Source organism: Barbus barbus (genome assembly GCF_936440315.1).
Source record: "Barbus barbus genome assembly, chromosome: 50".
In the NCBI taxonomy this organism is placed as follows: Eukaryota; Metazoa; Chordata; class Actinopteri; order Cypriniformes; family Cyprinidae; genus Barbus; species Barbus barbus.
In genome coordinates, this window is record NC_136728.1 from 9,154,462 (window position 1) to 9,432,931 (window position 278,470).

The 278,470-nt window shown below is 36.3% G+C and overlaps 8 protein-coding genes across 14 annotated transcripts; 5 read left to right on the forward strand and 3 right to left on the reverse strand.

The window, feature by feature from the left end:
- Positions 1-1,055: 1,055 nt before the first annotated feature.
- man2c1 (mannosidase, alpha, class 2C, member 1) lies at positions 1,056-14,521 on the forward strand. The gene is made up of 26 exons (XM_079414701.1): positions 1,056-1,401; positions 1,639-1,764; positions 1,836-1,959; positions 2,044-2,114; positions 2,187-2,364; positions 2,459-2,648; positions 2,962-3,068; positions 3,279-3,389; positions 3,475-3,567; positions 4,521-4,637; positions 4,730-4,825; positions 4,912-5,057; positions 5,257-5,380; positions 5,870-5,991; positions 6,070-6,155; positions 9,032-9,193; positions 9,356-9,438; positions 9,530-9,624; positions 9,716-9,820; positions 11,520-11,676; positions 11,765-11,908; positions 13,425-13,534; positions 13,647-13,726; positions 13,807-13,946; positions 14,040-14,143; positions 14,216-14,521. Exons 1-26 carry the CDS (start codon positions 1,301-1,303, stop codon positions 14,319-14,321), a joined length of 3,078 nt encoding a protein of 1,025 aa, XP_079270827.1. The 5' UTR covers positions 1,056-1,300; the 3' UTR covers positions 14,322-14,521.
- A 987-nt stretch (positions 14,522-15,508) lies between these two features.
- On the reverse strand, positions 15,509-18,727 carry neil1 (nei-like DNA glycosylase 1; the record flags this gene model as incomplete). The annotated part of the gene is given in 8 exon segments (XM_079414441.1): positions 15,509-15,577; positions 15,685-15,806; positions 15,979-16,072; positions 16,161-16,263; positions 17,596-17,639; positions 17,643-17,715; positions 18,269-18,618; positions 18,620-18,727. Coding segments are annotated over 8 exon segments (963 nt in total).
- Positions 18,728-20,084: 1,357 nt separating this feature from the next.
- Positions 20,085-22,819, reverse strand: LOC306868433 (COMM domain-containing protein 4-like). The gene is made up of 8 exons (XM_079414593.1): positions 22,772-22,819; positions 22,486-22,557; positions 22,347-22,412; positions 22,221-22,260; positions 21,347-21,466; positions 21,193-21,273; positions 20,937-21,113; positions 20,085-20,435 (listed from the first exon to the last, which is right to left on the reverse strand). Exons 1-8 carry the CDS (start codon positions 22,772-22,774, stop codon positions 20,395-20,397), a joined length of 600 nt encoding a protein of 199 aa, XP_079270719.1. The 5' UTR covers positions 22,775-22,819; the 3' UTR covers positions 20,085-20,394.
- A 1,518-nt stretch (positions 22,820-24,337) lies between these two features.
- On the forward strand, positions 24,338-35,601 carry sema7a (semaphorin 7A (JohnMiltonHagen blood group)). 2 transcript variants are annotated; one of them, XM_079414594.1, is made up of 14 exons: positions 24,338-24,532; positions 24,693-24,826; positions 25,479-25,508; positions 25,603-25,698; positions 26,381-26,474; positions 26,590-26,700; positions 27,594-27,736; positions 28,241-28,419; positions 30,275-30,380; positions 31,297-31,492; positions 32,599-32,714; positions 32,813-32,958; positions 33,089-33,144; positions 33,244-35,601. In XM_079414594.1, the coding sequence occupies exons 1-14, from the start codon at positions 24,406-24,408 to the stop codon at positions 33,609-33,611; spliced, it is 1,902 nt and encodes a 633-aa protein (XP_079270720.1). In that variant the 5' UTR covers positions 24,338-24,405; the 3' UTR covers positions 33,612-35,601. The 2 variants fall into 2 exon arrangements, with proteins under 2 accessions (XP_079270720.1, XP_079270721.1); XM_079414595.1 differs by having other exon boundaries at positions 24,344-24,532; positions 31,297-31,408.
- An 8,734-nt stretch (positions 35,602-44,335) lies between these two features.
- Positions 44,336-52,860, reverse strand: LOC306868286 (dihydrolipoyl dehydrogenase, mitochondrial-like). The gene is made up of 14 exons (XM_079414399.1): positions 52,738-52,860; positions 51,589-51,664; positions 51,371-51,450; positions 51,223-51,291; positions 51,074-51,143; positions 50,816-50,916; positions 50,562-50,702; positions 46,439-46,540; positions 46,094-46,284; positions 45,851-46,021; positions 45,583-45,772; positions 45,348-45,485; positions 45,179-45,268; positions 44,336-44,593 (listed from the first exon to the last, which is right to left on the reverse strand). Exons 1-14 carry the CDS (start codon positions 52,774-52,776, stop codon positions 44,528-44,530), a joined length of 1,524 nt encoding a protein of 507 aa, XP_079270525.1. The 5' UTR covers positions 52,777-52,860; the 3' UTR covers positions 44,336-44,527.
- Positions 52,861-56,514: 3,654 nt separating this feature from the next.
- On the forward strand, positions 56,515-59,309 carry efcab10 (EF-hand calcium binding domain 10). 2 transcript variants are annotated; one of them, XR_013784076.1, is made up of 5 exons: positions 56,526-56,655; positions 56,796-56,960; positions 58,197-58,287; positions 58,488-58,737; positions 58,939-59,308. XR_013784076.1 is itself a non-coding variant. In XM_079413903.1 (4 exons), exons 1-4 carry the CDS (start codon positions 56,553-56,555, stop codon positions 58,528-58,530), a joined length of 402 nt encoding a protein of 133 aa, XP_079270029.1. In that variant the 5' UTR covers positions 56,515-56,552; the 3' UTR covers positions 58,531-59,309. The 2 variants fall into 2 exon arrangements, 1 of the variants encoding a protein (XP_079270029.1); XM_079413903.1 differs by having other exon boundaries at positions 56,515-56,655; positions 58,488-59,309.
- Positions 59,310-66,133: 6,824 nt separating this feature from the next.
- Positions 66,134-78,988, forward strand: znf800a (zinc finger protein 800a). 5 transcript variants are annotated; one of them, XM_079413934.1, is made up of 6 exons: positions 66,134-66,368; positions 69,557-69,704; positions 72,236-72,331; positions 72,555-72,698; positions 73,687-75,436; positions 77,951-78,988. In XM_079413934.1, coding segments are annotated over exons 2-6 (2,118 nt in total). In that variant the 5' UTR covers positions 66,134-66,368; positions 69,557-69,577; the 3' UTR covers positions 77,952-78,988. The 5 variants fall into 5 exon arrangements, 4 of the variants coding, with proteins under 4 accessions (XP_079270060.1, XP_079270059.1, XP_079270061.1 ...); XR_013784077.1 differs by having other exon boundaries at positions 66,241-66,368; positions 73,687-75,490; positions 77,951-78,978; XM_079413935.1 differs by lacking the exon at positions 66,134-66,368 and adding an exon at positions 66,397-66,927.
- A 1,429-nt stretch (positions 78,989-80,417) lies between these two features.
- Positions 80,418-231,805, forward strand: grm8b (glutamate receptor, metabotropic 8b). The gene is made up of 11 exons (XM_079414706.1): positions 80,418-80,497; positions 81,566-82,351; positions 127,016-127,232; positions 179,123-179,258; positions 180,699-180,853; positions 180,941-181,078; positions 204,723-204,923; positions 213,363-213,499; positions 214,818-215,753; positions 227,852-228,098; positions 231,242-231,805. Exons 2-11 carry the CDS (start codon positions 81,845-81,847, stop codon positions 231,289-231,291), a joined length of 2,724 nt encoding a protein of 907 aa, XP_079270832.1. The 5' UTR covers positions 80,418-80,497; positions 81,566-81,844; the 3' UTR covers positions 231,292-231,805.
- The last annotated feature ends 46,665 nt before the right edge of the window (positions 231,806-278,470 follow it).

Consider the following 278,470-nt stretch of genomic DNA (forward strand, 5'->3'; position numbering starts at 1 on the left):
ATATATAATAAATTAGACTATAAATATAATTTCATAGCATTCACGTGTCAAAAATAACAATAATTAATATTTTCAAACTTTTTGTATACCACGAAAACCAAGACACAATTTAAAAAAACAAAAACAAAAAAAAAAAACAGGACAACAAAGAAAAGTTAGGAGTTAATCTCCAAAGCATCTGATGATCAGATCATGATTATGTCAGAAATTAATTGATTACATCACAAAAACTCAACTAATTTCATAATCCAAGTCTAAAATAATCAGCAAGTCTCCACAAGCCACTTCTTTTCAAATCTAGGTAGTTTATTGTGATGTAAACAGTCCTAGTAGCAGAAGACAAAAAGACAAATAAAATCACAAATTAACAATACATATAGGTATATAGCAATAAATATAAATGTATTATGTGAGGAAATTAGTGCAAAATTGGTAAGGGTTGGATGATTAACAAAAGGAAGGCAGGGGTATTTGTAATCAAATGTGCTTTATTGGTTTATATGGGTGTCGTTACACCTGCTATACACCTCAATCATAAATATTAACTATAATATTATTATAGGCCTATATGTTTACTAAATAGTCATTTTAAACAAGTTTCCTAATTATATAAGTTAATATAATTTAATATACTATATTTGTTTAGTTTAAATATTAATCTTAAATTTACAAAGTATATGAGATTATATCTAATGATAAATAGTAAATTAAATACAATATAAATTTAATTTCATATGACCCATACTTACAATTAAATAACATTTTAACAATGTTTGTGGTAATTTACCTGTTTGATTATCATAGATCATCACAATTTTAATAAACATAGTTTTGTGATCATGCATTTTAAAATCTGGATTGGGTAAAAGCATAAAACAATATAATTATATAGCCTAAATAAAATACATTTAAAAAGTAGTAAAAACAAACCATAAAGGCATGAATTGTTTCCAGGATATATAATGAGATTAATAAAATGATATTATAAAGAGATCTTCATCTAGCTAACAAAAAGAGAGAGAGAGAGAAACTACTACCGGAAGCTGAAAGTAAATACACACTGTGCATTATATTTTTGACAATAAAACTGAATAAGAGCATGAAACAGAAGTGACTGAATATCATGGTGCTGTAGTTTTTGATGGTGCAACACTTGATGCAATGGCGTCCTCTAGTGTTCATTGACCGAGGCTCTCGGATTTACAGCTGATTGTTATTATTGTCAATGTACTTCCGGGTACAAGTGCAGAGACGTGTCTGCAGCTGATCTCATCATTAATAACCTCTTTAGTTTTTAATCATGTACCACCAACCCGTGCTGAAAAACAGACGGACTCTACTGGAGCGAGCGGAGAAGTTCATCTCCGATATATATTTCACAGACTGCAATCTTCGAGGAAGGTAAGCAAGTGCACTTTTATGCACACTGTTTCTTTCTATGCATACTATTGTTTGGTTATTTCATTATTCATGTTTATGCAAATTCAGGTTAAACTTATACATTTTACTCTATATATCGTTAAATAATTATTATTTAGTAGTTCTTTCTATTCCTTTGAAGGTTAATAAAGGACCTTTGACCTTGTTTACTGTGGTTGATGGTTTATGAGCTGTGATTTAAACACTCATTCCCTGCAGACTGTTTGGAGACACTCATCCGCTTCAATCCATCTCTGTGTTCCTGTCAGAGAAGCGTATTCCTTATTCAGAAGCCGTCCAGCAAAACTTCCAGCCTTGTAAAGTTGGTGACGCATTCGGGCCCACGTAAGTTGCATAAAACATTTACAGTCTAACATACTGTGTATAGTAGTATATTGCCTGTATATGTTTCACAGATGGTGGACGTGCTGGTTCAAAGTGGTCTTGAAGATCCCAGAGACCTGGAGAGGGAAGGAGGTGCACCTGAGATGGGAGAGCGATGGAGAAGGAATGGTTTGGCGGGATCAACAACCAATCCAGGTCTGGAGACCTAGGCCCACATCAGGATCTCATGAATGCCATGCAGAATGTTTACGAGTGCATTCAATGTGAATTATTTTTTAGGGTTTGACCAAAGAAGGTGAGAAGACCAGTTATGTTCTGACCGAGTGCCTGAAGGACAGTGAACCTCATGGGTAAGTGGAAATCTAATAGAATAGTCTGAATTGCATTTGGTTCAATCTTCATGTGTTAATCTCAATTTTCAGCATTACCCTATACGTGGAACTTGCATGTAATGGACTTTTTGGAGCCGGACAAGGTTCCATGATCGCCGCCCCCGACCCAAACCGGAAGTTCACTCTCCAGAAGGCCGAGCTTGTTGTTTTCAATCAAGACGTCAGAGAGCTTCTCACTGACTTTGAGATGCTTGTGGATATTGCCAAGGTATTGTGACACTGTGATGGTTAAGTTGGCAGAGAATCAAAATATTATGCACTAAATACATGTTTCTGGTCTGTTTTACACTGTGTTTGGACAGATACTAGGAGAAGGAGAGCAGCGTGGATTCCAGGCCTTGTTTACAGCCAATGAGATGGTGAATCTATGTGATCCAGCCAATCCTAGTTCATTTCCTGCTGCTCGGAGTCTAGCCCAGAAGTTTTTTGCCCAGAAAAATGGGGAGAGTCAACATGTGGTGCATGCTATGGGTCACTGCCATATTGACTCGGGTAATATTTAATAAATGTTAGATCACTTCACTATTTATGACACAAATAGTTTTATGTTTCATTTATACAGCTGTTGATATGTTAAAATGTACACTAGCCTTCAATTTTTTTTTTTTTTTTTTATGGAAATTATTACTTTTTTCCAGCAAGGATGCATTAACTTTTTATTCATCAAAGAATTAATATATATATTTATATTATTATTATTTTTTGGTAAAATATGTGCAAGAGTCTTACTAACTCCAAAATTTTCAATGTTAGGGAAACATTACAAATATTAGGTCATGTCGAATGTTTTCAATCCCCTCCTCAGCTTGGTTGTGGCCATATGAAGAGACCATCAGGAAGTGTGCTCGCAGCTGGGTCACTGTGATCAGACTGATGGAGAAGAACCCAGAGTTAGTCTTTGCATGCTCACAAGTACGTTTCTGACCATGCCTACAGATTTTATTTCTTTTTAGGCACAGTGAGAAAGAACCCCCTTCACCAAGGGCGTAAGGCAATGGAAAATGCTTAATAAACTTACTAAATATTGTGTTAATTCACATGTAAAAAGGTTTTTTAAGGTTAGGGTACAATACAATAGACATCAATGAAATGCTCTCATCAAAAACAAACGTGTATGTTCAGGCACAGCAGTTCCAGTGGGTGAAGAGCTGGTACCCGAGCCTGTTCTCAGAGATGAAGCAATTTGTGCAGAAAGGCCAGTTTATTCCGGTCGGAGGCACGTGGGTGGAAATGGTAGGATGAAAATATTTGTGTACGTTTCTTCACCTCATTCTGTTCAGAACTAGTTAAAATTATCTTTAAAATTTCTTTGTATCAGGATGGCAACTTGCCGTCTGGGGAATCTATGGTCAGACAGTTTCTACACGGACAGAACTTCTTCAAGGATGAGTTTGGACATTATTGTAAAGAGGTACTTCTATTTGTCTAAAAAAAAATGATAAATGACATTCACTTCTTATGACTCAATACAGTTCATATATCTTCTCTACTTCGTTATCAGTGTTGCTGCAGGTGCATGCAGTAACTCATGGGCACAGTTGACCAGGTCTTAATATCTTTTTAAAATAAATCTGCAGTTTACTAGGAAAGAACAGATTATGAAAGAAAAACAGTGCACATCTTTTCTCTGCCAAGGCTGAGGAGGTCTTGAGAACCTGAAAGGAGGGCACATGAGGCTGTATATCTGTCAGACACAACCCACACACGGGCCTTGAGAAGAGATAATGAAAAAAAAAAATTTTTGATTACTTCTGTCTCATTTATTACATTGATTTAAATAGGATCATCTTAAACTGTGTCGATGTAAAAATTGAAAGAGAAAGAAAATATATTCCATTCTTTCTTACCAACAACATGAAGTGCATTAAACATTACGCTGTCAGGATTTTACCTGCATGTCAAGTGAGAATTAACTGACATAAGAGAGCCCCGACCATGCAAATGTGTTGTTAATTTATTGTTAAAATATTAACTTAAAATCTCAGGAGGTATTTCTTGTAAATTTATTAGATTAACCATTTGTGTATTTTAACCAAAAAACAAAGACAAAGCAATACATCTATAAGTAGGATGTATGAATGTAATTATAACCACCTGACTAGTGGCCGGCGTGGGCAATTCCAAAAAAAAACTGAAAGATTTTCCAAATGTATAAAAAGATTAATTCTAATTCTAATTAAATCTAATTACAATGATTTAATTTTAATTACACGCATAATCTGATTGCATTTCATGTTAAATTGCATAATTTAAGTAATGCATACACAGATTCTACAGATTCATGTATTATGCTAGTCACTGTTCTAAAACACACACACACACACGCTTCCTGTACTAAATCACTGTCTACTGTATCTCACACAGTTCTGGCTGCCAGACACGTTTGGTTACTCCGCACAGCTGCCTCAAATCATGAAAGGATGTGGGATTTCTCGTTTTCTTACTCAAAAGCTAAGTTGGAACCTTGTTAACACATTCCCGGTATGTACCTACCACATCTGTGCATGTGAAAACCTCCTTATTATGGTTGTTTTGATGTTTAAAAGCACATAAATCTTTCCTCTTTCCACCAGCATAACACATTCTTTTGGGAAGGTATTGATGGGTCACAGGTTCTCACTCATTTTCCTCCTGGTAACTCCTATGAGATGAAGGGAAAAGTGGAAGATGTAAGTCTGTCATCATGTGATGTATTATTTGAGAGCTTCCTTTAACGAGCGCCCATCTCATTTCTCCTTACTTTGGCTCAACACAGCTAATTAATACAGTGAAGAACAATAAAGACAAGGGACGAGCCAATCACAGCGCGGTATTGTTTGGTTTCGGAGATGGGGGCGGTGGCCCAACACAGCTAATGCTGGACCGTCTACAACGTGTTCGTGACACTGATTACCTGCCAAAGTCAGTTTCCTTTTCATCTGTCTGAGGGTGTAACACAAAACATTCATTTCCTGCTGTTTAGACCAGATAATATAATAAAATTAACATTAAAACGCATTTAGCCTGTGAGACAAATGCATGACGTCAGTGATGAATGATTACAAGAATCAGTGGTCTATATTTAGTAATGATTTGAGATGATCGTGATTGTGTCATCAAGGGTCCAGATGTCAAGTCCTGATGTCCTGTTCTCTCAGCTGGAAGCAGACTCATTCCTCCTGTGTACGTGGGTTGGCGAGCTCTTCCTTGAGCTGCATAATGGCACTTACACCACGCAAGCAAAGGTGTGTTTCCATCTCTCAAAACCCAATGGTGCTCTTTCAAATTGATCAAATTAGTGAAATTGCACCTGCATTCATTTTCATTGTTCAGTGCATGATTTGATAAAGGGGCATATAATACACTTTTTAAAATAAATAGTCAAGATTTTGCATTTAAAACATTTACTTTTGTTTCACATGACAAATTAATTTTTTGTTGTTGTTTACTGTATCTTTAAGAGTGTTTAGATTACCTCAGTGATGATTGACTAAGCTCCTCTTGAAAGTGTAGTTCACAACATTATTCATCTAGGTTGGGTTTCCCAAAAGCATTGTGAACCTAATTTCATCGTAACAACCATTTTCTCTACAATCAACTTGAGTCATGATGGTTTTGAGAAACCCAGCCCAGATATTAAAAGGGAGTGATTATTTATTAATATGCCTAGTGTTCCAATATGAACACTGTCAATGTCTGAACGCTCATGCCTCGATTTAATATTTTTTCTGTAGATAAAATTGGGAAACCGCCAATGTGAAGCTTTGCTTCATAACATTGAAGTGGCTAGCTGTCTGGCCTTGTGTAAAAAAGAGAGCTTCAAATACCCAGCATGCAAACTTCAAGAGCTGTGGAGGCAAGTGCTAATGCATCAAAGATCCTAGTGATAATCGCATAGCTGAGATCTCAAGTGACTCTCTGGTGTTTTTTTTAGATTGCTTCTACTCAATCAGTTCCATGACGTGATTCCTGGCAGCTGTATTGAGATGGTTGTTGAGGATGCTCTACAGTACTATGACGGTAAGTCATCTGCCCGTACTACTGTCTGTATATTTTCTTCTAACCATTGATTTTAGAAGAATAAGTAGTAGTATAAAATGAATAGTTTAAAATCCAGTTATTTTATTGCTTGCCTTTTATGTTGTTCCAACTCTTGGTTATTTTCATTTTCATAGTGGAAAATAGAAGATGTTCTTTTCCATACAAATCAAAGTGAATGGGGACTGTCCATGTCTAGCTTGAAATATGGGGTAGGGGGATCAATATCATAAAATACCAAAAAGTAGTCCACACAATTCATGCATTGTATTCCAGGGGCCCTTTCTTCGTACGTCGCTTATTAAATCTGAGATCAAATGACACAGTTCGGTTCTTCGAACGCACCTGTTGTTGATGATTAGTATGACCGGATTGAGTTATCTGAGATAATTGCGTGTTCATGGGTTAGTTTAACAGGGGCTATGTATCAATACTTGAAACCACGATCAGCAATGCAGCGATTGGCTGGTGGCAAGACAGCAACATAATGACATCATATAATTAAAAAAAGACACCTGACAAAAAACTTGACAAATTCCTGGACTTTTATAAGGAAACAGACAAGCGAACAAAACTACATACATTTTATAACAGATAAATGAAATGTGCAGTTTTTAATTTATTTGTTTTTTTGTTTTTTTTACATTTTTCCCCAATTAGTTATATTCACGTTTTCTAGTTCGTACAGGCTTTACATTTTTACTTCAATTTTGTAATTAGCAATTCATTTAATTTTATCTTTTGAAACAGATTTGGGTAACACTTTAGAATAAGGTTCCATTTATTAACATTAGTTAATGTATTAACTAACATGAACAAACAATGCATTACACTATTTATTAAACTTTGTTAATGTTAATGAAAATACAGTTGTTCATTGTTTATTCATGTTAGTTCACACTACATTAACTAATGTTAACAAACACAACTTGTGATTTTAATAATGCATCAGTAAATGCTGAAATTAACATTAACTAAGATATAAATGCTGTAGAAGTATTGTTCATTCTTAGTTCATGTTAACTAATGTTAATAAATGGAACCTTATTGTAAAGTGTTACCCAGATTTGTTATGACGGCATTAATTAAAGTTTCTTAAGGGTCAAGATCATGTTATCTGTATTTCCTGTGCTCCATCAAGCCACTCCCATAATATGTCACCACTCAAATGAACTGTATAGCATGTGTGTAAGACTCTAATACAATTATGAAGTAATTATTTTATGACAAAAAAATCTTTCAATTAGTAAAACTGGCTGTGTCTATAGTATTATAGACTACACGACTTTATTATATTATTTTCAAATTAGTATTATTTACATTTAAAATTATTGTCCCTGGACCAGTAGGGTACTATTGTAATAAAGTAGTGGTGGCTGGGGCAGATATTAAGTCAATTCAATAAATCAAATCAATTCTGCTTAAAAAGATAATCCTGTTTACATGAAATAAGACTGCTCCCGAGCAGGTTTAAGCTTACAGACCTGTTGCTATGACAGCAAGTCCAGGATGAGCTTCAAAGAAGCAAATGATCCAAGATCAAGTGAAATCAGCAACAATCAAATCCAGCTAACTGAGTTAGCGACGTAGGAAGAACAGGCCCCTGGTCTTCTGATGTAATTTGATGGCTTTGTGTGGGCAGTATATTGAAATTTAAGCCATTAAAAGAGTTGCCCTTCAGCAATCTCAAACACACTTCTGCAAACTCAAATTTGAGACTCATGAGAAGCAGTGGAACTCAGTGTTGCTGACAGCGAAACGAGTGTAATGCATCCTCATATGGCATATTTGAGAACTACGGTGGAGGAATAAGAACTTAAATTATGAAATGTTCATCTCACAATACTAGAAGATTTTTCTATGTGCGTACAGTTTTAAAATGCACATTAATACAAAAAAAAACATGCCCTCAAATGAGGCAGATGTTTGTTTTTTGTTTTTTTATCCAATAAGAAGACATGCACATAAACTTCAATGGAAACACATTTACTGAATAAATTCCTTGATGTGCAAAAAAAAAAAAAACTTGTACTAAAGGGATATTTCACCCAAAAAATAAAATGTTGTCATTAATTACTCACCCTCATGTCGTTCCAAACCTGTGAAACCTTTGTTCATCTTCGGAACACAAAATAAGATATTTTTGATGAAATCCGAGAGCTGTCTGACCCTGCATAGACAGCAACGCAACTACGATGTTCAAGGCCCAGAAAGGTGGTAAGGACATTGCTAAAATAGTCCATGTGACATCAGTGGTTCACCTGTAATGTTATGAAGCTACGAGAATACTTTTGTATGCAAAGAAAACAAAAATGACTTCATTCAACAATTTCTTCTCTCCCGCATTAGTTTTTGACACACGTTCACAACAGTACCACGACGCATATGTGTGCATTCCTCTGCTTGTAAACAAGCCACAGCGCATCTGGGTTCTACATCAGAACTGAAGACTGACACGGAAGAGAAGAAATTGTTGAATAAAGTCATTATTTTTGTTTTCGTTGCACACGCATAGTATTCTCGTAGCTTTATCAAATTATGGTTGAACCTCTGAAGTCACATGGACTATTTTTAATGATGTTCTTGACACTTTTCTGGGCTTTGAATGTGTCCATTGCATTGCTCTCTATGCAGGGTCAGAAAACTTTCAGATTTCACTAAAAATATCTTATTTGTGAATGAAGATGAACTAAGGGCTTACAAATTTGGAACAACGTGAGAGTAATTAATGACAGGATTTTCATTTTTGGGTGAACTATCCCTTTAATTTGCCTCAACAAATCACTCAACTAACCAGCGGACCTATAATGCCCCATGGACTGCATCATCAGATGATCTAATGAACTTCATATTTTCAGAGATACGCACCACAGGGTCAAGACTTCTTCTTGCTGCTTGTGAATCATTGGGATCCTCTACTGGGAAGGGTGCAGGATCAAGCATAGCTGTTTTGAATACTTTACCTTGGGAAAGGACTGAAGTCATATCACTGCCAACGGAGGACACTCAAACAAGATTAGGTACTTCCCACAGACAAAACATTACATTGTTCAAATGACCTTATTTTGGGTCAACCTCAAAGACATCTCCTAATCATATAATAATAGGGTAAGATTTCATTAAAGTAGAGAAAGGCTCTTTGAACTACATCCCCAATTATGGTCCCTACCTGTTTCCTGCAGCCTTGGTGAAAGTACCTAGCGTGGGTGTAGCTCAAGTCACAGAGACAGCAGAACCTAAGGACTCTGTTTCTGTCACAAAGATGGTACTTGATTCCCTTGGAAATATTCCATCATTCAATGTTTTACTTTAACCCACACACTTTCGTCATTCTGTGGGTTCTCTGTGTGATACAGGTCAATGGGACTATTATTATGGAGAATGGTATTTTGAAGGCCACAATAGACCAAACGGGTCGTTTGATGTCTCTGCTTTTGCTTCAAGCAAACAGGTGAGTCATAATGTAGGGCCTTCAAGAAAAGTGCAAAATCTTATAAGGTTGTTTACAGTACTTACTGCAAGAAACTATTTTATGACTCCAGGGAAACCATTTCTGATGGTTGCTTTGGGAACCAGTTTGCATTGTTTGATGATGTGCCTCTGTATTGGGATGCCTGGGATGTGATGGACTACCACCTTCAGACAAGGTGAGCCTGTTTCTTGTCACTGCAGTGGGTGGGATCAGATCCAGTATGAAACCAGCTACGCACGTGGTCAGAATTGTTGGTACCCTTGGTAAATATGATCAAAGAAGGCTGTGAAAATAAATGTGTTAATCCTTTTGATCTTTTATTTAAAAAAATCTAAGCTTTCATTGGAGAACAAGAATTAAAATGGGGGAAATATCATTATGAAATGTTTTTTTCTCAAATACATGTTGGATACAATTATTGACACCCCTAGAAATTCTTATGAGTAAAATATCTCTGAAGTATATTCCCATTCATATTCACAATTTTGAGCACTCCAGTGTGATTATGAACATGAAATTATCCAGCCATGGCTTCCTGTTTCACAGAAATATAAATAGGAGGGAAAACAAAGGCCAAATTCCAAATTAATCACCCATCACAATAAGAAAAACCAAAGAATAAGATAATTGAGCTTCACAAATTAGAAAGTGGATTTAAGAAAAGAGCTTTTTTAAATAATCTTGTCAGGTGTTCTGTAACCTTGCAGTGAAAATTCCCATTTCCACCATCAGAGCAATAATTAAGAAGTTCCAATCAATATAAAATGTTATGAAACTGCCAGGAAGAGGACGTGTACCTATATCGTCTTAATGCACGGTGAGAAGGAGAGTTTGAGTGGCTAAAGACTCTCCAAGGATCACAGCTGGAGAATTGCAGAAAAAGGTTGAGTTTCGGGGTCAGAAAACCTTTAAAAAAATGATCAAACAGCACCTACATCACCACGCTGTTTCGGAGGGCTTCAAGAAAAAAAACAAGAAAAGAAAATGCTTTCACCTAAAAGCAATCTCCAGCATATTCAGTTGTCAGACACGACTGGAACTTTAAATGGGACTGGCTTCTATGGGCCGATGTAACAAAAAAAATAGCTTTTTAGCAGCAAACACTCAAGATGGGTTTGGTGGATCCAGGGATAAAGAGTACACCTTGTGCACAATGAAATATACTGCTGTATTTTTAATGTTGTGGGCCTGTATTTCTGCTGGAGGTCCTGGACATCTTGTTTAGACACATGGGATCACTGATTCTATCAAATACCAACAGATAAAAAATCAAAAAGTGACTGACTCTGTTAGAAATCTTATAATGGGCCATGTTTGGATCTTCCAACTGGACAATAATCCAAACACAAACCTCAAAAACAACACAAAAATGGGTCACTGGGCACAAAACAAAGCTTCTGCTATGGCCATTTCAGTGAACTGAAGAGAAGAAGCACCAACATGGAGCTGGGAATCTAAAGGGTCTGGAGTGATTCTGGATGAAGGAATGGTCTCTGATCTCTTGTCAGGTGTTCTGTAACCTCATCAGGCATTATAGGAGAAAACTCCTATACTATTTTGGCAAATGGAGTTTTCAAAAAGTATTGAATAAAAGGGTACCGTTAATTGTGTCCAATGTGTATTAGATTAAAAACATTTTTCATAATGATATTTCCCCCAATTCAAATTCTTATTCTCCAATGAAAGGTTAGATTTTTTTTTTTTTTTTTTTTTTTTTTAATAATAGATCAAAAGGATTATCAATGCAGATTTATTTCCACAGTCTTCTTTGATCATATTTACCAAGGGTACCAACAATTCTGACCGTGTGTATGAACTCCGAATGAACCCAAATTAATGTAATAATCTTGATGGCAATAATACTACTGTCATAGGAAGCCTGCAGTTGAGGTCATTGAGCCTGCCAAAGTGGTGAGATCAGGAGGACTTCAGGGCTGCGTCACTTTCTCGCTAAGAATTAGTGGAAAAAGCACTATTAGACAGGAAATTCTTCTGGATGCTTGCTGCCCCTGTATCAAATTCAACACGCAGGTAGCAAAGATTGTCATCTTATGCTTGATATTTAATCAATCGTTTGCTCAAGAAACTTGGTGAAGAATAACAGCTGTCTTGTTTCCAGGTGGACTGGGAAGAGTCCCATAAGTTTCTGAAGGTGGAGTTCCCTGTGCAGGTGCGCAGCCCAAATGCTACTTATGAGATTCAGTTTGGACACTTGCAGAGGCCCACTCATAGAAACACATCCTGGGACTGGGCTCGCTTTGAGGTAGTGTGTGCTTGGTTTAATCCTTTTTTTATACAAATATCACTCTCAGTCCTTGCAGTTCTTGTCAAGAGTCCACTTCGTAGTAGTTGAGTTATAGTCTACTGTGTCCTCACCATTGTGGGTGTAGCAAAGGGCACTACAACCCAGCAAACATGCCCCTTTGGGGCCCATGTGGGCCCACTGCGTGCAGAGAATTGAGCCACATGCAGGCAGCCCGCTTTGGGCCCTGATACCGGCATGAAATAGAGGGCATGTATGGCCCCCACACTGTGGGGCCTGAGTGGGACAGCCCAAAGTGGGGGCTAAGTGTGGGCTGGCCCACACAAACCAGAGTTTGAGCCCACAATTCTCTCCATTGGGGGCCCATAACATGTCCACAGTAGGGGCTTTCACACCAGAAAAAGAGTCCTGTAGAACTACCGGTGACGTAAGTGTAATTGAAAGTGTAATTGGCCAAACACAAACCACCAGCTACCTGGCAGTTTTAAAAAGCCATGTAAAAATATTTACTCCACGAACAATGAAAACAGCAATAACGGTATTTGGCTACCTGTTGTCTGCAGCGTTGTGTTCTTTTCTCAGACTCGATAATGTGTAACACTGCAATTTGTCACAGGAGATTTAGTCAGATTTTGATGCTTTCAGTCACGTAAATTGTGCGTTTACATTCCATCTCCGTTATCATGAGACCCACAACACAACAGAAACAGCTCTGATAATGGCGTCTTCCATTCACTGGTTGTTGATGTTTGTAAATGGCGTGAATTAAGACATAGCTGTCAGCCGCTTCAGAGTTCCTGCTGCCGCTGTGAATGCAACCAGGAAAACGGCCTGAGAAGGAAAATGGTTCTTTAGGAACCACCATGCTGGCTAGTTCCTAGAACTATGCATTGCAAAAGCCCTAGTATCTCTACACAATAGACTAGGTGTGGGCACAGTGGGGCAAGTGTTGGCATACTGTGGGCTGGGAATGGAACATTGTGGCCACAAAGATTCATTTATAAATGGGAAAAACATTCATTTATAAACTGCCCTGCAGAGTTTAGTTCTAACCCTAATGGAGTCTGCTGTACAGTGGACAGTGGCCAGAGTTTCTCAACCTTGCTTTATGGTCTGTAAACATGATGGACTTAGTGTAGCTAAAGCTACGAGTCACCAAAATCCACAAGTACTCTGTTTGGGACACTTTTTGCCAAGTGTACTGTACATTTCATAACTTGTCCACTGATAAAAATGCATGATAAACCTTGATTCTTTAGTTCAAATCAGGCAACATTTCTTTTAGTTGGTCCAATGAATGCCCATGCACGTTCTAGGCCAAAAATACCAGACAGTGTCCTCGCCAATAGGACAATTGTCTCTCTTAATTCAATAGACTGTGCTTCTCAACACCACCGTGTGGTGAACACTGCAGTTTCTCCCATGTGTTTCTCAGCCATGTCTCCTCCTTATAACATCTGTGGTTTTATGTTCTTTTGAAAAACTTTACATAATGAACTTATGTTTTAATGTATAGGTGTGGGGACACAAATGGGCTGATCTGTCTGAGCATGGCTTTGGCGTGGCTCTTCTTAATGACTCCAAATATGGATACTCGATCCATGAAAACATCATGACCTTGTCCTTGTAAGCTACCCGCACAGAATGAACAAACACAGCAGTATCTTTCAAACACAAGTACAGACAGGTCATTAAAATGTTATGTTTTGACTAATATCACCATTTTTTTTTTCCACAGATTGCGTGCTCCAAAAGCACCAGATGCCAATGCAGATATGGGTAGTCATGATTTTACCTACGCCTTGATGCCACACACAGGTTGGTTAATCTTCTTGAATCTAAAAACCATTATAAATCAATTTCAGACAACCATTAATAACACCAGTCCATGTGAAAAGGCCTCTTTCAGGATGCTTCAGTTATCCAGTACGCCTACAACCTGAACTTCCCTCTCCACACCTTTCATGGCGTCATTGCTGAACCCTGGAGTGCATTTTCTGTAAACTCTGCTGCTGTCATCCTGGAGACTGTAAAACAGGTACCCATTCATGAAATGTCCTGTCAGTGACCTCTCCTAACAGATTTTGTCCACTGTGTTCAGTACAAACAGTTTCCTTTTTGTCACATGCAGGCGGAAAGCAGAGAGAATGCCCTACTTATTCGCCTCTATGAGTCTCACGGAAGCAGCGTGACTACGACTTTGTCAACTTCCCTTCCAATCCAAGAAGCATGGCAGTGAGTAAACAATTAATACTAACATTGCTGTATTGTTAAGAACACTATTCTCATAGGTTATTGTCTTTACAGTTGTGATCTCCTGGAGCGTCCTGATTCCAGTATTCCTATGTCCTCTGGAATATCCTTAACATTCAAACCGTTTCAGATCAGATCTCTCCTCTTAATTATACAGTGATCCATTTAATTGCATATCGATTATGATGGTACTTGAATCACTTGTTTTCCCCAAGTAGCTGATATCACTTTGGAAAATTGTGGTTCATGATATTCATACACATTTTGACTTTTTAAAACCGTTTCAATTTAGTTTTTTCACACAATCTTTATTTTTTTGTTAAAAAAAATAAATCAATTTCAGTGTAAGATTTCAAATGGATTACTTGGTTCTTTTTTCCCCGTCAACTCTTTGTTTGTGAAATCTTAAGAAAAAGGTAGTCAATATGGTTGATTAAACACTAGAAGTAAAAGATAAGACCCCAAGCAGGCATTTTACACAACAAAAATATATATATTTAATTACATATATTTCTTGTTTACTTTAAAAAAGGATTATGAAATCATTACTGAATATAAAAAGTCTGGGTGGTCCATTACAGTAGCTTGTTGACTTCACCTCTTGCTCAAAAGCATTCTGATGATTTAGTCTGAGTGATATCATTTGGAACGGCCTCCTCGTGTGCCACTTCTTTTCCGCTGTGGCTAAAATAAAATCCAGAGAACGATTAACATCACAAGACACAACAACTTTCAGAGCAGTCGGCCTCAGTATTAAAAGACTGAAGTCATACCTTTTGTTGTGCTTTTCCTGCAGGTTACAGAATTCCTTTTAGTTTTAATCACTTCCTCCACACATTGGCTTTTGATTGTATTCGTTCCGGTCTTTGGAGGAACTTAAGAAAGGACAACATTGCAGTATAATCAGGATCTGAATACTAATACTGAAAGTAGCCAAATTAATAGTGAATGTGAGATTCTGACCTTTTGAGCTTCTCTTTCCTTTTGTTTTTGGCTTCTTGTTCTCACCTGCAGGTGCTGCGTTGACCTTTTTCATGTTTTTTTTTCGTCTTTTTGAAGCATTTTGTGTTTTGGAGGTTGCATTTTCTTTCTTTACCTTTTATGTTGTCCTTTTTCTTAGCAGGTTTTGCTTTCGCTGTGCTGTTAGTGCGTGTCTTTTTGGCTTTCTAGAGTGAAGCAGATGTTGTTTAAAGTTCTTGCATCTGTTCGTGAACTCAAGTGTCAGAAATACAAAGTAGTGACATCTCACTTTTGAATCAGTGTAATCGTGATCATCTGTCTTACTTTTCCATATACTTTTGCGAGATTTGGCACCTAATGGAGGAATATTTTTAGTTACATGTGACTTTAACATTCAATCATCTGTTTATATTGTAGAGGGATTTTACCTTTGGGCACCATAGGACCAGGATCCCCCTAAAAGCAAAGCAAGCACTGAATCAAAATCAGATTGAACTCTAAATGTGTTTCAGAATGGTCTCCAGGATTAGAATTAAGATTTGCAGAGAATTACACGTGCATACTTTGAACCAAATTGTCCGTCCATTGTGGTCACCTAATGAGTTCATTCCATCCACACAGTAACACTGCATCCAGGCTTGAAGCACAGAATACTTCCCCTTTGCTGGAGAATAACTATTTTCACCTTAAGGTATAAAAAATGAAGTAAAAAAGCAGATGCATGGATCCTGATCTAAAACTAAAAAGTCACACTGGGATTTTGTAAAACGTATGCAAGTATCATGATGATACACAAAGCTTTGCATGAAACTGCAAAATCAGTTAATGAATCACAATTGGTTGCACTGTAAGCCCACCCAATTGCACCACTTCCAAGGGAACAGTGTGACACAAAGAAAGAAGGTCTGGGTTCTCAGCCTTCACCCCTTTCTTCCCGGTTTTATCTGTTGACTGAATGAAACGGAACAAGGCGATGATTTATGCCAAACAAAGTGCCAATTAATACACTGACACAGACAAGAAGGTCAAATTCCTTCACCTCTACAACTGTAATCTCATTTTTGACCTCCTTTTTATCCTCGTCTTTTAGCACAAGTCCCTCTAGAACTGTCCGTGCCTTCACAAATGGAGGGATTTGTAATCTGAAAAGAATGGAGAAGGGAAATCAGTTACTTTTCCTCATAATTAGATTTAGATTGACATGATTGTAGGCCATCAAAGAGAGGAAAAGTTCAAAGGTTTCATGTACAATTAAGTAAAACAATGGTGGATTGTTCAACTAAGCAATGTGTTTTATTCTTAAAGTTGAGATTTAGAAATGCACTTTTCATGATTTTTACATGGTAGATTCTGATGGCAAAACTGGGCAAACTGGGCTGATTGCGATAGCGACTGCACTTTTTTTTCAAGCAACAGACAAGAAAGAATGAAAGCGTATATGAACAAGAAATGTAATATAGAATCAAAAGTTGTTTTAAAATTGAGCTAAAACAATTGTTTTACTTCAGCTTTGTAATATTACATCAAATCTAGATATATAAAATCCTTTAAAATATCTTATGCAATCAATTTATGTAATGAGTAAAACATAAAGGTGTTATAGTATGAAGGACCATAGCAGCAGGAACTAAAAATAAATCTATAAATAAAAGTTTTTGTTTATATTATATATGTAAGTGTATTGTGTATATTTATTGTGTGTGTATATATGTGTGTGTGTATATATATATATATATATATATATATATATATATATATATATATATATATATATATATATATATATATATATATATATATACGCACACAGTATATATTTTGAAAATATTTACGTTTAATTTTTATATTTTTCTTAAATATATACATGCATGTGTGTGTATTTACATAATAAATATACACCGTATACACACACACATTATCTAAACAAAAACTTTTATTTTGGATGCAATTAATTGCAATTATTTGATAGCACTAAAACAAATAAAATATAAAAATATATGAAAGAATAAGTAAATGAAATTTAAAATGAATAAAAATAAATGTAAAAATTCTGAAAATTATACATAAAGGGAAAAAGTATTAAGAAATAAATTCAAATTTTTGTTTCTATTAAGTCATTTATTTACTTATTTTTCTGTCATTACATACATTTATTTATTTCTGCAGGTTTGGTCCTCCATTCTATTACAGCGGTTTTATTTTAAATCAAATTATGTCAGTGTAATTTTAAGATCAAATTAAATGACAATCCTAAACAAAATTAAATTTGTTGTGCTGAATGTATTCACTCTTCCTTCGCAATTAACTTTCGCTTTTCAGACATGACAGCTTGCAATTTTGGGAAATGACATAGATTGGCCAAAAAAAAAAAAGACAGTTGTCGAATGCAATGTTAGGAGCAATAAATGGTCGGTTCCAACTGATGGCCAGCTGACAAGTGCATCAAATCTGGGAAACATTAGAAAGTGTGTTACCTGAACAAAATCTCTGCTCGAAGATAGTTCCCAATCCCGTTGAACTACTTCTGATTTAAGAGCACCTCGCAGATGGGTTTGTCAAATGTGTTGTCAGACAGATTTGAAAGAACATTCTCCCTGAAATATTTAAATACACAGTTTAAGCTGACAACACTGTAAACCGACCTTTTAATATGAATTGCAACTCTGCCGTTAACAGGATAAAAATATGAAACCAATGCCGCATTTTGCCCAATATCAGCATTGACCTTAATTTCCATGATGTAACATTGTACGAGCTGTGTTGGTCAAACCAGAACAGGAGACTAATCAAATTGTACGGCACAAAGTCAAAACATGTAACTTTGTATTTTTTTTTACTAATTTCTATAATGTATACAATGTGACTATTAAGTGCGATCACATAAGCAATATTTAAGCATAATTTTGCTTGCAAAAAAAGGTCCATTGTCTCGGCAGTGTAGCGATGTAAATAGCACAGCACATGATGAATTCACTTTCGAACAAAGTAGCGTTTTGTTGGTCAGGAGATCTTAAAGGAGGAGAGTCTTTTTGCACTGACGGGAAACTCCCAATCCCTATTGGATTGACCTAACAATGGTAAATATGGCCGCGTCTTTACAGTTTAATGCATTGTGAAATGCTGTCACAAATAACTTTTCTCTCTCACCTAAAGCTCTCGTATTCAAACATGACACAAGGCCCTCTGTCTTTTTGCCAGGTCCTATTTGGTTGCCAGCTGCCAAATCTGCGGGTGTCCTCAAAACTCAACACCCTGCGTGGGTTTTCATTCGTGTAGAACCGCAGGTGGGCATGTTTTGGAAGATCGTCGACTGAGGTGAAGCGGAAAAACCCTGACATCCCAAATCGGAAAACCACATCCATCGGCTGCTGGGGAAAAAGCTTGGCGACCTTGCGTTTACTGTCGTCATCAATTTTAATGGGCGTGAGGGTGAGTATGACCTCTTTTCCTCTGGACTGGGCTTTGATGCAGTAGGCATCGCAGCAGAATGGGACCTCCAGCATTTTTATTCACTTCAGATTTCTCTACGGCTCCACTAAACACAAGCCCTTCATACTTCCTGTTGACATATAGGCTGGCCAAATGGAGTTCAGGGCCTTCCGGCATTCTTGAGCAGGAAATGAAGATGGGGTGTCAGAAACCTAAACGTGAGACGGCAAGGGTTCAGATGTTGTTACAGAGAACAAGGAACAAAATAAGGCCTAAAGACTCTAAAAAGAAAAACTGTGATGGGTGATAAATAAGAGGTGCTTAACCTTCAGATTTTAAACCTCAGGAAGTCAAACTAAATTGTTTTCAATCTAAGTTTGAACTAAATATCTTGTGATTTTTGCAACTCTGTAACTACAATTTGTAAAAAAAAATCTGTTTTGCAGTTTTCTTGGATCTTTACATGAACATCCAAAATGAATAGACATACATTTTAAAAAAGACACAAGTGAATACTTTTATGACCAAGGTAACAGAGTTGAACATGTAGCCTAACTTAAACTGTCAATCGTTAAGAGTCTGGCAGGAAAGGGTCATTCTTAGTATGTAATAATTTTATATTTCACATAATTAATGGGAGATTTTTTTTTTTCTTAGAACTTGAGTAACAGGACTGAAAGTTGCTCGCCAAATTCAGTCACCTCTACAACCTGTGTACATATTTAGAAAAATGTTATTCTGTATTTCCCGCCATTTGTCACAATTTTATTTTTTTTCCAAATAAGTGTAAATACTTTAGCAACCATATTTGAGCCTCTAAGCTTTAAAATATAAAGACACACCAAAGTAACAGCACATAATATGTTGACAATAATAGCATTCATACTCCTATATGAATAAGTGTACACTAATGACAAAAAAAATGCATCTGACCAGCATGCTAGTTTTGAGGAAATCTTTCCTTCATGCTGAACGATGCTCAAGATTATGAAAGTGTGCTATTAGTGTTAAGCAACTTACATGCAAAGTTTGAATTGTCGCATATCTACGTGAAAAACAAAGTCGGATCATGTTCAGCAAATCGATGATTAAATTAATTGAAGCGAATCGTGCACCAACCCACCTTTGCTCCTCAAGCTTGTTATATAATCAGGGAAACTCGCGCTGTATGCTACTGTTTATGAACTTTTTTTTTTGTGGGTAGTCTAAATATATACTTTAAATCCAAACAGTTAAATGAGTTTATCTACAATTTCCCCCTGAGGAATCCTCAGAACTAAAGATTTCCAACTGGTCTGAATAGATAGTCTCAAGGCCAAGAGATTAAAAAAAGAAGAAACCCACAACATATCCGTAACAATGAATATTTAAGAATTAAACTGGAATAAACTCTAAATGCCATGCATTCACATTTTAAAATTCACACCGTTCCCATAATATGCCCATTTATTCATAAAACAAATAAAATCTACCAAAATAAATTGGCTTATTGGCTATTTTTAAGGGTTGTGAATACGCCACAGTGAGACTGAACGGTTGGTGTTATCTTATTTATTCTCTGCTTTTTTAATGAAAAAGAAACAATACATTAACAAAATACACATGACATTAACATAGACAAATACATGATTCTCTGGATAACAAGTGACTAATTAAGTTTCCAAGTGACATTTGGTCCAAAAACAATGAATAAAAGTTGGTGCTCAATTTGAGCCACATTTGACTAATCAGGACATGAAACGCTATACAAAATACATTGTTAGAAAAACCATTTTCTTTTCTTTCTCAGAAGCACAGATTTCTGTGCACATTTCAGCAATATTATTCAACAAACGCTGATTGCTTCACTGTAGTGCATTCATCATAGTCTGAGCTTGTTTCAGTTCTGGAAAAGAAAAACATGGAAATTTACAATAATTGCATAATACAATATACACTTAAAAAAAAGGTGTATTTGTATTTCATAAAATTTCCATCCAAACAAGCAGCTTTTCACATCACAAGATGTTGGACTGGAGTCGTGTTGATTAATTATAGATTACTGTGATGTTTTTATCAGCTGTTTGGACTCTCATTCTGACGGCACCCATTCACTGCAGAGGATCCATTGGGGAACAAGTGATGTAATGCTAAATTTCTCCAAATTTGATCTGATAAACAAACTCACCTACATCTTGGACGGCCTGAGAGTGAGTACATTTTCTCATTTTTTAGTGAACTAATGCTTTACAACACATTCAGTTTATTAGTACTATTAACAGAACTGTTATCAGTTTAATGTGAGTATGACTGATAAAATATGCATCACATTGCGTTTATTACTTTAAACCGAAAGGATGGAAATATTATATGCAATTCAAATACATAAATGGTACTGATCAGTCACCTGTTAGCAGTACTCTGAACTTGTCCGCAGTGATGGAGACAGTGGTGGTCTGTGTGGACTCTGTCTCGGGGTCCTGAGCCTGAAGTCTGAGCTGGACTGTGGGTTCATTCACTTGCTTCAGTTCACTGGAGCTCAGGGTGTAATCGACCCGCCAGTTCACCGCTTCCAGGCGACCCACTGACACATGACAAGCATCAGGATATTACACGATCTGGACTGTATTTCTATTTTTCTTCTATTTTTTGGTAATACTCACAGCGCAGGCTGCTCTCCCTTAGCTTTTCCTGTAGAGCGACGTGTTTATCCTCATATGATTTACACAAGCCGGTGGTGTGCTCTATAAATGGACATGTAAATGAGTTGAGTTTTAAGTATAACTTCAAAAAAGTTGATAAAGCAGATATCCTTACCTTTAGGCAGGCCAAGCTGCTGTAGTTCACTGGAGAGAGATTCACTGTCCACGTCATGCTTGGCAGCACTGGACAGAATAAAACTCAGCACTGCTATACTGGCTTTAATGTCTCCACTTTCTGGGAAATAAATAAAAATAGACTGACAAATTAGCAAGAGATATGGCATAAAATATAAACAGACAATGCATTTATGCAGGTTGCATAATATTGAATACAATTTACAATAAATATCAATTATATGCCTTTTTAAAAAATTTACTGATATTGCATTGTCCTGCTCATTTCTTCAGTTTTTACATTACCTTTGACATTATCTAGTGTTTATTTACAATTAATTTTTAAAAACACTAATAATTGACATTGTTAAATGTATCTATATCAAATCTCAAATATTAATTGTCAACTGATTACAGATGTATTATAATGTTGTGAAGCCTAAATTCACTCGTAGGCTATAATTTAATATTATTTATGTATTTATTTGCCATATCAGCATCAAATCATTCATGGCAAACTCATTTTATAATAGTCTTAATAACAATACTTAAATTAATTGTATAAAATAAATTGAACTATCATTTCTTTACAAATTAAAAATAAATAAAAATCATATACAATCTTTCTAAATTATATTTGATAAATTCCAATATTTTTTTCTAATATTTTAAAGCATTTAAATGACTCGTTTTAGTTTTTTATACTTAATATTACATTATTTAATATTTAATACACATTATAAAATGTCAATATCAGCCATAACGTGGGGAAAAAAATATAAGCAATCAGTACTGGTCAGAATTATATCAAGTACACTATCTTATTTCTCTTTACTATTGCTGAGTTCACATGACAGAAACCAGGTTTTACTCACCAAACTTTGCATCTGAGGTTAGTTTAGAAACTTTGTCATACTGAAAACATATAATCATTCAGTAGTTAGAGGAATATGTATTTAGTAGACATTCTAACATGACTGCTGTGTCCAGTGCTGTCTTACATCGATGGCTTCATCAAGCAGGTCTTTAATGACTTGCACGCACAGAAGCTTCATCTTGACGCTCGACTGTGAACAACAACAATGTTTTGTGCAGAAATAGTCAAGACGGAAACATAACATTTATTAAGGTTACACTTACTATTCTTGCTAAGGTGCTGATTTCTGCAAGGACCCAGTCTGGACAGTCCAGATCGCCACAAAATCGGAACCTCTGAAATAAAAGAAATCATCAAAATGAGTTTATTAAGAATGTTTACGTCTTGGCCTTTAAGACGTGCTCTAAACGATTAGTGTTCGCTACCCATAAATAAATAACTATCCCCTAAACACAGCGGGCACATAATATAACTGTAACGTTACTGGTTTCAATCATGAAAAAAGAATAAATCGAGCTATCGTTCAATAAGAAATCAAATCAATAATACCATTCTGATATTAAGGCAGTCAGCTGATGTTCTTCTTCTTCTGGAAGGCTAAGTAACGGCGGCAAATCAGCATTTCCGCCACCTACCGGTGGGAGTGTGTAAATGCTCATTTTAGACCTTTCGGGTGTATTTAATTATAAAAACCCTTTACAATCTATAATAACATTCAACTTATTTCATACTTTCTCTAAGTCTTCTTGGGTGTTAAGACCGACACCTGCAGTTATGGCCAGATTAAAGATATGTGCACGTTATAATGTAAGCATCATTAATGACACTTTGTTTAATTAAAAAAAAAAAAAAAAAAAGATTGATTAGTGAAATGAGAGAATGATCTAATACAAAAAATGAGAGTGATTAGTAATTATCTGTCATTGGCCTGATTAGCTAAGCCCTCAAAACACACTGTTTAGTATTGCATGATTTGTATATTATTTAATGTAGTCAAGTCAAATGGAGCTTTATTGTCATTCTGCTGCATGTGTGGACATATGTCGTGTCTCGCAGGACTACGGTGCTACATACTAGTTAAACAAATATAAACATACAGCAAAAGAAATATAAGAAAAACAATTATAGACCCACACAACAGTTAACCCTCTGACTAGGCTGTACATATAGGCTACTATAAATATTGACTATACATACAAAAACTTTAAATAAATACTGTAGGCTACATTAAATTGTACAGAAGAGTGATTTCGGGGGAAGCAGCACATATAGTGCAAAATGATTTGTAGTGCAAGTAAACATTATATTATCCTATTGGGTGTTTGTAGCAGGGAGTGTTTATAGAAAGTGTTTAGTGGACATATAGAGAGTGTGTCAGGTGGTTTGTATAGCCCACCTGTAGTAATTTACACTTTGCATAAACGTTTGCAGTCGGTTTTTAAAAAGTAACATTACATTCTTAAGGACTCTAATTCTTTTCAGGAGCACTTGTGCTCTTAATAAGAAAAAAAAAATAGGAACTTCTGATCAATGACAGAAATTAAACTTCCCATTATAAGGATATTTGACTCCTTGCGCACGGAGAGCTGCAGGTATTATAGCGAATCACAAAAACACGGCATTGCGCGGCTAACCATAGACACAAATGCCGCTACGAGTCTATATTGCGCTACCTTTGTAGTCTTTTGAATGGATACAATTAGAAATCACTTTAATTTCCAAATAAACCTAAGCAGTTGTGAAAGTGTGTGTGGGAAGTATGGTGCCTGCCTGTGAATGTTTCAGTTCGGTTACAGGAAAGAAAAGAAAGAACAATGCATTTGGTTTGAAATAGCCTCCTGGAGGATTCAGATGCTTTTATGCATTTCATCGATTTTAGTTCAGCTTTTAATGCTATTTAACCATATGCTTTCATTAAAAAAATGAAATCCTACATTGATATCCTAATAATAATAAAGCCTAAATGTCGCTGTATCACAAGCAGAGCAGTGACTGACGAGGCTACGTACCATGGGACGCGGATATTATTGTGCAAAGCTATTATATTATATTTAAATTATTTGTTGACCACGCCCATAGCTCCTGGTAGGAGGTGGATAGCCACATTATACAGTCACTGGCGCATTCAGAGAGTTTCGGCGATGAGATGTGGTCGATTCTGAGCGGAAAGACTGTGTAGGACCATGATCCTAAAACGACAATATTCCTCTGTCACCATTAAGGGGAATCTGGCGTATCCTTGGTTTATTTACGGAGCATGCCTTCATTGCGTGTTTTGCTCTTATAATCCCAGATTAACTCTAAAACAAGGTAAGATAACTTTCCTCTTTAATCAGACTATTTACACTAGTCATGCACTTATTGACTACAGTAGACTTTAATAGTTTTATATAATCAAATGAGACAATATCTAAACATTATATCTTACTAGACAACATAACTTTACCCAGATTTGTTTATTTTTTTCCAGATGATGCTCCTCTTTTATACAACAGAAATTATAGTCATACAGTCTTGTTTCATCAGGAAGGAACAAAGAGTCTGATCGTCGCAGGAATAAATCGTGTATTATATTTTGATGTAGACTGTTGTCAGATTCTGGAGGTAATTGCTAAACTGGAGCTGGTCATTAATATGTCAATGATTTGTTACATTTTACAATGTATTTATAATTACTGTAGAGTAATTGTAGAGTTTATTCAAATAATTGTACATTTTATAAAAAAAAAAAAAAAAAAAAAATATATATATATTTTTTATATAAAATTTTATTTAAAAAATAAAGTTGGAATATAAAGCACGGTTGAATATCATAAATTGGAGAAGTAACTCAAAACTAACTTTAAGATTAAATTTAGAGTTCTGCCTTTTGGCTGTGGTTGTAATTAGTAAGCCTACGTTAAGTTATATATTGTGGATAGATTTCAGCAGCAATGACACGCACACAGACAGCTGTGTCAGCGAATGAAAAGGCCTGTTTCAGGTGTTCATGAAAGATTTATTTCCACAAACAACAAGTCCAGTCTGTTGCTATGGTTGCAATAAATAATTTAAATGTTAATTGTGTGATTGATTAGTGAAAAAAATAATCCCAGTGGTTTCTTTATACACATTTAGGTACATAATTGTGTACGCATAGTCTCATCTCTTGAATTTAAAATACTTTTACATCAATTTTTTTCAGTAGATTTTGTGACCAAGATCATCATAAAATATTTAAATTTTTATAAAATGTTGTTGTTGGTTTTTTTTTTAGAACTTTACTCTGAATCCAAAATGTGGTGAGGTGAGTTTTATAATTATGTTGAAAAAAAAAAAAAGAGAGAACAAATTGAGTTGTGTAGTTTTTAAGTATTACTGATATTGCTCCATCTATACAGGGCTCCTGTGAAAATGTAGTGACGGTAATTGAAAGATTTGAAGACCACACATTTGTATGTGGGACGAATGGAGAACAGCCAAAGTGTTGGAAACTGGTAAGATATAAATATACAGAGCAACATTTTTGGCATAATCTCTGCTACAAACACACAGCTTCTGCTAAATGATGCCTTGTGGTTTACTTTTTTTAGTAACAGAATACTGAGGGAAAAAAAGTTTAGTGCTCTATTTGAGTTTTAACTTGCTAGTATAATTTTGAATGACACAACTTCATGCAGTTTTGTTATTGCTCACAACATGCCTCATTTTCTATTAAATTTCATACAATTTATGAATTTATGTGCACATGCAAAATCACCACTAGATTGACAACAGAAGCATATGCTCATATGAAACTCGCACTGTAGAAAAAAATGCAAAATTCAAAATATGGGAAAAACATCTGAGAAAATTCAATACAGAAAATTCTCAAAACAAATTAAAACCCAGCAAACCGTTTTTATACATTTTATACACCCTTTTTGATATCAGCAATTACATTTACAATAGTAAAACGGGAATTCTTGATATAAACAATTGCACAATTACTCACAGATATACACATTTTTGACAGCAAAAAATCAGTTTCTGCTCGTCAAAAAATATAATTCTTGATGTCTGTAAATGCATTTCATAGTCTAGAATAATCTACATAATCTAGAATTCATATCCTGCAATTGAATAAATGTCATATTCATTGCCATATTTCTGATCTCTAATAATGTCTCTTTCCTGAAGTTTCCCAGAGACAGCAATCATTCTACCGAGGTTGTAGATGGCACGGGAATCTCCCCTCATACAAGTTCACAAAACTCCTTGTCGCTGGTGGCAGGTATGTGGGAGCACAAACAGCTTAATGTTTTGATCTGCTTAGGCTTTGCGAATCAGCTGGAGGATTGTAGTTGCTTATTTAGCGTAACACCAAGGCTTTCTTTGGTTATATAAAGATGGAGATCTCTATGCGGCAGCTCCTCTATACAGTGATGGAACCCTGCTGCAGTTTCGCAGAAAAGCTGGAAAACGACCCAGCGTATGGATGTATGATCAATGGGTCTCAGGTTGGTTGAATCTCACACAATTTTCACTAAAATTACAAGAAAACATTTAATTTTTATATATATATATATATATATATATATATATATATATATATATGAATACTTATTTTATGTATAAATAGTTTTTTTTTTTTTTTCTAATTGAGAACATCTCCAAATATTCCCAAAGATCAGATTTAAAGGGATAGTTTACCCTCAAGCCATCCTAGGTGTATATGACGTTCTTCTTTCAGACGAATACAATCAGAATTATATTATATAATGTCCTGTCTCTTCCTAATGCTTCCTAATGGCAGTGAATGGCTGTTGAGATTTTGAAGTTCAATAAAGTGCATCCATCCATCATAAATATTTGGCCATCATTAAGTTATTCCAAACCTGTATGAGTTTCTTTCTTCTGCAGAATAGAAGAATAAATATTTTGGTAACTTAAACAAATGCAAGGTCCCCATTGACTTCCATAGTATGGAAAAAAATACTATGAATGTCAGAAATTGTTTAGATACCAACATTCTTCAAGATAACTTATTTTGTGTTCAATGGAAGAAAGAAACCCATACAGGTTTGGAACAAATTGAAAGCAAGTCAACCATGACCAGTTTTTCCATTTTGGGTGAATTATCACCCAGATCTTGCTCTGCTTAATTGAAATCTTACCTCTAATGCTGTAATTAGTAAACTCGCCTCAGTAAGCACTTTAGTGACTGTAAAGTATGTTTGTGGACAGTGTGGAATGAGCAAGCAAGTTGCTCAGTTGCTTAGCATTTTGCCTCTCTCAAGCTGCAGCTATCAAAATAGCCTAGTCCTTGTTTCTTTCGTAAATCAGGCTTCTCGTTTGAAAATAAAGTTGAGGTTCAGTGATATGATCATGACTCATTCATTTTCCCCCACAGAACCCACTTTTATTTCCAGTTTTCTGGCCCAGCGCAAGAATGACCCCATGAATGAGAAGATATATGTCTTATTCCGTGAGAAAAACTCGAACACGAGTCCAGAGGCTGATCCTTGGATATCTAGAGTGGCCAGAGTGTGTAAGGTATGCTCCTCACTTGCGTATGAAATATGTGATGGTTCTTTGTGAGGCTTCCTACATGAACCCACCGAGTCTGAGAGAACCATTGTTGTGGAAAAGTGACCTTCAACATGATTTAAGGCTTCAAGGACGATGAATGGATCTATCTTATAAAGTCATGGGATTGTCATGCATTGGTTTCCATGTATTAATTATTCAGGAGGTTTAAATGTGAGGACTCATGTAGTGGTTCATATTTAGCTCTTTTGAGCCTTCCTGGCATCCAAGTCGATAAGAAGTTATCACAGTTCTGTCAGCACATCTGTTATCAGCAAATTTAGATATACAGCAGAAAACATGACTGCAGGAAAGAGATCAGATTCTAGAAACAATGCTTGAGTCACAGAAGTTGTGCTCTTGGTATGAAGTGCCATGAAATAAAGACACCTTCCAGGGCTTGTGGATGAACATTTACCTGCTTTCAATGGCAGAACACTGTCCACCTGTAAAAACATCAGTCTGTTGTAGGTCGACGAGGGTGGTCCCAAGCTGTTGCTCCAGAACATCTGGACCTCCTTTCTGAAGGCAAGACTTGTGTGCGGGATTCCTAGAGAGTCGCTGTACTTCAACCGCCTACAGGACGTTTTCATCCAGCATGCTGATGACTGGAGGGATTCACGAGTGTATGCGCTTTTCTACAGCAGCTGGTAAACAATGCATTATCTTCTGACATTTAAAAAGGAAATAATTAGGTTGGCTTGAGAAATCTGCTACTTATTATAATTATTATAATAGTATACTAATAATATTATTAATCATGTTAACAATGTGCTAAAATGTTATTGATAAACATGCTAAATTACACTAACAACTGACATACTATACACTATGCACTTATACACTATGAACTCAACCATGTAGTGTATGAATTATATAAGGTTATTTTGTCATTCATAATTGGAGCCTGAGAGCCCCTTTCACTATGTAGTTAAAGCTGCGACAGTTGAGTGCATGAAGTGTTCAACATTCCACACTTTTTGTTTTTTCGGTTATTTAAGCGCATCAACCTGGTATTTAAAGTGCACTTGTTCTTTTTGGAATTTTCAGTGTGAACACACTACTCGCACTATTTATTTTACCAAACGTCATAGAATAGTGCATAAGTACGCAATTTGGGATGCGCCTGACATGTTAAATAATGTTAAAACATGCTGACAATATGTTGGATCATGTTAAAACAACATGCTAAATCATGTTAGCAATGTTCTATCAACAATGTAATCATGCTAACACATGCTAATTCATTTTAACAACATGCTAAAACATGGTAACCATGTTAGAAACATGCTAACAACATGTTAATCATGTTAACACATGCTAAATCATCTTAGCAACATCTTAAAACATGGTAATTATGCTAGCAACATGCTAGTCATGTTAACAACATGCTAATCATGCTAGCAACATGCTAAAACATGTTAGCAATGTGCTAACTACATGCTTATCAGGCTAAAAACATGTGAACAACATGTTAATAATGTTAAAACATGCTAACAACATGTTACATCATGGCAGCAATGTGTTAATCATGTTAACCATAGATAATATATGTATAGATGCCTCATTCGACTGCTCCAGATACGTTGATGCATCCGCCGTTTTGGAAAGGCCAGCTTGACGTCATTCACCGCAATATTCAAAGATATACATACGTATAACTTGCTGTTGTAGACACATACAGTCAACTTGCGCTCGAGGGTTCGCAAACAATTTTATTTAATTAGCACTATTAAACACAACCATGGGTTGCGCAATGTGCTGCACAATAAAAACATTTCAATAAGACAGTACAAAATAATTACTAAAAGAAACAGTACAGTAGAAAGTTTGCATAATGGCGGATTGCTTATGTACCGTGACCCATAGAAACAGTTGCTAATGAGGCATCTATGTCTATGATGTTAAAATTGTGTGCTAAAACATGCTATCAATGTGTCAAATTATGCTGAAACATGCAGTGTGATAAATCATGCTAACAACGTCTTAATGTTAGCAATGTGTTAAATATGATAACAGCATGTTAAAACACACTGACATGTTAAATAATGCTAAAACATGCTGACAATATGCTAGATCATGTTAGCAACATGCTAATTGTTCTAATCATGTTAGCAACATGCTAATCAATGCTAGCAACATTAATAACGATATTAACAGCATACTATTCGTGCTTGTAATATTTAATCATGGTAGCAACATGCAAAAACATGTTAGCAATGTGCTAGCAACAATGTAATCATGCTAAGACATGCTAAATCATGTTTTAGCAAAGTTAAAAAACGATAACTATGTGCTTTAATCATGTTAAAACATGTTAGCGACATGTTAAATCATGATAGCAACATGCTATATCAACATCTATGTAATCTATCTATCTAAACTTTCGAACTTTAAGCTTTGTTGAAGTTTGTTCACAAACTTTACTCATCTAGTTACTTCACATTGTTTTTGCTCAGAAATGAAATACATTCTCACCGTAATTTTTTTTTAATGTTGTTATAGGAACTCTACTGCTGTCTGCATTTACTCGTTGGCAGAGCTTGATGATGTTTTTGAGCATTCCTCCTTCAAAGGTTCTGACGCCGTTCCCACACCGAGACCAGGAACTGTGAGCAAAAACACACTGAATAATCCAAATAAACATCTTGTCTTATCAAATATTCATTTTTTTTGGGTAAAAAAAAATAAAAATATCACTGTTCTCTTTTTTTGGCATCTTTTTGTTTTATACTATGCTCCATTGACCATTGTGCTTACTGGTTGACCAATGTGTACGGTATGTGTTTAGGGGTTTCCTAGTATTCACAAACACAACAAAAAGACTTTGATTCTATTTCTATGAGCATGACTGTAATATACCATGCATTGTTTCCAGATTTGTCAGAATTTGACCGAGTTGAGTAGCTCCACTGGTGCTCTGGTACCATATGTTCTGTGTCAAACAGGGGTCTGTTGTGAAGTTCAGAGAGAAACTTGATTCTAAAAATGATTTTTAAAATTCTTAATTACAATAAATAATAACAATAACTGTTAAAATAATTATTTATTTAATATAAACAAAACTTAAATAAAAATGATAATGACTAAATAATTAAATAATAATTAGAATTACTCAAATTTGATATTGACGCATTGGAATAGTCATATTTTTGCATTAAAATGTAAAAAAACAAAAAACCTGCGGAACATCTGATTCAGCTGAAGCCTTTTCAATTCAAAATTACATTCAGTGCATATTTTTTCCGAGCTTGATTTTTGTATTGTTTTTGTCCAACAACTTCCTCAATCATTTTACTCTTGACCCAAAGGTGAATTGCTCAGGCCTATTAATATAGCCATTGTTGGTAAACCAAGGCTATTGTTTCCTCACAATAGAGGTTTAAAATCTCTGCCTACAGTTGAGGAAATGAGCAGTTATTTCTGCCATGGCATTGATAACTATGTTGTAACCTCTTTTGTTTTGTTGTAACTTGTGTCCTCAAAAATACTGACTGAAATAATATATATATCTCCCTCTTTTCCAGTGTGTCAAACAAAGCAATTCCATTCCAATTTCTACCCTTCAATTCATTAAAGACCATCCAGAGATGAAGAACTGGATTCATCCCATTGAAAAAGAAACACCTTTCTTTACAAGTAATAAGAACTTCACCAAGATAGCCGTTGACCGAGTCCAAGCTTCAGATGACAGCATGTACAATGTGTTTCTACTTGCAACAGGTATATTTGCATTAGTGCTGTCAGATGATTAATCGCATCCGAAATAAAAGTTTTAGTTTACATAATATATGTGTGTGTACGGTGTATATTTATTATGTGTGTATATAAAGACACACACATACAGCATATAGTTTGAAAATATTTACATGTATATATTTATATTCATATAAATGATATCATGTATAAATATATTTAATATAAACGTAACATTTTTCTTAAATATATACATGCATGTGTGTTTATTTATATATGCATAATAAATTTACAAACCACACACACATATTATGTAAACTAAAACGTTTACTTTGGATGCGATTAATCGCAATTAATCCTCTGACAGCACTAATTTGCATGCGATGCATTGATTGTCTACTATTGATGTTTGCTTTGTGACTTCCTTCATACCAGAGACAGTAACAATACACCTGATAAAAGAAAACCTTCCCTTATTACCGGCTTTTGTTCTGTTTTGTTTCCTCACTGAAGTCTGCTTATAACAATAGTAAAGGTTTTTTTCCATTAAAAAAAAGGAAAAAACACAGTTATTTTTTAACCATTTCCCTAATTTTTCTGACCCTTAAAATTCAACTACAAGCTACTGAATTGCTGCTGTTTCAGCAACCTATGCTGAAATGTTTATAAATTTTATAACAACGTGATCCTTCAGAATGCAGAGCAGTAGGTGCTACACACAACCAGAAACCCACAGTCTTTTTGGCCTCCGGAGGAGGTTTTAAATTCTGAAACGAACTGAAACATCATACTTTCAGAGAGTAATTAATCATTTTATTTCAAAAGATCGAGATAAATTTGTTTTCTAATGATATGATCACTTTAGAGTGAGATATACTATAGGCTTTATATAACTATAGGCTGGAATACATTACATGACTTGACAGATTTCTAAACGCTAGGCATCATACACTTGCTGATTGGCACAAAATATCAAACATGTTTGATGTAAACAGGCTAAAGTGCCTATCATACACCATGTGAGTTAAAATTTTCCATTACTGGCACCTAGTATATTATACTGCAAATGCTCCCATCAGCTCTTTCAGAGACCTTTGTCTTACTTAGCCATTTGATGCCTTGGTTCTTCTTAGACGCTGGAGTGATCCTTAAGATACTGGAGGATGGCTCCAAAGCATTCATCATCTCTGAAACGCATCTGTGCAATGGTTCAGCACCCGTACATTCGATGAAACTCGACTCCGAGAAGGTAATCAAGCAGCCTTGTGCATCATTGATCACTTTGAGATTTCAGAAAGTGTCTGCAGTTTGCGTTGCACGTACAAATACTGTTGATTTTGTCTGCAGAGGAAGCTGTTTGTAGGATATCCTGGTCAGATTTCCGTGTTAGACCTGCAGAGATGTCAAGACTACAATGCTTCTTGTGAGGAATGTGTCCTTTCCCGTGATCCATACTGCGCTTGGACTGAACAAGGCTGCACATCACAAACTAGGTAAGGTTTTACGTGTTTTAGTTCAGGAATATTATTTTTTACATATTGTGGCTTTGAAATGCTGTCTTTTTTGAGTATTGTATACCCTAGCATTTTTTTTATTGATTTTTCTGTTTGGACTGTGTTTCAGAGGAGGAATACAAAACATTGCTGATGGACTCACTAAAGTATGTCACCAAAAATCAGGTATAAGATCAATCCAATTGTTTAGCGTATAATTTTTTGCTTGATTTTTAAGACAAACAACAAAACTGTCTCATATATATTTAACGAATGTCTTTTAAGGGGGAAGATTCACAAGAGAAGTGAAACAATCATTGGCAGCTCCATTAAGGATTCAACACTCTGTGCACACTGGCGTTCCCTTCTACCTCTCTTGTCCTGTCCTTTCCAATCATGCCACTTACAAATGGGAACATAATCAAACGAGCTTCCCATGCCAGCAGACCCAATCAGAATGTCTCCTCCTCATTCCAGCCATGACGAATGACAAGTATGGCAATTACAAATGTACATCCCACGAACTCGATTACACCAAAACTGTAAGAGAATACAATCTCTCCAAGCCTTCTAATGGTGCTTTCAAGCTGAGAGCCCAGGACTGGTTAATGGCCGCATTTGTCACTAGTGCCTTCTATCTGCGCTCACTTTAAGGTCAAGGTAGTTATATAAAAGTCAGTGCTTCCGTCTTCAAGCTTTTCTGATGACCTGTAAGCTGATTAAAACCATCAGTCACACGTTGCCAGGCGCCAGTGGTTGGTCTTATCAAGTGAAGTTTATAGGCAAGATAACACTGAAGTAAAAGAAAGCATCAGTCCTAGAAGACAACTCGCAATTATATGCTTGCCATCTGTTGAGTGGCTGTTGAAAGTATACAGTGCGGTGCAAAGTCTGAGACCACAATGAAAATTTGGACTTTCATCTTTAGAAACTGGAAATACTCTGATAGTTTTAGGATTTAGAATTGTAATAAACAAAAGCTTGTGAAGTACAATAAAGACGAAATATGTCATATGTTGCACTATTTCTAGGTCACAAGATGCTTTTTAAAACATTCACCAATATTGTTACATAATATAATAAGGCAGTAGATGGCAACAAGTGACTGTTTTCATGAGTGAGCCATTGAATCAATCATTCAACCAATTTGTTAAAAAATGCAAATTCTTTCAGAAACTGAACAATGACTGTTTTTGTGAGTCATTGAATTATTCACTCAACTGGTTCATTCAAAAATGCTGATTCAAAATATTCAAAAATGTTCTTTATTGATGAATGAAACACCAGTGTACTCTGTAACAATTTCATATTCAGAACTTTGTTTTTCGACCTTTGTTTTCATTTGTGGAGAAAAATACTTGTTTATCGGATTGTTGTATAAAATTAGTTACACACTCGCAGACATGCACTTTACAGTGCTAACACTCGCACCTTAAGTTGCTCCGATTTGTACACTAACTGGATCAGCACTGCGTTCAAGGACTGTAGTCTGCACAGTCCCATACAGTATGTGTTGCAATTAGGGGCACACTAAACATACTATTCTAGATCTTTGAATGGGCACAGTGGTCATGTTTTTACAGTAATTGATGCAGTGTTTGTTTACTGGAAAACTGCGACTTCCTCGCATTACTGTAGCGATAGTGTCTGTTTATTAATGATTATATCTGGCACTCATGTTTGCACTTGGTTACTTTCGTAATTCTTTTCTGCTATTTTTATTGTTTTAAGCACTTTTCCCCCAAACTGCATAGTGCTAGTTGTCCAAGAATTAGCTTTTGTAATGAGAAACATTTGAGTGTTGAGGGAAAAGATTTGGGTGTTGTCATGTCAATACAGTGGTTCAGGAAGTCTGAGAAATTGAGGATAGTAATAAAGCTTGAGGAATTCTGGGTGTGGTGGTTAAACACAAGGTCACTGTTGGACTTCAGGGATTTTGGCTGCTGCATATTATTTAAAGAAAATAGGCTCCGTGTTAGAAGTTGAAGCATTTTTCTGTTATCTGTGTGACTCTCTTACAGTCAAAATATGTAGCAAAAACATCTCCTGGAGGAATTCTCTTAATGTTCCACCTTATTTTTAACTCATTATTTTACAACTATAAATTGAGTAAGTTTGGAAGCTGTTGTGTTTGTAGGGAATGAAAGTGAAAGAGGAGCGCATTAGGCTATATATATATATATATATATATACTTGACATGTTCACTCAAATGTGTTTCTGCAGCTATGTCGTTTAATGCAAAACCATATATTTGTCTTTTAGACATTTAATATTGCCATGGATATCATGAAATTATTGCTTGTAATACAGTGGTCTCTTTATTTTTTTTATTTAATGTTATAACACATTAATTATTGAGAGGGAGAGGGCCATGACAAAAGAGTCGCAGATGTGAGCCGGCTGTAGTCTGGTTCATGTCAATGTAAAATTTAATTCTTTATCTCATTATACAAGGGACACTTTGTTGCTTTAAGTAATATTTCATGTGCACTCTCTGAATCATGTTCACCTACAGCTATATACTTCCCAGTATGTGACTTCTAAGCCTTTAGATATGAAATTCTCTGTTATGTTGTACTTTATTTTTGTGCACATGTATTTCCTTTAAATGAACAAAACTAATACAATTATATTTTTATATCACTTGAAATCTCTGTTATGTTTATGCACAAACACAGCTAAGCACACTTGGAAGACACCTAAATTTAATGGTTCACTGGTAACACAGGTAACAATACAAACAGTGAAAGATTTGCAAAAAAACAAAAAAAAAAACTTCATTTATGGACTTTACCAATAATTGCATTAATGAATGATCTGAAAAGGGTTTTAGGAACAGAAAGACTGGGAGACAGGAATCCAGAAAGGGGAATATTTTCAGCCAATCACAATGCTCCAGGTTTGGTCTCGCTGCTTTTGGAGCACCTTTGACATCTGGAGCAAGACTGAGCCAGTCTTTTAACTCCTGCAGACCACCTGTTGTCCATTAGCTGAAAATATGAATCAGTAAACAAATATTTTGTAAAAGAAAAACTTCCACAATGTTATAATAATTAATATATATATATATATATATATATATATATATATATATATATATATATATATATATATATATATATATATATTAATTAATTAATAATAATTATAATAATAATAAACATTAATACTACTTACTAAATGACAAGCATCTACATAAAACTGTCTGATTAGACCAATGGTGTGCATTGTGGGCACATTCGTGAAGGTGTTTTGGGGGGAAAAAAGTTTATGATTGCACCAAGTTACTGTTTAAGACACTTCTCTTAAAATATTATTCATTAGTGATATTTGTATTGTTTAAGTTTAGACAAGTTCTTGAAAAGACGACCCTCCCAAATCTTGGCATTTGCATGACTCATTGTGCCTTGTTTACATTTCCACAGAAAACACAAAATACTCTTGTGGTTGTTTATAAACCACAAAAATGTCCTTAAACGTCACATATAGTCACTTGTTGTCAAGACTCTAACCTGAACGCATGAAAACTGTAAAAAAAAAAAACATGTAAAGTTTTTCCACAGACAATAGAGGCACTCTGGAAAATATATATTACCATTGTTTGTGGCCATGACTCATTTCATGACTCATTTCAAAGGGGGGTTTCATATGACATTTTTATTTATGTCTAGACAGTGGTGTACTATTAGTTTTTGGTGTCCGCTCTATTGTGTACTTAAGTTTAAGCATTTTTTTCCAGATGTTATTCATTACCACAGTGTTTTGGTATTTTATACCTCTTTAGTATTTAACTTATGTACATTTAGCAGCTATGTTCAAAACACGAACGTTTTAGTTTTTACATAGTTACAAATGGTCATAGTAGCAGAGCCAGAGGGGGTGTCCTGGGCGGCACTTGATATCCCTGACATCTAATTGGCCACCCCAGGTATCACCCCAAATTTTCATTCGCTGCTGGCAGTTTGATGATTGACATTTCATTTCAGCTCTTAAGAAAGAAGTATTTGTTTTGACATGCTCTCCATTTTATAAATATTACCAAGATACAGAAGAATAAGTCACACATCGCATGAGAAGTGTATTTGTTTCACATCATTGTTAAACCACGTAATGATTTCACCCTAGAGTGCTCATCAGCACCCTTATTTTCATCCTGAAAGCAAACTTTTTGCCTTGAAATTATTAGATGTTGGACTCTTGCCTTGAACGTGAGACCATGATGACGTGGAGCTTTTAATCGGTTATGCATCATATTTTAAGTAAGTGGTTTACCCTCTAGATAAGGTTTCCTGAACAACAACTACGAAAGCTGAGTCACTGTATTTGCTTCATTTCAGTTAATCAGATTAGAGAGACAAGATCGTTCCAAATTTAGCCAAACACACGTCTGTGCTAGTACTACACGCAGTATACTCACAGTATGCCACATTTGCCACATTAAACTAGTGGTTACATGAATTATCATTTCTATCCCTTTATGAAAACGTTTATTCAAGTGTGCTATTACACTGTAAAAAGTGATAAGTTGACTTAACTTAAAAAATTGAGGAAACTCCTTAAAAATTAAGTTAAGTGAATTGTCAGGTTCACTATAAAAGCATAACTATGCTGTATAGCTGTGTTTGGTCATGTTATAACATGTCCCTCACATGTTACAACCCGTTACAGCGTGTTCATATGCGCCGCGTTGTTGCATTTCCATTCTTTCAGGGTGAAAAAAGTAGACACTTAATGAACCAATATTTGTACTAGACATGTGAAATTAATGTGGAAAAAAAATAATATTCTGAAACCCCAAGTGAATGTACGCACACAAAAATGAGAGAAAGCTAAAAAGTGTTAGGTTGTGTCCCACGCCTTTGCCATGAATAAAACTCTAATTCTGCAACCGAATGGTCATGTATGTGGAAAACATTAAGATTAGCCTGTTTTGTGTGACTGGAAAATCATCAAAAGCTGCTCTGGTCTGATGTTCAACATAATTTAGGAAACTGAAACTGGTGTAAAATAAGCCAACATGCAAAATAGGGTAGCTAAAAACAGCTGAATTAAATTGAACCTTAACAGGAGGTAACACATTTCTCTCACTCTAAGTTTACTGTAAGTCCATCTGCAATTAGCTTATTGACTTGAGCTTCTTTAGAGTTTAATACCGTCCCATCATCTGAAGTAGTGTGTGAGCTTTACAGCTCTCAGATACTATCATGTTGCTATAGTGTAGGCTACTATAGCACAAGTGTACTTCACTTTACATTGATGGTTTGCTCATGAATATTTTCAGAAATGAAATCATACCACAGAGCATTATATAGGCTACATGAAGACCACTAAGTAGATCACTTCCTGAAAGCCTTTTATAGCTTAGTGTGGACACTTGATATGGAATAGCAGCATCATGTAGCATCAGTGAGATGGAACAACTTAAATTTCATTTTCCAATCGTTTGTGCATTTCAGTGTCTGAAGTTACACTTCCCAGCAATCATTTATATTCACAGAAGCATGTATTTTCCAAAGCAAATACAAAAAGATGCATATTTAGAAGACTAAATTAATAAAAGTTGTTTTTTTCTGGTGTTTTATGCATTTTCTGAATTATATTAAATTTAACGTTATATTAAAATGAACGTTTAAATGTTCAAACCCTCAACCTTTCAACAATTTTAATGATCAAGCTTTTATTTTGACAGAATCCTGACGAAATGCTGTAAAGTTCTGTCGAAAAATGTAGGAAATTATGCAAGTGTGTAAAGTAAAAACAGCACAAGCTGGGTCCACCGATACACATTACATGATGAATCTGAGATTAATTGAACTGCATTTACTGAGAACCGAGACGCTCTGAGATGCTGAAAACACCGGAACATCGGCTGCGCATGTATGTGTTAAACACAGTGCCACGCTTCACTCTGAAACACACAGTGCAACAAAATGAGCATTTAATTAAATTGCAGTGTTTGATTGGATAATTGTGCTAAGCTTTATAGTGATTTTTATGCAACCCTGTTTATTTTTTTTATTTTATATTCAGTATAATTATGCTCTTTTTACCAGCTTATGAGCCTCTGCAGAAAACTACACTGTAAAAAATTTCTATAAATTTACAAGGAAATTTAACAGTAAAATGCTGTTTTCATACAATAACCGTACGTTACTGTTTTTTGCAATGCATTGTGGGACAAGATGACCAGCAACAGTAAGACACTGTTATTTTAACAGCATAATACCATATTTTCCCTTGTACGTGCGCATAGGACGACATCTTAGTTTATCTGCATGAGGTAATTTTGCAGCTCTGCCTTTTATTGTTTAATTTTTAAAGTACTTATTACTTTTAAATATTAAAGTTTAAACATCCAATTAAGCTTTTGGGATCTAAATTGGATTCGTGATCATGTGTTTTTATCAGCAAGTTACCACAGGAGCGTGAACCTTTTGAACGAACTGTCGTCGTATCACACACAAACTGGTAAGAAACTCTCTTTTTTTTTTCTAACCTGCACATCCTAAACTTTATCTGAGTAAAAAATACTGTATAATGATGTTGTTTATCTTGTGTGCATGGTTACAATTTTAGCGTGAGGTTCACACCGTCCATTATCTGCTGCTGTTAGTTGCAACTACGCTTTTGGTTTTATCTGTAAGTTACCAAGAACAATTCTGAATATTAACATACATTATAAAGAGCCAGCAAAGCGTAATTTGATGACAAGATAGTGTGTTTTAATCACTGAACAGTAACAGAGCAAGATATGATAGCATTGTTAGCTCGTTAGCATACTGTATAAGTTTACTCAAACTGCATTTGATTTGCTATTTACTACCATCACAATTTATGCAATGGACACATGTCCCAATCTTTATGTAAGCAAAAGATATGCGTGTATGAACAAAATTCATAATTCTTGCATGATTACTGTGAATGTGCAAACCACAGCTAGGGATTGCAAAAATAGCGGAATGACAGTCGACAGACGGTTTTATTTTATTTTTAAACTTTGTTTAAATTTTTTTTTGTGGGGGATGTCTGTAATTGGTTAACTAGAGAAGCTATCTGTTCTTTACGTTATGTTATTCTTGTCCTTGTAGTTCAACTACTGAAGGCTGACTTTGCAGAGAAGCAAAGGACTCATTCTTTTAAAAATAAATGTAAGTTTGCCTATTGTTTGTTGAAGTAATCATTCACCTAAAAATGGTTCTCTCATAATTACTGAACCTTATGCTGTCTCAAACTCTTAGGACTTTTTCTTGGAGGACAGGTGAAGATATTGTCATGGAGAAATGATGTCTGTTCTGACCATACAGTGGAAGACCAGTGGGAACCAAACTGTCGAGCTCCAAAAGGAACATAAAGGTATGATTAATCACCAGTCATTTTGTCTGATATCAAAATATCAGACCTAAGGACCACAAATTAGAGAATGGAATTGCAAATACAGTGAAAATAGTTTTCACCCAATTGAATCACTTCAGAAAACTGGCTAAACCATGTGAGTAATAATCTTTATCCTCCATTTACTGTTTGTCTGTTGCTACTTGAAAGTTTGATCCCCATTTTCTTTTGCATCGTAGGGACAAACAGGCATATCATCTTCATTCAAAATCATCTATTGCATCATCAGAGTTTAAATCAGCATACAGGTGAGTAAATTATCAGAAAATTATCATTTTGATTTCCTACTCTGAATCTAAGAGGCTGTAGAATATTGCAACAAGTAGCACATTGTTTTTTGTTTGTTTGTTTTGTTTAGTTTTTTAATTTGTCATTTGCAGATACTGTGAGCCATCTTAAATTGTTTTCTTTACTAATAGATGTCTGCCACTCCTTCTGACCTTGAGAATATGGGTAACCTGCCTTTGATTCCCTGCTTGATCCTTCTTGGTAAGTATATCATATTAGATATGTCTGCATTTTGTTTCACTAAAACAAAGCTCACGCTCCAGACTGACACTAGTTTCTATTGTCAGCAAAAGATCTACCTTAAAGGGTTACTCCACCTCAAAATTGAAAAATAAATCGGTAAAATAGTTCATGTGACATCATAGCTATGAGAATACTTTTTTGTACGCAAATAAATAAATAAATAAAATAACGACGTTATTCAACAATTTGTCTCCTCCACATCACTGAAGCACTATTTTGGAGAGTATCTATTGAACGCAAACAGTATATGCTGTCCTGTGTCAGCTGCACCACGTGGATACGTTTTCTACATTTATTTACGCTTTCATTTGAATGAAAACAACGTATCCGTAACTTCGCACACTTACGGTTGAACCCCTGATGTCACAAGGATAATTTTACTGATGTCCTTGCAACTTTTCTGGACGTTGATTGTGTTAATTACATTGCTTTCAATGGGAGGGTTAGAGAGCTGTCAGAACGCATCAAAAACATCTTAATTTATGTTCCGAAGACAAACAAAGCTTTTACAGGTTTAGAACAACATGGGGGTAAGTGATGATTTTCGTTTTGGGGTGGAGTAACCCTTTAATGTGCCTCATATTAGAAACCACTTATTATAAATGCAGTATGTATGACTTATCAAAATCATACACTGGAAAACGTTTAGAATTTAAACTTGTCTACTCTTATTCTTTAGATACTTTGCTGGAATAAATCCAGAAAAGAGGATCAAAGCTGCATGGAGAAAAGAGGTGTCTTAAATAACTGGAAAAACTGCAGAAGAAGACCCAAGATGACGAAGACGACCATCAGTCCAGAAGTATCTCATCCTTAACTCAAACTTATGCTGTCTCAAATCTGTAGTTCTTTCTCTTGAAGGACAAATTAAGATATTGTCATTAAGAAATATTTGCCCATACAATGGAAGACAAATGGGAGCCAAACCTGTCAGCTCCAAAAGGAACATAAAGTTATGATTAATCAAAGACACCAAAATATCAGATCAAAGGACCACAAATGAGAGATTGCAATTGCAAGATGTACAGTGAAAAGTGTTTTCACCCAAACAAATTGAATCACTTCAGAAAACTGCCTAAGTATTTGAAAGTTTGATCCCCATTTTATTTTGCATTGTATGGACAAACAGACATTTCACCTCCATTAAATTATCATCATCTATATCAGAGTTTAAATTGGCTAATGCTGAAAAAACATTAGCTGGTGTTCACTGAAGCTTGATTTGAGAGTATATTTGCATTTTATGAACAAAGACTTTATGTACAGTATGTTTGTATGTTTGGATGCATGCCTGTTTTAGGGCATATTGTAAAAGTTTATCTAGTGTTGTATCAAAATAAAAAACAAAACATAACTTGACTTTGTTCTCTTTTGTAATACACGGTCAAATAGAAAATGCAGGGTATAATCTGCATTTAAAATTGAGATCATGGAATTATGAGTAGTATGTAATTTAACAGATATATGCTGCTAAATTACAGTAGTATACTGTAGATGACAAAACAGCATTTTACTGTTAATTTAAAAAACAGTAGCACACTGTATTTTTACAGTATGATGCTGGCAACCACAGCTGCCAGTAGATTACCGTTTTTTTTACAGGGAAATTTTTTACAGTGTAAAATAAGTTATGAACTCAGTATATAGTGAATAAAATGAAACCGGAAGGATGGGCACTGAAATGTGTCAAATGAAGTGTTAACAGGTTATATTGCCATCTATTAAACAGTGTCTGGCAGCAGTAACACCAGCAATAACAACCATCTCCCTGCTGACGACTACATTTAGAAGACAGGCTCGTGAGTATCTGTCAGCTATGAATGTGAGAAGAGTGAAATGTCAAATACTTGCAAATCTAAATATCTGTGTCGTGAGCTATTCAGTTGGTATTTTTCAACTCCTGCACTAGTATTAATGAAATGGTTCAATTAAAAATGAATATTTGCTGAAAATGTTCTCACTCTCCTCAGACCATCCAAGATGTAGATGAGTTTGTTTCTTCATCAGAACAGATTTGGAGAAATGTAGCATTGCATCACTTATTCACCAATGGATCCTCTTGCAGTGAATGGGTGCCGTCAGAACGAGAGTCCAAACTGTTGATAAAAACATCACAGCAAGTGACGTAATGATGAATTTCCCCAAATCTGTTCTGATGAAGAAATAAACTCATCTGCATTTTGAAAGGCCTGTGGGTGAGTAAACTGTGTCAGCAGATTTTTGTTTTCAGGTGAACTATTCCTTTGAGGATAACTTCAGTTTCTAACCTAATCTGTTTATTTTTTAGATCACAAAAGGAACAAGAGACCAGTTTTCAGGAATAACAGGTACAGCAGGCTATACAGCCGAAAGCCTCCCATCCTTTCTGCTTTCAGTCACAACAGCTTCCACTTTGTGACACGCAAAAGTCTCAGCAGGTGCATTCATTTATTATGACATATCTGAAGCAGACACATACTCATTGTCCCCAAAATGTATTTAGAAATTTAAAACAAATTTGAAATTAGGTAGGGAAAATGACAAACCCATTAGCATTTATTTTTAGGAAATATTGCACAAACACAATTCATGTAAAACATTTTAACAAGTTTGTTAGGTTTAAAATTATACAAGAATTAACTGTTGAAAAAGAAGACAAATGTTTTGGCCACTATCTGGTTTTCACACTCAAAGATTGTGTTCAAGGTGTTAGACCTTTTTGGTTCCTCTAATAATGGAAATGAGGGAGTGAATAAGTGTGTGCAGGAGACATTGTCCTCTGGTGGCTTCAAGGAGGAACCGCAGTTGAGCTTATGAATTTATACTAGGCTAAATGATTATCACAAAAAGTAAACTATATGCAATTATTTGCTGACACTGTATGATGCAAATGTTAAAATGTAAAAAAAAAAAAAGTACTTTTTTATGGGAACTGAAAAATCAAATGCAGGACTACTGTAAACCCAAAGAAAACACTAAGATATTTACTTCCCTATAAAAAATTACTTTGCATTTAATGATCTTAAAAGTTCAGTTCTTCACACATTCTGGAAGTGTAAATTCTATTTCTGAATTCTATGTACTTGCAGTCACTGTAAGGGAATTTTGTTTTGGCTTTATAAAACTGATGGATGAGTCAAATTTATTTTCTGTGGTAAACCGACAACATGCCACAAATTTAGATATTTTGAACATAGAGCTTTCAACATCCCACCACAAACTGCATTAAATTATCTTTTCAAATCCTCATACATCTCTAATGAAAGCAAGAATTAACACTGCATAAAGATGTTCCTCTTTATTCATCTCCTGTGTGTTTCAGCACAGCCAAAGTCAAATTTTCCAACCGTCAAAATGATTGCTTTGGTGTTCAGGAGACTATTTATGACCACCAGTGTGAAATGTGTTACATATAACCCAACAGTGAACAACACTGATTTATAAAATCCAAATCATGTTCTTAGTCAGGCGAAGTTCAACATAAGACCCAAACTCCTTTATTAGGACATTAAAATAACAGACTAAGTGATTTACAGAGTTATTGTGGATGTATGCATGAAGGGTACATCTGAAACCCCAGAGACTGAAGAACTCTAGATTGTGCGTACTGTTTGGAAAAAAATGCAGAAGATACTTTATTTATATACAAGTGTATATGAAGAAAATCTAGAAGTTGATAGCTTTTCCAAACGAAGCAGCAAGGTTAGCTTCTCTGAAGGCCTCTGATACAGTCTGGGAAAAGAGGAAAAGCTTGATTAATATTAATGTAAAAAGAAACAAAAAAAGAACAATAATAAATAAATATATATATATATATATATATATATATATACTGAAATTATTATAATAAATACAAATTAATAATTATATAATTAACAATACTTACATTTTATTTTAAAATGTAAGTTTAAAAAAATGGGTTAGTAAAGTAAAAATAGATTAGTGAGCTCATTCAGAATGATGTCTATTAGTAATAGGAACTTAATTGAGAAAAAAAGTAGGAAAATCATTTTTATAATAATTTTTGTGCATTGCTTTAGCATGCGTCTATAAATGTATAATAATAAAAATAAATATTTGTATAAACATTATTATTCAAAAAATATTGTTTCTATATAAACAATGTTGTAATTATTTAATTATTATTAATGTTGATATTTTATTTTTAATATTTTAAATTTTACAATTAAAAAAAAAAAAGGGTCAAGTTTAATGTGCTCATTCCTCAGTATGTCTATTAATTACAGGAATCTATGAGAAAAGAAAGAAAGAAAATGAAGTAGAATTAAATCAGTAGACTATATTCAGGACACTTACGGGATGGGCGTGACACACTCTTGCAATATCCTCACATGATGCTCCATATTCCATAGCTAATGCAGCCTCATTAATCATCTCTCCTGCCCCCTGTAAAATGAAAACATGAATTATGTACTTGAAAATATGAACATGACCTCCTACAGAGGAAAAGCAAAAGCATCATTACCGTTCCCAGAATGTGTGCTCCCAGCATCCTGTCTGTGTCCTTGTGGCCGAGGATCTTTACTAGTCCATCTGTATCAGCATTCGTCTTGGCTCTGCTGTTGGCTGCGAAGGGAAATTTGCCCACCTTATACGGCACGCCCTGGAAAATAGGCAATTATTTGATGTATATTAGAATACAATTTTTGATATGCAATTTAAATAGAAAGGTGTGCTAACACAAAAAGGAGTCTACTCACTTCATCTTTGAGCTGTTCCTCGGTCTTGCCGATCCAGGCGACCTCAGGGTGTGTGTATATAACGGAGGGCACACAGTTGTAGTCGATATGGACGGCTGCTCCTGACATTCCCTCGACACAAATGATACCTTCATCTTCTGCTTTATGGGCCAACATGGGTCCAGCTACAACATCTCCAATGGCATAGATACTAGAAGAGATTTGCAAAGCATATTAGGACTTGTCGGTTGCAACGCATACAAGAAAACTAATTTTCAAATCTCCATACCTGGGCACTTTGGTCTGAAAACGACCATTGACAGGGATTCTCCCACGGTTATCAAGTTCAATACCGACAGCGTCAAGGCCGAGGTTACTGGTGAAGGGACGGCGGCCAATGCACACCAGCAGAACGTCACAGGTGAGCGTCTCGCTCTTGCCACCAGCTGCAGCTTCCACACTAACCAACGGAAACATCAAAATGGGCAAAAGCACTGGATGAACACAGCAGATGAATAAACGCTGCACTCACGCCACATCGATCTTGCCGTCAGGTCTCTTGGTGGCGCCCATGACCTTGGTGCCCAGTTTGAACTTCAACCCCTGCTTCTGGAGAATTCGCTGGAAGTTCTTGGAGATCTCCATGTCGATGCCCATTCCGCCGACGTGGCTGAGGAACTCCACCGCTGTGACTTTGGCACCAAGCCTCTGCCATACGGACCCCTGGAAATAACAGAATGGATCTCCATTATCAAACCCAATTCAGAAGCATCATCAGACTGCAAATGTTACAAACAAGCAGTTTCACTGCCAAAATTAACAATTTAGATTAGTGTTATGATGATTATGGAATGAAACACCTCAATCATTGACTCACCAACTCTACGCCAATGACTCCAGCTCCAATCACAATGAGCTCCTCTGGAACCTTCTTAAGGGACAAAGCACCAGTGGACGAGACAATGGTGTCTTCATCAATCTATCAAAAGAGGATCATAATTATACAAGACAGCAGACCAAGCAAGAAAACTGTTGGTTACAAATAATCTTTTGCATGGTAAAAAACCTGAAATCGCCATGGCTTATTGCAATTATCAAGACTCAAATTTATTTAATGAGAAAAGGCATTTATAAACCGACTGTTGTCAACAAAATAGAAGCTTTAAATGGAACTGCAATGTTCCCAGGGGCCTGCTCCATAAAAGACGCTAAGAAAAGCGGGGATTAAAGTCCAAAACCTGACTTGAAATAACCTAACAAATCAATCGGGACTAAAGCGGTTCCATAAACGACAATTCAAGTTCACGCAATCGGACTAATGCTATCCAGGTTCAGTGAGTCAGGATAATGTGACGTACACGCTTATTCTGAAGCAGCCCTTAATGTCGATCATGGATCAAATCGATCCACCATAGCAAACAGCGAATATTTGTGCTGTTTACCGCATTTGAAACATTGTATTTTCCTCAGTGCATAACTGATACGTCACAGGTATATTTTTTTACATCTGTAAATGTCAGAAAGCCATGCAAATATATCCATTTAGCTGTCAGGAGTGGGCGAGGCTTACGCGAGTGAACGAGCGCTGCGGCGCGCATGCGCGCTACACAGACAGAGCAGAATAGAATACTAGCGCAAGAATTCTGAATAAAATATACATTCTGCTAAAATATTTGTTGTTGGACATTAAATGTGAAACATAGAATTTTACTACATATAAGTGTATTTTTATGATAGCAGCAACTGTTAATCACTAGCTCAAATGAGTTAAATGTGTGTTCCTCTTATCAGTTCAAATGTACTCTGATTTCTATTATAAATTTACATTTTTAATTCAGTGATTTTAACTTTTGATTGTGTTTTTATGCTTTAATGCTTTAAAGAGCCATTTTAGATTGTAATGTTTTAATGTTCTAATAACCATAAAAGGTACAGCTGTCATAAATTCAGAGAGAAAGGCTGCATGGCTAGAAACTGCTGATCAACTGAATGCACAAGTAGCCACAATGTTAAAATGTCATTCGCCTACATTTTGGGCACAATACATTAAATACAGTTGGTTGTAGCCTATTTCTTATTTATTTGATTATTTAAGGTGTATTTTCTGTATACTTTTATTTTTGGACCGATAATAAATTAAACTGACTGTATGTGAGAGAGTCAGTGGTAATATCGATGCGTTCCTATTGGTCAGTGTTAGAGGAGCTCAGCTTAGCCTGACAGTTAGCCTGCTCCGGACCAGGTTAGTTTGCCAGCATAAGTTGCCACAGTGACTGAGCTTGAGCTATGGTAATTTTGCTTTCAGAAACCAAATCAAGTGAAAATAAGTCAGAATTACTGAAATAAGCCTGGCTTATTTGGTAAACTTGTTTTATGGAACAGGCCCCAGGTCCAGAAATGTACCAAGGACATTGTTAAAATAGTCCATGTGACATCAGTGGTTCAACCGTAATTTTACGAAGCTACGAGAATACTTTGTGCGCAAAGAAAAACAATAATAATTTATTCAACAATTCTTCTCCCCGAGTTACCGTCTTCTGCCATTTTTGAGAGTACCTCAGAACATAATCGACATAATCAGCATGCGCATGCTGTCGTGGCGGAAGACGGTGTCTCGGGAAAAGAATTGTTTAATAAATTGATATTATTGTTTTCTGAACGCCTGATGTCACATGAGCCCCTTTCGCATCGCTTTAGTTCCAGAACTAAAAGTACAGTACTAAAGTACTGGGATGATTGTGTGCGAACTATTTCCCAGTCCCATTTAAAGGGTTGCATTCGCACTGACAGTGGGTACTAAGAGGTGATGTAAGCCGGTCGACAGCGACGTCATTTGTGTGTGGCGTTCAACAACGAAAACAAAGAATAACGACGTTAACTACAGGAGGACGGAGGACGCTGTGATCGAAGCGGTGTTTTTGTTGTGCCTCGCGGGTTTCACAATAATGGACATGGAATGCTTACACAGTATGTGTTTACACGGCATTTTAAATCATGGCGGGTGCCATGCGTTTAGCCAATCAGCGTACACTTACGCCACGATAGTTCCTATGGAACTATTTTAGACCCTACTCTGAAGTAGGAGCTAATTTAGTTCCTCCAAACGGAGTTCTGGGAACTAAAACCATTCCTAGTTCCCGCGGTGCGAACACGCCAAAAAGTGGGTAGTTCCACAATTAGTTTGGGTACTATGAAAAGGTTCCTGCAGTGCGATAGGGCCTATGGACTATTTTACCGAAGTCCTTGCTACATTTTTGGACCTGGGAACATTACAGTTGCATTGCTGTCTACGGAGGGTCAGAGAGCTCTCAGATTTTATTAAATGTGTTTAATGTGTTTTGTAATTGTGTATATGTGTCTTGGATGTGGTTTTGTTTGCTTTCTTTCGATCTCTTTTTCTCTTTCTCTCGTCACGAGATAGGAAATCCAATCAGCTGTGTTCAATCGGTGATGCCTGCGGTGATTGGATGATGAGGGCCACTCTTCCTCCTGGTTGCCCAGACTCATTTGTTGTTTGATTTTGGTTGATTTAATTCGGAGTAAGTGAACTCAGGACTTTGTTGTGTTCTTAAGCAGAAAGAGAACTGAAGTTGTTTGAAACCATTTTATTATTGTTGTTTAATGTTAACTGTGTTTAATAGTTTCGTTTTATGTTTTTTTCTTTATTTTAGGGATGTACTTCACTTTTCTCCTGGTCATGGGTAGATAGGAAGAGAGGGAAGTTGTGTGTATTTTATTTTTGGGTTATTTCTTTAAAATTTATAAATATCTTTGGGTTAGATAGTTTGGTTTTGTTTGTTATTTTGGCCTAGCTCTCCCCTGAAGTCTTTGTTCCCTATATGTTTGATGATAATTTTTGTGAGAGTGAAATATATTAATTTGGTGTTTGTGTTGATTCTGGGACAGGAAGTTGGATGCCCTGGTTCTCTCTCCAAGGTTTTTTTTTTTTTTTCTTTAGATATTTTTTCTTTATTTTTTTTGTTACTGGCTTCCCAGCCCTAGATGGGAAGTATGTAACAATGTCGGAATTTAAAACTGTCCGAGAAAGACGCAAAAATCATTACAAGCACCGAGAGCGAGAGACTGTTTAGTGCTGCATCGCATGTCTTCAATGAGAAGAGGAAGGGGTGGTTATTGCTGCTTACTGTATGATGATTGAAATCGCGAAATGGCCTTAAACAATTAAATAAACTGCAAAACATTGTTTTCACATACACACATGAATTGCATGTATTCAAACAGCGTCAGCTGCGCCAGGACTCAAAGTCCAGAGCGTGAGGAAAATCTGCACTGAAGCAGTGTTACTCATCTTCAACATTCATAAGTGATAGTATTGTAATTTTACTGTTGTTCTGTAAAAAAAAAAGTCAGTCAATAATCACGATAATAATAATAATGACAGCTCTATTAATTCAATAATTCATTTATTATAACATTTAGGCTACAGTGTTCAAATTGGGTTCTGTAATATTTTCTAATGTTTTAAAATAAGTCTCTTCTGCTCAGTAAGGCTGCATTTATTTGTACACTAAAAATTACATGCCTGATTCAAGAAGAGGGTCTCAAAAATGGCCCAAAAAATATTTAGCTAACTTTTAAATTTTAAGTGAAATTGTGCTTTTTTGGTGTAATGTCTGCTAGCATGTTAAAAATAGTGTTAAGTAAATATTTTTTAAATTGTTGTTTTGTAATTGATATTTTCTTTGAAAAGCGCGACAAAATACATGGGGGGAATAAAATGCGAAAAAAAAGTTTTCCAGTGTTTCATTTTGTTTGGTTTGAGCCAAGAATTTTCATTTTGGTGCATCCCTAGAAATCACATGTGATTTAAGGTTTCTGTGGATGGCTCATGTAGAGCAGGGGTCCTCAACTCTAGCTCCAACCCTAATCAAACACACCTAACTAACTTTTTTTTTTTTTTAAAGTCGCCTGGCAAAATTGCTCAAAAAGTTGCCCTGTGAATAATCAGCAGTTTATGTTTTTGTTAATCGCTGATGTACCTCAATGCCTGGGAAGGGGGTGACCTCTGATCCAGTAGCGATGAGGATATTCTTGGTGTTTATGACCTGTTCTCCATCAGCAGTCTTTGCCGTCACTTGATTCTTGCCAGTTACCATTCCAAAACCGTTGACGTGAGTTACCTAGAGATTGCAAAAACTAATTTAGTCTGGCTCTAAAAAGTGTATTGATCTACAACCATGTTACCATTGGATAAACAGCTAAAACAAATAGAAAACGAAATACTGAATCTCACCTTGTTCTGTTTGAATAAGTGTGCGATTCCTCCGGTCAGAGCTTTGACAGCCCCACTCTTCTGTGCCATCATCTTCTCCAGGTTCAACGAGATCCCCTGAACTAATGTAGAAGAAATCATGATGAAACAGATTTAGTAACAGACTCAAAATCTATAATTTATTAAATGGCCTCATTCAAATCTGTTGGCTTCTGCATATCCTTGACACAATAACATGTGATATGTGGACCCATATCACATGTTTACACTTGAACTTACTTTCAATGCCTCTGCTTTCGAAATCGTTCCCGTGTGCCAAGTGATACAGGTACGAGTTGTTTAGCAGAGCCTTAAATAAGCAAAAAAATAAAAATCAAGTTAAGCAAAAGTTAAAAGCATTTTGGAAAAGCTTTTTTAAATTCACAAACCTTTGACGGGATGCAGCCCACGTTCAAGCATGTTCCTCCGAGGGTCACGTTCTTTTCCACGCATACTGTCTGTGAAAGAAGTTTGCATGTTACCAACACAGTCCAAAAAAAGCTGATGGTATCTGTGATCCGGGTGTCAAAACAATACCTTAAACCCAAGCTGAGCTGCTTTGATGGCGGCGACGTATCCTCCAGGCCCAGAGCCCACAACTGTGACATCAGCATCAACTTTGAAAGAACAAATGATTGTTTCAACACGGATTTACATATTAGTGCATTTCATATCATTTAGCTTGTCTATTTTTAAAGATCATCACTGAATTTTAATAAATATAACAGTACAGATATGATTATAAGTCGTCTTACTTGGTGCTTTATCAGCATACGTTCTCAACGACAAGACTGTGGCTCCATGCAGTTTGGTGGGGAGATGCTGACCTCGCTGTATTGTACAACAGAAATAGAAACAACTAAATTGTATATTTACCATACAGATATTGCTCCTTCATACTCTATTTAATGCTTACAAATGACAAACTAAATATTTGAATACACTTTAAAATAAAAATAAATAATCCAAGGTGAGAAAGAGACAAAATTAGAAAAATGTCAGCATTTACAAGGATAAAGGTCAAAAGAAAGTTAATGACAGGTATTAAACAGTTGCATAATTATGTTGCAATAAAGGCAGGCCTTAAATGTCTCCATATAAATATTAGATAAAAAAAGAAACATTTTAAAATTAGACATGTTTTTGGCCAATAAAGTAAGTTTAAATTGAAGTACTATAATAACTAAAACTGAAATAAAAATAAAACTCAATATACAAAAAAAAATTACATGACTAACAAAAATTAGATTATTAGACTAAGAATCATTAACAGTGAGAATTCAATGACAAAAGGCACAAGGAATATTTATTTGATGTAATTTGCTGTTTATTTTTGCACAGTCTAGTACTGATAATTGCAAACAGACATATAATAATAAACAGAAACATGCCCACATTTTTGTACAGTGAGACAGCAAATGCATAACCAAGAATGTTATTTTAAAATATGTTTTCACTTCTTTTTGCAAACTAAATGTTCCCTAAATGTGCCTTTGTCTTAAAAACTAATATTCTGTCTACCCAGCACTATTGAAAGTATTGTATTTGAACAGGCTTATGAATCTTGGTCTGTAAATTATCTGGATCAGAATGAAGTGACCTATATGGCAAGTTATCAAAAAGCTCCAGATTTAGTAAACTATACGCCCCTGCAAGTTCAACCAGTGATCACAGATCAAATTCGTAGTTGTGTAAATATGCATTTCGACAGATTAAATATAAATACAAGTGCATTCATGAAGCTAAATACATAAACTCAGTCCGCTTCGTTTGTGTTTATGGACTGCCAACTGTGTCATGCGAGTATGTTGGGCCTACGCAGTAATAACATTGCATTTCTGTCTAGTGTTTTCTTTTCATTCTAATGTAGTATGGATGTCCTGAGTCAAATCATCAGTCCTTACCGTGGCGAGTGTGCGGTATAGATGGTTCCAGGTCTGCATTTTGACTGTACGTCCCTCCCGAGACCGCTTCACCTACAGCACTCGCTATGTCCAAGGACTCGTCGCTTTACGCATGCGCAGTACGGAGTCGCTGCCTGATGATGTCACTCATCCAGCTTCTTACTCAACCTGGAGAAACTTCAAATCATCCGTTAACAGAAGTCAGAGACAGTTTTACGCTTGTTTTTTTCGGTTTAATGTATACTAAATTATTTTGGTCTCAAATTTCATTAATTGTTTTCGAGGTTTTTCCACAAAATATTCAAATATCTGATACAATGGTTTGTGATACCAGGTGGATTGACCCGTTCATAAACTAAAATATATCAGTTGTGCCAATAATTAGACTATTTAAGAGCATGTTTCACTTCTATAAAGAACAACAGTAACGCCATCTCTGTTATTGAAAAAGATAATTGATGTTGACTACTAATTATTTGACCTATTTTTGTTGTAAGATGTAGTATATATTTTGTATGCATACTATTTCCACTGTTAAAAAGTGTTATTAGCTGTTAACTGTATATTAACTGTTTCCCCCTGTTAAGAAATCATTAACAAATATAGCTGCAATTATTGGGGTTCAAGAGAACCTTTGAGCATAATATAGATATTTTGAGATGATTTTTCCCAAAAAGGCTAAATAAATAAATAAAATTACTAGAAATATTATTTAATGATTTATTACTTTTGACCATTAAGTGGTGCTGCTCCCAAATTAATGTGGTGTGGTTAACTAGGGGTGACAATGGCTAGAAGGGATACTGCAAAAACCGGAAGCTAACAATACACTGAATTTTATACCTAGTAGATTGTGTTTTTTGTTAATGTCTACACCTACCCCAACCCTAAACCTACTCCTTACAATAATGCAAAAATAGTCATTATTGTTGTACAGTGTGAGAACAATTACGCTATATTGCTGTGCGGATGCCCAGTAGTTTTAGTTGTATGCCTTCTAGCCTTAACCCCAATACGTGCAAGATTTTTCATATCTCCTGACCACTGGGTGGCATTGTGCCAAAACTGTTAGATAACCTCAGGTCATGGTTGTCATAAACTTGTTTGGTTTGAACATGATAAAGCGCTGAGAAGATAAAGCCTAATGTCCACTTTTGCGAGCTCTTTGTCAAATTCATTTTTGCGTTATTTGAGAACGGCTCTATCAGACAGCTTTTGACAACTTTGAGTTTGTATCAATTTTGGTGAAAACTGGACAAACCGTCTTGGACGAGTTTAAAAAAGTAGCTTGTTTTTTTACGAAATGTCAAATGTTTAACGAATGGTTTGATTGACAGCAGTGGTTCTAGAGGCAAAGTTATTCAGAATGAAGAGATCTGACATATGATATTAAAGGGTTAGTTCACCCAAAAATGCTAATTCTGTAATTAATTACTCACCCTCATGTCTTTTCAAACCTGTAAGACCTCTGTTCATCTTCGGAACACAAATTAAGATACGTTTGATGAAATCCGAGAGCTCTCTGACCCTCCATAAACAGCAAGGGTCCTTACACGATCAAGGTCCAGAAACATAGCAAGGAGATCGGTAAAATAATCCATGTGACATCAGGGGTTCAACCGTAATTTTATGAAGCTACGAGAATACGTTTTGTATGCAAAGAAAACAAAAATAACTTTATTCAACAGTTTGTCTCCTCTATGTCAGCGAAGTGCAATTTTGGAGAATATCCGCTGGACGGAAACTGTGTACGCTCTTCTGTGTCAGCCACACCGTGCGTATACGTCTTTTACATATATTTACGCTTTGATTTGAACGAAAACAGCGCATCCGGTGTGCGGCTAACACAGAAGAGCGTACATAGTTTCCGTCCAGCGGATATTCTCCAAAATAGTGATAGGGTGATGCGGAGGAGACGAATTTGAATAAAGTCTTTTGCACACAAAAAGTTTTCTCGTAGCTTCGGAAAATTACAGTTGAACCCTTGATGTCACATGGATTATTTTAACAATCTCCTTGCTACGTTTCTGGACCTTGATCGTGTAAGGACCCTTGCGGTCTATGGAGGGTCAGAGAGCTCTCAGATTTCATAAAAAATATCTTAATTTGTGTTCCGAAGGGTTTTTTTCTTACGGGTTTGGAACAACATGAGGGTGAGTAATTAATGACAGACTATCCCTTTAATATTGTGTGTAAGTGTGAAACGCTAGGTGAAATACAAGGCGTAAAATGTGATAGCACCACCTAGTGGCCAATTTCTTTCTCAGCTCAAGATTCTATGGAAGCGCTTAGGCTCGGTATGGCGTGAACGCACCTATAGATGTTGGTGGCACATTGGTCAAAAAGACACTGTATGCCAAACTTCAAGTCAATCAGACTAACGTGTGCATAGCATAGCACTGGTTGTGGCTAGCAGGGATACAGCTACGGCTAGAAACCAACAATAAATGAAATTTTCTACACCTACCCGACCCTAAACCTGCCCCTTACAATAATGCAAAAACAGTAATTATTGTTGTACAGTGTGACAAAAATTATGCTATATTGATGTGCGCATGCTTAGTAGCCACAGCTGCACCCCTTCTGGCCTTAACCTGTAGTTACAGCCATTTTCAAGTGTTTTTTCCTGTTATAGCGCCACCAAGTGGTCTTCGCACTTGAACCCTAATTACGTTTATAACTGAAGCAGACCCACTTCTCAAATCTTGTTTTGTTAAACTTTTTAAAAAGTAACTTATCGAACGAAGTGTTTTAGCAATAATGTTTTTTTAAATGTACATTGATTTTATACACACAGCTGTTTATTAATATTAATTTATGTGCAGGTGAATAAAATACATTTTCTAATGATTTACTAAGGGTTTTGTTCCCCCTGCCTCAGTGCCTCTTACACCCTGAAAATGCATAATTTAAACCATGCAAAAAAATACAAAATAATACTGATATAATATGATATGATATAATATATCAATACCTTTTGAATAAAGTGAGAAAGGCACAGTTTCTGCAATGTTCACTTTTGTGTAGCCTACTTCCTCTTTACAAGCTCTACCATTAGTTCAACTCATCCCATAAGTCTCAAGAAACACTTCCCTCTGGTGGTTAAACAAGGCCAATTATACTCAGAAACTTTTTTCCACAAGCAATGCAAGCGTTTTAGACTCATTTTCATTTGCGTGGGAATTAAAATAAACATACCATGCAAAAAATAAATAATAATAATAATAAAAAGGGATCTTTTTCATATGGTTCGTTTTCCCAAATGACATCCTACAGTTGGTAAAACTCTCATATTTGAGCTGTTCATTTCTTGTTGGCTATTTAGTTTTTATTACATTTAATAATACAAATTAAACATTGCTATTACAAAAAAATGCAAAGTTATGTAAATAGAATGTAAATTACGAGGAAGCCGGTAACACAATTCACAAAACTAAAGAGACATCGTTAGATTGAAAAGAAGAGATTGCATCTTATATTGCATCTTTTCCCAAATGGTGCCTGAATTTGTTTCTGTGATCCGCAAAAGAAATAATTTCACACAGGTTTGGAAGAACATGAGGGAGAGTAGCCTACATTTTTAGTCGAACGAATTGGTATTAATCTGAGCTGAAATTTAATAATAATTTGCTTCATTCTTCTACGACTATTTCCTTTATTACAACTTCAGTTTTATTAGGATATTATTAATAATTCATGATAATGACAAAAATCCCTCTGTAACTCTTGCTACAGCAGGGCGCTGCCTTTCGCCACCTCCACTGCGCATGCGCGGTATCATAGCAACAGGGATAAACAGTGAACCGGTGGCAGAGATGTCTTCGCCGCGGGAGCTAGAGGCAGCAGAATACCTCGAGAAACACAAAATTATTGAGCTTATGGATAATTTAACTAGTATGCTCTTCTTCTACAGACCAGGTGAGACTTTTGACGCGAGTAGATATTAATTTAAATCACCGTCTACCTCTTTATCCTGTGTCGCATTTACCTTCATTAATTTAAAATTGAAGTTTGATGTCATTCATAAAGACATCTTAATGCCCAATCTCTTGTTACAGATCGTCCTAGAGAATTTCTGATCGACCAACTCGAAAAGCTGAAAGTTTCCAAAGTTCATCCAGGAAACCCTCCGTGTCTCTTTAACGAGTCCAACTTAGATGCGCTGTTCGGAATCCTGGATCCTTCCCATCAAGGCTTTATCACGTATAGTCAACACAAAGAAGGTAAAACTGCCCTAATCTTGCACAGGTTGTAAAAGACCTTATCATTTTGGGAAAAGCTGTGCTGTATCTACACCTATATAAACAATCGTGGTCAGTAAAAAACAGTAATAAAAGTGTTTGTCAAATGCATGTAAAAATCAATTTTTGAATTGAGAATTTAACTGGTTATTATATTATATTATAAATGTAAGTAGGCTTCACGGTTGCTGATTGTGCCAATTATCCATGGAAATTTAAGGATTTTTTAAAAAGACATTTTATTTTTCTTAAATTAAATGTTTACAGAGTAGCACATGCATAAATAATCTGTACATCATCACTGCAGGCAGTGAAATCATGATATTTCCATTTGATAAATAGCAATAGTTTCTACAAATAAATATCCTATTAAATGTAATGGCATCAAATAGGGACTTAAACATCGGTGGTTATCGGTGGTTACAACTATTTACAAATAAAAATAATGTTTTATTTAAATTTTTGTTCTACATAATTTACTTGTATAAAGTTAAAGAACAGTTCACCCAACAATGAAAATGTATTCCCCCTCAGCCCATCTAAGATGTAGATGAATTTGTTTCTTCAGCAGAACAGATTTGGAGAAATTTAGCATTGCACTATTTGCTCACCAATGGATCCTCTGCAGTGAATGGGTGCCGTCAGAATGAGAGCCCAAACGGCGTGTTTCTAACAAACAAATCCATCATTAAGGCATTTTAATGATAACCTGTTACGTATGGCCAAAATTCCAGTAAGTAATCCATAGTAGCATGTCCTTTAGTGAAAATCCTGTGTTGTCCTCTCACATTAATATTCACAGACATATTTGTTTAGAACTGCTTTGGCCTGTTTTCACTCATAAACAGTTCTTGATCTGTGCATATTTCTCTCCTGATTCAGACAAGACAACTTTTTCACTGGAGAAAGCATGGATAGAGAAGTCATATTTTAGCCGAAAGCAGTGGTTTGAAGCTAAAAACGTCTTAATGGATTTGTTTATGGATTGATTCACGAAATGTTAATTGATGGATAGGAGACTTGTAGATTATTTGGATGTTTTTATCAGCTGTTTGGACTTTCATTCTGATGACCCTGATAATGACCTGAATGCACTGCTACTTTTACAGTACATTTCACTTTACATACTTCCATGTAAAGCTATTTTGTTTACAATTCATGAGTATAAGAATTACTAATGGTCTGACTCTGTATACGCACAACATGGCTTCCCAACAGCACTGAAGACACTTGGCATCAAGAATTTCAATGAGTTCCCAGAAGGAGCCAGTGATGACAGAATATCACAAGAGACATTCATAAGAGAGGCGTAAGTATAACCACTGCTGGAGTGATATGGCTTCATTTGAAGATTCAAAGGATCTGAATTCAGACCTAATACCTAATGCACTACTGTTTTGTAGGCTATATATTTGATTATATCAGCAGTACGTTATGTCTTTCATGTTTTGATACCCTTAAATAGGACAGATTTGTGTCTTATCCAGACCTCTGTAATTCTCTGTTTAGGACAGAAGGGCTTGTCGGAAGTGCAGAAACATTCCAGCTATAGGAGAACTCTGTTGAGAACTCTAAGTATCTTTACAATTGCTTTTATATAGAAACAGTACATGCTGTATGTATGCATATATAAATAATTTTTTTTTATTTGACTTCCAACTGACTTCCATAGTATTTTATCCATACCACGGAAATCAATGGGATGTTAGTTTTAATTTTTGGGTCAATTATCCCCTTAAATTGCCTATAGTGAAGACCAGCCAACATGACTTAATAATCACATTTTAATGAAAGTGCAAGAATAAAATATTACTGTAAAAAGTGATGCTGACTTAACTTAAAAAAAATTAGGAAACCCGTTGCCTTAAAATTAAGTAAATAATAATTGAAAAAAAAGTTAAGTGACAATTGACAATTCACTTAACTTATACTTTTTTTATTATTAATTAATAATTTTAAGGCAACGGGTTTCAACAATTTTATTTAAGTTAAGTCAACTTATCAGTTTTTACAGTGATAAGAAGCATATTTGTGAAATATTGTGTGTCATCAAGCAGCACGCAGACTCAACCAGAGTAAAACAAGCAAAGTTTCACAAAAGTAAAATATTTAATTGTATTTGGGGCAAATATCTGCACTGCTTGAATGCTGAATTTGGGGGCTGTAGCTAACTGCTGTAATCACCAAAAAAAAAAGAAAAAAAAAGTTGTTTCCTCTTAAAATAATTTTTTTACCCCGCTGACTTAATTTTTTTTTTGTTTAGTTTACTTTTTGAAAAAAATGTTTTTTACACTGTACTACTACTAATAATAAAAAGTGTTTTTTGTTGTTATTGTTGTGGTTTTTAAATGTGATATTCCATGGAATACAGCCTTAGAAATTTATATTTATATTTATTATTATTAATAATAAATATCTTTTAATAATTGTATATGTATTTATTTGACAATTATTCAACTTATAATTTTTTTTATTTAATTGTAAGAGTAAAATTATGTCTAACAACATCAAAATACCAGAAAACAGCAGAAATGAAATTCTAATGTAAACAAATCAACACAGAGCTTAAATATATTTTATATTTTATAGTAGGTCTCCGTATTATTGCAGTGATGCTGAATAATTCATGACAGCCTCAATATTACAGTTTGAGTGAGTTGTAATCATGACCTCACTTTGAAAGTGTTCGTTTTTTAACTTAGTAGCAGCTAAAGCTCTTGATGCAAATATAAATTTTACCCCCTTATTGACCTTGTGCCTTATTTCATGCATTATGAACATAGGTTTTATTTTTACATGAGCTTTTATGCAAGTGTTTTAACCTTTACAGAACTGAATTGACATCTTTCCTTATATCAAAATTATTTTAAACATTTCTTATAGGTGATAACTATATGCAATACAAAACAAACATATGGCCCTAGGTTGTATAGGGGTATAGTGTAAAGCTATTTGGATACTGGGTGGGCAAGGGAAATCTGGTACGCAGTATATACAAGTGAAGGTGACATTTAAAGGAACCGTTCACCCCAAAATCAACATTCTGTGACCATCAACTGCTTTTGTCCATACAATGGAAGTCCTAGTTACCTGAGTCACCTATCCTTCTATCACAGGGACAGAGACACACGGAAAAAGACCATTAATGGTGTCGGAGACACCTTATTACCTGAACTGAAAAAAAAACTCCTACTTTTTGTGTCTATACAATAATAGAAAATGAATAAGCATATGTCACATGACATTCCTACCTGCCATTAAATGTGCTGGAAGTGCACTGAATGAATAATGTACAAAAATTATTTGAAAATGATTAACTTGAAATGAAGATGTCTGTTGCTTTACCTTATAGTTCAATTATAAATACCATGGCCATGATTTTTCTGCATGATATTTCCGGTATTTCCACAATATTTTCTAAGCCACAAACTTTGAAATGTTCACAGTTTCAGTGAGAAACTAGAACTTTTATTACTGCCAAAATTAGATGTGACCATTGGATAAAATATTAAAATAGATAGAATTAAAAAAAAAGAAAAAAAAAAAAGTAAATAGTTAAAATAAAAAGTCAAATTTTTTTTTTTAAATGAACTAAAAAATGTGTAGGTTTAAAAAGATAAATCAATAAATATATGGGGCAAAGTAAAGAAAAAGTGTTGTGATACTTTGTAGTTGTTGTGGACATCAGCTCACTCCTTAAAAAGGTTCTTTATTGTCATCTGGTTCTATGGAGTAAGTAAAATTTTATCTATATAGCACTTTTTTTATTATTATTATTTAATTTTTAAAAATTATTAAAAAGTTTTTATATTTTCTTACAGATATGAGGTATCCAAAAGAAACCTAGACAATATTTTAACAGCTGGATATAGCGTACAATTTATAAATTAAATAAATAAATAAAATAAAACAAAAAACACTACTACAACAGGACATATAAAAACCAATATCAGACTAGATAACAGATTACGTAATATACATGCCTATTTACGTGTTTATATTTTTACCTTCAATACAAATTATACATGTAAATTATAAAAAAAATATAAAAAAAACAACGACAGGACATATAAAAAACAATATCAGACTCAATAACAGATTGAGTATACATGCCTATTTAAGTGTTTATATTTTTACATTCACAACAAATTATACATGTAAATTATTACAAAAAAAAAAAAAAAAAATGAGTTTCCTTAACCAGAACAGCTGTATATTTCTTCCTTTAACCTTGTCCATGGTACCTAATCTGCACTCAAGCTTTACTTCTCTTAACATTATTTTTATTTTTCTCTCCCAACTATATACAAATGAGGATGAGGATCCTCATGAGGATGTTTCATTTACACTAGATTAATATTCTATTTTACAATATGGGTATTTTTATTTGTTTTACTTTCTTCAATTCCTTTGATAACCCCATTGCCTCACCTAAGATTTCTCTTTTAAAATCTATGTTAGGTCTGGCCTAATTGGAAGAATATAATCTACCCATTTACTCCATGTCTCGTTAAATTTCTCAGCTTGTAACCTAAGATTCATTGTTAATTTTTCCATATTTTAAATGTCACACTATTTCAAACCACTCATTAATTTCTGGTTTCTCAGGTTGTAACCACTTTCTAGTTATAGCTTTTTTACATGCTATCAATAGAATATTCATTAAATATTTGTCAGTTTTGTTTTTTAACTTAGAATTTGTGAGTCCAAAATATAATGATGAAAAACTAAAATCGATTGACTCGTGGAATATATTCTCTAAACACTTGTGTATTTCTAGTATGTCTGAACTTTGGGACACTCCCAGAATATATGCATATGATTAGCTCTATTAGAGCCACACAATCTCCAGCAGTCTGCATTTTTGTTGAAATATCTATTCTGTTCAGGAGTGAGAAAAAAATCTTGTTATATTTTTCCAACCAAATTCTCTCCAAACTGAAGATGATGTTGACTTCCATTGTAATTTAAAAATGTTCTTCCACTCTTCCTCCGATATTACAAAATTTCCCTCTTTCCCATTTATTTTTTATATATTGGCTGTTCTCTGATTTACTGTCTTGTAGACTTCTGTATAATTTCGTGATTATCTTGTTCTTGTTACCTGCTTTATATGCAGATATGAACAGTGTAAGAATACCATTATTTGTTTTTTCATTATATTTCCTAACAGTATTTTTAATTTTATGTTTTATTTGTAAATACCTATGGAAATCTTGATCTCCTATAAGAACTCACTTTTAAGCGTATCAAAATCCTTCACTTCTCCTTTATGTAAAAAAGTGCAGTATGAGGTGAAACCTTGTTTAATCCAAGTTTTGAAACTGTTATCTACATTATTTGGAGCAAATGTTGAGTCATAAGCAGGCCATCTTAATATTGTTACTAAATCTGTCAAGTCGTTTTTTTTTATTATATCTTGCCAAATTTTTAATGAGTTGCTTGTCCATAGGCTGAATTCCTTTCCATAGTTTTTAATCAAATTATCATCTGCCATTATAGCTTGCACTGGAGGTCTATTAGGGTTAGCATTTTCTATTTCTTTCCATCTGGCCTTATAATTTGGATTGCACAAACATATTAATGGTCGTAATTGGGCTGCATAGTAATACTCTTCTAAACATGGCAGGGCAAACCCTCCATCTTCTTTCTTGCATTGTAGTGTATTGAATTTAATTCTTGGTTTTTTCCCTTGCCATATAAAACGTGATATCAACTTGTCCCATTCTTTAAAATGTTGCTTACTTATTTCTATAGGGAGTGCTTGAAAAAGATACAGAAATTGCGGGAGTACATTCATTTTAATTGACTCTATTCTAGAATGTAGACCTAAATATGGTATGAGGTTCCATCTGGCTATATCTGATTTTATTTTAGCAGATAATGGCTTATAATTTACATCAAATAAACTTGAAGTTTCTCTGGGGATATTAACTCCTAAATATTTCAAAGAATTTTCTTCCCAATTAAAATTAAATTTTTCCCTTAAATATCTAGACGGCTGATAATTAAAAGTTAAAACTTGAGTTTTTTGCACATCTATATAGCACTTTGAAGCTACAACACACAAAATGCTTTACACGATATAAAAACACAATCATTGAAAATACATTCATGAAGAGCTATACACAATATATGAGGGAACAAAAAAGATCAAACCCAAAATACACAAAAGACATCACAAAACACTAAACGCACGTCTATACAAGTACGTTTTCAGTCAACATTTAAAAAGACACACATTCAGATGCTCTAATATCCACGGCAAACTATTCCTTAATTTTGGAAATCTCCTTTGGTTATCTAGTTCTTGGAACTGCCAGCAATTCTTTAAAAGAAGATCTAAGACATCTCCCTTTTTCATACGGTCTCAGAAGCTCAGCTAAATACATAGTTGCCAAGCCATTCAACGCTTTATATGTCAATAATAAACAGGTAACCAATGTAGAGAAGCTAAAACAGGTGTAATATGACTAAATAACTTTGTTCGTGTCAATAATCTGGCAGTAGCATTCTGCACTAATTGTAAACGTGATAAATTACGATGATTCAAAGAAGAAAACAAGGCATTACAATAGTCAAGACGGGAAGTAATAAAAGCATGAATAAGCTTCTCTGTATCCTTAAAATTCAAAAAGCGCCTCACCTTAGAAATATTTCTTAACGGATAAAAACAAGATTGAGCCAACTTCTTGACATGAAATTCAAAATTTAAATTAGCATCAAAATAAACAACCAAATTTCTTACTACCTGTTTATTATTCGGAAAAACACTATTTCGAGCAAGCTCAATCTGATTACTGGAGCACTGACCAATTATAACTTAATATCAAGGTCAATAAGGGGGTAAAATTTATATTTGCATCAAGAGCTTTAGCTGCTACTAAGTTAAAAAACGAACACTTTCAAAGTGAGGTCATGATTACAACTCACTCAAACTGTAATATTGAGGCTGTCATGAATTATTCAGCATCACTGCAATAATACGGAGACCTACTATAAAATATAAAATATATTTATGCTCTGTGTTGATTTGTTTACATTAGAATTTCATTTCTGCTGTTTTCTGGTATTTTGATGTTGTTAGACATAATTTTACTCTTACCATTAAATAAAAAAAATAATAAGTTGAACAATTGTCAAATAAGTTTAGAGCCATCCAATTTTATATAAGTTAAACATGCTTGAAGGACATCCAAACTATTCAGATCTTTAGAACTCAATGATATGTATAACTGTAAGTCATCTGCATAACAGGGGAAATTTATACTATGTTTTGGGATTACATCACCTATTGGAAGCATGTAAATTGAAAACAAAATTGGTCCTAAAAGGGATCCCTGTGGAACTCCACATACAATTTCAGAACGTTGGGATACATCTCCAACTGACACTACAAATGTTCTGTTTGACAAATAAAACCCAAACCAATCCAACGCCATCCCGAAACCCTGACCCATGTTCTCAGTGTATTAATTAAAATAGAATGGTAAACTGTATCAAAAGCTGCAATCAAATCTAGTAAAACTAACACTGAAGAACGTTTAACATCCATGAAACCTTTCCACTGGAACACTGAAGAACGTTTAACATCCATGAAACCTTTCCACTGGACAAAAGGTTCTTTAGATTATTAAAATGTTCTTCACACTAAGAAAAAACTGTTCTCTGACAGGTTCTGTGGAGAACCAGCTTTGCTGTGAAAACTCACTTTTGGAAGCTTTATTTAAAAAAAAAAATGGATAATGTTGATGGTTAATGTAATAAACTACAGCTGTGTAAACTGATTTCATAAATCCACTAAAAACCACCAGGAGTTTAAATTTAAAACTTACTATTAAAAGTGAAGAAAACTAGCAGCATTTCTTTGCAGATGTTGTCTGGTTTGTTATTTTCTATTTAATGGAAATCATGCACGAGAACAACTTACTGATATAGGAAAATATTAATTCCATGAGTAGTAAGCTACATTTATCATTGGACACCAGTTTACCTAAACAGACCTGTAAGTAATTACACTTACAAAATGCAGACACTCAGTGAAGAGAGTGACACAGAACTGTTTTCATTAACAATTCAATGGGAGGAACAATGACATGCTAATTCTGGTGGCAACAGTTGAAAGTTACGAACACATGTGGGTGTGTTTACTCCGTTACAAAGAGTTGTCCTTTCAGTGTTACTTGTTACAGTGTTACAAGGCCACTACTATGTTAAATGCTATAATCGTAAACGGTCATGGCATAAAATAAAAAATAATGATGATGATCACTACTTTACATTGAAACTATGTACTCTTTTGTGCTTTTTAAATTTTTCCTAATTTTTAAAATGAAGTGCTATGTGTTTGCCACAGTTCCTCAATTCTGGGCATGTCTCTCACCCAGACTTCCCTTCTAAATTGTTGTTGTTGTTTTTCTTAAAAACATTTTCAACTAACTTGGCATTTATATAATTATCAAATAAATTGAAAGATAAATCAAGATGTAGGTGCTAATGTAAATAAGTGAGAGTTTGAAGAAAAGAAATGTCCTTCTTTTAAAAAAAAAAAACTTTGACAAAATTATCTGAGAGATTTAGGTTTCTTTACCAGAATTTATTATTTCAGTAGGCTATTTAATTCAGAAACAATCAGTTTATTTATTTATTCAAAAATCCAAAGTTAATTAGCTGCTAACTCACTTACTGTGCTAGCAAGTCCAACTTTTATTCAATTTTTCGTCAAAAACTAAAAAAAAATGCCATTACCCTTGACGTCATTACATCACAACAATATCAAAAATCAAAAAAAGCAGGCATCAAAATCTACTCGAAGGTCTACCAAGGCCTGACTTTATTCCAGAACCTTACAATTTTTTAAACAAACACAGTTTGAAGAAGTTTTCAAGATTTCAAGTAGTAAAAAGTTTCTGCAATTAAACAAATCCCTCATAAATTAATCCAAATATAGTTAAAATTTCATTATACTATGATTTGGGAAAGATATTTGTATAAAGTCATTATATATATATATATATATATATATATATATATATATATATATATATATATATATATATATAAATTGAATCGCCGATTTGGATTAGGAATCGGTGCATTCGCAACGGGTTCATTTGGGCGTGCGAAATTAAAACGGCTAGTTAATTTCCTCACTTAGTGGCACGGGTTGCGGGGGGTCAGATGTGAAGCACCAACCCGGCGTCAACATTGGGTGCCACATTTCGGTGGTCTTGAACATCCATTGCACCTTTGCGCAACAGCCGCTTCTCCGCCGAGAGGTCCTCGCGGTGCACAAAGGCAGCTTCCGAGAGGGCAGCGTCAGCGCGAGAAACCACCTCCGGACCGCGTCCGACTGTCTCAACTCGAAAGTCAGCGTCGTTTTTCTAAAAGGTAAGAACTCCGCGAACACATCTCGGCTGATTTCGACCGCGGGAGTTGCCCACTCGGGCCCGGAATCGTGCAGCGGACCAGTGTCGTTTCCTATCCTGCGCGAGCGTGGTTGTTCTCAACAGAAAATGGCGTCACCGTTCGTTCTGGCTGTGCACCCGGGGAAAACGCACTTGTTCCGAGCGCTTTAATCGGAGCGAGAGTTGACTCGGACTCGCCACGACCGTCCGCGGATATAGAGCGAGTCCACGGGCCTACTTGGGATTGAATATGGCTCTTCATAACAAAACACCGAAGAGGAGAGAACGCGTAAAGGCGGAAGGGTCACCAGACCTGTGCGCCAAAGCGGCTTCGGGAAGATGGCACAGCGCAGCACTTTATCATTCAGACGTGCCCTATAATCGCTCAAATCCTCTCGAGCGTGCTCGGTTTGTGACTCAGTGAGGACGCGATTTCATATTTTGCTGGGTTTGGGCTCGGAAAGCACTGCAAGTTAGTGGCAACGTCGTCTTTTGTATCAGGCTCTCGCCTCAGCCCGCCTTTACGCCGCACTCGCTCCCTGGTAAGCATCAGTCCCTCTTATGCCGCTTTAAAGCTCCAATCTGCACATGGGCTCTCCTTCTCCATCAAGTTAATCTGGCCCATTGTGGTCCGCAATAGAGGAGATTTGGCCTGACAATGTAACCGTGTAAAAGAGATTTACAGAATAATGGAGCGATGCAAATTGCTTCACGAAAACGCTAAATAGCCTGAATATCCGAAAAAACCCGGCGATGTAACTTGCGCTTACATTTTAAAACAGTTTGGCTAAATGAACTGTGTATGCGCCACGACGTGTCTAAATTGCGCATAGGGGGGAACGCAAACCACTGCTTTTCCAACAGGGTTTAGAACCACAGTAATAGCCACGGATAACGCAAACACACAGTTATCGGTGTTATCCGAGGGATAGGCTAGGATAGAGTCTGTCTTTCGTGGTCAAATGCCTCTTTTTAGCAACTGTGGACTTGGTGATGCTCGTGCTGCCAGTGGGTTCGCGCGTTCCCGCACACATGCATCCACAATCTCCCATCGTAAGTCAGTCAAACGTGTGAACTGCTGTTAAAATGTCTATTCGTGTCATCCAGACGTCCCAGTCGCTTTAATTTGGAGACTGTCAGTGCTGGATTTGGGTATGAACTTTTTAGGTTGTTCTCTCACATTTGGCCCCTTGTGGTCCCAATGTGTTTTGATGGGGGCTCGCGAACGTGAGTGTGTTTTTAAACAAGTTAGGTGCGTTTTTGTACTTTAAAAGTGTGAATTTATCCTCTAACTGTATGTTAATTGGTCTATTTGTAAAAGCGTGTTATAAAAAGATGATGTTTTTGTCTGGTATATGTGCTCGCGTGAGCACGCATTTCTAAACAACCGTGAGATCTAGATTTTTAGTGTATGATTATTGAAAACATAATTTAATAAAGATTTGAATGGCTGTAACGCGTTTAATCCCAAAGCTTCAGGAGGGATTGGCACAGATCGCGTGGCTATTATTTTAAATTATTATTTTTCCGGTCACGTGGCCAAGTGTCTCTGATGCTTTTGGGTGGTGATGGTCATTTCAAGACGTGCTCGGTTGTAATGCTTGTACTCGCACACAGATATCACGCTTTTGTGTTATTGGTATTTCTTCAATTGTTATGAAGTTTGCAAAGAAAGTAAGTTACTTGTTCCACGCGGATAGTCAGATGTTCACGCGACTTATTGATTTGTCAAACACAATACGACTCGTATCGAACATATTTGCATGCCATCAGCTGAATCGCGCCATATAAAAGCATGAAGGTGGTTTTGTGAAGCATAATTAATGTTCATTCGTACGGTTGGCCACGGGCACGTGCTCTTTCTTGCACCGCTTGCGACTTCCTGCCTCGCGATTGTTTGGGCAGGACAGTCAGGTTATGTCCTTCACAATCACAACACAGCATGTTATATTTCATTTGCGCTTTTATGAGTAATCAGGTTACGTTAAAACAACGCGACACGCCGAAGCACATCAATTAACACCTTTTACCATGGTACCTACAGTTAACTACCACCCAAATACCACAGTTACGACTATAAAGAGACAAAGTCAAGCCTTAGTCACACCACAATACTATTTAAATTTATGCAAAAACTAAAAAAATGAAAAATTTAAAAGAAATGAAATGTATACATAATCTGTTGAATAATACCTATGTTGTAGCTGTTTGTTGTTGTATTTTTTATGCATTCTTACGTTTTTTGAGGCACAATTTTAGTGGCTTTTTAACCAATTTACCACAGTTTTACTGTAGTGGCATAATAACTTTAGTAAGCTATAGTGACCATTGTACTTTTGTACCATTGTACTTTTTTGTAAGTAAATGTAGATTATGTGTTTATTTCCTCTCAGATATGTGTCCAGTTGTCTGTTTTGCTTGTTGGAATCCAAAGAGTTTTGTAAAAGTGGCAGTAATCTATATTTTATAGTTAATTTATAGACTAATTTGAATAACATTAAGAGTTCATGTCAACATGATTTTGAAAAAGGTCCAATATATTAAAGGGATAGTTCACCCAAATAGGAAAATTCTGTTATTAATTCCATTATAATACCTTGATTCATCTTTGGAACACAAATTAAGATATTTTTGATGAAATCTGAGAGATTTCTGCTCAAATTATTCTTACGGTTTTGCAACGACACAAACTTTCATTTTTGGGTGAACTATCCCTTTAATATTTAAAACGTCTGATGCAGTTTCATTTCAGTTTGTCCTGTTGTCAGGCATTCTCCTTTCCATTACATCTGGGCAATTATGATGCTTGTTTGATGCATGACAGACATTTCCATAATTCATATTGTTTTGTCCTTTTTAGCACATAGCCATTATGCCTCATCTTGACATTTATTTCTTTGGTAAATGTGCAGTGAAAGGTCTTCATCATCACACAGTCATCACAGCGACAGTAATGTCTGTTTGTCTTTGTCGATACCTGCATAAACAAACATCGACGACTTGTTACAAGCAAATATTTCTAGTTCTGTGTACAATTTTTTTAATTTCTGCTTGTGCTGATGGAGAATTTGTTGCCATTTCGGGAGGCATGCGGGAATAAAAATCATTCCCCCATCAAAAGCTTTGAGAAGAAACAACTCCGCTGATTAACTTTGTGATTTTTCTTTTAAGTTCATAAAAGAGGCCTCTGAGATGGAGGCTACTAACAGCGAAGATCAGGGAAGCCGGACTAGTGACAAATGCTGCCAGACTGAGACACTTCAGGCCTGCTGTTGCCAAACAACAGAAACCCCTCAAGAGCCTTGTGGCAAAAATCCAGGTAGGAACTCAGCACCTTAAAGTCAACATGAAATCAAAACTGACCCCGTTTCCTCTTTAAATACACATTCCTAGTCTTATTGTGCATGATTTGTCAGAGCAAGTTAATTCAAAGCAGAACAAATAAAAACTGACGATATGAATTGCTCTATTTTTTGGCTGATTTTTGCTATGCAACGCCCACTTTTCAATATCCAATCAATTCTAAATGGATAAAATGAACTCCTGCCTACATATTTTCTTGTTGAGTATCCTGTTGCACTCAGAAATACATCCTATTACAGAAGTAAAACAAGTTGAGAAGGTTGGACTTTCATGCTTGTATGTATTTTATTGATAATCCGATGCTGTGTTGTGCATAATCAGAAGTAGTTGCCAACCCACATGCATTGTGAAATTAAGATTTATGTCTTCTCTACACATTTATTGCAGAGATCTATCAATGTAGTTCGATTTAAATGCATTGTCTTGTGGCGACTTGGTTGTTAATGTTGGACAATCACATTCCAATGTGTTTACCACATATTTCTAAAATTATCAATGCTGGAATAAGATTTCTAGCTCAGCGGGTTGTTATTTGTGTTCTACAGTACTGCTAATTTCAGTGACCTGGAGTTGTTTGTCCTTATAGTAATTTATGGCCATAAATAAAGACAAGCTGTACTGAAGCAGAGAGGATCACATATACTGGCTGATAGCGAGATGCAGACCAGATAAAAGTTGAATGCAAGAGAATCTTTCTTGTTGAAAAGAATCAGGATGGGATTTTAATGCAGAAAGATTTGTTTGGGCAGCATTGTATTGTTTTAGCTTGTAAAAAATGTTTAATACACAATTACCTCTATTCGTTATTCATGCTGCATAAATAGAGTTGTTGATTTGAGGTGTAATGAATGAATGATGTTTAAAAAATGTAAAATATTCTAGAAGCAAATGCTGCCTGTAAGTTTAACATTTTCTTTAATTCAAACTTGCATTTACTAACTTTTCTAGTTTCCACTTTGACAAAACTAATGTATTACATTCAAATTTCACCACTAATGTGAAAAGTAAAAATGTAAAGTTCATTCAAATTGGGGAAAAAATAGAAGTTGGAGAACTGTGGACACAGATGGTATTAAATAGCCTGTTTAATTTTAATTTACTATGTAATATTCTCATCTATTGTCATGGTTAAGGTAAAATGCTCCATATCTTTCAGACACCTGGTGTCAGATGAGAAGGTGTAACTTACACATCCTCAGAAGTCCCCTTAGATTAAAGGGTTTTACCAGGTGACTCTCAGTTGGTAGATATCCATGGAAAGAAATAACAGAAAGTTGAGATCACTACTATCATTGTACTATAGAGTTGCCTTAAGGAACAATGACAGTCTTGCAGGTGTCCAAAAGAATGATGGAGTGTTGCAAACCAAAAGATGCTTGTGTCCATGGGGAAATAGATGTACTATTTTATTTTTGCTGGCCTTGGTTCTGGCCTCACTTCCCTCCAGTCTTTGTTGGACATGTCTCTGATAACTAAACACTGAGTAGTTTCATCTAGACAAAGATGATTTTTTGAAAGATTTACATTATGCTGGTTATTTGAAAGCCTTAAGACAAGAATGCCATTCACAGATTCATTGCTGTTATGTTTTAGTGATGAATGCATTATTTACTCATTCATTCATTCATTGGAATTACAATTATTTTAGCAAAAGGTAATAAAAACTTGAGTTTAAGATTTTCGGTTTTAAGTGTTTTTTTTCTTGAAAGATTTTCTCAAGATTTTACTGCCTTTACATAATAATTCTACATTTTCTTGTACATTTGCATTCACATTCAAAATGCAATTATTCAAGCATTGAGTTTATTCCTATAGTTATTATCCAGGGTCTGTATATGTGTAATCCATCTTGCACTAAAGTTGGCATCATGTTTAGGTGAGAAAAGAGTAGAGTTACATGTGGCTTTAATTCAAATCAAAATGTAAATGAAAGGTAGAATAGCACCCCGGTTGGAATAATGAAGTTTTTGGGTGTGAAACCAAAAGGACATGTGGTGTGTCCATTGTGATGGAGGAAGTGAAGTTCAGGATGTGCAGTCACCCCCTTTTTTGTTGGCGTTACTCTCCTAACTTTTACCCCTTATCTTATCCACCTTATTCAATGGGTGTGGCCATTTGTAAATTTTATGGGTCTTGCTTCCATTCTCATCTGGTTCAGGCTGTACAAAACCGCTCATTTTGCTGCTTGATACTGCAAAGTGTTGTGTCTTACCATATTATTTTAGTGTATTATCTTAACTATGAACACAGTGGTTTGTAGTGCAAACAGTTTTACCGTTTACTGTGTTATTCCTCTCGTTATTTTATAGCGGCTAATGAACCAGAAGGTTCACCCATAGGCTTGCTTCTGCATTTAGGAATAAGGTGGAAACAACAGATTGAAACCATTTGCTGTCCTCATACCTGAATGGTGGAACTTCAACAGAAGATTGATGTGAAAACCTGTTTTACATAAAGAATAATCTAAAGTATTGTTTTCTGTTTTAGCCCATTCGATTGAGCCTGGTGATCCACCCCTGCTTCAGAAGCAGCTCCAGACCTCCAAGTCGGGAATTCATCAAATCATTGAGTGTTTTCGCTCAGGTACTTCAATCTAAGAACTTTGATCATTCAGTAGACTTCTTTTATTCACTGGGTATGGCATTTTGCCAGTGTCAAGGCATTTTCTGTTCTTACTGAAAAGTCGAAAACTATGATGAGTAAGATTTTGGACCAATGAGATTCCCCCCAGTATATTTTTCTTACGTAATATGTTTGTTGTCGCTTAATAATAACTGTTTGCTTTCAATATGTGCTGTTATTGCAGGTACAGCTCAACTGAAACACATGCTGCTGAAGGAGGTTGACACCATATTTGAGTGCAAAATCTGTCGAAGTCTGTTCCGTGGTCTACCAAATCTGGTCACTCACAAGGAGCTCTACTGCTTTTCCCGACAACCTCAGTCAGATGGTTTGTGCATCAATTTAAGAGTTCTGACTTATGAAGTTATCAGACTTATGAAGTGAGCAGACTTTTTCCCAGTGAACAACAAAACCTAGGCATATAAATAAAAATTCTGTCTTTGCTTACCTTGATGTTGTTTGAAGCTTGAAAGTGTTTCATTTTTCATGCAGAACACAAAATAAAGATATTTTGAAGAATGTATCAGTTGTTCAAAGACATTTGTGACCCTGGACCACAAAACCAGTCTTAAGTCGCCGGGGTATATTTGTAGCAGTAGCCAAAAATACATTGTATGGGTCAAAATGATTGATTTTTCTTTTATGCCAAAAATCGTTAGGACATTAAGTAAAGACCATGTTCCATGAAGATATTTTGTAAATTTACTACTGTAAATATATAACTTAATTTTTGATTAGTAATATGCATGGCTAAGAACTTCATTTGATCAACATTAAAGGCAATTTTTCTCAATATTTTTTTTTTTTTTTTTTGCACCCTCAGATTTTCAAATAGTTGTATCTCAGCCAAATATTGTCCTATATCCTAACAAACCATACATCAATTGAAAGCTTATTTATTCAGCGTATAAATCAGGATGTATGATTTATTCAGCTTACTTATTCAGGATGTATAAATCTTTCATCACCTTTGTATTAAAAAAATTCGAAAAACTGATTGAAAAACTGAAACTTATGACTGGTTTTGTGGTCCAGTGTCACATTTGTGGTCAAAAACACATTGGACCCTATTGACTTTCATTGTATTGAAAAATGAAAAATTTTTTTTACCTTTTTGTGTTCCACAGAAAAAATGTAAAAAACTCAAGCAACTACCTAGCAATACCCTTGAAACCACCCAGTACACTGTAGCTTTGCATTGGATGAGCATTCATTTTCTGTAGTGCAAATATAGTTTAAATTTGTACACAGTTGGCCCCATGAATAGTAGTGCTATTAATAAGATTATTATTTTGTGATGCTATTACTTTCTACAGAGCCTTCCCAAGGTGGGCAGAGCCAAGCTATCAAAGAACTTCTTCAAGCCATCTATCCACAGAAAGACCAAGAAAAACATGTAATTCAGCTAGAGGCCATTGAGACGAACCCTAATGCCGTGTTCCAGCAAGTGACACAAGTGGAAATTCCCGACATCCCAGAAAACCCAGCCCCTACACCCCAGACTGTGATCCTGGTACCTGAGAAGAAAAATCGCCGCAAATCTATTTTGGCACCCAAAAAGGTCCAACAGTCAGATTTTGAAGACGAGATGGAAACTGAACCTGAAGAACCTTCTGTTAAAGAAGGTCAAAGCTGCGAAGAGCAAATAAAGATTGAGCCGGTAGAAGGGGAGGAAGAAGAAGAGGAGAGTGCTGCCTCTGAGGTTAAGGAGATGAGGATCTCTTGCTGCCTCTGTGGAAAAGACTTCAGCTCCAGACGCAGCGTACGACGCCACTGCCGGAAGATGCATTGGCAGAGGATGGAGGAGTTACGCAAATTTACAGAGACGCGCATAGTGCCTACCAGCCTGCTGTCTATGGTGAAGGACAAGCATACTGTTGAACCACCATCTTCTCCTGGGAAGAGTTGCCCAGTGTGCAAAAAGTCCTTTGCCACCAAGGCCAACGTTCGTCGCCACTTTGACGAGGTCCATCGTGGTTTGAAGCGGGATTTGATCACGCCGGACATTGCCACAAGACCAGGCCAGCCTCTTTTACTTGACACTCGTCCTCCTTCTCCAGCGAAAGCTCCAAGCTCTCCTCTGAAGCAAGATAAGACACAGTACAACCTGACAAATTGTCGCTGCAAGCTGTGCAAACGCAAGTACAGCTCCCAAATAATGCTTAGGCGGCACATGCGAATCGTTCATAAGATGCCCATTCTAGAAAACAGCTCTCAGATGGCCAAATCAAAGCATGAAAGAAGAGATAAGGGTTACCCAAAGAAAGAGTCTCTCTCGAAAGCTTCAGAAGATGATGGAAACCACAGTGTGAGTTTTGACTTTAAGAGAATCTACTGCTGGTTGTGTAAACGTCAGTTCAGTACCAGTCAGAACCTGGGCAAGCACATTGCCGAGCTGCACACCGATGGAAACGACAGCATCTACATCAAGTTTTACCGATGCCCCATCTGCAGATACGAGTCACGACGAAAGCGCGATGTCATCCGCCATATCACAGTGGTGCACAAAAAGTCATCACGCTATCTGGCTAAGGTTATGCCTGCCTTGGAGAACCAGGCAGTGAAGAAACCAGCTGATGCAGTCTTGAGCACCACAACCAAGAAAACAATTTCAAAAGAAGAGGGTAGCGGGAAGTATAAAACACAAGACCCACCAGCTTCTCCTAAAAGTTGTCAACAAGATCTTCTTGTATCTTCCAAAGCGAAGAAACAAGAATCCCAAACATCTCCAAACACTCGAAAGCATTCCGCTCTAACATCACTCAACACAGGCAAACTCGAGTCTCCGCTTACACCAAATAGACAAGACAAGAACCTTCAAGTGTCCAAGAACCCACATGTCACTCGCAGTCATAATGTTATCAAGGGGTCACCCATCACCAGAAGCCAGGAGACCTGCACAGAGGTTAGGGTAACGAAAAACTTTTCCCTTCACGCCTGCGATATGTGTGGCCGGGCATTTGCCAAAAAGGTCTACCTGGAGACGCACAGGCGGAGACACAGGACTGCCATCGCAAGTGGGGACAAATTACAAGGAAGAAGCACTCGATCAAAGGCCCTCATTTGGTAGGTTGCTGCCATTCAAAAAGCATCTGAAGATAATTAGTGTGGCTTGCTAAGGTGAGTCTTAAAGCCCCTAATCCAGGGATCTCCAAACCCTGCTCCTGAAGAGCTACCGCCCTGCAGACTTTGGTTCCAGCCCTGCTCTAACACACCTGCCTGTAATTATCAAGTAACCCTGAGCACCTTGATTAGCTGGTTCAGGTGTGTTTGATTGGGGTTGGAGCAGAAATCTACAGGACGATAGCTCTCCTGGAGCAGGGTTGGAATCCCCTGCCGTAACCCTTAAGTGTTAGGGGCTGTTCTCAAATCACGTCTTTTGTGCGCTCAAGTTTGTTATTTCAAATGTAGATGAGCGGCAAGCGCGCGTAAATAGAGAGTGACGCGGCTGCGATGCAACGCAGCAAAATGAAAACATCTCAACTTTTCAGAATGCCATAAGCGCTCCATAGGTCACGTGACAAGAACTAACCAATCAACTTCACCCTTTCCGTAACAACATTGAAAGCTCAGCCAAGATGAGGGGCACAGCTGATCATAGCTGTACAGAGATACCCATTATTAAATAAATTTAGTTGCAGAGCTACTGCAAGCGATTTTCAGTGCTGGAAATCCATTTATACTTTGCCGAAACTTCAGCGTCGTCATGGAGGTCACAGGTCATGGTTGCTTAGCAACGGCAAATGCCATTAAATCTCAAGCTCTCGAGTGCTTTGGAAAGGAGGAGAAAGCGGTGCGCCTAGCGTTTTCCAGGCATTTTTAGTTGGGACATCTGAACAGCTCCTTAAACTTTTGGTTGTAACTTGTCCCGCTGTGTTTGCATTACGGACATTAATGGTACCCCACATTATGTGTCGTTTTGAGGTAAAATGTGTTATTACTTTAAGTAATTAGACTTATAGAAAAGGCGAGAAAAATTCCTTTAGACTTAAGCCCGAGACACACTGCACAATTTTCGACTAACCCAGATGAAAGACTGGCATCGTGAAACAATCGTAGTGATTTCTGTTTGTGGCTCCTAATTGGACTAATGTGTCGTACAGAGAGGTTCAAACACGGCCATTGTCACGGTCTTGCATGGCACTAAAACTTAAAACTGCTTATTCAAGCTCTTATCCCTTCCTCTTTTGCCGCATCCACTTATTTTCAGCACACATAAAAACTCCAACTGCCACAGTGTGATTCATCATGCTGTTTTTGTTTACCACTAGCGCATGCTGATGACGTTTTATTCTTCTATTGTAACATGCGTTGTAGCGTACGACTCAATAGGTGTCTTTTGACTTGGACCAGTAGGTAACCACCTAGCAAATCCTCTTACTGAGGCACCCAGATCACCCTACCAACTACAAAACAACAACCTGGTAACCACCCAGGACACCTTAGCTTAGGGGTGTCCAATCCTGCTCCTGGAGGGCCAGTGTCCTGCAGAGTTTAGTTCCAGCCTGCCCCAACACACTTGCTTAGAAGTTTTTCGTAACCCTGAAGGCCTTGATCAGCTGGTTCTGGTGAGTTTAATTAGGATTGGAGCTAAACTCTACAGGATAGTGGTCCTCCAGGAGCAGGATTGGACATCTCTGCTTTGCGGCGAGTTTTGTACTGGGAAGCACCACTCACAATATCTCCCGAAAATGTAAAAATCTCATTCAAAATGCTGTTGGTAGCAAGTTACAGAGCACCACAGCCTGTAAATAACACTGTATAATGATGTGAGCTTTCATGCCTTAAGATGCTTGCAGCATTCCTACAGACTATAATGGATGAGATGCTCTACAGAATCAAACATTCGGCCATTTCACAAGATTTTGTTTCTCTAAGTTTTTGCATGGGCAAGCAGTACTGACATTTTCTTCAGAAAATGTAGAGATTTAGTGTTTCATTTCTTAAACTTTTAAGTGGTTTCTAGGGATCCAAATTGGGCACATTTGGTTTCAGTTATTCTTTTGTTATCCAAGCTAGTGTTGCTGCAGTGCTTATTTTTCTCATTGCATGCTCAGACAAAGTCTCTAAGGTCACTGTAATAGGAATTACTCTCTAATTTAAATTCATGGGTACAGATAGTATCTGAGAGGGATTCCCCATCGTCTGCTTTCTGTAATAGATATGTAGATGCGGTGAACTTTTACACATTTTGGCCTGACCTTTTAAACTTTTGGCCACCTCCAGTGGTTTTGCCCACTGAATAATGATGATTGAGATTTTTTCTAAATGCCCATTTCCTTAAAGTGACAGTTCACCTACAAGTAAGAAATTGCTGTATTTGCTCACTCTTGTAATTCCAAACCTGTAATCTTAATAAAGGAATTTTTTTGAAGAATGCTGAAGGAAATTTAAGTCGTACAGGTTTTGAGAACATTAATTAATTTGTGAACTATCCTATTAATATCTTCAAACTTATAGAAAGTGCACCCACTTTTTCCTTTAAATCATTCCTGTTATTGACTACAGTATGTTGTTATATATTTAATGATGAATGATGTTTGATTCGCTCTCACTTTTTCTTTCTTTCTCTCCATCTAGACTGTTTTTACTCTGAATGCGTAGCACATTTGCACTGGATTGCATGGATGGGTTTATCGCCATGCGAAAGAAGAGGAAGCGATAGACTTGTGGGTAGAAAACAGAGGATAACCTTTGCATAAAGGGGTTGAATGAGTCAAAAAAACAGAAGTGCACCAAAAATGTTGTTCCAGGGTTTTACACTGGAGGGCGCTGATGTAAAAGAATTGGTATCCACCTCCAAAAGGAGCTTGATCTTCAATTGATTTTGACTGATTGACAAAGTAAAACAACTCTCAAAATGAATTTGGATTAATTTGTAAATGGATTATACCACTATTTTTTGTATTCTCTCCGAGTTTAAAAACAGACAAAGAATGTTTCATAAATGGACAGACATAGGAGGTCGCTCTGTATATGTATAGCATGTCTAACTAATGTTAAATATTCATAAGTAGATCAATTAATGTAACTCTGCTTCATATTTTCCTGCCATGTGATCACCTCTTTAATCAACTATGGATTGAAATGCTGCTAATTTGTTAGAAATGCTAGAAATGTACTTTATTCTACCCTTTAAGTCCAAGCCTATATATTAAGCTGCTCAGGATGTCTTAATTGAGAGCCCAGATTTTTTTCTTTTTTAAACGGCTTAAACTTTGCGTTTGTCTTTAACGATAGGTTGCAACTGTGACTAAAATAAAATAGAATACTACTGTATTTTAGTTTGGTAGCCTACTAATAACTAAAGCTAATGAGAAAATAATTTTCAAGTTTTAGTAGATGGCTCTTATTGTTGCTTTCAAGTATAAATAGTTATAACAAAGCTTTTGAGCAAGTGAATTGCAAGTACATTTTCTTTTAGTTGGGGTGCATGCAGAATGCCTTGATTGAACCCTTTGTTTATGTGTACAATAGGGCTTTATCTAAACGCCAAAACCTAGATCCATTCTGAAGGTGTGCACTCCATTTTATTTGCAAAATCCTGGTATATCCTTGCTTGCAGTAGGATTTTTTTTGTTCAAATAAAGATAATAAACACATCCTTTGTCAACTTGCATTCTATCTGTCTGTCCGTCCGTCCGTCCCTCTCTCAAACACATATAGAAATTCATTCACATTCCCTTAAAGTTTTATTACAAATCATTAACTAGTGAACCTGACATACAGAAATTATATTGGACTAGAAATGATATAAAACTTTAATGAGTGACTTGCAAATTTGACAGCTGGTCACCTTACCCTCAAATACTCATTAAAAGTAAGTATTACAGGAGTAATCACCTCAGCTCGTGTGAGACCCATAAAATAAGAAACTTGGATGAAAATCAAATACTCAATTGATAAGAGACGAGTAGAGCGTTCAACAGAATATTTCTACAGCTGGTATAATCGAAGCAAACTCTTTATGTAGTTTTATTGGCAAATGGGCGTGGACATCAGAATTATATTTGTTTTGAAGATGCACAATATGGCCAAGTGTAAATACACCCTGAGACTATGAAAACAAAACAAAAAATAAATGTGTCTATATATAAAATACATAAATATAGACTGAACTTTGAATAGGCCTACAAGCTATACACCACTGGAGAGGAATTATTGCCCTTTATTGCTGTCAAAACCCACTTTCTGTTTAGATGCGAGTCATTTTTACCATGCAGTGCATTTTCATGGCCGAGGTCACACTTTTAGACATGTCACTGTGAAATGTTGCCTGTAGGCTTAACCTTGCATTACCAGTCTATCGTATACAAAATAGCAAACAATTTCTTAAAGACTGAAATCATATTAAATTCCCTTTCCCCCCCACAATTAAGTGAACATAGAGTGAGTTTCAAATAATTTTCTTATTTTGTTACAAGCGGCTATTTTGGATTATATAGCTTATATTTGTATATTTATTTAATATTTGTTTAGTAATAGTGTTAGCCTATGTGTCGTTTTTATTATTTAGTTATATTTTTGTTTTGCTTGAATTAATTTTTATTTCATTTATAGTTTTAGTACTTCAATTTTAGTACGATATCAAGTTTTTCATGTAATATTAGTTGTTTTATATTTTATGTCCTATATTTTATTTGATCATTTATCCTTAGTGTCCGCACTAGATGGCGCAATGGGATAATTCCCAGCAGTGACTGTCGAACAGTTTGAGCTCTTCAAGCTGTCAAGCCACAATGAACAGATAGTTTTGCATTAATCAGTCTGAAACTTAACAAATATTTCTTCCAACGACACTGTCATATAGCTTTGCACACACCTTTTCGACTCATTATAAAGAACAAATGATCGTTACTTCAATGTCATAGTCTTTAAGGAGCTTCTAAATAATAAACTCTTTTCTTTTTCTTTTAATACTTCCCATGCGTCGTTCGCAGTTGATTGGTTCCAGTTTGTGTCGATGCGGCTCGGGGCGAAGAAAGCGTTCAAATTGTCAGACCAATCATAACAGAGTGGGAGTATTTGCGCGAGAAATGATGCGATCGCCTCGCGCGCGCTGTCCCTCCCAGCAGCATCAAAGCGGCAGCAGCGATCAGCGCACGAGCACAGATCAGGCACCTGCAGGTATGAATGCATGCAAAATGTTATCTCGTTATATTCGAAAAAGCAATAGAGTGAGTTGTGCTTGTCTATAATATGGTGTTCTCTATTTGTTTAATTGTCTATTTTGGGTGCAACTTAGGTCTGCTGAAATGTTTCGTGGTGATGCTGAATGCATTTAATCAATAACAATTATTAGACACGGGAAGATGTTTTTTTGCTAGTTAAATGTTTAAAAGTTTTGTTTTATTTTATTGTTTAGTTATTGATTTGCCAACAACAGTATGTGCAAAGCTATTTCTTCATTCCTGAACACAATTTCTGCTATGATGACATTTAATGAGTTTTTATGCAACAGTGTTATTTATTATTACAGCAATAATTAAAATGAGATTTGATGGAGTTGAATGCATTGCCCATACTTTACACTGTAAAGGTACACTACTTAAAGGGCCAGTTTGCAGAAAATGGACATTCTGTCATCATTTACTCGCCTAAATGATATTTCAAACCTGTATGACTTTTTTTTTTCTTCTGTGGAGCACAAAAAGAGACCCTTTCAATCACATTCACGGTATAGAAAAAAGATGCATTGAATGTGACATCTGAGTCTGACTGAGACTGACAGTCTCCAGCCATCTCCATTTGTGGTCTATGCAAGAAATAAATGCATTTGGAATGACATCAGGGTCAGTAAATGAACTGTGCTTTTAAAATTTTTATTCGACTTCAAGGAATCAGTGGAGAAACCATAAACTTATTCTGCATTGATTTTGACTCTTCACTTATTCACTGGGCTCGATTCCAGGCAGCATTTGCAAAGCACATTGGCTCACTTGCTGTATAAAGATATTCCAAACCAAGGTGTTAGACAGGCTAATTATGCATGCATATTTATGCATAAACACATGCATGTTTTAAAAGTCGATTGTCAGATCAGATGTGTTTAGCGAATACACAAATGCACTGATCGCTCTCCATTTTTCACACTTAGAGCCTCCCTGCTGTGCAATGCATATGTGTGTTCTGATAAATAATGTGCCCAATCTTTGCTGATGAAGGCATATTCCTCTGCTGTTCCCTTTCACACAGGGTTCTAATGGTCTGTGACCTCTGTAATTGAGGAGCTAGCAACTATGTGATTGCCTCATATTCCATCATCTCATTCTTGCGGCGTCCTTCCTCGTTTGCCACCAAAAACTTTCAAGCAAATCCAATGGTCTCCTTGTCGTTGGGTTCCGTTATCCGGTACGCTCCAGTGAGGGGCACTGATGACCCCGTTCGGTTATTGTGCTCCGTCCCTGCTGGCTTCCCACCTTTGTAATTGCATCCCCACTGCTGCTTGTGCGTCTGGATCCACCTTATGCCGCAATGGTGAGTGCCTTTGAATGGTATGGCTGTCTTCTTCTGCTGAGGGGGGTGGCCGGATCCGTCAGCCAGCGTGCAGATCCACTAACGCCCCCTGCTCCTGAATATGCCCACTCTATACGATTGGACGGTGATATTATCCTGGGAGGTCTATTCCCGGTGCATGCTAGGGGCGAACGTGGCGCCCCTTGTGGTGAACTGAAGAAGGAGAAGGGTATTCATCGGTTAGAGGCCATGCTCTTTGCCATCGACCTCATCAACAAAGACCCCGACCTGCTGCCCAATGTCACCCTGGGGGCGCGTATTTTGGACACCTGCTCGCGCGACACCTATGCCCTGGAACAGTCGCTTACTTTCGTGCAGGCGCTCATCGAGCGCGATTCTACTGATGTGCGATGTGCTAGTGGCGAGCAGCCAATCTTTGCCAAGCCGGACAAGATTATTGGTGTGATAGGCGCAGCTGCAAGCTCCGTTTCCATCATGGTGGCCAACATCCTACGCCTGTTTAAGGTAAATTCTGTCTATGTTACACTGTAGGTCATTGGCTTTGCTTCAGAACCAGAAGTAATCCATGTTTAATGTTGCCCAGGGTATATATTTTAGAACAGGGATGGGTAACTTTGGTCCTGGAGGGCCACTGTCCTGCAGAGTTTAGCTCCAACCCTAATCAAACACACTTGCCTGTAGCTTTCTAGTGATCTTGAAGACCTTGATTAGCTGGTTCAGGTGTGTTTGATTAGGGCTGGAGCTAAACTCTGCAGGACAGTGACCCTCCAGGACCGACGTTGCCCATCCCTGTTCTAGAACTTTGCATTGCTTTCATCATGGTTTTCAAGGTTGAGGGCATGTCATGCAACATGCCGTGTTGGGCTCTGCTTGATTTGGCGTTGTCTTAAAGAAGTGAAAAATGAATTTGCGCCAAAATAAGTTTGATTGGATCACAGAATTTCTGTCTGTGTTAGACTATTGGCTGTACTTCAGGACCCACAGAACCAGATGTAATCTATATTTACTGTGCTGTAGGGCAGTGGTTCCCAACCACGTTCTTGGAACCCCCACCCTCCACCAAATTTTGTATGTCTGCTTAAACCAGCTACACCTGATTCATGACATCATCAGCCCATTACTAGATACTCCAGGACCTGAAATGGGTGTCAGACAAAGGAGACATTCAGTAACATTAAGTGCTGGGGGAACATGGTCCAAGAACATGATTGGGAACCAACAATCTAACTTTGCATTGTATTAGTCATGGTTTTCAAGGTTGAGGGCATGTCGTGTAACCTGTTCAAGTTGGCCTTTCTGCTTGATTCAATATAAGGTTTGATTGGATGAACAACGCACATCTGTTTCAGGTAATTTCTGTATTTGCTCCATTATAGGTTGGTGGCATTGCTTCAGGTCTCACAGAACCAGATATAAACTGTATTTAATGTAGTTTAGGGTGTATTTTCTTTACCTTTGCATAGCTTTGGTCATGGTTTTCAAGGTTGAGGGTACAGTATGTCATACAATCTGTCCATGTTAGTCTCTGCTTAATTTGATGTAAATTTGCACCAAAATACAATTATGTTTTATTGGATGCGCAACCTTTGATGTCAACAGTAGAAGACATGTGAAACATTTAGGGATGTACAATATATAGGTGCACAGTAAATAATTATTTTTAGTAAGTAGTAAATAAACATTTCAACCTAAAAATGTTATGTTTTATTCAATTTGTCACTTGTCATTTCTGTCTTGTCCTTTCTAATGGATGACAGTTGCAGACTAAGTGGAGCTTTTTCATTTATATTATTGTTTTTATGAACTATCAGCTGGTTAATTAATTATTCACTTGTTTTCCTGATTCAGTTATTGATATTGGCCAAATACACTATTAGTTGATCTTTAGATTGTAGACAGATTTTATTTTTGGATATTGAATGTTTAATTGATATTAGATTAAAGTTAATCTTTAAAGACACTAATAATTCAATAACATCTAACCTTTAGCAAATCTCAAAATATATATTTTTATACTGTACATGTTATGATGCCTAAATTCACTTGTAGCTTTTTTAGTGTTTTATTTTTTATTTATTTAGACAAAATAGTATTGAATTTTAATATCTGCCATTTATTGGTAACTGAAAATAACAATGAACTTATTGTATTGACCAGAAGTTTAGTAGCCTATCAGTGCATCCTTACTTCTCTCATAAACTTCTCTCATTTTGTTAATGGTTCATAAGCATAATTATATTGCTCACTTTGACTATGCATGATTATATGGCTGGTTACATTTTATAATTAGCATTTATCATCGTTTATGCCGTGTTGTCCATGACCCACTGTTATAAACAAGAAATAAGGGATGGTCATTTCTATCTCTTGGCATGATTCAAATGCACTTTCAGAAGGAATTCACTTGCACACACTTTTTGGCAGCACTGTGCTGACTTTTAGTAGATATAGTAGCCTGTAATTGAATCTGTTTTGAGGGCTAATCAATAATCACTTGGGTCTCTTGAGCACTAAACAGGAACCGCTAATGATTATAAATGAATAGAAATTTGTCAGACTTTTCAGAAGCATCTTCAATAGTGTTGAATCGCTGGATGAACTATTTTTCCGGTTTGTCCTGAACTGATTAATTTGCTGCTATCTGGTGTTTATACTGTGCAAAGATTTTCTACTTTTGAGTCTTAAAAATACTGCCACTGGGATATCTTATGTTTCATGTCTCATTAATAATTGAGTGTCTGTTACAGATACTAAATATAACTGGCTTGTAATTGGATCAAATAATGGGTGTCGTGTTTATCTGTAGAAAGCATTCACCTTTTCATCTGCAGCAGAGATTATAAGCAAATGGTTGGAGAGGGAAAGATTGTGTTTAAACTTTTATCTATATTGTAGTGTAATTATCAGCGATTTCAGAAGAAGTGAGATGTCTGGCTTCAGCAGTTTATCTGTATTGAGCTTGTTGACTGGCTGCTGCATTGTTCTTCATCTTGTGCATCAGTCATTTAAATCAGATATCGATTGTGGATTTTTTTTTTTCATTTGTTTCTTTGTACAGTCAGAGGTGTCCACAGATCAATTTAAGCTGAGGCAGTAGATGCTTGATTCCTTTTGCTGTTTTTTTGAAATTTTAGAGCGTCCCAGATAACACAGAAAATATGTGATTGGATTACTTACCCCGAAATTCTGTCGTAGCGTCTATTCTCTTTCCTCTGCTCCTTCCTCTTATTGATCTGCAGAGACTGGACATTTGAAAGTGATATGTGTCTGGAAGTCTCAAAACAGGATGCGATTGGGGAAATCACTGGGTTTGTTTCTGCCCTGGATTTAATGTAGCTCAAGGCTAGCAATTAGCTTAGTAAGAGAAAGTAAAGTAGATGTATCATGTAGATTACTCTTTGACATTTTAAAGAAATTCTGTCAGGATGTAGTGAGATGAAGTTCATTTAGTGCAACCCAATTATCTTTTGCTCCTGCAAGCGTAGTTAGCATAAACAAACGCTAATGGTTTTTACTATATTTGTGAAGTGCCTCTAAATGTTTTCTAATGTCGCCTTATGTTGAAATGCTAACATCCTCTGGTAAGCGTGACTTCTGTTTGCTAGCTTCTTTCACCCCTATGAAAATTAACCATGGTTTTACTACAAATAAAACTGGAATAGGTTACTATAGTTAAACCTTGGTAACCATATGGTTTTTCTACACTAACCATAGTTTAACCATGGTATTTGTAGTAAAACTGAAGTTATACAAATGGTAGTCAGTATGGCAAAAAAACAAAAACAAACATGGATACTACACTAATTTTCAGAATGGGAATTCTGTGGTCACATTTTAATTAATTTTCACAGTCAGAATCGATTGAGTGATTTTAATAACAATCTATGCAATTTCTCTTCAGGTTTATTTCAAGTTGGTCACTTGTTGGTGTACTGAACAGAAAGTTACTTAGTTTGAAAGTGATTTATGTGTGAAACACAAAGCTCTGTCATGAAACTCTAGATGGTGCAGGCCAGTAGGTCTAACTCAATCTGATATAATGACATCATTACTTGCATGGCGCAGCTGATTGGTTCCCTTTTCCATCAGCAGCCAATGAGCTTGCAGCTCAACATTCAAATATACTTGGCTAGTGCTTGCTGTAGCAGTTGCTGCACAGTTCAGAAACTCCCCACCTCCCCCAGCTCCACCTGTATAGATCTGCTGCAGTATTTCTTGAATGCTCACAGCAGCATGTTGCGGATGTATTGGCAGTAACAAGTCTCGGAACTTGCTCTGCCACAACAGCAGCAGCAGCAGCGTAGCAGATCTATTCCGCCAAGACCAAACACATTAGCATTATCATGTATATTACCATGCTAAACTTTCCAAGAGTTGTATTGCCAGAACACTATAGAACTATACACTATACACTATAGAAAACAGACCTTCTTTGACCATAATATTGCAGACAATTTGCTAATGTGGTCGTGCATCTCTACATTGTGACTGTTTGGTGCAAGAAACTGTCTAACATTTTAAATGGACTTACAACCACAAAGTTATATATGGCCTTCTGCAGTGCTTCAGTCATCAACCGATACGTATCGATACGCGGTCATGCGCGTGCACGATGCGAGTGCATCGGTAGAGCAGCAGAGGATGAATGAAATTTTGGAAACAAATCGAGATGCATCGGTTTTTGCGAGATGCATCGGTTTTTCCAAGATGCAGCTTATCTTTTTAATATAGAATGTATTTCTTTGTTTATGAACAAGTGTTGTCAACCTGTTTTTGCAGTATAATTTAATCGACTTACATAAAGTAGGCCTTAGCAACGGACTTGCGGATGTGTACACTACAATTCAATGTATCAGGTGCGCGGATGAAGCTAGTGGTGCGCCCTAATTGTCAGGTAGCGCGATGAGCAAAGCAAAGATCTTCCACTACTATCAGCTTTAGCAAAGAGATATCTGTCCATCCCAGCAACAAGCGTACCAGCTGAAAGAGTTTTCAGCACAGCTGGAGACATAGTTACAGCTCAGCGTAGCTTGCTTCACCCTGATCATGTTGATCAGTTGATGTTTCAAAGTAAAAGCAGCATAACACTGCTAGTTCACGACGTTAAGTTTTGAATATTCAGTGGCAAAATATATCTTTGTAAAACCTATTTTCATAGTTGAAAAGTTAAATCACAATTCTTGTTGTGCAATAGTAAACCTTCTTTCTTTTGAAAGAGTGCAAATATTTTTTTTTGTATATATTGCACTTATACATTCTGTTCATCTTGAAATACTTAAACAATATGTGCCATATGTTCTAAAATGGCCCTCTACTGTAAACCGACACTCAGGCTATGAGAGAAAAACCAGTTTGTAAAAAAAAAGTCTTGGTTTTACTTGGTTAATAAATAATCAAACTCATTCAATGGCACCGCATCTTCTTTCACATCATCACATAAACTTGATCTAATTAGTTAGTGCTGAATTATCGCATATTAATCGCATCGTATCGTGATATGGGTGTGAATCGTATCGTATTGCATCGCAATATGTCACAAATGTATCGTTAATATATCGGATCGGATACTTTGTATCGAGATGCGTATCGGATCGGCATTATACCTTAGATGCCCAACCCTACCAAACAGCAATTGAGCTCATTGATGAAGCACTTTATCCTAGTCAGGTAAATGGAAAGTTAAGAACAATTCAGACAGTCACACTGACCGCATGTATATTTTAGCAGCTCATCCAGTCAGAAGTGTGAAATATATTCATGCATATTTCATGAAGGGGAAGAATAAAGGAGACATCACAGGCCGGTTCAGATAATGACTTTATTGGTCACCAGTTGCAGACTGCGTTGGGGCAGGGGTAATGCCTGCCTCATTCATCTAGCTTGTAATGCAGACATAAGACTTGAAACGCTCTGACCACTACGCACCTGAGATCAGAGTAGAACAGACAGAGGTGATGTTGGGGGCGTGTGTTTAATAGAAAAAGAACAAATTGCTTTAAGTGAAGACATTTGATGCATTTATTGGATTTTAAGATGTGGGATGCTGTTTGGATTCATTTGTTTGCTTTCTTTGTTTACCAGTTCTGTGATTTAATCACTCAGACGCTGCCCACTTTTGTAGTGTCTTGTCTTTTTTTGCAATTGCATCGATAAAATCTAATTTTGTTAGTTTTAATGTTTTATTCTTTTTCATGTTATTAGATTTTTGTTTGTTTGTTTGTGTCATTTTGATTTTGAGAATTAATGGCTTTGCTAATAAGATGCCTAAAAGCAATTTCTTCACACAAGAATGATCTGAATAAATAAATAATGCAATGAAATAATAAATAAGACTACTTTCTCACAGAATAAATTAACTGAAGTGTCTCAGGAAAAAATAAATCATGTTGTTTGAAAAACAAAGTGATCGGTTTGTAGAATGAACCATGAACGAAGTGTAAATGTGTATTTTTCAATTTAGGAAATAATGATTTTACTAATAAGGTGCTCTGAAGGAATTGCATACTTGAATGATCTGAATGAATAAGTAAATAATGCAATAAAATAATTGCTTTATCACAGAAAAAATTAGCTGAAAGTACAAGTTTAGACAGTAAATAGGCTACCTTTATGAATTGTCTCACGAAAAAATTAAAAACTTGCAAATACATCTTATTTTAAAATCAAAGTGATCGGTTTGTAGAATGAATGATGAATGAATGCAGATGTGCATGTGTGCAAATGTGTGTTTTTCAATTTAAGAAATAATGGTTTTACTAATAAAGTACCCTGAAGAATTGTTTCACACTTGAATGATCTGAATGAATAATGCAATAAAATAATTGCTTTTCACAAAATAAATTTGATGTGCCAAAAAAAATAAAAAAATAAAAATACCTTGTAAATACATGTTGCTTTAAAAGCAAAGTGATCAGTTTGTAGAATGAACCATAAGTTAACTTTGAATGTGGATGTGCATGTGAGTAAATCGACTTGATTTGTTTGGCATTCAGGGCATGATTGCCACCTCCAGGTCCCTATTATGGCATTAGATTAGGTGAAGCGTCGCATTGCAGTCTTAATCAATACACAGCCTTAGCACAGTCAGAGAAACGGAGGAGGGAAGATATTCATTCTTTCCTGTAGCCGAGGCTGTGAAAAAAACATCTGTGTTTTCATGCCAGCCTCCTACGCCAACTCTCTTTTACTTAGATGAAATGTGGTCAGTGCACTGGTGTGACTGTCACCCTGTATTGACTCAATGAAGAGATATGAGTGGGGTCAGTCCACCTGAGGGCATATGTTTTAGCACAAGACAGGAAATGAGGTCATAGAGCGTGAAGCTTAAAGAGATTGCTGCATGTTTCTTGAATGTGCAGTATTTGGATGGTGGAAATTGTAATACTGTATTCAAGCAATGGCAGCAACAGATGAGATTTATTTTATAAGATACGGTAGTAATGTTAGGGGTCAAGGTTGGTTTTCCATTGATGGCCAATTCAAACGTAGCCATGCATTAGGATTGTTTAGGAATCAACACATAAATAAGAAACATTTTATTAAATAGGCCTAGATGTTTTACCAACTATGCTGATGTTGTGAAATGTTTGGGACTGTACATGTTTTTCTGCTGCCACCAGCATGTTACATAATTGGCACATTTAGTAACCAAAAATCTTGTTTGGAAACAGGTGCAAAACCTATTGTTTTAAAATACTCAGAATTCACGCAGTAACGTCTCATCTGAATCTACAGCGCAATGCATTGAACGAAAATACTAAGAATTCATAGTAACATCACATCTGAATCTAAAGCAAAACGTACGGAAATACTCAGAATTCACTGTAACATCGCAACTGAATCTAAAGCAAAACGTACGGAAATACTCAAAATTCACTGTAACATCGCAACTGAATCTAAAGCAAAACGTACGAAAATACTCAAAATTCACTGTAACATCGCAACTGAATCTAAAGCAAAACGTACGAAAATACTCAAAATTCACTGTAACATCGCAACTGAATCTAAAGCAAAACGTACCAAAATACTCAAAATTCACTGTAACATCGCAACTGAATCTAAACCAAAGCGTACGAAAATACTCAAAATTCACTGTAACATCGCAACTGAATCTAAAGCAAAACGTACCAAAATACTCAAAATTCACTGTAACATCGCAACTGAATCTAAAGCAAAACGTACCAAAATACTCAAAATTCACTGTAACATCGCAACTGAATCTAAAGCAAAACGTACGAAAATACTCAAAATTCACTGTAACATGTAAAGCAAAACATTCTACAAGTCTACAGAGCAAAACATTGTACAAACTACTACATTCACTATAACATTTCAACTGAATCTACATAGTGTACGAAAATATGGAGAATTCACTGTTGCATTGCAACAGAATGTACAGGGCAAAACATACTTTACTAAAATGCTCAGAATTCACTGTAACGTTACAGATGAATCAGTGCAAAGTAGTCTGATTCCCAAAAGAATGATTCGTACAAGTTGGTTCTTTTTAGTGCATCAAAAACATATAGTGCTATCTGTGTAGTATGTTTTATTAACTCACAACTCATATGAGTTGGTTCTTAAAACTCAATAACTAAGATATTCTGTCACTGAAATGTATTTTTACTTCCTCTAAAAATTCGGTTTAAAGACAAGTTTTGCTTTTTTTATGTATTCATTATCATAATTATTTTATCATTTGGTAATGGAATTGCATCTCATTTTTGTAAATATTTCTTCCTAAAAAAATTCTGAAAGAATAATTAATAAAGCTGATAAGAAACTGTGTCATTAAGAACTGGAATAATTCAATTGTCTCAAAGTGCTACATAAACAGCTATGGATGATACCATCTTTTGCACCTGGAGGAGTGCAAAAAACATGTTTAGATGCATGTTTGCGTGCTATTCTTGAAACTTGCTGTTGTAGGGTCTATGCAGTTCTATCTTCAGCTTGTAGATTTTCTAAACAGCAGACTATGGGTGTTTTAGGCCTCTGCTCCAAGCACAAAACTGCACTTATGTAAGATTCTGCAGTGTACTGGAAACATCCACATCATCAAATTGCTGATTACACCACAGTAATTGGGCTAATCAACAGCAGTTATGAACCTCCACAGAGGATTAAGCTAGAAAAAAAGCCACTTTGAAAGTAATATCTTAGCAGATTTGGGGTTTGCAAACTGTTGCGAAACATCTAGGAAATTATCCCATAGAGTTTTCACACTGGTTGCATGAAGTTCCCATGAATTTAAGGGTAGCACAGGAAGAACGCTCGGGGGCGAATTCACTTAACGCTGTGATATTTCAGCCCAGCAACTTCCATCTTATTAGGCTCATAATAAATTGTGCTGTATTCAAAACTCATTGCTATTCCGTGCAATTAACGTCATAGTGATACTGTGTGCAGAGACCAGGTGGTAAGCACAATTTAATTTAGATTTAGATGATCACAGCGTCAGTTATTCATCAGATGATGGAGACAAGCATTATATACTGCCATAAATTTAGTCTTGCAAAGATTCGGCATTTATTTCGGCATTTTAAAGAACCTGGATCGCAGTGGTTATGTGATACTGTACAGTAGTAAAGTATGCCAGATTTCATAGTCTGCCGCGTCCTTCAAAACTGAGAGCTTTTCAAATGCGTATGAACAGCTAATTATGGAAGCCTGTTTCCACAACAGAAAAAAAAATGAAAAAAGGTAATTGCAACTTTCTCGCAAAATTCAGACTTTTTCACAATTCTAGAAAATCTTGCAAATTTTATCAAAAGTTTATATGTCCCAATTTATTTTACATCTCACAATTGTGAGTTTTCTCTTAATTCTGAGTTTTCATTTGGCAATTTTGTTTTTCTCCCCACCACAAAATAAAAAATGTAAAACGTAATTGTGAGTTTCTTTAGTTTTATTTCAAATTCTGATTTCACACACACACACACACAACGAAAAATAGAATTGAAAAGTCGCACGTAGCTTTTTTTAAATTAATTTATTTTTTATACTTTTTCTGTTGCAGAAACAGGCTTCCATAGTCAATACGACTCTTCTTCTAATGTATTTTTAGAGTTAGAAACAACTTCAGTGTAATTTATATACAAAAATGGATAAATTGGTACTTTCTTTAACCTGTAAATTACTTGCTTCTTTCTGCACATTAAAATAATAAACTGCATTACTTTTTCACACCTTTCAGTGAAACTGAATTTCATTTTCATTATATGTGCCTGTAGCATCATGAATGATACACGAGTAAATTAGCTGCCTGAATTAGTGCCACATAATGTAATGCTGCAAACTGAGGAGCATTAAATATTTAGGAAACAGCAATAAGAGTGTCAATAAAACAGCAAAGGCTTCTGCTAATTGGTCTTTTTTTAGATTGTTTACCTGCATATTATCAAGCATAGTATGCACTAAATATCAAGTATGAATATGCAGATTTGATCAAAGTATATCTAGCTTTTGTTGTCATATCCATACTAAACCATTCACTGAATAATTTGTGGGAAGTGACATATAAGTCTCACAGCTCAACCAAACCAATATTGTTCCTGCCGGCAGACCTTATTATTTGAGGTCAGTATTGAAAAGACTTCAACATGATGTCTAAACAGCTAAACTGTTCATTAGAGAACACATTATCTAAGAATGAATCACCCTGTGAATCATGCCTTATTGTCCGAAAGCGATCCCCAAAAGTTATTTTTGCCTCAGTGATTTTAACAAGAACCATTTCAATGTTTCATTTGTGTGTATATAGGCCCATGTGATCTAATATTCTCTATAGTTCTAAATATTATGTGAAGTACCCTGATGAATCCACTGTCTTACAGTTAAAGGTGGTTATTTTTAGATTAAAATAGCATCTTATACAATTACATATAAACATTTGTATATGTATATATTTGTATTTTTATTTAAACATGATCATATAAGCAACCAGTCAGTAAGAAGTCAAAGTCTCAAAGACTTAATACATCACCTTGATGATTGATTCAGTGATTTCTGGTTCATTTCAATCAGACATAATTCAAAAATTAGTGAGTCAATTGTTAAATCAGGACAGCAGCTTTCAACGATTTACTGACTGAGTGAATCTGATTCAAATTGCTACCTGGCGAGTTTGAGGCTGTTTTGTGACTGACTCATTAAAAAGAATCAGTTCATTTGAGTCATTTTTAATTTTTTTTTATCATGCTTGCAACCATTTTATTCACAGTCTGGAGCACTGCAGGGAAACCGGTTTTAATACAGCCATTATTTTTTTTGCAATATTGGCTATTCAGGAGGTGCTGATTCTTTATAACTGCTGTCTGTTATTTAACAAGTACACTTGTGATTTAGTACTGATTATGGGTCATTTAGTCTTTTAAGAGGAATTGGTCATTTTGATGGGACAGCAGCTTGTAGAATAGAAACCAGCAGCAGATACGAATGAAATGAAAAGCAGATCCAGCATTGGGAGTTTGTCTACTGGGACATTCTGCTCTGAAGAACTGATGGATTTTTAAATGGATCCATTCTGGCTGCATTTCAGCTGTCATTTTGGCTGTTGACAGGATAGGTATGAACTGGTATTTTTAAACAGCCTGTTTTGTCACAAATTCATCACTTATGGTTATTATGTAGTTTCTTTATATGAATGCTAGTTCACCCAAACAAATGAAAACGTGCTGAAATTATACTAACCCACAAGCCATCCAAGATGTAAATGAGTTTGTTTCTTTATGTGAACAGATTTGGAGAAATCTAGCATTTCATAATTTGCTCACCAGTGGATCCTCTGCAGTGAATGGGTGCCGTCAGAATGAGAGTCCCAACAGCTGATAAAAACATCAAAATAATCCACACCACTCCAGTCCATCAATTAACATCTTGTGATGTGAAAAAAGTGTGTTTGCAATAAAAAAAAGAGTCTTCTATCCATAATATTGCTTTCTCCAGTGAAAAGCTTGTCTCGTCTGAATCAGGAGAGAAATATGCACATATCAAGCACTGTTTATAAGCAAAAACAATTGAGTGGGTGGATTTTGATGCAAGAGGACATCAGAGGATGGAGCATTATTATGGATTATAGACTTGTTTTTGGCCAGAAGCAACAGTTTAAAGTTCAAACACCTGAATGATTTAGTTTCTTACACAAATGCAACTTTTCACTTCACAAGATGTTAAGTGATGGACTGGTGTGATGTGCATTGCCTATGGATTATTGTGATGTTTTTATTAGCGGTTTGGTCTGTTGTTCTGACTACTCCTTTAATCTCTCATTTACTATCTTAAGTAATCTTAAATGCCTTTTAAAAGCATTATGCTATCATATAAATCTGATAGTGCTGTTAAGTAGCCTGCTTTTGTAACGTGTGAAACTCCTTCAGTGTAATGTCTGGATTAGGATGCCAAATTAATTACAGTCCCACAGCGATCTCTCTTTATTTGTCCCCCGAGGCCCCATTAATGAGAGGTCTCACCTCTAATCGGTCAAGCACACCCATACATATGACAGCAGTTGAATAAAACTCACCCTTAGTGATGGGGACATGTGAATCATCACCCCTGACCCGTCCTCCACCAATACTCACACGCTCCAATCGATCACTCCACTCGCAAAAGCCTGCGGTTGAGTATCCATATGTATGCAAAGGATGCCACAAGTGGATGCAGTCGATTGAGCTTCCACATTCTTGCAAGTACTGCCGGTTTCAGATAAGCCACTGCAGCCAGGTCCAATATTCCTGCTTTTTTATGCTGATAGAGGTGCTGGTCAGTTCAGAAATACACTAAAATGTATAGTTAAGGTTATGCCTTAGGTTAGCTTCTCTGTTGAATCGTTTAGTTTTTGCGTGGACAGCAAGAATTATTCTTAAAAGTGTCCTAACTTTGCATCTGGGAAGAAATGTCAGAAACCAAAATACTTGTTGGTTAACAGAATCTTACACTCCATTAGATGTGATATTTCAGCATCAATAAAAATATATAAATATTATAATCATAAAAACGACAATACAAATTTGAATAAAAAGTTGTATGCATGCATATAAATGTATATTTAAATTACTGCTGTCAAACAATCGCATCCAAAATAAACGTTTTTGTTTACATAATATATGTGTGTGTGTGTTGTGTATGTTTATTATGTATATATAAATACACACACATACAGCATATATTTAGAAAATATTTACCTGTATTTACATATGAATATTTATATTCATATAATTTATATCATATATAAATATATTTAATATATAAACGTAGCATATTTTTCTTAAATATATACATGCATGTGTGTTTATATATATATATATATATATATGTACATAATAAATATACACAGTACACACACATATATTTTATTTTGGATGCGATTAATCACGATGAATAGTTTTACAGCACTAAAATAATTAAATTATATTTAAATAATAAATAATAATTCAAATTATTATTATGATTTATTTCTAAAATCAGGAGAAAATTGTGTGCACATATATGTGTGTGTATATAAAATTGTGTATCATGATATTATGTAAATATTATTATATTATATATATTATGTGTATCATATGATAAAGGCTATTGTAGATAAAATTACTGAACCACTTTTCAAAATCACTTCAAAATCATTTTTATCAGATTCCACCTAGACAAAAGTTTTCTGGGCTTTGCTTTCCACATTAATCTTGTTTGTGTTTATTTTTATATCTTCTAAGAAGTTTGAAAAGAAACTTATGAACCCCCCCCCCAAAAAAAAAAAAACACAAAACATTGCCTGCGAGCTCCATTAAGTCTCCTGAGATATGACAGCAACCTCTGGGTGACAGAATAGGGTGCAATATTTTTTTTCCCTATCCACTTCCATCACAGTCATAGATGACTTGATTTAAGATATACTGAAATGGAGTTAAGTTTCTCCCCAAATAATACAGCAGCACTACAGCGGATCCTCCATTCTGTAATATACAGCAAGAGTCTCTCCTCTCCTTCTGTGTCTGGTTTGATTTGGAGAGATCTTACTGCCTCTCAGTGCGTAATACATCCTGATGGGAAGTGAATTATCTGAAGTGTTTGCTTATGGAGAACAGTGTGTGAATGAGGGATTAGCCAAGCACAAATGAGGTCTGAAATTCAATTTTAAAGAACATAGTCTGTTTTATTCTTCTCATCACTCCTGATGCTTTTTGTCCTTGCAGCTGAGGGGAACAGTGATCACGACAGGCATCCTCCTTTAAGAGGAAATGAACAGTCCTGCATACTTCATATTCAAGTAATATGCACAAGGAGGAACTAATATGATACCAGTGGAGGAGATATTTGTCGCATTAAACTATGTTGTCCTGTGTGTATTTTAATAAGTATACACTGCATGTACTGTATCTTTCAGAAAAGACAACAACTTATGATTCATTTTAAAAGACTTTAAAATATTTATAGGAAAAGTGAATGGAAAAATATTTCTGGTGCCAAGTTGTTGTATTGGAATCAGTTGTGAGCATGTGGCTGACTAGGAGTTGCTGACTAGGTAGTGTTCCAAATCAGTTATTTATTAGGTTCCATTGCAGTTAGGATTCTGTCTCAGTAGTCAGTTATCTGTGTAGGCTGTAGACATCAAATCAGCTCACTAGGTTTTGGAGCGGAGCGGTTTTGTCACTCATTCTGCCATATTTTTCAAAAGTCATTAGAGATGTTTTGTCACATGCTAAGCTGAGTGTACTTAAGCACTGCAACCCCATTATCAATTGACATTTAATACTTTTAACCATTTGTCATTGTCCTTTTAAAACCGAGTGTCAGAATTGTGTCTGCTTTAGCAAAATCGTGACACTATGAGGGATAGGTCAGTTGTTGTTGTTTTTTGCGTTTATGCAAATGGAAGGTTGTCCTTGTAGTCTGCTTAGTGTCAGGTGAATAGACCTGCATAATAAGTGTAATGATGAGGTAATAGGTCAGCAGCTGTCTCAGGCCTGCAGACCAACGCATGACTACACATCTTAATTTTGTGAGGCTCATTTGTTATCCAGGCATTCCTGCAAAATTAAGAAGCATAATAATAATAATAATAATATATTAATATAATATAATATAACCACTAAAATGTATTATATGCTATTAAATTATATTATTTAATATTATATTATCCATTAATTCATCCATTCATCAAGTAATTTAATATAATACATTCACTAAAATGTAATTATATTTTTATGATATAATAGCAGCTGTTATCTATATATTATAAAATAACAAAAAATAATAAAATCTTATTTATATATCTATCCATCCGTTCTCCAAACCACTTACCCTCTGTAAGTTATATTATATTATTTTATATATTATATTACATTACATTACATTATATTATATGCACTTAATGTGATTATAAATACCAAATACCCCAAAGTATTTAGACTGAACTAATATATGCTCATGTTTACAGTATTTATATATATTATGGCATTTATTTTAAATATAGCACAATAATATAGCACTTCCACAAAAAATCAACTTGGTTAAAATGTTTTTGCATATGCCACTTGTGTTTATATTCTGTTGTCGAATTCCATTGCATACATTTCTAGGTGTGGTTTATATCTCCAAAAGGGCCCAGTTACTGTATGTATCCCTGTGTGTCTTGTTTGTACTATACAGAATTGGTATGCTTGTGGCTGCTTGAGCGTTGTGTGTATGTGTGTGGTGAGGTCTCCTTTAGTTCTCGACATTGAATTCCAAGGTGTTTGATCTCGACTTGCCCCCAAGACATATCACACTCAGCATGCAGCCTGACGTGTCCATGACTTATCAGATCTAGAGATATCAGATCTATAGCTTTAGTTTGTGTGTGTGCTTCACGCTGACCCTTTCAAAAATCCATGGGACACTATTAGAAATTCATACATGCCAGTGAATGTTACGCTTTATCTGGTTCTCTTCTCTCTCACGCCTTAATTCTTTCTCTGAAATGAGTACTGAAATGAGTAGTCTGTTACTCAGTCTCAACTTATAAGTGTAAAAATCACAGGGCACTACTAAGATGGTAGCAAGGTGTTCTGAAAGAATAGGCATATCCTGGTCTCTAAATATAGCTTTTTAATGCAACTTGTTTTTTGATCTTTTAATAGCAGAGATACAGTACAGCAAACCCAGCTTGTTTATTCAGATTGTGTGTAAAAAGCAAAATTATGTGTGAAATTAGAGCAATAGTAGCAAGGTGGCGTTTTTAAAATCATGCAGCTTAGTAGCAAAGCTAATTTATTTGGTAAATAGCTGTTTAACGACAATGTTACAATATTTAAGCCAAAAACACAATAGAAGCCCAATGGAAACCATCACAGAAATTCCAATGGTTTCCATTAAAATACCATTATAAACCATTAGCTTTTTCCAGTAAAACCATTACAAAATTCCTTTTTGTAGTGTGTTTTGGGCATTTTTCCAATAGGATTTAACATCCCACCAATAGAATCCATCACATACCAGTAGACACCATTATAGTTTCCATTAAAACCAATACAATTCCCATTATAACCATTAAATCCATTACATTTTCTATTGTGTTTTGGGCAGGGTTCTATTGTTTTTTTCAGCAGGGTTCTCTGTCAGCTGTTTAGAATCAGAACAAGTGATTCAAGTACGAATCAGGAGGGAATGATTGTGTACAGCTTTGTGTATACAGCAATACACAATAAAGCGCTATATAAATGCCTCATTCATTCATTCATTCATTCATTGTTTTGAATCAGTTCTTTGAAACGACTCACTCATGTTAATACCGTTGGATATTTTTGTTTAAAAAAAGAGACATTTGAACAAATTATATTATTTTTACATGAAAACATAAGTATGTAACTTACATATAGCAAGTTAGCTTTTTCCATGTAGCATATAGTGTAACAGCTTTCTTAGCTAACTGCTTTTTAGCAAGTAGCTTTCACAACAATTACAAAAAATAAAATTCCATCTCTTTAAAGTGTCACAGGCTTCTTACAGTAGTAAAAGAGATTTTTAAAACTGGAAGACCTCTAAATTGAAATGTTACTGAACACGACTTCAATGTAAACATAAACATATAGTAAGTATTTTACATGTAGCAAGTCAGCTTTTTTCATGTAGCCTAGCATGTAGTGTAACTAGCCGCTTTCTCTGAAGCTTAGTTTCTATAGAGCTAATTAAGGCAGCTAAGCTAAGTAGCTTGCGTAACATTTACAAAAATTCAGTCTCTTTAAAGTGTGACAGGTTTCACTTAGTAGTAAAAGCCATTTTTAAAACATGGAAGACCTCATAATTCAAATGTGACTGGACAGGACTTAAATGTAAAGGCATTTTAGTAAATTACAGCATTCTATTTTAATAAATCACAGATGAAAACATAAGTAATTTATATGTAGCAAGCTTTTTTCATGTAGCATGTAGTGTAACTACGCTTTCTTTGAAGCTTAGCTTAGCATAGCTGATTGTTCTAAAGAGTAATTTGTAGTTTAGCTAGCTGCTCTTTTAACAGGTAGCAAAAAGACACTTACAAAAATTAAAATTCAGTCTCTTTAAGTGTCACGAGCTTCTCACAGTAGTAAACCCTGACATGGGAGACATCTATATTCAAATGTGACTGAACGGGGCTTTAATGAAAAGCCTTTTATGTAACCTATATCTCAAGGCAGGCTTCTTAAGACAAGTTTTTCCACAGCTTCCTAAAACTTTAGGTTTAAGTCCATAAGTCAGCCTGAGAATTCAGACCGATCTGTCCCATTTTACAGTGTAAGGTCTGCTAAAACAGAAATGGCCTGGAAAAGCAAGGTCTCCAGCCAAGTGACTCGGGATCGCACAGGGTTCATGGTTTCTTGCCCGTCGGCAACATTACTCTGCATTAGCGTCCTAAGGTCACATGGCCAGGAATCTCTTCGGACTATCCTGGCAAACACGTTTTTAAAAAAATGTGACAGCCAGGGTGAGTTTAATTAATCAATCTCTAATACAGAGTTTTAGTCACTCCTTTACAGCTCGGATGCAGGTCACTGCTTGCAGCTCCATGAAACTGGCATATATATATATATATATATATATATATATATATATATTCGGCTTGGCTTATGAGGTGGAATTCAGGTCTTCAGGGAAAGAAAAACTCAGAGCCCCATTCCTCATCATTAAGTTTTAAGCAGTTCTGTTGAGTTCACCCAGGCTGACCGCTACAGTTAATCACTAGCTGGGGGTGTAACTAGGGACAGAGGAAAGACTTTCAGAGGAAACCAGAAGTGGTTAACAAGTGAAAGAGGCCTGTTGTGATTGAGTATCCAACCACAAAGTGTTTATGCCAATTATATTGAATTAGTTATATATAAATAGTCTTTTTAATGTTTAAATGAATATTTTCTGGGTTCAATACAAGTTGACGACATTTGTGGCATAATGTATTTGTGGCATAAAATTATTTCCACCTTTTTCTTGGATGTGTACAATGGATGTGAATGGGGTCAGTTTGTTAACATTAAAATGACATAAAATTTCAATAATATATGTAAGTAATGTATGTAAATAATGTTAACATGATTTTAATGTGACTACAGTTCATTTTTATGTGTAAAGCAAATTTCATTGCAATGACAACACAAAGCCAAAGCCTAAAAATTGGCTTGATTTATTTATTTCTGTCCAAGCTATATAGCTATGTAAAAAATTAAGAGACCATGTTTAAATGGAAAATTCTCAGTTTCTTTGGATTTTTTTTTTATCTGGATAGTGATGTAAAATGTATTAATGATGACATTTCTTAATTTGAAATAAGTCATTTAGAGATTTTTTTTTTTAAAATGACAAGTGGTCAAAATAACAAAAGAAGACAACAACTACAACAAAAAAGACGCCATGTTTCCAGGCATGATTATATTCATTTTTAGACAACACAATATCAATGTTTTAACTTCACAGGAGTTAAGAAACAAATACTTGGTGGAATAACCCTGATTTTCAGTCACAACAAATGAAAACATTTGTTATTTTGACCAACTGTCATTTTCAATCAATCAATCAATCAATCAATCAATCAATAAAAAGCTCTAAATGACAATATTTTTATTTGAAATTTGGAAGAAATGTTATCAGATCTAAATAGAATAAAACAATATTAACATTTTACTCAAACCCATACCTTGTAAATCTAGACAAACTGAGAATTTTCAAGTGGTTTTCTTTTAAATTTTGATCATTATATTCACAGCTAAAGGGTTGTTGAGAACAGTGTCCATGACCAAAACTACTATTAAAACTCATTCCATAAAGTCTAGCAGAAGAATTTGTCTGAAGAATCATATAAAAACCTAACCTTTATTTCCCTCCAGTGCTTTCCCATCTCAAATGTATCACCGTACTCTGACACCTCAGTGCAACTTTGCATTTGTGAAGACACAGTTATTAATAAGTACTTCACTAACACCATTAACAGACTTTTTGCTTTCTCATGCTGATATGTGGATGAAATGTGTTTAAAATGAACCACGGGTTTTGATTAAAGTGCAATAGCTTTCCACGGCAGAGCTTTTTGAAGTTAAAAATAACTGGTGCGATGCAGAGGTGCAATATGCTGCCGCACATTTTTTGCTGCGTGTGAAGGGGAGCTGTTATTGCAAAGTGATAATTAATTGGATCTTCAAACTGCCTGATTTAGAAAGCCTTAGGCAAGACTTCCCATAAAGCTCACACTGCCATTGATGAAACATGATTTAATGGGACACTTATTATCATGAATGCAGGGGGTATTTGTAATTCTGTGGTATAAAAATTTTATATGACCTACCTTTTTTAATTCAGTGTAATAGATTAAGAACATTCTTGCTAAATGAATAAATGCTCATACGATTCAACTCAATTTTGTAGCCTAATAAAAGCTGTTTTATTTTACATTGAAAAGGTCACATCATGGGTGCAGCCATTTTTTTTAAATTTTTTTCCCATCATAAACGTATCACTGCACTCTGACACCTCAGCGTATAATTGGATTTGTGAAAACACAGTTCGTAATTCAGTACTCATTTTATATTGAACAGGTATGATGGCGGTCATTTGGTGATTACATGACCAGATGTGTTCTCCTCGCTTTATCTTGGTAACTGCCATGTTATTGAACGCTTGACTCATGCAATAAATTATGACTGAAGATGAATATTGAATTTCTACAATGGCATCATCAGCTAAATATGTTTGTTTTTGCATGAGGCTACATCCACACCACTAGGTGTCAGTATGCGATGACTGCATATCAGTGCAAAATAAGGAAATAATTAGGGCTGTCACGATTATTTTGGTAATCGAGTAATCGGTTGAATATTCTGAAGATTAATCGAGTAATCAAATATTTGTAATTACATTTTTTATGGTAATAAAAATAGACCTAAGCGATTAATAGCCTTTAAAATGACTTAAAATGCATATATAATAGCACTGAGGTAATAATATTTAGTTCAAATAAAGTATCAAAAGCAAGTAATCATATGTTTTTTTTTAATGTATTATTAACAGTAGAGCTAATTTATATTCCACAAATGTCTGTAGAGGGCAGCAACGGCCAGACCATTATTGACTAAACAACATTTAATTCAAATGTCCACTTAATCTTTAATATGTGGCCATTTTTTTACAACAGAAATACCACAGCCACTGTGATTTCTTGAATATGTGGACATCAAAACGTGTAAACCCAGAGCGAGGGTTTAGACTTTTATTTTGAAATCGTGATGAACAGTTAGCATATTGAGAACGATATTGGTGTATTCTCCTGTGTTTGCATAGGTTTATAAATAATGTACCTTACAAATCCGATGAAATGGTGCACGTTGCGTTCCCAGATGAACATTATAATAAACCCAAATCACAACAATGTGCAGAGATGGAGTTTGAGACGCATGTAAATAATTAAAGCGCATTAAACCTGCATCGCATATATTTAATTGAATCGTAGCGTTTGTGAATTCACAATAGCATTATGCTTTATTATGATTTTTAAAAGGGACTAATATATCATGCAGCCTTGCAAAACGGTCTAATAAAGTTTTTTATGGATTCTCGTTCGTAAAATGCACCATTTCCGGTATTTTGCCAGTTACCCGGCATGGGCAAATTTCAGTTGAGCATTCTTTAAAATCGAGTACTCAAATTGAATTGAGGAATCGTGACAACCCTAAAAATGATTATATTAAACCAAATACAATGTTAAATATAGACATTTTATAAGACAGAAGTTGACATCAAATTCAATAGCAGTTAAATCATGACAGGGCAGTTGGGTAAATTCCAGCTCAGAGGCTGAATGAGGTAGAAGTGGATCTCTGGCATTTTGCCTGTACCAGGGAAACCCTGAGTGGGGCACCTTGGCAGACCAGCTGTTGGCCGACTGGGCACAGTAAGTATTTTGGCTTCCCTTTTAAAAAAAATGATGGGTGGTTTCCGAAACGGAAGAAAGTACCTGGGAATTTACCACATATAACGTCGGATTTTCTTGCCTTGCCTGCGGCCATGTGGGCAATACTCTTACATTCGCTCTAGTGCACTGTGTTGGAAACACTTATCCTTTCCCAAACCAGTGGTCACTTTTCTTCTTTATCTCATTACAGTCGCTGCCTTTTACCATGAGATAGACCTTTGTGAAAGTTTAACTGAGAACATCACTGATATTCTTGCATTTTATGGAGCAAGTACTTAATACAGCTTGTTAAATTTGACATTTTTATTGAAAGCTCAGTAAATATCAGTGATTTTTATCAGCTTGAGGAAACCACAGGTTCTTCCGTGTGCTGATGACACACTTTCCACCACCAGCTCCATTTTCAGTGCACCATAACAGCAACAACCACGTCAGTCAAAGTAATTGCAGATGCTGAGGGCCAAAAGTTTGCTGAGCAACAAATTATTTGTTTGAACGAGTGGAACAGTCACTTAGACAGAGTGGCCTACCTTACATTGAGTCATACAGCCTTCAGGTTGTCTCCTTTTCTGTTCTCTTTCAGGCAAGTGAAGTGTTACAAAGTATTTTTGATGGCTGTGCTAAATGAGCTCCCATTGCTCCTGGACGCTTTACTAGACTTTACTTTACTAGAGTGTTATTGTGAATGTCTTAAATCCATAAAAATAATGCTAATCAGTGACATTAAGTCCTACAAGCTTTGAGATGTCACTGTGTTGGTACATGCAAATGGCTTGTAAGGTTTACTTCTAGTTCAGTGGTCAGTGTATCACAGAAATTCACAATGTTGTTGTATCAATTTAGCAAAAGAGGACTGTTCTGTTTTTGTGTGTGCTAAATTTAGGACTGTGATAAACTATGCTATGTCATACTACTCTAAATTATATTTAGACATGATTGCACACACTTGCACAGTATGAACTGTATACACCACTGGATCATTGAATCGAATATCTGCGGACTGATGCTTATGTTAGCATGTATCCAAAACAATGCACAAGCATTCAGCTCTATTATATTCTGCTCAGATATATTACTATTTTGGCGTAATGCTTTTGGCATATATTTACGGTTGGAAGTTTGCATATTTGAACACAGAATGAGAGTATTGTATGTAGGCATATATATAAAAATTATATGTTAATGCTAAAGATAAACTAAAGAATTATACATAATTGGCATATGCTAATGCTAAAGCTAAACTGACGAATAAACAAAAATAATTGTACATAATTGGCATATGCTAATGCTAAAGCTAAACTGAAGAATAAACAAAAATAATTGTGTATTATGGGGGTGGGCGATATACCAGCAGACACATAGATTAATCGGTAGAAATTTGTCAACAAGTAGAGATTTTTCATTATTGTCTCTATCGCAGTTATATGCTCACGTGATTTTAAGCCGTTGAAATGCAATCAGCAGCGACTGCATTTTGCTGTATGCGTGCACGGTTTGTGAGATTGTTTGTGAGTGCCATCAGAGAGGCGCATAAACATGAAGACGGTGCTCATAGAGCATGGGAGTACTGAACGTTATTTTTGCCATTTTATAGGCCTTGAATGGTCAAAATGCGCGTCTTTGCAAGTATCCTCATAAACACAGTAATTTAGGTCTTAAGGCCGTTTCACACTGAGCGCGATGCGAAAAAGTGAGTCGAGTCGCCGGCGAATGTTGCTTTCACACCGAGCGCGAAATGATCGCCTTCTGTTAATTCACGCCTGCACACTAGATGGCGCCGACCAGCAATGCATTTTTGCTCAGATATGTATCTCGTATATGGATTTAACATCGTCCGCTGCTCAATATGCAGCATTAAATTAAGATCAATAGCCTGTTTGGTTCTTTGCCAGAAACACAAACTATCTATAATGCTTACAAGAAAACATCTTAAAATACAAACATAAGTAGCATCAAGCCACATTTGAAAATGTATATACGTTAATTATTATGAATGTTTTTGCCTAAAACCCACTTTAAACCATTATCGAATGCTTGTAATAACTTCCGATTGTGATCTATAGTTGATTTTGATTCTATAATAGGCAGACAAGCACTCTTTGTATGCTTAATAACCTCACACTGCTTATTGTCATATACATGCTTTATTGTTATAAAAATACCATGAGCTGCATACAAAATACATACAGAAAAAATATTGTCATAATCATATGTCTATTTGCTTTCATATTTCATGTGTAGAAATATATTTAATCGCGGAGCGACGGGGAAAAAATTGACACATAGGATGAAAAAAAAAATTTTTTTGCGTCGCGAATGATCGCGCCTGGTGTGAATAGCCCCATAGGGATCTATTGTTTCCATTCAAAAGCATCATCGCGCCGAATTTTCTCGTTCAGTGTGAAGAGCCCTTTAAGTGAAAGAAAACGGTTGATAAAAAAAACGTGTAACAGTATATTGGATCCGGGCAGCTCTTAAAGTGACAGCAGTCTAATATTCCTGCTGTCTGTCAATCATGTTAATCAAACAACAAAAGAGAGAAAAATATATTTAATTTGCACAGTGAATAATATGCAGTGGTTTTATACATTTGATTACTTTATACAATGTATGTGGTTCTGTCGTGTGATCATGTGTTCCTGCCTCATGTTTCCTTATTTGGTTTGTTTCCTGTCCTTGTTAAATGTAATCAGTTTAATTCTTGTCCAGCCATGTTAGTCTCATTATCTATGATTTACCTGTGTATATTAGTCCTGTCTGTTCAGTTAGATTTCGTCTGGTCTACTCGTTAACCCCGGTGTGTGATGTCCTTGTCTGCCTTGCCTTGTCCTGCCATGTCCTGATGTTAAGTAAAGTATATTGTTTGAAGTTACACCCTCGTCTGCGTGTTCCAGTTCCTCCCTCGTGTGTGCACTGTGACAGTATGTAGCATTTCTTATTTATTTGTTCTACTCTAGTTTTTTTTTGTCCTATTGCTTGTAATTAGTTTCTTATTCTTATTCGCTGACTGTTTACTTGTCTTCAGTGAGCTTGAGTTTTTAGTTTTATTTATTTTTATTTCGGGTAGTATTCGTTTTTTGTGATATTGACACTGGTGACAAGAATTATGAAAAAATTGAATATCATAAAGACCACATTTAAAGCAAAACTAACTATATTGTGATATATAAACTGTCACTATGAAATAAAAATTTTCATATCGTGATATGACATTTTGGTAATAGTGCCAACCCTTAGGCTACAATATTAGCATATATCAACTAATATGCTAATGTTAAAGCTGAACTAAACCAGGTGAATTGTACATTAGTGAACTACTCTAAGCAAGTTACCAAAGGAAGATGAACAATAACACGACTTCAAGCTGTTAGACTGTGCAGCGCCCTCTGGTGGTCAAAACCAACACCACAAAATTTGCAGTAACCTGTAGGCTTTGCTTCTCAGTCTTTCTTGCCAGATTAAGGGGTATTTTTCTTCAGGGGGCTGTTCTGAACGCACAGTGCAATCAAGGATATTTCTGAGGACCGCTCCAAAAAACTGTCCCCGGAAAACATGGACTGAATTCTGGCGTGCTGGAAAAGCACATACTGTAATAAATTGTACATTATGTATGAGAGCATATGGAAAGCAAAGCCATTGAAGTAAATAGACAACATCTCCTTTTAAGCTTTCAGCTCTTCTCTGCTGTCTGGAGGTGGGCTGAAAGCTCTGTTGTCTTAAACCACGGTTTGATAGTCTCAGCTGGACACTAGGTAGTTGTGGCAGCTGCAGCGAAGCGTGGGAGCATATGGCTTGGAAAGTTACGGCTGGAGTCCAGCAATTACCACACCAGGGGGCTCTGTTACACCAGCACCAGCTATGGCCAAAAATAATGAGGCACATCTACAACAAACAGTACTTCTGCTGTAGGACATCCAAACATTCGTGCAAGTCTCCCAGCTGGGCCCACAGGAAAGTGATTATTACGACGGAGCCAGAAAGTCTGTAAACGCTGCACGGGGAGAACTGTTAAAGCGCCAAACTTTGTTAGCTGCTTGTTGGATGAAGCAAAGCTTTATTTTTTGGAGTCGCAGCAGAGGAGATCTTTTGCGCGGTCAGGTTTTAGGTTTAGGAGGGCGCCTGCACACCATCTGGGGAGGTGAGCGAAGACGAGCCGGTCCTGAATGTTGTGGTGGTGCTTTATTTTGCAGTCAGCACTTTTGCTGAAAAGACACTCTCGCTGAGTATTTCTGAGGTGAATTCTCTGGAAATCATGTCTAGCAAATGGAATTTGCTTTTCTGAGGTACCCCAGGGTTTTGTGATTTTTATATACATTCATGTGTTGACAGCACCTTAGTGAGTTTAAGATGACTCTTTTAAATATGTGGGGATGCAAATATTTTTGTTTTTTACTTGCACTGCCTCGATTTCCTCCTAACTTCTGCTTCTTCTTACTGCTTTATGCAATGGCAGAATAAATATGCTTTTTTTTGCCTCTGTGTGTAAACGTTTAATGGTTATTATTTTAGTATTGTTTATATACTATTATAATATTTATTAATACTTCCACCTGTATAGCTATTTTTTATAGATTTTAAATTATGGATTTAATTTTTATATTTTACTTTGCAGTTTACATTTTTACTGATTTTGTAATGTGTTTTTGTCATTTTCATAGTTTTTTTTAAATATTTATATTTAGCTTAAATTTTTATTTCAGTTTTAGGTTAGGTTTAGTAATTTTAGTGCTTCATATTATTTAATAGCAATGGTAACATTTCTAACAATTTTTGTAATTAGTTAAATGTAATTTAAATCTAATTTTAAAAACACTTTATTATATGTATATATATATATTAGTACTGTCAAACTATTAATTGCGATTAATCGCATCCCAAATAAAAGTTTTTGTTTACATAATATATTTATGTGTACTGTGTTTAAAATGTGTATATATAAATACATACAGTATATATTTAGAAAATATTTACATGTATATACATTTATATGATTTTATATTATATAATAAATATATTTAATATATAAACATAACATATTTTTTCTTAAATATATGCATGCATGTGTTTGTATTTATATATACACAGTACACACTCGTATATTATGTAAACAAAAACGTTTATTTTGGATGCGATTAGTCGCAATTAATCGTTTGACAGTACTAATATATATATATATATACACACACACACGCATACAATTGTATATACACATAATAGTATATATGTAAATATAACTACTGTATGTTATATACAGACATTATAATCAACTTAACTATTTCTAAGACAATTTTACAGTAATAATGCCTTCACAAAGAACATTTTTTATTTTAGTTAAATTATATAGTGCTATAAATTTTATTATAAATTAAGATCAAATATTTGTAATGACCATACTCGCATGTGCATCATTTCCACTTTAGTTTGATTAAGCTCTAGATTGTGCTTACTGATTATATTCTTGTTTTAATTGTTTTCCTTTCATTTAAAAATTTATATTTAATAAAGTTCATACATTTTTACAGATATTTTATCACTATACTGAAGAGTAATGCTTATAAATGAATGCCTGCTTGAGAAGCATTGCTAATAAAGCAGCATTTTTAGCAGGCTACACGACAAACCGATAACTAGACTTTACGGGCCGGTTGTTGTGTGACATCTCAGCAGATCCCTCGAGGCGAGCGCATTTCACTCACACTTTGAAAACGCTGATTGGCTCTGGCAGTTTTCATCTTGTTCCTTTACTCCGTCGATTTCATTACGGCAAAGCGTTCGGAGCAACGTTCACATCCTTTGACAACTGAGCTTCTGATTGGCCCCAGATAAAATCTTAATTCCCTCCCAGGATTTTATAGCTGGAGTTTCTCTGTTTGCGAATCTGTGCGTTGCATTTGCAAGGGTGACGGATGCTCCCAAAGCCCGGAGGTGATTCATCTAAGGCCAACTGCTCATGGAGGAAGATTGACAGGCTTCCTCTTGCCCATGACAGATGGGCTGGTTTTAGCCATAGGAAATAGGGAGGCAGTGGATTCATATAGTGTTGGGAAAGCTAATATATTCTTCATTTGCCACTTTCTGTTTACAGGATACAAATTGGGTTTTCCATTCCCTTTTTTTGAAGCCTTAGAGGCATGTTGTTGTGAGAACTGTTAGATATGCGAGGTAAACCGTTATCTAACATAAGATTAAAATAGCATGTAAATTAGCTGGTTTAAATGTCTGATTTTATCTGTTTTTTGGTGAATTTAGTCTGTTTTATGGTAGAGGTCTTGACTTTTAGATTGTATACAGCAATTAAATTCACTTAATAAATGCAATATTGGTTTTGTCTTCATAAAAATGATCAGTAACTACCAAACAACATGTAGTCCCAAACTAGCAAGCCTCTAATGAATAATTTTAGCTACAATTTCAAACCTGTCTACCATTCTGGCAATTTTTCTTTTTTTTTGTAACTTAAATAATTTTTACATTTTATTAATTGTGTCCAGTTAATTTTGACACCTACCTATTTAGTGGAAATAGGTGTAATGTGTAAAGTTTATTCAGAAAATAATACTACAAAATATCCTGCTTCTGTTCACTCTAAATTAACATACAAGGTAATACAATAAAATAAATGAATAATAAATAAGAATAAATAAATACAATACAATATATTATATACATTTATAGAAAATTAAACCGCTATTCCTGAGGCGGACAATTAGCATTTTATTAAGAATTTTTCACCACTGCTGTAACTAAATTAATGAATTATAAAAAAATAATTAATAAAATAAAAATATCGACCAAACTAACCAAACACTGACCAAGAAAAAAAGAAAAGAAAAAGAAAAAAAATCACAAAATATTGACTCTTTTTAATGTACCAAATATTATTCCAAAATAATTACGGGAAATTATATAATATTTAATGGAACTATTCTCATTGTTTTTGTGGAACAACAATATATATATTTAGCTAAATAAATAAATAAAAATCAAATCTAATGCCTTGACGCCTGCTGCACACTGAAAAGCCTTCTGATTTTTGATTAAATGTACTGAGATCGTGTTTCTTTCTTCTCGTGCATTTCTCATTTCAAGCACAGTCATAAAACGTGTTGGTAATTTGCAGGTTTTTAATGGATGGGTCCATCTTACATAACCCGGCCTGTTTGGGATGGAGGCGGCTTTCTTTAATTGCCATGTATTTCCTGCTCGCATTCCCTAGCTTTTGCTTTTATTTATTTATTTTTTTACTTCAACCAGAGGCTATATTTGTAAATGCCAGCCAAATATCACAGGTAGCTGTCTGCCGGCGCTCGAGCGGCATTCTGGCACATTCTGTGCGCTTGGCTGACGGTAATGCGACCGGTTCATTTCCATCCCGGGCTTGATTCTGCATTTCACAGACTCACCATCAGCTGTTTTCTCTGCACAGCTTCCAAAGGCCCGTGATCAAAAAGAAGCAGGATGTGCAGCGACTTCTACACGGAATCGCTAATCACATCGAGCGCTTGTCTCTGTCTGAGACTGGGGGATGTGGCTTCATCCCATTTCCTCCAAGAAAGAGATTCATAGGCTTCCAGACCTGAGTCAGGGATTCGCATAATAGGGTCATTGTATTCCTTTTTTCCCCACCTCTCTCATTCCAAGTCCTCTTTCATTTATGCAGTGCTTGGCATGGCGCTGTATGTACTGTATAATCTGCAACGGTACAAATATGATAACAGTGATACTGTGGTAGATTTGTTTGCATGGCTTGTGTATGCATTTTTCTTTTACTATGGTTTCAAAAATAATGCATCTGAATTTAAACTTATTAAGTAACTATGTGTTTTATTGTTGTGTTTTTAGCTGTTTTGAGACAGGTGTTAGCATCTCGAAAACTGATTTTTAGTTGTTGTTTTTTTTAATTCACTGGCTTATCTAAAAATTGACATTACTTATTTTATTAATTTTTTTTTTAATTTAAAGGTTTTTTTGGTTTATTTGTCTTCAATATTATAATAATATAATATTTTGTACATATTTCTTTATATAATATTTAAGGTTTATAATTTTCATTTTTAAATTACGTAATTTATTTGTTTATTAATTCATATTTCATTTTATTATACATTGAATGTTAATAAATTGTTTTTCAGAACCTTTAATTCGCTGGCTTATCAAAAATAGGGATTTCTTTTTGTAGATTTTCTTTTTTTATGGATAATTTATAAATAAGTATTTTGTTATATTTTGGATTTTATTTTATTTTGCATCAAATACCAACAAATTGTGTTTTCAGGTTTTGTGATCACATAAGATAGGCAATACTATTTTAACTGTTTATTATTTTGATATTATATTACATTTTAGGATTTAAAATATATAGTATTTTATAAATAAATACATTCTATTATTTTTCCCCTTTTCTTTTTTTTACATTGAATATTAATTATTTGTGTTTTTAGGTCTTATGACATTACTTATGAAATTTTGTTTGTATTTTATATAATTTTTATTTACTAATCTTTAATTGTTATTTACATTCAAATAGAAAAGCTTTATTAAAGATTTTTGAAAGAAGTCTCTTATTCATTTATTTGATTATATAAATATATATATATATACACACAGTAAAAACAGTAATATTGTGAAATATTATTACAACTTAAAATAACTCTTTTGTATTTTGATATATTTTTAAATGTTAAATATGTAAATTATTTTATATTAAAATATATTAAGTATTCTTGTCATATATTATATGAATATATTATATTATTATTATTAGTTGTGCTGCTTAATGTTTTTGTGGGAATATTTTCCATTTTCTTTACCTTTTCTTTTCTTTTTTTACATTGAATATTCATTCAATTTTTTGTTTTTTATGATTTTATAATTCATTATTTTTTTTCATTTTTAAATGAATTTAAAAGTAATTTATTTTAATTATTTTAATATTTAATTGTATTATACATTGAATGTTAGTAAATTGTGTTTTTATGTTTTAATTCACTGCACTTAAAGTAGCTTTACTTAATACTAGTTTTTATTTATTTTTTATAACTAATTGATGTTTTCATATTTACATGTAATTTTTGTTTAATTATTGTTTAATCATAAATTTTTTTTTAAATGAAACTGCATTTCATTTTTAATATGTGAACAATATTTATAATGGGAATTTTTCCTTTTCTTCCTCAAGTCTCCAGTCTCTGTGGATCTTAACTTGTGGGTTGGTTTGCTGTGTGATGTGCAGGTAGCTTGTCTTTGGATAATTAAACAGCAAGAAAAGGCAGAAGAAGGGACATAACGTTTTTGAGAGTGTGCCATCAGATACATTTTCTGACTGAATAAGTGTGGCAGTTTAGGGCACCATTGAGTAGCATGGAAAAATATTAGCAGAGGACTAGAAGTTGACAATAAATCCTCCTCCATTAGGTTTCCGTGGCCAGCCCGGGGTATTAGATCACGTTCAATGGGCTTCTTAGGTGACGAAAAGCATTTTTTAAAGCTGAAAAAATGGTGGGCAGACCTAATCCCTCTAGCGACTGCTGGAACCACACAAGAAACTGCTGTAGACACGAGGAAGATAGTGTCTATAATCAAGTCTTCATGAATTTAAGTATGCTTTTTTTTGTGGTCTTTTGTTGTGCTTTGATTGTAGGAATTACACTGGCACCGCTGTAGGGATTAAAGCTTCTCAGCTGCACACGACGCCTCAAACGCCCGAGAGGAGAGCTAATGGAATGGAAATCTGTATGTTGGAGTCAGAATAGGTGGTCATTACTAAAGATACAATTAACACCTGAACCACGTCAGTGAGGTATACATGTGGTGGTACTACGGTAAAGTTTTATTATATGTGAAAAAATAAAACCTGATGGCTCATTTGTTGCTAGTATAGAGAGTGTGCATATTATACAATAAACATTCTGTCATGTTTTACTCACCTTCATGTCGTTCCAAACCTGTGTGAGTTTCTCTCTTCTGATGAACACAAAAGAAGATATTTTGAAGAATGTCGATGGTCCCCATTGACTTCCATATATAGAAAAAATAAATGTTTGGAACAACTCGAGGGTGAGTAAATAATGACACATTTTTCAGTTTTTGGTGAACTATCCCTTTTAATATGGTTGACTTTTTACATTTTTGGAACATTACGTATTCATTTTGAATATGCAATATATTTTTAAATATAAAATACCATTTACATTGGAAAGATTTATTAACTCACTTATGCTCACCAAGCCTGCATTTATTTGATCATAATATTGTGACATATTATTACATTTGAAAATAACTGTTTTGCACTTTAATATGTTTTAATATTAAAATATTTTTTATATTTTTTATTTATTTCACCTGGACCTTCAGAAAACATTATAATATGCTGATTTGCTGCTCAACAAACATTTATTTGATTATTTTATTATTAATGGTTGTGCTCCTTCATGTTTTTGTGGAAACAGTGATACATTTTTTTTCAGGCTATTTTGATTGAAAAAAGTTCAAAAGAATGTTTATTTGATAGAACAGAAATCTTTTGTAAAATAATAAATGTATTTACTGTCACTTTTGATCAATTTAATGAGTCCTTGGTGGATAAAAGTATTAAAAAAGTATCCTTAGTGGATAAAAGTATTACATTTCTTAAAATCAATCTTAACAACCCCAAATTTTGGAACTGTAGGATATAATAAATAAATGACTAGATTTTATCATTTATTTTTGCAATCAGAGCAGCATTTATCTGACACAAAATCAAACAGTTTGAAACAGATATGTGAACATAAGCTACTAAAAAATGTTGTTAAACTCCAGTCCCTATTCACTTTCATGAAAAAAAAAAATGTGGCTAGAATTTTCTTCAGAAATGCACTTTTTGTGGTCTGTAGAAAACAATGGGTACTACAACTGGGTTTGCAATAACATGTGAGTAATCGATGAGTAAATGGTAACTTATTAATTTTAGGTGTACTGTTCCTTTAAATGAATCCCTTTCAACACTAAAAACTAATTGTTTAGCTGTTATTTATTTTTGCTTCTAGACTTTAGATTTAAGAATCATTTATTGAACAGACCTGAACACCTCTTTCTGGAGAGTTTTTGTACTTTTCGCAGATGTTAATAAAAATCGTCAATAGTTTTCTTCCTGGCGCAGTGTCTGACTGGCATGAAAGTAATAATTCAGGCTCACTCGACTGTTTTAGGTTTCCAAACGAGATGAAAACTCTTCAAATGACTGAAATGGCAAATTATAATGCTGTTCACAGTCTGTAGCCAACCTGGCTGCAAACAATCTTGCCATCATTCCCATTAACTCTCTGCTAACCCAGACCCCTCAGGATCTTACCATCCTGTATCTGCATCCTTTACCCAACACTAATTGCAAATATCCTATTTCAGTCAACCCGAAAAATAAAGTTTGACTATTGCCGCTCCACTCCAAATTTCAGTGTGTGCCCAGGGGGTGACTTATGCTAATGCCATCGCTAAATCGACAGCATTGCCTTTGAGAGCACAAATCCTGTTTGCTTCTTCATGCTGACAGAATCTGAGTGAGATGTTCTTGTCCTCGAGGCCTTTGGCTCATTATAATCCACTTAAACAAATTCACTCATTTGGGGTATCAGAATTAGTATGAGCGTCGCTATCTTCAGTAATTAAAGCATTGTATCATCTTTTTTGGGGATGAGGTTATCTGCAGCGGTGCCGTTTGATGTTGAAATCACATTTCAGGTGAATAAACATCTCTTCCTGTGGCAGCGTGTTGATAACGGCCGTATAGATTTAATTTAACAAATAATAAAGAGAAAAAACTTCACGCAAATGCATCACAATGAATTTAACTTTCGTAATGTGAGATACAAAGCCACAAAAAGATTGCTTGATTTACTTTTGCATATTTAAAAATGTAGTCTTTACATTATATAACAAAATGACACATTTTTTAATCAAAACATTTTAGAAAAAGATGCATGTCAGGACTCATGATGAAAAACAAAAATCATTTTCTAAATTAAGTCTAAGCAATTCATTGCAGTCATGTTTAATATCTCTTGTAAAAAAGTGTGCTTTGTGCACTAATGTGCACTAAAATGATGTTTTTAAAAAACTGTACTAGCAGATAATGTAAAGAAAATAATTATATCAGAAAAAAAGGCCACTTTTACGACATACTTAAGTACACTTTTAAAACAGACACTTTTTAATAATGTCAAATTAGACGTTTTACTTTAAAGTACATTTTAATAATATTTTGTTATGGTTTAAAGTGTTTACTAACATACTAACACGCATGTAAATGATTTGATTATCGTTTTAACTGTAGCGTTATTCTTCATAACACTTAATATATTTTTACTGTGTTAAATTACAACTTCACCACAAATGTGAAATTATGAATATATTTAAAAACATAACATACAAGTTTCAGTGTAAATATTTCATTTCAACCTTAAATGCTTGTCAGTACATTCGTTAGGACTCTTTAACCATATTTCAAAGACAAAATTAGTAGAAATGACTTTTAAAGATGCATGTAAGTCCCACATAATTGGATCATAAAAGCACAGCTAATTGCATTTAATCTAAATGCAAACTAATATATTTTCATTTAGCATGCAGTTAAGTGCCTGGAAGCATTATATTTAATTCACAATTCAAGTATAGTATTTTAATAATAAGTGCTCTTTTTAAAGGTATGCTAAAGTGTACTTCTTTTTCACAAGAGACAGCTACACATGTACCAAAACGTTTAACAGTATTTATTTAAAATTAAGTAATAGAAGGTTAGAGAGATAATGTGCTTAATGCATGTAAATAGATTATAGCGTATAGTTGACTGGGGATTGTCATTAATTGCATCCAGTAAGTGAGATATAATTGATCTAATAATTTAAAACATCTTCTCTTGTTTTTAGGAATGGATGGATAAATTAAAAGAGATGTGCTTTCAAAGATGTGTGGTGGTGCTGCTGATATAGAGAAATCATATCTCACATTTAGTGGCTAAATTTAGCATTAATTCCTATTTGTAGTAGTCCAATAATGCAGGAAAAATGTTAATATGATTACAAATCATGTGGAGTGGTGTATTGGGATTATGCAAGAAAAAGAGAACATGGTCAGCATAGAGGCAGATATTGTGATTGATTTTGTGGTGGATGTTGTTGGCCGGGGTTCCTGTAATATTGTCATTTTGTCTTGCAGCAGCTCTGGGTTCAATGAAAAGTGGTCCTCATTGCTTGGCTTTTTGCTGTAATTTGAATTTCAGTGGTGTTTGTGTAATAACTAATGCCCTAGGGTGAATGTACAGTTTGTTTTATTCATTTGCTTTACTACATTGACTTCAAGTGCTTTTTCTGCATCTAGTGATGTTCTTTTTGCAGATATCTGTAATATTTAATACGCAGTGAGTGTTATTGAATGAGTGTCGTCCCTTGATAACCTGTTTGGTCTGGATCGATATGATATGAAATGGCTTATTCTAATCGTGTAGCTTGCTTTGCAGATTATTTCAGGTTTGTGTTAATAAGGGGGGGCCGGGATAAACTTGCAATTGTGAGGGGAAAAAGTCAGAACTGAAGATATAAACCTATGTTAACTATAAAGAATCTTTTTTGGAACAAAAAGTTTCCACGGAAGTTAAAGGTTGATCATGAAACCATTGATGCCACTATAGAACTTTCTTTTTCTTTTTTGAATTTGGACATAAAAAGTGTTCTTTAGTGTTTCACAGAAGAACAGCACATTTTTCTTATATCTCTTATAAAGCACTAGCAGCCACTGACTTGAAATAGCCGTAAACCTGTCCTGCAACAGAAACATAGAGCTTCAGATCAAGACATCCATCTGTGAGGAAAACAGAGTGTGAACAAATGCACCTAAAGTCTGGTGTTATAACATTATCAACAGTGGAGCCAAACACACTTCTACTCGGACTGAACATTCAGTTCTCTGCCATCTCTTTGTTTCATCTTATCCTGCCCAAAGCAGGCTTTCACTTCCATTTACTTCAGATGCGTTCTGCCTAAGCAAACAGCGTTTATCAGCTGGAAGGGCTGCGATATCTCTTCGAGCAGAACATTAGCGGATATATTTGTCCCATCTCCGTTCTGTCACTTTCGGTCTCACTGCTCTCAACGCAGATGATTTAAAGATGGCTGCAATACGTCAACGATGCCTTCAATGTTCATCCAGGCCGGAGTCCTTTGAAAGATTCAGCATGTGTACGGCAGGTACACGCTTGCTTTTATGCGCTCGGGGTGCGAGATGCAGGCACTAGCGAAAGCATGATTCCACACTTCAGCTAAGACAGCGGTCTCTGGAGAGCAGAGGTGTGAGGCTGAAAATGGCACACAAATGGCAGTTCTCACATGCTGCGTGTTTGAGCGCCGCACAAGCAGGCCGCCCGAGCCGGAGTGAGAATTGCATCGCAAACTCCTGAGAATCGGCAGAAATAGTTGGGGGTTTCTTGTGGATTCAGTCACAGTGGGAGTGTAATTTTAGAATGGAAGGCGGTGGGATTACAATGCATGCGAGAATGATCTACCTCGCCCGTGCGATATCTTGCGGCTTCGCTCGGTCGAGGCTTATCTAAATCCACTGCTTGGGCTTCTGTACAATGGCCTTTAGATAAGGTGTCATCATATCAATTTTAAACTCAGTATTAAGGAGCTAAAGGGAGTAGAATGTCATTACATTCATACACATGAAATACAGAACATCTCCTGATAGTGAAACTTTTATTGTGGTCTGTCCACCACAAAAATGTGATTTTTTTTTTTCCTTATTTTAAATGATCAAATTTTTTTTTTTGTTTGTTTGTTTTTTTTTTGTGCTGGGCAACGATTAATCGAGATTAATGGCATTCGAAATAACTTTTTTGCTTATATAATATATGTGTGTGTACTGTGTATATTTATTATGTACTGTGTATATATAAAGACACACACATACATTATATATTTAGATATATGTATTTACATGTATATATTTATATTCATATCATTTATATTATAAATAAATATATTTAATATATAAACATAACATATTTTTCTTAAATATATACATGCATGTGTGTGTATTTATATATACATAATAAATATACAAAGTACACACACATATATTATGTAAACAAAAAAGTTATTTTGGATGCAATTAATCGCGATTTAATTGTTGCCAGCACAATTTTTTTCTTTAATAGGCCTATATTTATAAAATAATAGTAAGTTTAAAGAAAATATGTTTTTAATAAAGTTATGTCAATTAATTGAAGTCAAACCTAAAATTAACTTGTTTCTAGGCCTCTCTGCACATTATGCATAGTGTGAGTGACCACTGGCTTTTGCTCATGAATATTTAATGAGTAGCCTCAGGCAAGGAATAAAGGTTTAAATTGACTCTAAATAGTTGTTGGTGGTCATTAATAAGGGTCATAATTGTGTTTAAAGATTTTAGTGGAATTCTGTTTAAAATTAAATTGACGTTCTATTTGATATCCTTCTTCATGGTGTTCTTTCTAACTCAGCTGATTCGCTACTGATTAAATGTTCAGTATTTTAAAGCACACATTCAAGCTCTACCAGCATGTCAATTAATTAAAGTCAAACAAAAACAAATTGGGTTGTTTGAAGTGTATTATCCACTATCTGTGCATTATGGGAGAGTGGGAGTGGCCACTAGCTTTTGCTCATGAATATGTAATTAGCCCCAGGCAGGGAATAAAGGCTTAAAAGGGCTATAAATAGTTGTTATTGGTAAGTAATAGTGTCATAATTGTGTTTTACACATTTTAAGTGGCATTATGCAGTTTAATATGAAATTGTTTTATTTGATATCTGTCTTCATGGTGTTCCTTCTGACTTCTGAATCTCTACTGATCAAATATAGAGTATATTAAAGCACATTTATCACACATCTAGCTCTATCAGCATCTAAAAGAGAAGGAAATTTGCAGCTAATACTGAATCTTGTCACTTTTCTTAACCATGTTGCTTTAAAATGTAAGTCAGTATAATAAAACATGAAAAATCCAACATCATTTTTGGTTGAAGAAATGTCTGTAATCTGTAGTTGGATCTGCTCACTTTACTCCATATAATCAATTTTTTATATCTAAAAACTTAGTTTGTTCAACTTGTCTAAAGCAGTTTTGTACTCGCCTTACATTCAAAATTAAAAAGCCATTAGTCAAGTGTTATGATTCCTTTCTTTTCTGAACTTTTTTTTATAGGCACAGTAGAGAGAAGACAGGAAATGCTGTCTTTCAGTCACAGCGAAGAAGAAAAAAAGTGTTGAAGTTTCAAAACTGCAATATACTTTGAGCCTCAAATTTACAACTGGGGCATGTTAATTAAAGCGCCATATAGTTTAATTGAATAATTTGTACAAAGTAGTTTGTGTGCATTTTGTGGACTGTTGACAACTGAAATGTGATCAAGCTAGCCTAAAAATACTACTAGAATGATAAAATGCATATATGAGGACACAACATAATCAGTGTTGTTATACTTTAACAGAAATTATTTTTATTTAGTTTTAGTTTATGTAATGTGTACTCCATTGTGCTGTAAGGCTGAAAGAAGTGTTTGTAAAGTTAACACAACAAAATACTGCTAATTTTCTGCCAGGACATTGTACAAATATTAGATGGTGCTTTATCAACTAACGGAAATAAGTTTAAGTTGAAGAAATAATATCACTTAAACTGAAATAAACAATCAACCAAAACTAATAAAAAAATAAAAGATAACAAAATTACTAAAACTAAAATTAAAATGAACTGAAATATAAAAATAAAAGCTACTAAATGTTAAAAAATACTAAAATAACACTGAACATAATGTGCATCCTCTTTATTTTGTTGCTAGCACTAATGCGAATAAGTGTCCTGTATTTGTTGGGAAGTGAAAAATAAGGAAAGAAATATGAAATTGTAAACGTACAATAAAATAAGAACTCGCAAGTCGCAACATTCCAGGAAGGCAGCAGTGACGCATGTGCTAACCGCTACATTGGCTGTGACCTGTTATTAATGCTTTTGAATGTCACGTTGTGATAAATTAGGTAGACCAACATACGCAGATCACACATAGGCCTATATATCAGTTCAGTCATCATGAAGTCATCATCCTCCTGACCAGACCGGAGGAAGAGGATGATAACATCGAACATATAACTCTGACATTTGCACAACTTCCTCTAGGTGCCCCAGATCAAACAGCGGTAGCCATGCATGAACCTGATCAGGTTCAACCTGAGAGACATCAGAGTTGCTAAATAAATATCACCTCAGTAGACAAAACCTTCTTGGTGGCTCCCATCGCGGCACGGCATTAAGACCATGAACCTGTGCTGTCCAGCTGGCCCCCATCTTCACACAGATCTTCAACAGATCACTGGAGCTGTGCGAAGTCCCCTCATGCTTCAAACGCTTCACTATCATCCCCGTCCCAAAGAAACCCAAAATTACTGGACTTAATGACTACAGACCTGTGGCCCTAACGTCTGTAGCCATGAAATCATTTGAAAGACTGGTTTTGGCTTATCTGAAGGACATCACTAGTGCTCCTGAAAAGAAACGTAAGTGTAGAGTCCTTAAGAATGTAATGTTACCTTTTAAAACTAATTGAAAAGGTTTTTGCAAAGTGTGAACTATTAAATATAATCTACAAATCATGCAATACTGTACCGCTAAATAAGACGTGTTTTGAGGACTTAGCTAATGAGGCCAATGAGAGACAATCATTCTAATATTTTATTAAATCATTCGTTCATTTCACTAATCAATGTTTTTTTGTTTGTTTTTTATTAAACACAAGAGGTCATTAATAATAATTATGTGAAGAGTGAAGTGACATTCAGCCAAGTATGGTGACCCATACTCGGAATTCGTGCTCTGCATTTAACCCATCCAACGTGCACACACACAGCAGTGAACACACACACACACAGCAGTGAACACACACACACACACCGTGAACACACACCCGGAGCAGTGGGCAGCCATTTTATGCTGCAGCGCCCGGGGAGCAGTTGGGGGTTCGGTGCCTTGCTCAAGGGCACCTCAGTCGTGGTATTGAGGGTGGAGAGAGCGCTGGACATTCACTCCCCCCACCTACAATCCCTGCCGGCCGGAGACTCGAACCCGCAACCTTCGGATTACAAGTCCGACTTTAACCATTAGGCCACGACTTCCACGATTTATTGGATTGGATTCAATTTATTGTCATTGCACATGTAGGTACAAGGCAACGAAATGCAACTTATATTATAAGATGCACAAATTCAAACACAACGCATCTTTAATTTGGGCAGAATTGCAGGTGCCTGTCTTAATGTACAAGAAGGTTTAGAGAAAATATGACAAGTTCTTAATAAATGTTGGGAGTACAGTGTGAGAACAGAAAAAACACCCCAGCAACAAAAGCACATAATCAATACACCATAGACCCAAGACTTGCAACAGGTGGGGGGTAATCCAGCTCCTACAAACAGCCATTGGTTAATTGTTGTTATTCTTTTATTATCTGTGTCCTGTCCTGTTGCTGTCTTTCTGTTGCACTGTGCAGCTTCTGTCACTATAACAAATTCCTTGTATGTGTAAACGTACTTGGCCAATAAAGCTCATTCTGATTCTGATTCTGAGCTTAGCAGCCAGATCTGAGGTAATTTAATTAAATCCTGTTAAAAATGAAGCAGTATACCTCCCGCAGGTCAATAGCGCTACAGGAAGTATGCTAACAAGATGCTACATGCTAACACCATTATGTTTTTGGGAGAGTTTCTACAAGTAATGTTAACCACAGACTTTATTTTTCCCTCAGGAACTTCCTGAGAGAACTCATGCTAATGCTAATGCCAATTCTCTTCTCTTTGAGCTGAGCTACTTTGTTATATGCACCGTTATATGAAACGTCCATTGGGGATGGCGAATACATAATTATGGCATGTGTGCACTTTTGTATGTGTCGAAAAAGGCCAAGGAGGGAAAGTGAGAGTGAATGATTAAGCACAAGCATCTCTCGCTCCACAGCAATTTGAGTCCACTTCTCTTTCAGCGAGGGTTTTAAATAAAGGTCTTCGGAGAGGTTAATTAGTATTGTCTGAATGTAATCTATCAGCAGTGAGGGCTTTTCTCGATTTGACAGCTCCATTATGGAGGCAAACAAAGATGACAGTGTGCTTTGTTTTTCGTAAAGATTAAAAAGATGACGACAGGTAAACAAAATGCTTTAATTTTCAGGTATGAGGCTTAAAAATTGCACATCATTAAATTTTGCAAATAATTCAAAGAGCCATGAACTTATTGGTGTGTTTTTGTAGCTTCCCACGCTGCAAGCTACTTATAACTCATAATAATGAGTAATAGTGGAGCTAGAGTTAGTAAAATATAATAAATTATAAGTATTAGATAAAAAAAACAATAAACTGAAATAAAATGTTTAAAATTTACTAAATAAATAATTAAATAATAAAGCTTAATAGAAATAAAAAATGTCTGAAATGTCTAAAATTAAACCTGAAATAAAAATTAAGCTATTAAAAAAAATTAAGCTATTAAAAAAAAAAAAAGAAATCTAAATGTCAAAAGCACACAATGAATTACTAAAACTAAAATTAGTGAAATCTGAAAATGTATAAATAAAATCTATTTCAAAATATTAATAAATAATATATAAATAATACTAAAATAACACTATAGTAGATATATATTATATTTGCAATCATATTTATTGTACAAAAACAATAAGGATCTCAAGAGGAGTGAAGTATATTTGAGTTGTGGAAATAAAGTTCTGAGATTTCTCAAGGGATGCAGCATGTGTTTTGTACTCCATGTTACCTACAAAGTGCACTGCTGCTCCAATTGAATAGACTACATACATTACTCTCAGTCTTACAGTCATGCAACAGGAAGAGTTATTAGTTGTTTTGTTCCAACAGCGATAGTCCACTTTCTCAGTGACCTTGGTTATAGTATTTTCACTATTCATTATCCACTATTCATAAGTATTTTCACTATTCATTTGAACTATCAGGATTTCAAACATTCTTCATTTTCCTTCCCTACATTGCATTGTAAAACAATGCACAGTGAATTATATATTATATAATATAGTGTATGAATATAAAATACAAAAGCGTATGTGTGTGTGTGTAAAATAAAATAAAATAATTAGCTGTTAGATTACATTAGATAAATATACACTTAGTAATACATTTATAGACCTATAATTCTATTAACATGTATTATAATTATTTTTATTTTATTAAATTATTATTTATTTCTATTTTAAAATATTGCTGTTAAATCTTGCCAAAGTTTTGAATGTATATAAATTATTGTAGAATTATTGAATGTAATCTAACAGCTAATTAGCCCCCCCCCCCTCTCTCTCTTTCTCTCTCTTTTAATCTGTAAAAAAATAGCTGTTGGATTACATTCAGTGATTTATATAATCATTTATAATAGGTGTACAAATGTACAGTTAATTAAATCAAATAATTAATCATAAGTAAACAAATTATTTGTATTTCATTTTAGGAAATTACTGTTAGATTACATTCAATGTAATATTAATTATTAATTAAATCAAATAATTTATCATAATCAATTTTATTTTAGGAAATACTAAAAAAAATTTTTTTTTCAAAACTCTTTTTAAAGGGCAGTTTTAAAGAGTCTTTTATTTTATTTCATTTTATTTTAAAGAAATTACAAATGGCAAAATTTCACAGTTCATGCATCAAACTTTTTTTGAAGCAAAAGTAATCCGAAGAGTTACAGGTCCTTAACTCCATATAATTTACAATGGAAATTGCACACTATTATGCACTTCTGGATTGCATTGTATGAGGAAATATTATTGCAGTGCTGATGAAGGTTAATTTGTTTCTCACCATCAGCGATATTATATTATTTTATGGAAAGTATCACATTTGATTTCCCTTATGGCCGCTTTCAAAAGTCTTAGGTTTTTAGTCTCCTGTGCATCGCTTTTGTGGCTCTTTAATATTTTATTAAACTGGAAACATGAGCGTGAAATTAAGTTCTACAGGCATAATTTCTGAGTCTAACCTTTGCCGTGCACCAAAATTCAAAACACTGTAGTCTGAGAGGATGCATCTGAAGAGACAGAGAGACACTGTCTTTCTTGAGCTCCTTAAAGTTTCTGTCATTCGCTTGAGCTGCTGAATGAAATGTTCCCGAGCGAACCTTCAGGGCAGAGTTTTAACAGTTTTAAAGAGTCTGCCTCGTTTTAAAAGTTACTCCATGCACCATCCATCACGCCTTTCTCCGATGAACAGAAAAAGCATTGGAATTTCATGTGCGCACTGTAATCGCTCTAGACGAAGATGGCATTTAAGCTTGAAATTGGCATGTGAAAACATGTCATTACATGTGAAATGTTGTGAAACCATACAAAAAGCACATATGAATTAATCTGACATCTTTCGACAGCATCCGTAACCGCATTCAGACCCTCAGTTTGTGAAAGTGAACAAAAGTGGGTTTACAGTCATGCACTTACAGTGGATCTATATGAAGAAAGATTTTCGAAGCAGAAATGTGAAGCTTGTGATTTGTGACTGCCTTTACATGAATTATGAAGTTAAAAATAGTAATGTTTTATCAATAAAGTCTAAACTACACTTTTTGATGTGGGACAACATTTATGATGTAAATTAAATTTTATTTTATTTTAGGAAGTACTGTTAAGGAGAGACTCATTATTCATTTATTATTAATTATACAATACTTTATAATAATATTTATTTTATTTAAATTATATTATTTTATTTTAGGAAGTACTGCTGGAGAGAGGGAGATTCATTATTCATTCATTATTAATAAAAATTATTTTATTTATATTTTATTTTATTATTTCATCTTATTTAATTATTTTTATTTTATTTTAGGAAGTACTGTTAGAGAGAGAGGGAGATTAATCTTTCATTTCTTATTAATAAGAAGTCGCAAAAGAAGATTTCTTGAAAAATTTAATTTTTCCCATATAGTAAAAGTCAATGGGGACCAATGTTTTAAACCCCATTATATGGACAAATAATTTGAAACGCTCTTTAAAATGTCATCTTTTGCATGTTGTAGAAAGAAGAAAATCATGAAAAGACATGAAGGCGAGTAAACGGTTATATTTAACATTTAACTGAAATGGTGTTTAACCTACAGTAGTAAGGAATATCACACTATATTGTCGATTAACACCTGATAATCACGAGACAAAAGGTGTATTTTTAAGGTGTGAAGTGTAGTGCTGGCATTCATGCTGCACGTTCAATATAACACTCCCCAGAAATAACACGCACACATCTGTTTCACAGACATGTTCGCTCATGTCAACACCTCAGTCACATTTGTATTTACAAGCCTGCGAACCGGGGTTGCGGGTGAAAAAGCTCCGGTACCCGATTCGCCAGCTGGTGAGTGGCATTTGTATTGCGGGCCAGTTCTCTCCAGCTCCGCTGTTGCGGTGAATGCTGATGAGCGCAGCCTCTAGAGCTCCGGCTGACAGCCTGGCCTTTTTGTTGAGGAGAAATCAATCACACCGTCAATCGCCACCAGAAGCCATTACCCAGCTTGCCTGCTGGCAGGTTTCACCTCCATTCATTCTACCATAACACGTACTTATTTATCTTTGTTACTTGGTCTTGTTTTACCTTTAGCGTCACCTCATGGGTTGGTAGTCGCTCACATCAATAGCTTTGGGCTAAAGTGTTTTTGGAGGTTGCATATGTACTGCTCCACCTTTGCTTGCTTTAATTGGCTCTGCATTTTCCACTTTGCTTCAGGCAGAATTTAATGATTAACTCTCGTGAAAGAATCAATATTTGCTTCTTTTGGGTCTGAAACTTTTTTGTTTTTTTCCCCCTGGCTTTTAAAGGAATATTTTACTCAGAAATTAACATTTGCTGAAAATGTTCTCACCATCAGGCCATCCAAGTTTGTTTGTTCATCAAAGCAGAGAAATTTAGCATTACATCACTTGTTCCCCAATGGATCCTCTGCAGTGAATGGGTGCCATCAGAATGAGAGTCCAAACAGCTGATAAAAACATCACAATAATCCACACCACTCCAGTCAGTCCATCAATGAATGTCTTGTGAAGCAAAAGCTATTTGTACGAAACAAATTCATAAGGTGTTTTAACTTCAAACCATCGCTTCTCGCCAAATAACAAGTCCATAATCCATAATAACTCTTCCTCCAGTGAAAAAATCCATCCTCTCTTGTTTTCTTGCATCAAAATCCAACAGCATATTTGTTTATAACTGTTTTGGACTGTTTCTGCTTGTAAACAGTAATTAATCGGTGCATATTTCTCTCCTGATTCAGGAGAGACACGTTTTTCACTGGTGAAAGGAATATTATGGATAGAGAACTCATATTTTAGCTCAAAGTAATGGCTTAATGTTAAAATGCTTTAATGATGTATTTGGTAATCTAAAACACACAGCTTTTCCCTTCAATACATGTTAATTGATGGATGTTTTTATCAGCTGTTTGGACTCTCATTATGACGGCACCCATTCACTGCAGAGGATCCATTGGTGAGCAAGTGATGTAATGCTAAATTTATCCAAATCTGTTTTGATGAAGAAACCAACTCATCTACATCTTATGTGGCCTGAGAGTAAATAAGTTATCAGCTAGTTTTCATTTTTGGGTGAACTAATTCCTTATATTTTTGGCTCTGGAAAATGTGATCTTTAAAATCTCTCCTGCATAACAGTTTGTTCTTTCTCTCCTTTAACAGATCCCTCAGATCAGCTATGCATCCACAGCGCCGGAGCTGAGCGATAACACCCGGTACGACTTCTTCTCCCGAGTTGTGCCGCCCGACTCCTATCAGGCCCAGGCCATGCTGGACATCGTGACCGCCATGGGCTGGAACTACGTCTCCACGCTGGCATCTGAGGGGAATTATGGGGAGAGCGGAGTGGAGGCTTTCGTTCAGATCTCACGAGAAAGCGGTAAGCTTCCAGTGAACACTGGACGAGCGCTCCAGATTATCTTCTGATTTACGTCTCGCTTCACTGATCGCAACTGATTGACTGACTGAATATAATTTCTTACCAAAAGTGCGACACAGCTTTGTGTTCAAAGGATATGTTCTACACTTTTTATTTTATTTTATTCCATTTTATTTTGTTTTTGTTTGTGGTTTTTAAGGTTTGTTTTGTTTAATGTTTCTTGTTTTGTTTTTTGTTATGTGTTTGTTGTTTTTTTTTTTTTGCTTAATGTTTTTTTAATATATTTTATTTTAGGTTTCATTTTTGTTTCTTGTTTTATTTCATATTATTTAATGGTTTTTTGTTTGTTTTGTGTTTTGTTTTATACTCTTTTCATTTTATGTAAAGTTTTGTTTTGTTTTTTATAGTTTTGTTTCATGTTATTTAATGTTTTTTGTTTAATGTTTTGTTTGTTTTGTGTTTGTTTTATTTTAGTCTTATTTTATTTTTGATTCATGTTTTGTTTATTGTTTTGTTTTTATTATTTTGTCCCATATTTTGTTTAATGTCATTTAATGTTTTTTTTGTTGTTGTTCTTGTTTTGTTTGATGTTTTGCTTTTAAGTCCTCTTATAATGTTAGATAAGTTTTCTCGTGGTGTCAATTATGAATTTATGGGTTGAAATTAGTGATGTAAAACTAAAGGAATAACACAGCCAAAAATTAAAATTCTGTCATTATTTATTCACTCTCATATTATTAATCAAAAAATGTGTTCCAGTAAAATATATTTTTTAACAAAATACAGGTCTGAACTTATATGAAGATGAATAAATAATGACACTGTTTTCATTTTGGGTGAACTACTCCTTTAAAGAGGCTGTATATGCTACTGTACCTTTTAGATTTCTATACATAAATTACCTCTGTTGCAGCATAAATCACGTTGTTATTAATCAGGGATAGCCAAGTTGCTAAACAAATCGCTATTAATAATGCCTACATAGTCCATCAAAATCTTGTTGCAAATAAGCAAGATTTGTTTCCCCCTATGATATGTCTGCTTTGATGCATAAAAAAAACTGATTTATGGTGCAAAGCTTTTTCTGAGTTTGCTGACCAGCATTGCTATACACAAAACATCAGTGAGACTGAATTACATGCTTTGACAGAGATGGAAGGGAAATCGCCGTCTCAACAGAAGAAAGGTCATGTAACATGAAAAAAACCAGGCTATATTTTAAGGACACATCTGAAAACCTCAACCCCCACGTTCCATTCTGTCAAATCTGAGCCATCGAAGTCAAGCTGAGCTTTTGTTTTGTTGTCCATTATTCAGTGATTTTACACAGAAATGAATAGTGGAACAAGGAAATAGGAAGGTCAGGTTTTAGCAGAAGATACAAAAACTGTTCAACTGTGACCTCAAAGAACTCGCCATTTCAGAACTAAAAATCTGTATTCACTCTCACACTACTTTGGATTTCTCTGCTTATTGCTGTTAACCCATAATTCACTTCATTTTACATTGCATAGGTCGCACCGTAATGGCTCACATTTCCATTTTCCCTCCCACACAAGCCTGCAATAATATAGAGCATTACTGTTAGCACACGTCCAGTGGAAACCACAATTACAAAGAAGCTTATCAATAAAGAAAGAGAGTAGAGGGAAAAGAATGGGCCTTGATATAGAGACATAATTACAGGCACAGGTCCAGTAATGGACTCGCCGCGCCGTCCCAGAAGAACATCATAACCAACCACATCATGGTCACATCGTCCTGCGTGATTGATTTATTATTGCAGTGTGTCTTGCTCATGTAGACACGGACATGCCACGTTAATTATGTTGTAATTATGGAAATACATTTAAAGGAAGAGACACATGTGAGCGATTAACATTGTTTCTCCAGGCTCATCAAGGGTGTTTATCCCCCTGTGTGTGTGTGTGTGTGTGTGTGTGTGCATGCTCAGCTGTCTGAATGTAGTCTACGTGCTTTAGTGGGATTTGAACAAGATCATGCATTTTTCTTTTATTGAATATGAGGGCTTTCGTTTATTTATTTATTTAATGAAATAAATCAATTCATTTGTTTTATGTAGAGTTTATGCTAATTTTTACGTTTTAAAATATTTTCTGCTAATGAATTTACACTAATTCAGACATGAACAAGGAGGCATTGTCATTTCAATTTTCTTATTTTATTGTATTTTTTTATATATTTTATTTACAGATTCTGCATGGGGTTTGTAAATATAGGGGCATATAAAATTATAAACACAAAACGATTACCACATTTATTGCTATAATATTTAAAGGTACTCTAAGGCACATTAAAGCAGAGGTTTTCAAACTGGGGTATAATGTGCTTTAATGTGCAGGGGTTTAAATATAAAAATGTAAGGATAATTGAATAATATCAAATAAATGCAGAATTTTATCTTATTAATGTTTCTTTCTGCTTTATAAATTCTAGTCAGTTAATTGAAAACTTAAATGTTATTTCAGTTAATTGTCAGGGAAACATTTCTAATTTTGGATACTAAAGTGAAATTAAATTAAACGTAAAAATAAATATAAAACAAATAGATAAAATAACAAAAATGAAAAATGTCAAGAGCATGCAAAAAATATTAAAACAAACCAAAATTAGGATGAAAAATGAATTTAAAATATAAAATTTAAAATATTAATAAATACTATACTAGCTTTAGTGTAAGTCCACTGTTCAACTACTGAATGTTTGTACAGCCTTTGTACTTAACAAAAAATGACGTCAAATACGGCAGTGATAAATAATGACGCAGTTTGACACTACTTTATCCTTCAAAGCAGCTAATTGCACAAAAAGAACATTTGTACTTGTGTTAAAAATGCTTGTGTGTTTTCCCCCCTCAAAGGCCAAACATAAAAGTCAGCTCAACGTTATTATGGAAAATTCATAATGTATTCTTCGCAAATCAGCCTTTGACACGATCACTTTACACTTTCTTGCATTTGAAATTTGCCCCTTATCATGAGTTAGAAACGAAACTGTCTTCAGAACAGTAATAACTGGCAGTTAATTATACTCTTGAATAAACAAGCAGTAACCAGATGCTATTAATTTTCATCTTTCTGCCTGATTGGCATGCAGTGGAGCCTTGCAGCGTGGCAAAGTGACCCTCTCCATCATTTGAAACCCCACTACATCATTACCGTAGTGTTTAGGAGGCCGTTCTCAATAGCATGGCAATACAATCTCTATGTAAATGGTGCATAAGCAACAATAATCATGAAAAATGACGGCAATATACAATTTGCTGCTCCAGATAAAATAGCAGTTTTATGGAAAGGGAAAACAAACACTCGTTTTTCCTTTGGGAACAACCACGCGCCCATTCATATTTGGTTTGCCGTTATGAGTTATTTAAAACGGTACAATCTGTCTCTCTGAGATGTCTCATCAGTCTGAGTGATCTTGTTACATGATTGGAGAAACTGAAGCTGTGTGTGTGTGACTTACTCCTGCTGTTCATATGTTGTACTGTTCTCAGACAGATTAGTTTAGTGCTTGTTTATTAGAAAATAGTAGATCAGTGTTGTGCGGGTTGATTTCCTTTTGGGAAAACCTTCAAATATTTGTAACTAGATATTTAGCAGGCATGTTTTGTCCAAAACAGCAGAGTATTAGAAGTCCTAGACATCCTTTGGATAGATTATTGTGCCTTTTTGTTCTTCCTATGCCAGAATTGAATGGAGAAGTTCCTGTTTATGAATTTGAAATGGATTTGACAGGATTCAGAATTGTAGGTCTTTAATTTGAATTGAGCTTTGATATAGAATTGGCATTTTATTTTTAATTTAATGAAATGACATTTAAAAGGAATTCAACATTTTCCTAGGACAAGTCCTATCAATCAATCATCAACCCTAAAATCTACAGTAAGTGCAGTGAATGTTTGAATGTTATAACAGGCCCTGAACTTGAAAGGTATCATTTGCACAAAAATGAAAATCTGTCATTGTCGTTCCAAACCTGTATGACTTTTTTTGTTATTTGTTTTCAACAACATTGGACCAAACAATTGCAAATAATTTCTGTGAATTGAAATATAGCTGAAAAAAAATATATAAAATATTAGATGCTATTTAATTTCAGTTGTCAGAGCAACAGTTTGTTTTTGAACTGTCATTTTTACATTTAAGTGCAAATATGATTATAATTATAAAAGTAAGCTAAAGCTAAATAGATTAAAAAACTAATAAATAAATTTAAGAACAAAATGTATTTTATATAAATGAAATAAAATGCTAAAACAACTCAAATTAAAAGGAAAACTGAAACTAAAATAAAATATACATTCATATATACATTTACATATACACAGACACTAAAATAACATCACTCTGAATCCTCATTTCATTTTTTGGGAAAACATACATTGATACGTCTTTTCCTTCAAAGTAATGTTACACCGAATAAATCAAGTAATACAGGTTTAAAATTATGAATAAGAAGGTGAGCAAATTATGTAAATCATGAGTTTTCATTTTGGCTGAACTGTCCCTTTGATGGTGGAGTTTATCATTTCTGTGGCCCTTTAATCAACATTCCTTCCACCTGCCATTGGATAGAGCAACAGATAGCTCCGCCCCAGACTCACACCATTGGTTGAACTACTGTTGCTATATGTCAGGCAGACCAGGGGGCTGCTCCATAAAAGACGCTAAGAAAAGTGGGGATTAAAGTCCAAAACCTGACTTGAAATAACCTAACAAATCAATCGGGACTAAAGCGGTTCCATAAACGACAATTCAAGTTCACGCAATCTGACTAATGCTATCCAGGTTCAGTGAGTCAGGATAATGTGACGTACACGCTTATTCTGAAGCAGCCCTTAATGTCGATCATGGATCAAATCGATCCACCATAGCAAACAGCGAATATTTGTGCTGTTTAACGCATTTGAAACATTGTGTTTTCCTCAGTGCATAACTGATACGTCACAGGTATATTTTTTACATCTGTAAATGTCAGAAAGCCATGCAAATATATCCATTTATCTGTCAGGAGTGGGCGAGGCTTATGCGAGAGAACGAGCGCTGCGGCGCGCATGCGCGCTACACAGACAGAGCAGAATAGAATACTAGCGCAAGAATTCAGAATAAAATATACATTCTGCTAAAATATTTGTTGTTGGACATTAAATGTGACACATAGAATTTTACTACATATAAGTGTATTTTTATGATAGCAGCAACTGTAAATCACTAGCTCAAATGAGTTAAATGTGTGTTCCTCTTATCTGTTAAAATGTACTCTGATTTCTATTATAAATTTACATTTTTAATTCAGTGATTTTAACTTTTGATTGTGTTTTTATGCTTTAATGCTTTAAAGAGCCATTTTAGATTGTAATGTTTTAATGTTCTAATAACCATAAAAGGCACAGCTGTCATAAATTCAGAGAGAAAGGCTGCATGGCTAGAAACTTCTGATTTAACTATGTTAAAATGTCACTCGCCTACATTTTGGGCACAATACATTAAATACAGTTGGTTGTAGCCTATTTTTTATTTATTTGATTATTTAAGGTGTATTTTCTGTATACTTTTATTTTTGGGCCGATAATAAATTAAACTGACTGTATGTGAGAGAGTCAGTGGTAATATGGATGCGTTCCTATTGGTCAGTGTTAGAGGAGCTCAGCTTAGCCTGACAGTTAGCCTGCCCCGGACCAGGTTAGTTTGCCAGCATAAGTTGCCGGGGTAACTGAGTTTGAACTTTTTTAAGTTTGATTTATGAAACCGAATCTACCAAAAATAAGCCTGACTAACCGAAATAAGCCTGTCTTATACTCTAATCTTGGTTTATGGAACAGCCCCCAGGAAGCTGAAACAAACAGAGCAATGTTTTATAAACATGACAAAGTCATTAATTTTTTCTTTTGAGGGGGACATTGAACATTTAAATAACTTTTTAGTTGTCCCAGCATATTAAGCTGGAATAGGAGAAAGTGACATAAAAACACATGACCTGTAACTCCAATTTTACTATTAAATCCAGCTCAAAGTTTGGAGCTTGCTTAGCCAACATTGCAACCAACCCAGTTGACCTCAGATGAACCGAAGAATTCAGTAAGAGACTGTCTTAACAGTAAAAAAGTAGCATTTCAAACAAAAACGCACTCCAGGTTCCGGTCTCCTTCACATCCCGTCTGTTCCACTGCGCTACTGCACCTGAAGCAATGTGCTACTGTTCCCATTATGCTCACTAGGCTGTCCAAAGATGATCAAAAGTACATAGCAGGATGTCTCTCTCCTCTTTGCTGAGCTTGCTATTGTGAAATGCCAGTCTTATAATCAGTTATCCACACCTGCCGTATCACCGCAGGTAACAGAGGCAGGAGTCTGTTATTCAAAATCCCCCCAACGGATTCAAGACGTCTTTTCCCTCGCGTTAAAGATGCTTAATGAGCCCATAACAACAGTAGGAACCTGAGATATAATGTCGATTCTCTCTGCGTGCCAGCTTTTACGGTGGAAATCTTCACACAGGATGCAGAGTCACTGACCTCATTGCCTCGGATAAGACGTCATGGATTAAGAAGGAATTTACATATAGTGAGACGAAATTCAGCCCTACCCAGCCCAGCACCACCTCAGTTGAACCTTTCATTCTCTGTGAAAATTACTAACAGCCGTTTAGGGAGGATGTCGTTGAATTAATGATTTTTGGAGTCTAGTGATCTCATTAGTTTAGATTAATCTCTTCAACTTTTCATTCTTTTTCACCTTTGAAGATTCAGAGAAGACTTATTCATTCATCTGCACCTGTTCATCCTATTGCTCTCCCATAAAACAGATTGATGTGCCAAATGGAGCCATCTGCCTAACCTAATGAACTTTTTAAAGAGACAATTCTCCCAAAAATTACAATTCTGTTATCATTTACTCACTCTCATGTTGTTCCAAGTCTCCTGAACCTTATAGCTTTTTGTGAGGAATGAACCAAATCTTTCAAAAGTTATTTTTTTTAGTCAATTGAATAACTTGATCCAGTTCACAAAATCATTTAAATGATTCATTCACTAATCTAGCTCAGTTTGACTCACTGAATCAAATTTGACTCACTGATCCAATCACAGCTCTTAACAGGATACTCAAGGGAACTTGGGTTGTATTTGACTACTTTAATGTTCCACAAAAGAAATAAAGCCATACAGGTTTGGAACGACATGAGGGTGAGTAAATGATGACAGATTTTTCATTTCTGCTTTTCATTCCATCCACAGAGGACAGCGAAGTGCCAATTGAGATCGTCCAGGAGTGCTCAGATTTCAGACAACTGGTTCATAAACCATTTTATTCGGATGTTCTTCCAAATCTGAAATCTGCTGTTTCTTCTTGACAGTTTATTCCATTACTGTGAAAATGCACTGCCAGAAAGAAGTGCCAGGGCAATGCAGGCTTCAAAAGATGAGGCAAAGCCTCAAATCTGTGTCTTCACAGGAATAACAAGTTGCCCAGCTTGAATTATGATCACAAACCTTCATCTTGTGCTGTTATTTCTTATCTAACAGTTCAGTTTTTCATTTCGAACTTACTGTTGACAGCAGAAATTATTGTGGAGAAAGGAATCAGAATACAACACAGGCCAGATTCAAACCTAGATTTCTGAAATGAACACCAGAGCACTAACTACTAAGCCACAGCTCCAACCTTGGTTTTCATTTCTAAAAGCAGAGTGCATTTGAAGGTATCCCTATAGATGAAACGGCTACGCTTTTATATTGTCACTGTCTGTAGAGCCCTAAGATTTTAAATATGAAACTAGTTGCATCAAGCTCTGGAACATTTTAACTGTCAAGCATTCTGACCTTGTCTGTTGGACTCATGTGAATCAATAGTATTGACTGACCGACAGATTGCGCACTTTAGTGTAACAAATTTAAGATCTCAAAATTGCAACCCTTATCTGGTGAGCTTAAAGTAAAAGAGTTCCATGTTATGTTCTTTTGAATGATTTATTGTTATTGATCAGTGAATTCAGGGGCCGACATAATGAGATTGTGTCAATACTGGTGTTTTTGTCATTCATCTGGTGCAGCATATAAAGCACTGTGGATCAGAGGTACAGTAGCGTGCCAAGATAATTGCATATTAACCACTTAATTAATAGTCAATGACCTCAGCACCCCGTATCATGCAATTAATTGAATCTATGTCTGTCCTGAATCCACTTAAAATTGAGTCCTAATGCCACATTCATGAAACTGCAGAGTTCTGAGCTTTGCAGATTTGAGCAATGTGCACGATGCCTTGAAATCAGATGCAAACAAAAACCTCTATTAGCATATTTCTAGGATCTTCCAGAATTCGTTGGGATCAGTGTTGGGTAAGTTAATTAAAAAAGTAATCCGCTACAAATTACCAATTACTTCTTTTTACTCTATCATTGTAGTTTGATTGCATTACATGATTATACATTGATTACTGCATTTAGAAAGTAATCAGATTACTAATTACTTTATTTTAAAGTTACTTTCAAGTTTACATTACTTTCCAAGTTATCGAACGTAAAAAATACACTACAAACTGAAACTCGTAGTTCTTTCAGTAATTTAATATTGACTGAATAATTACAATTATCAAAACAGCAACTTGAACGATCTCTTACATTTTTTTCCTGATGACAGCGAAAAGAACTTAAAATGTTTCATCATGTTTGATATTACAGATGAGTAATACATCATTTGAAACTGTAAAAGGTCTACTTTTATTTTTATACACACAATATCAACAAAACATGATTTTGAAAAATAAAGAAAACAAATAAGGTGCGCTTTCTGTAGTCTCAGTCTCCGCAAATATCTTTCTGAAATGTGTGACTAAATGAAAGAAAACTCAACGAATACTTGACACACAGACATGATAAATATATCTAAAGCTTTAAGTGTATATTTTTAAATGTAGTAAGTCATGTTGAAAACACATTCTCTGATAAATTAATCTGTATAAAACCAAAGGGAGGTACAGTCTTTCCTGTCTGAGCTCATCTATAACGTGGCCACACCCACACGCATTGCGCTCTATATGATAATCATCCACGTGCAAGACGTGCAAACATGTAAATGCCCACATCACCTCTGTAAACAAAGCATTAAGATTTATCAAGTTCAACTTTCATTTTTGGAAGAAGTTGCGCTGAAAGGAATAAGCTTTGTATTTACCTCGGAAGAAGAACGCGATGCGATTATGCGGCTTAAGCGGAGGATCTCATTCTGATGAATCATTTATTTTTATTTAGGCTATATTAGTGTTATTGTGACATAAACTTGCACATTTACTAGTTGAACTTTTCCCAAACTATAATACCAAACTAAAATATCTTAAATCGAATGCAACATTTTTAAATATAATCGGCAAACTTTCATTGTATCTAAACACTGACGTGCAAAACATGATTTTAAAATGCATTTTGTAATTTTTTTTTTCTTAACACTGCATTTTTAACTTAAGTAACATAATTTTATTGACATTAGTAACTGTAATCAAATTACATAAAGTTAAAATATAACGCATTACATTACTGCGTTATCAGGAAAAGTAATTAGAATACAGTAACATTACTGTGTAACGCATTATACCCAATTCTGGGTGGGATCCTACAACTTACATTTGGGAAATGGATGAAAACCCCTTAAACAGGCATTTGTCAGCACACACACTTAAAGCAGGTCCCTTGAGCGGCTGTTCCACTTCAGTGATATTAGTTGTGGTGTACTGTAGGGCCGAGCAGAGGTCTGAGAATGGGGTCAAAATGTCACGGCTGAGGTAAATTGCAAAAACAAATGCAGGTTTTACTGTGAGATAGCGACTGTGGTGGGTTTCACACTTCTTGACTTTACCGGTTTATAGTTGAGGGAAATCAACTATTCATTCCTAAAACTGAGACTCCATGTGTGTTTATGGACACTGTAGATTTCAAAACACATACATTTAGTGATATGTTTTCATAAAAATGGAACTGCAATCCAGTCATGAAAAGAAATAATTATAAATGTTCTCAAATGCATTCGAGACAAATTGCAGTTCTCAGGAGGGGGTTTAAGATTCATTCAAAACACAACTTGGCCAAGCACTTTAAACACCACAGGTTGTTAGTTTGTGCTAATTTTTCCCATTTATGTTAGAGAAATCTGGTTATGTTTGCATGTGGTCATTTTATGACAGAAAGAGGCTTTTTTTTCACTTATTCATGTTTTTGTGTTTTCATGTTCACATTCATGTTGATGATTGCCTGTAATGCAAAGCAAGCATGCTGTGATATGTACTAAGCGTTAGTTAATATTCAGAGTGGATATTGGTTTTGTTGAGTTTGTGTACTTACATGAGCCCCATTCACACTGCACGTTGGTCCTGGAAAATTGCCGGAGTACCTTCTGTGTGAACGCAACCACGTCCCGGGATTGATTCCGGGTTCAATCCCGGGTTGGGGACCTAGTAACATTGCCGGGTTCAGTCCCGGAACGAGCGCTGTGTGAACAATGCCGTAAAGGCTGATGACGCACGTTATCATGCGACTCTTTTACTGGGTGTTTTGAAGGCAGATCAAAGTTCACACAACGAAAAATATGTAAACTGGAATGAAGCAGCGATCGGAGCTCCTCACTATCCGCGCTGAAGCTGAAATCGTTCGCCAGTTTAGTTTTTTTTTTCGTTCGCCAGTTTAGTGAAATGGTGTGCGGCGCATTATACACGTCACATGAACTGTCACATGTCTTTACGGGATCTTTACGGGTTGTGTGTGAACACACGCACAGATTCCGGAAAATCACTGACAGTGTGAATGAACCAAAATCTAACGATCCGGGAACAATTGCCGGAACACATTACCCGTGTATTTTCCAGAATTTCTGTGTGAAAGGGGCTATGCTGTGATATAATGCAGATATGTGGGTTGACTCGGTTATTGATTTAAAACATTGGTTTATTTGAATATATGTATGTTCTGTTCAACAAAATCTTACGCCAATTTCTAAATATTTTGAACTGTGATATAGTCTAGCTGCATATACGGCTTGAGGTGACTTTGAATTCCAGAAATTGAATTCCACACTCCTACCTTTCCTCTGCCCCCTGCACTGAATCCCATTGTCTGAGTGAGATGAAGTAACCAGATTTGCAGCCCTGCAGTCTTGTGTTTTTCCCTGTAGAAGATTGCAGGCTTTGGATGAGGCTGAGTCTGTGGCGCTTGTTACTGTGGGTCTTCAGGGCATTTGTGGTTTTGCATCAGACTCTCAATGACTCTGTGATGGTCTCATGTTTGTGGTAATTAACGCCAGCTGCTCGTTGTTTTCAGTTATGGTGAACATATTTAGAGTTTTATACACAATCTGTAGTCATCTCTATTGAACACTGTGTATGCGTAATACTTGGGAAACAAGAAATTTGCAGGAAGCAACACTCACACTCACCCTCACACTCACACACACACACACACAAATGCAACGAACTCCAGAGCAAAGATGAAGGGGGTCAGTGGGAGACCAAAAATGAAGGAAAGAAATTCATTATTTATTCACATTCATTTTGTTCTATTTTGTATTGTATTGTTTTATTTAATATATAATACATAACAGTAAGTTTTTTTTGTTATGAAAGATTAAATTATTATTAGTATAATTAATATTGTTGTTGTCCTTTAATACTTTTTTTTAGGTAGTATTTGGTCAGTATTTGAGGTTTCAATAAAAAAAAGAAGTAGTTTAATTTACTGGATAAATATTTATTGTACCAAAATAATTTTAATATTTCCATACCCAATTTTAATATTGTCTAATATTGTCACGCTATATTGTAGAGCAATCACGCACGAAAAGAAGATGATAAAGGCAGATTTAATATGTCTTTAATAATCCACATAAAGGTAAATCCACAAATGGGTAAGCAGGTGACACACGTAGACAGTAGACATATACAATACCGGACAAGGGAACACAGGACATACTAGAACTTAAATAGGGAGGCACGTGAGAATAATTAATGAGACACAGGTGAGTCAAATGATGAAATCAAAGGAAACTATGTCACAATGGGAAGACCATAGGCTTGTTCGACTTCATTCTGGTTAGAACATTTGTTAGAACTTGTGAGATAAAAGTACCGCGAGAACAAAACAAGACCAGCCGCCTAGGTCAGGCACAGCAGTTGCTCAAAATCGGCTGTGAAAGCCTTGATGACGACACACTTTATTCTCATTGGTCAGATTCTGGGATGACAAGCACGATGTGTGTTGCTTCCAATAATGATCACAAATCTGTGTTTTTATAACAGTAAAAGCTTTTTAGTGTAGTTGCACTGTTATCTTGAATCATGTTTATCAAAAAACAGATAAAAGCATATATACCCCCCACTTTATTGGTATTTAGTAGCCTATATGTTTATATTGAACTGTATTCTTGAACAGTTGGCGCTGTATTAAACAGTATATAAAAAGTGTTTCTGTTGCTCATAAAAACATTTCTGTGTATTTGACAAATATTGCATTTAATTCACTTCATCTGTGATAAGAGTATGCAAACATCGTGAGCGTGTCACTACCTGGAGCAGAAAGTGTCCGACTTGATGTCTCTGCTTTTAATTCTGCCCCAACTGCAAGTGGCTACTCTCATCAGCCATGGGAGGGAGAGAGAAAGAGGGGTGGCAAGGAAGGATCAGGAAAGTTCCTCAAGCATTCTGTCCACAAGGCTATTGGTGCCAACATTGTCTTTATTTTTAATATCCATGCATCCTTATTTAAATTTCTTCGTCATTCTTTAATTCTCAGTCCCATTCCCTTCCTGTCCTGGATTTCCCCGCATTCTTTCACTTCCTTTAACAGATGAGAGTGTGTGTCCTCATTAGGCATGAACTCTGCAGCTGGAACTGTATTTCAGAAGAGGCAGCAGAGATTCTGAGCTCTGGCACTATGAAAACTGATGAAACCTTCCCTTCGCCTGCAGGAATCTATGTAGATGAGCTTTGTATAAACACAGAACAAGGCGAGGTAAATGATACACTTCTGATACCTGCAGCGTGGTAATGGCCTCAGCAGAGGTTGATTGAGCCCGCGAGGCTCTCGGTACAGTGCAGTGGCACCAAGGGATCTTTTAATAAGCCATTCATACTGTAGGTTCTGGAGCCTCACGGTGCTGCTATACAGCACTTGCCTCACAATAGGACCATTCGTCTCCCACATCAAATGAGCTGGGAGAGATCACACTTGTCCATTTGCAATATATTTGTATATTTGTAAAAGGGCCCCTTTGGGGCTGACAGTCTCACTTCGGGGCTGCAGTCATGAGGAAAACTTTTTAACCTTTTTACACAACTTGTGAGCAAAGTAGAGCAAAGGTGCAGAAATCGTGGCACTTTGATCATCTGAAACATAGGATTTTTATTTGCCTGAAATGAGCAAGAAAATGGTTACTAGGGTTTCTTTCATTCATTCATTCAGTTTAATAATTTAATTAAATTTTTATAATAAACTGGGCCATGATACTTATTTGAGAGAAATTGGTTTTATTTTTTAAATTAAATTTTATTTTATTTTAAAGACATTGGGGGATGGTGAGTTTGGCAAGCGCTCTCGCTCAGCACAGTGGAGTGCATCGTTTTGTTAACTTATTGGTTTATTATTTTGAGTCATTTGGGATGCGGTAACACACGGCCCTCTCACAATATATTGCTTTACAGATCTATCACTTTTACCGCTAAGAAATGTTTCTCGGTATTTATGTATGTATCTCGGTATTTTCCACACTTTTGTATTTGGATTAAACAAATAAAGTGAATTCAACCATACAGTATATTATGTTAAAAAGGGTTCAAATTAGATTCTAACATTGTAACATTGCAATCTAAAAACAAAAATAATGCTTTAAAGCAGTTATTTAAATTTACTAAACTAAAAATGAAAATATGTTTTGATTACCCCATTACAGACATTTTACGGTTAGTGCTATCATACAAATACACTTACTTGTAAGTTTAAAATGACACATTTATTGTCCAAATAAAAATCTTTCAGCAAAATGTATATTTTAGTTATTGCGCTCCTATTTCATTGATCTGTCTGTTTGGTACGCATGCGCGCGGCGGCACTCGTTCAATGAAGTCTGTGAAGTTTTGCGGAGAACCGCAAAGCAGAAGGCTCATGCACTTCTGATAGCAAAATGGAAATATTTCCATGGCTTTCTAACATTTTCAGATGGAGAATATACATGTGAAATGTAAGTTATGCATTTAGGAAAACAGCACATCTCAAACAGCGGCAGTCTCTGTCAGCGGCACACGCAGCCTTTCTGTCAGAACCGCTTTAAACTGAAACTAAACTATAGGCTTCTATATCTTATGGATTTTTTTTAAAGCCCTTCATATAAAGTTTGTCACGTGTTTAGAAGAAATTGTATTATGCACAGTAGCTCAGTCTGTATCCTCCACTATATTTTTAGATGCGCTCGCTTTCAAACTACTGTACGGTATATCGATATAAACGGTTAGGGCCGTCGCTAGGAATTTTGGGCCCTGTGCACTGAATTTGCTATGGGGCCTCCTTCAGTGGGGTGGGTGGGAGTAATATGAGTTGCAATTGTAAAATGTCAAATAACGTTTGGGGTGATGGGTCATATCACCTTCAATTGGAGTAAATAAATGAATAAATAACACAGGACTGAAACGATAGATATTACTGAATTCATGACAAATGCAACAAACTTAATAATGCATTTTTGTCATATAGAAAAGCCTCACCCTCACCCTCATGTTGTTCCAAATGACTTTCTTCTGTTGAACACAAAAGAACATTTTGTAGAATGTTACCAAACCATTTTGGTTACCCTTGATTTCTAATGTATGGACAAAAATTTCTTGAATTTCTCAAATTATGTTCCACAGAAGAAGGAAATTCATACAGGTTTGGAATGACATGTTGATTTTTTTAATTAACATTTTACATCAATAGATTAGAATTAGAATTCATTAGAACTAAACATCTAAAAAGAAAGAAGTATCCAGAGTTTAACTGACTAGAAGGATGGTGGTCAGAAGAAGTAAATACATGGTCCTCATTACCATGGTTATATGGATTTAAAAAACATTAAAAACATTAAAAAATGTAGCCTAATAGTTGGTTTCGCATGCTCTGTAATTTAAAAACAGTGCCTAACATCGGGGAGGTCTCCTTCGTTTTGGCGTTCGGCCCACTATTTGAATGGAATGTCCCGGTGTTCCCGATGGCCAGTAGGCGATCGCGGGGCCCCCATACCTCTGGGCCCTATGCACTCGGTCACCCTTTTCCCCACACTAGGGACGCCCCTTTAAACCCTGTTATTGCCTCATATCGTATCGCTTATAAAGAATATAATGATATATCGTACAAACTCGATATACCGCCCTACTACATGCATAAAGTGCCTGAGCCCAAGCCCAACTGATCCGTGCTCTGGCCCACCTCTTCCAACCGAGCCAGGGACGGCTAAACGAACCGCGCCCGGTTAAGATTACCTAGTGTGATACACCCTTATTCTCCCGCATCCCGCACACACTAGTCTCTACCCGCCTGCACCCTCACCCGCCCATCAAGTGTTTCCCCGCACCCCACGCTGTTGTGTTGGGTCTAGTGTTGTTTTTGGTGGTCTGTTTTAATTTTAGTTTTAGTCTAGTCTTTGTGTGAAGCTGTCATTTGAGTTTTTATTAGTTTTAGCACGTTCATACTCTTTTTAGTCTAGTCAAGTTTCAGTCAACTAAAAGTCTGAGCATTTTAGTCTTATTTTAGTCAGAATTAACCATGACTATTTTCGTCTAGTTTTAGTCGACGAAAACTGATGACATTTAGTCTAGTTTTAGTCAATGAAAATTGTATTTTAGTCTCTTTTTAGTAATGCTAGTAATTCTATTTAACCCAGTCAATATAGTATAAGTACCTAGTAAAGACGAAACCAAAATGTTCTTTTAGCCAAACCCATTTCAAACAAGGTTATCTTATTATATTATTATTGCCTTATAGACTCAAGAATACATCCATTCCAGACACGGAAGACGCTCTGATTTTAATTTACAACATTTATTTTACCAACCAAACACATTAACATGTTTGTTGTCGTCTTCTAAATAATGCCGCGAGTGGGGCTTGAGGAAGTGACGTCGCCTGCGTCTGCGCAGTGCAACCTGATGCAGCCCCTTAAGTGAGACACAGGAAACAGAAATACTGCAAAATAATAATAGGCGCGTTCGACTTGAAGCGGCGCTGCACAGAATGATCAGTGTATGACATCAAAGTACCGTGAGAGAGATGAGAGAGCAGACGGATCCTTATGCTTTCGAATCGCTCTCGCGGTACTTTGATGTCTAAACTGATCATTCTGTGCAGCGCCGCTTCAAGTCGAACGCGCCTAATAATAATGTGACTAAACGAGACGAAATAACATTTTGTTTCGTCTCGTTTTTGTCAATGAAAATGAAGAGACATTTTAGCATAATAATTTTTATTTTGTAAACCACATTTAGTCTCGTTTTTATTCGTCAACAATATTGCATTATACATTTAATTATAGTCATCGTCACATGACCAGCATTTACGCTGCATCTCATCTCGTTTTCGTCTCGTGATAAAGGTTCGCTGATGACGATATTTAGTCATAATTTTCATTGACGAAAGCAACACTAGTTGGGTCCCGCGGGTCCCCTGCAGGTCTCTACTCAGAAGGTGCCTGTTATAATGTTATGATTGAGGCTCTGGACTCTGAACATAACTTGTTTTTCTATTACAAACTATAAAATGAAGAGTTCAGTGCAAAAACCTCTAAGTTTGAAATTTTCTTATAAAATGAGCATTTTTATCAGGCTCCTATATTTATGTTCAGTTGTTTTACTTTAATTGCATAGAAAAGGACCTATACATTGCCATTAGAGTAAAATTACTGAACCTATACATAGGAACCTGATAAAAATGCTAATTTTTGATGAAAATTTCAGACAACACTTAGAGGCTTTTGCATCTGAACTCTTCAAATATTTTTTATAAATACGTTAATGCCCTGGCAGTGACAGAGCTTTGTTTTCATTTTTAATTTTGTTACGTTAATGTTTAAGTTGAGATTTACAAGAAATATTTGAACTGCAACTAGGCTATGTAAAAGGAATACTGCATTAAAAAAAACAGCTTATTTGTTTAAGGTGTTTGTAAACAAAATGTTTTTGCTTTTATTCATATTTCAATACTTTTAAATGAAAAAGTGTGCAATACACTACTTTTGAATTCATTATTGAATTTTGTGCGTAGCAATGCGATTAATAGTGATTAATCGCAGACAATCATGCAATTAATCGTGATTTTTTTTTTTTATTAATCGTTGCCCAGCACTAATTATATTATATTATATTATATTATTCATGTTCTATTACATTTATATTCTATTATATTAAATCTATTTATGTTTTAAACTTTCCACTTTTGCTATCACAAAAATGGAAACAACTAAAAAAAAAAGAAAAAAAGAGTAGATGTGACTCATCATACTGACTAATATACTGACTCCAAATCATTACTGTGTTCGAAGAGCTTCTAAACCAATTGCAGAGTCTCTGAATCTGAAAGACATTATCCTGATGGGCAAGGCCTGTGTGTTCAACACTGAAACAATTACTTTAATCTGTGCTGGTGTTTCTAAGATAAAGCTCAATATGCTTGTCAAATGAGTTGTTTGTAGCATTGACGGATCTTTCATTATTGACATCAATCTTCTGCCACAACTCTAATATACAATCTCCTGACTTTTAATTAAGACTTTAATTTCAGCAATAAACCCAATCATAAAATTCAAAATGAGTTTTATAGCCCTGGAGATGAATTGGAAAGCAGTGGAAGAATGAGCTCTTGGAGGCTTTTTATCATGGTGGGAATGCCGACAATCTGAGTTGTGATTTGACAGGATGGTTGTGATGAGCATTCAGAATACTTACGGCCGTCCTGTAATGCCATTAAAGCTGCAGTAATTAGGTACGCCATGCAGTGTTTTGAATATTTTACCATTTGGGTTGCTGCAATTTTTAGAAATATGTTAATAGGATTGGGTTTTCACTGGGGACTACAGTTTAAGCATTCCTCTCACATTTTCCATGTAAAATTACTGTGTGAATATGAGAAGTTATTGCCAACTATTCTATGAGACAATTACAAAATAAACTACTCGCTGCTCATTAATAATAATTCATTAATATTAATTGTCAATTACCATACTTATTTATTAAGTTAAATTGAGAATCTATACACTTTAAAGGGGTCATCGGATGCAAAATTCACTTTTACATGTTGTTTGAACTGAAATGTGTCTTGGCAGTGTACACATCCACCCTATAATGATAAAAATTCACCCAGTGTTTTTTTTTTTTTAAAATACCTCAAAATAATAATGCCTTTCTCAGATATCGAGCGTAGCGTTAGTTCTGGCAGGTCACGTTAGTCAAGCTCGCATCAGCTGACTCTCAGCTGATCCCCATCTACCTATAGGAATACAACACCTATCTAAGCATCCATATATAAGGTCCTCAGTATTATGAGCAGTTTTCGCATTGCTCAATAGCAAATTAAATGGTGAATTCGGCAGGCAAAACATCATCATCATCAGGAATTTAGCGAGTGGAATTCGTTTCCCCAATGGACTAACCTCCAATTCATTCAAGTTCATTAACTTGAAAACGTGAATGTTGCCCGATTTGGAAGTGACTGAGTTAGCATTACTTCATGCATCGCTACATTATTGAAATGGATGCCACGAGTTATGCGACCAAATCAAGAACAAGTTCAGATGGGAACTTCATCCCCAAGAAGGATATGAAGAAATCAAGCATTCTCGCCACAGCTGCTATGTTCACTCTCTCGAACATCTTCACAAGCTAAGTTCCTTTTAATGCTCTCAGGTTATTGGCAACATGCCTGTTGCTATGACTATCCGCATTGCTTGGGCTCATTTAGTTGGCAACTGGCAATGTGCGGTACTGTGTTACTGGCATACGCTTGTCGTTGCAATATGCTGCGCTTAAAGGGGGATACAATGCCATTTCATGCATTCTGAGTTGTTTACACTGTTAAGAGTTGGATTGTTATGCACGCGCGCGCGCACTCAGCGTCCCGAGCAAGAGCAAGAGCGCGACGCTCAATGCGTTTCGCTCAATGGTACGGAAGTCATCGGCAGCACAGCAGTACTTGCTCGAGAAGAATGTCTCTAATGATGTGTTTTGGATGTGAGGAAAGGATAACCTTTTCAGTGTTATGTGAACAGTGGATGCAATTTGTTTTTCCGGGGCAGCAACGTGTGTGTTTGTTCCCATCATTTCTGTGACAAATGTTTTATAACTAGGTACATTCTGACACTGGATTTGCACATTGTTTGATACTAAAGACGGAGCAGTCTCAGCGATAAAGATCCCCGTCATGACTAGGAGCTGCTGTAAAACTGCATCTAAGATCTGTGATTGTTGCCAATCGGCCCGTAAGTGCTCACGACTCTTCAGCTCCGCCCATGCTTTGCCAGGAGCTCGGCTGTTTTCGGAGAGAATCGTAAGCTGTATCTTTCTTTTATAAACCTAATTAAACTGAAGACTCTACGGAAGATGTGAATGATGCAATACTGCACTATAGGCTCTCAAGATTAACATAAGATTGGCCAAAACTGTGTGTTATGTCCTCTTTACCTCTTTACACTTAACCTAGCCAAGTCACCTTTATTTTTTAGTAGGCTACTTACAGCACAGATTTAAGCAGCAGAAAATAATGACCATGGTGCAAACGGAATCATTTCTGCTGCGGCACAGCTCCAAGAGAAAATAGTAAACAGTCATTGTTCAGTGAAGTCGTCTACTCCGAAACCTTGGCTGCTGACATACTGCTTTTCAGCCAGTGACTTCGCAGGCAGCGTTTGTTCATGAAGGTCATGAAACAGATATCCGACATGCTTTTGAGGCAGCTTAATGGTCAATGATATAGAACAAGCTTATTGATAACTAAGCAGTTATTTAATTTCTTAATACTGATTACTCGCTAGAAATGACTTCAGACACCATCTATATTTTGCTCAACCATACAGGATTGTGGGAATCAAGGCAGCGAAGGATACATCTATTGTGCTTTTAATTATCGACCGAATAAAGGTATCTCAGGAGGCAGGAAGTAAGGCCAACACTGTATTCGACATGTCTGATGCCTTCTTTCTTCGAAATGTGTCTTTTAAAGGCAGCATTTTCCAGTTTGGGTGCAGCCTTCATTTCAGCGTTGATCCTGCTGCGGTATCAGACACGCTTGTTCTGTCTAGTCGTTTTGGGAACATGCTTGTTCTTAAGCTCTTGGTTGTATTGGGAATAGGGCTGGGCGGTATATCGAGTTTCTACGATATATCGATATATTCTTTATAAGCGATACAATATAAGGCAATACCGTTTATATCGATATACAGTAGTTTGAAACGAGCGTATCTGAAAAAGTGCATAATACAATTTGTTCTAAACATGTGACAAACTTTATATGAAGGGCTTTTAAAAAAAAAAACTTGTAAGATATAGAAGCCTATAGTTTATAGTTTCAGTTTAAAGCGGCTCGCCGTCAGATGCTCTGACAGAAACTGCATGTGCCGCTGACAGAAACGCGTTGTTTAATGTGTTTGAGATGTGTTGTTTTCCTAAATGCATAACTTGCATTTCACAGGTATTCTCCATCTGTAAATGTTAGAAGCCATGGAAATATTTCCATTTTGCTGTCAGAAGTGCATGAGCTTTTGCTTTGCGATTCCCTGCTTCACAGACTTAATTTAGAACGAGCGCTGCCATGCACATGCGCGCCAAACAGACAGAGCGCAATGAAATGGGATAACTCTGACTAAAATATACATTTTGCTGAAATATTTGAGTGTTATTCGAGAGTATGAAATATTTTGCTGAAACAATAAATGTGATTTTATATATATATACACACATACACACACACACACACACACACACACACACCGTATACTGCAAATCAGCCAAAAAATACAGAGAGATTAATTTTTGCTCATATTGCCCAGCCCTATTCCCATTGGGAACATGCTTGTTCTTAGTTAAAGCTGTATTGTCGGGAACACACTTGTCCCAGAGCTATCTGGTTTTTATTGGAACATGCTTGTTCTTAAAGCTGCAGTTGAATTGGAAACATGTTTTTCTTAGCCTATCAGGTGTTATGGAGAACATATCGCTTGAGCTTTTAGGGTATTGGCAACATTCATTCTTGTTGCTACAGGTTATGTGGGTTTTGCTAAATATTTGTTTTGGTATTGTTAAGGGCAACATTCTTGTTGCTAAAGGCTTTGAGATTTTGCTATCAGTTTGTGTTGGGGGATATCACCATATGGTTTTGTTTTGGGGGGGTTATCGCTGCTCTCCCTGCTCTCATCCATGCTAGGCTAAATGGATGCGCAGGGAGTTCTTGCCCAGAACAGAACCATTCCGCCAAGCCAAACTATATGCTAATTGTCAATCATCTTTGACGATAGTGGTCCTTACTTTCTTTGCTAAAGTAAGGAAACTTTGCTTCCTTTGCTCCTGTAAACAAACGTTGGTTCTTGTGATACCAGCATATCTCACTGGCGTTAATGTTACATCCTATGTCATCTAATTGGAATGGCGTTGTTGTGAACGCTCAAATGAAACTTAGAAGAAGATAGAGATGACTGTTTATAAAACAGGGCCTTTATTGACCTCTCCAGAGCTGCGTGGAGCTGCTTTTGGACTATTGAACATTGTCCATTGTACACTGAGTCAGAAATTTTCGTCCGAAATTTTTGCACATTAAAAAATAAATACGACCGCACATGTCAATCATGTTTACACACTACCTCCGAAACTTTCATCCGTCACGAAAAAATTCGGATCAGGTTCTATTTTCTGCGTTTTCGCATCCGTAGCATGCATTTTGATAGGAAAGGATGAGTGTGGTGAGTGGGGCGGGGCCGAGAGCCGTGGGAACGGAGCGAGGCCGGTGGAGTTAATGATAATGAGCGACACCTCACCGGTCTCGAGTCCCACGGAGGAGCTCCGGAAGGATAAAAGGAGGAGTGACGACAGTGGAAGACGAGAGAGGACCAGGCCTGGATATTATTTTGTGTTTTGTGTGCGGCAGTCGTCCGTGAGGGGCTGCCGCTTTACTTTTGTGTTTGTTTATTTTTGGTTATTAAATATTTGAATGTTTGCCGGTTCCCGCCACCTTCTGCCCGAATATACGAACTTTGTTACAACGTTCGTAGATTCGGGAAGAAGGAGGCGGGAACCGACAAACATTTAAAGAAAAAAAAGCGAGGTCTTTCTGACAGCGTGTCCCTCCTTCCTCCCGGGTTTCGGCACCAATGTAACAACGTTCGTAGATTCGGGAAGGAGGCGGGAACCGGCAAACATTTAAAGATTTAATAACCAAAATACATGAGTGTCCGACATTCCACACTTTTTTTTTCTTTTTTTTTAGAATAGTGTATAAGTATGCAATTTGTGCCACACCTTTACTGTTTTTGATCAAATAATTGCATCCCTGGTGAGCATGAGATGCTTCTCTCAAAAATGCAAAAATCTTAATTATTCCAAACTTTTGACTGCCAATGTACTTCAAAATGTCTTGAAAACGTATCTAGGTGGTGCAGTGAGTGTAACAGCTAGTTTCCATCCATCCTGAATGTAATTCATCAGGCAGAGTGTTACAGTGAGGGAGAGAGATTCTCCAATCCAATCTGTGTGAGTCATGCAGTATATTCCTCCACATCTCGCAGACACTAATAAGCCCATATCAAGAGGTAAATGGAGCATTTAGCCAGTTGCCCTCAGTCCAAATGTGTAATTTTGCTTCAGATTACAACTCATCAGCGAGTGAGAATTACTCTCCCGACAAGTTTTACTGTGAACCCGGACCCGTAATTCCCATTTTATAGTAAGCACCTGAAGGCAGGAGATGAGAGGAGCGCTCACAAAACGCTCTGTGACATGATGCTGTATGGTCCAGGGACCGTGTTGCGTAAAACGAGTTCAAAGCAGCTGGAACGCTGTAGCCGGCAGCGTGCTTTCGTTTCCTCTCGCAGACACACGTCAGATTTCTGCCCTAACAATTTCTTGTTAACAAAAGCTTATCGTATATCCTATACATGGTGAATTTCAAAAGACCCTGAGGAGGGTGATAAGCAGCCGCTGAAATTACTCACGGACATTTTCTGTGCCAGGCAAGCAGCATCTTTTTTCCTTCCCCGAGGGGAAGCATGAATACTTGTGCAAACCCCTGAATCTAAATCATAGATGCCCAGAAAGGTATTAAATATTAATCACACAAAGGTGGTCAGAGGACAGAGTAAATGGGCTAAATATTAGATGAAGATGGATTACTTCATCTCTCTCTTAGCCAGAGGAAGGATTTATTTTTTAGAAGAAAAAAAAAATAGCAGTTTGGTCAGGTCTGTCAGTTATTTTATTTTATTTTTTATTGTTATGAATTAATTACATTTTATTTGTTTATAATCAAAGAAAACAAAACAGTATAATAAATAAAAAATATATAAATATAACATATACTTTTAAGTAAAAAAAATCACTTATGAATGATATAACAATTTCTATAACAATATAACAAGTTCCAGTACTTTGTGGACTTAATCTTGCATATGTAGCATGCTCTGGTTCCTTTCTCATTGATATTGATTTTAAATTAAAATGTGAATTTCTAAATATCGATTTTTTTTTTTTTTTTTTTAAAGGGGTCATCCGATGCCCATTTTCCACAAGTTGATATGATTCTTTAGGGTCTTAATGAAAAGTCTATAACATACTTTGGTTCAAATTTCTCAATGGTAGAGTAAAAAACACCCTTTTTACCCGGTCAAAATCAGCTCTGTTTTCAGCAAGCTTTTTTTTTAGTCCATGTCGCTTTAAATGCAAATTATCTCTGCTGACCCCGCCCCTCTCTTCCGTTGCATGGCGAGCAGACTGTAAACTTCAGCTGCGAAACTTGCTAACTAGCGCATATTAGGAAAGGTGATTTGCAAAGTTTCATAAAACCCTTATACTCACTACTTCTGTAGATGAAGTTGTGCAGAACTACGGACTCTCAGAACAGGGCTCTCAGAACAGCCTAATTTAAGAAAGGGGGTTTTAAAACAGGGATTTAAAAAAAAAAACACTGGGTGGATTTCTATCATTATAGGATGGATTTGTACACACACTTCCAACACACATTTATGTTCAAACAACTTGTAAAGGGAATTTTGCATGACCCCTTTAAATGTATTGCACTATATTATGTAATATATATTTTAATATAGAAAAGTATATTTTATGGATTTTATGTATGTGTGTGTGTGTGTGTGTGTGTGTGTGCATATATATATATATATATATATATATATATATATATATATATATATATATATATATGTATATATATATGTACATGTACATGTACATGTATGTATGTGTATGTACTTAATCTTGCCTATGTACAGATGACAGTGTATTTTGCTCATGCGTTATGCTCACTTTTTGCACTTTGATGGCAATCAGCAATTATTTAGAAAAGCACAATGTTCCTACCTGACAGATACTAAAAGGTGTCCTGAGAAAAATCACACTTGTAAGTTCTAGGCTCTTTATAAACTGCAAAAAAAGTCTGTGTTAGTCTGTTCTGATAGGGATAGGCTTAACGCAAATAATAAAATGCAACAATTGTGGTAAAAAGGGTTGGTGCTATTATGGGTCACTGCTTAGGTCCTGAGTAAAAACCAGTTGGAACCACTGTATTTAATAAGTATTTGTACAATAAGTATATATAATAAGTAATTGAATATTTTACTAAAATTTCATTTAGCATTTTCTTTTCTTTTTTTTCCTATTGGACCCTGCTCATCTTCTCAAATATTTTCATTAAAATCGTCCTGTCTCAAATTGTTCCCATACGCTTCTGATTTCCTTTCATCTTGGGTTTCCATTTGTTTAGTCAACTTCAGAGAGTGAGAGACAGATAAGGGAGAAGGCGGGAAAAAGAGAACACAGAAGAGGGGAAGAAAAATCTCCCTTTAATTTCTCAGCAGATTTACTGACAATGTGCCTGGCGTGATGAGAAAGCAAGATGTTTCTCATAGTTTGATAATGCGTGCGGAGCCAGGCTGAAATTGACTCAGCATTTGGCGTCTCCCACGCCTGCGTGACGGATTAACCAGACCTGATAAGAGCGAGCAGCGCTGGGATTCCTGCTCCGGTGTCTATCAGATGCAGAGCCGCACCGGCGCCAGCACTGAGAGGACTCACCAGCTTTTGTTTAGAATTCATCCTTTATGGGATTTTTAGCCTTTCTATTTATAGGACAGAGGGAGAAGAGGAGCAATGGGATCGGTTCATGTTGAGCCAACAGGATTTTTATTACATGATCATTTGCTCTATATGACTGTTAAACCTGTATGTGTTCTAGTTTGTAGACTTTGCTGTATTTTGTGGATTTACGAGGCCAAGGTGGATTGATCACTGCTGTTTGATTAAAAAAAAAAAAAAAAAAATCTAAAAATATTTTGGTGTGTATCAGGTATTATAACTAAAACCATTAAAAAATTGTAGGAAAAAATATTTAAATAAACAATAACTGATTATTTGTATTTATTTTAAATGGATGATTGCCATATGCATCGTTTTATCTTCTGAAGCAACAGTGAGCATTTGAACCTTCTGTAATAGTTACATATGAGTCCCTCAGTAGTCTCCAGTGTGAAAAGATGGATCTCAAAATCATACAGTCATTGTTGGAAAGGGTTCAAATACACAAAAATCATTGAAAACCAATGAATTTGTGGGACCTGAAGGATTTTTCTGAAGAACAGCAGGCAGTTTAACTGTTCAGGATAAACAAGGGACCCATGAACAATATAATAACAGAATAACATGCATTTTGTATGATCCCTCTTATTTTGGTAAAATAATCAACATTTTGCAGATTCTGCAAGGTGTATGTAAACTTTTGACTTCTATATATATACATTTAGTTATTAAAAATGAAATGTATTTGTTTCCTGCAAATTATGGAGTGAATCTTACATTATTACTATTATTTTATGAAAATATTATTTATTGATATTTTTAAATAAATCTTTTGATGTCAGTCCTTGGTTTTGTACTAGAGTTGGTGATATTTGCCCATGAAACAGTGAAATCAATTTTAATGTCAAGCTTAAAGGTTAAGTGTGTAATTGTAGCTTGAGTGACCAAAAGAAATTGTAAATAAATTATGGTTACAGGTGATATTCACAGCTATCGGAGGAACAGAGAAGGTGCTTGACATTTGTTATTTATTCATAACGTAACGATTGAAATCCCATATGGAGGCTGTTAAATGAATAACACAGATGGAGAGTCACACCTGTTAGGACCGACAACTGTATTCACTAAAAACTCACTGTGTGAGTTGCCTCTTATGTAGGTGAGGTAGAAAAAAAATTATTGTATTTCTTCAATTCATGAAAGCTTATAGTAAATGTCAAAACACTGACCTTGCTACAATAAAGTCCTTTAAAATGTTCCAGTGGTTATGAACAGCATTAAATTATCATAATACTTTGCAGAAAGACTCAGGACATTAATGTAAACAATTACAGGATTTTGCACACTCTTAAATTCTTTTGCACAGTAGATATTCTAGAGGCTTGTGAGGAATAGCCCACTATAAACGCTCGTCTCTTCTTCTATCAGAGTCAAGAGGTTTAATTGGGGACCGTTGCAATTTAATCCTCTTCTCCATGCTCTTCACTCTAAACCTGCATCCTGCTGCGCCTTCTCAGCCACACTTCAGCTTCTGTCAATGCTGTACAGTTTGATGCAGTCAGATTGATCAAAAAGAATGGGTTTATATACAGTATATATTAATTTTATAAATAAATATGTACACACTGTTTAAAAAAATTGGCGTTGGTAAGATTTTTTTTATACAAACCCGATTCCAAAAAAGTTGGGACACTGTACAAATTACGAATAAAAAAGGAATGCAATTTACAAATCTCATAAACTTATATTTTATTCACAATAGAATATAGATAACATGTTGAAAGTGAGACATTTTGAAATGTCATGCCAAATATTGGCTCATTTTGGATTTCATGAGAGCTACACATTCCAAAAATGTTGGGACAGGTAGCAATAAGAGGCCGGAAAAGTTAAATGTACATATAAGGAACAGCTGGAGGACCAATTTGCAACTTATTAGGTCAATTGGCAACATGATTGGGTATAAAAAGAGCCTCTCAGAGTGGCAGTGTCTCTCAGAAGTCAAGATGGCAAAAGGATCACCAATTCCCCCAATGCTGCGGCGAAAAATAGTGGAGCAATATCAGAAAGGAGTTTCTCAGACAAAAATTGCAAAGAGTTTGAAGTTATCATCATCTACAGTGCATAATATCATCCAAAGATTCAGATAATCTGGAACAATATCTGTGCGTAAGGGTCAAGGCCGGAAAACCATACTGGATGCCCGTGATCTTCGGGCCCTTAGACGGCACTGCATCACATACAGGAATGCTACTGTAATGGAAATCACAACATGGGCTCAGGAATACTTCCAGAAAACATTGTCGGTGAACACAATCCACCGTGCCATTCATCGTTGCCGGCTAAAACTCTATAGGTCAAAAAAGAAGCCATATCTAAACATGATCCAGAAGCGCAGGCGTTTTCTCTGGGCCAAGGCTTATTTAAAATGGACTGTGGCAAAGTGGAAAACTGTTCTGTGGTCAGACAAATCAAAATTTGAAGTTCTTTTTGGAAAACTGGGACGCCATCAATGCTGAAAGGTATATCCAAGTTCTAGAACAACATATGCTCCCATCCAGACGTTGTCTCTTTCAGGGAAGACCTTGCATTTTCCAACATGACAATGCCAGACCACATACTGCATCAATTACAACATCATGGCTGCGTAGAAGGAGGATCCGGGTACTGAAATGGCCAGCCTGCAGTCCAGATATTTCACCCATAGAAAACATTTGGCGCATCATAAAGAGGAAGATGCGACAAAGAAGACCTAAGACAGTTGAGCAACTAGAAGCCTGTATTAGACAAGAATGGGATAACATTCCTATTCCTAAACTTGAGCAACTTGTCTCCTCAGTCCCCAGACGTTTGCAGACTGTTATAAAAAGAGGGGATGCCACACAGTGGTAAACATGGCCTTGTCCCAACTTTTTTGAGATTTGTTGATGCCATGAAATTTAAAATAAACGTATTTTTCCCTTAAAATGATACATTTTCTCAGTTTAAACATTTGATATGCCATCTATGTTGTATTCTGAATAAAATATTGAAATTTGAAAGTTCCACATCATTGCATTCTGTTTTTATTCACAATTTGTACAGTGTCCCAACTTTTTTGGAATCGGGTTTGTATTTTTGAAAAAAAAAAGTCACCAAGGCTGCAAATATTTGATCAGAAATACAGTAAAAATAGTAAAATTTTGTAAAAAACGTATTCGTTTAAAATAGCGATTTTCTGATTTAATGCATTTTAAAATGTAATTGATTCCTGCTATCGTAATTGACAAAATCACACTGTACTTCTGTAAACATCTCGTGTTCTGTTTGTCATCGGAAGCAGCACTGCTGTGTTATGCTACAGCCATGACAGCTGAAGACAAATAATGGCCTGTTTGATCTCATTAAACTTGGATTGTGGATCGTCCAGAGGCACGGAGCGTGTCAGATGAATGCTACTTTCTTTCTATTGATTTTGAGAGAAAATCCAATAAAAATGAGTGTTGTTCCACTTACCAACCACACTCGTGCAGTTTACCTCAGCAGAAAGAACAGTGGTTCAATATTTTTCCTTGACGCGACACCTTTCCCTTTCCTGAACCTGTTCTTTAAAGCCTGTTAAATTTTGCATTTGTCTCTAATGAAGGTGGAAAGTGCTGATATAGCTGAAATACAGTGATGTTTCTCTGTTCCGGACTAGTTTAAGACATCCGTGCTCTGAAATGAGATCAAATATTCATTTCTATGTAATATATGCGGTAATGTCCTCTTAAGTGAGTGTGCTGAACTTGCTCCCTAATGAGGGTGAAAAGAGGACGTCAGTGTGCTGTAATAGCCTTATCTAAAGGGCTATCCTGCCTCAGGGCCTTTTATAATTAATGATCCATTTCTATAAAGAGATCAGTAGATATGTACAATGTTCTGAACAATACAATCGGTTAACAGTGTGGATACAATATGGTTATCTGCTTCATATGTGAAATGCTCATTATGGTATTCAATCAAACAGGCTGTAGCTGTTCTTCTTTTATCACATGAAGGAAATGGATAGTGCATTTCAATTGAAATATTCTACATTATGTGTATGTGTGTCTGCGTGTGTAATATATTGATATTTCAGTCCTAGGATGATATGTAATAATAGTTAAATGTAAGATTTATTGTAATGAGTTTATATTAAGATATACAGTGCCCTCCAAAAGTATTGGAACAGTAAAGACAAAATTGCTCTGTTGGCTGTGGAGTCAAGACATTTACAAATATGATTAAAACCTGAATATGAGACAAAACTACAGAATGTCACATTTTATTATTGGGTGATTCAACACATACATGTTTTACCAGCTAAGAAGTTCAGCACTTTTAGAGTTTCATCCCTCTATCTGATGTGAGCATAAGTATTGGGACAGTTGCCTCACAGGTCTTTCTAAGTGATCAGCTGTGTCCTGTTGCATTAATTCTTCAGATATTAAAAGCAGGGAATGTGTCGTATCAGTTATATCCATTACTTCTGTATTCTGAATCTTGCATTCGATGATGACACACACAAACCAGGATGAAGATGAGGGAGCTGACTTTGAGAGAAAAGCAAGCAGTTTGGATGCTAAAAGAAAAGAGGAAGTCAATTAGAGCTATAGCAAAAACAAAGGGCATGGAGAAATCAAGAGTTTGGAAACCACCAGCGACACCAGCAATCAACAATTACCTGATCAGCTGAGAAAACAACAGTAGTTGATGACAGACAAATCATAAAAGCTGTGAAAATTAACCATAAAAGACATGTCTGTAAAATCACCAACAACTTCCAGAAAGCTGGGGTGATGCTCTGACAATCTACTGTCCTCAGGAGACTTTGACACAGAATTACAGATGCTACACAGCAAGATGCAAACCTCTGACCAGCACCAAAAATAGAAAGGCAAGATTAGAGTTTGCAAAAAAGCACAAAGGTGAGCCAGAAGAGTTTTGGAATTGTGTTTGACCGATGAGACAAAGATGAACCTCTCTGGAACAGGCCCTCTCAACTTTACTGATGACTTAATATATGATGACAGTAGCAGAATGAATTTGGAAGGGTACAAAACCATCTTACCTACCAATATTCAAGAAAATGCCACCAGATTCATTGGGAAGTGCTTCATATTGCATCAGAACAATGACCCAAAACACCCTGTCAGTTCAGTCAAGGAACTTATAAGGGCAAAGAAATGGAAAGTCTTAGATTGCCCAAGTCAATCTCCAGATTTAAATCCGATTGAACATGAATTTCACCAGCTGGAGAGGAGAGTAAAGGCAGAAACTCCCCAAAACAAGCAACAATTGGGATTGGCTGCATTAAAGTATTTGAAAGGATGAGACCAAGAGTCTGGTGATGTCTATGGGTCACAGACTCACTGCTGTGATTGTGATCAAGGGATCTGCAACTAAATAATAGCTTTTAATCTTTTATATCTGCCTTATGTTCAACGGTCCCAATACTTATGCTCACATCAATGAGTGGGATGAACTCTAAACGCGCTGTTCTTTTTATTTGGTAAAACATGTATGTGTTGAATCACCCAATAATAAAATGTGACATTCTGTAGTTTTGTCTCATATTCATCTTTTAATCATATTTGCAAATGTCTTGACTCCACAGCCAACAGAGCAATTTTGTCTTTACTGTTCCAATACCTTTTGAAGGGCACTGTATATTATATGAAAAGTTGTATTGTTTATTATATTATTATATTTAGTTATATTATAAGTTAATTTAAACAGTTTAGGCCTGTTAAATGATAAACATTATGATACAACTTTTACTGTAATGTTGAATGGCTTACTGGTTTTATTCCCAGAAACTGAATAAAATAATAATATAATAAATATAATATACTAAATTCAATAATTTAATTTCTCTTAATGCACCATGCCATGTACTAAAATAAAGTAAAATAAAATAAAAAGTTAATTAAATTAAATTAAATTTAAATAAAATAAATGAGCACAGCACTCAATGCACCATGCCCAAATAAAATAAATAAAATAAAATAATAACATGAAATTAAATTAATCTATCTAGCTAAATATATATATTTATATATTTTTTTATATTAATAATACATTTTTATAATACTGTACATTAGTGAGCATCACTGCAATCTATAAATCAGAATCGGCTTAAATGAAATTTTAAGCAAACACACACACTGTAGCTAAAATTAAATTTTAACACATGCATTCTATATGTGGTAATAATGCATTAGTTAATTGCACCTGGCTGATTTTTATAAATAAAGCACAATCAGTAATGAACTAATTTACATAGAGAGGAGGTGTGGTTGCATCAAGAAGTTTAACTTTAATATGAGACAGCTTTGTTTGAGTGCATTTAGTTGTCAGTGAATAACACGAGGGTTTTTGGGCTGAAATTCCACATGCAAAAATGGCCCTGGAGTTACAAGAACTTTAAATAGACCTCTTTTTTTGTCATGACCTCTATAAATCCAGAGTCTCACATTGTGATACCCTGACGTAGGAGGAATGCTCTTCCTCTGTGAGTGTGTGTGCTGATTGTTTTGAATATTTTATAGTTGTAAGTGTTGTTTGCCAGCGAGTGGAATAAATGTGTCTATAGACACATGCTCTAAAGTATTACTCTGCCCTAATTGATCGCATTCGCATGCTTACTTGGATGCTGTTCAAAAGGAATGCGACAAGCGATGGCAAATCTGGGGCATTTTAACAGCAGGCAAATACATCTTCACCCAAGACGCCCCCTCAATATTCTCCCACTCTCTGTAACCAATCCTTTTTTTTATTCAGAAGGTTTTTGATTCACAAAGGATTTGCAATGTTACTTTTGGTTTGATGATGTCTTTAATGTTGCATCCAAGGACGTTACGATGATAAAAATAAAACGGCAACCGCGGTGAGGGGAAGCATAATAGACAATCAGGGCATTCAGTGTTCCAGTTGTTGATTTAATCTCATGTTGGTTTTACACTTAGTGCGTTTGCTGGAGTCTGAATCTGAATTTGATTGCCGTATGTCCCTCCACCCCTGCTGGTCTGCTTTCACTGTTATATTGTGTGAAGAATGCTGTGAAGACCACAGGAAGGTGTTTAGCTCTGCCGTCAGGCTACAAAGATTAACGTTGGGATCAGAAGGAACACTCTAAAAAATGCTGGGTTAAATACAACCGAACTGCTGGGAAAATATTGGACAGAACACATGCTGGGTTGTTTTCAACCAACAGTTGGGTTAAATGTTTAACCCAACCTTCTGGGCAGTAACCCAATCTCTGGGTTCGTCCATATTTTACCCAGTGCTGGGTTGTATTTAACCCAGCATTTTTTAGAGTGAAGGCAATGCAAATACTGTTTTTCCCACAACTTGTCACTGCACAGCGTCTTGTTGTGTTCAGAGCATCTTTATCCTTTGGTTTCTGCTTAGACCTGCACGTTCGTCTCTCTTAAACACTACATGCGCGAATCGGTGGGCGGGGCTAAACAGACAGTGATGTCGATCTGCTTCTGCGGAGGCGGTGCTTATCCGCACTATTACATCATAGAGTAGAACATTCCAAAAGCTGTCGTTTTGGCAGATTGGCTTCAATATAAGCTGTTTTTAGACTAATAAAATAATTTTGAGTTCTGAAACTTACAATATATGTTTTTATAGTACAATGACCTCTTATATGTCAAAAGATCAAGGGAATTTTGGTTTCTCAGTTCATGACCCCTTTAAATGTTAGAAATGCTGGATTGAATTTTGTGTGAAACTGTTGGCTATTATCAAACTTTCAATCAGTTTGTTAGCATCCTGTTTGCTCAGCCGTGTGTGTCTGCAGTTTACCTAGCTGGCTACTTACATAGAAGATGAAGGCTGTTCGTTTCTTTTTGCTTCATTGTGCAGCTTTTAAGTTTACAAGGCTTGTTTGACTGGGCTTTATTATCTCCATTACCGGAGTCATGAAAGGTTGTCAGCATTCTCTTAAGGATGAACTTGAAAATCAGCAGCTAATTTTCACAGTATGACTTGTTTGTCTTTAATAAGGGAGACTTAGAAACGCATCTGTTGTTCAATTAAAGTCAGAAAATTCAAAGGGCTTTTTGAACGCTGAGCTTTGAAGTCGAAGAATGCTTAGTAATTTAATTTATGTTCCCTGTTATTAAGTATTTACTTGTGATTTAAATTCTGTATAACAGCGTCCTTCTGATTTCTCTCAGAAATCTTTGTTCATTTTGGAGGAGCAGTAAGCGTCAAATCGTCTCTCAGACCCGTTAAGCTTCACTTAAGAACATTTGAGAGATCTCTGACACCTCTCATCCTCACGTTCAGTCGTGAATCCTTCCGGATTGGTGTCCTGCTGAACTCAGAGCGGCTCTCATGACATTTGGCAATCTGCAGTCTTTCAAGTTTAGGAGAGTAGCAGCAGGACACTTAAAATAAAATAACACCCCCCTGTGCACAGATTCCAGATCAGGGCTTACAGGCATTAACCTAATGCCAAAAGTGTCCCACTTGACACCCAATGGCCGTACAGTCCTAAATGTGTTCATGGAATCTGGCTGGATTTCCATTTTGTTTTATCCCGGTTTGTTTATTTTTAGTGAATAGACTATGCAGCTCTGCACTGTGTGTTACTTAAAGGGATAGTTCACCCAAAAATTCAAATTCTGTCAATATTTACTGATGCTCATCTTGTTCCAAACCTGTTTGACTTTATTTTTCTTTAGTACATAAAACAAGACATTTTGAGGAATGTCTTAACTCATCTCATTGTCACTTTTCAGTTTAGTTCCTGTTTGTCCTTATTTGGTCAGTTCCTGTCATTAGTTAATCATCGTTTATTCCATTCACCTGTTTTGTATTAATCATCTTGTTTGCTCCTTTGTTCCAGTCCCTCTATAAGTCCTCAGTTCTCCCTTAGTCTTTGTCTTGGTTTAATGTTAATAAATGGATTTACGTGCGTTGATGCTACTTTGTTCTCCTGATCGTTTGTTCTTTTAATCTACACCCCCCCCCCCCCCCCCCCCGCCCAATTCTTGCTCAAAAATTCTAAAAGAATCATTATCGAAACCATTAAAGACTGGAATTGTTAAGAGAAATCAGATCCGTTAAATAACTTAGAATTCCCTTCCCTGATGACCTGATATCAACATTTCAAAGAATGATTATAACTTATTAATTTCCACTGAAGGGCAGATATGTATTCTCACGCTCTCTTCCTGTCAAAAAGTTGTGGAATTTCCAAAACTTCTTTTTTGCTTCGTGCCTGATGTTAATTATTGAAAGGAAATGTTTCAATATTACTTTTAAAAGGAAATGAATGGCAATACACATCCTGCGGTGGAAATTTGACAGCCTGTCTTCCACTCTCTCTCTCCTTCTGTTGGTGGGTTTGTGTCGGTTTTAATGTGTACACAAGCATATGAGATTCTGCTGGATGTAAGCATATAATATTTAAAACTATTTCAACAATATTCCACAATAGATGCATTAACACTCAGCTCTGGAAACAAATAAGTGCCTCGGTTTATGGTTTCATCTGCCTCTGCCTTGAAATCTTGCTCTGTCCTCAGCGTGTCTCGCTGCAAAGAAAGCCTTTTCTGAGACCTTGCATGAATACTGTATTCCTGTCATCTCTCATGCATCCACAATGAGATCAATGAGTCAATGATGAGATTTATCGTTAGCATTTTCATAAGGGGTAAAAGGTTGTGTGTCCCCCTGGGCTCTTTTGCACGTGGAAAAGTACAACGCCGCCAACCTGACAGTGACAAGCAACACCTATCACGCGATCGCTCTGATGTAACATCATTGCATATGGTACAGTGTAAATATTTATAAAGAAATCTAAATATTTATTTATTTATGGTTATACCTTATTGTAAGGTGTCCTTGTTACAGTGTAACTATACATTACCTACATATATATGGATAGAGTTATTATTAGGGTTTGGTTTATGGTCACGTCCATGTAATTATGCATAATCAATTGTAATTATTATAGTACATGTAATGTGTAACAAGGACACCTTAAAATAAAACGGTACCTTATTTATGTATTTATTTACAGTGCCCTCCAAAAGTATTGGAACAGTAAATACAAAATTGCTCTATTGGCTGTGGAGTCAAGACATTTACAAATATGATTAAAAGATGAATATGAGACAAAACTACAGAATGTCACATTTTATTATTGGGTGATTCAACAGATGTTTTACCATCTAAGAAGTTCAGCACTTTTAGAGTTTCATCCCTCTATCTGATGTGAGCATAAGTATTGGGACAGTTGCCTCACAGGTCTTTCTAAGTGATCAGCTGTGTCCTGTTGCATTAATTCTTCAGATATTAAAAGCAGGGAATGTGTCGTATCAGTTATACCCATTATTTCTGCATTATGAATCTTGCATTCGATGATGAAACACACAAAACAGGATGAAGATGAGGGAGCTGACTTTGTGAGAAAAGCAAGCAATTTGGATGCTAAAAGAAAAGAGGAAATCAACTTCATCAACTTTAATGATGACTTAATGTATGATGACAGTAGCAGAATGAATTTGGAAGGGTACAAAACCATCTTGCCTACCAATATTCAAGAAAATGCCACCAGATTCATTGGGAAGTGCTTCATATTGCATCAGGACAATGACCCAAAACACCCTGCCAGTTCAGTCAAGGAATTTATAAGGGCAAAGAAATGGAAAGTCTTAGATTGCCCAAGTCAATCTCCAGATTTAAATCCGATTGAACATGAATTTCAGCAGCTGAAGAGGAGAGTAAAGGCAGAAACTCCCCAAAACAAGCAACAATTTGGATTGGCTGCATTAAAGGCTGGGAAAAGTATTTGAAAGGATGAGACCAAGAGTCTGGTGATGTCTATGGGTCACAGACTCACTGCTGTGATTGTGATCAAGGGATCTGCAACTAAATAATAGCTTTTAATCTTTTATATCTTCCTTATGTTCAACTGTCCCAATACTTATGTTCACATCAATGAGTGGGATGAACTCTAAAAGTGCTGTTCTTTTTATTTGATAAAACATGTATGAGTTGAAACGGCTAATAATAAAATGTGACATTCTGTAGTTTTGTCTCATATTCATCTTTTAATCATATTTGTAAATGCCTTGATTCCACAGCCAACAGAGCAATTTTGTCTTTACTGTTCCAATACTTATGGAGGGCACTGTATTTATTACTGTTCTTATTTTCTGTATATATTAATGTGTATTTATTTATTTGAATTATTTCATAATGTGTGTTAGTTTTTTAAATTTTATATATACTATAATTTATTTACTAGCAATGCTTCTTACCAAATGTATTTTATTTATATATATATATATATATATATATATATATATATATATATATATATATATATATAATATATTGTTTATATTAATATATTGTTTATATTAATATATTTTTATTTGATGCAAATATTAGAATACAGTAGTAGTGTATTACTAGTATATTTATATTTTATGTACTTATAAAATACATTTAATAAAGTGTATTATATAATTTCTTAATATTAATAGTTTTTTTATTTTTATTTTATTCAGTTTTTTTTTTTTTTTTTTTTTTTTTCAGCTGGGCTTATGGAAATAAATGGAGAACAATATGCAAATACCCAAACACTACGCTCCATGAGCTTGTTGAACATTTAATTTCAGAGCCATGGGAATTGCATTTATACATTTGGCAGATGCTTTTATCACATTTTATCCGTATCCAAACCCATGATTTTGCCAGTGCTATTGCCAAACTCTGATTGAGCTGCAGGAATGGGGAATTGGTCCTCTGTTTGCTGCTATAAGAGCTTACACTCTTTTGGCTCGATTTTCCACTGGATGTTAGAACATGGCTGTGAGTGTTTGCCCTCATTCAGACACGAGAATATCAGAGGTCAGGCACTGACGCCAGGTGATTTGGGTTTCTGGCTGTTCTAATTCATCCCAAAAGAAAATCATTCAAATGTGCTTTTACCAAAAATTGATGGTTGCATTTCTGCAACATTAAATAACATTTCATATATATGTGTTTTAGGATTGTTTTTTATTTTTCAGCATGTTGAAATATGATATTACAGTTGAAATACTGTGTGATTGATACATTTTTGCCCTTGAAATGCTTAGTATCATTTGTCATCAACAGTTTTCCATTCTTAATCTATGTTTGATAGCCGCTCTTTCTGTATAATATATCACTCCCTTGTGAATAATTGTAGGTATGACTGATGATCGTCTTATTAAGCTGTTTTAGCAGTCACGGTTTGTTCGCTATGATAGGTGGGAATCGTTTCCGTCTGGTAAATGGTCGCTGCCTCCAATTTTTAGTTGAACTGAAGCAGGACTGAAAAATGAGTTGCAATTAAACAAACACTGAAAACAGCACAGCATAATGACATGCTGGGTATCAGTTTAATAGCAGCGTGCTACTTAATCAATATTTGTTGTTTGTTCAATTGTGCAGCCTCAGATGTTTTCACATCTGATTGATTCTGGCAAAGGAGTTGTTGCACAATGGGCGATCTTATTTTAATCGGTATAATGTATTGCAAACCTTGAACTGTGCTAAATACAGCTACACAGTGTTATTAGTGGTGTCTGCTCTTTGTTTTCCGTCTATTTCATTTATTTAAACATTTATACATAAAATGTTATGAATGGTATGAAAATGGTATGAATACACACTGTGTATGATGAGCATGTTTTTTTTTTTTTTTTTATTCAGAATATTAATTATTGTATTTTTTGATTATTTTTAAGGAAATAAGGTTACTCCCTTAAAAAAAAGTAAAGATATTTCTGAATTAACAATTCATGATGAAAAAAGTGTAAAAAAATGTAAAAAGCATTTAAATACTTTTCTAATATTAAATATCATGTTTTTTTTATATATATTCTTATTTTGACCCAAATATTAGATTGCAATAGTAATTTTTAGATGCAAATTATAATATTATTTCTTATTTTTTTATAATATTTAGATTTGTTGTAATACTTTGTAATGTAATATAATATAAAATGCATTAAATAAATTACAAAATATTATATGTACTATTTATTTTTAGTTTTACTTGCTAAAAATTTAAAAAGTTACTTCAGGTTGTAATGTCTTTTTTTAATGCATTTATTTAATCAGGGACAATGCACATTAATAACACATACAATATGTAAAATGCACCAGATTTAGCCAACACTGGCTAATTTTCATCCGTAGTCCCTTTTGGCAGGTTGATGTTAAGGACAGGAAGAAAATATAAGCAAAATATTAATACACCAAATTAAGAACAAGAAAATTTGAGAGCAGAAAAAATAATAAACCAAGGATATTAAAACAAAATTACAGACTACCATACCATATCCGTAAATCACTGTAAATGATCACGATTTTGATGGGTCAATAGCCATATTCTCAGCTTTTTCGAGAAACCACAGTGTCCTGTTAAATTCTTTCAGCTCCACTGGGAGTCTATTCCACTCATGTGTAAAAGCAAAAGATAATTGACCAAAGGTAGGTCTTCTTAATGGCACATTACAATCATCTCTAATACCGGCATTATCTGATGTATGTAGTCCTTAAAAACAGGTGGAGCAAAACCGTTTAAGATCTAAAAAGAAGTACCAAATCAGCAAATTGAATCAAATGTTCCCAACTCAAAATAGAAAACTTAGTTAATATGCTACAATGATGAAAACTGTTTTTTTTTTTTTTTTAATCCAAGACCTTAAGAGTTTGTTTATAAATACTTTCAACTGGTTTAAGAAAAGACCTACATGTCTGAGTCCAGGTAGTCATGCAATATGGGGAATGATCTTTGAATTCATGAATAAAACTGCTGCTTCGTTAGTCTGAACGAATAAATCTGAAATTCGCTAAATTAAATTTTGCTATATTTACCACTTTCTTCACATTTTTTAAAAGAAAGTTGAGAATCCAATAATAATCCTAAATATTTAAATTCATGTACTACCTCAAGTTTTTGTTCCTGAACAAATACATCTGCTTTCACATCATAATCTGGCCTTTTAGTAAAAAACATACAAACAGTTTTTCTGACATTAAAATGTAAACGTTAATTGATAAGCCATTGTGCAACTTGATTCATAGTGTCAGTCAATATCTGTTCAGCCTGTTGTTGACTTTTTGCATGTACATACAACACAACATCATCCGCATACATTTGACAAACAACATCTGGAGGACATACATTTGGTAAATCATTTACATACATACTAAACAATTATGGGTCTAAAATAGAACCTTGCAGAACTCCAATATTATAATCCAAGTAATCTGATGTCACATTTATAACCAGTACACATTGTTTTCTATTTTCTAAATAAGATTTAAAAGATTATAAGATTTTAAAGTGGCGCGACTACCTAAAAATGTATTGAAATTTATGAATTAACAACTGATAAATATTTTTTTTTTACCTTGAAACAATTATTTAAATGCTTTTTTTGAAAATACTGATTAAAATGAAAATTTGTATTAAAATGACTCTTAGTAAAAGAAATAGTATAAAACATGAATACAAAGAGTATATTTGAGTATAACTTGATGTATGATTTAAATATATTTTTTTAATGATTTATTTATTATCACTCTTAGTTGACCCAAATGCAACAGTTATTCTAGTATTGTTTATATACTATTATAGTATTAATATTTTGAATTAGCATTTATTTGTTTCTTGTTCATGATTTTGTCAAATTTATTATTTTGTTTGTCTTTTTAAGCCTTTCATAATTTTTTATTTTATTTTATTTCAGCTTTACATCAATTCCCGAAAACTATAATAGTTTTAGCTTTAGTTAACAAGACACAAGTAAACAATCACCCGGTAAAATCTAGCAACTGCATAGCAACAAGAAAAATCGCTCTGAACCCTGTAAAATTATACATAGCAATATATAATGATTGATTGTTCAATACAGATTTGAATAGGCCTCTGAAGGAAGCATGTTTTCATGTTTATACCCATGTTAACGATCAATCCTTCATGTTTATGTATCACCTGAATGTGTAATTAGAGAACCTGAAAGACGTGCACAAATTTCATCGTCAGGTTGAGAGCCGAGAAGAGAAGCATTTCTGTCGGGCGCCACATAAAATGCAGCCTCAGGTGACTGGCATCTCGAGCTAATGTTCCTTGCCTGTATGAAATGTGCCTCAATTCAGCTCCACAAACCCCCTCCAGCAGCATATATGGCTCCAGTATGCATCATTGTTCTTAGATGACAGTTTTAATCAAGGTGACAAGTCTTTGTATGGTTTCATTAATGGCTGACAGCCGCAGTGCTGTTGCACATAAGGGAGAATGCAATGTGCTTCACGGACTATTTCCTTTGCCCCCAAAAGCAGAGCGCCATCTGAGGATTACAACCTGTCACACAAAGACAATTACACTTCAAAAACACTTTATGAGCTCAACCGATAAAGACAAACGCAGAAGCGCCACTTAAGATGTCCGAAACCCACTGATAGCGTCTGCATGCGCCACTCACCAGAGTGTTTAAGTTTTTGTGTTTGAAGCGTCTATAAGGGGTTTAAGTTTCAAAAATACTATCTTTTATGTCACAGCAGGGAGTGAAGAGACAGATCACTCAGGGACACTTTTATTGAAACGAAACCAAAAGTTGTGTGTGTTTTTTGCCAAACAAAGTAATACACAATGGAGCTTTAATGTTTAAATTAAAATATGGATGAAAAATTAATTTAAAATTAAACCTAATTTGGTCATGAAGTGACTCTCAGAGCAGCTCTGGAGATGAAGTTTGTGTGTTCATGTACTGTACTCATATAGTGAAACAGCAGAGGCTGAGAACACCACAAGCATCATGTGTCTTTGAGTACTGTACATGTAAACTCTTAATAAAAAGTTTTTTTTTTTTGGCATCTGCCATTTTTGGCAGGTTGGCATCTCGTTCCATGAAGAACCTTTAACATCCATGAAACCTTTCTATCGCACAAAAGGTTTTCTATAGTGTAAAAATGTTCTTTATATTATTAAAATGTTCTTTACACTAAGAAAAAGGTTTTCTTTTTAAGAACTGTTCACACTAAGGTTTTTGGGGAACCAAAAATGTTTCTTCAATGGCATTGCTGTGGAAACAGCCTTTTGGAACCTTTATTTTTAAAGAGTTTAATAGACGAAAATTCATTCACTCTGAGACAGAACAAGCAGACTTTATATGCACTATTTCTGTGCTTTAATATTCACGAACACTAGTACATATTGTGATTTGATTTATGACTGATGAACTGTACAGCCTTTGTATTTGTTCATCCAAAATTTGCCCAATTCTGTGACATTCTGCATTATTAAATACAATTTTTATTACCAAATTCTGTGATTCTCTCTGCATTTTCTGCATTGTAGAAATCATAGGGCCTTAATTGTGTAACAAATGTTTTGCTGAGGTAAGGGTGGGCACAGGGTCACAGATGCTCGTGGTCATCATCTGGCTGTGCTACGCCACACCACACCTGGACCTCAAGGACAAATGTTGCACAGGTTGCATTGAGATACCAGATCAGCAAATGCGCAAATGCAATGCTACATTTATGGCAGGATGGTGTCCACTTCAGCTTTTAAAGACAATCGGTTGGACAGCTTACAAAATGTATTAAATGCATCAACCTTTCTTTTCTAGTGTTGCTATCTACTAAAATTACCTGCTTAAATTTAGGAAGTTAAGATCTCTTTTAAATCTTTATAGATTGTGTGATGAAGCTAAGATATTATAGTAGACGCACAAAAATATTATAAAGTCATGTTTATTGATGATATTTTTAAAAGACAATCAAAAATTTTGGGGGATTTTCTTAGTATGTATTAACATTTAATTGTGATTGATTGATTGATTGATTAATCAGCACATCCTGTAATGTAAACTGAACTGATTGACAGCCCTCAAAACATGTTATATTTGTGTTTTCACTGATTCTTTAGTTCCTTCAAAATAAAAAAAAATGGCTTGATTACTAAGTGATGCTTCCTTGCCGTGGTTGGAATGACATTTTGATTGTGGCATAAAAGATTTGCCATCGTGTATTTTCATAGAGAACTGAAAATTTTCATTTTTAGTTCATCAATACAACGCAATTATAACACACATGCCGCTCGCAAGGCTGCTTTGGTTCGGCTTTTCAGCATATAGAGAAATATTTTCAGTTCTGCTCAAGGCAGCAGTTCCTGACCTTGTAGAAGCTGATTCTTTTTTGACATATGTTTCTTGATGTTTCTCTTTCTGTACTGTCATATAAACACTCTAGCAATAGGTTCAGCAGCAGAGCTTCTTTCAAATCACTATCTACAGCTCTTTCCCCATATTTTTCTTCAAGTTAGGTAATCTAATTTGAATGCAAATGTGCAAGCAGTAGGCGAGAGGGAACACGCCTTTAAAACATCAATATTTATTGCATCTATTTAAACCGCTGGGTTGGTATAACGTTGGATATTTAAAAATGTGTCCATGGCATGTGTTTGAATTGTCACCGTGGATTATATTAAATGCACTAGTTATGTATTCAAACTCTCAAAGCCTTCAAAAAAGACATTAACACCAGTCAAGAGCAGATCGCTGTGTATTAACCACATGAAAGCATTTTCTGTCATTCTAATGCTATGCAAACACCCCGTCCTGGGTGAAAATTGTCTCTGCACCCACTCGTGTCCTCCGGGACGTGTAATGGGAACGAATTGTCCTCTTATTTTTCCCCTAATGTAAAGAAAGCTGTGCACGGCTCTCAAAGGAGAACACCAGACGCGGTGAATGCAAAGACGAGCTGAACCTTAAGGCTTTTCTGATCCTCAATCTTAATGTTTGGCATCTGAAAGCTTACGATTCAGTTGTACTTGGATGCATGTACAGTAATAGCAGAATGACACAATCATTAATGAATTATTCTCTGTGTTGAATCTATGCGTTACTGTAATATGCTATAAATATTAAACATAATCCACATTTAAGTATGCAGGGTGAGGCAGTTATTTTACATTTTGAAGTACAGAATATTCACTTTGAATAGCAATTCAAAATGATGTGCTGTATAAATATTAATAAACTTTTTACTATTTAGTATGTTAGCAGAGACTTATTTGAAATCTCAGCTGTTGTTAAAATTACAGAAATACTACTCTTGAAGAACAATTCATCAAAAAGTGTTATGGATTTGATACTGACCAGCATTTTACTACCGCATATGTTATTGGTGATAGTTAATTTAAAATTTTAACAGTTTGAATAACAATTTTACATTATGTCCTCTGTGAATACTGATAAATCAACTTTTTACTATTAATTTATATGTAGAGACTTATTTGAAATCTCAGTCAGTTGTTGCTCAAATTACAGAAATACTATTCTTGAACAACAATTCATCATAAAGTGTTGTGAATTTAATATTGAATATTATGAATACAACATTATTGAATACAATATTTTAATATTGAACAATACTTTACTATTTACATTGTATACATAGAAGACTACTTGAAAATTTCAAGCATTTTGCCCTGAAATTAAAAGTACAAATGCAATACATTTCCTTAATAGTAACAGTGTGCTACACTGAAAAAATGGTGTAGGATTTACTTTGAAATAGTTTCACTCTGAAACAGTTTTCAGATTTCTCAAATAATTACAAAGAAACTGTAACATACTGAAATGTGAAGATTTAAAGTATAAAGACGGAAATAGTATTTCAACATTTCTTATAGTGTTTATGAAAATTGATAACCAAACGTATTACTATATAACTTTGAAGGTACATCATAAAGTTTGTTAATTGACTCTTTTCGCAAAAACCCAAACAATAAATAGCGTTTTGTGGCTCTAATGTGTCATGACAGATCTCTGTAGCGCCTCAGTTCAAGTGGCACGTGAACCGATCATTTTTTCATATTTACTAGTTATAGCATGAAATAAACATGAATGAACATCTTGTTTTAACCTGAAAAGATGTCAGGCAGATTCGGCTTTATGATTGGTCAAATCGCCTGTCAATCAAACTCCCAGCAAAGGGATTGACCCTCAACCCTTAGTTACTGTTGCTATGCCCGACAAGCCATGCTGCTCGCACTACACACCGTGTTCTCAAAGAGGAAACTGACAACGCGCCGACAGACAAGACGGTATGAAACAAGGTCTCAGTTTTCAAATTGTAATTTTTTTAAGAAATTCAAATAATAAATACTGTTTTGTGGCTCTTTAATGTCTTTTCATATTTACTTAAAGCGAGAAATATACATGAATGAACATCAGAGGAATGTATTTTATTTAAACCATGGAAAGACATTGATGCACACCATTGTTCAAGTTGAAGTTCAAAGTTTATCTAATCTCCTGTCTGATTTTTTATGTCAGACAAGATGGCAGATTCGGTGTCATGATTTGTCAGATTGCCTGTCAATCAAGCCCTTTGCGAACTGAAATGAAAATTACATGGATAAACAACATTTTACTCTTATGTAAGTAGAGAGTTCATTTACATTCTCAGTCATTTGTAGCTGAAATTAACTGCAAAATACTGTATTACTCAACAACATTTTACTAATCAATACTTAAATGACGTAAGTTCAATTAAAACCTCTGTTCTATGTTGTTGATATTAAACTTGCAGAGATCTTCGAACAGTTATTTTACATTTCTTTGAACTGATTGCCATGACATTTTCAGGCTTGTTACAAATGAATACTGTCAGCATCCTCTGCTTAATGCAGTGTGATGTGGCAGAGATTCATTTATAGCACGGAAGCCCCTCTCCTCCGGTCCAAACGTGTCTTTCTACAGCTATTAACTGTGGAAAGGTTGATCTTAGACGCGAGCGGGCAGAGATGTTTCTTTGTCTACAGTACAAACCTACCGCTGTTTCTCTTCAAAGGATGGATCCGCCTCCCCCAGGCAACACTGCAAGTTACATGGCAATAAACTTTGCAACTTCATACCTGGAAAAGTTTGAATGGAGTTTTTCTGCAATTACTGCTCCAGTGATTTTGGTAGTTAGAAATGAGCTGAGGTGTAGGCTGTTACTTCTAATAAAGAGGAATCTTTAACCTTTTACTATTCATTTCCATAATTAATATTGACCTTTTATATAACAGGTATAGGGACTCAAACCCTACATAGCCAGATGTTTTATAAATGAAATGTATAATGATTTGAGACACTTTACAACTGATTCAAAAGTATATGAGAAGAAATATGCAATACTTTAATACATAGTACAATATTCAGTACAGCGCACAAAAATTTGGGGCAAAATAGTATGTTTTTAATTTAAAATATTTATGTAACACTTTACAGTTATTCTTGATTAATGTTGAAAAATACATTGGAAGAAAAAAGAAAAGATGTGTACAGTAACGTATTTAATGAAAATGTGCTAAAACTTCAAGACATTCTTAGAGTCATTAAATTTAAAATGTAATACATTGACACATTTTTCCTTTAGTAAATACTATAAAAAATGTTTTCAGCTTCGCACTGAGTAATATTTACGAATTGCCTACCTATCGAAACAGCGTGTTTATGGTACTTACCGAGGCGACTCACCAGATAAAGGAACAGAGCACAATGACAAAGCCAAAAACCTTTTTAACTGACTTTTATACGCATTAGCACAGAACTTTTTTTCTGTGCTAATTATCTCGACTGTGACTGTAGTCATTTGGTATAACATACAGTGTTTTGTACAGATGCGAGTGTATCTCTTCCCACAGAAGCTTTTGTTCCAGTTTCAAACATTTCATCGCATGCTCAGTGTGGTATGCATTTGTGTCGGCTTAAGCATGCCGCACCACTAATGGCTGCCACGGTTTGCGTGTGAAACACAAAAGCCCTTGCTCCCACGCTCAGCGCACTTTTTGTGCGACGCTGGCTGTGCTCGTGTCTGAGGAAAAAGGTGACATTGTTCTGCCGTGTGATAGCAGAACAAGGTTGGCTTCTGCCAAAATATTGAAAGGCTGTATGAAATTAACAGTAAACAGTGGAAAAGAAAATTTGTCTGTGATATCTGAAGGCTTCAATGTGGGATTTATTTTCAAAATGCACTTGGCATTGATTGTATTAATATTTTAAAAGCTGCCTAATGTCTTTTAGCTGCGTTATTTGTGATATGAAGGGAAACTTTTCATCTTTAGCAGATTTGTCAGTCTTAAAGCAGAACTTAATGAAACTTCGTATTAAGAGGTTTTATGCAAAACAGAAAAAAATAAAGCATTTTCTGTAAATGTGATGATACATGTGGTGACTTTTTGAGCAATGTTGCCAAGCAATATTGCTTGGGCACTTTCCCATTGAGAATGGGCAACAAATTTCTGTCTGGATACTTTAGATCGGTCATGGGTCCTGTGTCTCACCCAGTTGCCTGTTGATGGCAACATTGCTCAAAAAGATGCTCTGTGTATCATCACCTTAAGGGGTGCAAAATATATAGCAACCATATTGGTTATATTGAAGATTTCTAATAACAGTAATGATAGATCAGTCGTTTGATATTGGATATTTAATTGTGCATCAAATAAATAAAATTAACTCTGAGAGAATATGAGGCTATAAAAATGCCAAAAATGAGCTGTGGACACATTAGCGAAATTTTGGCAAAATCTCACAGGCAAAAAAAAATAATAAACCAAGCCCTTAAAGCCAAGCTCAAACCCTTGAACCCATTGCAAAATCTATGTTTGGAAATCTATCACCCTCTCAATATTTGTGATTTGCCTGGATTCCTATTGAAATGACTGGATTTTGCCAGCAAACATTCACCAAACAATGGTAAATTTGACCTTGGCTATAGTGAATGATATTAATTAGAAATTTGCTTTGAATTGAATTTTAGACACATCTTTTTTTACATTTTGTGGTGTATTTTATAGTTTTAGCTTTTGTACAGTTAAATTAAAGACATTTGACATTAAACAAAACAGAACAGTTTTTTGTGTATTTTTTTTATTAATGTGTATTTTTATATGGTAGATTAAATATACTTTACATTTTTTAAATTTAGATTCAAATACTGAGATTTTAAAAAATACATTTTCAAATTTTCAGAAATCTGAACACCAAATTCAAACATTTGAATCTCAGAAATTGTTCAAAAACTTCTACAGGCCAAAGTTTAACCTGAAAACCTTTTACCTGTGCAACACAGAAACTTGACCTTAGGTCTAGTTTTTGTATGAGTTCGAGAACACAATTTTAAATCCATCTTCAGAAAGATGTGTCTGTTTGTCTTTCCATTGAACTGAAACACATTTTGTAGTATGTGCACACTGCAGCTACTGAATTCACTGTCAGCACTGAGCTCACAGCTGGCACAATCTGCTAATTTATGTTGCCTTTTAAGCTTGATGGGAAAATGATCAAAACTTTTAATATTAATCATCCAGAATGCTTCTCAGCTCCTGCCATTAAATGAAGCACTACCATTTGCCTTTTTAATTACTATGAACCATGAAACACAAAATCTGTCATTTAGTTCCTGCACAGCTCTTATTTTGAACTCAAACACAGGCTTAAAGAAACAGAGACATCTTAAACCCAATTTTATTAGATGCTCCGCTGTAGAGTGATGTGAGATATGGATCGTGTTGTTGTCTGATTATATTATCGAACAAGTGACATGCCTGCTGACAATAAACAAGATGCCACAGGCGCTGATAAATTGTTTGAGATTGCGACTGTGGTACCACTGTCGCACACAACGATGTGACTAATGCAACTACAAACTCTTAATGCCTCGGGCGGATTTGACACCGGGAGCTTTAAATGAGCTTCCTTACCAGACATCGTCGCCGACCTATTCAGAGTGCTCTGATCCTTGTGTCATGGCCTGTATTAATATTTTATAAGTGGTGGGAAGCCTGGAGTGTAGCGGATTCAGAGGTGAACGACATGGCAACGATAAAGCAGTGTTTGTTTATGAACTTCAGATGAACTATACTTAATTGACTCATCACCTGCACAAAAATGTAAGTGCTGTTACAAAACTTACTGCCAAAATAGGGAGCTGCCTTCTAAAGACCTGTTTACACCACTAAATGTGATATTGTTCCTCTGTTGTTATTTCTATAGTTGTGGTATGGACTTTGTCTCTGTGGCATTTTTAAAACTTTGTTCATTTGTTCAAATATCCTGACCAGGTCAACAGCAACATTAACTCAACCAATAAAGGGAGATGGGGGTGGAGCAAACTGTTTGCTGACCAATGACAGTTGGGGGCATGTTTTGAGAAGCCTGTTTTGATAAGTCATTATCAGTTCAATATTATAAAACCTGTAAAACCTTCAGCTTCGGAAGATAGTTTTGATGAAATCCTAAAGCTTTTCAACCTTAATTTTATGAAGCTACGCATGTCGTGACACTCTCGTGAACGTGCATCGAAGACTGACACGGAAGAGAAGAAATTGTTGAATAAAGTCATTATTTTTGTTTTCTTTGTACACAGAATTATTCTCGTAGCTTCGTAAATTTACAGTTGAATCATTGTCACATGGACTATTTTAATGATGTCTTTACTACCTTTCTGGGCCTTGAACGTTTCAGTTGTGCTGCTGTCTATGCAGGATCAGAAATATCTTGGATTTCAAGATATCTTAGTTTGTGTTCTGAAGATGACAAAGGCCTTGCGGTTTTGGAACGACATGAGGGTTTGTAATTAATGACAGAATTTTCATCTTTGGGTGAACTATCCCTTTAAGTCCAGGGTAACTCAAGGGGGTGCTATAGGGTCTATTGAAGAGTTTAAAAAAATGGTGTAAAAAATGTGAAAAAACAAAACAAAAAAACAATATTATTTAACAAGCAAGTAACCACCAAAATCAGGTAGCTAACCATAGAAATGGTTAAAATGGCTAAACCATAGTGTTTATAACTATCACCCACCTATCACCCGATATCCAAAACAAAAATTTGCATGCTTCTGTACCTAATTTCTTCTTACCTCATTTTGTATTCATCAAGTTCTGAGGTTTCATTTAGGAATTACAGGCTTTTGGGTGCTACTTTTTTTACACAGTACAGGCCTTCTATATGCCGTTGCCTTTATATGTTGGGAGGGGACCATCATATTTGGTGCCTCGTGACTTATAATGTTCTTTCAAACCCCTGTGTTTTGGGGAAATTGTCGCAAATTTGAAATACAAATGGGCTGTTTGGCAGCAGTGTGTTGCAATTTAGTTCAGTGGGTAGCATTGTCACCTCATAATCAAAAGGTCTCTGGTACAAGTCCCGGCTAAGCCAGGTGGCCTTTCTATGTGACCTTTCCATGTTCTCCCCCTGGATGCTTCAGTTTTTCCCACGGTTAAACCAGGTGGCCTTTCTATGTGGCCTTTCCATGCTCTCCATATCGTGACGTAGGTTTCCTCTGGGTGCTCCCACAATCCAAACACATGCAGCATAGGTGAATCTGGACCATCTGTCCAGGGTGTTTCCCTGCCTACACTTGGCAAAAAGAACATCCATCCGTTTTCAAAACCTTGTCCTACATAGGGTTGCAGGAATGCTGGAGCCATATGCTCTCAGAAAAAAAGGTGCAAAAGCTGTCTCTGGGGCAGTTGCCTTTAAAAAAGCATACATCTTTATACCTCATTTACTGCTAAAGGGTGCATATTAGTACCTTGAAGGGACCAAGAGTGTACATATTAGTACCTTTAAAAAAAAAAAAAAAGTACTTCCCCAGTGACAGCTTTTGTACCTTTTTTGTTGAGATGAAAGGAATAGGAAGAGATCCAGCATCCCCTCAACCCAACGTACGACAAGGTTTGAAAAGTAGATGGATGTTTCTTCCAAGGGCGGCAGCAAGATTGTGAGGTTGCATCTTGTTTCCCCTAATAAGCATCGTTCTTAAGTCAGACATGACATCTTGAAGTGTGCCCCATGAAGGCGCACTGCCAGTCGACATTATCGCCGCACAGCATCTCAATTACATGATGATGACTGAACTGATTATAAAGCAAAACAGCCACCATTAAGGAAAGCATTAATGGTGGCGCTTATCCTTGAAAGGACACCTATTCGGCATAATCACTGTCTTTGGGTGAATTGGGCTTCATGATGGCTTCCTGAGCTGCTCTCGGGATGGGGCCACCACAGCCGTTCATTAAATGGACTGTAGTGGCAAGAGCGCCTATTTGGAGGGGTACTAAAGTGTTTAACTCAACCCGTGAAGTGCTAATGCTGTAATGGAGGGCTTAGAGACAAGATGGAGGGTTATTATAGCCACACATTACGCAGTGCAGTGGCCTGATTCCATATCAATGCTCCTTGCTGCAAACGATGTTGCAGGTGAAGAAATAAATTGACCTCAAGAGCAGATAGTTTATTTTGGAGTGAGAGACAACGAGCACGAATCTTCCATTAGTGTGACTGTTAGACTGTCTGCCATATATTGAAGACCTGATCAGATCTTGATGACATGACATCTCTGAATGCAGAAACCGAATTGCTGTTGTGTACGTTTGGGTGGATATGACACTATGGCCATTGGTTTTCAAGTGCAGAGTCATGCACTTTCTGAATTGCATTAGGCCGAGTAAATAAGCCAGGACGTGTTTGACATCACCTTGTGTTCCCGCAGGCACCTTGGGCAAGGTGATGCTATCACATATCATTTGAATCTAAACATGCTTTCCTCACTCCACTGAGAAAAACACTGAATCTGTTTGTTGTTTTCTGGTCCCTCTGTATCTAATCTATGTGCATCCCTGTCCGTTTTATAATGGAATAAGTTTCCGTTGCCGCCTCTGTGTTTTCATCCTTCCTTCCGTGCTTTCTGACCTTCTCATGTCCTGTCTTTCTCTTTCTCTCTTTGTCGCTCTCTTCTGCTTTCATACTCAATTTCATTCGCAATATCCTATTATCATCTTTTCTGTCATCTTCCTTTTTTCTATTCATCTTTCTTTTGTCTCCATTGTCACCTTTTCTTTTCTTTCGTCCCACCCCTTCGTGTCATGTCTTTTCCTCTTGTCTAATTCCTCTTATCCTTTCCCTTTGCTTTCATTATCTTTTCCTTTCCTGCCTTTATTTACTTCATTTCCTCTTATACAATTTCTTTCTTTTCCTATTCCTTTTCATTTTAATTTCCTTTCCCTTTCACCCCTTCCCTCCTTCTATTTTATTTTATTTTATTTTATTTCCTCTTATCAAATGTATTTCTTCCAATTCTTATTGTTATACTTTTGCATCCTCCTTTTAACTTTACCTTTCCTTTCATCCCTTCGTTTCATTCATTTTATCCAAATAATTTCCTTTCTCTCTCATGCCTTCCTTTCAATTTCCTCTAAAAATATATTTTTTCCCAATTGTTATCCAATTTCCCTTCCCTTCCCTTCCCTTCCCTTCCCTTCCCTTCCCTTCCCTTCCCTTCCCTTCCCTTCCCTTCCCTTCCCTTCCCTTCCCTTCCCTTCCCTTTGTTCCATTTCATGTTGTCTCATCCAATTATCCTTTCCTTTTCCTTCCATTTCATCCCATCTCTTCCTTTATTTTTCTCTTATCCAATCTGTTTTCCTTTCCTCACTCTGCATCATTCATTCTTCCTCCTCTTATTCTCTATAATTTTCTCTCTCTCTCTCTCTCCTGTTCTTTCTCTCAGGCGGTGTGTGTATTGCTCAATCTCTGAAGATCCCCAGAGAGCCCAGACTGGGAGAATTCGACAAGATCATCCTGCGGCTACTGGAGACACCCAGCGCTCGAGCCATCGTCATGTTTGCGAATGAAGATGACATCAGGTGTCTTTATCAATAGATATCTTTCCTTCCTCCAATTAAGATGTATATTTAATACATAATAATGGTAATCTGTCCTGGTAATATGCTGAAAAAAGAATAGTCCTAAAAAGGGATTTATGAGCAATTTAAACATTTTGTTTGCTCCTCCTTTTGCTATCTATATGGCTATAAGAAATAAGAAGAATTTTCAGTAACTAATTGCTTATTAGCATGCATATTACTAGTGTATTGGCTATTATAGTCTACATATTTTGCATGACCATATTCTACATCCTTAATCCTACACAATACCTAAACTTAACAACTACTAACTATTAATAAGTAGTAATTATGAGTTTGAGGCAAAACGTGTTGTTATGGTGAGAACTGGACCTTAAAAGAGTGTTCACACTCAAATTTTTGAGTTGATATTTTTCCTATTTTTTCCCTTTTTTAAAATAGTCAATAGGCTTTAGTTACCTCATAACTATTAACCATGATTTGCTACTTGCCTTGCTAGTCAGTGACAGTATAATATATACAATATATACAGCAAGTGATTTCTCAAGGATCATGAGTAATGGCTGCTGAAAATTCTGCTTTGCCATCACAGGGATAAATTACATTTTAAAATACATTAAAATAAAAAAAATATTTAAATTGTAGTATTTAATAATATTACTGTTTTACTGTATCAAATGTGTTTTAATTGATCAAATAAATGCAACCTTGGTAAGCATAAGACACTTCTTATGATTTTTTTGTTTTTATTTAGATTTTTTTTAAATCTTACCAACCCCAAACTTTTGAACAGTAGTGTATTTGGTCATTTTACTTGGGAAAGAATATATAAAATATGTGGAAACTTTTAGAAGTAGACTTGCATTTAGGTGGTCTAGAAGTTAATAAATGCATTGGCAATCCACTACAACCCATAAGAAGTCCAATTTTTACTTCATAGGGTCTTTAAGTCAGATCTGCTGAAAAGCTAGAAATTGTGGACAAACCACAGATAGTATTTAACTGGGACTTTCACAGAGTTAAATTGAAGATGATGCAGTTGAGCTGTAAGTATTGCTCTTAGGAGAAAACCTCAAGAACAGGTGAAGTCAGCTATTTCATACAATGTGCAGCCTAAGGCCTGGAGAACTCATTTTAACATAATACACTTTTCAGTCATTTTTGGCATGGAATTTCTTGTACCTGTAGCACAGGATCAAATCACGTCCTCATATTCCCGAGAGCCGTTGCCCTTCTAAGCCTATTACATGATGTCCTTTGGATGCTTGCCTATTACGCTAATGACTTCAGACCAATTTCCAATTCTAAGTGTTCTAGCAGAACACTGTTGACCTCAGAAAATCAGAACAAACAGGCCTGCTTGAAGGACATTGTTAGGTTCCTGGGTTTTATCCTCACTGGCTTACATGTGGATGCCTATTTTGTTTGCTCATCTTTCAGACGTGTCTTGGATGCTGCAAATCGCAACAACCAAACAGGTCACTTCCTGTGGGTGGGATCGGACAGCTGGGGCTCTAAAATATCTCCTGTCGTCCAGCAGGAAAGCGTGGCAGAAGGTGCCATTACCATCCTTCCAAAAAGAGCATCCATAGAAGGTAAAGGTTCCTCTAGTATATAAATTCTGATTGAATGTTTCTCTTGCAATTCCAATCCAATTCCAATGCTTTCCTACTTATTTCCAGCCTTTGACAGATACTTCAAAAGCCGCTCCTTGTCCAACAATCGACGGAACGTTTGGTTTGCAGAGTTCTGGGAGGAGAACTTCGGATGCAAGTTAGGGATGCACGGCAAGCGTCCCGGCAGCCCCAAGAAATGCACTGGTATGAGAAGGTTTTGCATTACTGTTTCAACCTGGTTTAGAAATTACACTGTTACTGAAAGAGTTCTGCTCTGCCTGGGAGGCAAAGCAGTCCATCATGCTGACATCGGATTGGACCTCTTTGAGAATTCAGTGTTTATCGTGGTTGAGAAAATCAATGGGGACATCAGGCACAAGAGATTCTGTTTAGACAGTAACTGGTAAATCTTTAAATAAACAGAGACTTACTGACATCTACACATGCTAACATGTGCACACACACACATAGGAGGTCAAAATCACAATCTGACAGCCCTTCCAAACTCTGATTGATTTACTCAAAGACTACCTGGGTTGTTTAAGCAGAAGCTTAGCTTTAATTTAATCACCTCTATATTTATAGCTGCTGTGATATGTATGTTTGAAAAAAAAAAATACTTTAGTTTGGTTTCCTATCACTTGTACTCCAACATAAATCAGCATGAAGGCAACCTGTTTTGCTTCAATGTGATCAGTTTTGTATATTTAGAAGTTGTTTTGGAACTGGAACTAGATTTTTGCAAATCACCATGTTAACATGCATATAGTTAACATATTGTGGCAACACCATTGAAACACTATTTTAATGTTTTTAAAGGGACAGTTCACCCCATTCTGTCATCATTTACTCACTCTCAAGTTGTTCAAAACAGGAAACATGTGAGTTTGTTTTCTTCTAGTGAGCACAAAAGAAGATTATTTGACTGCCATTGCCATTGACTTCTATAGTATGGAAAAAATACAATGGAAGTCAATGGCTACCGACAACTGTTTGGTTATCAACATTCTTCAAAGTATCTTCTTTTGCATTCAACAGAAGAAACTCATACAGGTTTGGAACAAGTGGAAGATGAGTAAATGGTGACAGATTTTTCATTTTTTTGGGTGAACTAGCCCTGATTGGCCCCATTCGCTACTTTTGTAAGTGCCAGTAATAGTATTCAACATGTTTTCTCAAGATGAAATTGCAGAAGATAAGTGTTGCCAATAATCTGAACTATTAGGCCTGTAATGAAGGTGGTATATCATGAAAATCTGACTTTTTCCATGTTTAAGTGCTATAATCGGGTCCCCGGTGCATTTACCAACCCAGAAAACGTGAAGAACAACCCAGTAAATTTTTAGCTTCAAGCTTTTGAAAAAATGAGCGTGTCAGATTTCGCTCCCTCTGTGACGTAGAAAGGGGATCTTATTATAATATTACTGCCCCTTAATCTGCATCTTTCCACCCACGCGCCACCATTGTGTTTTCGCAAGCGACAACGGTGTACAAGTTCTAACGCTATACGAACGTTCGAGCAAAGCCTGCTAACTGTTCTGTCTTTGGCTGCACTGACAAGCACAGAACACTGTCCCAGCATCAGAGGAGACAAGAAAGCATGGATTTATTGATTTATTTACTGTATATTACGCTGCTGTCATGCAGACCTAATATAAACATGCAAACTCTTTCCCAGCTGTTTACCTTCACAGACATAACCACCTGTTTTTGTAACTCTTGTGTGTTTTAAAGGGGTCATATGATGCTTTTTTAAAGATCATTGTTTTGTGTATTTTGTGTAACAGAATATGTTGACATGTTTTGTTCAAAAAACACATTATTTTTCAAATACTGTACAATATTGTAGGTCCTCTATTTCCCGTCTCTCTCAAACGCTTCGTTTTCTACAAAGTTCCTCCTTCCGACAAATGCAGTCTGCTCTGATTGGCCAACTGGCACAGTGCATTGTGATTGGTCGAACACCACAAGCCACGTCGGAAATGTAACGCCCCTTTCCATAATTGCGAGCTTCACCTTTCAGAATTATAGTAAAGAAAGACAGTAAATAATCTCCTTAGTTTCACCATCAGTTCAAGGCCGAGAGGGGAACAGAGTCGCGTGACAGACACAGTGATGAAGCTCATATGTGTTTGCACACAAGCCACGATTGTGTGACCGCTCACACACGTGAGCACACACACACAGACACAAACGACGCCGCGCTGTGACTCTCTCTCTCTCTCTTACACACACATACACACGACGCACAAAATTCTGCATTTAAACTGTCAATAGCAAACACTTAAACTAATAACAAAACATACAGTCCTCCTGATTCAGAAGCGCCAGATTGTCATAGCAAAGTCAGAATTATATCCTCTCCTAGGTTCACGAAATGGTCGTCCATAAAATGCGTTGCTGTTCTGTTGTAAGTAATCTTAATGATCCCTAAATGCATCCACTTTCGGAAGGCCAAATAAAGTGCTTTTGCTTTCATCTAGAAACACACAGCGTCTCCCTGACATGGCTTCATCAACACTACTGTGGTTACTGAAACCACGCCTTCTTTCTTTGCGTGAACATTTGAGCTCCATTATGCAAATATTTCCACATCTTCACGTGTTTGAACGAGTCGTTTTAGGGGGGTGTGGCAGGGTCTTAACTTTGATAAAGAATATCTCTTTGGTTTTGAGACTTTAGTCTTTGCAACTTCAGGGATCTTATCTATGCACAATCAGCTTGTAACATTCCAAAGAGAAAGGAAAACTTGAAATCGCATCACATAACCCCTTTAACATAAACTTGTGTATTTGACAGTTTAAGCACAATAAAACATGAAAGAGAACTTAGTTTAGTACTCACATGCCGTGTGACACCCGCTTTCTTTGCAGGTGCTTCGGATGTGTGCACTCAGAAAACCGTATATCAGAAGTTGAAAACTAATTTGGCTTTAAAATGCATGATTTCAGCATAACAGACATGATAAGCAAAACCGTACAAATGTTTTTTTTTAGCAGAGTATCGGAGGACGGAGCTGTAAAGGCACAGTCCTATTCTGGAAAAGGGGACAGGGAGCAGCATCTCGTTTGCTTTTAAAGAGACATGCACTAAAACGGCGTGTTTCTGCTTCCACTCAAAATAGGCATTTTCAAAATGAATGATCTGTGGGGTATTTTTAGCTGAAACTTCACTGTCACATTCTGGGGACACCTGAGACATGTTACATATTGTAAAAGGGGGCATAATAGGTCTCCTTCAAAGTAGTTAAAAAATAACACACAAATTCTTCAGTTTATCTCTATTTATGCAGGTTCACCATGGTGACAGTTTTGCTCTTGTCTCCTCTTGTCACTTAATTCTGCTTCTTTCCTGTATGTACTTGTGTACACCTACATAGAGCAGATGGACATTTGGGGTCCTTTTATGAAAGCACAGTTTATTGTTCTGGCACGGTGATTTGACATAATGAGAATAATTACATAGCTATGGATGCGACACATGGTTGTCTCTCTCGCTCTCTCTTTCTTTCTGAATGATCTGTAAGGAGATGCTGAGACTACGCTTCACTGCAGATGGATGCCTCTGTCAACAGCACGTTGGCAGAAATGCTGATTACCATCATATATTCCTTAAAGAAGTACGAAGAGGGAGAGCTATTAAGCCATGACAAAAAGATGCTCTTTTTGTCACATAACAAAAACAGACGCCAAGAGATCCCAGCTGCCTAGGGCCGCACAGCGCTGGGGCCGAGGAAATGTAGATTTCAATAGAAGCAATGAAGATGCCCGAAGACACATACATAAGGACACAAATACACCATTACATCAGTTTCTAAGTATTCTAATAATGCAAAACAATGTAAAGTGGCATTAGCAGTGGATTTAACTATCAAATGTAATGTCTGCAAGAGGAACAACATATTCAGTGAGATAATATAGGAAGGAACTTTTTATCCATCAATATGTAACTCATACTGGACATGTTTTGGCATGAATAATGCTTCTTTTTTATGAATATAAAGAGGCTCAAGTGTGTGCTCTTTTGGACCAGTAAGCAACAACCCAGAACACCCTAGCAACTCCTTAGCGAACACCCTAGCAACCACATAGCAAACACCCAGAACACCCTAGTAACAACATAGCAACCATCCAGAACACCCTATCAACTGCATAGACATGTTGTTTGAGGCTCTTGACTTTGGCTAATAAGTGACAACCCAGAAGACCCTAGCAATCATCTAGCAACTCCCTAGCAACCACCCAGAACACCCTAGTAACCCCATAGAAATGTTATTTGAGACTCTTGACTTTGGCTAGTAAGCGACAACCCAGAACACCCTGGCAACCACATAGAAACTCCTTATAGACTGCCCACAACACCCTAGCAACATCATAAAAACGTTGTTTGAGACTCTTGACTTTGGCTAGTAAGTGACAACCCAGAAGACCCTAGCAACCATCTATCAACACCCTAGCAACCACATAGCAACCACACAGAACACCCTAGCAACCACATAGCAACTCCTTAGCAACCACCCAGAACACCCTAGCAACCACATAGAAATGTTGTTTGAAGCTCTTGAATTTGGCTAGCAACCACATAGCAAGCACCCATAACACCCTAGCAACCACATACTGTAGCAACTACTTAGCAACCACTCATAAAACCCTAGCAACCACACAGGAATGTTGTTTGAGGATCTTGACCTTGGCTAGTAAGCAACAACCCAGAACACCCTAGCAATCACCCAGAACACTCTAGCAACCACACAGCAATTCCTTAGCAACCACACAGAAGTGTTGTTTGAGGCTCTTTACTTTGGCTTGTAAGCAACAACCCAGAACACCAACTCCATAGAAACCACCCAGAAGACTGTGGCAACTACACAACTACTCTAGTAACCATCTAGCAAATCCATAAGAACCACATAGCAACCACTCCAACACCATAGAAACTCCTTAGTAACCACATTGAATATCTTTGCAACCACATAGCAACTAATTATCAACCACTTTGAACACCTTGGCAATTATATAGCAACCACAAGGCAACACCCTAGTAACCTCCCCAACACACACACTAAAATCTCCTTACTTAGCAACTATCTAACAACTCCCTGGCCATATGGAAAACTGTATAGAATAGTTGTTTAAGAATCAAAATAATCCTTAGAATAATGTGTTCTAATGTAGTCAACTGGGCCCATTTTATTTGCATGTTATCTTTGAGATATGCATCTGCACCTTCCAGCTGTCTTTTTTATTTTTATTTTTTTATTTTTTTAGCTGAGAGGTGGTCAAAAGGGCCAATTCAAGTCATATGATGGTGATGCACCACTGATTCTGTTTCAGCACATCTCCCAGGCAGCCTCATAGACTAGCAATTGTGAATCCGAGCACTCAACGCTATAGTGTTATGAATGAATGAATGATGCATTTATATAGCTCTTTATTGTGTATTGCTGTACACCCAAAGCGCTTTACAATCATGTGGGGGGGGGGGGGGGGGGGGGGGGGGGGGGGTTCTCCTCAACCACCTCCACTTGGATGATGCACAAGTGTATGGGGATTATTAGGAGGCCATGATAGACCAGGGCCAGTGGAGGGAATTTGGCCAGGACACCGGGGTTACACCCCTACTCTTTACAAGAAGTGCCATGGGATTTTTAATGACGACAGAGAGTCAGGACCTCGGTTTAACATCTAATCCGAAAGACGGTTCTTTTTGACTATAGTGTCCCTGTCACTATACCGGGGCGTTAGGACCCACACAGATCACAGGGTAAGCACCCCCTGCTGGCCTCACTAACACCTCTTCCAACAGCAACCTAGTTTTTCACCAGTGGTCTCCCATCCAGGTACTGACCAGGCTCAACCCTGCTTAGCTTCAGTGGGCAACCGGTCTTGGGCTGCAGGGTGATATGGCTGTGGGTTATATTTAGTAGAGCAGTGATGCTTTCCTGTCTGGGCTGTTAGCGGAGGTAGCAAGCCATGAGAATACATCAGTTCACTTTAGGGGATCTCTGTCACGACATTCACTTAAGCTAAATCCTAATTTAGACTTCATAAACTCTCCATGCAGTCAGTTCAGAAAGAAAATAGACTGTACTGGAAGAATAAATCAAAGTGGACAAACTGGCATCTCTTTGATGCTCGTTGCAAATGAAACGTCTTCAGCATAGCAGTTAAATATGATGTTTGAAGGGAAGATGGCTTTTAGATATAGTCTGATTGCATTTGTGTAGGCTGTATAAATAATTGCCTAGTGGTTAAAGCATCGAGCCAAATCTCAGGACCAGAATATCATAGAGATATGCCTAGCTACACCCTAGCAAATGCATAGCAATGTTCTAAAAACTCTAGCCTATCGTGGAAAGACCAGAAGTGCAGCGCTGTGTTGTGGCTAAGGAATAAACAATTGAAGCTCAGTGTTTGAAGAAAGGGTGATCTATACCACATCCTCATAGCAATAAACTAAGAAAACCTTAGCAACCACAAAAAACTAAAATACTAACAAAAAACTGAAAAACTAACTAACAACAAATAACTTAGCAACATGCTGAAAGAAACACCCAACACCTAAGCAACATTGCAACAAGAACACTCATAACACCCTAGTAACTGCATAGCAACCAGTGTTAATTTTGGCAGGCAATTTTGATTTAGTCTTAGTCTTTATCTTGAGACGAAAATGCTTAATAGTCTTAGTCACATTTTAGTCATTTGAGTCTATCATAGTTTTAGTCTAGTTTTAGTCATTTGAGTCTTTCATAGTTTTAGTCTAGTTTTAGTCGACGAAAAGTCATTGCATTTTTGTCAACTTTTAGTCAAACTGCAGTTACCAACATTTATTTTGGTAGCTATTTTATATGTAGTATTTAAACAAAAACAGTCATCAATTCTTCTCTCTTTAGACCAAATCAATTAAGCTTAGTTATGAGAAATTTGAATCAAGGATTGAATTTGGAAAAACTGGAATAAATTTTCATTTTCTGGTAGAAATATAAATTAAACTCATTTTTCAGATACAGTAGGTTTACTTAACAAGTATACATTTATTTAACATCTTTTGGTGGTTAACATTTATGACAGATAATTAGGAATGCTGTCCATTTAAGACGGAAGGTATGTAATAGCCTACTGACATACATTCAGTTTTCACCCACCTGTTTAAGTTTACTTAAACCATAACGGACTGTATTTCCGTGAGATACTCTACATGAGAGACATGTGTGGACTGCTGTGTGTATTTGAGCGCTGAGAACTGATCACGCGCTGTATGAGAACTGAAGAAGTGGAGCGTGCGCGAGAGAGAGCACTTCTATCAGCGCGTTTCCGCCTATCGCACCTTCACTGACTTTAAGTTAATCGACAATGAATTGTGACTCCCGGGAAAAACGGGACGTCTGGTCACCCACTCCCTAACCCTTCGGGTGCTGAGGCCATTGTTTCAGATCGCTAGTTCGCGTTTTGGTAGCCTATCCGTCCACTGCGGCTGCCATACTGAGACTAGATATGCAAACGCCCCTTATCCAATGACAGAGACGCACATTTTGAAAGACAAGTCAGTTAACTTAGCCTATAGGATGTATTTTGAATGTCCGGTAGTCCTCAAATAACATTTTAGTCCCGTCTCGTCTTGTTAACGAAGACGCGCATAAATTTCGTCATAGTTTTTATCATCAGATATTAGTTTTAGCTCGTCAACGTCTCGTCTTAGTCACAGAAAAAAGGTTCGTTGACGAATATTTTTCGTCGTCGTCTTAGTCAACGAAATTAACACTGATAGCAACAACATAAAAACATAACGTCCTAGTAGGGCCATTCCACAAAGTCGGTGCCTTTTGTGTCCCTAATCAAACATAGATTTAATATAACAATGAATAAATATGCAATTTAAAAAGATAACAATACGATGTATGCTATTCTTTCATCAATTATGCACTCTAGTAACTGCATAGCAACAACCTGAAAACACTCACAACGCCATAGTAACTGCACAGCAACAAACTAAAACACTCAGAACACCCTAGTAACTACATAGCAACAAACTAAAACACTCACAACACCCTAGTAACTGCACAGCAACAAACTAAAACACTCAAACGCCGTAGTAACTGCATGGCAACAAACTAAAACACTCAGAACACCCCTGTACTGTAACTGCATAGCAACAAACTAAAACACTCAGAATGCAATAGTAACTGCATAGCAACAAACTAAAACACTCAGAATGCCCCAGTAACTGCATAGCAACAAACTAAAACACTCAGAATACCCTAGTAACTGCACAGCAACAAACTAAAACACGCAAAACGCCGTAGTAACTGCATAGCAACAGACTAAAACACTCAGAATGCCATAGTAACTGCATAGCAACAAACTAAAACATTCAGAATGCCCCAGTAACTGCATGGCAACAAACTAAAACACTCAGAATGCCATAGTAATTCATAGCAACAAACTAAAACACTCAGAATGCCCCAGTAACTGCATAGCAACAAACTAAAACACTTAGAATGCCCCAGTAACTGCATAGCAACAAACTAAAACACTGAGAATGCCCCAGTAACTGCATAGCAACAAACTAAAACACTCAGAATGCCATAGTAATGGCATAGCAACAAACTAAAACACTCAGAATGCCCCAGTAACTGCATAGCAACAAACTAAAACACTTAGAATGCCCCAGTAACTGCATAGCAACAAACTAAAACACTGAGAATGCCCCAGTAACTGCATAGCAACAAACTAAAACACTCAGAATGCCATAGTAACTGTATAGCAACAAACTAAAACACTCAGAATGCCATAGTAACTGCATAGCAACAAACTAACACTCAGAATGCCATAGTAACTGCATAGCAACAGACTAAAACACTCAGAATGCCATAGTAACTGCATAGCAACAAACTAAAACACTCAGAATACCCCAGTAACTGCATGGCAACAAACTAAAACACTCAGAATGCCATAGTAACTGCATAGCAACAAACTAAAACACTGAGAATGCCCCAGTAACTGCATAGCAACAAACTAAAACACTCAGAATGCCATAGTAACGGCATAGCAACAAACTAAAACACTCAGAATGCCATAGTAACTGCATGGCAACAAACTAACACTCAGAATGCCATAGTAACTGCATAGCAACAGACTAAAACACTCAGAATGCCATAGTAACTGCATAGCAACAAACTAAAACACTCAGAATGCCCCAGTAACTGCATGGCAACAAACTAAAACACTCAGAATGCCATAGTAACTGCATAGCAACAAACTAAAACACTCAGAATGCCCCAGTAACTGCATAGCAACAAACTAAAACACTCAGAATGCCATAGTAACGGCATAGCAACAAACTAAAACACTCAGAATGCCATAGTAACTGCATAGCAACAAACTAACACTCAGAATGCCATAGTAACTGCATAGCAACAAACTAAAACACTCAGAATGCCCCAGTAACTGCATAGCAACAAACTAAAACCTGCAGAATGCCATAGTAACTGCATAGCAACAAACTAAAACACTCAGAATGCCCCAGTAACTGCATAGCAACAAAGTAAAAAGCACCCAAAACACCCAAGTAATTGCATCTCAGAACATCCTAGTAACTGCATGGCAACAACCCCAAAGACACTCAGAACACCCAAGTAACTGCATAGCAACAAATTAAAAACAAAACTGAGAGTGCCCTAGTAACTGCATAGCAACAACCTAAAAAACACTCAGAAAACCCTAGTAACTGCATAGCAACAAACTAAAAACAAAACTGAGAATGCCCTAATAACTTCATAGCAGCAACCTAAAAAAAAAAAACAACCTAGATGTTAGAAATAATAACAGTCTTTATAGTCACATCCGTTGACCTGGGCACAATTAGTATTATAAATCCAAAAATTTTTTTTGTCCTGAGAAATACATTTTGCTGACTACAGCATCTTCCAGACAGAACAAGTCAAGAAGAGAGTGATGTTTCATTTATTCTGACTGTTTGTAAGACAAATACTTCAGGCTAAATCCCACGGAAAGATGTCAGGCAAATGAAACTGGATTTACAAAATGTGCAGCGAAGGGTTTGCTGGAGGACAGCGAATGAGCGAAATCTCTGGACTCAGCTTGCCTGCTGAAGGCATATTTTGACTAGTAAGGAATTGAGTTTGAAAGTGGACCGTGTGTGTAAGACTTATCTGTGGGATTGAGGCAGGCAGCAGTGGTCTGAATTGATTTTATGATCAGCCAGAGATTGAAGTTTGGTGGCGCCGGTGAGGCAGCTTTTATCAGAGCTGGTCTGCGGAGTAATCAAACAGCTGACTCTGCAACATATGCGGTTAGAGTTCACCTGCATGTGTGAAGAGCAAAGAGAGCTCCGTGTATATAAGATTAACCCTGTGAAAGTGCTGATTTCACACGATTTGCTTTCACATGTTGCAGCGTGTCTGTAAGGCAGGAATGTCTCCGTGTATTGATGTCTGTGGTTGTGGGATACATCTAATATGTCCTACATGTTGCATCAGACCTGGCAGTGAAGCTAATGGAGTTTGATTTTGTATTCCATTACATTTGCTTCTTACGTGATGTGTGTGCTATAAATGTGTGTGAATGTTTCTAGCTAGAATTCCTGTGTACCGACCAGTTGTATGGGATTTGCCTTTTTAAAATAACAATCTTTTAGGTAATTTTTCAATTCAAATCAACATGGAATTCAAATTGACCCCATTCATTTTCTTAAAGGAATAGATAAACATTCTGTCATTATTTACTCATCCTCATATCATAAACACAAGAGATATTTTCAAAAATGTACATGTTGTTTTAGACACTGTTGAATATTATTATATGGTCGAAAAGTACTAAATGATTAATTAAACTTAATTGATTTAAATTACAGTAATTTAATTGAAAAAACACTACCCAGATAGCACACATGTCTGCAATATCACTTCATCTATGCATCTGCTGTGTACAAACATCTGGGCCCGTATTCATGAAAAATCTTAGTGCTGAGAGTTGCTCCTAGTAACATAATTCTAAGAAAATTCTTAGAAATGTGGGTGTTTCCTCTTAAAATTAAAGAAAATATCCTAGTAAAGAAAAAAGTAATTCAGAAAGCAAAGTAACCCTTAAAAGAGGTCTTAAGGTCCAAAATTGTTAGGAGTACAGACGAGGACTTTAAAGGGGCTTAAGAGATTCTTTAGCAGTGGAGAAAATGGACGAAACATGAAGAGGGAGAAGAAATGTGTTGCACACAAAGCATGACAGTGAGTTAATAAGACGCTACACATTAGATCATGCAGGGATCATGTTTGTGACAGATCTTATTAGAGACATGCTTACATCTCTGACACCGCGCTGAAATGCCATAGCGCCAGAAATGTATGTAATCACTACATTTAACATATTTGGCAACTGGAAAAATGCAACTATGCAGCAGTGATGATTTGGGTCTGTACCTGACAGCACTTTCAGAACCTTATTGTGTTGCTGTTCATTTCCTATAAAATACGTTAAGTATGACAGCATGGTAAATGAAAAATAATATAATATAATATACATATAATGTGTGTGTGTGTGTGTGTGTGAGAGAGAGAGTGTACGGGAAAACAGGAAAAATTACAAATGAAGGCTTATAATATACCTTACTCTTAAAAGCGCTCATTTATTTCCTTCTTGGACAACCAACCAATCACAGTGTTCAAAAGACTGTGTCATAGCTAGCAACGGGGTCAGCCCCGCCTCCTCACTAAGATAAAAGTTTTTGTCTTTTCCTCGCTCAGAGTTGCTCTCAGATTGGTCCTGAATCACTTTTAAGCTAAGACTCCTAGTTAGAAAATTTTAAGCTACATTAGGAGCTCTCTAAAAGGATTCTTAGAATCTTTAGGAATACGGGCCCTGATAAATGTCTTTAAGATTATATCGTCACACACTAAATTAACACGATATCGATAATTGTTGCTTTGAATATCACGGTTATCTTCAATACTGGTATATGGCGACACCCCTAATTCTAGGTAGCTGAAAACTTAAGTTGTATTTTCGAAAATAATTCTTTGCTGAAAGCTTACAGATTTCACCCTTAGACGATAATATTGTCTTTCATCAGACAAGATGCAAATCTGCATGACAAACTTGAACCTGTAGGTAAATTCACCTGGTGAAATCCTTTACCCTCATGCGAAATTCCCAAGTGTGGATTCATATTGAAATGACGGGATTTTGCACATGAAAATTTGCTTAAAAATAAAAATCCATCCATCTATCTATCGTCTGTCTGTCTGTCTGTCTCTCTGTCTCTCTGTCTGTCCGACCACCTGTCCATCTATAAACCTGCAAAAACAAAGCTTTTTTTCCTAAAAAAATTATATCTATGAATTATAAATTAAATATATTAAATATGAATATTAACAGAAATAATCCAATTTATTCTTTTGCGAGACATGAAATGAAAAACAGTTGATCTGGCCATGACACAGCAAGGCCATTGAGATACAGAAGGGTATTTTAACTTGGATCTCCACGTGGCTTCGTTTTCCGAAAGTCACGGCGTCCACTCACAGCGAGAGCACACAGGTAATTCAAAGTCATTATCGAAAGTGTTCTCTCCAATGAATTGTCTGACAATGATCGTGGTGTCCTCTTATCCTCGTTCGAGTGGAAGTTTGCACTAAACACTAATTATCACACAGTGGTTCTTAACTCAGCGAAGCGTTTGCAACGCACAAACACACACGCACAAAAACGCTCACGAATGAACCTAAATGACAGTGCAAGCAAATTACATGGTATTCCAAACAGGAGAACAATGTTAGTATCAAGGACACCCACCTCGTGCCCAGCTATCAGACAAGTTCAAACATCAGACGCAGTCTTTTTCGCCCGTGGAGGTCTTGCATTAGCATTCGGCCAGAAAGTTTGCGACCTCTGAATCCATTTTCAGAACTTTCCTTCGCGCAGGTTTCCCACTTCATCCGAAAAGGAACATACTGTGAATGTTTTGTTGACACTCCTGTATAATCACTCCTACCTCAGCACGTAAGTTAGTCGTAAAAAGTGGCCCGTTTCATGGCAGGGGTTTCGGTGAGGGGATGTGAGTGCTATTAACTTTGAGTTCTGGCCCAGCATATGTAAGCGTGCGCCTACTCAGGGCCCTGTGAGGGTCCGTTCAGCTTATCGCCTCGGGCTGCTTGTACCACTGCTGCGTTATTAGCATCAGAGCACCTGAAAAAGAAAGGATGTGGGTGTACCTGCTCCTGCAATACAAACTCTTTGCACCTACATGCCCTCTGGAGTCTCACCTGCCATTTACTATAAAGCAACAGCTGCACCATGTCTGCAGAGAGAGCAGCAATCTACAAAAAAGCTTTTGTGAAGTTCATAAGACTTTATTGAACTCTTGATGCAAGCGCTAACGAAATTCCAATGTGACAGGATCCATTAAAGGAAAACTTTTCAGTGTACAGGCTTTGTATTTCATGTGACATGCTGGTCCTAAAAGCATTATAGAGGTCATATTTACCATTGTTAAATCAGTTTCATTGTTTTATGCAATATAGATACAATACCGTTCAAAACGTTTGGGGTTGATAAGATTCTTAAATGTTTTTGAAAGAAGTCTATTATGCTTACCATGGCTGAAATATTATTACAAGCTACAAATTCTTTTTGAATATATATGCCGTGTATTAAAGACATAAGTGGGGACAGGAGAATGCACTGCTTAAAAGGAATGACCCATTAATATTCTCTTGTCTCACACTGAGAGAACACCGCTCTCAAGTAAATTCCCTGAAATGTTTGGGATTCACATGAGAGTGCCTGGCATAGGCAGCCTGTGTAATAGCGCATTTTTCAGCCCTCTCGTGCACCTGCATCACAGCCTTTCACTATGAAAAAGCATCTAAACGCAAAGCATCTGTGTCGGGTCTGAGCTCCACTCATGGTGCTCGGCACTTGCCTCGACTCTAATAGCTCCGAGCCCTTTATGCGCAAATAAAATGGGTGTCCGCGAGAAGAATGAAAGCAAGCCAAAGACGCCTGTTAAGTGGAGAGCACTTGAAGACATTTCATAAAGTACCCCTTTGTCCGTGTTTTCTTGGAAGTATCAAAATTGCATGCTTTTTGCCAATGTCTCCTGTGACTCACGGCAGAATTGAACCGCTAACTCCTCATTCTGTTCTTTTTTGCTCACAGTACGATGAGAGGAATGTGAACCGTATTGTTGAAGTGTGCTGTCAAATCAAGTACTTTTGATTCTGAACGATGTAACCTGTGGAAGGCATCCATATATGGAGAGAATCTTTTTGAACCGCACTTGAGAGCATGTTACCTTGACTATAGACCGTTTATGCTAATCGTTTATGCTCACATACTTCTGTAGAACATTTAGGCTTTCATTATTTTGTCAGACAAAATTCAGTATGCAAGTACAAAAAACATCCTTTACTATGTTATCAGTGTTTTTCTTTGTAGCTAGATTAAAAATAACAATTTATCATCTGTTTTACATAAGACAGCAAAGTGTGTAGATTTATGTAGACTTGTAATAAAGATTAGAATGTGTATGTCATATATGTGATAAAGCCAACGCTATCTCACGGCAATTCGTACATATTTTACGAGGTAGCTAATTCGTATTAATTCGTACGACTTCACTCGAACGATTTAGTACGATTTGTCTAAACCCCAGTGATGGGTAGGTTTAGGGGCGGGGTTAGGTGTAGGTCATTCATACAAATTCATACGAATTGGCAACTCGTAAAACATGTACAATTTAGCAAAAATCGTATGAATTTGAACTAGTGAGGTTGTACGAATTAGCCATCTCGTAAAAAATGTACGAATTGCCGTGAGGGTTTGATAAAGCCCATACTATATTGCTCAGTGGTTGCTCTTTTAAAGATCTCTCAGATTACAGGGTGTTTTTCTCAGAAGAAACATCTGAGAAGCAGAAGACTTGAGCAAAATCTCCATTTGCTCTCCATTTAATCTCATTGGTGTAACAACTGAGGCATCTTGTGTAATTTTTTTAAATTGAATTAAGATGGCATTCTCGGTTTCATTTGAGTATCACCTTTGCCTCAGATGCTTCTCATAAAATTTATTAAGAGAAATAAAATAGAGACAGTATAGTAAGAGTACAGGCTATACAATGAATTTAGAACAGATAATTTACATGAATGTAATGATGTTTGTACTCATATTGATACTGAAACATATTGAATTTTGATGTCTTGGCAAATCCAAGCTCAGTTAGAGACATTGCTGAGATTTCTTTTGAATGGGCTCTGAGAAACATCTGAGAAGAACATCTTGAGAAGAAGTTTCCACTTACACTCCATTGTTATCTAGGAGAAACAAACGAGGCATCCCATTTATGATTAGCATAACTCAGATCATTTGGCCTTGGATGAATTAGATTAGAAATGGTTGAGTTCATGTTGAGATTTCTGACTTTTAATTGCAGACTTTGATATCTTGTCAAATCCAAGCACAGTTTGAGAGGTTGAGATATAGAGGACAGAGATTATAAGGATTATAATTGTGAGAATATAAGGTTGTCATATGAGGTTACCAAGAGAAACAAGTGAGACATACGGTTTGTAATATATTTAAAAGCTGTGTAGAAGCACAATGTATAAATGGTTTATGTTTGATTGGAGTATCACCTTTGTCTCAGATGTTTCTCCTAAAAAAAAGGAGAAAGACACAAATGAGACGAGCACAGTGAATTTGATGAGAAATGCATGAGATCATATTGAGATCTATGATTTCAAACTTCTTTTTTTTCATTTTGGGATGTCTCTAGAGGTATTTTCCTCAGAAGAAACATCTGAGAAGCAGGAGACTCGATTCTCCTGAAACATGATTTATTTAAAAGTTGTGTAGTAGTAAGTTTAAGTAATTGAGTTTGGGTGGTAATACCAAAGATTTAGGTTTGAATCAAGACTTCTACATCCCATCATGCCCTTGAGCAAGGCACAAGCGAGTACAGTTAATCCAGAGGGCTGTGTCTGCAATTAAGGAACTGTGGATAAGAACTCGCAAAATGACAGGTAAATACATAGTTCCCATTATGCAGTGCAATCATTTCACAAATGGCTCTCATTGTAATGATTAATGTTTAAGATTATCACAATTTTTCTTGTGCCTGTGCAGAACCTCTGTCACTAGCTAGTTCATAAAAATTGCCAAAGGGTTTTCAGATGCAATTGAAGGCTGTATCACAGCTTCGGATGTCAGCTGCCCTCGCACTAAAACTTCAAATGAATACATGATCACTAAAATGTTGCCGCTGCAAATTATAAGTGCCATTTGTATGGAGCGAGTGCTGATGATTTAATCTAGTCAGGTAGCCATCACAGCCATCTTCAATAAATGTCTTCACGCTTACATTTCATTAAAATTCCAAGATTTAGTACACTACTTTTCCACCTCCCCTCATACCTTTTCGATCCTGTCAAAAGCAGGGCAATATTACCATCCTATGCAAATGTGTGGCCTGATTTACATTCCTTTTTAATTGGAGAAGAAAAAGGTACATATGTTGGAAAAGGAATCATGCATCGGACTCCACTGCAGTAGAAACTGCAGTTATTCTGCTGTTGAGACGACAACATAAGTAGCAGCTCATAAAACACATGCCCATTTGTTGACGTTTACTTCAAATTGTCATTTTTAATAAGGAAAACGAGAACGTAATGAATGGAAGTGCTCCAGCTATGAGAAGCTTTAGTTCCACTTCCTCATTACTGTGAAATGTTCCATAGATTGACACTGACAGGATTCCCAAAAACTCTAAAAATCAATTGGATTGTAAATTAGGTGATTTCTGTCATGCTATGGTCCCTGTGCAGTTAGGAGTTACTTCTTCATAATGTCTTTGTCAGTTGTACTCAAGCTGTGTTGTCTATAATGACATTTTTTACTCCTTCCTATCACTTCTGCGGCTGAGGATTGATAGAAATTAGCAAAAAGGACATTTTGAGAAGCTTCCTGTTCAGATTAGATTTCATATGTATTTTCAGAAGCCATTAGAGTAAATTGACGCTTCAGAAGTCATTCTAATTTGCTGCTCAAGAAACAATTCTTACTTTTTATTAATGTTGAAATGTAATATTGTTGTGGAAACTGTGATATATGTATTCAGGATTTTTTGATGAATAGGAAGTTCAACAGAACAGCATTTGATATGAGCATATATATGTATACGTATGTGTGTATACGTGTGTGTGTGTGTGTGTGTATATATATATATACATACATACATACATACATACACACACACACACACACACACACACACACACACACAACAAAATTTTAAATGCAACACTTTTGTTTTTGCCCCCATTTTTCATGAGCTGAACTCAAACTTTTTCTATGTACACAAAAGGCCTATTTCTCTCAAATATTGTTCACAAATCTGGCTAAATCGGTGTTAGAGAGCACTTCTCCTTTGCCGAGATAATCCATCCACCTCACAGGTGGCATATCAAGATGCTGATTAGACAGCATGATTATTGCACAGGTTTGCCTTAGGCTGGCCACAATAAAAGGCCACTTTAAAAGGCCACTGCACCTTTTTATCATTGGTGTTTGGTGATGAGTTTTTGGCTCAAGGTCTGCATTTAAAGTCACACCAGAGGTGTTCAGATGGAATTAGGACTTGGCTTTCTGCAGACCAGTCAAGTTCTTCCACACTGATTGAATCAATCATGTCTTTTTTTAACCGTGACTTATACACAGGTGGTGGTTGAGGAGAGACCCCCCCACATCAGAGTCCTGCACGGGTCCTGTTTGATAAACCCGCCCCGCACCCGCAGTATTTAACCCAATACCCGACCCGTTATCCGACAGCAACACTAATTTAATTCCGAACCCGACCCGACCCGTTTGACATAAAAACCGCGACCCGAACCGCATCCGCATTAAATCTACATAAGACAGACAAAACACCTTTATTTTATTTTTAATGTAACAAGCAGTTAACAAGTCATTCTGAGTTAATGCGTTAATGTGTTTAAAAATTAATAATAACATTTAACACACGCAGCCCAACAAGTTAACAGAGAGAAAGCAAACATTTAACGTGTAAACAATATAAAACTATTGCGTATATATGAACAATCTATTGTAAACAGGTCAAAGGGCTTAGATTAATAAGACAAATATTTTTCCTTCATAACCTACAAAAACAATTAACTTTATAGGCTGTATAAAAATATGTAGGAATGGCAGCAGTGTCCAGAGACTGAGAGAGAGAGCGTTCACAACATCCAACGTGTAAAAACAATATAAAACTATTGCGTACATGTGACCAATCTATTTTAAACAGGTCTAAAAGGAACTTCAGACAGAGCGCGCGAACACAAACACGGGACAATTTGAAAGGAGCTGCCTATCAGCGTGTACTGGATTAAGTCGAAATAGTCTCCGTTATAATTGTACCCGCAACCCAACCGTGCCCGTCACCAGCACCGCACCTGACACGTTAATATTATTCCACCCGTTATGTCAATTTTTGCGCGTGCAGGACTCTGCCCCACATGATTGTAAAGCGCTTTGGGTGGACAGCAATACACAAAGCGCTATATAAATGCATCATTCATTCATTCATTCACAGAGGCACTGTCATGTTAGAATGGAAAAGGGTCCTGGCCAAACTGTTGCTATAAAATTAGAAGCACACAATTCCCTAGAATATCATTATATGCTTTAACATTAAGATTTGTACTCATAGAAATTACTAAGGTAGTCAAACGTGTTCATTAGAAATTTTAGAAAAAAATATCAAAATTAGCCCAGCAGATGTCAGTCAATTTCTGACATTTTGTCTCTATCATGATGCTTTAAAAAGTGATGAACAACTGCAGATGTAATGTCACTCCATTAATGGAAATGTATTCGAAGCTGTCGGAAGCTAAAATGGCCTCTGATGTTGTTCCTGCTTTTTTTCTTCATTAATCTCTTGATGAAAGAAAATCGCAGTAATTAATTTGTCATTTATCTAATTTTCCCATCTAGCCACGGCAGAGCTGTGTTCGTCTGCCACGAAATGGCAATAAGTGTTGGTCTCGTCCGGGGCAAATTGAATTAGGCCCCGTAAATGAAGTTTAATTAAGATGCTGGTTTTAATGATTGGGCTCTGTGTCCTCTACATTGCCACTCATCACTCATTTAGACAAAATATCCTTCCCTCTCATGCCTCCAGACATTCTCAGCCTTCCGATCTGGGACTGATTATGAGAATGTGTGTTTGGACTGTGTTTTATGCACAGAATGGCTTGGCTTAACTGTATGCATCAAGATTGGCCACTCTACCTTCCAAGAGGACACTTTTAAAACTGTATGGGTTTCAAAAATGAATGTTCAACTTCAGTTTCACAGTGGATTTTTATAGTGTCACTTGCCTATGCAGAACTCACACAACTTGGATGTTGTGGGTAGTTGCAAAGGTGTTTCTAAAATGTTTCAGAATGCATTTCTGTTTTATATTACGTTATGTATATTATAATGTGTAAAACTGTGAATTTGTAAGGTGGTGAGGATTTTTCACTGACTCTATCTGTAGGTTACACTGTTACGCCAGTAGATGGCGACAAATGAGTGTTCTTACAAGTGAGTCATTAACTCATTCCTTCAACTAGTTCATTCAAAAACATTGATTCATTCTGAAAAAATCTCTCAGAGTGAATAACTGAATTATTCACTCAACCACTCATGTGGTTACTGTTACGAGGCGACAGAGACGAGAGACATGCAGATCCATATGCAAGCTTTATTCCAAGACGTGGTCACAAAAATAGCAAAGGGTCAAACAATGGCAAACAGGTATATTGTGGTCAAGACACAAGAGTAGTCCAGTGAATAGTCGGCGGCGAACTTAATCCAAGAGGGTAAAACAAAGAGATAATCCAGGTACACAGCAATAGTCCAGGCAGGGGCAAAAAGAGTCTGAACGTGTGACAAAAGGGTAATCCGAAAAACACAGGCAAGAATCTGAACACAGGAAAACAGGCAAGGCAAGACTATGACTAGACTATGAAAACTAGGACTGGCTCCGTAGAGTAGCTATCGCTAGGAGAGTGATAAACGCTATACAATACTCAGTAATCTGAAAGAGAAAGTCCATGGCTTATAAAGTCTTTGATTGGTTACAGCTGTGTGTGTAATCAGTGCAATGGATGATGGGAAATGTAGTTCAGGGTATAGTATAACAGTCTGTGCAGTGTGAGAGTCGATATGATGGAAGGTCGACCTCTGGTGGCAATCGGATGGAAAGCCACGGACCGGATTCATGACAGTTACGAGCGTGTCATTGAATTAATTAAAAAGAGATTTATTCAGGAATGAACACAAGTGAATCTTTCGCCCAAGAGATTTGTTAAAAAAACTGATCAATTCAGGAACTTCACTACTTTGTGTTTGTCAGATGCTCACAGCAGTTCTGTTGTAGCTTTGGAAATATTGTTGCTGATAGAGCAAAAAAAGACAAATTAACTGGTGATATTGTGTCTAAAATGGAAATAACAGTCATGTTTATCTGATTGTTGTATAAATGCAGTGTCACACTGTTTTGGCAGTAGCTGGCAACGTGAGTGAGTCATTAGTTCATTCTATCAGGTTCGTTCAACAACTTTGATTCTAAACAGGCCTCTATGCGTGAATCACTGAATCGTTCACTCAACAGATTTGTTCAAAAACAGATTCCTTCAGAAACAAAACATGTGACTTTTGTTATGAGTGTGTTGAGTCATTTACTCAACTGATTAGTTTAAAAACAGATTCATTCATGAACAAACACAAGTCTGTTGTTATGAGAGCATCATTGAATTATTTACTCAACTGATTAGTTCACAAAAAAAAACAGATTCATTCAGAAGTAAACACAAGCCTGTCATTACGAATAAGTCACTGGATCATTCACCCAAACAATTTGTAAAAAAAAAAAAAAAAAAAAAAGTAATTCAGGTGCATCACTACTGTGTGTTGTTCGGATACTTGAAAGAGTTCTGCTGTGGCTTTGGAAATATTTTTGTTGACAAAGCAAAAATAGACAAAGTAACCTGTGTCCAAAACGTCAGTTGCTAAATATTAATGTCTTGTTTATTTGACTGTTGTGTAAAAGCAGTGTCAATTGTGTGGTTGTCAACATGATTTGAGTAAGATGGTTTTATTTAGTTGTTTGTTTGTTATAAATGTTTAACAAAAAGCAGGATCTTTCCCCTTAAATCCCCTGGGGTCACATACCCATGTTTGGCAGCCAAAGTCGGCTTCATTTCTGCAGTCAAGAGCCTTTTTCAAGTTCATGGTCCAGTCTTTGCTTGCGATTTTAAGTGGTTTAGTTTGTGGCATTTTCCGAAGATACTGTGTCCAAGATCACTTTAATGTGGCTCAGAGCCGGCCCAAGGCATAAGCGAACTAAGCGGCTGCTTAGGGCCCCGTGGCCACCAGAGGGCCTCCAAGAGTAGTCTACATTAAAAATTACCGTTTATTTTATCTTATATTCGTGATCTATGTCAATGGACAGTGGTAATTATACAAAAGTGAAATATTAAATAATTAAATATTCTATGCATATCATTTGATTATTTCCATAGCGACGTGTCATGCAGGCACAATAATGAGCATTTGATAATATGCGCCGGACGCTGCCGTCTGGATCTGTCGGATTAACATCACGTAAATTCACCTATTTCTCCCGAAATACACGAAAGTAAGTGGTCAGTCAGCTGGGAGAAAAACAGTAAACTTTATGGTAAATGTGTAGTCCATGTAGTCCATTAATTGAAAGGATTATTATTGCCGCTTTCCAAAGAAATCATTGTGTTGCCTATAGCCTATAACAAACTAAATGTCGTTTTTTTTTTTTTTTTACTTAACTGAAGTGTATTTAAATGTCTGAAACCTAAAATAAACTGTATTTAGTTGAAAACACTGAACAGTTATGAAATATGAAAAGCACAGAGCACGTCTTTTTATTTTTTTCGGAGCTCGTCTTTCTCTGGCTCAAAGGGTTAAAATCAATGGTGTTTTGCGGGTGGAGGGGGACAAATTCAACATGGGGGTTTTGTGGCACAAATCAGAGGTGCGTTTCTCAAAACCATTGTTAGCTAACTATGGTCGTTATTTCCACTGAACTATATTTGTAACGACAGAACTTGCGACCATAGTTGCTTTTTGGAAATGCACCCCTGGTCAGATCAGTAAAAATTGCCATAACTTTCCTGGGTATTTTTGTAACAAAAATAAGCTTCTCCTCAGCCTACATTTTGCGTCTTTGCTATTATATTCCAATATCATTATGCCTCAATTAGCTAGATATAAATTAAGAGTTGTTGTTTTATATAGATGCTCACTGTTGTTTAATATTTATTATTAAAAAAAGTATGACTTGTAATAAAAGTACAACTTCGATTAATATTTATGTTGTTAAAATAACATTCTGTTCTGTAAATGCATTGTCTGCTGGTTTATTTAGCTACTTCTCAGCACATTAAGTATGCCACTTAATACTTTAACCCCCGGTTTCTTGTTTCACAGACAAGGCTTAAGCCTAGTCCTAGACTAAAATGTAAATCTGAGCTATTTCAGCTGAAAGAAACTTGCACTGACTGATCTTAAAACATGTCAGTGCTTTTGTTTTGTCTTATGATGAACACCTGTAATGCTTTTTTTCTAAGGCATGTTTATAAAAATCACTTAAATGTCCTAATTGAACTATGGCTTAATCCTGGCTTAGTCTAAGCCCTGTCTGTGAAACCGAGCCTAAGACTTTGAATGTTAAAGTGAAAATTAACACCTGACCACTGTTGTAAGTTTGCAACTGTTGTTCAAAACCACAGAAAGCTAAAAACATGCAGGCAGACAATGGTATGATGTAAGTAACACCGCTACAACAAACAAAACTGATAATGGGTGTGTTAGATTTATAGTGTGTGAATAATCAAGCTTATAAACAGTCATATTGGCAGCACCGAGGGGCCCCCAAATAAAATTCTGCTTAGGGCCCCATAAAGGCTTGGGCCGGCCCTGATATGGCTGAACCCAGGTGATTCATTAAATCAACAAGACGAGTAAGTGCTCCCTCTGGTGTGATAAAAGCTTCCCATTCAGTTGAGTTGTAGACTTCGGTCCACTACCGAGACGCATTGTATTCCATTCTCTGTAAATGAGTCCCTATAAATTCCAGCCTGACAGGTTCAATGATTGAGTGCTCCGATTGGACCTGTTAATTTGCTTTCTACTACTGACCATTTTTAAAGCTCCCCTTTGTTGCTTTACGCAGGATTTAACATAAATGGGGAAATGGAGGTATCAACACTCCACAGTTAACTCCAGATATTATAGAGGGTCACGGCAGGGTCAGCTTTCAGATTATGCATGTGGGTGATACTGATAACATTGAGTTAAAGCCAAGAAAAGATGAAAAAAGTAACCGTGTTCAAACTCAGGGTTTGGAGGAAAGTTATACAATAGTCTTTGCAGTAGATTCACACTCGTATTGTTGTTGGTGGTGTTTTTGTCATTTTCTCTAGCTAACCTCAGTGGAAAGGTCACTCCAGTCGGCGCTAATAAACTAATTATCACAGAACACGGCATGAATTCATCATTAGGTACTGAGGCATTGTGTGAATTAGTTTGGCATGCTTTGGAAAATGGAAATTGCATTGGAAATCCTTTGAAAAGCTTTGCAAATAAATTAAACTTGCATATAAATGAGTGCCTCCATCCAGAGTCAGCCAAGAACTTGCATCAAGCCTGTCACTTGGGCATTTTTAGGAAAACAAATGAAATGCAGGATCTCTCTTATGAGCCAGATTTGAGCACTTTTGCACTGGACTCATATTTGTTCTTTTTTGCAGGACTGGAGAAAGTCGGCAGGGACTCCACTTATGAGCAAGAGGGAAAGGTGCAGTTTGTGATGGACGCAGTGTACGCCATGGCCCACGCGCTGCACCGCATGCATCGGGACCTCTGCTCGGGATATCCAGGACTTTGTCCACGCATGAGCAACATAGATGGCAAGGAGCTGCTGGGATACATCAGAAACGTCAGTTTTAATGGTGAGAAACATCCTCTATTCTAATACATTATTCTGCTACTCGGTTTAGTTGGATTGTTGGAAAGCACACTTGAACTTCAACCCCGATTGTTTAATTAATTTGCATAATTTGTGTTTGTTGTGTATTCCGAAATGTTTTAATTTGTACAAGTTCTTAATCATTACAATTATTATTTTTGTTTTGATTTTAATTTAATTAGCATTTTTATTGTTACTTAAAAATGTTACAGTAAATGTGAACTATAGATGAATAATAATAATTAGAAATGTAAAAACCCAAAAAATGAAAACGAGTTTTAAAAAAATCAATTAAAGTTTGTTGAATTAGTTGATTATTTTATTAATTTTCATAATTTATCAGAAATGTGAAACTTTGAAATCACACAACCCTTGTTGCGTATACATAATTTTTTTTACAATGTCTCAATTATTGAATTTTATTACTTTAACAATTTTTATTGCTACTTAAAATGTTAAGGTACATCAAAATAAAATATACATTTAAAATGAAAACTTTTAGTATTCTGAAACTTTGAAATTTCATATTTTTTTAAAAGCCACATTTGTTTATCATAAAAAAATGTACATTGAAACTGCACAGGCATCATTGTGTCTTTATAAAAATAAATTCAATTTAAGAAATTGTTTTTATTTAATTGTAATCAGTTGTTAATCTTCTATGTTCAGGATTAGGAATCAACTGGTTCCATTTTTCTTTTAAATATTAGGCTATTTTTAAGATGTTTGTTTCCAACTGTTCTGGAATGTCTTTATCTGCCTAAATAAATAAAATAATTATATAAAAAAAATAGAAAATTTATAATATAAACATCAGAGGCTTTTTCATGACCCATGCCTTGTTTTCAGTCAGCTGTGGTTTTGGAGCATGTCATTAATTGTTTATATATATATATATATATATATATATATATATATATATATGCCTGCGCTCCTCTTCCTCAGTGTTGCATTCTGCTACTTCCTGTCTCCCTTACATGAACTCCTCACCTCAGCTCATCTAAACACACTCACATGCGTCTCTTTTAGAAGACCATTTTTGCTGCTACATTTTGGTACTTCATGCAGTGCATCAAAAATTCCTCAGTACAGGGTTCCCTTTTCTTGCTAAATCATTTTTGAGTGATCTTCTCAAACCACGTCTCACACATTTTAAGAGATTTGAGCTTTTCTGTTTAACTTCTCTTTAGCCTTTTTTCTTTTATGTAGATCAGAGGGGTTTCTGCAGTAATGCAGATGGTGACGTGCCCACTTCCTCTGCTTTCTCTTACAGTCTTGCTCCTTGAACATTTTCAAGTCTTTGCGCTAATGTTATAATCTGATATATATGCGAATAATGCAAAGTTTAACAGTGTACCAGCATTCACCATTTCACATTTATAATATGACACATTTCTATGTGAAAAAGCACACTTGAGGCAACATTGTTGGTGTGGGTCTTGATTTGATCCATTGTTGTTTAATTGGATTGTGCACAAAGTGTCTTTAGAACTGAATTCCAGGCATGAAAGAATACATTTCCTCAGTTCATTTTGCTGCAAGAGTTTAATGATTCCCACTATAGATTTTTTTTTTCTTTTGATGTGGTCAGACATTTTTGATGCGAGTCATTTGGTCAAACATTTATGCATAGTGCTCTATTCTGTTTCGTGTACATTTCAGTGACTAAAAATGAATAAGTGAATAGCTTGGTTTGACCAGTTTCACATTTGCTTTTGGAACCAAATTCATTTGTACATTTAATGATGCTGTAAAGTCTTTGAAATAAAACACCCAGACATTTGACAAACTGTTTAGATGCAGTTTCAAAAAACTGGATATCTTTTACTCTCTGCTAGCTTGAGATTAAATGCTAATAACTAATGCTAATAACACCAGAAAATAAAACTAAAACCAAATAATTCAATTACATCAATCACATTGGACACCTTAAACTTTATTTTAAGGTGTCCTTGTTATGTGTAGCCTACGTTATGTGTACTTACTATTATAATAACAATTGATTTGGAATAATTACATGCAAGTAACCCGAACTATACAGCAAGTATATATAGTTAATTAATAGCCTATTACTCAGTACTTAAATGTATAATTTCATTGTAAAAAGGAGACCTTAAAATAAAGTGTAACCCTTTCTTTCTTTCTTTTTCGTTCTTTCTTTCGTTCTTTCTTTGTACTTTTGCATTTTATCTTGAATTTAATTTAGTTCTGTTTGTCTTATTTATTTTTTAACGTGTTTATAGTTTTTTTTATTATGTTTAAGTTTGTTTATTTGGTTATTTTAGTATTTCAGCCAAGTTACAGTTAGCTGAGACTAAAGCAAACAAACTTATATATATATATATAATTTGTGTAGATGTATTTGTATGTATACACATTTTTCAGTAGTATTTTAGTAACAGTGAAATCTGTTATTTTTAGTATTGATATACTATTACAATATTGTAGGTTTTATTAATATTTTGAATGAGGTTTTATATAGTTTTTTTTATAGTTTTAATAATTTGGGCAGAATATTTAATTAGTATTAATATTTTATATATTAGCCTAATTTTTATTTTGTTTTTCATTTGAGTTATTTTAGTATTCAAGTTAATATTTAATAAAAACTAAATGTTGCCTTGGCAACTAGCTGAAATAAAATATATTTTTTTAAATTTATATTTATTTGTTCATATTTTTTTTTTATTAAATGTAGCTAAAATAAATTGTTTGCGACCATTTACCTTAAAAAAAATTTAGTATAATTTTTTTCAGTGAATAATAACCCTGCAAATTACTTGATATAATTACATCACATTCTGATTAATTCATCAAATGAATCTTATGTCAATATTTGCTAAGAAATTATTAGATAATTTAAAGGTTCAGGAGGCTTGTGGGAGTACAGGAAGGATTTTATGACTTCTAGGGTGAAACATGGCCAGTTTGGTCCTCAGCATGAATGTAAAACTGTGTCTTGAAGGGTTTTATGCCTCTACACAAATAATTGCGTTAGGATGGACATCACCGCAAGCATGCTAGTTTGTCTGTGCTCAGTCATGTGACGCTAAACTGTTGATGTTTACGTTCAGCCGGATTCGTGAGTCAGATGTAATGCAATGTGTAATGTTTAATTTGTTTGACAAAACGCATTTCAAATGCTGCTTTTGTGTTTTGCATTCATTAACATTCAAAACGGTGAGTGTGTGTATTTGTACATATGAGCCATCATGTGTGTTCAGGATCACGTGATGCACATCTGACATCTCTATTCTGTGTTTTCTTGCATGGACCGCTTGATCGAGGCAGTAAGGGATGTTTTTCTAATCAAGTCAATGATAAAAGCAGCAGATCTGGGGAGTCGAGCTTCAACCCCACAACCTTTATCCCAGAGCTATGACAGCCACTGTGGCCAGCAGGCAATTGCCAAGTCAACTGCAATCGGATGCACTTCAGTGGCTTCATACATATGCTTATTTTTAGATATGTGTTAGAGTAAAATGAACATGTCTGTCATGCTCACACCAAATATCCTGTAGTTATTATGCTGGACGTGTGTTGTGTGCCTTCCATGCTTGTGATGTAGTGGCCAACATAAGTAGGTATAATACTCAATTTTTAAAATGTATTCTTAAAAAGGAGAAAATGTATTTGCCAACGATGTGAAAGAAACTTCAATATATATTAAAAGGTTACCTTTTTATAAGATAATTTAATATAATAATTTCTTATTTAATGCATATATTTATTTTATTTTATTAAATTATACTTTCTTATTTTTCCATTGTTTACTTTTCCGTGTTTTTCTTTTTTTATTTTCTAATAACTTTTCTTTCAAATTATTTTATTTTATTTTTTATTCTTATGCATACTGAGGGAAACTCAAGTCCTGTCTTTTTGATGTATTTTTTATTTGTCCATCTGTTTCAATAAACGGTGGATTGTAAGTATCTACAGTTTTTCTTTAATATGTAATGCTTTTGACAAGGCATGGACTTCCTTCATTTGTCTGACATGAAGGTGCTCTGCCGTCAAACTCTGGCATGAGATCAAGAATATAATCTTTAGCCTGAACACCGAGCAGGCATGTTTTTATGCTGTGTATGGAGTTGTAATGATTAACCTGCATGTAAGTTTGTGTTAGATATAGAGTTTAAGGCCTGTGAATTCTTACGCTTGTCTTTTTGCCTAGTCGGTTGTCTTGCATTACAAGCAGCGGCTGTATGAAACTAGATCTGATGTCAAGGGATTGAGTTATCAGAGGATAGATGTGATTCTACAGTATCAGTTCACTGAAAGGCCAGTGGTCTGGAAATTGGTTTCTGCGCTTGGTTCAATTTCTTGGTCCAAGCCCAAGTTTGATTGCACTCTCCCCCTGCTGCACCAGCAGCTCTCTTTTTACATTGTACTTGTGTATGTTTACATTATGGCTGTGAAATATATATATATATATATATATATATATATATATATATATATACATATACACACACACACACATATTAGTGGGGTGTAACGATACATGTATTCGTACTGAAAATTTTGGTACGGGTCTATTTTCCCCAACAAATACATGTTTACCGAACAAATACAGCATTGTTTTAATCACTGCATGAGTAAAACTTCACTGGAAACTTCCAGTTTTATATATTGTTACTTTTGATTAAAAAAAAAACTAAGTTGAAAATATGTGCATTTTTTTTCAGGAAATTCAAACAGTAAATGCTGTTTTGACATTCTTTGATGTGGCGCGACAGATCGTTGTAAATGCCTCAGTTTATACGGCAGTGCAGAGCACAAGTGATTGCGATCATCCCTTCCTCTTTACTACTAGTTTTACCGTGAAATAAACATGAATGAGCATCTCATGCCTCATGTAATGGCTTAATCAGTGTTTCTACCGTGGAAAGACGTCAATAACACAGCTTGTAAATAAAATGTCAGCATTCAGCAATGTTAGCATTTCATTTACCTCAGGCAAGTCATCGGTGTCAACAGCTAGTTAGTTCCCTAGAGAAATGAAGTCTAGAGAAGAGCATTTTGCTAAATATTAGACTATATAGCTTCTCGTTATATTTTTTTACTTTACCTGTTGATGTCTTAATTATGTTTAAATAAATCTGTTTGTTTTTTACTTTTTATTTTTCATTAGTTAATTTCTTTATTTTGTTGTTAACTTTTATTTAACTTTTTATTTTATTTGTTCTATTTTATTTTCAGATTAGTTGTTTTATTGTATTTTGTTTTCAGTGTTAATGGGATCAGCAGCGGTCCGCAAGCTGTTAGTCGACTCAGGATGGCCAAAACACAACAGCACTATTTTTATTTTGTTTTATTTCATATTTTATTTTTCATTGTTTAATTTTGTTTCTGTTGTTTTATTATTTTTAGTTTCCATTGTTAACTTTTATTTTGGTTTTCAATCATTTTTATTATTTCATTTTTTCACTTGAGTCTGATAGAGCTCCTCCAAGTTTCTTCATTGCTGTCTCTCTCACCTCACTTCATCAGTTGTTCTTATACATATTCGCCCCCCCAGACTTTGGGCAACTTATGTGTCTAAAGATCAAGCCTCAGGTAGTTCAAATCACATTGGCATAGACCTCTCAGAAGACGGAGAGAACACTGTAATCCAAGTCAGTGAACCAGCGTAAGGCTCAAATGTCTTCACTTTAGCCAAAAACGCAATGCCAATGGCGAGGGTTTGACACAATTGGCCGCGGTCCACGCCTTGTGGACGGTATTGGAGATGCACCCTACAGAGATGATCTTTCATGCTTTCCACACGACTGAACGCCCTCCTTAGAGCAAAAACTGTCTTGTTTACCATTTACTCGGGCTGCGTTTCAATGGCAAGAGCGTCTCGAGCATTCAACTTCTGTTGATTAGGTTAGCACTTCCTGTAAGAGAGCTGGCAAACACACCACTTGAGCATGAGCTCCATCAAATAGCTATTAGTATGAATCTCCCTCGAGTCCGTGAGGTTGAAGGCGTTTCCCTCACAGGAAATTAACTAAGATGTAGAGGTTCAAAAGTAGCCCACTTCTAACACATGGGAATTGTGTATGTGGCCCTAATAATCAAAGCTGGGACTCCAGGAGTTTATGGAGTTGTCGATTCATCACATATGCTGTCATGATTCACATTTTTTGTCTTCTGTGCCGAATGCTCATGTGAACTCATTTTGTGCACCTTTGTTCTTTTAAATATGGCACACTTGAGCTGATTCATTGTTGATGCGGAATATTAGCCACGGTGTGTTATAATGAGATACATCTTCAGGCAGGAGTGATTCACTCCACTGCGGATGATATTTGCAATGCATGCACTGTGAAAAGTAATGCCGAGATCCAAGTCAAAACTTGTGCCTACACGCCGCGCATAAATTACAGTAGGACGGTTCGTTTGTTATAGGCACGTTCCCTCTCCATGTTCGGCTTTCCACAGGCCACTTTGAATTAGCACTGTCTAATTGCAAGTCTTGAGAATGAAGTCTAACCTGTGATTAAACCAAGACTTGCCTTAATCAAAACATCTCGTCCACCCTTTAATCACTTCTTCTGTATCGTCACAGTCTTCGTACGAGGCGTTTGGATTGCACGAGCAAGAGGCCGCAATCAAGTGATTGATTGGAGTATGGTCAGTGTCCTGCATCAAGATGAAGAGGCTTATGCCAACTTTGTTCTGGATTCATATTTTACAGCAAAAAACAGAAGCAATGCACAGATAATTTATTTGAGGGATGGTGTGTGATCCACCTTCTGTTGATCTCGTGTTATTTTTCATCATTATCATTTTCTAAATAATTTCATAAAACACTTTTTGCAAAACACAATTCTCTATGTAATACACAAATCTAACAGGAATTGATATTATGACAGGTCTTTGCAAATTTTTGCTTTTGAGATGTGTTTGTAATATTTTGAATGCAGTGTTTCATTTTGCAAGTGATGAGGCATTTTGACTTATGTGTGCAATAAGTGTTAGAGTAAAAGGTGTTTTATTTTAAACACCTAAACTGTGTAAAGTTTTGAAAAAAAAGAGGCTAAGTTTTAAAAAATGTAAGCAGTTGATGTTTTATTGTGTTGTGTTTTTGTTGTTTGTTTTCTGTTTTATTTTGTGTTGTGTTTTGCATTTGTTTGTTGTTGTGTTTGTTTTGTTGTGTTTTCAGTTTTATTTTGATGTATTGTTTTGCATTTTGTGGTGTTTATTTTGTTGTATTGTGTTTGCGGTGTTTGTTTTGTTTTGTTTTGTTTCGTATTCTATTGTGTTGTTTTGCTATTTCTTTGTTGTGGTCTGTTTTTGTGTTGTCTGCTTTTGTTTTGTTTTGTGTTATTGTGTTGTGTTTGTTGTTGTTTTTGTTGTTGTGGGAGTGTCTGCTTTTTTCGTGGTGTTTGTTTTGTGTTTTATTGTGTTGTGTTTTGTTATATTGTGTTTTGCTTTTCTTGTGTTTTCCATTTAATTTTGTTGTGTTTTGCTTTTGCTTTAGTTTTTTGTTTGGTTTTTTAGTTTGTTTTGTTTTTGTATTGTTTTGTTGTGGTGTTTCTTTCATTTTTAAAAATAGTTTTGATTAGTTTTTTATTAGAAAAACTAAAATAAACACTCATATGTGTTTTTTTTTCTTTTGGGCTGTAAAAATTCAGTTTTTGTCATACAAATACAGTACACTAAATTGTGAAAATTGACCCATCACCATGCCACAGTCCGCAAAAATTTCACCTAACGTAACTTGTGCTATTGACTTTATTTGATCAGTCTTTTTACTTCATTTGTGAGTTCTAACCTTGTCGGTGAATTGGCTCATTTAGAATCGTTGCCTGGCACGCAGTCGCATCTTAAAAGATAATGTGTGTGCAGAACGTGCAACTCTGAATGAGTAATCTGATTATTTTGTTGCTCGAGCTGTGTCGTAACAGCAAGAAGCATTTCCTGTGGAATCCTCCAGGCCCACTCCACGGCTGACTGTATGCAGGTGTTTTAATAATGCATGATTCCCTATCTCGAGAGACGCTCATTTGATACAAACTCTCCCTCCTCACGAGCTGCTCTGTATACCACTGAAATTGCTCATTTGAGACGACTCCAGTAGCCCGGAGAAAACTCACCAGGGCTTCATTATGATGGAATGATTTTGTATAATAACAGATAAAAAATTAAGAAGATCCTCTCATGCTTTGTTAGCAGTTCACTAAATAGTTTTGTTCAGAATAAGTCCCTGATTTCATTTTTAGCTTATCACTGATTGTAATTTATTCATCTTGTTGGATGAATGGATCTGGAGCTGGAGCATTATGCATACTTTGTTTGTTTTTATGTCTCAATTAATGTCTGATGTGTTTACTGATTCATCTTGGCCATGGGAGATTATGTAGCTGAGGTCATCTGATTCAGGATTTTGCAAGATACGAAAATCATAATGTTGTTTCATCTCTTCGGACAGGAAGTGCCAAGACCCTAGTGGTGTTTAATGAAAACGGAGACGCCCCTGGACGATACGACATCTACCAGTATCAGATAACAAACAGGTCAGCTGAGTACAGAATCATCGGCCACTGGACGGATCAGCTGCATTTAAATGTAAGGAGTTCACTTTTCAAGTGTACTTAAATGTTAGAGGCTGCAAGAGTAATTTGCTTTGATAATGATGATTATGGTGTAGACGACTGTCATAATGATTATGGCAATTACACGGTACAATTAGCGGTGTTGAATTAACACGCATAATTCTGAAGTCATTTTTGCTTCATAGATGTGAAATTAACTGTGTATGTGCTGCCATTGATGATTTATACTACTGTTTAAAAGTTTGTGGTCAGTGGGATTTTTATTTGAAAGGAATTAATACTTTTATTGAGCAAAGATGCATTAAATTGATGACAAGTGACATTTACAGTGTCAAAAAAAAGCTTATAAAAAATGCTGTTCTTTTGAACTTTCCGCTCATCAAAGAATCCTAAAGAAAAATATATTGGTTTCTGTGACTGTTTTCAACATTGATAATAATAATAATAATAATAAACGTTTCTTGAGGAGCAAATCAGCATAGAGTGAATGCTGAAGGATAATGTAACATTGAAGACTGGAGTAATAATGCTGAAAATTCAGCTTTGAATCACAGGAATATATTACATTTGGAAAACTATTCGAATAGAAAACAATTAGTTTAAATTGTAATATTGTAATATTAGTTTAAATTGTATTAGTTTTTTTACTGTAAATTTGGTCAAATAAATGCACACCTTGTGAGCATAAGAATTTTTAAAAACATTAATCAAAACAAGCCTAAGCTTTTGAACAGTTTATATTACATTATACCACGGTCTGTCTGAATACTTGATTCTAGTGCCAATGAGCCATAATTGACAAAAATAATTTTTTGTCAGTTTTATCCGTCCCTTCAAATATTGTGCTGCAAACATCATTAACAGCTTAAACTTGTCAATGCAGGCAAATGACCATGGTATAAGCTGGATAATGCACGTATAGCTGTGCATTAAAAGATTTGAATGCACTTTACAGAGGCAACCACTTGGTTCTTGGCCTCCACGTTGTGCATTAAAATCGTTTAATGCACAGCTAGCCATGCATTATCCCTTACTTATATTATATTATTAGAAAAATATTTTCTTTTAAAAATGTCAAATTAATTAGTAGTTTGACTTATTTTATTTTCTGTCAAACAGGTCATTCCCGCTGCTATTGACAAATTTTCCTACTTTATCTTTTTAATAACTCTTAATTAACATTACCTTCTTAATGTTCTTTTGTTAAATTTGAATTTATTTGATTTTATTTTTTTCATTTTATTTCCGCTACAAATTAATTCAGCAGAATCTGAAAATAACAAATGCTTTTTGACATTTACCAGAATATTTCTGACGTTGTTTGTCTTCAGATGAATGCCATGCAGTGGGCGAGCGGAGACTCATCCATGCCGGCGTCTGTATGCAGCCTGCCTTGTCAGACCGGCGAGCGGAAGAAGGTTGTGAAGGGGGTGCCGTGCTGCTGGCACTGTGAGCGCTGCGAGGGCTACCATTACCAGGCCAGCGAGTTCACGTGCCAGCTTTGCCCATATGAGCAACGGCCAGATCAGAACCGCACCGGCTGCCAGCCAATCCCCATCATTAAGCTGGAGTGGCACTCGCCGTGGGCTGTAGTACCCGTCTTCATTGCAATCCTGGGAATCCTCGCCACGACCTTCGTGGTGGTGACATTCATGCGTTACCATGACACGCCAATCGTAAGGGCCTCCGGCAGGGAAATGAGTTATGTGCTGCTAACGGGAATTTTCCTATGCTATGTCACCACATTCCCCATGATAGCAGCGCCCGAAGTGGTCGTCTGTTCCTTCCGCAGGATCTTCCTGGGTCTGGGCATGTGTTTCAGCTACGCCGCTTTGCTCACCAAGACCAACCGCATCCATCGGATCTTTGAGCAGGGCAAGCAGTCGGTCGCGGCACCTCGGTTCATTAGCCCCGCCTCCCAGCTAGTCATCACCTTCAGCCTGATCTCAGTTCAGTTAATGGGCGTGTTTGTGTGGTTTGTGGTCGACCCGCCGCACACCGTTGTGGATTACGGCGAGCAGCGCACGCAGGACCCTGAAAATGCCCGCGGGGTGCTCAAGTGTGACATCTCGGACCTGTCACTCATCTGCTCGCTGGGCTATAGCATCCTTTTGATGGTCACGTGCACTGTTTACGCAATCAAGACCAGGGGAGTGCCGGAGACCTTCAATGAAGCCAAGCCCATTGGATTTACCATGTACACCACCTGTATCATCTGGCTGGCCTTCATACCCATCTTCTTTGGGACCGCACAATCTGCAGAGCGGGTGAGTCTAAATTGCTAATTAAGGGTGTTTTTTTCTGAATAAATGAATTTTTATTTACAGTAGGTGCCATGTTGAGATCATCTGCATCCTCTCATGTCACCATAATGTCTCAGTATAAAGTCCAAGATCACTCATCATATACCTTTACAGACAAAATGTTTTTTTTTTCCCTGTTGCATAGCTGCTGACTTGCATTTGTTGAGTTTTTGATATTGGTCAAAAATTCAGATTGTGCATGCCTTATACACTACCATTTCAACGTTTTTTTTTTCTTCTTGCACCCCTCTTTTTTAGGGGTGCAAGCGCATAGTGCTGAAAACCTATTGTAATTGTTACAATGTCCAAGAATCAGCATTCTCCACCAAAAAGTGATCAGCAGACCAAACCATAAGTCGTAGAGACGTGAAACTTGGAGGTGTGGTAGTAGGGGAGCATGGGGCACACTAACTTGGGGTTAGACGCGCGTGAGAAACTACGAGAAACAGGTGAAAAAAGACTTGACAGGCACTGTTTGTTTTATTGTTGTTGTTTTTTTTTTTATTGACAAAATATTTTAGTTTGTCTTGTATATTTTAATCAGATAACATTTTAAGTTGTCATATAGTCAATGTTACAACATGCCCCTCAGATGTTACAATGTACCCCACCTACGGGGCATGTTGTCACATTTCACTTCCATTTTTGAGGGTAAATTAAGAAAAACGTATACGCTGTAATTATGAAACAAAGCAATTTATTTGTACTAGATAAGTGTGAAATTACTGTGGATAAAAAAAATTATACTCTGAACCCTTTGTGGATTTACACAAACTGAGAAAGTCAGAAAGTGTTAGGTTGTTCCCTGCTCTCCCCTACTCACACCATCTATAACGTCACCAAGCCTCCCCCCAAAATTTTTGCGAACTAGTCCAAGGTTTTTCGCTCTATCAGAACCAAACCAGAAAAGTTCTCTGGAGTCTGATTAGCAAAAGTTATCGAAATCAAGTTGAAGTTCAATTGTCGGTTAGAACAGGATGCAAAATGTGGGTGGGGCCACATTTACTAAAACGACTATAAATCTTGAATGGAATGGTATATTTTCACCAATTTTGTCGAGTTTGACCACTTGATAGTGGAATAACAGAAAGAAAAAAAAAACATGAAAATGGCAGTAACTACGCACCCATGATTCACTTGAAAGATGCATGCATGCGTTGTCTTTGACCAAGGTGCCACCAATATCTGTGAGGGCATTGGTGTATCTCAGAAAACATGGCCGCCTTCAGCCAATCAACCTTGAGCAACTATTAGACAAGGTTAACGGAGGCCGATCGGAATGAAATTTGAGGGGCCTGTTTGACTCTTGGCCCTAGAGGTCAGCTATCAATGAGAGGATCGTCTGTACTTCCTCAACAGACAATGACAGTCATTTTTTGGTCGTTTAAAAAAAGGTGCGCTCATTCAAAACAGTTGCGTTCGATCCTTCGCTGGCTGTGCCGATTTAAATCTAGCGGGCCTATTGTGTCTCGTGCCGAAAGTTCAATGATGCAGGCAGTGACGATTTTCTACGGCCAATCAGTGATCAGCAGAGTTTACACGTCACGTTTTGGTGGTACTAAAAAAAGTACCAGGTACTGTACCCAGTGGACACTCCCCAAAACTGATCCGTACCGTGCCGTGCCATGCAGTGGAAAAGTCCAATACACATAGTATTTATATCATATGTTAGATCTCCTCATTCTGAACAACTTTGCCTCTAGAACCACTGCTATCAATCAAACCGTTCGTTAAATATTTGACATTACATAAAAAAGCTACTTTTTCCAAACTTGTCCAGGTTTGTCCAGTTTTCACCAAAATTGATATAGACAAACAAAAAGATATCAAGAGCTTTCTGATAGACCCAACCATTCTCAAATAACGCACAAATTAATTTGATGAAGAGCTCGCCAAAATGGACATGAGGCTATCCTCAATGCTTTATCGTGTTCAGACCAAACATGGAGTTTGTTATGAAAACCATGACCTGAGGTTCCCTGCACCGTTTTGACACTGTGCCACCTAGTGGTCAGAAGATATGAAAAATCTTGGACATATTGCCACCAAACTGTGTGTCATCATCACCCCCAGTTAACCACACAACATTAATTTAGGAGCAGCGCCATATACTGGTCAAAAGTGATAAATCATTAAACAATATTTCTATTGATTTTATTTATTATTATACAGCCTTTTTGGCTAAAATCATCTTAAAATGTCTATAATTTCTCAAAGGTCTTAAAACGCTTGAACTCCGGTATTTGCTGCTTGCAGCTATATTATTTCATGTTTTTGAAAGAATTCTCTGAATTTATTTGATCAAAAATACAGTAAAAACATTAATATTTTAACATATTACAATTTAAAATAGCTGTTTACTATTTTAATATATTTTCAAATGTAATTTATTCCTGTGATGCAAAGCTCAATTTTCAGCAGTAATTACTCCAGTCTTCAGTATCACATGGTCCTTCAGAAAGTCTCATTGTTAAATAATAATAGCTATGCTACTTTATATTATATTATAGTATATTATATTGAACTGTCCTTGTATGTAGAGGTTTGAAAGTCCAATTCTTTCTATTTATTTATTTTTTCATTTAAATGAACAAATGGAAAAACATTTCACTGATTTGAATCTCGCCTTTTTTAACATAATGTATGTATTACCTTCAATGTTAGATAATGCAGTATTTTGTTGTTTTTAATCATGCCACATTCTGTTCGGTAGAGTCATTAGGTTATATTACAACTTAATATGAATCATCCCTCAATCAGTGCAGGTACATCTGTATACAGCATTTTATACTAATATATAGTGCTATTGTCATTACTGTCATTATCTATCTTTGCATACCTCCTTGTTGTTGTGCCAAGTGAACAGATGAGGATCAGCTATATCATCTCCTCATTGGCAGCTCCATCAGTACACAGTCCTTGTTAGACTTTTAGGTCTTTGCATCAAAAACAAGCACTCATCTAAGAGATGCTCATTATCAGATATATGGAGATGATCAAACATGACCCGGAGGAATAGTGCTGCTGTTAATGGGCCATAAATGGAGCGCGCTGCCTCTGTCAGTCCAGGCCAGTATGGGTCTTATAATGTTTTTGACTTCAGTGGTGGTCTGCAGACTGTAGGCTGAACCCTCTGTTCTTTCTGCACCAGGATGTATTTCTGTCCAATGCTCATTAGTGCTGCCGAGAGAAGCCAGGATTAAAAGCACAGTCTTCTCTGCATGTCTAATGTCTGTGACATGAGTTAAGATTTCCTCCTGCAAAGATTTACTGTCAGATATTGATGTCAAGTGTTATGTTAAAGGACAAATTGTGCAAAAACTGAGGATTGAAAGCAATGCTCATTAAGAATTCATCTCCAAGAGCTCGACAACATGATTTTCTCAAGATATAACAGCTAGAGATAGAGTTGAACTTGTTGACCTAACTACTTTCTGTTAGCATGGATGGTTTTCTATTTATTCATATTTTTTTATACGGACAGTGCTCTGGAATACCTGATTTTGGATGGTCGATGGCTGCATTCTGTAGTTTTATTGAATGATGACCACTAAACTGTATAACTGACTGAGCATTCGGTACTTAGCATGTTTCAAGTCTGCTATCACTTTTCCTAATTTAATAAAATTAATATTATGTTTTGCTTGTTCATTTATTTGGTAAGAAGCCAGGTATTACGTGGGATAATGTGCAGTCAGATGGTCATTGTCATAAAATAAATCCTCGTCAGGGTGATAAAAGACTCTTCAGCTCACCCTGTAATGTAATATGATGATTGCCCTTTATACTGTGTGATATATTATGCTAAATAGGGGGCAGTCGTGGCCTAATGGATAGAGAGTTGGACTTGTAACCCGAAGGTCGTGGGTTCGAGTCTCAGGTCCGGCAACCACGACTGAGGTGAGACCCTTGAGCAAGGCACCGAACCCCTCAACTGCTCCCCGGGCGCCGCATTGATGGCTGCCCGCTGCTCCAGGTGTACCTGGATGGGTTAAATGCAGAGAACGTCCCTTTCCCCCTTCCCCTTTTGGGGAAGTCGTGGCCTAATGGTTAGAGAGTTGGACTCGTGATCCAAAGGTTGCAGGTTCGAGTCTCCGGCCGGCAGGAATTGTAGGTGGGGGGAGTGAATGTCCAGCGCTCTCTCCACCCTCAATACCACGACTGAGGTGCCCTTGAGCAAGGCACCGAACCCCCAACTGCTCCCCGGGCGCCGCAGCATAAATGGCTGCCCACTGCTCCGGGTGTGTGTTCACGGTGTGTGTGTGTTCACTGCTGTGTGTGTGCACGATGGATGGGTTAAATGCAGAGCACGAATTCCGAGTATGGGTCACCATACTTGGCTGAATGTCACTTCACTTCACTTCACTTCACTAAATTAAATAACTGATATTTATGTTGTTATGATGCAAAAAACATTATAACAACATAAGCATGCAAAACTTTATATTAAGTGGACTTTTTTTTTACAATTTAATACAAGGTAATTGCATTAATTGTATTTTAATTGAAATAAAATTTGTGGGTGTATATATATATATATATATATATATATATATATATATATATATATATATATATATATATATATGTATGTATATATTTCGTGTATGTATATATTGTATGTATATATTTCAACATACACACACACACACACACATATATACATATATATATATATATATATATATATATATATACACACACACACACACACACACACACACACACACACACACATTTTATTTAAATTAAAATACAATTAATGCAATTAATTGTAACACACACATTAATTCCATTTAGTTCCATATATTTACAGTTTACTATAATAGTTTAAAAAAAAACTTTTGATAAAGGCATGTTTTTATTCTCTAATTTTCCATAGGCCCCAGTATGAAATCCCTGCACTGGGCGAGAATCTTTCTCATCTCAACTATTGAACTTTCTCATCAACTTTCTCATCAAAGTGAACAAATCCTAAGTGATGGTGTCCTAAGCAGTCGCCTGTGTAGTCTAATGGTTTGACCGGCACTGCTGTTGGGTTTATTTTGCTATAATGACCGGCTAGCTATTTGCTATCCCTTTACATATTTTGTTTGATCATAATATCCCTGCTGAAATGACATTTCCTAGCATTCTATCATTTTGTGATTGTGTGTTTGTGTTTACAACATTTAGTAACCTTACAGCTTTAATAACCTGTGTTTTTGACACCAATGCTATGTTCTAAATCTACTGCTGAGCGAGACATTTTTGAAGGCAATATACCTGTGAAAAGCCTGACATGATATTGAATCCAGTTGTGCATGCAACACAGAATTAGCTCTTGGAGTGATTCAATGTAATAATTAGCAAAAGGGATTTGAAGCACAGTGACATTGATCGAACTGGCATTTTCCCACTTAAAATGTCCCCGGCATGTGACATGCATGAGGTTCATTACAATAAATTATCCTTTGCAGACAAAATATCTGCCAATCAACTCGATTGTTTGTAATCCACTGTGCCAACCTATTTAAAATGACGAGAGGAGGTTAGCAGTTTCAAATCCACCTCAGTATGTGTTTTGAATGCAGCAAATGCTAAACCTTTAGGTATTTGCTTTTTTCATCCTTGACACTAGAGAGTGTACAATGTCAGTATAAAATCAAAGTTAATAATTGGTTGAGAACATGTCATGGGTCAAATTTGAACGTGGGTTATCCACATGAGCACCAAGACTCAATGCATCTGGATTACATGCACTATAATCACCTCACCTTATTAACATTTAGATGGTTTCTTGTGGGCAGTGCGCCGACAATTTCCCTGATTATTTAATCATCCCCTAGCCATCCAAGATGTGTAAGAATTTGTTTCTTCAGCCAAAGAGGAATTAATATTTTGGAGGGAAACAATCCAGGATTTTTCTCCATCTAATGCAAGTAAACAGGGCTCAACCTAGACCATTTTTGATGGTCCAAAATCTATATATGGGCAGCATTAGCATAATCTACACGACCCCAACCAACAATTAAGGTTCTTCTCTAGCAAAGCAATCAGTCATTTTTAAAATGAAAATGAAAAATCATATACTTTTTACCTACTATACCTACTTCATATAGCTCAGTTTAGTCCACAATCTCTCGAGTTACGTATGTATGTTGGGATGGTCACACATGAGAATCCGCCCACTGTTTACAAGAGGAATGTGCAAAGAATATGGGCCAGTTTTACTAACAGCTTGTGCCAGCGCAAACCATCTTTTGGCGTTAAAATAGTAATATCAGGTTTTACTAAAGACACGCAGGGAAGAATTAGTGCCGAAAAGTCATAGACAGTTATTTTTGTGCCTGACCTTATTGAATAAGCATTTGAAGGTGTTTCCCTTTCAGACGCAAAAGTTATGGGAGGAGAGAATTCAAATGAATCACGCAACGCGTTTTAATAACGTTTGCGCTCGTCAAATTACTTTTTTATTTAATGCCCAAAAAAGCTTGTCATACACACCTATCGGCGCTGTTTTGGAATTCCGCTCTCACGCTAATTTGCCCTGCTTAGTAAAACTGGCCCCACACTTTAAAAAAAAAAAAAGAAGTTGAGCCAACTTAAAATTTTAAGGCAACCAGCTTCAGCAGATTTTTGAGTTTTCTCAACTTGTTGTTTTAAGTTTATACAACAAAAAGTTGAGAATCTCCTACAAAAATAAGTTGAGAGAACTCAAAAATCTGCTGAAGCTGGTTGCCTTAAAGTTTGTAAGTTGGCTCAACTTTTCTTTTTTTTTTTACAATGTATATGTTAAGATAATTAAAATATGAATTAAGGCCCAAATATTAAGGTGTGGTCACAATTACCGTTGTTGGGCAAATTTTCACAGGCAAAATCCAGTAAGAACCACGCAGTTGGTGAATATTTTTTGCCCCATTGACCAACTGAAATCTGCTTTCTTAGGGTACGTTTACACGACAACAATGTACTAGAAATTGAAACGTTTTTCCTTAGTGTTTTTGAAAAGTTTTGCATACAGACGAACAAAAACATCTAAAATGCTGTATTATGCATGCACAAACATATTCCAACCTGTATAATTAAAAAAAAATTAATGTGAATGTGGCAAAATGTGGCAAAAAAAAAATTCACCAACTGTGTGGTTATTTTGTTTTGGTTGTCAATTATAGACTAATCACATAATAATATGCATGCGCATGATGTCACCATTTTTCACAAATTTGTGTTTTTGTATTTTACACAAAGATGATATTGGTATTTTCAAATACATGCACTTTGAAACCCATTTTCAAAAGTTTGTGTTTTAAGCATTTTGGCCATTCATTTACATGAAAACGGTGGCCTTAAGTTTTCAGTTTTTAGAAAATGGTGTTGCATAGGCTATAACATCCTCTTAGGAATAACAAACACAGTTAAGCATTGAACTTTCATTAAATCACCACAATCTTAGGTGCAGTCACATCTGTTGTTGTTCAGTAATTTTTTGCTGGCAAAACACAGGTAATTTTAATTGGGATCCACGCAATCTGGAAACATGTCCCTGCGCAAATTTTGCAACAGGTTCAAGTTGACCAACGGAAAGCTGTTTGGTTTGAAAGTGAATTTGTGAACTGTGCTTCATACATCGCTACACTATTAACAATAGACAGTGGATCTTAATACGCAAAAACCTTACATTTATATCAGTTGTGTTCTGCACAATCTAACACAAGTATGCACTGTAAACCAAGATTAGCCACATGGGGTGCTATAGTGCAGCTTGTCTTCTTCACCAGTCAGGTTACTCACAAGTTTATTAACATTATAGTTATGCAACACAATGCATTGGTCAAGCCTTTGTGTCTCTGTTTGCATACAGCATATTTCTGGCTATCAAATGTAAGGCTTTTGTCATCATACTCTTTTAATTATACATGTTTTTCGTTGAGCTGCAGTGTCATTTAGCCTGATTTTACAAAATGTTTTGGATGAGCAAATCCAAAAAAAGCTTTTTAGCCTATATATAGTACAAAATGTCAAAATCTTCCTCTCAGCTTTTCCAGTGTTTAATTATCATCTGCTAGATAGCATATCTCAGTCAGATTAGCATAAGTGAGTTATGATAGGCTATTTTTACTTCACATACACGAGGGATTAGCGGAACCACAGAATTTAACTTAAAAGCACTCTAGCATTCATTTTGAGAAACAAACACTGTGAAAACAAACATTGTGGTAAACAGCTGGCCCTCGGGGTGGTATTAAATTAAAAGTTATGTAAAAGAGGAAATTGTTTCCCTCAAATCATTCCACCGCATGACAAAAGAGTCCAAATGGAAAGAAATCCGCCGAGCGTATTTCCCGTTTCCCTTATCTCTCCCAGGCTTATTTCTTTCACCCTCACTGATGTCAAAAAGATTATTGCAATGAGCAACCGCAATATGAGGACACAGATATGAGTATTTTATTGAGGCATGTCTCTCTTATTCACATCTCTTCACTCTATGCTCATTAAAACTCTGAAATGTCTTTACAGCTGCATGGCGTTTAATTTGAACCTTGCTCCTCCTCGTTTCTGCTTATTTTCTGCAGTAATGGTCCTGCTTCTTCAGCATACTTGTGCATTTCCTCATTGAAGGGAGCCGATTGTACATTAGCATTGGGATTGCTTGTGTTAAATGTCCTGGAGTGAGGGAAGGAACTATACCAATCGGTTTTTCTGTCAGTACCCTCACTTTGCATTGCAGTGCAGTTGAATAGACGGGAACAGATGAAAAGATGAGGAAAGGATGCCTGCCGGGGGTAATTAGAGTTAGATGAGTCATCTGCAGTTTTACGGACATTTTGAATGAGTTCCAGTTTATATAGAGTTGGTTGTGTTTATTTGTTCACCGCTCGCATGCTGTGGCATTGATTTTTAAACCACTTAAGCTCCCCAAAGATCTTTAGTTAAATGTAGTTTACTTCTTCGTATGGCTTTTTGAGAGTGTGTTTTCTTTTTCTTACCCCTGCTGTTTTGGTACTGCTGACTGATGCTGCGAATTACAATAGGCACATAAAAATATAAAAACACGCTTTTCAGGAGACACTATAGGGGTGTGCAGTATATTCCTGATGTATTTGTGCTAATTTTGCTGCAAATATATACAATGAAGCAGCATTCATTCGATTTGAATGTTTTTCTGCAGAGATTGCATGGCTTTGTGCTTGATTTTATGCACCTGTTATTAATGGGTGTAGCTGAAATAGCCTACATTTACATTTATACATTTGGCAGACGCTTTTATCCACAGTGACATACAAATGAGGAATGCTTTATAAAACCGTTTCATCCTAGTGGCACAGTAACATTGGAAGTATGGCTCCAAACCATGGTTAATTTTTGCAAGGGTAGAGTCAAGCCTACGTTGGCAACACTGCTTATTGATTGACAGTCAAAAAAGAAATGGATGAGATGGAAAAACAACAACAATCTACTGGAGACAACAAGAACAACAGATGTCTGCATTGAAAAGAGATTGTGTGAGGGAGTTGAAAGATAAACGCAACATTTTTACAGTTATAATAAGGCTATGTGATTGATTGGAGCATATATTAAGCATTTGTGTCAAAACTGAAGTATTCTTAGTGCTTAAGAAAGAGTGAACTAATCATGGGAGATTTTTTTAAGCAGCTAGCACTATGCTAATTATATTATAGTGATTTTGAGTTTTCTCTCGCAAAACATTTGCGTTCCCCTGAGAACCATTGGGTTTTCTTGCAAAATTGTGTTCCCCCAAGATCTTTAGGGTTCTTTCACAAAATGTTTGCATTGCCCCAAGAAACTTTGGGTTTCCCTTTGAATGGGAACTCGCACTGCATCTCTACAGTGTCCACAAGAGTACATAGTGTCTCATTCCCCGTCTCAAGGAACCAAACATGCATAAACTAAGATGTTCCCCTTCGAATGGGAATCCTCTTGTGGACACTATAGAAATGCAGTGTCTTGTTTCCTTTTTCAGGGAACCGTGCGTAACTTGAGATGTTACGTTGCAAAAAACTTATTTTTGTTCCACCGTAACACTGGGTTCTCTTGCAAAACTTTTGCGTTCCCTCTGAGAAACTTTGCATTTTGCTCTCAAACCTTGTGTGAAGAAAATAATATGAGCTCAGAGAAAAAAACTTTATTTGAATGCCTTTGCGAGGAAACAAACAAAGTTTCTTGGGGAATGCAATACTTTTGCAAGTGAACTCAAAAACATTGAAATATAATTTTTCCTCCAGTCTCATATTCTTCCCATCACCACATTCCCTTAGGGGTTCCATAGATATATAACATTTGAAATGACATGAAAAATATCAAAGTCTTCTTGAAAGCAAGTCATTCAGCAGCCATTTAGAACATCTTCAGGCAGCTAATTCCCAAATAATCAGCTTTTTTTAGCTTAAATCAGACCATATTTTACATTGATGACAGTATTGAAAAGGCCATCTTAAACCAACCTAAGCTACTTTGCTGGCCTTAGCTGGTTTTTGATGGTCTCACAGCTTGCCAAAGCTGGTCTAGCTGGTGTTTTCAGCCAATTTAGATGGTCTCCAAGATAGCCTCCCAGTCTGAACAGAAGTTGCCAAAACCCCTTTAAAACAATCCATAAACCTAGCATACTTTTTCAACAGAGGGTCTAGCTAAAATACATCAGCATTCTTGAAGAAATGTTAAAGGCATAAAACTCCTTTGCTTGTTTTAATTAAACTGCAGTACTACTTTTGCAACAGCTGCTATAGTGCATTCTCAATTTTCAATTCTCAATTGTCATTCCTTCTACTGTCTGGCAGTATGGAGACTTGCACAAAAGAGTGGTAGCAGGGTCACAAGGTTAGACTTTAATTAAATTATAATTCAAAGGGAGATTCAGTGAGCATTGTGCACAGTACATGAAATCCTCTGCTGATGTGTTTACCTCTTTGCCCACGTCAGTACTAAGCAATACAGTTCATTTGATTTCAGTCTCATCTAAGCAGGAGTACAGAGTGACACCCTGCTGCGGTGCTCTAGATTCTCCTCCCCTGACCTAAAAACCTGGGCTCATTCATTCTCAGCACCCCATTTCTCTTAATATAAACGTGAAGAGCTTTATCATCTGCTTCACCCACAGCAGGCATATGTTATCATTTACTGCTCGTTAGCTTACTGATCACTCGCACCCAAGGTAAGGAAAGCAGTAATATATTTGTTAGCGAGGTTAGCCATTTATCAAACTCTCAGGCGTGGGCAACGTTGAATCGACGTTTTTAAATTGTCTTGCTCGGGCGTGTGGTTGCATCCTACTGTAGGTTCAAGTTTTGTGACTCTGCAAACGTTAGCATTATTGAAATCAGATATTCCTGGAGTGCGCCAAAATGGAGTCAGACCTGATTTTGAGGTGCATTCAAACTTAATAATCGATTCACATAATATTAGCAATAACTCATCACTTGTTATGAATCTATCTAACTTATATTAGCATAGAACATATGCCTAAACCAAATTTGGTGCACGACTCATCCAAGTGCTTCAAATGTGAATGATATGATGTTTTGTTAAAAAGGTTCAGTAATTCCCATAGACTTGCACTTAAGGAAGATCTTAATCCAGTTCTAGAAACCAGCAGCTGGATTCATGAAGAAGTTATTCTTAAAATTAATTCCAAGAAGTTAGTAAGAATGTTCATAAGTGCAATCCTTTAAGAATGGCTTGGCAGGGGTTCATCACGTTTTTTAATCTTTAAAAATTTATTTTTGGTGATTTTTAATAAGATTCTTAGGTTTTGCTTCAAGAACAAGCTTAGAACAAGAACAAGATCATAAAAGAACGTTCTTAAGAAGCATATATTCTTCCCTTTTTCTTTAGGAAGAAAATTAAGTTTAATAGCAAGTTAAGTTTAATAATGTTTAATAAATCCAACCATGTAGCATTAAAAACAACCATCTAACACTAAAAACAACTACCTTATAACCACCCAAAACAATGAGCAAATAAAACATTTAGTTTTTTTTGGGGGGGGGGGTTTGCCTATAGGGCGACGTTGTTTTGTCAACCATACTGTAGCCATTGACATTGCACTCTTCTTTTCTCTCCAGATGTACATTCAGACGGCCACACTGACCGTCTCTCTGAGCCTGAGTGCGTCCGTGTCTCTGGGGATGCTCTACATGCCCAAAGTCTACATCATTATCCTGCACCCAGAACAGAACGTGCCCAAACGCAAGCGCAGCTTCAAAGCCATCGTCACCGTTGCCACCATGACAAACAAGCTCAGCCAGCTGGCCAGTGAACGACCCAATGGAGAGGTGAAAACCGAGCTCTGTGAGAGTGTGGACAATAGTAGTGAGTACAGACGTCTTCTCTATCAAGCACGTGGCACGTGGGTCAATGACATTATGTTTTTTGCAATGTAATTCATGTATTTTAATTTTTCTCTTAAAATTCATTTTGAGATTTTTCGGGGGGCCTAAAGTAAAAAATTCAAGGTTATAAAAATCTCTTGATATCCTAAAGGTGGAAAAAGCTTCATTAAAAGATTTTCAGAGCATAATATTCTTCAAGGTTTCCACAGTTTTTAATCAATGAATTTACATGGCATTCATCATTCACGATTGACTGGATAAGGATTTTTTCTTAAAATATTTTTCATAATTCCTACCTAGCTTGGCATAACTAGAGAAATGTAAATTCATTATAAACTACCCATGGAGTTTTAAATTTATATGGCTTGTCCAGGACTGTGGGAACCCTGGTTATTCAAAAATGTTAATTTTTACTTGGTTTTGCTTATTTTAATGCGTTTCTTCCCTTGATCTTATTCTAAATCATTTTAAGCCATCTTGAGGCCCCCAGTTGAGAACCACTGTCTCAGCTATTTAAACATTTATTTTATTATAAATTACATATTTTTTAATTTAATTCGATTTTTTTGGTGCACTTGGTGCGAATGGTGCACTTCCCAAAAACTTTTATATTTACAAATTAATAAGTCAACATATTTGTAAAAATGCTTGGTGTTTACCAAAGAAAAATACAAAAATAATCTGTACACACTTGCATTCAAGCTCTAAAAATGTCATTACTTGGTTACACTATATGACATTTATAAAGCCACTAAACAAATAATTGTTGAAAATTATAGTTTTTTTTTTTAAACCAACATAAATGCAATTAATTTTAAACTAGATTTTTAAAATTATTTTCCTTTATACAGTGTGTCATTGACCCACATATATTACATTCATTTATTTAAAAAAGTAAACATATATTATGAACCGAAATGTCATTTTTGGGTGAACTATTCATTTAATGGTGGCTGTGCATGATATTTGTGCTAATGAACTGATAACTCTGATTATTCTACAGTGTTTGCATTGCTTACACTCTTTGGTATTTATCTTGTCATCTGAAGCTTTTTTTATTGAGAGGAAACGAAGCAGATAAGGATGCATTCAGTAGAGTATCATTGATAATTCATTAGCTATGCTGCCTGCACTGTCTGACACTAACACTAGATGGAACATTTAGGCTTGATTCACATCTCATATAAAATGATGTCTGAGGGAATCTGAATTACTGGCTGCAAGCTCATGGCAGCAGACTGTATTTCAGCAGCCAGTGTGTTACCTTTTACATGAGGGATCCGATCATTAGCCCAGGGCAAGGTCAGCATGCACAGGTCCACAGCACTGAGTAAAAGTTAATGCAAATGTTCAGACCCTCACTAATGTGCCGTGACCCTTCTGCTAAAGGGCTCTAACACTGGGCCAGTTCGTAATGAGAGTCAAATGTGGCATGTAATGAATAAGCAGAGAATGCCATTTGGAGGACAAACACGTTTTGGTGTTTCTCAGTACGTTTAATTTGTATACTGTAAATGCTGCATTACTTGGTCTTTTTAAGTAACATTAAATATGCTAATAAGTATTTTGAGTCTGTACAGGTATTAGTCATTAGTAGCATTGTGGACCAATTAATAGGACAATTCTTAAAAGTTGCATTAGTGAAATTTTGCAAGCAAAAAAAGGTGCATTGTTTGTTGTTGATAGTGTAGAGATGTATGAACTTTTAAACTAAACAGCTTTCTGTTTGTCAACACTATGAATCCATGTGACCAACTTGAAGCTGTTGTGACATCTGCATGGAAGAAATCAAGATATTTTGACGAATGTGGGTAACCAAACAGTTGAGGTAGCCTTTGACTTCCATAGTATGGAAAAAAATACTATGGAAGTCAATGGCTACCATCAACTGTTTGGTTTGAAACAACTTCAGAGTAAATAAATGATGAGAGAATTTTCATTTTTGGGTGAACTATCACTTTAAGAGATTATTGGCAGAGTTTAGTAATATTTCACCCAAAAATGAATAATTTACTGAACCTGATGTTGTTCAAAATCCTGAACTTTCTTTCTTGTGTGAAACACAAAGGTGAAATGTTTAATAATGTGCTCTCGTTTCATGCAGTCTCTTTGAATGCACCATGAAAAATGTGGAATAACTGATCAAGTGCGATACAAACAAATAATTCAGACCAGTTTTATAATTTGGTTCAAACAATGCATTGAAAAGAACTATTTGGCATGAAATTTTAGTCTGATTGTCGCACAAACTATTAAAAGACTTGGAATATAATGCATGAGTCATATGAGCCATTTTTTTTGCATCATTTTAGGGGCTTCACTTTTTAATAATATTGTCAAGAGGTGCGGAGATATTCATCAAAAACGTACTTTTTGAAAAAATTAATTTGGTAACACTTTACAATAAGGTGTCATTTATTAACATTAGTTAATGTATTAACTAACATGAACAAACAATGCACAATGCATTTATTACACTATTTATTAGTCTCTGTTAATGTTAGTTAATGAAAATACAGTTGTTCATTGTTTATTCATGTTAGTTCATAGTGCATTAATGTTAACAAACACAACTTGTGATTTTAATAATGCATCAGTAAATGCTGAAATTAACATTAACTAAGATATAAATGCTGTAGAAGTATTGTTCATTCTCAGTTCATATTTACTAATGTTGTTAACTAATGAACCTTATTGTAAAGTGTTACCAGAAATACATATGGATTTGTAACAACATAAGGGTGAACGATGGTAGAAAGTATAGGTGCATATTTTCTGTTTGCCTTGAGTGAATAATGTCTGAAATAATCGTTTTGATTTTATTTCATTGCCATGAATCCTTTTTTATAATGACTTCTTGAGAAAGACATGTCACAGCCCAGACCTTTTCTGCAAAAAGGCATAAGATAAAGATGTGACAAAAGAATGTTATTACTTTCTCAATTGTTCCATCCCACTTTTATATGAAAGCAAGACAAAAAATTATTTTCAATCGATGAAATGAAGTGGAAATTTCATTCTTATGGTCACTCAGAATCAAACCGAATTAACTCATTATACCACAATTCTCTCATCTCTTGCAGTAATTTGTTGTTTTCTTTAACTGGCTATTTCCTTTTTCAGCACCGTCCACAAAAACAACCTACGTCAGCTACACCAATCATGCCATATGAGTGCACATCCTGAAAATGGTTTGGCATGGATCTGGCTGGCTCCGACAAAACAGGATCCAATGACTGGAATCCAAGCATGAGACATCAGTGTTGTTTGTGGACAAGAGGATGGACTCTTGGACTTTTTTTTCCTGGATATTTTATAAGAAAGCCTAGGCGGCCATCCAAAAAAAAAAGAGGAGGCAAAAGCTGCCATTTATGTGGGCAGCCAACAAAATGGGACACTGGAAAAGGGTAAGAGAAAAAAAAAATACTAAGTTTAAAGAAACAGAACAAATATTGGAGTCGACCATGTTACATGTTATTCTAATTGTAAGTATTTTGTGGTTGTGTGAATTTTTCATTCTTGTCCCACAGTGTCAGACCTGCATTGGAAAATGCGTTTGTCTCTTGTATTGGCTACTCTGGTCTATAACCTTGGGTTGTGAGTGTGCAAATGCCATGGTTGAAGCATGCCAATTCATTTTTTTATACAAATAATTTATTTATAATAAAGGAATGTTTTTGAAATGTGGAGGGTTCTTGGGTGTTTGGACATTTATATGTTTTGGGATCAAATGTGTAATATGTAATTCACAGTACACTCCTAAAAATTAAGGTTCAAAAGGGGCTTTTCATAGCGTTGCGGCAGAAGAACAATCAAATAACCTTTGAGTGAACAGTTCTTAGTGTGAAGAACTTTTTCCCACTATAAAGATTCTTTTGTACAATGGAGATTCCATGGATGTTAAAAGTTCTTCATGGAACCAAAGAACCTTTATTTGTAAGAGAGTAGGACTGTAACTAATGATTATTTTGATACTCTGTAATCATTTTATTTTCTCTCAAATATCATATTAATTATTTAAAAGCTATATTAAACATACAACAAATATTTCATAAAATATTATATTTCAGTCGACATTACAGTGTTTAATTTCACAGATTTTATCGATTCATTTGTAATAGACATTAGAAACATCAAAAAAATCTTCCAAAATCTCATTTGCATTTGTGCATATTCAAATTTGGAACATCTTGATGTAATGTAAATGACATAAAACCGCAATGATTTTTGTCTAATGGCACTTTTTTGTCTATTGTTTACTATGATATAGCTTCAGTAGACTTTTATTGTGTGTTTTACAGTGTTTTTTATTATTTGTTATTATTTAAGCTAGATAGACCCAGGTCATTGCTTTGACTGTAAAAGAGCAGCATGGACATTCTGTAAAATATCTTTTTATGGTCTATGCTAGAAAGTAAGCCATGCAGGTTTGAAATTATATGAGGGCTGTAAATAATAACAGAATTATAATAGTTTTACAAACAGTAAGATTAATTCACTAAAAATAAGCATGTAAAAAGACGGGAAAAAATGTGTTTCATACATGTATTTTCTGTTCAGGTGAATCTAGACATTTCCAGGTAAGTCTAGCATATAAAAATGCCAAGCTGGCAAGTTGGTATAATTTATGAGCTGAATCTGAGCAGGTGTACTATGTTCCAAATATAGCAAACGTCCATTTTTTTCCAGGGCAATACAAAATGTGTTATTTATTGCATGCCGTGAAGCCTTCCTTGAATCTTAAAGCCTATTTTATTATGTAAGCAGCTCAAGACTGTCCAACTTTCCTTATCCTAGAAGAAGAGTAAGTGTTGCACACAGCATTTTAAAAAGCCTTTACTGTCCACATAATTTCTTACACTTCCATCAAAATAACCTTTCACGTCCACTATGGCTTCCTCAATGTATTTCCAAAACATAAATGCAACTCATTTAAGCACTGACTTCTCAACAGTTTCTACAAAGGATGTTTCGGATCCAGACGGATGCCGTTAATTGGCTCTCTGACAGATTCCTGCAACTAAACTACTTCCATGTAACTATGTCTACTAAACCCAATTATCTCTCCTTAGAGTTTTTTTCTCACTAATTACTGCCTCTCAGTTGCTATTTAAGACTCATGAGATATGGGGGGGGGGGGGGGGGCATTGATAACCAAAATAAACAGGCCATTAAATATTTCTGGCACTTCAGATGTTTCCACTGTGCACAGCTTGGTGGATGGCATCCTTCCCTTTGACAAACACAGTGCAACTGGCTGGAGTACAAGTGTAAAATGGAGAAAATTGACCACGCGTTCACTGTGATCAATATTTGTACTGTGAAGAGAGACGGCGACAGACGACTTACACCTGTGGAAGGAACATCAATATAGCACTAAAATGCCAACTAAAATAGTTTATGACGAATTAAAACAGTGTTTTGAGCATTGAACAGCTTTTATTTACTACAGTGTTGAGTATAAAATCCGCTTATAATATAAAGCAGAAGTTTTCAATCAGAGTGAGATACTGGAAGCAGTTCCCCTTTAAGGGAGCTCGCACTGTGTCCTGTCGTGGACACTATGGGGAATGCCATCACTAGAGTCCCTCGGTGAACTCACACTGCATCCTCTAATGGACACTACACACAGAAAAATAAGGGTTTAAAATTGTACCTTTTTGGGTACAACAGCTTGTCCCTGGAGCAGTACCCTTAAAAGGACATATTTGTACCTTTTTAACCCTAACAGGTGCATATTAGTACCTTAGAGTAGTAATACATACCCTTAAGGTACTAATATGTTTTTCTGGGTGTAGGGATGTAACGATTACCGGTTTGATGATAAATCATGATCAAATACCCCACGGTTAGTATTACCGTTTCATATTTTAATTATCATTAAAACAGTATTCGATTACCACGATTTGAACAACTCACAATAAATAAATACTGTCCAGAATAAAGCACAGTTTTAAGTAACAGTCTCATGTGCGCACAGCATGCAGAGTAGTTTCGTTTTGAGTGAAAATAGGGTGGAAAAGCTGGGAGGTTTTAAAAGAGTGCTAAGGGAATTATACAAATGAATATATGAATGAATTAATTATATGAATGTACCTCTGAAGGTTCTGACTGTCTTCAGAAACTATTCGATGGCATTTTCTTTTCATCTTCGCTCCATGTAATACCTAAAGAAAGTGTTTTTAATCGCAATACTGCTTTGTTCGCGGTGGTTACGGGAAACAGCTGTAATTTAGCTTTTTCATATAAAGCGCCACCTGCTGTCAGTGAGTGGATTTATAGAGACTTATATTTACATTCAGCCTGTGTGCAGTTTCTGTCTGGCCAAAATGGACCAAATTTGCATGCCCTGCTGTAAATTTTGACCAGTTGATGAAAAACAAGCTTATGTGGATTCTACACTTTTAAGCAATTCAGATAAGTTATCTAGAATTATTTATGGATGTCACGGTGCACACAGGAGGAGGATACCAGAACACACAGATGAGGAGTAAACTCAAAATAACTTGATGACTCCAAACAAGGCAGGACAAGGTAGACACAGACAGGAACACCGGGGAGTAACGAGTAGACCAGACGACATGAAACGGAACAGGCAGGAACTTAAATACACAGGTTAATCATAAACACAGCTGGAACAGAATTAACTAATAATCACACTAAACAAGGACAGGAAACAAACCAAATATGGACACAAGAGGCGGGAACACATGACAGAGGACTGACAATGGAGCAGATAAAATACATAAATCATTTATTAATAAATGATCATTTTGACAACCCTTTTCTTTATTTAAATGCGGAAATGTGTTACATACGTAACCAGAGATGTTTACCTCTAATTAATTTTCACTCTATTTTCATTCATTTATTTTGCTATCTCAACTATTAAAGTATTGTGTTATTACACTGAAAATTATTGGGGTTTTTCTTTTTTTTTTGAAGGTGTAAATTAAAGATTATTGGAAAAAATACTAAAGTTTTTCCACTTCAAAAGTTTAATTAAAAGTTTAATTAAAAGTTACTTGTTGTTTCTTTGTAGCTGTTTGTAAAATTTCCTAGCAATTGTCAAAAAATTCTAAATTCCAAAAAAAAGTGGAAATTGTTTCTACCTCAAATTTGTTTTCAGTGTAGTTGCATTTAATTATTTGAATTTTGCTGCCAGTGACCCTATAAGAGCACACCTGTGTTCATTCATCCATTCTTATTCATTCATTCATTGTCATTCAAATTTATTTGTTTGTTTATTTGTTTTACAACCCACTAGGTGAGAATGACTGCAATAAGGTAAGTATTTTTCAAGTTATAATCAGTGTACACTAAATGACTTTCAGAGTTGTAAATAAAAAATTATTGGAGTATATTATACAAGAAAATACGAGAAGTTTTTCTACAAAATATTTATATTTGTTTCAACATGTTACTTGCGGTTTCATTGTAATTGTTTGTGAAATTTACTAGCAATTTCTAAGTGAACATTTTTTCCGCATTTAATTATTTTAATTTGTTTCTGCCAGCGACCCTATAAAAACAGATCTGCTATCCTTTTTTTTTTCATTCATTCATTCATTCATTCATTCATTCATTCATTCATTCATTCATTCATTCATTCATCACTGCTCACTAGTTAAAATGACTGCAAAACAGAAATTGTCAATCATGTTTCATGTTATATTCATATATAAGGAAGAATTATCAATCTTATTATGTCTTAGGACACTTACACACTAGACTTAGAGGTGTATCAGAGAATGCTGTGAATCCATTGATTTCACTGGGGAATGTGTCTTATAGGACATAGAGGATAAAGGAAAAGAGCTCAGAAATGTAACCTGCTGTCTTTAAGTCTGTGTTTTTAACTATGCCAACTCTAATTGATTCACATGCGATGCAGGAGGCTAATTGATCACAGAAAGCCTGAGAGCGAAGCGTGAGGGAGAATCTGGGTAAAACTGTTTTTTTTTTAATCTGCAGACTTTCTTTGGGATCAATTTGCCTGGCATTGACCTAGACACAGAAGTCTCAGAAGGCCTTTACTTTCTGCAGCAACTGTAAGGGCTTTAAGGATATCTCATTTGTATAGCGTTTCCTTTCTTCCTAAGCAACCTTTCCTTTTAATTTATACAGATCTATACTCTAAACAAGGATGAAGTAATGCTTTATTCAGCATTAATGAGCTGCTGCTGTGCTGCTTTTTTAGGCTCATAATTACGTTAAGTATAGACATTACTGACAATATGGTGTTTCAATTTGCCACTTACAGAGTGTTCCCTATTTTATGAAATAGTGCAGACAACAAACAAAACTTAGTTATGCATCATCAATATTTGGACTGAACGGCCATCAGCTCAGAAAGAAAGACATTTTTCATGTTTTTCCATTAAAAAGGCACTCTTTACAACTGTCTGTAGTAGCAGAACTAATGATCTCTGAAACGACTTGAAATCACATTGTCAAATTTATCAACAGATTTTATCACAAAAGGCAAAATGTATTATATTAGGGATGCTTTTGTATGAATTTGTTGGTTGCAAAGAGAACAGATTGTACTAGGAAAAGTGTAAAGAGAGAGCACAGCAGTAGGGCTCCACATTTATAAAAATCACACTAATTCTCCACAGAGAAAATTCTTCTTCTTTTTTACGCTACTATACAATATAAACCTTTCAAAACAGGTTATGAGCTCTAAGTTTCAGTGTTAAGTGTTTCAATTTTAGCTCAAGAAAATTATTTTTAAGAGAAGTCTCGACAACCTACATAACACCTGCGGGTTACAAGTCCAACTCTCTATCCATTAGGCCACAACTGCCCCCTGCCCCCTTAATCGAGTGTCCCTAAACGGTAAAAAGTAACCTGTTAAATTTACAGTAAAACCTTTGCAGCTGTGGTTGCCACAAAACATTTACTGTACATTTACACAATGTTCCAGATATTACGAGGTGGAACATAATATATATTTTACAACGTTTAACTGTAGATTTCATTAAGTGATGCAAGGTTAATATACTGTACCATTGTACTTGAGCTATCAAAATCTGCTTTTAACTTGAAATGTATTGATAACTGCATTAACAATACAGGTGGTAAAATTGAATACCATGTGATGAATCAAAGTTCATCTTAAGTATTTGCAACAAAACAGTGCACATGGACACAAATGAAGATAAACATTAGGATAACATGCAACACTAAAATAATGTAATCAACTAGAAAATATACCACAAAACAAGTTATCACACAGAAACATTGGGGAATGTCCTTTTACTGTTTTTCACAGCAAATTACAGTATAGTTAGTATTACAAAATACAGTAATTTATAGTCTTTACTTGCAAAAATGTACTATGTATGGAAAGTTTTTACTTCACTTTAAATGTGACGTTTTTACTGTATATTTTAAGTATGTAACAAAAAATTTAGATATAATTATTGTTATACTTAATAAAATGACCTCATAAGTAATGCTTCATGGGATACATAATTCTGTCATAAAAGATACTACTTTGCTTCATATCAAAGCTTTTAATTTTGGTTGGTTTGGGTCATGGCTAAATTGTTAACAATTTCTTAAAAACTATGTAAAAGTTTTTTAAATGACTTTGGAGAAAAAGACCGCTGAGTGGGCGGCCACTGTTGAGCTCTGTTGTTAATCATTCAATGCAATACTGCTCAACCTTTGCTGTACAGGTTCCCATCAAAACAAAACTGAGAGGGTGCATTTGTCTTTATTTCACAGTAACCTTTCCTGTTGTGGTTACATGACCCTGAATATCTTTCCGAAGTTTCCGAACCAAATCTCTTTATATCACATCACCTTTGCTGACTCCATTAGCGGACTTTGCATTGAATTTTAAATGCGTCAGCATGTCTCTTTAGGGTCAGATCTACCGATTTCAGGGTCAGATTTCACCAAAGTTTACAGACATTTCTGTAATTGCAGTTTAGCAAAACTAAACCTTTTGAAAACAAAAACAATAGAATCAGGAGGTTTGAGCAGCTCTGCAGAATCTGATACATAAAACTTTAATTCTAACCTTGAGAACCATTCTTCATTCAGGAATAGCTGTGGGTCTTTCATTTAAGCAGCACCACTCGAGCTCTGTAACTTTTGAATATGCTCTTGTGATAGTCAGGAACTTAAAGTTTATTAATTATTTAGACAACAGCAAGATCATTTACAAAATGGAACCTTGGCAGGATGGAAATAAATAGATCTAAAACATCTAAAGTTTGACATTACATGATGGTGTCAGTTTGACGTTCAATTTGATATTTTTAAACAATTTTATATTCATGTTTTTATCATTTAGATGTATATGTATTTATTATCACTTAGGGTGTATTTTTTGATAGAAAAACAGCACACAATTCACCAAATCTAATGCTAATTTGAACTGATTCGCCCTCAAGAGTCCGCACCTCCAGAGCGCCCTCCTATGTCTCCGTCCAGCTCCGCGCTGCCCAAGCGCCCCCAAGAGTCCGCACCTCCAGAGCACCCTCCTTTGACTCTGCTGGTCCCGTCCAGCTCCGCGCTTCCAGAGCGCCCCCAAGAGTCCGCGCTTCCAGAGCTTCCTCCTATGCCTCTACTATTGGTTTCCCATCAAAATTATATCAGTTTCTGTAGGATGATATCACTGAGAATCTTTATTTCTTTCAGAATATTATTATAACAGATGTAAAGTAATATGGAGGACTGGTAAATTCAATGACATTCTAATTATTACAAAGAAAATATGATTTATTTGAATATTTAAAATTGTATGGTTTCTCTGGTGGTAGAGAATGTGGACACTAATACATATAAGCATGCATCTTTTTGTCCTATTGTGGTGTGCATGTTTATGCAGGAGGCAAATTTAACAATATATTGGAGATGTGATATTTTTTATCACTTGGTGTGGATTTTTTGAGAGAAAAACAACAACCAATAGCACAAAACATCACAGAATTCACCATATCCACTGCTAATTTGTACTTATGTTTCTACTGTTGGTTTCCCACTAAAATTGTCACTTTTTGCTAATCTTTTTTTTCTTTCAGAATATCACTAAAGAATAACAGACGGAAAGTAATATGGAGGACCAGAAAATTCAATGAAATTCTAATTATTACACAGAAAATATGCTTTATTTTGAATATTTAACATTTTCAGGAATTTTTTTTTTTTAAAGAAAAAACTGAATTGTTTCTTAATAAATTGCTAGTTTTACATTTTAGAACATTGCCCAAATGTGAACACAAATAATTTAAAAAATAAATAAAAATAAGATTACACCTCGGAGAACAAAAACTTCTTGATTCTCTTTTTCATGAGCTCAAATGTGAAATGAACATTTCTGCCTTGGACAGACAAAACATTCATTCATTTTGTGCATAATAATGCTGCAAGTTCACTGATTCTGTCACATATTTTGGAACATCGTGTTTGATGTTTGAAGTACAAAACATGCCCTGAAGGTGTGTGTACTCATAAATATATTATTGTGAAAATTATTACTTTTATGCTCCCTAGGGAAAACACTTTTAGTCTTCTAAAGGTTGCTAACAGTTTTTGAGGTCGCCGTAATTAATTGAGGGTTGTTTAGTTCTACAGACATGCCTTCAGTCCATAATTTGTAGTGAGCTAAAGGTTACAGGGTGAACTGCTATGCTATAATGCGGGAAGATGGTGCATACGTAGTGTAGTTTTATATAGAAAAGACATAATGTTAGTACACACGTCAGCAAGCTTCCACTTTACAACATAAATTAAACTCTTGAGCACACACAATCCTATTAGCATAAGTGCACACAATGAATTTTACAATTTAATAACATTCACTGTGACTGACTTTAAATGCTTCCTAGAAGAATAAAAAAGCATTTTCAGTCTGTTCATGAACACATTATGCTTTCTTTCGTGGTGGAGAATGCGGGCACTAATACATATGAGCATACAAGTTTTTGTCATATTGCGATATGCATGTTTATGCAGAGGCTATGTTTATGTATTGGAGACGTGATTCTGTGTATAAAGTGAAATGTCAGCTACATCCCCATCAGTCCACCCCCATCCCCATCCCCATGACTGCTCACAACAGCCTGCCACATGTCTACTACAGGCAATGGTTTCTAGTCACCATACAGCCGTGTGATACAATACTCAGAGACAGATAGCTCCTTTGAGGTTTTTGAGGCCGTAGAGAATAGTACCAGACATATGGCGGTACAATACTGCTTGTCTGCTTTGGATACTCAGTACACTAGAGGTCCTCCCATCTATTAAAAATCTGCTTAGCTCTTATATACAATAGATTTTGTGCTGTGCATGCTTTTATATATATATGTGTGTGTGAGTGTTTCCTCACACTATAATCTGACATTGACAAAATAGGCTCTGTAACTCTAGTCCAAAAACTTGTGCTTTGCATACCTACATAGTATTTTAAGGCATCCTAGGTGCAAAAATGTTTAGATGTTTCACATTGGGTGGCACTGCATGAATTTTTTGCAGATAAAGCAAAATGACAATTTATTATGATGAGCTCAGTGAAAAATCCAAGATGGCAGACAGAATTTAGAAAAATAATATTGATTATAAATATGCTTATATTTCATTTAATGCTAAAAAGTATCAATATTTTATCAATATTTTTAAAAGTATCAATAAAATATTTTAAATAACTAAAAGTTTGCACTTATTAGGCTGTCCCATTATTAACTTAGCTCCATGCTAAGTTAAACTCCATGGGTGTATTAGCAGATGAGATGGATGATGCCTTATTAAGATAGCTAACGTGAGCTAGCATTTACAGTTGTGTTTCCAAAGGGTGTTTTGAATGAAAGGGACACAATGATGGGCTGTTTTATTTTTTTCCATTGTGAGCTGTATATCATCATTATGCTCGGGAGACGTGGTCTACACTTTCACCTGGGCCATATATTTTTGTACTTTCCCAAGAATTAATTCCTGTCAAGGCCTGAAGATACTAATTGGACCATAAGTCACTGATGTAGGTCACAGAGTGTCATGCACCTCATATGGTCTCATTGTGAACTGAGCTGTAGAAGCTGTAGATGTATTTTTTGTTGTTCCAATGACCTCAAATGCGTCTGTGAATGATTGCTGTATTGTTTTTTCAGATTTGGATGGAAATTACAAATTTGTGTGTCATATTGAACACAAAAAAGATTTTCAGTGAAAAATAATTAAAAATTGAGAGGTAGTGACGGCAAAAGGAAACAATGTAGGTGTGGTTCTATCCATCTGTTGAATTTTGAGATGTGGGAATTGCTCTCAGAAGTTGAGGCAGATGAATCTGAGCTTGTGGCCAATTGTTAGAGTTTAGGGTGGACTAAATGATTGGAGACATCCCGTGGTCACCTTTTACTTTATGGAAAAGGGCAGCGTGAACATTTTGCTAAACATCTCCTTTTGTCTTCCATATTGGTTTGGAATGGCATGACTATGAGTATATGACTGAATTTTTATTTTGGGCATATTACTATATCCCTATAAATTTTTCCTCCAACTGAGTTATGTTTAAGTGAATACAAATATGAGATATATATGCACACACATCTACAAGATGCAAACAATACACAGAGAAACACGCAGGCTACATTGTCTTCCCTGTTTGAGTTAGGACTGCAATTATCCCTGTGTAGTCCCTGTAGACTGACAGTAAATGCAGCCTGGAGTGAACTGTCTATGCTTGAATTAATGACTCTCAATGCAGTGCCATGGCTAGATATCAGTTTTTCAGCTTTATCTTAGAGTCCTAAAGAAATGTCCTTTGAAATTCTGGCTCACTTTGGAATGCTGATGTGTTATGACTTTAAAAACTTTTAAACTTTAGTTTTGGAGTTTTAGAGGGTGCCAAATAATGTAGGGTTTATCAGTTTCCCAACATGCACGTGCACTCACTTATCTCAAATAGCCATGACAAACGAACCCTGCAGTTTTTAGAATCTAAATTGCCACACGGCACAGATTCAAGGCCAGAGGAATTTGTTTCCACAAATTTCCCAACATCGCTGTAGAGCAGGCACCATGTTGTCCTCCTGGAGCAACCTAGGGTTAAGTGGCTTGCACAAGCACACAATGGTGATAGGTTATGTATCCCCCCTAATGGGACTGAAATGTTCAACCTTTTTGCTCACCCACTTGGCTATACTATTTTTCCCATGAAAATCGTTGATTTTCTCATTTAAATCTGCACAAACAAAAAAGTAGTTTTTTTTTAGACTATAATTATAGATTTCCTGCTGGTTTCTTTCTTAGGAATATACGCAGGGAGTAAACTTGGCTTTGGGTATTTCCATGCAAATTAAGTATGGATAAATACAGTATACAAAAAGATAAATTTATTCTTACAAGTTCAAGAATGATTGCTCCCTCAAATCACTGTGTAATGAGGCATGTCAATAAAATAGCCACCTAGTGTGCTATTGAAAGTGCCATTTCAATTATTTTTGGACAGTTCTAATTGCTATGTTACTGTTGCTGTTTGTGTTTTGACTTGGAAATGAGCAAATGGGTCATTCCTACAGTTTGGTGGATTTTGTCCCAGTGAGGCAATACTGAATATTTTACATAAAATGTTAATCAGCTTTAATGCCACACGATTGAATATATGTGGATATATGTAACCCATTAGCACAAATTTATAATGATTGGAAAAAGAAATAAAAAATTTAAATCACAGACAAATTGCCATATCGTCAATCCCATGTCCCCAATGTTTCTCACCTACACTTTGAAATATAGGTTACATATTTCAAAATCATAATTTTTTTATTGGCATTTTTGCCTATATTAGATGAGATGACAGGAAGTGGGAGAGAGAGTGGGGGTGGGATCAGGAAAGGTCCTCGAGTCAGGATTCAAACTCAGGATGCCCGTACCACAATGGCACTGTATGTTGGCGCGCTGCCCACAAGGCTATCAGAGCCGACCTAAATTAGCATTTTGAATATTAGTAAATGCATAATATATTGTGATACATATTTTTTTTAAATATGTAAAACCATTAAATTAGTTTGTCTCTCAAACTCCAGTTACGTTGGTGCTTCTTTCCTTTTAAAATCTTAAGCATATGACCTTAATCACATGGCTTGCTTGAAGTTACATAATTTTCTTAGAAGGAAAGCAACTCCAAGAAAAAAGTAGGCCTATCAGTCGTAAACTTTTCTCTCTTTTGCTCATTTTTAGAAGACTTGCTTAATAGCGCAAAACATAACATGTTCAACCTGTTTCATTTATTTATACTAGACATGAAAATCCTGGTTTATTTTGTTTTTATATATCAGATTTTAAATATCTATTAAAAGTCTTCCTAAATGTTCTGATCTTCTGTTGACATGTTATTTCTTAGCTAATGGGCTTCATTAGCTTAAAACACCCAATCTGTTATGGTCCACCCTGTTACACACTGCGATGTAAAAATGTCATGTAACGGTGGACAAATTTCTACACGACATGTGAAATATTCGGGTCATACTAACGTGAGCTTGACCAGCGTGTGCAGTATGTGTATGCTATATTATTAATATATACTTTTTGCATATCTCTATATCAATAAATAAACTATTTATCAAAGCAGTAAAACATAATTTAAAATAATTTTTGCATAACCTATTCATAAGATAATAATGAATTGAAACCAAACAGTTTTTTTTAGTGTTTCAGTCATTGTTTCTGACTGGAGAAGATCATCTTTTATGTATATCTGGCTAGCATGTCACCTCAAAGCTATTTAAACCTAAAGTGACACTGGAAGGAGTATTTTCTCTCAATAATACAAGCCTCTCTGCATCATTAAACATTTCTTTTTTTTATGACATGTAGAGTTGCTATTTTGTCTCCTGCGTTTAACCCCAGGGATATCCGAAGACCCCACCTATCGGCGCACCTATTGTGAGGAACACAAATGGCCTGATTGCTGTCAAAATAGCACGAGACATTCAGTCACCATCTATGGGTTACTTTTACATGTCAGAATGATGAAAAACAACACTGAGCCTGCCTATGATGGCATTGTGTTTTATGCTATTCAATATTTGGCATTGTTTGAAATTTCTGATTCATTAACTCTAGCCTAATCTATTGAATGTTTGGGACTTGAGATGCCAGGTTGTCGAGTTTCTTGGTGGCCTGTCAATTTCAGTGATGAAAAATGTCTATCAAATGGGAATTGCTATTGATGTAAATCCTTCAGCCTGTGTAACAGAGTAAGCATCTGTTTGTAATTTTCATTTCTCGAAATATAAAAACCAATTTTCCAATCTGACAGTTTGGAGGTTTTATCAATTTTGTCGGCATAAAGAAAATCCCCTGATGTCCTACAAATGCTCATTTAGAATCAAAATAAATCAAACATAGCGCGCTGAACAGGTGGTATGGTCGTACTTCATTGACGTTTGCAGTGCGTTTAACTTAAGCAACTTCGTTGAGCAAACTTCCAAATAAGGCCTTACCCATGAGAAAAATAGTAACCAAATGTGGCTTGCTTCATCATTTTGAAACAAATTTTGAGTTTTAAGCAATAAATGAAAAAATAAAGTCTCAGCTTTGTTGTTTTCAAAAAATAAATAAATAATTAAATGGTTCACTGTACTAAAACAAAAAATATATACATAATATTTAACAATATATTTACAGTTTTAGCAAATTCTATTTCAACCCTAGTCAACTGTAACTTATTTGATATGTAAACTTCTGAGGCCTCTAAATGATCAACATGAGCAAATCTTTGCTAAAAACAACCTGTTGTACACAATCTACTACATGCTTTCTGTGGTTTGATCAATTTTACATTTTTAGAACATAAATTATACACAACAACACGACGCGACGCAATCAATCAAATATCACAGCAAATCAAGCAAGGACATCGTTAAAATAGTCCATGTGACATCAGTGGTTCAACCGTAATTTTATGAAACTACGAGAATACTTTTTGTGCGCAAAGAAAACTAAAATAACTTTATTCAACAATTTCTTCTCTTCCGTTAGTCTTCGCCACGCGTTCAGGAGAGTAACATGATGCATGCATGTGGTACTGCTGACCCAGGAGACGGCGTTCTGACGTAGAATGTCCATCTCTCTTCAACGAGAGTTCATCGCTTGTATATTCTGGTTCAAATAAGTAAGGATGGGTAAAAAATTACAAGGTGCAGCGCACGTGTGTTCCTCATCAGAAAGCTGGCTCCTGCGTCAGCAGCATTACATCCATACGTCATGGTACTCTCGTGAACACGTGTCAAAGACTGACGCGGAGCAGAAGAAATTGTTGAACTCTTTTAGGACCAATATAATTAGCCTAAATTACTGTTATATATTTGACATCTGCCATTTCATTTGCTGTCAGATTTTCTCTAGTGTTGATGTTAACTTTTGTCAATAAGGAGTAATTACAGGCATAAAGAGCAGGATATAAAATTACTATCTAGGCTCACATTGGCCCATCTATTTTGAAATTGGAAAGGTTTCCTAGTCAACATCATTCTGGATGCCAGATCAAAGTACATCACATGAAAGCAGTAATTACATCTGAGGTCATCATGAAATACAGCATGAATGAAGCAGTGTTAATTCCCCTCATACACTGGGGGAAACAAAAAAATTGGTCCAGAAACAATTTTTACTCAGAAATTGCATTTCACAAATAGTTACAAATAACATACTGAATTAAATGTGGAATTTGGAAAAACTGAAGTAGACTTTTATTGTAAAACATACTCCAGTAATCGTTGTTTAATTTAGTACTTTGAAAAATTATTTTTATAAACATTATATTTGTACATTTATACGTATACAGTTAATATAAATGATATGACTGATGTTTTTACTCTTGACATCTGCTGAATTTATGAAATTATATTTATTATTATTACATATGAATACTTAAAATGTCTAAAATATTTTTTTTCCCATTTTATTAGTAAAATAAATGAATATATTCCTTTACAAAAATGTTTGTTTATGCATTGCAGTATATGGCTTTATTTGTGCACTGTAACTGTTATTCAGCAATACATATTTCAAAGCGTTCCCTCAAGAGTCCCTTTCAAGACTCACTTTCTTTGCATTTTGGTTTCAGGCTCTACCTTGTGCTCTGAGAAATGCAGAAAAGCACAGTCTCTTTTCTTCCTTTAGCTGTATGCAGCCCAGTGCACACAGCGTTTTGGTGGGAACAGGATAGTTGTCCCTTGTTGTGTCTACTGGAAACAGAGTGAGGTGATATGAATAACAAAGCAGCATAGCTATCTTTTTATCTCCCGCTGTGCGACGTGCAGACTGGGGAGATCAGGATTATATCATAGCTGTGGGCCATCACTGCTGAGTTTGCACAATCCTATAAGAAGTTTGTTTTAGTCTACTATTATCAGCTAGCTCCTTAAAGTCATGAGCTCAGTTCCAGAACCTAATGAGCTGCCTCTGTTGGGAGCATTTTAACACAAGGCTGTCTTCTAAGATACCTTATATCAGCCACATTTAACACAGCTCACATGTATTCTTTGTGGAGAAGATAATCCCAGAATGCACTGTGATGAACTCCGGCAATAGGTTCCAAATGGAAAAGTAGCTGAATAATCAGAAAACAATGTAGTTACTGAAAACTGTATAGTATAAACTGTATATAGCCTATTTTTTTTTTTTTTTTTAATAGTATATAGTTTATTGGCAATATATGCAGTGAGGTTATATCCAGGTATTATTTTGGAAATTAAAATGATAATTTTAATTTTTTTTATATATTTTTTGACAGACCAATTAAATAACGAACAAACGAAGATCTGTTAAAAAAAACATGGTTTTACTTATTCATTATACCAGAAAATGAAAATATATTGCCTTATATTTATATTTAATATAGCATTCAAAACTATGGGGCCATTTTTTTTTTAAGAATTATTAAATGATTAAAAAATGTATTTTGTTAAGCAAGGACACATTAATTTGGTCAAATGTGCCTGTAAAGATATTTATAAAAGATTATTTAAACAATTATTACAATGTACATACATGCTGTTTGTGTGAACTTTCTATTCGTCAAAGAATCTTTAAATGTATCTCAGAAATATTAATCAGCAAAAACAGTTTTTAATATTGATAATAAAAATAAAACCCATTATTAATAATCTGAATACTACTAATAATAAATAATAATTGAAAGCATGAAAAACCACTTTCAAGACCATTAAAAAACTTAGTTATTCCTAACTTTTGACTGCCTGCAGCATATGATTTTTTTTTTTTTACTATAATATAGCCAAACTCTCTGGTGTTCTACATCAATAGCACAGTCTACTCTGTTCTTTATTTGTTAGTGAACTTGACTGGGTCCACTTTTCTTGTTCAGTCCCACTGACAGCAGACTTCTTGATTGCCTTACCTCTATTTTCAGTCAGTAGAGTTTCTTTTAATCAAAGCACAAGTCTTACTACGTTTGGGGAGGTTTTGAACGGAAAGAGGTTGGACATAAAAGCACCCTGCTGGAGGATGAAATGAACACTCAGCCTTTGAAGACCCTATAGATGTAATGACCAATGCCAGTTCCCTGCTAGGATAAGATCAGCAGAGGTAGAAATATTTGTATGTCCATTTTTTTTTTAACTCTGTGGCATATTTGCTTCAGCTTCACACCTGAGGTGTTTGTATCTCGCTTTGATGTGTATAAACACACTACTGATCCATTAATGGAAAAGCAGGAGACTTTGGGTATGCAATCTAGGTTATAAGAAGCTGATGTAGCAAGTGGACCTGGTTTATTAGAACTAGGTCATTTTTCACTTTCCTTTGCTTTCAAACTATTTTGTATTGGCTTCAGTTTAGCTTTCTTTTTAAATTTGGGAGATCAGGACCTCTTTTGTTGGAGACTCACACATTTTCATTTGGAATTATTTTCATGGCAGATGCTGGGTTTGTATGTGGTCCATTGCTGTGATGATTATTTCAAGAGGTTGCATAAGACGCAAAGCCAAGAAGTGCCAATGAGAACTGAATGCCAATGATCATGTACTGAAAATACAAATACATTTGGTGGTTGGTTGGAGCCTTTGTATTTTTCCACCACAAATTAATCAAGGTGCATTTTTTTAAATATTTTTTGGTCGGTTTGGTCAGGAAGTTATTTGGTCACAAGAAGGTGAGAATGTCTAATCTTTGGAATTAATTTCAAAATTAAAGAGCCCATGAAATCAAAATTCATGGATCAAAAAAAATTCAAAAGATTTTTGGCTTTCAGTGAATGACTTTAAAAAAGGATAATTAATTAGAAAATAAGTGAACCAGAAACTGTAAACAAAACCACACGTGTGCTTAAGGTCATCCATTCATTGGTTTATCCATTCAACTGTACCAGAGTTCGTTTGGAAGTGGACCAAGAGCACCTCTTCAGCTGGATCTCAGTACGGTTGTTTGGTCCACACCCTGAGTGCAATTGCTGTATTCACAACTGCCCAAAAAATCCGCACCAAGAGGGGAAACGAACTTGAGCTTGATTCAATCGAACCAAATAAGACACGTGTGAATACACCATAGACTGTAAAAAAGATGGACGACGCATCTCCGCTTCCTTCCACTATAGAAAAGTGAAGCCAAAACATCTCAGTATGGCCGCTGCCATCGTGAGTAAATGACGTCATTTGGAGCCTGAGTCTGCGCAGTAGAGATTCGTTTGGAGCCAGAGTCTGCGCAGTAGAGATTCGTTTGGAGCCAGAGTCTGCGCAGTAGAGTTGTGAGGTGGAGCCGCGGAATCAAACTCCCACAGACCCAATCAACTACAATGACACGCCCCGTTTTTATAGCATCAAATTGCTAGCTAAAATCAAACTTACCACAAAAACGTACAATTGAACATATATCAGCGTGATAACAACTACCTTAAATGACCAAAATCATATTTTGGAAAATTGTATTGGAAGTGTAATTAATTTTTTTGTTATGACTCTAGTTCCATTCGTTTACATGGAGAGGGCGGGGTTTATGACCTGTACTGCAGCCAGCCACCAGGGGGGCGATCAAAGAGCCCGCAGCTTCACTTTCCAGTATGAGTGAGACACACCTGGAATACACCCATATCTTATTGGACTTAAACTTACTGACTTTGATCACAGAGGGTAAAACAATAATTTTTGTAATTTTTTAAAGATTTTTTCCCTGTTTGGGATAGCTATCAAAGATTGCATGGAATGGCTTGACAAGCCAGGTTTTTACTGTGTTGATATGTTTTTTATTGAAACAGGATGTTGGGGTGAGATATATTAATTTGCTGACGTGCCTCTGAGTGCTGGATGAGTCATCAATATTTTGGTTTGTTTTACTGGAAAAGAAAGAGTGTAAGTTTTAACTCAGATAGCACACGTATGTCTGCAAGATGTCTGTTAAAGATTGCTTCATCTGACAGATGTCTGTAAGATGTCAGTTTTACATTCTAAATCATAAACATCTTAAAGACATCTAATAGACGTCTATTTGACATCTGATAAGAAACGTCCTATAGACATATTGCAGATGAGCAAACACTCTAAAAATTATGTCTTGCAAATGTAAATGCAGACGTCTCTGTGATGTATAGTCATGGGCAGAACTATTGGCACCCTTGATAAATATGATCAAAGAAGGCTCTGAAAATAAACCTGCATTATTAATCCTTTTGATCTTTTATTTAAAAAAATCACAAATATCTAAACCTTTCATTGAACTAAAACAATTGAAAATGGGGCAAAATCTCATTATGAAATAAATGTTTTTCTCAAGTACACGTTGAACACAATTATTGGTACCCCTAGAAATTCTTATGAGTAAAATATCTCTGAAGTATATTCCCATTCATATTTACAATTTTGAGCACTCCAGGGGGATTATGGACATTAAATTATCCACCCATGGATTCCTGTTTCACAGAAATATAAATAGGAGGGAAAACAAAGTCCAAATTCCCTTAATCATCCATCACAATGAGAAAAACCAAAGAATATATTTCTGATGTGCAGCAAAAGATAATTGAGCTTCACAAATTAGTGAAGTGGCTTTAAGAAAAGAGCCAGAGCAGTGAAAATTCCCATTTACACCATCAGGGCAATAATTAAGAAGAATTTCCAATCAACAGAAAATTTTATGAATCTGCCTGGAAGAGACCATGTGTCTATATCGTCCTAATGCATGGTGAGGAGTAGAATTTGAGTGGCCAAAGACTCTTCAAGGACCACAGCTGGAGAATTGTAGAGATAGGTTGAGTTTTAGGGTCAGAAAACCTCTAAAAAATTGTCAAACAGCATTTTATCACCACATGTTGTTCTAGAGGGTTTCAAGAAAAAATCTCCTCACTCAGTCTCCAGCATATTCAGTTATCAGACATGACTGGAACTTCAAATGGGACTGGCTTCTATGGTCAGATGAAACTAAAAAAATTGTTTTTTAGCAGCAAACACTCAAGATGGGTTTGGTGCACACAGGGATAAAAAGTACCCCATGTGTACAACGAAATATACTGCTCTATTTTTAATGTTGTGGGCCTATATTTCTGCTGGAGGTCCTGGACAGCTTGTTTAGTCACATGGCATCATGGATTCTATCAAATACCAACAGATAAAAAAAAATCAATAAGTGACTGACTCTTAGAAATCTTATAATGGGCCATGTTTGGATCTTCCAACCGGACAATAATCCAAACACAAACCTTAAAAAGAACACAAAACTGGGTCACTGGGTCACTGGGCACAAAACCAAGCTTTCAAAACCAATCCCAGTCCTCCGACCTGAACCTTGTAGAAAATGAGTGGGGTGAACTGAAGAGAAGAAGCACCGTCATGGAGCTGTGAATCTAAAGGATCTGGAGATATTCTGGATGAAGGAATGCTCTCTGATCTCTTGTCAGGTGTTCTCTAACCTCATCAGGCATTATAGGAGAACATTTAGAGCTGTTAAACTGACAAATGGAGGTTTCAAAAAGTATTGAATAAAAGGGTGCCGTTAATTGTGGCCAATGTGTATTAGAAAAAAACATTGATTTCATAATGATATTTCCTACCATTTTAAATTCTTATTCTCCAATGAAAGGTTAGATTTTTGTGAATTTTTTAAATAAAAGTTCAAAAAGATTAACAATGCAGATTAATTTTCACAGCCTTCTTTGATCATATTTAACAAGGGTGCCAATAATTCTGACCACAACTGTACGTATACTATCAGGGAAATGTTTCTAAACCAAAATAAACATCTAAATTAATTAAAATAGGTCAATGGTAAGAAGATAAAATGGACATGGATAAAAATACACTCATGAAATTACAATAATTGTGGGATTAAATAAAGAAGAGAATTAAACTTGTATTTTGGCTATTTTGACCAAGTCCAAAATGACCAGCAAACATCAAATGGTTTATACATTTTTTATTATGCAGCATTATTACCAAATATTGGATTCAGTCTTTTATCAAATTGTTTTCTTTCAATTAGCACAGGTTTTGTATTTCTTGTTGAAACTGATTGATCATATGCCTCATTGATTTGAGCTTATACACTTCAAAACTATTCACAAATAATGCTTTTATTCACTCAAAAACAAAGTGCATAAGTTGAGATCAATGAGGCTATGACCAATCAATTCCAAAACATAATACAAAACCAGTGCTAACTGAAAGAAAACAAAAAAAAAATTAATCCAAGATTTGGTGATAATATAGCATTATACAAGATTTACAAAACCTTTTAAAAGGCCCATCATTTTTGAAAAGGAATGCCGAATAAGGTAAAGGATTTTCAGCACAGCAAAAGGGTTCAATTTGATTATATAATAGCAGACCTTTCCTAAACAAGCTACATGGTTTGAGGTGTGGGGGACATTGTAATACTTTAAAGAAAGAGATTTGTTCAAATCCCCAATCCCAAGTGTGCTTGCCTTAGCAAAAACCACTAATGAGCAAAGCAAGTGTACTTACTGGCAGACAGTTCTTGCTACACTACATAAATACGTAAAATGAAAGATCATGTCATACGAATGTGGCATGATAAGACCATCTTGTCCTTATGTTCCTAATTAACGCATTAAAATGTGTGGCTTTCCTATAGCTCAAATGGTAGAGCATGGCGCTAGGCACGCCAAGATCATGGGTTCGATTCCCAGGGAAAGCAAGAGCTGATAAAATGTAAAACTGTAACTTGAATGCAATGTAAGTCGCTTTGGATAAAAGCGTCTGCTAAATGCATAAATGTAAATGTAAATAATACAGCATCTCACTAAACGCATCTGTCACCATCCAATCACTAGTGATTACACAAAGCCAAGTTTATATAAGCACAAAGCAACAATTTTAAACATTTCTCTTGAGGTGTTCCTTTCAGTGGAGAACTGATTGCTGATCTATACTGGTGTATGGTGCGTTAGTGCACACTGACATTGATGCAACTGAACAGCACATGTGGATGTTAGGCGTTATTTGCCAAAAGCTGTGCATGAGATAAACAACAGATGGCCACGTTTGTATGCAGTCGCGCCTCGCTTGTTTTATTTACCATTGAACACCCCCCCGATCATCAGGCTTTGCTTCCATGAAGTATTTATTCTCTCCTGAATGGTAGAGATGCATAACAAATTGTCCTCTAAAGACAGGGAGTTGGCATGTGGCGGCTCAAATGACACCTTGTTTATCAGTCTGCGTTGCAATTGTGAAGCTCAGTGCTTGGTAAAGGAACAGAACTGCTCTGATAAGCTGTTGAGGATGAAAGCGATCAGATGGTGCAGGTTGGGACAGCTATCAAAGATTGCATGGAATGGCTTGACAAGCCAGGTTTTTACTGTGTTGTTTCCTATTGAAACAGGATGTTGGGGTGAGATATATTGATTTGCTGACGTGCCTCTGAGTGCTGGATGAGTCATCAATATTTTTAGTTTGTTTTACTGGAAAAGAAAGAGTGAAAGTTTTAACTCAGATAGCACACGTATGTCTGCAACATGTCTGTTAAAGATTGCTTCATCTGACAGATGTCTGTAAGATGTCAGTTTTACATACATTCGAAATCATAAACAGCTTAAAGACATCTAATAGACGTCTATTTGACATCTGATAAGAAACGTCCAATAGACATATTGCAGATGAGCAAACATGCTAAAAAATACGTCTTGCAGATGCAGACGTCATATACAGTGTCTTGTGAAAGTATTCATACCCATTCATGATTTATGTCGATATTCATGATTTTTTTTCACGTTTTTTTATGTTGCTGCCTTATGTTAAACTGCTTTAAATTACTTCTTTTCCACATTAATCTGCACTCCATACACCATAATGGTAAAGCAAAAACAGGTTTTTAACATCTTTGTAAATATATTAAAAATAAAAAAACTTAAATAATACCATTGCATAAGTATTCATACCCTAATCTGGGACAATTGAAATTTAGCTCAGGAGCATTCATATTGCTTGTAGATGTTACTACACTTTGAGTGAAGTTAACCTGTGGCAAATTAAATTGAATGGGTATGATTTGGAATGATTTGGACACACATCTTAATAAAAGGTCTAATAGCTGATAATGCATATCAGAGCAAAAAACAAGCCCTGAGTTCAAAAGAACTGCCTGTAGAGCTCAGAAACATGTTTGTGTCAAGCCACACATCTGGGGAAGAGTTAAAAAAAAATGTTGCTTCATTGAAGGGTCAGAAATGCATGTAGCCTCTGTTACCCTTAATAGAAGAAGTTTGAAACAACCAGGATTCTTCCTAGAGCTGGCCTCTTGGCCAAACTGAGCAATTGATGGAGAAGGCGTTTGGTTAGAGTGGTGACGAAGAACCTGATGGTCACTCTAGTTGAGCTCCATGATCATATGTGGAGATCGGAGAAACTTACAGAAGGACAAACATCACTGCAACACTCCACCGATCTGGGCTTTATGGCAGTGTGGCCAAACTCAATCCTCTCCTCATTGAAGACACATGAAAACACACTTGGTATTTACTGAAAAGCATCTAAAGGACCCTCAGACTGTGAGAAACAAGATTCTCTGGTCTGATGAACCTCAATTCTAAGCATCATGTTTGAAGGAAACCAGCTCTGCTCATCATCTAAAGTAAAGTGTGCTGGTAGCAGTCTCATGCTGTGGGGATGTTTTTCAGCGGCAGGGACTCATCAGAGTAGAAGAAAAGCTCAATGCACCAAAATATTGAGATAGCCTTAATGAAAACCCAGTCCAGAGCATTCAGAATCTCAGACTAGGCAGATGGTTCACCTTCCAACAGGACAATGAACCTAAACACACAGCAAGAGTGGCTTAAAGGCAACTCTGAATGTCCTTGAGTTGCCCAGCTACAGCCTGGGATTAAGAGAAGAGGTGAGGAGAAGAATTGCAGATAATTGCCAAACGCTGAAGAGAAAAGCTTGTCACATCAAACAAAACAAAAAAAGACTTGAGACTGTAAAGGTGCTTCAGCTAAATATTTAGTTAAGGGTTAACATGTTAGCAAACTCTACACTAAACACATTAGCAACAGAGTAACATGTTAAAAATAGTGCTGTCAAAGATCGCATCCAAAATAAAAGTTGTTGTTTACATAATATATGAGTGTGTACTGCGTATATTTATTATGCATATATATAAATACAAACACATGCATGTATATATTTAAGAAAATTGTTATATATTTATATATAATATAAAATTAATTAGTCTATTTATATATAATATAAAATTAATATTATAAATATATATACATGTAAATATTTTCTAAATATATACTGTATGTGTGTATTTAATGTGTATATATACATAATAAATAAACAGTACACATACATATATTATGTAAACTATTTTTTATTTATTTTGGATGCGATTAATCGTTTGACAACACTAGCTAAAATCTACTCCAAACACGTTAGCAACTTCATAGCAAAGCTAAAATCTACACTAAACACACTAGCAACACTGCCACAGCCATATCACCCTGCAGCCCAAGACCGGTTGCCCACTGAAGCTAAGCAGGGTTGAGCCTGGTCAGTACCTGGATGGGAGACCTCCGGTGAAAAACTAGGTTGCTGTTGGAAGAGGTGTTAGTGAGGCCAGCAGGGGGTGCTCACCCTGTGGTCTGTGTGGGTCCTAACGCCCCGGTATAGTGACGGGGACACTATACTGTCAAAAAGCACCGTCTTTCGGATGAGATGTTAAACCGAGGTCCTGACTCTCTGTGGTCATTAAAAACCCCATGGCACTTCTCGTAAAGAGTAGGGGTGTAACCCCGGTGTCCTGGCCAAATTCCCTCTACTGGCCCTTGTCTATCATGGCCTCCTAATAATCCCCATCCACTTGATTGGCTCAATGACTCTCTCTCCTCTCCACCTGTAGCTGGTGTGTGGTGAGCGCACTGGCGCCGTTGTAGTGTGGCTGCCATCGCATCATCCAAGTGGATGCTGCACACTGGTGGTGGTTGAGGAGAGACCCCCCCCACATGATTGTAAAGCGCTTTGGGTGTACAGCAATACACAATAAAAGCGCTATATAAATACATCATTCATTCATTCAACAACATGTTAAAATCTACTCCGAACATGTTGGCAACTTCATAGCAAAGAGCTATCTACATGAAACACATTAGCAAACTCATTGTAATACACTTAAATCTACTTATATATAGCGACCTCATAGCAAAGAGCTAAAATCTACACTAAACACATTAGCAACATCATTGTAACATGTTAAAATATACTCCGAACATGTTAGCGACCTCACTGAACACGTTAGCAATATCACAGCAATGTGTTAAAATTCAACACTGAACACCACCTCATAACATGCTAAAATCAATACTGAACATGTTATCCAGGCAGCTCATAGTAATATGCTAAAATGTACTTCAAACACATTAGCAAACTCATAATAATGTGTTAAAAATTTACTCTAAGCATGTTAGAAACTTTATAACAGCATGCTAAAATCTACTCTGAACACGTTAGCAATCTCATAGCAATGTACTAAAATTTACTCTGAACATGTTAGCAAACTCATAACAATGTGTTAAAAATCTATGCTGAACATGTTAACAACATCACAACAACGTGTTAAATATGTGCACTGAACACATTAGCCACCTCATTGCCACATGCTAAAGTTTACATTGAACACATTAGTCACTGCATAGCCAAATGCGGTAACACTTTATTTTACGATATCCTTGTTACATGTACTTACTATTAGGCTATAATAACAATAAATTATGCATAATTACATGCAAGTAACCCTAAGCCAAACTCTAATTCTAACCCTAACCATAGCAAGTAGTTAATTAATAGTCTATTACTCAGTATTTAAATGTAATTACATTGTAGGACACCTTAAAATAAAGTGTAACCCCATGTGCTAAATCTACAATGAACACTTAACAATATGCTAAAATCAAAGACTATAGATAGACGGTTCACTCATATTACTTATGAATGGGAGAAACTGCAACATACAATATGGCAGAATAATACTGCCTTCTGAATAAAACAGCCAATCGCTGATAGGTAAATTAATTGCATTGCTGCAGCTAGAGACTGGCCTTATGACTGCACATGTGCAGCGACTGATCTAGCATTAAAAATAAGCTTTTTAATGTTGTTTGAGCATAGGGCAGATCATTTAAATTTTTTGTTGTTGTTGATTTGAAATATGCAATTTAATTGTGAGTTCATCAATCAGTTTTTGAGATTTCAGGATTGCCCGGCCCATTCATTTAGATAGGACTTGATCTTGAATGCCCGAAATAGCTGCCCAGAGGTATTAGCAAACTCATAGCAACTTTTTAATGCTAAAATCGACATTGAACACATTAGCCACTGCATAGCCACATGTCATGTTTGTGATCGCAGGAGGGTCTCAGGAACAGCATCAGGCTGGATAATCTTTCAAAACCGTGCTCACTTCCTGCCAGACGAAAGGGTAACGAGGCACAAAACAATGGCAGAGAGGGAGACAAATTGGACAGACAGCTGGGCTTCAAGAGAGCAGGATGTGTGTGTCGAGGAGAGGACAGCTGGGGAGGTACACGTGAAACTGGCAGCAGGGAATGTCATGAACTAGATTGGAGTGATCATTTCTTCCTTCATGCCACAACATCCTGATTTCACACAGGAAACAAATCCCAATATTTCTGTATAAATAGCCATTTATTTTATTTTCTGCACATTTTTGTATGTCCAAACAAGCATTGTGTCTTAATGGACACAGAAGAACATTTTATAGCTCATTTATATCTCAGTAGACATAATGGAGATCTCAATTGTTTAATTTAGCCTGTCTCAGATGTTCCTCTTCCTAATTGATTATGAAAAAGACTCAAATGAGACAATATTGGAAAGAATTAGATGTTGTTGTTTATAAACGTCTCATTTGAACAACAGCTCAGCTAGGGCAGGAAATCCTCACTCAGCAACTATTCCAACCAATCACAAGGTCCAATCAGCATCTGACCAATCAGATTTGAGGATTAATTGAACTTCAGTTAATACTTGAACTTGGTGTACAGTTGTAGATTTTAGCGAACTGCAATGAGGTTCAGAGTTCATTTTAACACGTTGCTATGAGGTTGCTAATGTGTCCAATGTAGATTTTAGCATGTGGCTATGAGGTGACTAATTTTTATTTTGAAGATTTTTAACACGTTGATATAAGATTGCTGACATGTTCAGTGTAGATTTTGTCATGCTGTTATGAGGTTCCTGCTTAAGACAAATTAAAGTTGCTACAAAGTTTGGTATGTTTTTTTTTTCTTTAATGTTTTTATGGGTTTTTATGTTTTTTTTTCAGAGCAGTATATAAGTATACTTAACCCCAAAATGCTAATATTTACTGTCTCTCTCATTTTTTTTCAAACCCTTACGCTGGTATTAAGTAGAAATTCTGCAGGTTTAGGCCTATATCCTGTACAGTAAAGCACTAAATAAAATGTTAAAATTCTAAAATAGTGAATTTGTTCTGCCTCTGTGGGATGTCCCACAGAGCATGAGGGCTCATTAACCAGACTGTGAGGAATTCTTAAAGTGTAAGGCATATCAGTCTCATACTGGCCAGAGAGAGTCCTATGATCGAGTAAGTATATGATGTTAAAACTGTTTATATGAAGAGCGCTTTATCTCTGAGGAGCAAGAGGACTACTCATGTGAGAAGTACGAGAATGTGTCTTTCTCTCTTTTTCCCTCCATTTTCTAAAAATTATCCTTCTAACCTTCATGGAATTTGAAAGCTAGCCAGCATAATTTAATCAATTTGCTATAATGGTGGAAAGTGGCTTTGATCTTAATGCGAGCAAGTTATGAAGCGCTCAGAGTTATTGTTGCTTGACTGAAGAATCCTGGCCTAGACACTTAATATTAATGATATCAAGGCTTTAAAAAATACATGCTTCCCACCTATTCAAGTCAAGTCACCTATATTTATATAGCGCTTTTTACAATACTAATATGCTACTATTAATGCGTGTCGATAATGCAAAAAATAAAGTCAGTTCCTCGATTCAGCGATTTCACCATCTAAACTCAGTTTAGCTCAAATAGCATCTGTGCAACCAAGTCGACTACACTGCCGGAAATCTGCTTTGAAGGAGTTACATTGTTTTTCTTTTTTTTTCTTTTCTTTTTAGAAGCCAAGCACAGAAGGTTTTGTTTTGAGGGTTTGTTCTTCCTTGTTTTATTATTAAAACTGAATGGATCTAGATTCCTCAGTTCATTTTCTGACTGCTGGTTAAAAGGCATTAAAAGCCTTTTGATATTGTAAATTGTTTGCATGTAAAGCATTAATAAAGTAATTGATCTGAGTCTGTAACTGTGCAACAACTGGGTGTGTTGACACAAAAATTTCTATATATCATTATTACAATGCCTTGCCCAAAACCCTATCAATTCAGTCATAGCACCACCTATTGGTTATACTGTGACTATTCAACCATTTTCCCTTAACTAATTTTTTTTTATGGATGCTGTATTGAATCAAATGTAAAGGCACAATTTCTTTCTTAAGGCGTAACATGGTCTTCCAAGTGAAAACCTTTTTAACCCTGCAAAAGGTTAAATTCTAAAAATCTAAAAAAAAATTTTTTACCATTTTGTTAGGCAGTGAATAAACAATTCCAATAAAGAGTTTGAATTTGATTTGTGATATTAAAATACTCACGTATTAGGACTCTTTTACATAACATACCATATGGTTTATGGTTCATTTTCAACACATTCATTGTCAACATCTGAGAATGTTCTAGGAAGCAGCACCACACTGCTCATATGTTCAGTGTGAATACTGTAACCTGTTATGTGGGGCTAAAATTACACAGCAAATGCAGAAAGTGTGAGTTGATGATGTGTCTTTTCTTTTCATTGAAAGACTTGGACATATTTTATCATCATTAATGCAGCACAAGGTAATTAGATTCACTCATACAGAACTTTTTCACTTGTAAGTATTGTATATTCCATACACAACTCTCCATGGTGTTTCCGAATGCTAATGAATCCTAATATTTTTTTGAAACTGTTGCCCAGTTTTGATTGGGTGAACATCATTCTATATGACACATCATTCATCTTTATAGCTTTGCTGATGCATCAGGCTTCCAGAATGTTTCAAATAATAATTATGTTAAGAACTTCAGTTCAGATAAATCTTGCATAATTTTTTTGTTGTACAACTGATGACTTTTGCATTTTAAGACTGATGAGTATTCATTTTGTCATCATTTTGCAGACCTTAGCCTTGAAGAAACTTTTTGTGCTTCTCTATCCGTCATTCAAACCTGTGTAACCTTTTACCACAAAGCACACAATTGGAAGAGAAATGAAGACCCATGGACCTTTCAAACCCTTGAGCGCTATGGACTACAGATGATCTTTACATTAAAAAGGGGCTTGAATGAGCTCATGTATTTCAATACCATAGAGAGGAAGAGAGACAGAATGGCAGATGAGATAGAGAGGTCAATTCTCGCCTAAGGTAAGACAAATGGAAGCTGTTTTAAAGTTTGATATGTTCTTATATGACAATCGCTCTGTAATGGATCATATATTAATTTTTAGAGCACTATGTATTTCTTCAACCAGCATATATAGCAAAAAACAAAATAAGAACACAATTTCTAGGGAATGTAAATTCAGTGAATCATATGCCATCCTGATGTTACATCATTTCTGAAACATATGCTTGAGTGTAAAAGATGTTCCCAAATTGACTTAATTATTAATATGCGGTCCATAACCAGAGAGAAATGTGATTTTTATTCTGTTGTTTGATACTGACTCTGTCGGGAGTTTCTCAGAGCTTCAGTTCCCCGTGAAGAGATCACCTCATGCAAAACCAAGAGGAACACTGCTTTGAATGAAAAGGAGATGTGAGGCATAAGATCAGTCTTGGCCTTTTTTCCCTTAAATGTGAAGTTTGTCATTTCTGTGGCACTAGAGGCTCCAACTGTATCCAAGTGTCCTGAACTCCCCTATCTGCTGCTGGTCAAATAAACCCATAGCCCTGCCCCCAAACCCACACCATTGGTCGAGCTAGTGTCGCTATATGCTGAGCTAGACAGAATTTTCAAATGAACAAAGACATTTTTTTAAACACCACAGAGACTCACTCTGAGCCCAAATATATCTACTTCCCTACTATATAGTAAGTGAAGAACAGTATATAAAAATGGTAGTCTGGACAAATTCATAGTATTCGTAAAACAGTAAGTAAAATGTATCTGGATGACCTACTGTACTACTACTGCCAAAATTCAGAAGTGCACGTCCGATGGATAATTTAATATCCCATGAGGCCTTGAGAGAGGGGCAGTGAAGTGACACAATTGATGTTGTAAGTCACATAACAATGTACTGCATCTGCGATGTTGTCATCTAAATTTCATTTACACTACACAGAACACATTAACTGTCATAAAGTAAGTTCTTCATCAGCTGTAGCACCTACTCAGACACTACATGCAACTTCGCAGAGTGTTTACACTTCTTGAGGAAATCAACTTATTTACAGTCATCTTAGCATATTACACTAGGAAAGGAAAACGTATTTTCACTTTAAAAAAGAGAGATGAGAGCTAATGTTAATTAGTGCCACTTGCTTGTTGTCGTTTTCGCATCAGTCTTCTCATTAACCATAATCACACACCAAACTTCATACATTTTGATTCAAATAAATGACTTCTTGTCTGTGCTTTGTGTTAGATCTAACTGTGCACTGGTACAGATATCCCACGCTTGTCTGCCTTGTACTGCATCAAGAACCATTGTGAGCATGAGGAGAATATATTTGCATGAAATTAAACAATTGGAGGACAGATCAAAACATATTACACTGCTAGTGGTTAGTGTTAGGTAATTACTTTTAAGAGGGTGGGAGGTAGATGAGGGGCAGATGGTTATGCTTTTAATTTGAATGAGACTGATTAAGTTTCCATAACTTAAATGAAATGGTTTGTTTAGTTATCTGTTCAAGAGAACGTATCAGTCACTGTCATCCCATATATTATTCACACCTCACAGTAATAATTACAGATGCTATATTTACACAGTCACATCATCCTTAGCTTATGAAGCTTAAAGTCAATAAGAAACCATTTTCATTACCAAGGAGGTCATATTATGAAGAATATTTGAAGGAAGCAACTCAGAGTCACTGGAAAATCATACCTAAACAGTAATGTTAACAAAAGCTCTGCATCACAAGTGCATGGTTGTACCAGGTGCGCTACCAAGCAAGTTTACCTCATCAGAAAAGCCATACATATATGGAGCTATTTCTGTGATGCAAATGTCACAATGTATTAGTTTACAAATCATGCATTACGGTAAAAGTGTTTTGAGGTCAGAACATAATATTGGAAATTTGCAAAAATAAGTCTATATTAATCCCCGTAGACATAATTTGTTTGAACAGGAATAACAGTTTTTGGTGTTTTGTTGCCACAAGTGGTTATTTCAGTTGGAAGCTGCAGTTAATTGTATTTTTTAGTGTGATGTGTTTTTTGTTTTTTTTGCAAAAATATAAGTATAGAGGCATAATTTTCCACTGAGCCTTGGGAGGAAGTGATCTGTAAGCATTCTGATTCATCTCAATGGGAGTAGCTCGGCTTGACACACTGTAAAGAGTGATAAGTTGACTTAACTTAATCACTCCAAAAAGTGATGTTGACTTAACTTAAAAAAATTTAGGAAACCCCTTGCCTTAAAATTATCAAGTAAATAATAATTTAAAAATATTAAGTTAAGTGAATTGTCAAATTGTCATTATTATTTACTTAATAATTTTAAGGCAACAGGTTTCCTCAAATTTTTTAAGTTAAGTCAACTTATCACTTTTTACAGTGCACCTTGTTTGCAAGCAATTTTGCCTCAGTAATTTAACATATTTCTGAGTGAAACAGGGTATTCAACAGAAAAAAAGGAGGGCTGGATTTGATTTTATCCACTGGAATTTATTGCAGGGGTTTTCAACTGCTCAATGCTAATGACCAGCAAATATGATGATCCCTTTGTGAGGGACCTCCATACAACAGGTGGTTGGAGGGGAGGGGCTGGCCTAAAAAATAAGGGGGCTTAGTGATGTCAGCCGAATTGGAAAGTTGTTTCAGAGATGGAGAAAATGATTACATTTTAATAAAATTTTTTGTGAAGACAGCTCTTTCTTCACAAAAAAGACACTCTGTTTCCAAGATGGCAGCGAGATCAGATGCAGCGGCTGCTCCGGGTCCTAAAGACAGTGCTTTTATGTCTTTTAATGTCGTCTGTTCGTCTCCAAATAGTGTCAGTTTACCACTAACTAATAAGGAAATCACCCCAAAACTCATCTATGATCGCCAAAGCCTTTTGGATATCGGCAACGCATACAAACACCAACTCTCGCCGGCGGCTAATGAGAAGCTACGAGGCCTTTGTTTACTGTTGAAGCCGGACCTCGAGACTACTGATGCTACCCGCACAAGGCAGCGTCGCAAGCGGTGTGAGAGAGGATGGAAGCGCGGTAAGCTCTGAGGTATATGAGCTAGGCTAAGAGCTAACCCCACAAGACTGGCTCTTCCAACACTTATGCTCTCAAACGTTCGCTCTCTGGAAAACAAACTGGACTTAATTCAACTCAGTCGGTCTACACAGCATGAGGCAAGGGATTGTTGTGTGTTTGTTTTCACCGAAACATGGCTAAACGACAACATCCGCCATTCAGCAGCACGGGCTAACCAGCTTCCGAGCGGATAGAGATTCATCATTGTCTGGTAAGACCCGCGGAGGTGGCTTTTGTGTGTATATCAACAAAGACTGGTGTAACAATGCTGCGGTATTATCAAAACACTGTTCATCGCTGGTGGAGTTTATGCTTGTGAAGTGTCGACCGTTCTATCTGCCGCGGGAGTTCACGGTCATTGTTATCGTCGTGGTTTACATCCCCCCATGTGCAAACGCTAAAGACGCGCTTCATGAACTGTATATCGCCATCAGCGAACAACAAATAAATAACCCTGACGGCTTTTTCATCATAGCCGGTGACTTCAACCACGCAAACTTAAAGACAGTTTTGCCAAAGTTCTACCAACATGTGAACTTTGCAACAAGGGGAAACAACACACTGGACTTTGTTTACACAACAGTAAAGAACGCTTACAAGGCTGTACCCTGCCCCCACCTCGGGTACTCACACCACATCATATGCTAATCCCAGAATATAGACCACTTCTCAAACTCGCCAAACCGGTTCAAAAGCAGATCACAGTATGGCCAGACAATGCCACCTCAGCACTACAGGACTGCTTCCAGGACACAGACTGGAACATGTTTAAAGAGGCAGCCACCTACAACAACCACACAGACCTGCATGAGTACACTGAAACTGTGACTGCTTACATCAAATAGTGCACTGATGATGTGACAGTCACCAAGACCATCACCACACGTGCAAACCAGAAGGCATGGATGACAGCAGAGGTTCGTGGGCTGCTAAAGACCATAGATGAAGCATTCAGATCAGGAGATAAAGCAGCCCTCAAAACAGCAAGAGCCAATCTGTCCTGTGGCATCAAAAATGCAAAACGGTCATATGCTCAAAAAATCAACAATCACTTCACAGACAGCAGAGACACACGGAGTCTGTGGCAAGCCATTCAGACCATCACTGACTAAAAGCCCCTGCCACAGGCCTGTGATGATGACACATCCCTCCCTGATGCACTCAGAATGACAATTGCAGAATGCAGAATGACACACCTGCACAAAAACTGCCCACACCTCCCAACGACCCGGTGCTCTGTCTGTCTCCAGCCGACGTAAGGAAGACCCTATCTAGGATTAACCCACGCAAGGCTGCGGGTCCTGACAACATACCTGGCCGTGTTCTGAGAGACTGTGCTGCACAGCTGACAGATGTACTTACAGATATCTTCAACACCTCGCTGAGCCAGGCAGTCGTCCCCACATGTCTCAAATCCACAACAATCATACCGGTACCAAAGAAATCACCTGTGTCCTGTCTAAATGACTACCGTCCCATAGCACTGACTCCAATCATGATGAAGTGCTTTGAGAGGCTAGTCTCCCCAACACACTCGATCCGCTCCAGTTTGCATACCGTCCAAACCGCTCTATGGATGATGCAATTTCCTCCACCCTCCACCTGGCTCTTACCCACCTAGAAAATAAAGACTCCTATGTTAGAATGCTGTTCATTGACTTCAGCTCGGCATTCAACACAATAATCCCACAACAGCTCATAAATAAACTAAACCTGCTGGGCCTTAACAATTCCCTTTGTAATTGGATCCTGGACTTTCTAACCGGAAGACCTCAGTCAGTCCGTGTCGGCCACAACACCTCGAGCACTACCACACTGAGCACAGGTGCCCCACAAGGCTGTGTGCTCAGCCCGCTGCTCTTCACACTGCTGACCCACGACTGCACTGCCCGAGTTCAGCTCCAACCACATCATCAAGTTTGCTGATGACACAACAGTGGTAGGTCTCATCAGCAACAACGATGAAACACACTACAGAGAGAAAGTGGCACAGCTGGCTGAATGGTGTGGCACTAACAATCTGTCCCTCAATGTGGAGAAGACAAAGGAGGTTGTGATGGACTTCAGAAGAAACTCCTTTGACCACCCCCCACTGACCATCGACAGCTCGACTGTGGAGAGAGTCAGCAGCACTAAATTCCTGGGGGTACACATCACAGAGGATCTCACCTGGACCACCAACACCATGTCACACTCCAAAAAGGCACGACAGCGCCTACACTTTCTCCGCCGGCTGAAAAGAGCAAGTCTCCCTCCATCCATCCTCACCACATTCTACAGAGGCACCATTGAGAGTGTGCTGACCAGCTGCATCACTGTCTGGTACGGGAACTGCAGTGCTGCTGACCGCAAGACCCTCCAGCGGACAGTGAACACAGCTGCAAAGATCATCCGTGCCCATCTCCCCTCCATCCTGGACATTTTCCTTACACGATGCTCCAGCAAAACCAACAGCATTGTGAAGGACTCCACCCATCCCTCCCACAGTCTCTTCCAGCTCCTACCATCAGGAAGACGGTACCGGATCAGAGCCCGCTCCGCCAGACTGCTCAACAGCTTTTTCCCCCAGGCTGTGAGAGCCCTGAACTCAAATCACCCCGCCCCCCTCTGAAACCCCATGCAAACCCCAACCTCCTGAAACATGGACCACCCAACACCCCAAACACCCCCCCCCCCCCCCCCCAACCTGGAACTTTTTTTGTGCAATTTGAAGTGTGCTACACACAGGTGAGTGGGCCTGTACAAACCACCTGTAGTAACACACTCTCCTCTATGTGCACTAGACACTTTACACACACTGCTGTGTGTACACAATCCTACAAAAGACTCAGCAATATATGTATGTTTACATGCTCATGCACTACAAATCATCCTGCACTGTTCCCCAGCCAGCTGCTTGACTCAAAATGTTTCTCTTTGCACATGTACAGTATTTGGAAAGCATTCGTATAGTTTGTATTTTTTATCTTTTATTTTTTAGTTTATATAGGGTAAATATTTATGTGAAGCATTCGTATAGTTTGTATTTTTTATCTTTTATTTTTTAGTTTATATAGGGTAAATATTTATGTGAAGCATTCATATAGTTTGTATTTTTTATCTTTTATTTTTTTAGTTTGTATAGGGTAAATACTTATATAGTATACTTATAGTTAAATCTGTCAGTAGGTTAGTTGTGTATAGGTTTATAGTGTTTTTTACTTCATTGTTGTATGTCTGTATTTATGTAGCACCGTGGTCCTGCGAGGCACGACATTTCGTTCCACTGTATGTCCCCACATGTAGCAGAATGACAATAAAGCTCAACTTGACTTGACTTGACTTGACTTCATGATCGGACCAAGAAAGTGTATGGCTGATTTGATTTCACATTGCATTATGATGAACAAGAAGGTACACAAAAATGGACCATGGTGATATTAGGCATACTGCAGACCTCACATTCATGATTACCATAGTCAAATAATCTTATCTGTAATGATGTCTTCAACATATTGTGATAAAACTGTTTTATAGACACTGAATGTCATTATAGCCTGACAACGCCTAACATGGAAAGCACAAGTTAATTTTCCTCGCAAAGTGTGGAATAATGAACTAGTCAGAGATCTTATGTCCCTGAGAGTGATGCTTCATATTGTGTCTGTCTAATGGGCTCCTGTTGCTGTGGAAACAACATTATTTTTATCTGGATGAATGGAGTTCCATTATATACGTCCCCTTGGTTAGTAAGTCCACCAACACCAAGAGAGAGGTTTTACACAAAATAACAATAATAACAAAAGAGAAATATGAAAAAAGGAATTGCAAGGTTGAATTCTTTTCTGCCTCACTAGCTAAGGCCAATGAAATACGTCAAAACAGGTCTATAAAACAAGAGCTACAAAGTGAAAAAGACAAGGACAAAGAAAACGAGAAAAAAAAGAACCTATTGAGCCATTAACATCAAACTAAATATAAAGCGCTATATTTTTCAGAATCACTTTGCCGTGGGAGCAAAGGTGAGTGAACGCGTGGCCGGGGGTGTTCTGTGAAACAGTTTTCATTTCATAAATGAAAGGATAAATAAGTATTTCCTTTCGTTTTGTTCAGTCTGCACTCATTTGAAGTTTCTCAAGTCTGTGATGATTCACAAGGGTGAACAGCAGTAAATCATTATCTGCTGCAAGGGGTCATTAATTGTTTAAATGTTTCCACATAGCTTGTGACTCATACATACATTACGAAAATTATAATGTACAGTTGACCGACACAGCAGTTGCATTTGTATGAAACGAGAGAGTGCGAGTCCACAGTTATACAAGAGACATGAAAGTAGTTCAGTTTCAGTTTAGGCTGGAAAAAATTACAAAATTTTTGCATAGATTTTCAGACTTTGGCGTTTGACAGTTTTTTTTTTTTAAACATTCATTCAATAATGGTAGTAACAATTTTTTCTGAAATATTTTAGTAGAATGTTTGTCTAAGTTACATTCCCACAATGTTTGCCAGATTATAAAATGAAACATTATTTTGTAACATTCACATAGGTAAGAAAAAAATGTTCTTTTAAACATTTAAAAATATATATTTAGAACATTTATGTCATGCCAACTCTCAGAGCATTAGGAAGCATGGTAATGTACATGGCAATACAAATGTGTTTGGTCTTGGCGAAATATATCTTCTATGCTGTTGTAGCAGAGCAAGTACCGAGACTTGCTACTGCTAATACAAACATGCTGCTGTGAGCATGTAGGATATACTGCTGCTGCATATATAACATACATGAAATAACCCCCATATATGCATTCATGAAATTATCCCATAGCAGATCTATACAAGTGGAGCTGGGGAAGGAGGAGGGTTTCTAAAACACTCTGCATCTGCTACGCAAGCACTAAAATGCGGGGCACTGAGCTCATTGGCTGCTGATAGAAAATAGCATTATCTGAATGATGATGTGATAATATCAGATTGAGTTAGAACCTATCGGCCTGCGCCATCTAGAGTTTCATGGTAGAACTTTTCATAAATTTGCTACTGGGGACATTAGCAAAATGTTCTTAGAGCATATTTTTGTTAGCTGAGTTAAAGTTGTTCTTTCTAACCATTTAGTCACAAGGGTTTGATGTCTAATGTTTTAAAATCAATTCAGAATTTAAAGTCGTGTAGTGCATTCCAGGTTTTGCAAGATTAGCAAACTACTAAACATCCTCCCACTGGACGGCACGATAGACCAATCATATTCAAGTATTCAAGAGCATTGCCTAACAATAGACAAAACGTAATGAAGTATTGCCATGCATCAACTGAACCTGATGGATTATGTATGCTTCAGTGTAAGATTTAACAGCTGTTGAGGGATGTGGCAACAAGAAATTATAACAAGCATATTAAAACAACTTTGAGTCTTGTCTTTTGAGACAGTATTGACTGTACATTTGAATCAAAACTGCAATACTGGTAGTATCTTGTTGCATTTCCAAGTTGATTTGCATTTCCTGAAGGCAAATTAATGAGAATTAGTTGACATGTAGCTGACATGTAGTTACAAAGTTACTTATAATTAGTAGAATGTCCAAAGTGGACTATCAACCTAGTAGATTTTTCGGCTTTGGTTATATGTAAATGAAGTGCTGCTATAGTATGGTTGTAATGTCAGTTTTAAGCCAACATTTCCCAGAAGGCTAATTTCACTGGGGAAGTATTATGGATAGAGGATTCATATTTTATCTGGAAGCAATGATGTGAAGTTCAAAATGCCTTAATGATGGATTTGTTTCTTACAAACATGCAGATTTTCACTTCACAAGATGTTAATGGATGGGCTGGAGTGGTGTAGATTACTTGTGAATTATTGTGATGTTTTTATCAACTTTTTGGACTCTCATTCTGATGGCACCCATTCACTACAGTGGATCCATTGATGAGCAAGATGGAATGCTAAATTTCTCTAAATCTTTACTGAGGAAGAAACAAACTCATCTATATCTTGGATGGCCTGATGGTGAGTATATGTTAAGGAAATTTTCATTTTTGTGCGTACTATTCCTTTAAGAGACTCAGGCTAATTGAACAAGTTCATTTAATACTTGAGGCTTAGGATTTTTATATTTTATAACAGGAATATCAATACTTTACTGACTTGCAAGTGCTGTAAATATAAATGTCTGATGGCTCTGTTTAAACATTTGTTTAAAAATATCTTGATTTTAATGTTCTTGGAAAACCAGGTAACGATGTGAAGGGCATAACAGTCAGCTATACATTGTTGCAGAGTCAATGTGATGAGTTTTCCTCTGCAGGTTTAAGTAACATCAATAATTCAGTTGAATGGGGTAAATAGTTCTACATTTTGCAGTGGTTAAACTTTTAGCATGAATAAAATATGAATGAATCTGTATTTTAGGGGTTGGCTTATAAAGGATTTTTGGAAATCTCCTAAGTGCCTTTGGTAAGGGGAAGCCTATCAATTACACTTATGATGAAAAGACTGGGGAATCATTAGGGACCACGAAGAGACTAGAATAAATATTACTGTATCCTGTAGATCTTCATCTACAGTACATCATCATTAACATGTAATGCTTAACATGTAACAGCTGCTGTGCTCTTTGGGAAGCTCATGAGGTTTTAGTCTGGCTTGCATCCAGATTCTTTGTTATTTTTAAAATATACATTTTAATGTGTCACACTTTTATACATTTAGTTTTTTTTATTTCCCAGAATATCAGTGTGGTTTCAGTTATAGTTATATGTTTCAGTGTGATTTTATAGGAATGTGTATACTAACATTTAAAAATGAATATGTTGAATATGCATTGTTCGAGGTCTGAAAGGATTGCATAATTGTTTGTTATTGTCAGTCCTTGTCTTGTGTTTCCCCTCCTCCCGTGCCCATATTTGGCCTTCCTGTTCCTGTCCTCGTTTGTCTTCATTAGTTTAATTAGTCCCTAGCCCTGTGTTTTGATTAGTCCACACCTGTTCCTTATTTCCCTGTGTTTATAAGCCCTGTGTTTCCTAGCCCCTGTGTCCGGTCTATCGTCAGTGATGTTCGTCTCTCCCCAAGCTCCTCGTCTCAGTGTTTGTTCAATAAATGTGGTTATTGGAACCCCTACGTCTCCTCGCTCCTTGTGTCCCGAGAGGGAACGTGACAGAAGACCGGACCTACAACAACACTATGGCTGAAGACAGGCTTTGGTGTCTGCGGCAGGATGGTCGGGAGTTGGTAGAGTATGTAGAGGAGTTTCTTGAGCTTTCCAACGAGGTGAGCTGGATTGACGCCTCGCTCGGTGTGTGTTTTCGGTTTGGGTTGGACAAAGATGTCATCAGCTGCGATATCCCCACGTCCAGTTTTTCCCTTATCGGGCTGATAAATTATGTCCTCAATGTACATGGCATTGATTTCGAAGTCAAAGAATGTCACACCGATCTTCGTCCAACCCAACCCGAGAACAACCCGGCCTCACCAGCTCACCGCTCGCCAGGACCCTCCACATACCCTGCCAAATGTTCCGGCCACCCAACTCTTCCCAGCACTGCTGCTGTCCTCAGCCCAGAGCACCCCCGCAACCCCGCGCTTCAAGAGCGCCCTCCTGAGTTCCCGCTGGTTCCGTCCAGCCCTCCTGAGTTCCCGCTGGTTCCGTCCAGCCCTCCTGAGTTCCCGCTGGTTCCGTCCAGCCCTCCTGAGTTCCCGCTGGTTCCGTCCAGCCCTCCTGAGTTCCCGCTGGTTCCGTCCGGCTCTCCTTCGTCTCCGCTGGTTCCATCCAGCCCCGCGCCTCCCGAGCGCCCCCAAGTGTCCGCGCCTCCCGAGCGCCCCCAAGTGTCCGCGCCCCCAAGTGTCCGCGCCTCCCGAGCGCCCCCAAGTGTCCGCGCCTCCCGAGCGCCCCCAAGTGTCCGCGCTTCCCGAGCGCCCCCCAGTGCCGGCTCCACGCACGTGCCCTCCAGTGCCGGCTCCACGCACGTGCCCTCCAGTGCCGGCTCCACGCACGTGCCCTCCCATGCCGGCTCCACGCACGTGCCCTCCTGAGTTCCCGCTGGTTCCGTCCAGCCCTCCTGAGTTCCCGCTGGTTCCGTCCAGCCCTCCTGAGTTCCCGCTGGTTCCGTCCAGACCTCCTGAGTTCCCGCTGGTTCCGTCCGGCTCTCCTTCGTCTCCGCTGGTTCCATCCAGCCCCGCGCCTCCCGAGCGCCCCCAAGTGTCCGCGCCTCCCGAGCGCCCCCAAGTGTCCGCGCCTCCCGAGCGCCCCCAAGTGTCCGCGCCTCCCGAGCGCCCCCAAGTGTCCGCGCTTCCCGAGCGCCCTCCAGTGCCGGCTCCGCGCACGTGCCCTCCAGTGCCGGCTCCGCGCACGTGCCCTCCAGTGCCGGCTCCGCGCACGTGCCCTCCAGTGCCGGCTCCGCGCACGTGCCCTCCAGTGCCGGCTCCACGCACGTGCCCTCCTGAGTTCCCGCTGGTTCCGTCCAGCCCTCCTGAGTTCCCGCTGGTTCCGTCCAGCCCTCCTGAGTTCCCGCTGGTTCCGTCCAGCCCTCCTGAGTTCCCGCTGGTTCCGTCCAGCCCTCCTGAGTTCCCGCTGGTTCCGTCCAGCCCCGCGCTGCAAGAGCGCCCGACAGAGTCCGCGCTGCAAGAGCGCCCGACAGAGTCCGCGCTGCAAGAGCGCCCGACAGAGTCCGCGCTGCAAGAGCGCCCGACAGAGTCCGCGCTGCAAGAGCGCCCGACAGAGTCCGCGCTGCAAGAGCGCCCGACAGAGTCCGCGCTGCAAGAGCGCCCGACAGAGTCCGCTCCTCTGTGGCTCCCAGGGGGGAGCTTCCCCAAGAAAATTTTGGGGGGGGGTAAGAGGGTCACAGCCTGTGTGACCGGGCCAAGGGCCAAGGCCACACGACCCGAAAAAAATAGGCCGTGGCCTCCCGAGTCCCCTGACCCGCCCTGGCCTCCCGAGTCCCCTGACCCGCCCTGGCCTCCCGAGTCCCCTGACCCGCCCTGGCCTCCCGAGTCCCCTGACCCGCCCTGGCCTCCCGAGTCCCCTGACCCGCCCTGGCCTCCCGAGTCCCCTGACCCGCCCTGGCCTCCCGAGTCCCCTGACCCGCCATGGCCTCCCGAGTCCCCTGACCCGCCATGGCCCCTGGAACGGGCACCGCCCTGGAGGCCTCCAGAGCACCCACCCCCCCTCCCCATTGGATGGTGTTAGGCGTGAGGACACGCCTTCCGGAGGGGGGCGTAATGTCAGTCCTTGTCTTGTGTTTCCCCTCCTCCCGTGCCCATATTTGGCCTTCCTGTTCCTGTCCTCGTTTGTCTTCATTAGTTTAATTAGTCCCTAGCCCTGTGTTTTGATTAGTCCACACCTGTTCCTTATTTCCCTGTGTTTATAAGCCCTGTGTTTCCTAGCCCCTGTGTCCGGTCTATCGTCAGTGATGTTCGTCTCTCCCCAAGCTCCTCGTCTCAGTGTTTGTTCAATAAATGTGGTTATTGGAACCCCTACGTCTCCTCGCTCCTTGTGTCCCGAGAGGGAACGTGACAGTTATTAGAATGTCCAAGGAGCAGCATTCTCCACCTAAAAGTTATTTGGCAAACCAAAACGTAAGTCATAGAGATCTGAAACTTGGTGGGATGGTAGGACTCACACCGCCTACAACGTCACCAAGGCTCACCCCAATTGGCCTGACGGTGGCGCTACAGCGATCAAAAGTTCGAAATCTCTCATAACTCCTAAATTGTTAGGCTCAAGTGTCTTATATTCTTGGAATCCTTGATATTTAAAAAAAAAACATACTTTTGCGAACTAGACCTATAGGTTTTTCATACGATCAGAACCAAACCTGTGCAGAGAGATTCTCTGGAGAGTGAATATCAATTATTATCCCCCCAAAAAAGTTGATCTTTCGACTCACCGTTGTGACGGGATGGCAAAATGTTTGTAAGGGGTGGAGCCACTTTTACTAAAACGTCTATCACTCTTCAATGGAAAGAGATATTTTCGCCAAACTCGGACCACGTATGTAAGGGCTCAATCAGAGGTAACAATGAAAAAACCGTGGAGCTGGTGGCGATAACACTAAATTAAAAATGGCTATACTGTAAATACGCTCCCGTTAGTCCAATTGACTAAAAAATAGGTATAATGTGTCTTTGTTTATGGTGTCACAGGGATTTGGATTTGCACTGTGAAGCACATTTTAATGCATGGGGACAACATTATTTTAAATGACTTTCTACAGTGAAAAAAGGTTGTGTGTGTGTGCGTCAGTGTCAAATGGCTAGGCCCCGCATAGCTGTATAATATTTTTTATTAGTTTATTTTTAGTTAAGTTCAAGTTCAAAAATTATAAATGTTGCCTGAAATAAAATATAACACATTTAAGTTTTTAAATATTTTATTTCAGTTTTTACTTTATTTCAAGAAATGAAACAGTTTTTATGGTCTTAGTTTTAGTTTTGTCTACGGTATATAGTTTTATTCATTTTTATTTATTAGTTTTAGTTAATTTAATTTTAGTTTAGTATTCAAGTTCAGAAATTAGAAATAAAATAAATTTAAGTTTTTTTAAATATTTTACTATATTTCAGTTAACTTTCATTTTATTTCAAGAAATGTTTTTAATTCCCAAAGATATTTGTGTTCACTTGCAAAACCAGCTGAGTTCAGACAAACACTTCCTGTTTACGTTACAGCTTGCAGTAGTTCATACAGCTCCGTATGTTCACAATGGAATTCATAGAGTTTTACTTTGAACTTGGACTCAAGTACAAAGAAATAAATTTAGTGCTTAGTTCAAGGCACGGTTTTTGGGACATTTTAAAATGCTTAATGTGGATTAATGTTTTAAAACAGTGATTTTGGAGGACCAAATTCGATAATAATAAATACTGATAACATTATTAGGCTAATATTAATAAACGTATTAATAATATTACTATTAATAAAGCAGAATAGCCCAGAATATGAACACCACACGCTGCACGTTAAGTTTTTCTCCCCATAGAAAACGATTAAGGTAGGCTAATGAATGAAGACGGTGATTTAAAAATACTAAATCTGTTTACAGTTTATATTACGAACAGAAAAGTAGATGAGCCAAGAACGGAACGCAGTTTCATGTGTTTTCACCCCCATAGACAAAATATTATAAAAAAAAACAAACTCTTGGCACATTGCTTTTGTACATTTTTGTATATTTTAAAAATGTAGATTTTTAATAAAATATAAAAGTTGGTCTTTTTTATCACTGTTTTTTATATTAAGCCACATTAAGCACGCTTTTCTATGGGGGAGAAAATGCTTTAGTGCAATTCAGCCCATATTTTGGGCTCATCTGCTTGCATGTACTGTACACAGTAAGTTATATATTTTTAATACATATTATAGCATATTTGTTTTTTTTATCATCTTCATTAAGCCGCATTAAGCATTTTATGAACCACTGCAAGCTGTATAATAAACAGGAAGTGTTTGTCCAAACTCAACTTATTTTGTGAAAGAACACAAAAGTTTTGCGAGAGAATGCAAAACATTTTAAAAATATTTTTTCTACCACCCCGATTTTTTCCCCACCTCCACATCCCTTTAGGGGCTCTGTAGTTTTGTCTATATTTTTATACATTTTTCTTGATTAGTTTATTTAGTTTTAGTTTAGTATTCAAGTGGATTTTATTTTTCTTCCATGCTCATAAATATTTAATGATGAAATTTCATTTTGGGGTGAACTATCCCTTTAAAATTTCGGCAAGTCACTTGTCTCCAGCATGTCTACCCAATCTGCCCTGGGAATCGTCCATGTTGGCCAGCTTGGAAGTCAGAGATTGATCCGAACAGTAGTGGTTACAGCCTTATGGCTCACAGATCAGTTGGGGCTTTGAAAGCTTGAAAGTGGATTTCATTTAGTTTTTTATTTAATCTATATATACAGTTCAACTATTTGTGCTGTTTTTATTCATTTTCTATCATAGAGACTATACAGCCAGTAAACATAACACCCTATAGCATTGTGGCAGCAAGTTTTACACATAAGAACATTCACATTTCCTTTAATACATATTTCATAAAATTATTTTCATAAAATAAGATCTTAGATCAGTAATCCAAGGTTTCTCCATAAATGGCCTTTACTAATGTCAGCAGTAAACAAAGCAGTTCAATCTGCATGTATCATATTTTCTTAAGGCCAAGAATTTATCAGTGTAATGTGTGTCTGCACCATCTGACTGCTGAATTTACTGTCCACGGGAGTCTTGTACTCTTTCTAAATTTCTCATTCAGTCTCTCTCTTTAGTCTCTCTTTCATATTTGCCACATATGCACACACAAGCCCAACGCTGACAGATGCCTGGTTCTCCACGGGCTCATTATGACCCTGTCCACCATAGTTACTTCCCATAAAACATGTGGCATTTCATCAGGAAAGTGCTGGAAGCAAAGCCTCTGTCCAGGGCCTGCTTATAATAGGTCTCCAAGGCTTTGGTGTTGATGCTGTGAGGAACCCCAAGACATGTCGTGCGGTCATGGGATGACCCCAAAATGACAAACTCTTCATTTGTATTGTTTTCGAGTAGGACCCGAGGTCTGTCAGGTATACCAATGTACTGGCAAGCCTTTATGTTGCCTCATTTTGCATGCCTCTGATTTATTCACCAGAGAGAGAATAACTCCTTAGGCTAATTGCTGTAACTGAAGGAACTGAAAGAAATTTCAACTCCTATATCACATTTATGTCAGACTCCATAAACCCTCACTCACGGGTTGACTCTTTTCCTGAAAATGGCCCCTCGACACCCAGTAATAAACATTCACATGACAATTTTTGTTGAATCAGAAGCGAAAAGAAGTTACTGGGGAATTCCTTGTCAGCTGCATGTCCAGATAATCTAGTGTTATTAGATGGATTCATCTTCATTCTGTACATTGTTTGCAACAAAACCAGACGAACTGACATGCTGACATCTGTCTTTGTAATCAAAGTCTGTTTCCGTCGTTTTTTTATGCTTCTACTCTCAGCTTCTACACGTTTAAATGTGACAAACAGAGTCTTGTTCAGACAGAAGCTGTTTTATTTACCGTTGTGCTGCTTTTTAATCGTTTTTCTATGTAAACCTGCACTAGATGGACATCTGTGGTCAATCAACACATTGCATACGAGTATAGCAATTTTTAACGCCATTTTTATTTTTATTCCTTGGTGTAAAAAACAGAACTTTGGGTTTCTGTCTCGCAATTCTGACATTTTTAATATAAACTGCAAGATAAACTCAAAATTCTAAGAAAACGTATAATTGTGAGATCTCATAGCCAGAACTCAGACTTCTGCATTTTTGTGTCCCCTCACAATTCAAAGGTTATATCCCAAAATTCTGTTTTTCTATGGAATAAAAATTTAAATGGTAATTGGCTTTTTATCTCATGATTCAGATTTTTTTTCTGGAAATTGTAAGTTTATATCTCATACCCTAAAAAAACAAGTAATAGATCTTTTGCCATCACCTTTGAAAGCAAAATGTGGAACTAATTTTATGTAACCAAAGAAGAACCAAAAATCGAAAGGAAACAGACTACTGGGAGAATTCTGCATCGCCTAATTGGTCCACTTGAAGCCTTACAACTGGCTGTGTCATCTTCAGTACTTTCTGACCTGGAAAAGTTTGTTGAGGAAGGACAAATAAAAGTGTGAAACACATAAGATACAGTCATATCCCCAGTGTCTCAGCTGGAGTAGTGTGAGAACGTGGATACTAAAATATATAAGTGTGAAATAAGCCAAACCTGTCTTTACTTGTTTGTCACAAAGTTTTATGTCTTAACACAGCACAATGTTCTGACAGACACACTTAGCACATGCCTAGTTTGTTTAGCACTTTTACTAAGACACATCAACCAAGTCAGGGGCCTGTGTTGACATGCATTAATTTACCATGACTTGAATAATATGAGCTGAGGACTACTGAAAATAGTGTAATTGTTTAATTATAGTGTGCTTTGTGGTCTACTAATTACATTTTTATTACAAAGAAATACCTAGAAATTATACATTGCCATTTTAAGATTCATTGTCCTCTAAAAATGTAATGTCATGAAGGATTGAGATTTGTGTGGTCGACTAAAAAACCCCTAAAGCCTGGGCTTTCAACCCTGCTCCTAAGGTCCCTCTGCCCTGTAAAGTTTATTTCCAACCTGCTTCAGCACACCTGACATGTGACTTGTCAAATGATCCTGAAGACCTTGATTAGCTGGTTCAGAGGTGTTTGATTGGGGTTGTAGCTAAACTCTGTTGGACAGCGGGTCCCCAGGAGCAGGGTTGAAGACCTCTGGCCCTAAACAAGAATTCTGTTACTGAAAAGTCTTTAAGGAACAATTTACTCACCTTCAGGCCATCCAAGATGTAGATGAGTTTCTTTCTTTGTCGGAACATATTTAGAGAAATTTAGCATTATATCACTTGCTCAGCAATGGATCCTCTGCAGTGAATGGGTGCCGTCAGAACGAGAGTCCAAACAGCTGATAAAAAACATCCCAATAATCTACAAGTAATCCACACACTCCAGTCCATCAGTTAATGTCTTTTGAATTTTATGTAATTTCTCACGGCACCCATTCACTGCAGAGGATCTATTAGTGAGCAAGTGATGTAATGTAAATTTCTCCAAATCTCTTTCGATGAAGACACACATCTGGTCTGCGGGAGTAAATGAGGGAACTAAATGTTCAGCAAATTTTCATTTTTGGGTGAACTATTCCTCTAAGCAATTAATAAGAATAACTTTTACATTTACACATAATGACGCACATTTATAATATGCTTCCATGATACATTACTAACAGCGAAGTACTTTGTATGCTAATGTTTTATTGTCTTTTTTTGTTTTGTTTAGTTAATAACTTAATTCATCTATGTTCTCTTGCACATGTCGCTGATGCTTTCAATTAACATGCATGCCTGGTCACGAAAAGATGTAAATTACAAACACATCTGATGGAACAATTGGATTAGTGCTCTGGAAAAGTGTCTGATTTACACATTATTTGTGCCTCATTAATGGCAGCCCCTTGTGTCCAACATCTAACAGGATCATGATCTTGAGTCAGTCAAACAGGCAGCCAAGAATCTTATAGCATGTACTTACATAATCTTAATTTAGTATTGAGCAGGCAGACATCCTGGAGGAAGATGTTTGAGAATCTTGGCTCACTCATACAGGTATCCTGTCTAGGATCCTGCGGGATACAGAGGAACCTGAATCGGTATCAAGCAGGTGGGACGCTGGAGGGCAGACGCTTCCTGGCTGACATTTTAAAGGATTTCACAGTATCTTTGAGTTTCAGTGCATCCATGCCAGGAAAGTAGCCAGAGGCGACTTCATAGGGCAGCTTTAGCACAGGACTAATTCTC

What these genes read in the sequence shown, in the direction of transcription:
- man2c1 (XM_079414701.1), top strand. Translation starts at nt 1,301, where the DNA reads ATGTACCACCAACCCGTGCTGAAAAACAGACGGACTCTACTGGAGCGA. An exon ending in TCACTGCCATATTGACTCGG is followed by an intron (nt 2,649 to 2,961) that starts GTAATATTTAAT and finishes TCCCCTCCTCAG; the next exon opens with CTTGGTTGTGGCCATATGAA. An exon ending in CTTTTGCTTCAAGCAAACAG is followed by an intron (nt 9,625 to 9,715) that starts GTGAGTCATAAT and finishes TTATGACTCCAG; the next exon opens with GGAAACCATTTCTGATGGTT.
- LOC306868433 (XM_079414593.1), bottom strand. An exon ending in TCAGCACCTTAGCAAGAATA is followed by an intron (nt 22,413 to 22,485) that starts GTAAGTGTAACC and finishes TGTTGTTCACAG; the next exon opens with TCGAGCGTCAAGATGAAGCT. An exon ending in GCAGCTTGGCCTGCCTAAAG is followed by an intron (nt 21,274 to 21,346) that starts GTAAGGATATCT and finishes GTCCATTTATAG; the next exon opens with AGCACACCACCGGCTTGTGT.
- sema7a (XM_079414594.1), top strand. Translation starts at nt 24,406, where the DNA reads ATGATCCTAAAACGACAATATTCCTCTGTCACCATTAAGGGGAATCTG. An exon ending in GTATGATCAATGGGTCTCAG is followed by an intron (nt 26,701 to 27,593) that starts GTTGGTTGAATC and finishes TTTCCCCCACAG; the next exon opens with AACCCACTTTTATTTCCAGT. An exon ending in GGCTGCACATCACAAACTAG is followed by an intron (nt 32,959 to 33,088) that starts GTAAGGTTTTAC and finishes ACTGTGTTTCAG; the next exon opens with AGGAGGAATACAAAACATTG.
- LOC306868286 (XM_079414399.1), bottom strand. Translation starts at nt 52,776, where the DNA reads ATGCAGACCTGGAACCATCTATACCGCACACTCGCCACG. An exon ending in ACTTATTCAAACAGAACAAG is followed by an intron (nt 50,703 to 50,815) that starts GTGAGATTCAGT and finishes TGCAATCTCTAG; the next exon opens with GTAACTCACGTCAACGGTTT. An exon ending in GAGTGTGTCACGCCCATCCC is followed by an intron (nt 44,594 to 45,178) that starts GTAAGTGTCCTG and finishes CTCTTTTCCCAG; the next exon opens with ACTGTATCAGAGGCCTTCAG.
- efcab10 (XM_079413903.1), top strand. Translation starts at nt 56,553, where the DNA reads ATGTCTTCGCCGCGGGAGCTAGAGGCAGCAGAATACCTCGAGAAACAC. An exon ending in GCTCTTCTTCTACAGACCAG is followed by an intron (nt 56,656 to 56,795) that starts GTGAGACTTTTG and finishes CTCTTGTTACAG; the next exon opens with ATCGTCCTAGAGAATTTCTG. An exon ending in GTATAGTCAACACAAAGAAG is followed by an intron (nt 56,961 to 58,196) that starts GTAAAACTGCCC and finishes GCTTCCCAACAG; the next exon opens with CACTGAAGACACTTGGCATC.
- znf800a (XM_079413932.1), top strand. An exon ending in GCCTTGTGGCAAAAATCCAG is followed by an intron (nt 69,705 to 72,235) that starts GTAGGAACTCAG and finishes TTTCTGTTTTAG; the next exon opens with CCCATTCGATTGAGCCTGGT. An exon ending in CATTGAGTGTTTTCGCTCAG is followed by an intron (nt 72,332 to 72,554) that starts GTACTTCAATCT and finishes CTGTTATTGCAG; the next exon opens with GTACAGCTCAACTGAAACAC.
- grm8b (XM_079414706.1), top strand. Translation starts at nt 81,845, where the DNA reads ATGGTGAGTGCCTTTGAATGGTATGGCTGTCTTCTTCTGCTGAGGGGG. An exon ending in TCAGATCTCACGAGAAAGCG is followed by an intron (nt 127,233 to 179,122) that starts GTAAGCTTCCAG and finishes TCTTTCTCTCAG; the next exon opens with GCGGTGTGTGTATTGCTCAA. An exon ending in CGGATCAGCTGCATTTAAAT is followed by an intron (nt 213,500 to 214,817) that starts GTAAGGAGTTCA and finishes GTTTGTCTTCAG; the next exon opens with ATGAATGCCATGCAGTGGGC.